Source organism: Leptodactylus fuscus, chromosome 1, assembly GCF_031893055.1.
Source record: "Leptodactylus fuscus isolate aLepFus1 chromosome 1, aLepFus1.hap2, whole genome shotgun sequence".
NCBI classification, from domain to species: domain Eukaryota; kingdom Metazoa; phylum Chordata; class Amphibia; order Anura; family Leptodactylidae; genus Leptodactylus; species Leptodactylus fuscus.
In genome coordinates this window covers 109,181,166-109,409,606 of record NC_134265.1, presented here as the reverse complement: position 1 = coordinate 109,409,606, position 228,441 = coordinate 109,181,166, and the positions used below count along the sequence as shown (strand labels likewise).

Sequence of the window (228,441 nt, the reverse complement as noted above, 5' to 3'; positions counted from 1 at the left end):
TGTATGTCCCTGGACGAGGCCGTCTTGGAGAACACTTGGACGGTTGTCTCCGGTGGTCTGGAGTTGCAGCAGAGGGCAGTGGTTGGTGGTAGACATCTCAACCAGATCCTTCCATATTCTACTTCTAGACTAGTGCAGAGCTGAGGGGGCCTGTGGGGGCCTGTGGGGTGTCCATTGGTGGTAGTCGTGTTCTCCAGGGAACATCTAAATGGTAGTAAGCCTCCCTGAGCCTGACGGTGGTTTGGGTGGCCATGATGGTAAGGAATAAGACTCAGGAGACAGGGTAGCACATAAGATAGCTCACCGTTTTTAGAGCGCTAGCACACAGGGGGGAAGATAATAAACAGGCACCGCAATTCTGATATAATTTGCGCCAAACACTGGTGTGCGTGCCTTACGCCTCATTTTCTATATGTTTTAGTCACTTTCGCATAGTTTGCATTCAGAATGTGGATGGCACTTGTTAAAAAGGGGAATAGCCTAATATTGTAAACTATGAGAAAGAAATTGTGCCAAAATTTCAACCATAGTGCCAAAATTGTGTTGCAAACTAAGCAAATTAGTAAATGGTAGTGATGAGCAAATAGTATTCGATCGAATACCTCGCCGGCATAGGAATGCGTGTAATCGGCCAAACACCAAGGGGTTAAACGCTTCGAATATTCAGTGCGTTTAACCCCTTGGTGTTCGGCCGATTACACGCATTCCTATGCCAGCGAGGTATTCGATCGAATACTACTCACTCATCACTAGTAAATGGTGTAAAGTTCAACTAGACAGTCTAAAAGTATGCCAGATTTTCAAACAGTATTAGATACTTTGGAAAATCTAGTTCACATCTGTGCTGGAGTCTAGACTCTGTCACAGAATCCACCTTTTCTCTCCGTTGCTTTCAGTTTGAAAACATTGGAACCCATTATGGGCAATAGGGTCCACCTGTATCCGTTTGTAATGCAATAGAGCGGTATGGGGCATAGAACTTTGGGACAACAGAGCTGCCCTCAGTGCTTCAGATTCCCCATTTACATATTGTGAAATAAATGAATCTCTGTACTAGAGGCATAACTTTTCATGGCAAAAAATATGTTACATTCTTTTTTTTTTTTTTCTATATTGTGCGCCCCACACAGCTGTGGGCCGGCTTCGACGTGTGTAGGCACGATGTGTTGACGTCACATCGCGCCTACAACTATGTGAATGGAGTGAGAGAGCAGAGAGAGGAGCGGCGGGGGAGCGATGGAAGATGAGTGTAAGTGTTCGTTTGTTTTTTGTGTTAAACATTAAGGTGGAACATAATGAAGGTGGCCCATGAAACTGGGGGGAAAATGAAGGAGAGGGGGAGAACAGCATGACACTGGGGCAATTAAGGGGGGGGACAGCATGACACTGGGGCAGATGAAGGGGGGGAACGGCATGACACTGGGGCAGATGAGGGGGGGAGAATGGCATGACACTGGGGCAGACGAAGGGAGGGGAGAATGGCATGACACTGGGGAAGATGGGGGGGAGAGAACGGCATGACACTGGGGCAGATGAAGGGGGGAAAGGCATGACACTGGGGGAGATGACGGGGGGGAGAATGGCATGACACTGGGGCAGATGGGGGGGGGAGAATGGCATGACACTGGGGCAGATGAGGGGGGAGAACGGCATGACACTGGGGCAGATGAGGGGGGAGAACGGCATGGCACTGGGGCAGATGAAGGGGGTGGGAACGGCATGACACTGGGGCAGAGACAGGGGGACATGAAACTGTGGACAGATGAAGGGCGGAGAATGGCATGAAACTGGGGACAGAGATGGAGTGGGGACATGAAACTGGGGGCAGAGGAAGGGTGTATATGAAAGTGGGGGAGAGATGGAGGGGGGCATATAATTTACGGGTGACTGTAGGAGGATTATACTGTGTGGGAGCACACGAAAAATGAATGAGAATGGGCGGAGTCAACATAAAAGTGGGCAGCGCCGCATATTTTATCCCTCTTTCTACTCTTCAAAAGTTAGGTGGTATGGCGTTGGTGACGCCACTCTCCTGCGTGACGTCACTCACTTCATCTGCGACGTGCAGTGTCCCGACTCCCCCGCCTCCTCCACAAGGGGGCCCACTGAGGCTCTGTCACCCAAAGGCCTATAAAAACCTGGAGCTTTTACTGTTCTAGGTTCTCAGCGGATCACTTCACTGCACGCTGGAGGGGAGACACATCATGACGACTCCCATACTGTCTTCTCTATAGGAGCCCTAGCTGTAGTTACAACCCAGCTTCCCATTTCTGCAGCTGCTTAACACCGCATGGGTATATGGGTATGTCCATGCAGGCTTAGGAGTGTACCACCCAGACATATAAAGCCAATGAGTGGTCTGGAACTGGTTAAGAGACCCCAAAGACTAATAAACTTTTTAGGGCACATTTGATTTACACCAGCTTCATCCAGTCCAAAACTAATTTGCTGTCAATATTAATGTAAGGAAAATGTTTGTTTTTGTACCGTGTTAGCCAGAGGTTATGAAATATAAAAAACAAAAAACTTGCAAGTCTTCAGTAGGTGATACCTTTTTTAGCCATTAAAAAAGGTATCACCTACTGAAGACTTACTGTCCATATTAAGTGACACTTACAAAACAAACACTGCAAGATTTGCTCATCTTTAACTCTGATGCCATGACTGTTTGATGCTGGGAACTACTGTATTTTTCGGACTATAAGACACACCTAGGTTTTAGAGGAAGAAAATAGGGACAAAAATTTAGAAGTAAAAAATGGTAAATTATTTAATAACATAAATAACATATAGTAGTTGTAGTTCTGCAACAGCTGCAAGGCCACATTGAAAGTGGCCCTAGGCGTGGTCTTCATTCCCCAAGCACAGCCACATCACCACTAAATACGCCCATCCAGTATATTTACTCAGCCCCCTGTGCAATGGAAGATCCACATCATCCAGCCTGACGTCAGTAAGCATCAGCTACATCCCACTAAATCCCTTCAGTAGTCCAGGGCGTGTCTGAGTGTCCTGCACATGCACCCCCTGCAAGTTTTGTTCTCACACTGCCTCCCCTTGTTCTCTTCTGGATGTAAGGCGGAACTTTAAGGTAGCACATGTGCAAAACGCACGGACACATCTTGAATCATAATGTGCATGCGCAGGATTTCAGCAGTGCTGACTGACATCCGGCCAGATGCTATGGATTTTTTTTTTTAGTGTGTGGCTGCATGTGTTTACAGCTGCTGAAAACTAAACTGATCTTTCTCTATCCCGTCCTTTTTTCTTCACTTTTTTCTATTACTATAAGGAGTATTAGTATAAGAACTTACCATGGGCTGGAATTTGATGCAGAAACTCTTATAAAGAAATCCTTTTTGAGCCTTTTTGTCTGAAGCATGCCTCCACACAGACAAGGAAGACTGGTTTACACTAAGGAGACACTATTACACCTTAGAAGCATGCTGCAGGACAAGCTGTACAAGCTACAGGACAAGCATGCTCTTACCATCCCCCACGAACTAATAAGGAAACTTAGAAAACGCGGAAAACGAGCCGGCATACTGAGACGCGAAGGAAAAAAAACGCAAAAAGCATGTGATCCCGTCCATCATTATGGGGAATGTGAGATCAATTGTGAATAAGATGGATGAACTGACAGCACTGACCAGACATCAACAGGAGTTTCGTGAGTGCAGTATGATGCTGTTTACAGAGTCTTGGCTTACTGAAATCACTCCGGACATACTTGCCTCCGTGGAGGGCTTCAAACTTCTTCGGGCGGACAGAACACTGGAGAGCGGTAAGCGAATAGGCGGAGGAATTGCAATATTTGTCAATGAAAGATGGTGTAATCCAGGACATATTGTGGTTAAGAAACAATTGTGTGGAAAGGATATTGAACTGCTAGCCGTGGGCATGAGACCTTTTTACCTGCCAAGGGAACTATCACATGTTATCGTACTAGCTGCATATGTCCCCCCCTCTGCTAAAGCTGACGCTGCCTGTGAAGTCCTCCATGCTGTTGTGAGTGAGCTGCAATCATCTCACCCCCATGCCCTGCTCCTAGTGTCTGGAGACTTCAACCATGTCTCAGCATCCACTCTACCAGGCTTCACACAGTATGTAACCTGCCATACAAGAGACAAGACGCTGGACTTGCTCTTTGCCAATGTAAGGGATGCATATAACTCATCTGCCCTACCACCCCTAGGCAGATCAGATCACAACCTGGTACATCTGCGACCCACATACATTCCACTGGTGCGCAGAGAACCGGCGGTTACCCGTACCGTGAAGATTTGGTCAGAGGGAAGTGTCGAGTCTCTAAGGGACTGCTTTGATATAACTTTATGGGAAGTGTTTCAAGACTCATTTCCAGAGGACATTGAGGGACTCACACATTGCATAACGGACTACATTAATTTCTGTGTGGACAGCACGGTACCAACTAGGAAGGTGAGGTGTTTCTCCAATAACAAACCATGGATTAACTCTGAGATTAAAACTCTCCTCAAGCAAAAAAGAGAATTTTTAGGTCTGGGGACAAAGATGGCCTGGGGGCGGTTCAGAAACAGCTAAGACAATTGATCAGAGAAGGGAAAGCCAACTACAGGCGGAAGATGGAGCTACAGATGGGGGAGGGTAGAATCTCTGAGGTGTGGGACAGCCTTAAGGCAATTTCAGGACACAAGGAAAAGACAGGGCACCGAACAGTAGGGGACAGGAAGTGGCTTAACGAGCTTAATCTATTCTTCAATAGATTTGACTCCAAGCAAATGCTCCCTCCACCAGCATGTCAGCCAACCGCCCTCCCCTCACACACCAAGACCCAACTCCCACCGAACTGCGGTCAACTGCAATCTGACTATCTGATCCTGCAGGAGTCTCAGGTGTGTAAGGAAATGAAGAATATTAGAGCGAACAAAGCGGGGGGACTTGATGGTATAAGCGCAAGAGTTCTTAAAATGTGCAGTGACCAGCTGTGTGGTATTATAACGCACATGTACAATATGAGCCTGAAGCTGGGAGTAGTACCTCAACTGTGGAAAACATCTTGCGTGGTACCAGTCCCAAAGAAACCCAACCCGATGGGCTACAATGACTACCGACCTGTAGCACTGACATCACACCTGATGAAGGTCCTAGAGAGACTGGTCCTGACACACCTACGCCCCCTAGTGAGCTCCGCTCTGGACCCCCTCCAGTTTGCCTACCGGCCAGGCATTGGGGTAGATGATGCCATCATCCACCTTCTTCATAGAGCTCTCTCTCACCTGGAGAAACCCGGGAACACTGTGAGAATAATGTTCTTTGATTTCTCCAGTGCGTTCAACACCATTCAGCCAGAGCTACTGAGGGAGAAGCTGGACCTTGGTGGTGTGGACCATCACCTGTCCAACTGGATCCTAGACTACCTGACAAACCGCCCTCAGTATGTGAGAGCCCAGGACTGTGTGTCTGACACTGTGATCTGTAGTACGGGGGCACCACAAGGTACAGTTCTTGCCCCATTCCTCTTCACACTGTACACTGCTGACTTCAGGCACAACTCATCCAGCTGTTACTTACAGAAGTACTCCGATGACTCTGCTATAGGCGGCCTTATCACTGATGGCGACGATAGGGAATACAGAGATTTAAACCGGGATTTTGTTGAATGGTGCCAGCAGAACCAGCTCAGGATTAATGCTGGGAAGACCAAGGAGATGGTGGTGGACTTTAGTAAACGGAGAGGTGCTCCGACCCCGGTGGAGATCCAAGGAACATGTATTGAGATAGTCAGGACCTATAAGTACCTGGGCGTGCTCCTCAATAATAAACTAGACTGGGCTGATCACCTGGAGGCGCTGCACAGAAAGGGCCACAGCAGACTCTACCTGCTCAGGAGGCTGAGGGCCTTTGGAGTCCGGGGGACACTTCTTAGGGCCTTCTTCAACTCTGTGGTTGCCTCAGCCATCTTTTTCGGTGTGGCCTGCTGGGGAAGCAGTATATCAACCAGGGACAGAAATAGACTTGACAGGCTGATCAGGAGGGCCAGCTCTGTCCTGGGGAGCCCCTTGGACCCAGTACAGGTGGTGGGTGACAGAAGGATACTGTCTGTGGTGACCTCCATGCGGGAGAACAAATCCTACCCCATGTATGGGACCCTGATGGGACTTGGCAGCACTGTAAGCGACCGTCTGCTTCACCCCAAGTGTGAGAAGGAGCGCTATTGCAGGTCCTTCCTTCCAACCGCGACCAGGCTGTATAATCTACATCAGACCAAACGAAGAGCTCTCCGCACAGAGAACTAATGATTATGAGGATGACCATGAGGTCTTCCTCTTTCTCTTCTGTTTTTCCTTAGCTGCCATGGACTCCTAGTATATCTTCTCTTCTCAGCTTATCTGTGTCTACGTCTGTAATATATTACTCTGTATTATCCTGTATCTGTATTACTATGCTGCTGTAACATGCTGAAATTTCCCCAATGTGGGACTATTAAAGGATTATCTTATCTTATCTTATTTTCCACTGCTCAGAGGGCCGAACAAGAACACTGGATAGGAGTGTTTAGTGATAACGCAGCTGTGCTCGTGGATTGAAGACAAGCTCTGTGAAATTAATTTACATATTGAATAAAGCTGTTTTTTTACACATATCCCAGGGTCTCATCAACATTTCAAAGATACGGTGGGACTTGTATTTATAATCTATACAGAATTATAGCAATGGTTACCGTGGCTGGGGGAGGTTTACACTTAAAAACGTGTACAACTGGTTTTGAAGTTATCAGTCAGGAAAAGGTTATAAAGCCATTTGATGAAGCTCTTAAAAAAAAAATCATTAAATCCACATAGAGAAGTCTCGGAATAGTAGCAAATTTACCGATGATTGGCCAGCCCTTCAAATTTGTCCCTGGGTTCAGCAATTCCCATTCCAAAAGAACATTCACACAACTGCATGCCCCTTTAGTGCTCATTGTTTATGGCTTTAGAATAGAACTAGGAGTTGTGCACTGTAGCAGAAAATTCTTAAGGAGAATGCCCTTTCATGTATCTGTGAACTAGAGGGCTGTTGGAATGTGCAGAAAAACTGCAATCCGAAATACAAAAGCCTACCTCTGAAGGAGGAGAAACAAAAAGAAATTTAGAATTTATCTATAAAGAGTCCTAATCTAAATCTAAGTGAAATGTCAGAACCTGAAACAGCCACTTCATAAACAAACAACATGTATAGATTAAGGGAGCCTTCACACAGAGTTTATGCTCGCTTATTCTGAACGTAAACTTGCGCGTATCACATTGAAAGCAATAGGTAAAATAAAGCCTCCCATTGATTTCAATGGGTAGCGCGCTTATGCAGGTACCCATTCAAGTCAATGGGATCTGGTTTTTTACACCGCTCACTCTAAACGAGTTTTATGTTCAAAATGAGCGAGCGTAAACTCCGTGTGAGGGCTCCCTAAAGTAGTTATGGAAAATAAAAAGCGGACTACTCAGGAATGTGCATGGCTGGTATAGAATGATTTGGTTGTGTGCCTGCAAATACTGCTGCAGAATCTGGTGTGACCACTTATAAGGCTGTAACACTGAGGGTTTTTTGCAGCTACCAGCTTTCCTTTTCAAGAGAGTCTTGAGTTTTTTCTCTTGCAGATTTTTTTTTTCAGCTAGAGGGAAAAGCGCCATGATCAATCCTCAGGCAGATTCTGTTTTGCCAAGTCCATTGAAGTGAATGGGAGCTGGAAAAAAATTCTCCAAAAAATGCTAACGTTTTCCTGCCTCCCATTCATTTCCAGGAAGAGAGCAGGTGATTTGTATTTTTAATTCTTTTTCTCTCTCTCTCTCTCTCTCTCTCTCTCTCTCTCTCTCTTTATATATATATGTATACAGTATATATACATATTTATATACATTATACTTTATTTATTAGACCCCCAAGGGGTCCTGAACCTTAGGGGGCCTGATCACTAATGAAATGCATTGTAAAATACCGTCATTTGTATGACAGGCTGCATAAAGCAGCTTGTCATACAATTGAATACCAGACCTATTGAACCTGGTTGTCATGGCAATGGAATGCTGGCTCTGGATCTCATATTTAAGTACCCAACATCCACCATTTAAGGGATTAAATTAGATGTGTAACTAGAGGTTTGGCACATTGTAATGCAAGCTGCAGGGGAGGCTTATAAAATAAAAATGCACTGTATCCTCCCCTCTGTTCCTGTGCTGGACCACCTGTCGCTTTCACTGATCTGTATACAGAATGGTTGCAGCAGTGACATCAAGTTAACAGGACCTGCCCAGGACCTGTTTGGCTGCCCATAGTCTTGTCGACATCACTGCTGCAGCTGCTCTATGTACATACAATCGGTCTTCTCGAAGACGCGTAAAGAGGACGTTCCTGAAGAAGACGGAGGTGGCGCTGGAGAGTTCTCTCGCAGCATTGGGGACACCCCTGGTGTTGTTTGAGCGCTGGGGACTGCCCCCAGTGCTGCGAAAGAACTCATTTGCATACCGGCGAAAACTGGGATTTCTACAGAACGGCGGTGCGGAGAAGACATCTAAAGGTAGGAGAAAAAAAGCCTTTCTTAAGGCTATTCCTACATGTCAACCAGAAAAAAAAAGTGTTTTAATGGTAGAATCCATTTAAATTAACCGCGACAGGACTTCTACCTGCAAAGGCAAAACATGCGCTGGACAATGGCAGTAGACACTGGAACGCCAGGGACAGGTATGATTTTAGTTTTTATGATTCACCTTCCTGAGCATCCTCCCTGACTTCTAAAATTCCTAGACAACCCCTTTAAATCAATAATGCTCACCTTAAATTAATATAGCCCAATACCCCATAGATTAATACCCAATGTGAGAAGGTGACAGGCAGAGTGCTGGAGTCCAGATATATCAGCCCCAGGTTTCTGACATATGTGTGGTCCAGGGCGGATCCGAAGTAGGCCTCAGCCCAGGTGTAGATCTTTGGCTCATTATTGGGCCAGAAAAAGCTGCAGAGCCTGCAGTCCATGGCAGTTCCATGAGGTGAAAGGAGGTGTGTGGTTCTGTCTTGTAACCCTGAGTCCGGTGAGATAATATTGCGCCTGTTGTGTTCGTGTGGCTGGAAGTAAGCCACACGTATAGTTAGGTTATCCATTCTGTTTATCTAGTGGCTCAGACGAGTAGGTATTTATTTTGTTTGCCTGAAGTTAAAGGGGTTGTCCCGTCACAAGGATCCTATCTATAATGCTTGTAAATGTGAATGTAAGACTTTTCCTAAATACATTGCTTCAGCAAAACTGCTTTGTTTGGCCACTATCTCACTTTATTCATTTTTTTGTGGCCACAGCCCTGACCTAGCTGCTCCTGAGTCAAGTGATGTGTCTGCCTGCTCTCAGGGGGGAGAGAGGAGGGGCTAAGTACATGGGAGCGAGCCTGGAGGGGGGGGTAGTTTACCCTTTGGGGGACAGGTGAAGCCAGCAACATCGCTATGCTTCTGCCCTGCATGAAGCCAGCAGTGGCAGAAGCGATGCTGCTATTCCGGGGCGGGGGGGCGGAGGAGCGGAATAACAGCATCGCTTCTGCCGCTGCTGGCTTCATGCAGGGCAGGCACATAGCGATGTTGCTGGCTTCACCTGTGCCGGCATCTAACTCCCCAGCATCCGCTGTAATAGGCGGATGCTGGGGACTGTTAGACGCCGGCACAGGCACATCGCTATGCTTCTGCCCTGCATGAAGCCAGCAGCAGCAGAAACGATGCTGCTATTCCGCTCCTTGGTCACATATGCAAAGCCAAGCGGCGAGATGCCGCCGGCCCTGCATGCAAGCTCATACACCAGTCTACCCTTCACAATGCGAATACAGACCCGACACCCTGCGGGTCTGTATTCGCATTGTGAAGGGTAGACTGGTGTATGAGCGCGCACGCAGGGACGGCGGCATCTCGCCGCTTGGCTTTGCATATGTGACCCCGCCCACCAATGACGAGACAAAGCCGGAAGACAGAAGATTTTAGAGGAACGAAGACGGGTAAGTATGCGACGTGGGAGTACCCCTTTAAGGCTGTATTTTGTTTTATTTATTTTTTGTGCCTGAAGTCAAGGTTTATTTATTTTTCTTTTTTTTTTCTAAATAAACCCGTTTGCTGCATTTTGTGTCCCTGTCTTCACTGTTTGGGTCTGCAAAACATCTGCACACTCCATATATAAATGGTACTTTCCTTATAGTAAAAATACCCTCTAATGACCGGTTTGTAATACCACTGCTTGCCCCAATGACCGCTTATATTAAAAATACCGTCTTATATCGTTATTACTCCCTAATATTATGGTATCCCCTTCCCCAACCAAAGAATAAATAAATGAAAAATAATAATAATACAATAATACATTTTATTTTTATAGTGCCAACATATGCTGCAGCACTGTACAATTAGTAGGGTTCAAATACAGACAGAAAGATACATTACAAAGAAAGTCATTTCACACAATGGGACTCAGGGCCCTGCTCGCAAGAGCTTACAATCTATGAGGTAGAGGGGCTGACACAGGAGGTGTCAGGGGCGGCATTGCTTAAACAGCAGTCAGACAATTCTGTAATAGAGGTTACTGCCATTACACAAACATGAAACTTTATGAGCCATCACCAGTCATGACCTTTAACATGTGGATGGTGCTTGGACATATAAAGTTAGCCTGAAATGGCATCATATCATGTGGGGTAATGTAGGAGCTGGAATAGAGGAGGGTTAGATTTTGGGGATTCTAATTACGGCACGGAAGGGTTTACATTAGGAATTGGGATAGGCTTGTCTGAAAAGATGCGTCTTTAGTCTGCGTTTGAAACTGTAGAAATTGGGAGGTAATCTGATTGTCCAGGGTAGAGCATTCCAGAGAAGTGGTGCAGCTCGGGAGAAGTCATGTATACGAGTGTGGGAAGTTCTGATAATAGAGGATGTAAGTGTTAGGTCATTGAGTGAACGGAGAACACGGGTTGGGTGGTAGACAGAGATGAGGAAGGAAATGTAGGTAGGTGTGGCATTATGGAGAGCCTTGTGGATGAGGGTGATAACTTTATATTTTATTCTATAATGGATAGGCAGCCAATGTAGTGACTGGCACAGACCAGAGGCATCGCTGTAGCGTCTAGCCTGATAGATGAGCCTGGCCGCTGCATTCAGAATAGATTGTAGAGGGGAGAGTTTAGTGAGGGGAAGACCGATTAGTAAGGAGTTACAGTAGTCAAGGCGAGAATGAATCAGAGAGACAATGTGTCTTTAGTGTATCTCTAGTAAGGAAAGGGCATATTCTGGAGATGTTTTTGAGGTGGAGGTGACATGAGCGTGCGAGTGATTCAATATGGGGAGTGAAGGAAAGGTCTGAGTCAAACATAACCCCGAGGCTGCGGTCATGCTGCCTATGAGTTATAGTAAGGCCTGAGACTGCAATGGATATATCAGGGACAGATCTATTAGATGGTGAAAACAGTAGTAGTTCAGTCTTCGAGAGATTTAGTTTCAGATAGAGCGAAGACATGATATTTGAGACAGCAGAAAGACAGTCCCTGGTGTTCTGTATTAGTGCAGGGGTGACATCACAGGAAGATGTGTATAATTGGGTGTCATCAGCATAAAAATACTTACACATGTGGACAAAGTTGTTGGTACCCCTCGTTTAATGAAAGAAAAATGCACAATAGTCACAGAAATAATTTGAATCTGACAAAAGTAATAATAAATAAAAATTCTATGAATATTAACAAATGAAAATCAAACATTGCTTTCCAACCAAACAGGCCTGGACAGAAATGATGGTACCCTTAACTTAACATTTTGTTGCACTTGGGTATTTGTTAGCTGTGTGTTTTGGGTCAAATTGCCTGTTGCAAGACTCATGACCTGCGACTGAGACCAAGATGACTCACGCTGGGCAGCATATTTCTCTCTAGAATCCCTTAATAGTCTTGAGATTTCATTGTACCCTGAACAGATTCAAGACATCCTGTGCCAGATGCAGCAAAGCAGCCCCAGAACATAACAGAGCCTCCTCCATGTTTCACAGTAGGGACAATGCCTTTTCAAGATATGCTTCATTTTTCCATCTGTGAACACAGAGCTGATGTGCCTTACCAAAAAAAAGTTTGATTTTTGTCTCATCTGTCCATAGGACAGTCTCTCAGAAACTTTGTGGCATGTCAACATGTAGTTTCTCTCGTGGAGAGCGCCGCACTCATCAAAGTAAGGGAAGCCATCGCCCTGACCTCACCACCTGGATCCCAGATCTTATCTGAGGAAGGTCTAAAATGACCGAAACGTTATGTTCACTACAATGATCTAGTGCTTTCTTTATGCTTTACAAACCAATTCATGGCGTATATGTACCAATAAATTTTTCACTTTTTCACCTTCATACGGTGTGAAGCAGCATTTATCTATACTGTATGTGAGTCGCAGGACTCTTTGTCTGCTAGCACCCATACCTCTTTGTTTTATAGTGTGCGGTTCTATTGCTTTCTATATGGTACTGGGAGGGGAGACATCACGTCTCCCCGCCCTGTACCCGCCCACACTCTCCTAACCTGGCAGGGAGGGGGCAGCGAGACGAAGAAGACTGCAGCTGGAGCGGCAGCGAGGCAAACAGCAGCGGAGCAGCCATCTCTGGAGGTAAGTAGCTACTAGAGATGCTACTTTAGTCTCCCATTAGAATGAATGGAGACAGCCGGCGCGCAGGGGGTTAAGGTTGTGTGGCGGCTGCTTCCATTCATTCCTATGGAACCGCAGCGGAGCCTTCACACTGAGTATACACTATATACTCAGTGTGAAGGCATTGTGGGAAATACTACCGATCTCGATCCCACCTAAAAAGATCGTGTTCGGAATTCCGATCGCGATCGTGAAATTTTCTCGATCGCCGATCGAAATCCGATTTTTCCGAACACGATCGCTCAACCCTAGTCCCCACACAGTACAATCTGCTCCACAGTGGCCACCACACAGTATAATCTGTTCCACAGATGGGTGCCTACAGAGAGGGCTCTGAGTGCCACCTCTAGTACCCGTGCCATAGGTTCGCCATCATGGCCATAGACTATATAGGGGCCCACCGGGTTTCCACCTGAAATGTCATGCTTGCTGGACTGTTCTCTCCGCATTTTTAAAGCAGAATGGAGAACGGAATCTGAGCGCAAATGTGAGCTTAATCTTACTGAGCATGTTACCGCTGCACCCCCCTGCCACCCTGATAGCTACGCCTCCGGGAATGTATCATCAAATAAAAGGACTTTTTTTTTTTTTTTTTTTTTTTTTAATGAATGTGCCTTAATACTCTTTATTCATTTTAGGGTTTTGGAATTTTACAGTTTTTTTCACATTTCAGGAGATATTGAAAAATATAACATTTTTATTATTGCCTAATGTTGACCACTAGAGGTAGCATAGACTGTGTATACTTTGGTCAACTTTGTCAAACATTGCATAGGAGCATAAAGACAAGAGCCGACCATATCACTTATGCTTGAGCATTATACTGTATATCTAGTTGGTAAAAGGGGGAAACAAGGTAGATGTTTTCACACAAGGAGTTCTGTACAGGGAAGAATTTAGATAGGATCTGGCAGCTTCAGAGAAGTCTCTGCTGTTTCTGTATGTGATGTGCAGGTATTTTGCTTATGTGTTTGATGTACATGTGGGTGAGATGTGGGTGATATACCTGTAGTTAGAATGTGTTTGCAGCTCTGATAGGAGCACAAACAATTCAATCTGCTAAACAAGTACTCTGGCACCTCCGTAATCATGATGTCACCAGAGCTGCTCTGCCAGCTAAAAATCATTTGTGCATCATTTCATGCATTCATACAGTACACAGATGATGCTTCCTCTACTGGCCAACAGTGGGAAATATTAAAAGTTATTATATGGTGTATGACCAGCCTTGACAGCTAAGTAGCAAATCTCCCATAGAGTGAAATACAGTTGTATTGCAGACTATGGGAAATCCAATCTAAAGACTGCAGGTTCAAACCCCCTAAGGGGGATAGTAAAATTGTTAATATAAAGTTATTTTTAAAAAATTTAAATTAAAAATCCTCTTTCCTACACGTGAAAAAAGCCTAGCTGATTTTGTCACTGATTTTTCAGCGTTGCTTTTTTTGGACACTGTTTTTTGCATTGGACGCTGTTTTTGACACTTTTTCAGTCACTGTTTTTTTTAAGCTTTTTTTTTTTTGCATTACAAAAAAGTACATGATAAAAAAACCGCTAGCGGTTTCAGTCGCTGTTTTTACCAAAACAGCTGCAAAAATAAGCGACCAAAAACCGTTTTTTTCAGTGCCCCATAGACTCCTATTCATTTTTTCAGGCGTTAAACGCCTGAAGAAAGGTCATGTCGCTTCTTTTTCTGCTAGCAAAAAAAGCTAGCAATAAAAAAAGCTAGCAGAAAAAACAAAGCTAGCAATTCACATAGGGCTACATTTTATGGAGGCTGATTTGGCCGCGAAATCAGCTGTCAAAATCAGCGTCCATGTCCCGTGTGAACTATTTGAAATAAAAATAAATAAACAATAACAAACATAAACAAATTATACATCCCCATGTCCAAAAAAGCCTGGTCTACAAACATATAAAAATATTCCTCTAGCCATGGTACGCTGCTACACATCTGATGAACTGCCCCCGTTTAAATCCTCTCTGGCAAAAAGTCCATAGAGTTGTCCACGCTGTCACTGGAATTGTATGTGGGGATTACCCAGCCTGTCTTCTCCGTAAACTGAGTGGTTTTCTATTGTGGATATCCATTTCCCCTCCATCTATTCCTGACTAGCTTCAAGAAATCCTACACATAAGACGTATGGAGGACCTGGTTGCGGAACCTAATTTAGATGACAGTGCCCACCAAAAGACTTGGCTCCTCTGGGACATTTTCTACTACTCTGCCACCTTCCAGACTTCCATCTACACCCCCCACTCCTGACTCCCTCCACATACCCTACTTACTTGCCTCTTCCCTATTCTACCTTTTCTCTATTTACCTTTTCCTATCTTCCACCTTCATATATACACATTTTGCTGCTTCCCCCTTTGACGCCTTCTTAGATTTCTAAATATCTTGGGAGTCACCCTCCCCCTATTGTTATTTGTTATAGTATATCTTGTTCTGAGTTGCTCTGCCGCATCACAGCCATTTGCCCATACCTTTTTCCTCTTGTTTTTCACCTTACCCCCATGTCATGTGTTCCCGCCTCCCTCTCTCCCCCAGATCCTTCCCCTATCTTTGACAGTTATGGAAATTACTTTCACCTTTTATTCCTTTTTTTCTGTATATTGTATGATAAAATTTCAATTAAAACTTTTAATACTAAAAATATTTTAGCATACAAAGTATAAGTTGTCCTACAAACATTAAGCCCTAATATGGCTGTGTGAATACAGTTATGGGGTTTAGAAGGTGGGGAGTCAAAAACAAAAATCGTGTGGCAGGAAGGGGTTAAAACATGCAACGATCACCTACATCCTTACAAAGCCATCTTTTTTACTCATTTTTTTTTGTCAAACTAGCACCTCATCTCAATACTCCCACTTGCATCAACACTCCTTGAGCAACATGTCTACTTCGAGCTATCCTCTTACCTCTCATCCAACTCTTTTCAGACCCCAGAGTGTAATAATCGGAGACCTGGGGGAATAAAAACATAAAAAACTACTGTTTCTTACCTGTCCCCCGACTCCTACGCTGTTTTCTCCGCTGCCGTCCTTCTTCAATGACATTGGATGTCACATGACCTGGGACGCAGGCCGGGTTCATATGACATCAGAGACGTCAGGAAGGACGTCAGGAAGGAGGCCTGGCAGGATCGTGGAGAGGTAAGTAACAGTTTTTTTTTATGTTTTTTACCTCTCCCGGTCCGCCAATCATTATACTCGGGGGTCCGAAAAGACCCCCGAGTATAATGATAGCAGCGGTAGCGGCTGTCACCGGGCACCTAATGTCCTGGGCCCTGTGGCAGCTGCCTCTGCTGCTATGGCGGTAGTTACGGCACTGGACACACTATATACCTGGAGGCAGTTATAAGGGATGTGACACACTATATACCTGGATGTAGTTATAAGGGATGTGACACACTATATACCTGGAGGTAGTTATAAGGGATGTGACACACTATATACAGTACCTGGAGGTAGTTATAAGGGATGTGACACACTATATACCTGGAGGCAGTTATAAGGGATGTGACACACTATATACCTGGATGTAGTTATAAGGGATGTGACACACTATATACCTGGATGTAGTTATAAGGGATGTGACACACTATATACAGTACCTGGAGGTAGTTATAAGGGATGTGACACACTATATACCTGGAGGCAGTTATAAGGGATGTGACACACTATATACCTGGATGTAGTTATAAGGGATGTGATACACTATATACCTGGATGTAGTTATAAGGGATGTGACACACTATATACCTGGAGGTAGTTATAAGGGATGTGACACACTATATACCTGGAGGTAGTTATAAGGGATGTGGCACACTATATACCTGGAGGTAGTTATAAGGGATGTGACACACTATATACCTGGAGGTAGTTATAAGGGATGTGGCACACTATATACCTGGAGGTAGTTATAAGGGATGTGACACACTATATACCTGGAGGTAGTTATAAGGGATGTGACACACTATATACCTGGATGTAGTTATAAGGGATGTGACACACTATATACCTGGATGTAGTTATAAGGGATGTGACACACTATATACCTGGATGTAGTTATAAGGGATGTGACACATAATATACCTGGAGGCAGTTATAAGGGATGTGACACACTATATACCTGGAGGTAGTTATAAGGGATGTGACACACTATATACCTGGATGTAGTTATAAGGGATGTGACACACTATATACCTGGAGGCAGTTATAAGGGATGTGACACACTATATACCAGGAGGTAGTTATAAGGGATGTGACACACTATATACCTGGAGGTAGTTATAAGGGATGTGACACATAATATACCTGGAGGCAGTTATAAGGGATGTGACACATAATATACCTGGAGGCAGTTATAAGGGATGTGACACACTATATACCTGGAGGTAGTTATAAGGGATGTGACACACTATATACCTGGATGTAGTTATAAGGGATGTGACACACTATATACCTGGAGGTAGTTATAAGGGATGTGACACACTATATACCTGGAGGTAGTTATAAGGGATGTGACACACTATATACCTGGAGGTAGTTATAAGGGATGTGACACACTATATACCTGGATATAGTTATAAGGGGGTGACACACTATATACCTGGATGTAGTTATAAGGGATGTGACACACTATATACCTGGATATAGTTATAAGGGATGTGACACACTATATACCTGGATGTAGTTATAAGGAATGTGACACGCTATATACCTGGAGGTAGTTATAAGGGATGTGACACACTATATACCTGGAGGCAGTTATAAGGGATGTGACACATAATATACCTGGAGGTAGTTATAAGGGATGTGACACACTATATACCTGGAGGCAGTTATAAGGGATGTGACACATAATATACCTGGAGGTAGTTATAATGGATGTGACACACTATATACCTGGATTTAGTTATAAGGGATGTGACACACTATATACCTGGAGGTAGTTATAAGGAATGTGACACACTATATACCTTAATGTAGTTATAATGGATGTGACACACTATATACCTGGAGGCAGTTATAATGGATGTGACACACTATATACCTGGAGGTAGTTATAAGGGATGTGACACACTATATACCTGGAGGTAGTTATAAGGGATATGACACACTATATACCTTCAGGTAGTTATAAGGGATATGACACACTATATACCTATAGGTAGTTATAACTAATGTGATACACTATATACCTTTATGTAGTTATAAGGGATGTGATACACTATATACCTGGATGTAGTTATAAGGGATGTGACACACTATATACCTGGAGGCAGTTATAAGGGATGTGACACACTATATACCTGGAGGTAGTTATAAGGGATGTGATACACTATATACCTGGAGGTAGTAATAAGGGATGTGACACACTATATACCTGGAGGTAGTTATAAGGTATGTGACACACTATATACCTGGAGGTAGTTATAAGGGATGTGACACACTATATACCTGTAGGTAGTTATAAGGGATGTGACACACTATATACCTGGAGGTAGTTATAAGGGATGTGACACACTATATACCTGGAGGTAGTTATAAGGGATGTGATACACTATATACCTGGAGGCAGTTATAAGGGATGTGACACACTATATACCTGGATGTAGTTATAAGGGATGTGACACATAATATACCTGGAGGCAGTTATAAGGGATGTGACACACTATATACCTGGAGGTAGTTATAAGGGATGTGACACACTATAAACCTGGATGTAGTTATAAGGGATGTGACACACTATATACCTGGATGTAGTTATAAGGGATGTGACACACTATATACCTGGATGTAGTTATAAGGGATGTGACACATAATATACCTGGAGGCAGTTATAAGGGATGTGACACACTATATACCTGGAGGTAGTTATAAGGGATGTGACACACTATATACCTGGATGTAGTTATAAGGGATGTGACACACTATATACCTGGAGGCAGTTATAAGGGATGTGACACACTATATACCTGGAGGTAGTTATAAGGGATGTGACACACTATATACCTGGATGTAGTTATAAGGGATGTGACACACTATATACCTAGAGGTAGTTATAAGGGATGTGACACATAATATACCTGGAGGCAGTTATAAGGGATGTGACACACTATATACCTGGATGTAGTTATAAGGAATGTGACACGCTATATACCTGGAGGTAGTTATAAGGGATGTGATACACTATATACCAGGAGGTAGTTATAAGGGATGTGACACACTATATACCTGGAGGTAGTTATAAGGGATGTGACACACTATATACCTGGATGTAGTTATAAGGGATGTGACACACTATATACCTGGAGGTAGTTATAAGAGATGTGACACATAATATACCTGGAGGCAGTTATAAGGGATGTGACACATAATATACCTGGAGGCAGTTATAAGGGATGTGACACACTATATACCTGGAGGTAGTTATAAGGGATGTGACACACTATATACCTGGATGTAGTTATAAGGGATGTGACACACTATATACCTGGAGGTAGTTATAAGGGATGTGACACACTATATACCTGGAGGCAGTTATAAGGGATGTGACACACTATATACCTGGAGGTAGTTATAAGGGATGTGACACACTATATACCTGGATGTAGTTATAAGGGGGTGACACACTATATACCTGGATGTAGTTATAAGGGATGTGACACACTATATACCTGGATGTAGTTATAAGGGATGTGACACACTATATACCTGGATGTAGTTATAAGGGATGTGACACATAATATACCTGGAGGCAGTTATAAGGGATGTGACACACTATATACCTGGAGGTAGTTATAAGGGATGTGACACACTATATACCTGGATGTAGTTATAAGGGATGTGACACACTATATACCTGGAGGCAGTTATAAGGGATGTGACACACTATATACCTGGATGTAGTTATAAGGGATGTGACACACTATATACCTGGATGTAGTTATAAGGGATGTGACACACTATATACAGTACCTGGAGGTAGTTATAAGGGATGTGACACACTATATACCTGGAGGCAGTTATAAGGGATGTGACACACTATATACCTGGATGTAGTTATAAGGGATGTGATACACTATATACCTGGATGTAGTTATAAGGGATGTGACACACTATATACCTGGAGGTAGTTATAAGGGATGTGACACACTATATACCTGGAGGTAGTTATAAGGGATGTGGCACACTATATACCTGGAGGTAGTTATAAGGGATGTGACACACTATATACCTGGAGGTAGTTATAAGGGATGTGACACACTATATACCTGGATGTAGTTATAAGGGATGTGACACACTATATACCTGGATGTAGTTATAAGGGATGTGACACATAATATACCTGGAGGCAGTTATAAGGGATGTGACACACTATATACCTGGAGGTAGTTATAAGGGATGTGACACACTATATACCTGGATGTAGTTATAAGGGATGTGACACACTATATACCTGGATGTAGTTATAAGGGATGTGACACACTATATACCTGGATGTAGTTATAAGGGATGTGACACATAATATACCTGGAGGCAGTTATAAGGGATGTGACACACTATATACCTGGAGGTAGTTATAAGGGATGTGACACACTATATACCTGGATGTAGTTATAAGGGATGTGACACACTATATACCTGGAGGCAGTTATAAGGGATGTGACACACTATATACCTGGAGGTAGTTATAAGGGATGTGACACACTATATACCTGGATGTAGTTATAAGGGATGTGACACACTATATACCTAGAGGTAGTTATAAGGGATGTGACACATAATATACCTGGAGGCAGTTATAAGGGATGTGACACACTATATACCTGGATGTAGTTATAAGGAATGTGACACGCTATATACCTGGAGGTAGTTATAAGGGATGTGATACACTATATACCAGGAGGTAGTTATAAGGGATGTGACACACTATATACCTGGAGGTAGTTATAAGGGATGTGACACACTATATACCTGGATGTAGTTATAAGGGATGTGACACACTATATACCTGGAGGTAGTTATAAGAGATGTGACACATAATATACCTGGAGGCAGTTATAAGGGATGTGACACATAATATACCTGGAGGCAGTTATAAGGGATGTGACACACTATATACCTGGAGGTAGTTATAAGGGATGTGACACACTATATACCTGGATGTAGTTATAAGGGATGTGACACACTATATACCTGGAGGTAGTTATAAGGGATGTGACACACTATATACCTGGAGGCAGTTATAAGGGATGTGACACACTATATACCTGGAGGTAGTTATAAGGGATGTGACACACTATATACCTGGATGTAGTTATAAGTGGGTGACACACTATATACCTGGATGTAGTTATAAGGGATGTGACACACTATATACCTGGATGTAGTTATAAGGGATGTGACACACTATATACCTGGATGTAGTTATAAGGAATGTGACACGCTATATACCTGGAGGTAGTTATAAGGGATGTGACACACTATATACCTGGAGGCAGTTATAAGGGATGTGACACACTATATACCTGGAGGCAGTTATAAGGGATGTGACACATAATATACCTGGAGGTAGTTATAATGGATGTGACACACTATATACCTGGATTTAGTTATAAGGGATGTGACACACTATATACCTGGAGGTAGTTATAAGGAATGTGACACACTATATACCTGGATGTAGTTATAATGGATGTGACACACTATATACCTGGAGGCAGTTATAATGGATGTGACACACTATATACCTGGAGGTAGTTATAAGGGATGTGACACACTATATACCTGGAGGTAGTTATAAGGGATATGACACACTATATACCTGGAGGTAGTTATAAGGGATATGACACACTATATACCTGGAGGTAGTTATAAGGAATGTGATACACTATATACCTGGATGTAGTTATAAGGGATGTGATACACTATATACCTGGATGTAGTTATAAGGGATGTGACACACTATATACCTGGAGGTAGTTATAAGGGATGTGATACACTATATACCTGGAGGTAGTAATAAGGGATGTGACACACTATATACCTGGAGGTAGTTATAAGGTATGTGACACACTATATACCTGGAGGTAGTTATAAGGGATGTGACACACTATATACCTGTAGGTAGTTATAAGGGATGTGACACACTATATACCTGGATGTAGTTATAAGGGATGCGACACACTATATACCTGGATGTAGTTATAAGGGATGTGACACACTATATACCTGGAGGTAGTTATAAGGGATGCGACACACTATATACCTGGAGGTAGTTATAAGAGATGTGACACACTATATACCTGGATGTAGTTATAAGGGATGTGACACACTATATACCTGGATGTAGTTATAAGGGATGTGATACACTATATACAGTACCTGGAGGTAGTTATAAGGGATGTGACACACTATATACCTGGAGGCAGTTATAAGGGATGTGACACACTATATACCTGGATGTAGTTATAAGGGATGTGACACACTATATACCTGGATGTAGTTATAAGGGATGTGACACACTATATACAGTACCTGGAGGTAGTTATAAGGGATGTGACACACTATATACCTGGAGGCAGTTATAAGGGATGTGACACACTATATACCTGGATGTAGTTATAAGGGATGTGATACACTATATACCTGGATGTAGTTATAAGGGATGTGACACACTATATACCTGGAGGTAGTTATAAGGGATGTGACACACTATATACCTGGAGGTAGTTATAAGGGATGTGGCACACTATATACCTGGAGGTAGTTATAAGGGATGTGACACACTATATACCTGGAGGTAGTTATAAGGGATGTGACACACTATATACCTGGATGTAGTTATAAGGGATGTGACACACTATATACCTGGATGTAGTTATAAGGGATGTGACACATAATATACCTGGAGGCAGTTATAAGGGATGTGACACACTATATACCTGGAGGTAGTTATAAGGGATGTGACACACTATATACCTGGATGTAGTTATAAGGGATGTGACACACTATATACCTGGATGTAGTTATAAGGGATGTGACACACTATATACCTGGATGTAGTTATAAGGGATGTGACACATAATATACCTGGAGGCAGTTATAAGGGATGTGACACACTATATACCTGGAGGTAGTTATAAGGGATGTGACACACTATATACCTGGATGTAGTTATAAGGGATGTGACACACTATATACCTGGAGGCAGTTATAAGGGATGTGACACACTATATACCTGGAGGTAGTTATAAGGGATGTGACACACTATATACCTGGATGTAGTTATAAGGGATGTGACACACTATATACCTAGAGGTAGTTATAAGGGATGTGACACATAATATACCTGGAGGCAGTTATAAGGGATGTGACACACTATATACCTGGATGTAGTTATAAGGAATGTGACACGCTATATACCTGGAGGTAGTTATAAGGGATGTGATACACTATATACCAGGAGGTAGTTATAAGGGATGTGACACACTATATACCTGGAGGTAGTTATAAGGGATGTGACACACTATATACCTGGATGTAGTTATAAGGGATGTGACACACTATATACCTGGAGGTAGTTATAAGAGATGTGACACATAATATACCTGGAGGCAGTTATAAGGGATGTGACACACTATATACCTGGAGGTAGTTATAAGGGATGTGACACACTATATACCTGGAGGTAGTTATAAGGGATGTGACACACTATATACCTGTAGGTAGTTATAAGGGATGTGACACACTATATACCTGGAGGTAGTTATAAGGGATGTGACACACTATATACCTGGAGGTAGTTATAAGGGATGTGATACACTATATACCTGGAGGCAGTTATAAGGGATGTGACACACTATATACCTGGATGTAGTTATAAGGGATGTGACACATAATATACCTGGAGGCAGTTATAAGGGATGTGACACACTATATACCTGGAGGTAGTTATAAGGGATGTGACACACTATATACCTGGATGTAGTTATAAGGGATGTGACACACTATATACCTGGATGTAGTTATAAGGGATGTGACACACTATATACAGTACCTGGAGGTAGTTATAAGGGATGTGACACACTATATACCTGGAGGCAGTTATAAGGGATGTGACACACTATATACCTGGATGTAGTTATAAGGGATGTGATACACTATATACCTGGATGTAGTTATAAGGGATGTGACACACTATATACCTGGAGGTAGTTATAAGGGATGTGGCACACTATATACCTGGAGGTAGTTATAAGGGATGTGACACACTATATACCTGGAGGTAGTTATAAGGGATGTGACACACTATATACCTGGATGTAGTTATAAGGGATGTGACACACTATATACCTGGATGTAGTTATAAGGGATGTGACACATAATATACCTGGAGGCAGTTATAAGGGATGTGACACACTATATACCTGGAGGTAGTTATAAGGGATGTGACACACTATATACCTGGATGTAGTTATAAGGGATGTGACACACTATATACCTGGATGTAGTTATAAGGGATGTGACACACTATATACCTGGATGTAGTTATAAGGGATGTGACACACTATATACCTGGAGGTAGTTATAAGGGATGTGACACACTATATACCTGGATGTAGTTATAAGGGATGTGACACACTATATACCTGGATGTAGTTATAAGGGATGTGACACACTATATACCTGGATGTAGTTATAAGGGATGTGACACATAATATACCTGGAGGCAGTTATAAGGGATGTGACACACTATATACCTGGAGGTAGTTATAAGGGATGTGACACACTATATACCTGGATGTAGTTATAAGGGATGTGACACACTATATACCTGGAGGCAGTTATAAGGGATGTGACACACTATATACCTGGAGGTAGTTATAAGGGATGTGACACACTATATACCTGGATGTAGTTATAAGGGATGTGACACACTATATACCTAGAGGTAGTTATAAGGGATGTGACACATAATATACCTGGAGGCAGTTATAAGGGATGTGACACACTATATACCTGGATGTAGTTATAAGGAATGTGACACGCTATATACCTGGAGGTAGTTATAAGGGATGTGATACACTATATACCAGGAGGTAGTTATAAGGGATGTGACACACTATATACCTGGAGGTAGTTATAAGGGATGTGACACACTATATACCTGGATGTAGTTATAAGGGATGTGACACACTATATACCTGGAGGTAGTTATAAGAGATGTGACACATAATATACCTGGAGGCAGTTATAAGGGATGTGACACATAATATACCTGGAGGCAGTTATAAGGGATGTGACACACTATATACCTGGAGGTAGTTATAAGGGATGTGACACACTATATACCTGGATGTAGTTATAAGGGATGTGACACACTATATACCTGGAGGTAGTTATAAGGGATGTGATACACTATATACCAGGAGGTAGTTATAAGGGATGTGACACACTATATACCTGGAGGTAGTTATAAGGGATGTGACACATAATATACCTGGAGGCAGTTATAAGGGATGTGACACATAATATACCTGGAGGCAGTTATAAGGGATGTGACACACTATATACCTGGAGGTAGTTATAAGGGATGTGACACACTATATACCTGGATGTAGTTATAAGGGATGTGACACACTATATACCTGGAGGTAGTTATAAGGGATGTGACACACTATATACCTGGAGGTAGTTATAAGGGATGTGACACACTATATACCTGGAGGTAGTTATAAGGGATGTGACACACTATATACCTGGATATAGTTATAAGGGGGTGACACACTATATACCTGGATGTAGTTATAAGGGATGTGACACACTATATACCTGGATATAGTTATAAGGGATGTGACACACTATATACCTGGATGTAGTTATAAGGAATGTGACACGCTATATACCTGGAGGTAGTTATAAGGGATGTGACACATAATATACCTGGAGGTAGTTATAAGGGATGTGACACACTATATACCTGGAGGCAGTTATAAGGGATGTGACACATAATATACCTGGAGGTAGTTATAATGGATGTGACACACTATATACCTGGATTTAGTTATAAGGGATGTGACACACTATATACCTGGAGGTAGTTATAAGGAATGTGACACACTATATACCTTAATGTAGTTATAATGGATGTGACACACTATATACCTGGAGGCAGTTATAATGGATGTGACACACTATATACCTGGAGGTAGTTATAAGGGATGTGACACACTATATACCTGGAGGTAGTTATAAGGGATATGACACACTATATACCTTCAGGTAGTTATAAGGGATATGACACACTATATACCTATAGGTAGTTATAACTAATGTGATACACTATATACCTTTATGTAGTTATAAGGGATGTGATACACTATATACCTGGATGTAGTTATAAGGGATGTGACACACTATATACTTGGAGGCAGTTATAAGGGATGTGACACACTATATACCTGGATGTAGTTATAAGGAATGTGACACGCTATATACCTGGAGGTAGTTATAAGGGATGTGATACACTATATACCAGGAGGTAGTTATAAGGGATGTGACACACTATATACCTGGAGGTAGTTATAAGGGATGTGACACACTATATACCTGGATGTAGTTATAAGGGATGTGACACACTATATACCTGGAGGTAGTTATAAGAGATGTGACACATAATATACCTGGAGGCAGTTATAAGGGATGTGACACATAATATACCTGGAGGCAGTTATAAGGGATGTGACACACTATATACCTGGAGGTAGTTATAAGGGATGTGACACACTATATACCTGGATGTAGTTATAAGGGATGTGACACACTATATACCTGGAGGTAGTTATAAGGGATGTGACACACTATATACCTGGAGGCAGTTATAAGGGATGTGACACACTATATACCTGGAGGTAGTTATAAGGGATGTGACACACTATATACCTGGATGTAGTTATAAGGGGGTGACACACTATATACCTGGATGTAGTTATAAGGGATGTGACACACTATATACCTGGATGTAGTTATAAGGGATGTGACACACTATATACCTGGATGTAGTTATAAGGGATGTGACACATAATATACCTGGAGGCAGTTATAAGGGATGTGACACACTATATACCTGGAGGTAGTTATAAGGGATGTGACACACTATATACCTGGATGTAGTTATAAGGGATGTGACACACTATATACCTGGAGGCAGTTATAAGGGATGTGACACACTATATACCTGGATGTAGTTATAAGGGATGTGACACACTATATACCTGGATGTAGTTATAAGGGATGTGACACACTATATACAGTACCTGGAGGTAGTTATAAGGGATGTGACACACTATATACCTGGAGGCAGTTATAAGGGATGTGACACACTATATACCTGGATGTAGTTATAAGGGATGTGATACACTATATACCTGGATGTAGTTATAAGGGATGTGACACACTATATACCTGGAGGTAGTTATAAGGGATGTGACACACTATATACCTGGAGGTAGTTATAAGGTATGTGGCACACTATATACCTGGAGGTAGTTATAAGGGATGTGACACACTATATACCTGGAGGTAGTTATAAGGGATGTGACACACTATATACCTGGATGTAGTTATAAGGGATGTGACACACTATATACCTGGATGTAGTTATAAGGGATGTGACACATAATATACCTGGAGGCAGTTATAAGGGATGTGACACACTATATACCTGGAGGTAGTTATAAGGGATGTGACACACTATATACCTGGATGTAGTTATAAGGGATGTGACACACTATATACCTGGATGTAGTTATAAGGGATGTGACACACTATATACCTGGATGTAGTTATAAGGGATGTGACACATAATATACCTGGAGGCAGTTATAAGGGATGTGACACACTATATACCTGGAGGTAGTTATAAGGGATGTGACACACTATATACCTGGATGTAGTTATAAGGGATGTGACACACTATATACCTGGAGGCAGTTATAAGGGATGTGACACACTATATACCTGGAGGTAGTTATAAGGGATGTGACACACTATATACCTGGATGTAGTTATAAGGGATGCGACACACTATATACCTAGAGGTAGTTATAAGGGATGTGACACATAATATACCTGGAGGCAGTTATAAGGGATGTGACACACTATATACCTGGATGTAGTTATAAGGAATGTGACACGCTATATACCTGGAGGTAGTTATAAGGGATGTGATACACTATATACCAGGAGGTAGTTATAAGGGATGTGACACACTATATACCTGGAGGTAGTTATAAGGGATGTGACACACTATATACCTGGATGTAGTTATAAGGGATGTGACACACTATATACCTGGAGGTAGTTATAAGAGATGTGACACATAATATACCTGGAGGCAGTTATAAGGGATGTGACACATAATATACCTGGAGGCAGTTATAAGGGATGTGACACACTATATACCTGGAGGTAGTTATAAGGGATGTGACACACTATATACCTGGATGTAGTTATAAGGGATGTGACACACTATATACCTGGAGGTAGTTATAAGGGATGTGACACACTATATACCTGGAGGCAGTTATAAGGGATGTGACACACTATATACCTGGAGGTAGTTATAAGGGATGTGACACACTATATACCTGGATGTAGTTATAAGGGGGTGACACACTATATACCTGGATGTAGTTATAAGGGATGTGACACACTATATACCTGGATGTAGTTATAAGGGATGTGACACACTATATACCTGGATGTAGTTATAAGGAATGTGACACGCTATATACCTGGAGGTAGTTATAAGGGATGTGACACACTATATACCTGGAGGCAGTTATAAGGGATGTGACACATAATATACCTGGAGGTAGTTATAAGGGATGTGACACACTATATACCTGGAGGCAGTTATAAGGGATGTGACACATAATATACCTGGAGGTAGTTATAATGGATGTGACACACTATATACCTGGATTTAGTTATAAGGGATGTGACACACTATATACCTGGAGGTAGTTATAAGGAATGTGACACACTATATACCTGGATGTAGTTATAATGGATGTGACACACTATATACCTGGAGGCAGTTATAATGGATGTGACACACTATATACCTGGAGGTAGTTATAAGGGATGTGACACACTATATACCTGGAGGTAGTTATAAGGGATATGACACACTATATACCTGGAGGTAGTTATAAGGGATATGACACACTATATACCTGGAGGTAGTTATAAGGAATGTGATACACTATATACCTGGATGTAGTTATAAGGGATGTGATACACTATATACCTGGATGTAGTTATAAGGGATGTGACACACTATATACCTGGAGGTAGTTATAAGGGATGTGATACACTATATACCTGGAGGTAGTAATAAGGGATGTGACACACTATATACCTGGAGGTAGTTATAAGGTATGTGACACACTATATACCTGGAGGTAGTTATAAGGGATGTGACACACTATATACCTGTAGGTAGTTATAAGGGATGTGACACACTATATACCTGGAGGTAGTTATAAGGGATGTGACACACTATATACCTGGAGGTAGTTATAAGGGATGTGATACACTATATACCTGGAGGCAGTTATAAGGGATGTGACACACTATATACCTGGATGTAGTTATAAGGGATGTGACACATAATATACCTGGAGGCAGTTATAAGGGATGTGACACACTATATACCTGGAGGTAGTTATAAGGGATGTGACACACTATATACCTGGATGTAGTTATAAGGGATGTGACACACTATATACCTGGATGTAGTTATAAGGGATGTGACACACTATATACAGTACCTGGAGGTAGTTATAAGGGATGTGACACACTATATACCTGGAGGCAGTTATAAGGGATGTGACACACTATATACCTGGATGTAGTTATAAGGGATGTGATACACTATATACCTGGATGTAGTTATAAGGGATGTGACACACTATATACCTGGAGGTAGTTATAAGGGATGTGACACACTATATACCTGGAGGTAGTTATAAGGGATGTGGCACACTATATACCTGGAGGTAGTTATAAGGGATGTGACACACTATATACCTGGAGGTAGTTATAAGGGATGTGACACACTATATACCTGGATGTAGTTATAAGGGATGTGACACACTATATACCTGGATGTAGTTATAAGGGATGTGACACATAATATACCTGGAGGCAGTTATAAGGGATGTGACACACTATATACCTGGAGGTAGTTATAAGGGATGTGACACACTATATACCTGGATGTAGTTATAAGGGATGTGACACACTATATACCTGGATGTAGTTATAAGGGATGTGACACACTATATACCTGGATGTAGTTATAAGGGATGTGACACATAATATACCTGGAGGCAGTTATAAGGGATGTGACACACTATATACCTGGAGGTAGTTATAAGGGATGTGACACACTATATACCTGGATGTAGTTATAAGGGATGTGACACACTATATACCTGGAGGCAGTTATAAGGGATGTGACACACTATATACCTGGAGGTAGTTATAAGGGATGTGACACACTATATACCTGGATGTAGTTATAAGGGATGTGACACACTATATACCTAGAGGTAGTTATAAGGGATGTGACACATAATATACCTGGAGGCAGTTATAAGGGATGTGACACACTATATACCTGGATGTAGTTATAAGGAATGTGACACGCTATATACCTGGAGGTAGTTATAAGGGATGTGATACACTATATACCAGGAGGTAGTTATAAGGGATGTGACACACTATATACCTGGAGGTAGTTATAAGAGATGTGACACATAATATACCTGGAGGCAGTTATAAGGGATGTGACACATAATATACCTGGAGGCAGTTATAAGGGATGTGACACACTATATACCTGGAGGTAGTTATAAGGGATGTGACACACTATATACCTGGAGGTAGTTATAAGGGATGTGACACACTATATACCTGGATGTAGTTATAAGGGATGTGACACACTATATACCTGGAGGTAGTTATAAGAGATGTGACACATAATATACCTGGAGGCAGTTATAAGGGATGTGACACATAATATACCTGGAGGCAGTTATAAGGGATGTGACACACTATATACCTGGAGGTAGTTATAAGGGATGTGACACACTATATACCTGGAGGTAGTTATAAGGGATGTGACACACTATATACCTGTAGGTAGTTATAAGGGATGTGACACACTATATACCTGGAGGTAGTTATAAGGGATGTGACACACTATATACCTGGAGGTAGTTATAAGGGATGTGATACACTATATACCTGGAGGCAGTTATAAGGGATGTGACACACTATATACCTGGATGTAGTTATAAGGGATGTGACACATAATATACCTGGAGGCAGTTATAAGGGATGTGACACACTATATACCTGGAGGTAGTTATAAGGGATGTGACACACTATATACCTGGATGTAGTTATAAGGGATGTGACACACTATATACCTGGATGTAGTTATAAGGGATGTGACACACTATATACAGTACCTGGAGGTAGTTATAAGGGATGTGACACACTATATACCTGGAGGCAGTTATAAGGGATGTGACACACTATATACCTGGATGTAGTTATAAGGGATGTGATACACTATATACCTAGATGTAGTTATAAGGGATGTGACACACTATATACCTGGAGGTAGTTATAAGGGATGTGACACACTATATACCTGGAGGTAGTTATAAGGGATATGACACACTATATACCTGGAGGTAGTTATAAGGGATATGACACACTATATACCTGGAGGTAGTTATAAGGAATGTGATACACTATATACCTGGATGTAGTTATAAGGGATGTGATACACTATATACCTGGATGTAGTTATAAGGGATGTGACACACTATATACCTGGAGGTAGTTATAAGGGATGTGATACACTATATACCTGGAGGTAGTAATAAGGGATGTGACACACTATATACCTGGAGGTAGTTATAAGGTATGTGACACACTATATACCTGGAGGTAGTTATAAGGGATGTGACACACTATATACCTGTAGGTAGTTATAAGGGATGTGACACACTATATACCTGGAGGTAGTTATAAGGGATGTGACACACTATATACCTGGAGGTAGTTATAAGGGATGTGATACACTATATACCTGGAGGCAGTTATAAGGGATGTGACACACTATATACCTGGATGTAGTTATAAGGGATGTGACACATAATATACCTGGAGGCAGTTATAAGGGATGTGACACACTATATACCTGGAGGTAGTTATAAGGGATGTGACACACTATATACCTGGATGTAGTTATAAGGGATGTGACACACTATATACCTGGATGTAGTTATAAGGGATGTGACACACTATATACAGTACCTGGAGGTAGTTATAAGGGATGTGACACACTATATACCTGGAGGCAGTTATAAGGGATGTGACACACTATATACCTGGATGTAGTTATAAGGGATGTGATACACTATATACCTGGATGTAGTTATAAGGGATGTGACACACTATATACCTGGAGGTAGTTATAAGGGATGTGACACACTATATACCTGGAGGTAGTTATAAGGGATGTGGCACACTATATACCTGGAGGTAGTTATAAGGGATGTGACACACTATATACCTGGAGGTAGTTATAAGGGATGTGACACACTATATACCTGGATGTAGTTATAAGGGATGTGACACACTATATACCTGGATGTAGTTATAAGGGATGTGACACATAATATACCTGGAGGCAGTTATAAGGGATGTGACACACTATATACCTGGAGGTAGTTATAAGGGATGTGACACACTATATACCTGGATGTAGTTATAAGGGATGTGACACACTATATACCTGGATGTAGTTATAAGGGATGTGACACACTATATACCTGGATGTAGTTATAAGGGATGTGACACATAATATACCTGGAGGCAGTTATAAGGGATGTGACACACTATATACCTGGAGGTAGTTATAAGGGATGTGACACACTATATACCTGGATGTAGTTATAAGGGATGTGACACACTATATACCTGGAGGCAGTTATAAGGGATGTGACACACTATATACCTGGAGGTAGTTATAAGGGATGTGACACACTATATACCTGGATGTAGTTATAAGGGATGTGACACACTATATACCTAGAGGTAGTTATAAGGGATGTGACACATAATATACCTGGAGGCAGTTATAAGGGATGTGACACACTATATACCTGGATGTAGTTATAAGGAATGTGACACGCTATATACCTGGAGGTAGTTATAAGGGATGTGATACACTATATACCAGGAGGTAGTTATAAGGGATGTGACACACTATATACCTGGAGGTAGTTATAAGAGATGTGACACATAATATACCTGGAGGCAGTTATAAGGGATGTGACACATAATATACCTGGAGGCAGTTATAAGGGATGTGACACACTATATACCTGGAGGTAGTTATAAGGGATGTGACACACTATATACCTGGAGGTAGTTATAAGGGATGTGACACACTATATACCTGGATGTAGTTATAAGGGATGTGACACACTATATACCTGGAGGTAGTTATAAGAGATGTGACACATAATATACCTGGAGGCAGTTATAAGGGATGTGACACATAATATACCTGGAGGCAGTTATAAGGGATGTGACACACTATATACCTGGAGGTAGTTATAAGGGATGTGACACACTATATACCTGGAGGTAGTTATAAGGGATGTGACACACTATATACCTGTAGGTAGTTATAAGGGATGTGACACACTATATACCTGGAGGTAGTTATAAGGGATGTGACACACTATATACCTGGAGGTAGTTATAAGGGATGTGATACACTATATACCTGGAGGCAGTTATAAGGGATGTGACACACTATATACCTGGATGTAGTTATAAGGGATGTGACACATAATATACCTGGAGGCAGTTATAAGGGATGTGACACACTATATACCTGGAGGTAGTTATAAGGGATGTGACACACTATATACCTGGATGTAGTTATAAGGGATGTGACACACTATATACCTGGATGTAGTTATAAGGGATGTGACACACTATATACAGTACCTGGAGGTAGTTATAAGGGATGTGACACACTATATACCTGGAGGCAGTTATAAGGGATGTGACACACTATATACCTGGATGTAGTTATAAGGGATGTGATACACTATATACCTAGATGTAGTTATAAGGGATGTGACACACTATATACCTGGAGGTAGTTATAAGGGATGTGACACACTATATACCTGGAGGTAGTTATAAGGGATGTGGCACACTATATACCTGGAGGTAGTTATAAGGGATGTGACACACTATATACCTGGAGGTAGTTATAAGGGATGTGACACACTATATACCTGGATGTAGTTATAAGGGATGTGACACACTATATACCTGGATGTAGTTATAAGGGATGTGACACATAATATACCTGGAGGCAGTTATAAGGGATGTGACACACTATATACCTGGAGGTAGTTATAAGGGATGTGACACACTATATACCTGGATGTAGTTATAAGGGATGTGACACACTATATACCTGGATGTAGTTATAAGGGATGTGACACACTATATACCTGGATGTAGTTATAAGGGATGTGACACACTATATACCTGGAGGTAGTTATAAGGGATGTGACACACTATATACCTGGATGTAGTTATAAGGGATGTGACACACTATATACCTGGATGTAGTTATAAGGGATGTGACACACTATATACCTGGATGTAGTTATAAGGGATGTGACACATAATATACCTGGAGGCAGTTATAAGGGATGTGACACACTATATACCTGGAGGTAGTTATAAGGGATGTGACACACTATATACCTGGATGTAGTTATAAGGGATGTGACACACTATATACCTGGAGGCAGTTATAAGGGATGTGACACACTATATACCTGGAGGTAGTTATAAGGGATGTGACACACTATATACCTGGATGTAGTTATAAGGGATGTGACACACTATATACCTAGAGGTAGTTATAAGGGATGTGACACATAATATACCTGGAGGCAGTTATAAGGGATGTGACACACTATATACCTGGATGTAGTTATAAGGAATGTGACACGCTATATACCTGGAGGTAGTTATAAGGGATGTGATACACTATATACCAGGAGGTAGTTATAAGGGATGTGACACACTATATACCTGGAGGTAGTTATAAGGGATGTGACACACTATATACCTGGATGTAGTTATAAGGGATGTGACACACTATATACCTGGAGGTAGTTATAAGAGATGTGACACATAATATACCTGGAGGCAGTTATAAGGGATGTGACACATAATATACCTGGAGGCAGTTATAAGGGATGTGACACACTATATACCTGGAGGTAGTTATAAGGGATGTGACACACTATATACCTGGATGTAGTTATAAGGGATGTGACACACTATATACCTGGAGGTAGTTATAAGGGATGTGACACACTATATACCTGGACGCAGTTATAAGGGATGTGACACACTATATACCTGGAGGTAGTTATAAGGGATGTGACACACTATATACCTGGATGTAGTTATAAGGGGGTGACACACTATATACCTGGATGTAGTTATAAGGGATGTGACACACTATATACCTGGATGTAGTTATAAGGGATGTGACACACTATATACCTGGATGTAGTTATAAGGAATGTGACACGCTATATACCTGGAGGTAGTTATAAGGGATGTGACACACTATATACCTGGAGGCAGTTATAAGGGATGTGACACATAATATACCTGGAGGTAGTTATAAGGGATGTGACACACTATATACCTGGAGGCAGTTATAAGGGATGTGACACATAATATACCTGGAGGTAGTTATAATGGATGTGACACACTATATACCTGGATTTAGTTATAAGGGATGTGACACACTATATACCTGGAGGTAGTTATAAGGAATGTGACACACTATATACCTGGATGTAGTTATAATGGATGTGACACACTATATACCTGGAGGCAGTTATAATGGATGTGACACACTATATACCTGGAGGTAGTTATAAGGGATGTGACACACTATATACCTGGAGGTAGTTATAAGGGATATGACACACTATATACCTGGAGGTAGTTATAAGGGATATGACACACTATATACCTGGAGGTAGTTATAAGGAATGTGATACACTATATACCTGGATGTAGTTATAAGGGATGTGATACACTATATACCTGGATGTAGTTATAAGGGATGTGACACACTATATACCTGGAGGCAGTTATAAGGGATGTGACACACTATATACCTGGAGGTAGTTATAAGGGATGTGATACACTATATACCTGGAGGTAGTAATAAGGGATGTGACACACTATATACCTGGAGATAGTTATAAGGTATGTGACACACTATATACCTGGAGGTAGTTATAAGGGATGTGACACACTATATACCTGTAGGTAGTTATAAGGGATGTGACACACTATATACCTGGAGGTAGTTATAAGGGATGTGACACACTATATACCTGGAGGTAGTTATAAGGGATGTGATACACTATATACCTGGAGGCAGTTATAAGGGATGTGACACACTATATACCTGGATGTAGTTATAAGGGATGTGACACATAATATACCTGGAGGCAGTTATAAGGGATGTGACACACTATATACCTGGAGGTAGTTATAAGGGATGTGACACACTATATACCTGGATGTAGTTATAAGGGATGTGACACACTATATACCTGGATGTAGTTATAAGGGATGTGACACACTATATACCTGGATGTAGTTATAAGGGATGTGACACATAATATACCTGGAGGCAGTTATAAGGGATGTGACACACTATATACCTGGAGGTAGTTATAAGGGATGTGACACACTATATACCTGGATGTAGTTATAAGGGATGTGACACACTATATACCTGGAGGCAGTTATAAGGGATGTGACACACTATATACCTGGAGGTAGTTATAAGGGATGTGACACACTATATACCTGGATGTAGTTATAAGGGATGTGACACACTATATACCTAGAGGTAGTTATAAGGGATGTGACACATAATATACCTGGAGGCAGTTATAAGGGATGTGACACACTATATACCTGGATGTAGTTATAAGGAATGTGACACGCTATATACCTGGAGGTAGTTATAAGGGATGTGATACACTATATACCAGGAGGTAGTTATAAGGGATGTGACACACTATATACCTGGAGGTAGTTATAAGGGATGTGACACACTATATACCTGGATGTAGTTATAAGGGATGTGACACACTATATACCTGGAGGTAGTTATAAGAGATGTGACACATAATATACCTGGAGGCAGTTATAAGGGATGTGACACATAATATACCTGGAGGCAGTTATAAGGGATGTGACACACTATATACCTGGAGGTAGTTATAAGGGATGTGACACACTATATACCTGGATGTAGTTATAAGGGATGTGACACACTATATACCTGGAGGTAGTTATAAGGGATGTGACACACTATATACCTGGAGGCAGTTATAAGGGATGTGACACACTATATACCTGGAGGTAGTTATAAGGGATGTGACACACTATATACCTGGATGTAGTTATAAGGGGGTGACACACTATATACCTGGATGTAGTTATAAGGGATGTGACACACTATATACCTGGATGTAGTTATAAGGGATGTGACACACTATATACCTGGATGTAGTTATAAGGGATGTGACACATAATATACCTGGAGGCAGTTATAAGGGATGTGACACACTATATACCTGGAGGTAGTTATAACGGATGTGACACACTATATACCTGGATGTAGTTATAAGGGATGTGACACACTATATACCTGGATGTAGTTATAAGGGATGTGACACACTATATACCTGGATGTAGTTATAAGGGATGTGACACATAATATACCTGGAGGCAGTTATAAGGGATGTGACACACTATATACCTGGAGGTAGTTATAAGGGATGTGACACACTATATACCTGGATGTAGTTATAAGGGATGTGACACACTATATACCTGGAGGCAGTTATAAGGGATGTGACACACTATATACCTGGAGGTAGTTATAAGGGATGTGACACACTATATACCTGGATGTAGTTATAAGGGATGTGACACACTATATACCTAGAGGTAGTTATAAGGGATGTGACACATAATATACCTGGAGGCAGTTATAAGGGATGTGACACACTATATACCTGGATGTAGTTATAAGGAATGTGACACGCTATATACCTGGAGGTAGTTATAAGGGATGTGATACACTATATACCAGGAGGTAGTTATAAGGGATGTGACACACTATATACCTGGAGGTAGTTATAAGGGATGTGACACACTATATACCTGGATGTAGTTATAAGGGATGTGACACACTATATACCTGGAGGTAGTTATAAGAGATGTGACACATAATATACCTGGAGGCAGTTATAAGGGATGTGACACATAATATACCTGGAGGCAGTTATAAGGGATGTGACACACTATATACCTGGAGGTAGTTATAAGGGATGTGACACACTATATACCTGGATGTAGTTATAAGGGATGTGACACACTATATACCTGGAGGCAGTTATAAGGGATGTGACACACTATATACCTGGAGGTAGTTATAAGGGATGTGACACACTATATACCTGGATGTAGTTATAAGGGGGTGACACACTATATACCTGGATGTAGTTATAAGGGATGTGACACACTATATACCTGGATGTAGTTATAAGGGATGTGACACACTATATACCTGGATGTAGTTATAAGGAATGTGACACGCTATATACCTGGAGGTAGTTATAAGGGATGTGACACACTATATACCTGGAGGCAGTTATAAGGGATGTGACACATAATATACCTGGAGGTAGTTATAAGGGATGTGACACACTATATACCTGGAGGCAGTTATAAGGGATGTGACACATAATATACCTGGAGGTAGTTATAATGGATGTGACACACTATATACCTGGATTTAGTTATAAGGGATGTGACACACTATATACCTGGAGGTAGTTATAAGGAATGTGACACACTATATACCTGGATGTAGTTATAATGGATGTGACACACTATATACCTGGAGGCAGTTATAATGGATGTGACACACTATATACCTGGAGGTAGTTATAAGGGATGTGACACACTATATACCTGGAGGTAGTTATAAGGGATATGACACACTATATACCTGGAGGTAGTTATAAGGGATATGACACACTATATACCTGGAGGTAGTTTTAAGGAATGTGATACACTATATACCTGGATGTAGTTATAAGGGATGTGATACACTATATACCTGGATGTAGTTATAAGGGATGTGACACACTATATACCTGGAGGCAGTTATAAGGGATGTGACACACTATATACCTGGAGGTAGTTATAAGGGATGTGATACACTATATACCTGGAGGTAGTAATAAGGGATGTGACACACTATACACCTGGAGGTAGTTATAAGGTATGTGACACACTATATACCTGGAGGTAGTTATAAGGGATGTGACACACTATATACCTGTAGGTAGTTATAAGGGATGTGACACACTATATACCTGGAGGTAGTTATAAGGGATGTGACACACTATATACCTGGAGGTAGTTATAAGGGATGTGATACACTATATACCTGGAGGCAGTTATAACGGATGTGACACACTATATACCTGGAGGTAGTTATAGGGGATGTGACACACTATATATACCTGGATGTAGTTATAAGGGATGTGACACACTATATACCTGGAGGTAGTTATAAGGGATGTGACACACTATCTACCTGGAGGCAGTTATAAGGGATGTGACACACTATATACCTGGATGTAGTTATAAGGGATGTGACACACTATATACCTGGAGGCATTTATAAGGGATGTGATACACTATATACCTGGAGGTAGTTATAAGGGATGTGACACACTATATACCTGGATGTACTTATAAGGGATGTGACACACTATATACCTGGAGGTAGTTATAAGGGATGTGACACACTATATACCTGGATGTAGTTATAAGGGATGTGACACACTATATACCTGGATTTAGTTATAAGGGATGTGACACACTATATACCTGGAGGTAGTTATAAGGAATGTGAAACACTATATACCTGGAGGTAGTTATAAGGGATGTGACACACTATATACCTGGATGTACTTATAAGAGATGTGACACACTATATACCTGGAGGTAGTTATAAGGGATGTGACACACTATATACCTGGATGTAGTTATAAGGGATGTGACACACTATATACCTGGATGTAGTTATAAGGGATGTGACACACTATATACCTGGAGGTAGTTATAAGGGATGTGACACACTATATACCTGGAGGTAGTTATAAGGAATGTGACACACTATATACCTGGAGGTAGTTATAAGAGATGTGACACACTATATACCTGGAGGTAGTTATAAGAGATGTGACACACTATATACCTGGAGGTAGTTATAAGGGATGTGACACACTATATACCTGGATGTAGTTATAAGGGATGTGACACACTATATACCTAGAGGCAGTTATAAGGGATGTGACACACTATATACCTGGAGGCAGTTATAAGGGATGTGACACACTATATACCTGGAGGTAGTTATAAGGGATGTGACACACTATATACCTGGATGTAGTTATAAGGGATGTGACACACTATATACCTGGATGTAGTTATAAGGGATGTGACACACTATATACCTAGAGGCAGTTATAAGGGATGTGACACACTATATACCTGGAGGCAGTTATAAGGGATGTGACACACTATATACCTGGAGGTAGTTATAAGGGATGTGACACACTATATACCTGGATGTAGTTATAAGGGGGTGACACACTATATACCTGGAGGTAGTTATAAGGGATGTGACACACTATATACCTGGAGATAGTTATAAGGGATGTGACACACTATATACCTGTAGGTAGTTATAAGGGATGTGACACACTATATACCTGGAGGTAGTTATAAGGGATGTGACACACTATATACCTGGAGGTAGTTATAAGGGATGTGACACACTATATACCTGGAGGTAGTTATAAGGGATGTGACACACTATATACCTGGAGGTAGTTATAAGGGATATGACACACTATATACCTGGAGGTAGTTATAAGGAATGTGATACACTATATACCTGGATGTAGTTATAAGGGATGTGATACACTATATACCTGGAGGTAGTTATAAGGGATGTGATACACTATATACCTGGATGTAGTTATAATGGATGTGACACACTATATACCTGGAGGCAGTTATAATGGATGTGACACACTATATACCTGGAGGTAGTTATAAGGGATGTGACACACTATATACCTGGAGGTAGTTATAAGGGATATGACACACTATATACCTGGAGGTAGTTATAAGGAATGTGATACACTATATACCTGGATGTAGTTATAAGGGATGTGATACACTATATACCTGGATGTAGTTATAAGGGATGTGAGACACTATATACCTGGAGGCAGTTATAAGGGATGTGACACACTATTTACCTGGAGGCAGTTATAAGGGATGTGATACACTATATACCTGGATGTAGTTATAAGGGATGTGATACACTATATACCTGGAGGTAGTAATAAGGGATGTGACACACTATATACCTGGAGGTAGTTATAAGGGATGTGACACACTATATACCTGGATGTACTTATAAGGGATGTGACACACTATACCTGGAGGTAGTTATAAGGGATGTGACACACTATATACCTGGAGGTAGTAATAAGGGATGTGACACACTATATACCTGGAGGTAGTTATAAGGGATGTGACACACTATATACCTGGATGTGCTTATAAGGGATGTGACACACTATATACCTGGATGTAGTTATAAGGGATGTGACACACTATATACCTGGAGGCAGTTATAAGGGATGTGACACACTATATACCTGGAGGTAGTTATAAGGGATGTGACACACTATATACCTGGATGTAGTTATAAGGGATGTGACACACTATATACCTGTAGGTAGTTATAAGGGATGTGACACACTATATACCTGGAGGTAGTTATAAGGGATGTGACACACTATATACCTGGAGGTAGTTATAAGGGATGTGATACACTATATACCTGGAGGCAGTTATAAGGGATGTGACACACTATATACCTGGAAGTAGTTATAAGGGATGTGACACACTATATACCTGGAGGTAGTTATAGGGGATGTGACACACTATATATACCTGGATGTAGTTATAAGGGATGTGACACACTATATACCTGGAGGTAGTTATAAGGGATGTGACACACTATATACCTGGATGTAGTTATAAGGGATGTGACACACTATATACCTGGAGGTAGTTATAAGGGATGTGACACACTATATACCTGGAGGTAGTTATAAGGGATGTGACACACTATATACCTGGAGGTAGTTATAAGGGATGTGACACACTATATACCTGGAGGTAGTTATAAGGGATGTGATACACTATATACCTGGAGGCAGTTATCAGGGATGTGACACACTATATACCTGGAGGTAGTTATAAGGGATGTGACACACTATATACCTGGAAGTAGTTATAAGGGATGTGACACACTATATACCTGGAGGTAGTTATAGGGGATGTGACACACTATATATACCTGGATGTAGTTATAAGGGATGTGACACACTATATACCTGTAGGTAGTTATAAGGGATGTGACACACTATATACCTGGAGGCAGTTATAAGGGATGTGACACACTATATACCTGGATGTAGTTATAAGGGATGTGACACACTATATACCTGGATGTAGTTATAAGGGATGTGACACACTATATACCAGCAGGTAGTTATAAGGGATGTGACACACTATATACCAGGAGGTAGTTATAAGGGATGTGACACACTATATACCTGGAGGTAGTTATAAGGGATGTGACACACTATATACCAGGAGGTAGTTATAAGGGATGTGACACACTATATACCTGGATGTAGTTATAAGGGATGTGACACACTATATACCAGGAGGTAGTTATAAGGGATGTGACACACTATATACCTGGAGGTAGTTATAAGGGATGTGACACACTATATACCTGGATGTAGTTATAAGGGATGTGACACACTATATACCTGGAGGTAGTTATAAGGGATGTGACACACTATATACCTGGATGTAGTTATAAGGGATGTGACACACAATATACCTGGAGGCAGTTATAAGGGATGTGACACCCTATATACCTGGAGGTAGTTATAAGGGATGTGACACACTATATACCTGGATGTAGTTATAAGAGATGTGATACACTATATACCTGGAGGTATTTATAAGGGATGTGATACACTATATACCTGGAGGTAGTTATAAGGGATGTGACACACTATATACCTGGATGTAGTTATAAGGGATGTGATACACTATATACCTGGAGGTAGTTATAAGGGATGTGACACACTATATACCTGGATTTAGTTATAAGGGATGTGACACACTATATACCTGGAGGTAGTTATAAGGAATGTGACACACTATATACCTGGAGGTAGTTATAAGGGATGTGATACACTATATACCTGGATGTAGTTATAATGGATGTGACACACTATATACCTGGAGGCAGTTATAATGGATGTGACACACTATATACCTGGAGGTAGTTATAAGGGATGTGACACACTATATACCTGGAGGTAGTTATAAGGGATATGACACACTATATACCTGGAGGTAGTTATAAGGAATGTGATACACTATATACCTGGATGTAGTTATAAGGGATGTGATACACTATATACCTGGATGTAGTTATAAGGGATGTGAGACACTATATACCTGGAGGCAGTTATAAGGGATGTGACACACTATTTACCTGGAGGCAGTTATAAGGGATGTGATACACTATATACCTGGATGTAGTTATAAGGGATGTGATACACTATATACCTGGAGGTAGTAATAAGGGATGTGACACACTATATACCTGGATGTACTTATAAGGGATGTGACACACTATACCTGGAGGTAGTTATAAGGGATGTGACACACTATATACCTGGAGGTAGTAATAAGGGATGTGACACACTATATACCTGGAGGTAGTTATAAGGGATGTGACACACTATATACCTGGATGTAGTTATAAGGGATGTGACACACTATATACCCGGAGGTAGTTATAAGGGATATGACACACTATATACCTGGAGGTAGTTATAAGGGATGTGACACACTATATACCTGGATGTACTTATAAGGGATGTGACACACTATACCTGGAGGTAGTTATAAGGGATGTGACACACTATATAACTGGATGTAGTTATAAGGGATGTGACACACTGTATACCTGGAAGTAGTTATAAGGGATGTGACACACTATATACCTGTAGGTAGTTATAAGGGATGTGACACACTATATACCTGGAGGTAGTTATAAGGGATGTGATACACTATATACCTGGAGGTAGTTATAAGGGATGTGACACACTATATACCTGGATGTAGTTATAAGGGATGTGACACACTATATACCTGGAGGTAGTTATAAGGGATGTGACACACTATATACCTGGAGGTAGTTATAAGAGATGTGACACCCTATATATCTGGATGTAGTTATAAGGGATGTGACACACTATATACCTGGAGGTAGTTATAAGGAATGTGACACACTATATACCTGGATGTAGTTATAATGGATGTGACACACTATATACCTGGAGGCAGTTATAATGGATGTGACACAGTATATACCTGGAGGTAGTTATAAGGGATGTGACACACTATATACCTGGAGGTAGTTATAAGGGATATGACACAATATATACCTGGAGGTAGTTATAAGGGATGTGATACACTATATACCTGGATGTAGTTATAAGGGATGTGATACACTATATACCTGGAGGTAGTTATAAGGGATGTGACACACTATATACCTGGATGTACTTATAAGGGATGTGACACACTATATACCTGGATGTACTTATAAGGGATGTGACACACTATATACCTGGAGGTAGTTATAAGGGATGTGACACACTATATACCTGAAGGTAGTTATAAGGGATGTGACACACTATATACCTGTAGGTAGTTATAAGGGATGTGACACACTATATACCTGGAGGTAGTTATAAGGGATGTGACACACTATATACCTGGAGGTAGTTATAAGGGATGTGACACACTATATACCTGAAGGTAGTTATAAGGGATGTGACACACTATATACCTGTAGGTAGTTATAAGGGATGTGACACACTATATACCTGGAGGTAGTTATAAGGGATGTGACACACTATATACCTGGAGGTAGTTATAAGGGATGTGACACACTATATACCTGGATGTAGTTATAAGGGATGTGACACACTATATACCTGGATGTAGTTATAAGGGATGTGATACACTATATACCTGGAGGCAGTTATAAGGGATGTGACACACTATATACCTGGATGTACTTATAAGGGATGTGACACACTATATACCTGGATGTACTTATAAGGGATGTGACACACTATATACCTGGAGGTAGTTATAAGGGATGTGACACACTATATACCTGAAGGTAGTTATAAGGGATGTGACACACTATATACCTGTAGGTAGTTATAAGGGATGTGACACACTATATACCTGGAGGTAGTTATAAGGGATGTGACACACTATATACCTGGAGGTAGTTATAAGGGATGTGACACACTATATACCTGGATGTAGTTATAAGGGATGTGACACACTATATACCTGGATGTAGTTATAAGGGATGTGACACACTATATACCTGGAGGTAGTTATAAGGGATGTGACACACTATATACCTGGATGTAGTTATAAGGGATGTGACACACTATATACCTGGATGTAGTTATAAGGGATGTGATACACTATATACCTGGATGTAGTTATAAGGGATGTGATACACCAGGCATGTCAAATTCAGGGTGCCCCGAGGGCCACATTAGTAACAAGAGGTTGTTGCGAGGGCCGCACACAGCAGCTAATGTCACGCACGTATTTTAACAGCAGTCATGAAAACAAGATATGAAGTAGTAATATGTAACAGCAACATATATATTTAACAAAAATACAGCAATTAAAAACTAAACATTTATTTGCTATCATTTTTTTCAATCTTTTTTTAGATTATAAGTGATGATCAGTCAGCCTTGTTCTCTGAGAAGATTTTGTTAGTTTCATAAAAGAAAATTATCTATTTACATATACACCCTTCATCTGCCCCCAGATTCATGTCCCCCCATATCTGCCCCCAGATTCATGTCCCCCCATCTCTGCCCCAGATTCATGTCCCCCCATCTCTGCCCCAGATTTACAGTTAGGGCCAGAAATATTTGGACAGTGACACAAGTTTTGTTATTTTAGCTGTTTACTAAAACATGTTCAGAAATACAATTATATATATATATATATATAATATGGGATGAAAGTGCACACTCCCAGCTGCAATATGAGAGTTTCCACATCCAAATCGGAGAAAGGGTTTAGGAATCATAGCTCTGTAATGCATAGCCTCCTCTTTTTCAAGGGACCAAAAGTAATTGGACAATGGACTCTAAGGGCTGCAATTAACTCTGAAGGCGTCTCCCTCGTAAACCTGTAATCAATGAAGTAGTTAAAAGGTCTGGGGTTGATTCCAGGTGTGTGGTTTTGCATTTGGAAGCTGTTGCTGTGACCAGACAATATGCAGTCAAAGGAACTCTCAATTAAGGTGAAGCAGAACATCCTGAGGCTGAAAAAAAAAGAAAAAATCCATCAGAGAGATAGCAGACATGCTTGGAGTAGCAAAATCAACAGTAGGGTACATTCTAAGAAAAAAGGAATTGACTGGTGAGCTTGGGAACTCAAAAAGGCTTGGGCGTCCACGGATGACAACAGTGGTGGATGATCGCCGCATACTTTCTTTGGTCAAGAAGAACCCGTTCACAACATCAACTGAAGTCCAAAACACTCTCAGTGAAGTAGGTGTATCTGTCTCTAAGTCAACAGTAAAGAGAAGACTCCATGAAAGTGAATACAAAGGGTTCACATCTAGACGCAAACCATTCATCAATTCCAAAAATAGACAGGCCAGAGTTAAATTTGCTGAAAAACATCTCAAGAAGCCAGCTCAGTTCTGGAAAAGTATTCTATGGACAGATGAGACAAAGATCAACCTGTACCAGAATGATGGGAAGAAAAAAGTTTGGAGAAGAAAGGGAACGGCACATGATCCAAGGCACACCACATCCTCTGTAAAACATGGTGGAGGCAACATAATGGCATGGGCATGCATGGCTTTCAATGGCACTGGGTCACTTGTGTTTATTGATGACATAACAGCAGACAAGAGTAGCCGGATGAATTCTGAAGTGTACCGGGATATACTTTCAGCCCAGATTCAGCCAAATGCTGCCAAGTTGATCGGACGGTGCTTCATAGTACAGATGGACAATGACCCCAAGCATACAGCCAAAGCTACCCAGAAGTTCATGAGTGCAAAAAAGTGGAACATTCTGCAATGGCCAAGTCAATCACCAGATCTTAACCCAATTGAGCATGCATTTCACTTGCTCAAATCCAGACTTAAGGCGGAAAGACCCACAAACAAGCAAGACCTGAAGGCTGCGGCTGTAAAGGCCTGGCAAAGCATTAAGAAGGAGGAAACCCAGCATGTGGTGATGTCCATGGGTTCCAGACTTAAGGCAGTGATTGCCTCCAAAGGATTCGCAACAAAATATTGAAAATAAAAATATTTTGTTTGGGTTATGTTTATTTGTCCAATTACTTATGAGCTCCTAAAATGTGGAGTGTTTGTAAAGAAATGTGTACAATTCCTACATTTTCTATCAGATATTTTTGTTCAACCCTTCAAATTAAACGTTACAATCTGCACTTGAATTCTGTTGTAGAGGTTTCATTTCAAAACCAATGTGGTGGCATGCAGAGCCCAACTCGCGAAAATTGTGTCACTGTCCAAATATTTCTGGCCCTAACTGTATGTCCTCTCCATCTCTGCCTCCAGATTCATGTCCCCCATCTCTGCCCCAGATTCATGTCCCCTCCATCTCTGCCCCCAGATTCATGTCCCCATCTCTGCCCCCAGATTCATGTCCCCACATCTCTGCCCCCAGATTCATGTCCCCATCTCTTCCCCCAGATTCATGTCTCCACATCTCTGCCCCCAGATTCATGTCTCCACATCTCTGCCCCCAGATTCATGTCCCCACATCTCTGCCCCCAGATTCATGTCCCCATCTCTGCCCCCAGATTCATGTCCCCACATCTCTGCCCCCAGATTCATGTCCCCATCTCTTCCCCCAGATTCATGTCTCCACATCTCTGCCCCCAGATTCATGTCTCCACATCTCTTCCCCCAGATTCATGTCTCCACATCTCTGCCCCCAGATTCATGTCTCCACATCTCTGCCCCCAGATTCATGTCCCCCATCTCTGCCCCCAGATTCATGTCTCCACATCTCTGCCCCAGATTCATGTCCCCCATATCTGCCCCCAGATTCATGTCCCCCCATATCTGCCCCCAGATTCATGTCCCCCATCTCTTCCCCAGATTCATGTCTCACCCATCTCTGCCCCCAGATTCATGTCTCCCCCATCTCTGCCCACAGATTCATGTCCCCCCATATCTGCCCCCAGATTCATGTCCCCCCATCTCTGCCCCAGATTCATGTCCCCCCATCTCTGCCCCAGATTCATGTCCCCCCATCTCTGCCCCAGATTCATGTCCTCTCCATCTCTGCCCCCAGATTCATGTCCCCATCTCTGCCCCAGATTCATGTCCCCCATATCTGCCCCCAGATTCATGTCCCCCCATATCTGCCCCCAGATTCATGTCCCCCATCTCTTCCCCAGATTCATGTCTCCCCCATCTCTGCCCCCAGATTCATGTCTCCCCCATCTCTGCCCACAGATTCATGTCCCCCCATATCTGCCCCCAGATTCATGTCCCCCCATCTCTGCCCCAGATTCATGTCCCCCCATCTCTGCCCCAGATTCATGTCCCCATCTCTGCCCCCAGATTCATGTCCTCTCCATCTCTGCCCCCAGATTCATGTCCTCTCCATCTCTGCCCCCAGATTCATGTCCCCCATCTCTGCCCCCAGTGTCATGTCCCCCATCTCTGTCCCCAGATTCATGTCTCCCATCTCTGCCCCCAGATTCATGTCCCCCATCTCTGTCCCCAGATTCATGCCCCCATCTCTGCCCCCAGATTAATGTCCCCCATCTCTGTCCCCAGATTCATGTCCCCCATCTCTACCCCAGATTCATGTCCCCCCATCTCTGCCCCCACATTCATGTCCCCCCATCTCTGCCCCCAGATTAATGTCCCCCATCTCTGCCCCCAGTGTCATGTCCCCCATCTCTGCCCTCAGATTCATGTCCCCCATCTCTGCCCCCAGTGTCATGTCCCCCATCTTTGTCGCCAGATTCATGTCCCCACATCTCTGCCCCCAGTGTCATGCCGTCCCCTCCTTCATCTGCCCTGTTTCACGTTCCACCTCTATGCATACATACACACATTAAACTTACCTTCTCCGACGACTCCGAGTCCTTGCTCCCCCGCCGCGACCATCGCGGTCGCGGCTTTCCCCTCCGCTGTCGGCTCAAATGAATGAGCCGACATAGGAGGGAGCTGCCGGGGGCGGAAGCCGCGCGGCTCAACCCGCGCGGCTTCCGTCTGAAGATTTAGACGCGATGTGACGTCATCACGTCACATCACGTCTACACAGCAGCGAGTAGCCGCGTGAGTATTGCAGCTCTGCGGCCCGCACAAAAGTCTCAAACTTTGTCTCTTAGAGACAAAGTTTGAGACTTTTGTGCGGGCCGCAAATATGCCTGTAAAGGGCCGCATGTTTGACATGCCTGTGATACACTATATACCTGGAGGCAGTTATAAGGGATGTGACACACTATATACCGGGAGGTAGTTATAGGGGATGTGACACACTATATATACCTGGATGTAGTTATAAGGGATGTGACACACTGTATACCTGGAGGTAGTTATAAGGAATGTGACACACTATATATACCTGGATTTAGTTATAAGGGATGTGACACACTGTATACCTGGAGGTAGTTATAAGGGATGTGACACACTATATACCTGGAGGTAGTTATAAGGGATGTGACACACTATATACCTGGAGGTAGTTATAGGGGATGTGACACACTATATATATCTGGATGTAGTTATAAGGGATGTGACACACTATATACCTGGAGGTAGTTATAAGGGATGTGACACACTATATACCTGGAGGCAGTTATAAGGGATGTGACACACTATATACATGGATGCAGTTATAAGGGATGTGATACACTATATACCTGGAGGTAGTTATAAGGGATGTGACACACTATATACCTGGAGGTAGTTATAAGGGATGTGACACACTATATACCTGGATGCAGTTATAAGGGATGTGATACACTATTTACCTGGAGGTAGTTATAAGGGATGTGACACACTATATACCTGGAGGTAGTTATAAGGGATGTGACACACTATATACCTGGAGGTAGTTATAAGGGATGTGACACACTATATACCTGGATGTAGTTATAAGGGATGTGATACACTATATACCTGGACGCAGTTATAAGGGATGTGATACACTATATACTTGGATGTATTTATAAGGGATGTGACACACTATATACCTGGAGGTAGTTATATGGGATGTGACACACTATATACCTGGATGTAGTTATAAGGGATGTGACACACTATATACCTGGAGGCAGTTATAAGGGATGTGACACACTATATACCTGGAGGTAGTTATAAGGGATGTGACACACTATATACCTGGAGTTAGTTATAAGGGATGTGACACACTATATATATCTGGATGTAGTTATAAGGGATGTGACACACTATATACCTGGAGGTAGTTATAAGGGATGTGACACACTATATACCTGGAGGCAGTTATAAGGGATGTGACACACTATATACATGGATGCAGTTATAAGGGATGTGATACACTATATACCTGGAGGTAGTTATAAGGGATGTGACACACTATATACCTGGAGTTAGTTATAAGGGATGTGATACACTATATACCTGGAGGTAGTTATAAGGGATGTGACACACTATATACCTGGATGTAATTATAAGGAATGTGACACACTATATACCTGGAGGTAGTTATAAGGGATGTGATACACTATATACCTGGAGGTAGTTATAAGGGATGTGACACACTATATACCTGGAGGCAGTTATAAGGGATGTGACACACTATATACCTGGAGGTAGTTATAAGGAATGTGGCACACTATATACCTGGAAGTAGTTATAAGGGATGTGACACACTATATACCTGGAGGTAGTTATAGGGGATGTGACACACTATATATACCTGGATGTAGTTATAAGGGATGTGACACACTATATACCTGGAGGTAGTTATAAGGGATGTGACACGCTATATACCTGGAGGCAGTTCTAAGGGATGTGACACACTATATACATGGATGCAGTTATAAGGGATGTGATACACTATATACCTGGAGGTAGTTATAAGGGATGTGACACACTATATACCGGGAGGCAGTTATAAGGGATGTGACACACTATATACCTGGATGCAGTTATAAGGGATGTGATACACTATATACCTAGAGGTAGTTATAAGGGATGTGACACACTATATACCTGGAGGTAGTTATAAGGGATGTGACACACTATATACCTGGAGGTAGTTATAAGGGATGTGACACACTATATACCTGGAGGTAGTTATAAGGGATGTGACACACTATATACCTGGAGGTAGTTATAAGGGATGTGATACACTATATACCTGGATGTAGTTATAAGAGATGTGATACACTATATACCTGGAGGCAGTTATAAGGGATGTGATACACTATATACCTGGAGGCAGTTATAAGGGATGTGACACACTATATACCTGAATGTAGTTATAAGAGATGTGATACACTATATACCTGGAGGCAGTTATAAGGGATGTGATACACTATATACCTGGAGGTAGTTATAAGGGATGTGACACACTATATACCTGGAGGTAGTTATAAGGGATGTGACACATTATATACCTGGGGGTAGTTATAAGGGATGTGACACACTATATACCTGGAGGTAGTTATAATGGATGTGACACACTATATACCTGGAGGTAGTTATAAGAGATGTGACACACTATATACCTGGATGTAGTTATAAGGGATGTGACACACTATATACCTGGAGGTAGTTATAAGGGATTTGACACACTATATACCTGGAGGTAGTTATAAGGGATGTGACACACTATATACCTGGAGGTAGTTATAAGGGATGTGACACACTGTATACCTGGATGTAGTTATAAGGGATGTGATACACTATATACCTGGATGTAGTTATAAGAGATGTGATACACTATATACCTGGAGGCAGTTATAAGGGATGTGATACACTATATACCTGGAGGTAGTTATAAGGGATGTGACACACTATATACCTGGAGGTAGTTATAAGGGATGTCACACTATATACCTGGAGGTAGTTATAAGGGATGTCACACTATATACCTGGAGGTAGTTATAAGGGATGTGACACACTATATACCTGGAGGTAGTTATAAGGGATGTGACACACTATATACCTGGGGGTAGTTATAAGGGATGAGACACACTATATACCTGGGGGTAGTTATAAGGGATGTGACACACTATATACCTGGATGTAGTTATAAGGGATGTGACACACTATATACCTGGATGTAGTTATAAGGGATGTGACACACTATATACCTGAAGGTAGTTACAGTGGGGCAAAAAAGTATTTAGTCAGTCACCGATAGTGCAAGTTCCACCACTTAAAAAGATGAGAGGCGTCTGTAATTTACATCATAGGTAGACCTCAACTATGAGAGACAAAATGAGAAAACAAATCCAGAAAATCACATTGTCTGATTTTGTAAGAATTTATTTGCAAATTATGGTGGAGAATAAGTATTTGGTCAGTAACAAAATTTCATCTCAATACTTGGTTATATATCTTTTGTTGGCAATGACAGAGGTCAAACGTTTTCTGTAAGTCTTCACAAGGTTGGCACACACTGTTGTTGGTATGTTGGCCCATTCCTCCATGCAGATATCCTCTAGAGCAGTGATGTTTTGGGGCTGTCGCTTGGCAACACAGACTTTCAACTCCCTCCAAAGGTTTTCTATAGGGTTGAGATCTGGAGACTGGCTAGGCCACTCCAGGACCTTGAAATGCTTCTTACAAAGCCACTCCTTCGTTGCCCTGGCGGTGTGCTTTGGATCATTGTCATGTTGAAAGACCCAGCCACGTTTCATCTTCAATGCCCTTGCTGATGGAAGGAGGTTTGCACTCAAAATCTCACGATACATGGCCCCATTCATTCTTTCATGTACCCGGATCAGTCGTCCTGGCCCCTTTGCAGAGAAACAGCCCCAAAGCATGATGTTTCCACCCCCATGCTTTACAGTAGGTATGGTGTTTGATGGATGCAACTCAGTATTCTTTTTCCTCCAAACACGAAAAGTTGTGTTTCTACCAAACAGTTCCAGTTTGGTTTCATCAGACCATAGGAGATTCTCTCAATACTCTTCTGGATCATCCAAATGCTCTGTAGCAAACTTCAGACGGGCCCGGACATGTACTGGCTTAAGCAGTGGGACACGTCTGGCACTGCAGGATCTGAGTCCCTGGCGGCGTAGTGTGTTACTGATGGTAGGCTTTGTAACATTGGTCCCAGCTCTCTGCAGTTCATTCACTAGGTCCCCCCGCATGGTTCTGGGATTTTTGCTCACCGTTCTTGTGATCATTTTGACCCCACGGGGTGAGATTTTGCGTGGAGCCCCAGATCGAGGGAGATTATCAGTGGTCTTGTATGTCTTCCATTTTCTAATTATTGCTCCCACAGTTGATTTCTTCAATCCAAGCTGGTTGCCTATTGCAGATTCAGTCATTCCAGCCTGGTGCAGGGCTACGATTTTGTTTCTGGTGTCCTTTGACAGCTCTTAGTGGAGTATGGAGTCTGACTGTTTGAGGGTGTGCACAGGTGTCTTTTTATACTGATAACAAGTTTAAACAGGTGCCATTACTACAGGTAATGAGTGGAGGAAAGAGGAGACTCTTAAAGAAGAAGTTACAGGTCTGTGAGAGACAGAAATCTTGATTGTTTGTAGGTGACCAAGTACTTATTTTCCACCATAATTTGCAAATAAATTCTTACAAAATCAGACAATGTGATTTTCTGGATTTGTTTTCTCATTTTGTCTCTCATAGTTGGGGTCTACCTATGATGTAAATCACAGACGCCTCTCATCTTTTTAAGTGGTGGAACTTGCACTATTGGTGACTGACTAAATACTTTTTTGCCCCACTTGTATAAGGGATGTGACACACTATACACCTGGAGGTAATTATAAGAGATGTGACACACTATATACCTGGATGTAGTTATAAGGGATGTGACACACTATATACCTGGAGGTATTTGTGTCTGGTCCTGGACCACAAATTGGCCCGGGCCTACAGGACCCCAGATCAGCTCAGTAAGCTGTATATACAGCGTGCAGGAGGCTGTTTCTCCTGCAACTGGGGTTAAATGTAGCAGCCCCAGTTATAGGAGAAATCAGCCTCAAGTACAAAAAAATAAGTGATCAGATGTCCCCAAAGGTCTCTTATCACCTTATGGGGACACAATATGGAAAAAAAATAAAATTAAAATATAATAAAAAAGTTTTTTTAAAAAATGTAAATAAAATAATAATAAAAAATGAATAAATAATATGCTAATAAAACGCCGTTATTAAAGGTTATAGCCCCACCCCCGACAACACCATACAAAATAAATATTACCGTAACGGAGAGGAAAAACTATATTATAAAGTTTTTCAGTGACACTTTGTGTTATTAAATAAAAAAAATAATAATAAATTGAAAATCAGACACAATTTCCCTCCTATTTTGTTTATATTTTCCTGGATATAAAAAAAATTGAAACACATTTGGAAATAAAAATAACATAAAAATAAAGCCGTATGTGTCCCCGAAAAAAGACGCAAAAATTAGTTGACTGAGACAGACGAGAAAATTTTTACAGACCTCAAAACCGCACATACAAAATAAACCTAAAATATGTCTGGTCCTGGACCACAAATTGGCCCGGTACTGAAGTGGTTAAAGAGGACCTTTCATCAGTTGGGGCATATGCAGTTTTATATACCGCTGGAAAGCCGACAGTGTGCTGAATTCAGCGCACTGTCGGATTTCACGATCTGTGCCCCAGGTGAAGAGCTATCAGTACCAGTACTGTATGTGTTCACCGTCAGAAGGGCATTCCTGACAGTCAGTCAGGAACGCCCTTCCTCACAGCAGCGCTTATAGCGCTGTACTTTGAGAGTGGTGAGGAACGCCTCCTCCCTCTCCTGATAGTGCTTGTCCATAGACGAGTACCGGGGAAAGCGATCCTCCCCACATGCACCCCAATTGATGAAAGGGCCTCTTTAAAAGTTAGACCTTATAGATTCATAGATTTAAAACATACACGGCTTGCCCTATAAGAGGGTCCAAGCACCTCCCCCCTGTGTGTTTATACAAAAGTAATCGTAAACATTTCATACATTTATATACATAAGATATGATTCCCAGTGTAATGTCCCGGTACTGCTAGTCTCATTCCCTTTAATAATCCGTGCAGACCGAGATGGTATGGACATTTTCATATAAGGTAAAGCGTTTCCTCCCCCTTCATTCCTTCATTTCTATTTTTCCAGAGCATGCGCCATCTTGTGGATGTTTTTGTGAACTACATCTGCCTATACTTTGCCATTGTAATTTGAGTTGTCAGTGTGAGGGTGTGTCCATTATAATCAGGTGGTAAGAGGGCTGCAGTAGGAGATGTAGCAGTAGTGTGAGCGTAGGGTCCCAACCCAGATCGATCATCAAAAATGGAACGTCACACAGTAGGTTGTGCTTCAAAAAAATTTTCAGTGTTTTATTAAGTGTTTCAAGTAGAGCTTTAAGTGAAACGTTTTTCGGTACATTCAAGAACCTTCATCAGACTCTACATACAGAAAAAAAGAAAATTACATACATGTGAGAAAAGTGCACATAATTTACAACATATACAAGTTATATACATTTCAAGGCCCAGTTGTAAAAAAGGCAGGGAGTACGATGGTAGATTTCCACATATGAATAAAACTGAATCAGATATTCCAAATTTCATATACTGTGACATGAAGGCAAAACTACTAGACTGAGTGACAGGTTTTGAGGTATACATAATGAACCATAATAAACAATAATAAACGTTTTGGAGAACGGTGTTGTAATCTGGTTCTTTTAGTCCTGAATACTGATGTCAGGTTAAGGTAAGACAAAAGAAATGAAGCCTGGAATAAACATACATCTGAACAGACATATAATAAATACCTTAACAGAGGGGTAGAGTAATGTGCACGGTATTGCAACATATAGCCACTGGAGCCACTGGATTCTGTTAACAAACAGGATATCATGTCAGTGATGCATGACCGTTATGAATATAGGTGGCAGAGAGAGTTGTTGGCCATATATATGCAGCTCAGGAAAGGACCAGCTATTCTGACAACACAGTAATTGGCATGATATAGAAGCTCGTTGCCTAGGGGACTTACCTCCGCTCGTTCGCCCGCAGGGTCCGCTGGAGACAATACAATTGGTGGTCAGTAGCAGGGGGTGGATGGACGCGGCACAAAGAAATCAGCTGTAGCGCTGTGGGAAAGGGCGCGTACAGCAAGTGCCGGTCGTCTGGTATAAAATGGCCGAACGGCCAATAGAAGGGGAGCAGCGGCGCACGCTCAGAGTGAGCGAATGACGTGGCCGTGCGATCCCGAGAGCGGAGAAGCGGAGAATCGTATGAAGAGACAGGACGTAACTGTGCTCAAAGGATAAGGAGAGATGAAGTGTAAGAAGCGACCCCTGGTGGTGGGAGGATAAAATAAGGGGCTACAGACCTTACTACTGAACAAATAGGTTGTGAGCCATGTAGGAGAAGGAAAATGTAATTATGTGTCCCTATAAAGGAGAAATAAAAGATGAAGAAAAAGGGAAAGAAAGTAGAGAAAAAATATAAAAGTAAAGTAAAGATAAAAATGAAAACAAAGATAAAAGTAAAAATAAATATAAAAATAAAAAGCCAATAATGAAAAAATGAAAAATGTTTTTCAAAAATCAAATGAAAAAATAAAAAATGGAATAATAAAAAGTAAAAAATGAAAAGTAAAAAAATTGAAAAATAAATTGAAAAATAAATTCTACTGTACCCATAATATGCCAATTAAAATGAAAGGATACTTTTGAGGTTGCGGACCCTGGAGGGTGGATTGCGGCGGGGTGTCAACGAGCCTGTATGAGGAAGACAAGAACAATATGATAAAACAAGTGGAAAATATGCAACGAACGGCTTACAAATTAAAAATCAGATGAAAGCATTGAGGTCATAGTCACGGTTAAGACCCCTGGGTTCCAATGTCTGTAACCTGTGGATCCAGAAGGCTTCCCTTCTTTTGAGGATGGTAATGCGGTTACCGCCCCTTCTAGGGGCTTCAACGTGCTCCAATATTTGAAAGCGCAGTTGCGAGATGCTATGTTTCATGCTCTCAAAATGGGCTGGGATCGGGAGTAGTAAATTTCGGCACTGGATATTGGACTTATGTTGCTTGATGCGGTCTCGCACACGTTTGGTGGTCTCCCCAACGTATGCGAGACTGCATGGACACTTTATTAAGTACACAACAAAATTTGAGTCACAAGTGAAATAATCTTTTACCGGAATACCATTATAATCAGGTGACCCTCAGGACCAATCAAGCTCCCTTGATTTGGCCTGGAGGAGGAGTCGAGTTACAGCCCCCCCTCGAGGGGGGTGGGGGACCTTCTGTTGGCCTTTTGTGTAGAGACGGCTAGCAGACAGAGCACATGGAGCACGGATAATGGCTTCCCACTATCAGGGTACACCAAGCAGAGATGTCTTCTTCTCTGTCCTCAAGGCCCTTCTCAGAGAGTGTTTTCCTCTGAAGCTCCAATCTTACAAGCACTAAGCTTACGGACTTGTTTTAACCGTACATCTGGGACGTCTACACGTATCTCGCTATCCAAGTAAGTCTTTGGGACAAATCTATATTTAAGAAGCCCATAGCTAGTCTAGCAGAAATCGAGAATCTCCTGCTGCTAAGAAAAATTGTATTTGCTATTCTACATACGTGTACCCAGTTGTTGAGGACGAACCCCCTGGATACAGGCCATCTTTACAAATATATACAAGTTTACTACTCAAGCAACTATTAATTAAATTATCCAAAACATTCCTGCTCCATCACCTGCTTAATTGGACACTGCCTACAAAGATTGCTGTATTGTATGTGAAGAATTCCCCCATATGTACATTTGTATTACTTTGTCCTGCTAGTAAAAAGAAAAGCAACGATTACCCACGAAGCCTGGTTGTCTGTTGTCATTGTCAGATATCACGTGGGGGCGGGTAATCGGGGACATCAAAAAGGAGATTTTGTGCACTTTCGGGACCCAGGGACCCCCCTGCAAGCTGGCCACATCGGATATTACCCGTGATACCAGCCCTGGCCCTCCTGAGTGTTGCACCAGGGTGGAAAATCTTGTGCCGCTGTTAGGACTAAGGGAAACAAGATTATCTTCATAATCCCTTGTTCCATGTTCTCTGTACCAGTGGCCCAATGTGGGGAGATAGCAAGTAATCCCCTTCTTCTGGGTGTGATCACTCTACGACAGAACTCAAGACAGTGTGAGCAAAGGCAGTAGAGTCAGCAACCCGGTACCTTAATCGATAATGTAGGATAAAGGTAGACTCGGATGCCCATGAGGCCGCTGCGCAAATCCGGCTCCAGGGAAAAGCGCTCTGCTTTCTGCACATGAAGTGGATACTGCCCAGGTTGAATGAGCCTGAAGAAAGGCTGGTGGAGATAGCCCCTGGGAGGTATAAGCGACCTTAATGGTCTCAGTGACCCACCGGGATATTGTAGCTTTAGAGGCCCTATAGCCGTTGTTTTTCCTCATATAATTAATCAATAGGTTTCAGATTTCCTAAAAGGAAGGGTGCGACGTAGGTAAATTCATAAGCACCGGACCACAACCAGCGTATGGAACCTCTCCTCCTCAGGCGAGGAGGGGGAAGGAAAAAAGGCTGGAAGAGAAATGAGCTGGTTAAGATTTGTTGCAGACGGAACTTTGGGGGAAATCCCGGAAGGAACCAGAGCTGCACGTGGTCAGGGAAAAAGGAGATATACGGCGCCTCTGAGGACAGGGCTTGTAGCTCACTGCCTCTTGGCAGAAGTTAATGCCAGTAACAAGGCCACCTTGCCAGTTAGAAACTTCAGGGAGGCTTCTTCCAGGGGTTCAAATGGATCTTCACATAAAGCGGTAAGGACCGAAGTAAGGTCCCATTGGTGGACAGGGGTGGTCACCACCAGTCTCAGCCGAGTTGCCCCTTTTAATAAAGGTGCCCACTAAGGGGTTCTGAGACAAACGCCTCTCCAGATAGGCGGAGAGGGCGGCTACATGTACCTTCAATGTGGCTGCAGCCAGACCCCTGTCTAGACCGTCTTGAAGAAATTCCAGGAACGCCCCAGTAGGGGGATTGGTGGAGTCCACTTTGTGTTGGAGACACCAGGCATTGAAGATGTTGCTGATTCGACGATAGTTCTTATAAGTCGATTCTGCCCTGGCACTAGAAAGGGTCTTCAAGACGGCTTGCGACAGTCCTTTATTCCTCAATAGGGACTGGTCAACCTCCAGGCTGTCAGGATGAGGCTTCGCAGATTCTGGCATCTCAGCTCTCCTTGGGTTACCAGGTCTGGGAGGGGGGAAAGCCTCCAATATGTGCCCCTACTCATTTGTGTGAGCTGGGCAAACCAAGCCCTTTTTGGCCAGAACAGGATTATGGCTATTCCCAAGGCTTGGTCCTGTCTTATCTTTATCAATACCTTCGGTATGATTGGAAATGAAGGGAATATGTAAAACAGCCTGAACCTCCATGAGATGGACAGGGCATCTGCTGCCAAGGGATTGTCCTCCTGGTACAGAGAGCAGAAGGTCCCTACCTTGGCATTGAGTTGGGTAGCCATAAGATCAACCTTCGGGAGACCCCATCTCTGGACGATCTGTTGAAATACGTCTGGATTGAGAGACCTTTCTCCTGATACGGTAATACCCTGACTCAGCTGGTCCGCTACTATGTTCAGCGAGCCCTGGATGTGAACCGCGGATAGATTTTTTTCTGCCCAGGAGAAGATGAGATTCACCTCTCTGAGTAGAGCTGGAAATCTGGTGCCCCCCTGCGTGTTTATATACACCACTACGGTCATGTTGTCTGACCGGACCTTGACTGTTTTGCCTCTGAGCTCTGGGGCAAAGTGTAGCAGGGCCAAATAGACTGCCCTGAGTTCCTTGAGATTGGACGTCCCCAGCTCCGGCCTTCTCCATCGTCCTTGTACGGTCTTGTTTTCCAGATGGGCTCCCCATCCCAGGTGAGATTCATCCGTTGTCAACAGGGTCCACACTGTCGGGACCGTGGACCTTCCGTCTTTCAGGTGTATCCACCATCTGAGGGAAAGACGGGTAATGGGAGAAAGGCAGATCTTCTTACACAGTCTTACAGCCGAAAGGCAGAGCTGTAAATTGATAGTGCTCCCTGTGGCCGGCCATGCAAATGGCAATTCTGAGATATTTTCTGTGGGGACGGGCACTTGGGACATGGAGATAGGCATCCTTCAGGTCTAGAGTGACCATCACCTCCCCGGGTTGTAGGAAGGAAGTCACAGAGTCCACAGAATCCATACGAAACGACCTTTTGCTGATGAACCGATTGAGATACCTCAGATCTATTATCATTCTCCAGCCTCGGGTAGTCTTGGGGACCAGACAAACTGGGGAATAAACCCCCTGACCGCAGTCTGAAAGAGGCACTCTTTCCAGGGTGCCTTTGCAGACATATTCGGCGATGGAGGCTTCGAAGCTGGACTGTTGGGAAGGAGGAAGAGGTCGAGTGATGATGAGCCGATCGGGAGGTAGGTGGTCGAATTCTATGAAGTAACCTTGGGTGACATATTCAGCACCCACAGGTCTTGAATATGGGTGCTCCATGCCCTTAAAAATAGTGAAAGTCGTCCTCCAACAGGAATGGGGGCCACAGGGAGCTGCCCCATGTCAAAATTCAGGCTTCCTACTTGGGTCCTCCCTGGAAGTGCCTCGCCCAGATCCTCTAGGGAGGTTTCTTGAGCGCCGTTGCTGCGGCTGGAGCCTGTAACTAGAAGAGGAACCTCTGCCTCTAGGTGGAGCTCTTCTTCCCCTTGATGCCTGGGGCAAAGATTTTCCCTTGCCCTCGGACAGGCCCTCCATAAGGACGTCAAGCTCTTGTCCAAACACTCCCGGGTTCAAATGGAGAGGACAGAGGGCAGCTTTAGAGGCGAAATACGCCCGTCAGGGCTTCAATCAAAGAGGCCTTCTAGCTGCCATGGACAGTGCCATTGCCTTGGAGGCGATCTTTAGCTGGTGTCGAGAGGACTCTGACAGATAGTCCACCGCTCTATGGAGGTTGCTCATAGAAGACAAAATGTCGTCCCTATTGACCCCGGAGTTAATGTCGTGCTCTAGCAGGGATATGCAAGTGTGAAGGAAGTCAGCAACTGCGTTGGAGGCTATAGCCACGGAAGCCTGGGCAGAGGTGGTGGAATAGACCTTTCGCAGATTAGAGTCAGCCCTATGATCCAAGAGGTCCTCCAGATTTGATCCATCTTCAAGAGGCACCAGGGTTCTTTGTGACCACTTTGCCACGGCGAGGTCCACCTTCGGGGGAGGCCCCATTGGAAACAGTGTCTTGAAAATCCTGGATAAGGAGTGACCCTTCTCCGGTTGTTTCCTCTGCTGAATCATAAGTTCAGCCACTGTGGCGTCCGCATGGAAGGTGATATGACCCCCAGAGGCAGACATGGAGGCTTCCCCATCAACATCCTGGTCCACTGTAGACTGGATGGACTTCAGCAGCCTGGTAGTTTGTTCATAGTGAAACACAGGTCTGCTGGAAAGAGTTGTCGTCTTCCTGGAGCCTCATAGAGGGGAGCGACAGGGAAAGTCTTCCAGGGCATGGCTTCTTTGCGAGCTGAGACAAGAAAGTACGGATGTCTACTAGAAGTGAGGAAATGTTTTCACTTTTATTCCGGATCCGTACTCACCAAACCACCTCCTTTGAGGAGGGTCTATAATCTGCACCAGCAATATGCTTCTGCTCACGATGCTCCTACAGGTACTCAAGGCAGGTAGCCCTGACTAGGAGGCCAGTAGCCGAGTCAGGCAGATGCTGCAGATGGCCGCCCAAGTAGGCAACAGTGCGATGAGCCAGGTAGTCAAGCCGACACAGTAGGTGTTAATCAGGCAGCCCACAGGCAAATGATGCAGATGGCAGCAGGCAGATCTAGCCTTCGGGTAGAGTATAAACAGTATGGAACTCTAGACCCAGTGCACTCAACATAAAAGTATGTTTCCTTACAGACAGCAACACAAAAAAACTCCCATTTTTTTTATTTTATTTTTAAAAAGGGACTTGTTCACTCACAAAAGTAGTCTTGGTGCACCTTCAGCTTACCTCACCAGAGCTGTGGGAGTTGCTGGAAAACTCACTGTCATCTCACAGGATGCTGTTCACATTAGCTGCGCTTTAGGGCAACGGGTGAAGCCCGGCCAGATAGGTGCGGTCAAGCCATAGCAATCGCACAGGCCATCGCAAAAGACATGCACAAACTATGCACTAAGCATAAAGGGAGCTCAAGCTGCCACACAAAGTATATGCCTGACTGTAACACAGCCAGGCACATACAGGCCATTGCAATAGACATAAGTGCTCAGACTATGCACTAAGCATAAAGGGAAAGCTGAAGCTCCCACAGAGTGCCCATAGCAAAAAGTATCAGTGTTTTTAGTTTGCACTAAACACAGAGGAAAGCTGGAGCTAGGACTCAGCTTAGGGTATGTTCACACATCAGTATGCCATCCGTTTGAATTCAGTTTCACACAGTAAAACAGCCTGATGCACATACTGATTGTATACTGACACCTTTTGATGCTAATAGAAAACGCTATCCGTTTTAAAGTGTGAAACTGAATTCAAACTGACGGATGGCATACTGATGTGTGAACACACCCTTACCTTACTGGGCAGTGAATAAGCTGTGCACAGCTGAACCATCAGAACACCCTGCAGAGCAGGTAAGACAAAACCCAAATCTTTCTCTCAGGAGGAAAGAAAAGGGAAAGAGAAAGAAGGAAAGAAGAAGGGGTTAACAGACACCTTCTTCCAACCCCTACAGGAGGCCACAGGCCTCCTCACCACCTGTCCAGTCACACAGGACAAAAAAAAAACACGCAGGGGGGAGGTGCTTGGACAATGTTATAGGGCAAGCCATGTATTTTTATTGGCTAATTAAATATTCCGCCTGTCCTACCAGCACACAGGGGCAGAAATACCCCACATTGTGCCACTGGTACGGACGATAGGGAACAATAATTTATTGCCCTAGCTTTTATCATGAGGCCCCATAGTCCAACTATCATGAACTATTGTTCCTAGGAATGGTCACTCTCGGGCCAAGGTAAAGGTGCTACAGATCACAACATAAGATGTCACATTGTTGGCAGCACCCTGCCTCATGTGAATCTGACAATAAGCTGCTGACAAAATCAAATTTATTCATCCCTAAATAGCATCAATGATCTGCTATCAACAGTCTATGTATTCTAAACAGGGGATTCTACAGTTTCCAAATATGCTTCTGTTATTCAGTTTTGGAGCCCCATTTGCATGTAAATCAAAGTTTTATACTGGGCTTTAGTCTCAGCTCTAGATTCCAGAGAAAATAATGTTATCCCTCATTTGCATATGAAAATACTGTGATTTATATGAGAATGGGACTCCAAAGCTTTTTCTATAGCCAGGTGGTCTTCTTGTGCTCTTAAAGCTGGCAAATGTAAGTTTCCTGGTTAGCCAACCATACATTTCACAAACAAGTACTTAAAGGGTTTGTCCCATTATGGACTCTTATACCCTATCGACAGGACAGTGGATAACTGTCCAATTGCTGGTGGCCTGATCGTTGGGTCCCCCAGTGATCAGGAGAATTGGGGACCAAAAGTCTCCATAAAGCCTCCTTTTCAATGGAGCGCCAGTGCATTTGTCTGACCAGTGCTCCATTCACTTCTATGGAACTGAGGGCCCTCCTGGAGATTATACTCCTAGCAGCCCCATGGAAGTGAATAGAGTATTGGCCATGCAAGTGCACTGGCTCTTCAGTCACAAGGAGGCCTTAGCGGACCTGGTGTTCAGGTTCCCAGTGATTGACACTTATTCCCTGGTATGCGGATAGAAGTGTCCTTAATGTGACAACGCCTTTAACATCCTATAATAAGCTACAACTCTGTTTTTGCTGTACATTGTCCCCTGCAGTCTAAACTGTATTGTAATATGTAGTCAGCTGTGCAGTGTAACAATTATACATGTTCATTGACCACCACCACTATTCAGAACTAGCCTACAATCATATATTCTTCTATGAATGAAGGGTTAATAACTCTGGATTGCATTCTATAGCTATCTGGTGATGGAAGGAAATGATGGGTGTGGTATGGTTGGAGGCTTCTGGGGTCTACAACTTCCCTTAGTCCTATGCAGTCTGTAAAGGGTTGCTTTTGATTTTAGTGATTCCCCAGTGCATTTAATGGAATGTCTCCAATTTCCTTCCTACACAAGAAGCCTCCAGAGAAGAAACTATGTCTAAGCAGGAACACCAGCAGGACTCAGATTCCTAACAAAAGGAGCCTGTGGTGTTCAGTAACAGCAGATGCTTTCACTTTTAAAGCCCAAACAGCGATTTATTTGTGGATTTATCAATACCCCATGTGTTCAAATGAATATGGAAATCGATATACACTGTATATAATGTGTATATCTACTGTGTAATAATGTTCTATGTCTTTTGCACGATAGATTCCCAGGTGTATTATGGTTGCATTCAGCGATTACTGTATATTCTTAGTTTAAGATTTATTCCTATAAATTCATTAGTAATACATAATATACTATATATTGTAATGTAAAACTGTGGGGTTTGTAGTTATTTGCAGAGCACTACGACAGCATTGTGCGTAATGTAACCTGCATGTATAGCAAACAGTGGTATGCTAATATGTTCAGCAGGAACACGTGACACAGCCTTGTCACAAATACACATATACATGAGTCCCCCTTTGACAACAATAACAAAGGATTATGTCCCGCCCTTCCTATTTCCGGTCGAAGATCTCTTTCCGGTTTTCAGAGTTTGCCATGTCTAGCAGGGGTATAGGCATACTGTTTCATGGTTACGACGAGCCTACTGCAGAACCTCATTTGCTGAATGCTATACAGTATATATATTCATTTGCCGAATGCTATATATATGTATAGCATTCGGCAAATGAACACTGATTCTGCAGCAGGCACGTCCTTGCTACGGGCAGGCAAGAGCTTTTCTCATTGGAATGAATAGTCCGATGTTAGACTCCGCCTCCTCAGACGAGCCTCTGGCAGAACCAGCGTTGATTGGCCAAATCACTGGCTACTGGCCAATCAACGCTGGTCTATTCATTTCAATGAGAAAAAGTCAACTGGTAACAGCATACTTACCTGCTCGTAGCAAGGACGAGCCTGCTACACAATCAGCCTTCATTTGCCGAATGCTATACGCTGTATAGCATTCAGAAAATGAGGTTCTGCAGCAGGCTCGTCGTAACCCGAGGACCATACCCTGAAGTACATACCCAGCCCTGGTTAATTCACTAAGGAACCGGAAGTTTTCTTGCCGTGCTTCCATTGCGCATGCGTCAACCGGAAGTTCGCAGGGGGACTCATGTATACAACTATAGGCATTTCACCATTATGTGTTAGATCTTTTTATCAGTATATAGTTGTCAACTACGCTTATATATAAAGGTGGGGATGTGGAACTGTGTTGTATCCAAGCCAAATATATGCCAAAATAACATATTGGGGAATATATTAAGACTAGTGATTCTTATATCAGTCTTAATTCATTCCCTGACAGGTGCAAGATGGCCAGAATTACAAAAAAAAAGCCATAACCTCTTAGTAATTCTTGCACATGTAGGTCAGAAACTGAGATATATTTTTGGTATAACTCACGCCAGTGTGATTTATAGTAAACCTGGCAGACTGGGTTTCCCCATTCCAGCTCACCTAGATTCCTACACCTTTCCGTTCACTGTCTAAAAAAGTGGTGTGTGGGTCGCAGGAGTGGAGATACACCATTGTGTGCCAAAAATGTGCCAGCCAATCATTATATTCTGTGTTCTGAAAAGACACCAGAGTATAATAATATTTCATGGGTGGTGTACCTCAAAAAATTCAGGATCAACAAACACCATAGGGGCCACAATGGGACATTACTGTGTGCAAGGGCCACTATAGGACATAATACTGTGTAGAAGGGACGCTATATGACAATATACTGTTTGCAGGGGCCGGTATGGAACATTATACTGTGTGAAGGGTCAGCTATGAGACATTAAGCTGTGTGGAGGAGCCGCTATGGGACATTATATTGTCTGGAGGCCACTTTGAGACATTATAGGGTGTGTAAATGGGGCTTTGTAGTGTAAGGGGCCAACAAAGTGGCCTACAAAAGTTTCCTACAGGGGTACTAGTTACAATACTATGTAAGTGGCCATTTTTCTTGTGGCCGCGAGCATGCACAGTCGGCTTTGCCTTAGAAGTTAGAAGCCGCTAACGGAAGAAGACGCGGTGAAGACCTCATTCCAGAAGAAGATGGAGGCGACGCTAGAGAGTTCTCTGGCAGCATTGAGGACGCCCCCAGTGCTACTAAAGAACTCATTTACATACCGAGAAAAAACGGGATTTTCGGTGAATGGCGGCGTGGAGAAGACAACGAAAGGTAGAAGATGAATAGCCTTTCTTAAGGCTATTCCGACGTGTTAGGGAGAAAAAAAAGTGATTGAACGATAGGATCCCTTTAAAGAGCTTATCAGCAGGGTTGCTGGCTATCACATCACCAGTGATTTGAAATTGATGACCTAAGTTCCAGACAACCTCTTCCTTTCCATTTTCAGTTTGATAGGATTAATGTTCTGACACCTCACTGTCTAGAGTTTTTGGGCCCTGGAGGAAGTTGCTCTTTCCTTTAACATATTGGAGTCTGAGTCACCTCGTCTCTTTTATTTGACTAGTCTTCAGACTATCTTCTCGATGTGCACAACCCTGGGATAAAACTGGATTGCTAAATTCCTCAGGAGAGAACGTTTTAAGCTACGATCACATGTAGAACAATGTAGCCAAACAACGCTTCAGAAAAAAAATGCATTTTTTTAATTGAGTTTTTGCAGTGTTTTTCTCAGCTTTTTTTTCCCTTCCCCTATTAAATCTATAGGTAAAGGATTGCAAAGCCACAGCACAAATTAACATAATGCATTTTACAGCTTTTTATCTATGTGAAAAACCAGTGTCAGTAACTGTTATTACTGTAAAACTTTTTTTTGGCTGCGTTTCCACAAAGGGGGGGGGGGGGGGGCTTAGCCTTTGAATGGGGCCTCATACATACTTGCGTATTTGATCGCCATATTGCATCTTTACATTACTGACTACATGAAGTGGATGCTAAGAACAATTAATAAAATAATAAAACTGAATATATGTAATTGGTTTTATTATCTTTTCTGTACATGCATTTTGAATATAATCTTCATTTTGTCTTTAAAAAAAAACAAACAAAAAGAAAACAAAAAATGGATTAACTAAATGTGACCAAGGCCTAAGGCTCTGCTCACATAGGTATACTGTAGCTTTGGGTGAAAGGTGTTTATTCAGAGAGAAGCAAAGAAAAATCTGAGACAATAATCTCAGTCTATGAGAAACAATACAAGAGAAATAAGACAAGACAACATCACAGGTGGTTAGTATTTGTGTATTGCAAAAACTGAATATTCAGAGAGTCCGATCACTGAGACAGAAGTAAATAGTACCCTCTGCCCACTTTGTCATGGCTTCAATGTGTAAAGGAAGGCTGCACATTGCTTGCACTCTTTCTTTTGGCATACTTGTAGTGTGATCTACATGAACTTGCAGCTTCATTTTTTAAAAAAAATAAAACAAACTACATTTGGGGAGACAGCTGGTATAGATGGGTTATTATAGCAACAGGCTGTGCGACTGTCTGCTTCACCTATAGAAGAGGTTGAGACAGGTTCTTCTAGATTACATATGGGTTAAGCCTTTCTGTGACTTAAATAACTAGTTATCACACAAGAGGCCATGTGAATAACAAAAACAAGGCAGTCGTGAAGCATCTGTACTGGAAACATATCCATTTTGTTTTTGATCATGTGGCTCTCTACTCTTTCCAATCAAGAAAAAGATCCACTCACAGAAAAGTAGGACCATGGGGGGATTAACTGCTGAGATGTAGCCCATTATTAAGCATAAAAAAAGAAATATGTGGACACGGGATCGAAGCAATTAAAACTAGATTTAAAGAGACCGTCCAAACAGAAAGTCGCTCTTTATAATGACTCACCATTCTGGTCAGGAGAGGAGGATCCTTAAGACAACTGTGGTCTCTTCATACAGCTGATTAAAAGGGGTACGGAGATTTGGATCCCCACAATCTGATACTAATGACCTATCCTAAGTACAGGTCATGAATATCAAAATTGTCAAAAACCCTTTAACTCTAGTGTTTACAACTCTTGATAATGTCATGTTAATGTAATTTTTCTGTTATGAGAATAGAGGATGTAAAATAGGCGTCACTGGTCGGGACTCATGAGTCCATTTTACTTATCTGTTACCCATAGGTTCCAAGAAAAAAAGTTGTAAATCAATCTATGTGTATCCTATGATTTTGCGATAGTTCATATAATGGCAATCCTACCAAGTTTAGGGAAATTATATTTTTGCAATTGCTTTGTATATATTCTTATTTCTATAAGTGATAAAGATAATGTGAAGAAAAGTACAACATTACATGGAGATGTGTAAAATATTATATGTAAAATATTCACAGTATCATTCTGAGTGCAGAAGACAAACAAAAAAAAAAAAATAAAGGAAGAAAAGGCAATGAAGTGCAAATTACATATCAAGCAGGGAAGGAGCGTTAGAATCTTATAATTTTTTAAAACAACTTAAACTACCAGAAATGTGAATTGAACAACTGGGCCATAAACTGAGTTACTATCTCTGCTCAAGTGCTTGCTATTATTGAAAATCAATTAAAAGGGTTGTATCAAGTTTTGATAGAATAGGAAATAACTTGAAGATTGGGTGGGGGATTTCAACCAGGACCTCGACCATCCCAGAGACTGGAGGTGAGGTTCCCCCTGTCTTGATTGAGACACAGGCTGAACATGTGCTCCGCTGCTTCAGTCATTCTCTATACAAGTGCTGGGGACAGCAGAGTACAGAGCTCAGCTATCACCAATGTTCCCATAGAGAATAAATGAAACAGCAGAATGCAAGCTAAGCCTTCTGCTCTATCAGGATGGCAAACCAAGAACCCACTCCCATCTCAGAGCTGGTGGGGGGTTCCAACAGTTGGACCCCCAACAATCATAATTTACCTCCTATCAATATGGGATAATTTCAAAGCTTGTTACAATTTCTTTAATTGATTTACTTTTAATAACAATACACCTATTTTAAAGTATGTTCACACATGGCAGGTTAGTTGCAGAAATCCTTCCACTTGCTGCAGAAGCAACCTTATTCACATATATGGAATTTTTGTATTCAGTGATAAAAATTACTGCATAAAAGATTACTAGGAGTGAATATATTCACACAAGATGCTTGCATGTTGCAAGCTGAAGAAGTAGCCCCTGCAACAAGGGATTTAAAAATGGAAATTTCATGTCACCTATGGAGAGCTGAAAATGACTCCTGAAAAGGTTCATCATTTGACTTACATATCTGGTTAATGTATACAAAAAGTCGAGTTACATTATGACTACATTGTGTTATTTATCTTGTACTGACCCTGGGTGTATCACATAAGATAAAACTACCCCATAACAGTAGGAGTTCAGCTTACATCTTATAGATATGCTTTATGCTAAACAAGACTATTTCCAACCACCAGCTGTGAATACAACTGAAGGAGAATACAGGTTGTACAGTATTGCTCAGTACAATACAAGAAACACAATGTACTCTAAAAGTTTCTCAATCATTTGTGTAAAACTATTCTAAAAATATAAACTATAAGATCAAAAGTAACTGTAACCTTTACAGCAAATCTCCAATGTATGAAGTCACATATATTACTAAACCTTCCCAATTTCACTCATTATATCCAGATGCAGCAAAGTTTAACTTGAATGTGATAAACAAAAGTAATTGAAATAGTTAGCCTGAGGACACACACCACAGAAATTGTAGAAACTCTACAGCATACTACTCTGAATACTGTGGCAGCAAAACCACCCAGAATCAGGTTGGTTTTTTTGCAGTGGTTTACCTGCAGGACTCCCACACCAATGACTGACACACTTTGGGTTTTAATCATACAAAGTAGGACACTTTGCACTGTGTGCATTAGTCACAGTTTGAGGGGATGAGACTAAAGCAAACACTAGTCTGCAATGTTAACTTGTTACAGCCACCACTGAGTGCACGTTGATCTCCCTGTGTGTCCCCAGCCTTAAAGTTTGCGGCAACTGTTTAAGAGTCAAGCAAGTTAAACTTTGCTGCACATGTAGGGACAATAGAACCTAATTTTGCATGAACTGTATGTAGTATGGGTATGCCTGGAATACAGACTAAAATGAATGGCCAAGAAGAAAATAACGGAGGAGCGTGTGACTGTTAGTTCTGTAAAATGTAGCATGGGTTTAAGATGTTAAAGGACTGATACAAGAAGAAACATAGGATGATTTTCACAGCTCATCCCGGATCCTTTTGTCTGTAGTCTTGATATTTAAGTCCAGTTTATCCACCTTTCCTGTCAAGCGCCCCAGTGTGTCATCTTGTTCTTCAATCTCAGATTGCAATCCAAGTGCTAGATTTTTAAGCCGACCTAAACCTAGAGACATATCATCTGTAAAACAAAGAGGAGGAGTTAATACTGACTGGTTCCAATGCGATGATGAGAATAATATGCCGTTTTCTTATCTATAAGTAGGAATTTTCATGGTGTGAACAGAGCCTTAATAAAGTGAAGTTAAGAACACTATAACATCACCCTCCTCTGTCCCTGCTCCCACATTACCCCACATGATATGATGCCATTTCAGGCTAATTTTATATGTCCAAGCTCCATCCACATGTTAAAGGACACGACTGGTGACGGCTCATAAAGCTTTAAGTTTGTGTAATGACAGTCACCTCTATTACAAAATTGTCTGACCATTGTTTAAGCAATGCCGCCCCTGCTACCTCTTGTGTCACCCCCTCTACCTCATAGATTGTAAGCTCTTGCAAGCAGGGCCCTCAGTCCCAGTGTGTGAAATGACTTTCTTTGTTATGTATCTTTCTGTCTGTATTTGAACCCTACAAATTGTACAGTGCTGCGGAATATGTTGGTGCTATATAAATAAAATTTATTATTATTATTATTATAACATCACAGGTTCTGCATTAATGTTACAAATAAACCAGGGGTACCTCCGGCACTCAAGCTGTTGTAAAACTACAACTCCCAGCATGCATACTTGCTCTGCTGTTGTTGGAGCTCCCATGGAAGTGAATGGAGCATGTTAGAAATTGTAGTTTTACAGAATCTGGAGTGCTGAAGGTTGCCGACCCCTGAGATAAATCTATACTTCACGGAATGTAGCTTTAAATGGGTTTTTCCTTCTGGGTAGCTTATGTCCCATCCAGAGGCTAAGGCATAACATGCACACTGGTGTAGTTTCAACAACTCGTATCACCACCTAATCAATGGTGGTCTGAGTGGTAGGACCCCACCTGTCTGCAAATTATGCCATATCCTGTGTATAACTCGTTCATATTGTGAGAAGGTGACAGGCAGAGTGCTGGAGTCCAGATATATCAGCCCCAGGATTCTGACATATGTGTGGTCCAGGGAGGATCTGGAGTAGGCCTCAGACTAAGTGTAGACCCTTGGCTCATTACTGGGCCAGAAAAAGGCTGCAGCTATTGCTTTGCAGTTCCATGAGGTGGTAGGAGGTGTGTGGTTCTGTCCTGTAACCCTGAGTCCAGTGAGACAATATTGCTACTGTTTTCTTTGTGTGGCTGGAAGTAAGCAACACGTATAGTTAGGTTATCCATTCTGTATTTATTTTGTTTTGCCTGAAGTTAAGGCTGTATTTTGTTTTGCTTATTTTGTGCCTGAAGTCAAGGTTTATTTATTTTCCTGTTTTTCTCTAAATAAACCAGTTTGCTGCACATTTTGTGTCCCTGTCTTGACTGTTTGGGTCCGCATCACTGCTTCTACTGAGCTAACTTCCCCACAATATGGAAAAACTTTTTAAGGCCAAAGCCCCATGTTCAGGGCTACAGTAAAAAAGCACAGCGGAAAAATAGTGGCAATTTCCCACAGTGCTTTTCACAGAAAATTTCTAATGACTTTCTGATTCCATTATACCTACAGGGAAACCACCAGTGTTTCCATAGATATAATTGACATGCTGCAATTTCCTTAACCGCAACGGTTTTGGAAATCGCAGCATCCCCACTGTGCATATTTTTCCGCAATGTATGATGGGTTTCGCTTTCTCCGCAACGTTGCCTCTACATGGGCGCCTGGCAGTTTGTTATCCCTCTTCAAATTCCTCTTTATTCTCAGTTGTGTGAACTGCTCCATATAGTCCAAAGAAGATGGTAAATGCTTCTTTAGTAATATTTTAATAGAATTAGATTTAAATCAGGCCTTGAAAACAAAATGACTTCTTTAGAACATTTACGTTAACTTTTTCTGCAAATTTTAGTGGTTTGTATGTATGTATATATTTATAACTTTAGAAACAAACAAACAGAAGGACAATATTACCTAAATTACTGTCGACTTTCCTGTGGTAGTCTCTCAGAGCTGGGTTCTTATGTTCATACTCCGACTTGGTTGCACCTAAACCTCTGCTGGAGTCTAGAAAAATGGAAAATATAAATGAGTCTAATGTGGAATGAAAATATAATAAAAAGAAATGTATATTACACCACAAGCTAAATAAACTATAAGCTGGTTTGATTTTCACGAACTGTAAGTTCTGTGTTAGCATGCATGTCCTTTAGGCTATGCTCTCCTCTGTGCGAAAGAACTTTTACCTCTGCCGCTTCCGTTTAAAAACGACAGACAGCATAGTCAATGGGTCTAGTAATGGTACCTGCATCTGCTGCTGGAGCTTGTTTTTTTGCACAATTACAGGAAAAAAACAAAACAAAAAACACATGACTGCCATCACTTTTCTCTATGTAAAACCCACCTTGGATGAATTTCCTGCAGCTATAGGGGAGGAGCCTAAGTTGAGACGGGGCTTAATTTATTGGTTTCTGTTCAGACTGTATCAGCCTGACAGGACCTCTGACAGTGACTATGGCTACACTAATAGCAGAAGATGGTAAAGCAGTCGACAAGCAAAGTTGTACTGCTCCTCCTGGTATTACAGTAGCCGCAGTCACTGTCTCAGAAGTCCTGTCAGGCTGACACACAGCCTTAACAGACATACACTGAATGAAGCTCTTTCCGACTCCACCTCTTCACCTAGCACAGCAGAGACCGGTCCAGGACTGGTCTCACACAGAGAATTGCAATGGCGGCCATGGTTTTCCACAAGCCTACCCGTATAAGCAAAACCAGCTTCTGCATGTTGCTGACAGCATGGAGGCAAGTATCACGTAAACCAACATGTTTTTAATCTTTTTCCATATTCCTGGAAAACATCTCTAAAACTGGTATTTTCATATCTCCTGCGCTGGCGGAGAGTGCACACAACTTCTCATGGATTTGTGTCCGCACTAAAATCTATGCCAACTGATATCTGACGTACATTTCAGTCGTCCTTTATGCCAGGAAAGTGGAGAGACAGCATAAAAGAGAAAAAAAAAAAAGTCACATATTTTTGAGCAAAAACCTCTACTTTTTCATTCCTTGCATAGCAGAAAACTGGTGTCCAAGGCGTAAAGAGTACCTTTCACCACCTTCAATAGATACTGCTCCAATGATTCTGGCACAGTTGGAATTTTTTTCTCTAGCCCCCAATGGTGCTATTAGTTTCAGCACAATTAGGCTCTCTACAGTCAGGTGAGAAGTCTCTAATTCTCTGCTCCAACCTATGACCACCTACCTGAGACAGCATAATTGTACTGAAACATAAAAGACTGCCTGGAAATGGGCGGGGCTAGAGAAAATTTACCAACTGCCTAGGAATCAGTAGAGCGGCGCCTCTTGGAGGATACACTGTATATATGAAAAAAAGCTAAAAATGGGCAAATGTATAATCAACCATAAAATATCTGCTCATGCCAGTTGCCTAAATATATGCCAAGACAAAAGTCAGATATAAAAAAATAAAAATATATGGATTTTGAAATCACATTAAAACATGCAATGTAGAATAGTTTTTTTTTTTTTTTTCTTTAAATGAAGATTGTGAGCCCCACATAGAGCTCACAATGTACATTTTTCCCTATCAGTATGTTTTTTTGGAATATGGGATGGAAATCCATGCAAACACGGGGAGAACATACAAACTCCTTGCAGGTGGTTTTTTGCCCTTGGTGGGATTTGAACACCAGGGCCCAGTGCTGCAAGGCTGCAGTGCTAACCACGGAGCCACCGTGTGGCCCCCCAGGTAGAATATTTTGACTTAAGGAATAATTTCAGCATTCTGCCAGATTTTATGATCAGAAAAATAAAGCCATACTACACCTGATGTAAGCAATATGTGCTGCAACAAATAGGTCAGAACTAGAATATACAGACTTCATCACGCGAACTTGATATAGCCTATATACAGAGCATAAGCTGAAATGCAACATTATTTCTAGTGAATGTGCACAACAGAGACAAGGGAAACTGCAACTGCACTGAACAATGAAATCTACACTATTCACCGGTAAAAAAAAATCATTGTTCAGTTTCCCTACCAGACTCCAGAAGTGAAGGCTACTCCTTCTCTCTTAATAGCTATTCATGACTGTTGGCTTGGGTACCAGATAATAACTTCTTGGAGTCCCGGCAGCTAGGCTATGCTGTAATATTATAAACTCCAAATCCTTCCTTACCTACAGTATCTCGCTTTAGTAGGTTTGGATGTGTGGCTTCATACTGGTCTTCTTGTTCTTTGCTTTTTGACATGGCATCCTGTAATCTAAATATATAGCATGACATAAATATAATAGTTTACATTCTTCTACATTACATGTTGTTTAGGAAATCATCATAGCCGAAATATAGAACTGAAGTGAATGGGAGCACCAACTACAACCAGCCCTGCCCTTATTCAGCCTGGCAGTACTCTGGTTCAATGTGGAGCGGGACAAAGGTAATGCAGACCTTACTTCATGAGACAACCCCCTTAATTTACTTGTGTACAGAATATGACATAAAACACATTTATACTATAAATGTATAGAAAACTTTGCTTAAACATGTGCTGAATAGACAGATAGCTATTGAGCTATGAACTTTTGAAAGAAAATCTAAAGACCCTGAGAAAACTTTTCACGTGTATTGCCATAGATAAAAGTATGTACGGTAGACATATTAGCTTACTTGCTGCTGGCTGTGTAGTCATAGGCTCCGTTCTGAGCGGGAGTCTCTGCAGGCTTGGCTCGAAAGTAGTTTGTGAAGCCACTAAAGATACTCTTTATGCTATTGATGTGCCGCTGACTGGTCTTCATTTCTTGTTCCATACTGTCCACCATTTTTTCTGTACGTTTCAAGGCTTCCCCCTGCCGCATTAGTTCCTGTGCAGAATGAAATCAAACATGTTAAATATGATACATTACATCACCTGATCTAGCTTAACCTGGCCACCCATTAGATTTCTGCAAACAGACAATTGGACAAGATCAGTAGCCAGTACACAGACTGACTGCGCCGCTTTCTTTCTTTGCAAACCAATAAACTGCCTCTTGATTGGGCAACTTAGTTATTAAAGGGAATTGGTCAGCAGAACTCAGCCCCACAAAAAGATTGATTCAGGTGACCCTATCCTAACAGTATTTTCCCCTTAAAAAAAAATTGGTACTTCAGTTGCTGAGCTATCACAGTTAGTGCAAACGAACTCTGGAGCAAAGAGGGTATTATCACTGCTCGAAAGAGTTAAGTAGTAATGCCCTCATTGCTCCAAAGAGCTCATTCGCATATTGACAGAATCAGTGATATCTCAGAAATGGAGGCAGCGATTTACAAGATAAAGACACTGTCTGGTTAAAATCACCTTAAATCAATCTGAAAGGCTGAGTTGATATTCTGGGGACAGACTCCCTTTAATGTTGACTGTGAAATCGTTCATACATGAACAATTCCATCATCAATCTGATTGCAGTCCAAAATCTGATCAGCAGCAGTGTATGGCTGACCTAAGAGTAGTCATATTTTTAAGTAGAATTTTAACATTGTAAAGCTGTTATATAGAACAAGATTCAGAAGAAATAGAAGTTATAGACAAAATTAAACTGAAAAGTTTTAGAGCAGTTTTCTTGTAAACATGATACTGAGGACCTTTCTATTGGTACCCTCACCAATCAGCTATATGAAGAGACCTCAACACTTGTCAGCCCAGTGATGTCAGGCCCATTGATTACATGCCCAAGCTGCAGCTCAGCATTATACATATAATTCCTCCAAAAACAAAGAACTGCCTGAGAAACGCCCTCTGGTTCCGTGTCTTCTTCCGGCTTCTTCTCTTCAAATCCTGCGCCTGCGTAGTAGCGCTTCCCTCCGGAGCGCTACTATGCAGGCTCACTCGCGAACTGCCATTAAGTAAAATGGCGAGTGAGCCTGCGCAGTAGTGCTCCGGAGGGAAGCGCTACTACGCAGGCGCGGGGTTTGAAGAGAAGAAGCCAGAAGACACGGAACCAGAGGGCGTCACTACAAGAAGACAGAAGAGGCAGGCGTAGCCGAAGCTGACGTTGCATCGTTTATCCCCGCCCATGGTGCATATGTGGGGCTCTATTAGCATAATTTTGCTGATAGAGCCCCTTTAAGTGACAAGTATACAGGTAAACTTACCAATAAGGAGTACACATGGAAATAGTCTGGCTACATAGACTGCATAGCAATGGTATAAAGAAGATCATGGGTCAAAGGAAAAATATTTATTTCATATGAACTGGATTAATTGAAGTAATCTGAAAACCATATCACAGATGAATCAATGTGAATATAGCTACAATAACAGGATCATACCTGGAAAGAATCTCAAATCCAGATACATATATGAACCAATTCTATATACTATGCAGCCATAGAAATAATAGTACTAAGGCTACAACCAAGATCAATGCAGAGTTGAAACCTGAGTACCTGAAGCCATATTGGTAAGTGGATGGGCCTGGATAGACAAGGAGGACAAGTACATGGACGCACTTCAACGCGTTTCTAAGTCTAAGTGCTACTGCGCACGCTCCGGCGCCATTTTTGTGTAGTTCTCAGGGGATTTTGCTGAAAACCGCCAGAAGAAAGGAAGATGGAGGTGGAAGATCGCAAGGGAAGGAGGACGTCTTACAAAGAAGAATCAAGAGGAGGGCGGCATCAAAGGATGACGTTGAGGGGTGTACGAAACGCCCATTGTGCATGGCAAGTATCATTTACATATAGATTTTTACAATTAAACTTCACAACGGAGTGGTCTTTTAGAAAATGAATAGCGGGGCCTGAATAGCTTTTTTAAGCCTATTCAGCAATATATGTATCTCATTGCTGAAATTAGGTGATAGAGTCCCTTTAAATACATTTCAGTAAACTTGTTCAATACTTTTTCCTTGTGCCATTTCTCATTATTACACATAATTTATGGATATCTACGGTTTGATTTCTTTGCCTGTGTGGATTGGATGGGTTGTTATTGACATTTTGTGAGAATTTCCTGCCAATAGCACCACTACTAGAAGACCAGCTGAAATATTGCATTGGTGTAGTTATATAACCTTTTTCAGCGTGTCAGACCTGTTTTGTTTTTTTTTTTAAACGTACATAAATTTTTTTTTTTTAAAAAGTAAATTGAACAATCGAATATTGATGAAAAATGGACACAGCCATATGAATAGAACTTTACATACTTCCTGAGCATATTAGCTACGTATGGAAATTTTTTTCCCTTTTTACTGTAGAATCTGTAACGTGAAAGTTTGTTTCACAAAAACTGACTACTTTGCAAAAAAAATCTGCTTACCCAACGTACTGCATCACTGAAAGTGTTAGTAACCTTTACAAGGAAGAGATTTAGCTATTTTTTCTTTTCCTGAAAATATGATTTAGTGTAGCCAGCAAAATTATATGAAAACGGGAAAACTTAATTTTAGAAAGTAAATGCAAATACAAAAAATATTTTCCCTTCAAGAAAAAAAATAAATATCAGAAACACTGTTGAATTGTTTTTCACTGTTGTTTTCACTGTTGAATTGTTTTCTTTTGATAAAATCTACTCAGAAAAACACAGCCAAAAACAATTTCTACAAAAAGTGAGCCATTAAAAAGGTATCAACTACTGAAGACTATCAAGTTTTTTTGTTTTTTTATATTACAAAAAGTGAATGAGATTGGATATGGCTACTGTAACTAACCATTGTCATGGGAGTTGCGACACATTCGTCTTGTACGGTAGCATACCATTTTGGCAGATTTAGGACGTGCAGAGGTAGTTGAGGGAGATCCACAGAACAGAAAGCACTCTTACAGATGGAGCCAAAGCAAGCACTGCTATCTTCTCTAGGTAAACGTCCAAAGCTTGGAAAACATGTTTTCATATATCACATGTACAAACTATAGAAGTCACCTTCTAAAACTGGCCATAGAAAAAGTAGTAAGACTTAACTTTTATTTAGTACAGACAAACATTATTAATTTATATATTTCTAACCCCCTAAAAGAGCCTGAAGATATATGGGACAGACCTATTAAGTATTGGTACCGGTAGAAAATATTAACCAGCAAATAGTAAACAGAGCTTTGCTTTACCTCCAAGGAGATGCACTCTAAGGTTAAGTTTACATGGGGTTTTTTGGTCGGGATTTTGAGGCCGTATTCACTTCAAAATCCTGACCAAAAAGACGGCTCTCATTGAAAGCAATGGGAGCCGGTCAGGTGTTTTTTCCAGGAGCCGGCTTATTTCAGCTCCCAGAAAAAAAAGCGAGATGCTCATTCTTCAGGCCGTTTCGCCTTGCGATTCGGCCTGAAGACACTCCTTCCTCCCGAGCGGAGTGCATGACAGGATGCTGATGCAGTGGATCGGCATTCAGCCATGGATACCTGCTTTTTCGACCGGAACCTGAGGCGGCCTTCGCCTTAGGTTCCGGTCCAAAAACCTCCGTGTGAACTTACTGTAAGAGTCTACTCTGTATACTGAGAGTCTTATATTGAAAGTGCTGTTCCAGAATATCAGCTCTTATTAAAAGCTGCTAGCAGTCTAAGAAGAGCTCTCCCTACATGTTTCCCCAGATAACTGTATCATCAGGGTAATAATATAGCTATGGCCAGCCAATGCCGACATCTAGGCTGCACACTATGCAGCTATACTATTCCTCTGTTTGCTTGTTTGTTTTTTAAATACATTTTGGAACCACAGACAGCATTATAAGAGGGAGTCAAATGTTACATCTCATTTCAGTTTAATATGGCTTATAAACACATATGATGTTTTGTTCTATGCATGTATTCAAGAATATACACAGTTATGTTGTGGTCTTATGTGGGTAGGTGATGTACGTGTGTGTGTGTGTATATATATATATATATATATATATATATATATATATATATGACGTGCACACTATCCATGTATCTCTATCATTTTCATCACCGTTAAAATGTCCCTATCTGAACTGTGTGGCTCTTCCTGCCAGGTAGTCAGTGCACCTTTGTTCTGGAGACTCACATGATAATTGCAGGTTTATTGGCCCTGTTACCCATCCCCTGAATGGAGGTGTGATTTCCTAAATGTCCTCTGATGTACATAGCTTTTGTGTAGTAAGAGAGGGCTTGTCTTCAAAGTCTCCCACCAGTATAAGACGGGCTGACATGAAGATGATTTGGAGCCTCAACACTGGAACAGAACTATCCATGCTGTGTTCTCATTGCTGATTCTATATCTGTGTAACAAACATAGTGAAAGGGGCTCCCCAAACTGTGATGTGAACTATTTTCTTCAGCGAAGCTAAGTATAATAAACTTTTACCTATTTTTATCCTTTTAATTGTGTGAGTCTTTCATTATAAAGTGATTCCTTTATTAAAAAATCATATTCATATGTGAATACACTTATTCATATGTGAATACAAGCATTCGGCTGTCTTTGATCACCTCAGTAACTCACTAGAGAGGACTATTCCCATTTTAACCACGGTAAGCAGAGATGAGAATAGCTCTTTATTTTTCAGTACAGAATAAATGTAATTAATTGTAATCTTTAACTTTTTCAAAGATCTTCCTGCAGCTGGTGTTCAGGTCTGATGCACCCTTCACAGTCCAGCAGCTTTGTACCACAAAGAAAAAACTAAAAAAAAAGGAGAAGAGTAGAACGTAGATAGTGCAGGGGGAGTACAATCTAAATGTGCTAGTGCTTGAAACCCCCTAAACTGTGATCTGTGTCAGCAAATTTCAAAAAAATTATTAAAGGTAAAAAAATAAAAATGTGGTTTTGATAAGTCACCTTCTTAAGCAATGTTTTTGTAGAAGGCAAGTGTCCAATCATGTGTCACTGAACAAATACATTCATATAATTGCATGTATAGTCACATTTCACCAGAAACATTAAAAGCAAACGTTCACATTTTCTCCATGCATCAGCTCTTACAATCTGCACCAAGGAAGTGCTGTTATATACCGCTAGAAAGCTGATGGTGTACTGAATTCAAGTCTGTTTTACTAAAATAAATGGAGATGTATGGATATGTGTGACATACATGGTGGCGACACCCACCCAGGCTCTACGTGCCCATAGGTTCTATATCCATGAAGGGCCCACTCACCTGAGCAGTTTCCACCCCTACTTTCTCTGACTCATAGATAAGGGACACAGATCTATTGCTGCTCTCCACTGTGCTCTGTGCCCTCCTCAGAACTTCTTGCTGCAGGGACCTCTGCCTGTCTGCCTCCTCTCGACTTCTCCTGTCAGCTGGGGATTCATAGGGGTCTTCATCATTGTTCCATTTCACAGGCTTGAAATCATCATCTTCATCCTCATCAAAGGGGTTGTAGCTCTTCGACATGATGATGAGTCTGCACTGTGGAGGGAGATACACTCAATCACGTGACATAATAGCCATAAGGATGACCTACAGCAGGCACATATATACATATATGACACTGGGAGTATACAGAACAACCATCTTACCGGTAAACAACCTCGATATGCGAACGTATAGTAGCACCGAGCCCAGCCCCCGCTGCTCACCTGACTCTTTTGGCTCACTTCCGCCCTTCTGCCGACGTCACCGACCTTCCTCTTACCAACTTCCGCCCTAAGTGCTGTACCATAAAGCGAGCTATAAGCCTACGAAAAAGAGAATATGACGAAGCTGACCATTTATGGCGCCACCTTTCGGTTGCTGTTATAAATGATACACATACATGTCGGTGTTAGTGTACGTTTTGTTCCATATATCGAAAGTAGCTTCCTGCTGCCTAAAAAGTGTCATTCTATACTAGTTGCCATAGTAACGAGGGACGGTCGCGCTCTTCTACTTCTTCTTTAATGGTCATGTGATCTGATCAGGTTGGAGGTTGACGTCATCTGACGGCTCCGGGAGGAACATGGCGGCCAAGGGGGACAGCAGTAGCTCCCGGGGGTTTTATTTTAACACTGTGCTGTCCCTTGCCCGCTCCCTGGCAGTGCAGAGACCGGCGGCCTTGGAGAAGGTGAGAAAGGGCTGAGCTCTGGTGAGGTGTTGGCGTACTGCTGAGGGGACACGTAGCTGCAGCGGGAAAGTTACTGAAAGGCATCATCCGGGGTACAGTAGTCCTGGAGATGGGGGCACGCACCTGGCATTGGCATGTGGGGAGGGGCGTTCACCCCCATATGGCGGAGGTGGGCTAAGTGCCTGTCACTGGATGTGGCTACCTGTCACACTGGATGTGGCTACCTGTCACTGGGCGAGTCATCGCTTACACTTGCGTTTATTGAAGGTATCTGTGGCTAGTAAATCCTAGATATGACATCTGGCCGTGATCACATACTAATACACTTGGCTGCAGTTGCTGGGTTTGGTGTATACGGTAGATAATTCCTTAGAATGGAAATCACAGGCACTGAATATTATTGAGCCCGTGATGAATGCTGGGAGATTTCAGCTCTGAAGATTGCAGAATAGTAAATACAGCTCTGGACTTGTGATGAGCAATATAAATGTCTATAGTATGTAAATGATGTAAAATGGTGTTAGTATATCAATGCACGGAAAACAGTATCAAACCTGCAGTGCCCCGTTCATTCTGAGGATCTATGGGATTCCCAGAGGTCTGACCTCTGATGACTTTAAAAGTGGTAGCATATCCTAGTGAGATAGATCAGTGATGATGTGTGTGTGCCATCACTGTACAAGAAGCAAATCGCCCTTTAAAGAGGACCTTTCATCAGATTGGGCACAGGCAGTTCCATATACTGCTGGAAAGCTGATAGTGCACTGAATTCAGCACACTGTCGGCTTTCCAGCAGTATATGGAACTGCCTGTGCCCAATCTGATGAAAGGTCCTCTTTAAGTGCAACCGCTGTAGCCATAAGTAACTAACTTACAAACTAACTTAAACGTAAGGAAACTTTTCCCTGACTATACAGGAGACTGGCTACCAGTCTCCCACCTTGGCAACAACAGGTGGCACAGTACCTGCTTTGGCGGTCCGGTCTGGACAGTTCAACTCTGTCAGTGTGGTGCCACCCTGCTAGTCTTCACACTCAGACTGTTATTAGGGCCTGATTAGTCAGCTGACCTCCCTGGTGTGAATCTTTACCAAACACCCTTTAGGTGCCTGGCTGGAATGTACCTGTCTTCCCAGACCACACCCTTCACTTTTGTAATATATTTGCTCCCGACTTAAAAAACAGCATAAAAAAGTCTGAACATTTCATTTGAAGGGGTTGTCCAGGAATTACAGTTCTGGGCTAGGAGGCTGGGGAAGGTGAAACATAAAAACCCAAAACCTACTCACCTTTTCCCTGCTCTCCGGTGTCTACTGCCACTCTTTTTGGTTTAGCAGTGCCTGGGGTTTTTTTTCCAGAAGAATTCCTTGCTGCATATGACTGCTGAGGTCAATCAGCATGTCACTGACATACGTCACTGGTGATGTCCTGGGTTTTTCCTATGATGGTCATGTGCAGTGAGGACTTCTTCTGGAACAAGCCCCTGGGCTCTGCTGGGCCAATGAAAGGTGAGTATGATAGTTAAAAAAAATAAAATAAATCACTTCACTGTAATTAATAATGTTTTGCTCTCCTCTGTCAAAAGAGAAGAGCAATGGACTTTAACAGACCTGAAATGGCCCTCTCTGTCTGTATTCACTCCAGAGAAAGAGAAAAAAAACAAAAAAACATGACGGAAGCTTTCTTTTCCTTCCTGCACCTTTTCCTTTCTCAAAGAGCAACATACTTTTTTTTATTTTTATGTCCAGTCCTGGGGGACTGTCACTGTTGGTTGTAGCCATGTGTTGTCCAGCACTATACTGATGGTGATTTATCCATATCCTTATTGAATTTTAGGAGTGTACCTTGTTTTTCAGTTTAGAATGTGTTCATTCTGTAAAAAGATTCTTAAAGCAAATGGTATTAATAAACCAAGAAAAACCTTAGTAGTGGAATGTGATTGTGTCTAAGATCATTTTGACAGAAGAATGGTTTTGATGCAGTGTCAATGACAACAACAGAATTTGTTGCCGTTCAGGCTTTTGGAGGAAGTCTTATTCACACGTCAGTGTTTGTAACCCCAGACCTTTTATTTACAAGGTGCTTTATGGCTGAAGTGATCCATTTTCCATTTACTAAAACATAACTTTCTAAATAAAGGTGTATTTATGATTTGAACATCTTAAAATTAATCTATTATAAAAACCTGTTTGCCTATATTCCCCAGTACAATCGCCATGCAGTAAATGGGGATGCTGTGCAGTTCCTATTCCTTGAATAAGAGCGATGTTGCGCGTGCTCGCTGCCCAATGGCATCCTCTGACACTCGGATGCTGCTGCAACAGCTGATATGTGCAGGGTCTGAGTATCGGATTCCCACAAATCACATACTGATAATCTATCTTGTGATGATGGAAAACCTCTATTAAAGGGGTTGTTCAGGAATTTGAAAACTCGCTCAGGAGGCAGTTGAAGGTGAAACATTAGATTAATAATAATAAAAAAAAAAAACATACCTGGTACTCTGGTGTTTGCTACTGCTGTCCATTCTGCTTTGTGCAATGAAACTGGAAGTCTTACTCCACATGTGACTGCTGAGGTCAATCAGTGGCCTCACCAGTTACAGGAAATGAACTATGATGTCACTGGTTCCCTTTCCTGTGGCTACTGAGGTCACTGATTGATCTCAGCAGTGACGTATGGAGCAGGACTTCTGGTGTCAATTTCAAAGAGGAGGTTGACGATTCAAGAATGTAGCTGAAGCTACGTATACGAGTAAATATCCAGATTCTGGGATATCTCTGGAAATAACACAGGTACAACTACAGCCATTAGTGTCATATGAAAGATGAGCATCATTTCATATGATGCCAAATTTCTAGATTTTATAGTGACCCTCCCTTATCATTTTCTTTTACACAAGCCCCTACTCCATATACAGTGAGAAGCAGGAGACAGCTCTTAATATAGAAGCAAGAGAAAGAATAAAGAGATGCAGGATATCACAGAAAGGAACCAGAATATAATAAAATATATTATAAAATTTATTGCTCAAGTACTCCCAGAAACTCAAAAGTTATCTGAAAGTTTAGTTAAACTTTAATGCCTTTGTAGTGTTATCCCATGTTGAATGAATTTGGGCAAGCAAATCGTCAAGATTGGCTGCTGACAGTTCTCTTAGCAATTGTTGACCAATGACATCTCACATATGTTCGATGGGAGACAAGTGTAGAGCTGCTGCAGGTCGTAATAGTATGCTTAAAGAGGATGTTTCATGTCCTCATAGATGTGCGGTATTATATACTTCTAGAGAGCCGATAGTGTGCTGAATTCAGCATACTGTTGGCTTTCTGGCTGTGCGCCCTAGTGCTGGAGATATTGGTGCCGTAATTTCGGCACCAGTATCTCCCCACTGTTAAAGAGGCAGGTCTTACAGCTCAGTGTCATTGCTGGGTTGTGATGAACGCCCCCCTGACAGTATTCTTCCATAACCTTGTACTGTCAGGAAAATGGGTCAGTTCTGCCATAATATATCTTGTAAATAAAAGGACTTTATTCACAAACACTGATGTGTGAATAAGACTATGATAGCCTTTGAGAGCAGAGTAGTGAGGTCACTTGAACTGGACATCTAGCTTGTGGCCCAGTGTCTTTCAAAAGACATGTAATAGTCCACAGTACTGACAACTTGGTGTAGGTGTGCAGTGATTTGGGAGAATGATGGACCGAGGTCTCTCAGTTTAAGGTCCTCCTAGTTTGAGTCAAGTGGCGATAACTGCCATGTCAATGAACAGGAGGCATCACTCCATCAGCTCGCACCACTAGACTTGATTTTTGAGGTTTCATGTGGCTGAAAAAACTTTGCTTTCAGTCTGGATTTTATACCCTCCCACTTGTCACAGACTTGAGCTATGTGTAAAATGTCATTGTTTGCAGATCTTAGCGACACCTCTTTCCACAATCTTCATACCTTATGGCTTGTCCTTATTGGTGTTACAGTCTCAATGTTGAGTTGTGTGTGTACAGATCACAGATTGTAGCAATCTTTGGGTGCACATCTTCCCCAGCGTCATCAGAGAACATAGCACGAGTACTGCTACTATGGAGATGTGCTCTAGGTATAACCCGCTTTATTCCATTTTTCCGTATTATTTTAGGCCCCTGACTGCAGTCGCTTCACCTATTGACTGCCATGGTACAGAGGAGTTGTATGAAGCAATGTGTAGGATGTATACAGCACACACTGCTCAAGTGTATATGAGAGATATGGTCTATACTGGAGACTGTTGCTATATTGTTAGAAGAATTGAACTATTGGATACAGGATTCAAGCAGTTAATCTGCCATTGATGTTATATGAGGTGTTGAATGCATATAGGTGTGCATCGGATTTCCCCATATAAATAATAGTCACGGTTGTCTTGCTGACTTTAGCTTCTTCCTGTTATATAATCCACCTGCTGGCTGCAAAATGTTCACACTCTGGAGCAATTGATGGCTATAAACACCTCCAGGTCTGAGGTGTGATATGCAGTAAGTCTTTGCCCTCATCCGTCTTATTTTATTAGAACTTAATTCAGTCAATGCCTGGATAAAGCAACATTACCTGCTTCAGTGGGGGCAAGTCATGTAAGGCCGGAAATATGATGATACTTCATCATATTTACTACTAGATGTAGGCTATTTTCTTTAAGACAGGGAGGCAGGCATGCCACTAGCAATAGTCAATGGTGCCTACAAATATATACTGGTAGCTTTCTGAATTCTCTGAACCCTTTAGGCCAAGCAGGGTCTCATAATCCTGTTTTGCCCTGTAGATACAAACACTATTCAGTCACTGTCTTTAGTGCAAAATGGACCAATGGTAATAAGCATTTATTCTTCAAAGATTGTATGTACATACTTCATCAGATGTATGCCACTGTATAAGTTCCTACATAAATATCCGAGAAGGGAAAAGTAGGAATGGGGTGCAATATAATATAACTGATATAATATAGTATTAAAAGAACTGTACCACAAATATATCCAATTTAGGCTAGGTTCACACTGGCACTGGGATCTCTGTCATTCAGGTCCACCAGGGGACTTGAATGACTAATAGTCTGTTGGGTTTCTGACGTTTTTATACTAAAACCGGTGGAGAGAAAAGTCTTCTTTGCAGAGATTGTCTTAGTGAGAGAATCACTTAAATGGTGCCTAGTAGAGATGAGCGAACACTGTTCGGATGAGCCGATCCGAACAGCACGCACCCATAGAAATGAATGGAAGCACCTGTGACGCCGGCCACCGGCAAAGTCAGCGTTCCAGGTGCTTCCATTCATTTCTATGGGTGCGTGCTGTTCGGATCGGCTGATCTGAACAGTGTTCGCTCATCTCTAGTGCCTATATCATTGTAAAGCGAGCCGCCATTTCAAATATTATATAGAAAGATTCCAGTCTTCCCTTATTACCAGTAATTATATTCATTGATATAGATATTTTAATTATATTAATAAAAGTTATATATTAATGTGTCCTATATCTACTTTTCCCTTCCATGATATTTATGTAGAAAAAAAAAAATGGATCAACCAAGGTGTGTGTGTTTTAATTTAAAAAGTATGACAATGTCTTGGATCGGCGAAAAACGGAGAGTACATGCATGACATCTCTGTGCTGCCTATGATTTACACCGGCCCACAGGCTTCATTGGGTGTGTTTGGTCCGCACAATGGATTAAAAATATGCATGTCTCGAGTGGACAAAAACAAATGTCTGCATGTGCCCACTGATATTTTCTGAATAAGGCCTAAGGGTAGGTTCACACTACCTCATTCTTTAATGTCTGTTGCTCTCATTGATCACAGGAGAAGAGCAATCGACATTAAGTGAGAGTTGTAGATGGGACCCCCTCTGTCTGGGGTCTGTTTGCATTCATCCCATTGGAAAAAAAACATGACTGAAGCTTTCTTACATCATGTTTTTTACTTTTCTACTGACCGAAAAAAAAGTTCTGCATGCAAGATTTTTTCTTCTGCTACAAAAGTAAATAAACATGAAGAAAGACCGTGCCTGTCATGTTTTTTTACATTATTATCAATGGGTACAGACACAGACTGAGGGGCTCCTTCCATGTCTGTTACTCTGCTACAATTAATGTCCTATGCTAAGCTTATATGTCAAGGATCTGACACCGATCTTCACGCTGAAATCTGCATCAAATCTAAGCTCAGTCTACCTCCTATGCAAATGAATGCTGCTCCCTGCACCCTGTACTTATGCAATGGAAAAATTCTGCATTGGCGAGAGTAATGACAATGTTCATTATTAATGGGTAGCTAAGGACATTTGTGACAATGCTGTGAATTAACCCTCAATATGAGTGATCTTATGGAAAGTTAAGTTCACAGGTTGTGGCTGGTATTTAACTACAGTGAGCCTGAAACCGAGGTGACGCACAGGCAGGTCAGTACGGTTTTCATATTCATGTCATGCAGGTAAAAGTCAACTTTCTGTATGGTCATTAACAATTGCACTTATTTTAGCTTCCATGAATTTGAAAATGGCAGCAACATAAATGAGAGCAGTTTTGTCTGGGCATAACATGAATAGTTTCCATTGTCATCACTTGCTTTTATTAAATGGGTTATGCCATAAAGAATAATTATTCCCTATCCAGATACATCCCGTCCAGCAAAGGGCATGCATCCATTCTGAATTCATAACAGGGGTAAAACCCCCAATAATTCAATGGATAGAGGATAAATATTCTTTGTGACATAATCGCTTTAACTGGGTAGAAACTAGGATTTCCTTCTATGGCTGGGTTTACCCAATACGGTTTTCTGGACGTGGTTCTCTCCCTGTATAATCCATACCTGGCTTCGGCTTTACAAACTGCATTAGAAACTCTGAATGTAGAAATCCAGCTTAAGGCACATGTAATAAAACTTAGAGGAACTACTTCAAGCGGTTGTAATACCAGCAGTATATTATATTGAGAAACATCCTGTAATATGGGAAAGAGGTGGGGGGCTAATAATCGCACCAATTATTCATGCTTTTATTTCTAGTAGGTGCTAAGAGACAGCTATCGCTTTATTTGCCGTCTGGTCCAGGTTGGAAGGGCTTCTGTGTTGTATGTCTAAAATCACCTAATAGAAAATACTACCACTATTATATTCAGTAGAGTAATGCATTTTCACTTTTTTTTTATTTTTTTAACTGTAGTTTTTATTGAAAGGATTTTTATAAAATACAATATAACAAAAGAGTTGAAAACATAAAAAAACAAGAATGTCAAGCAATGCACATACCATCAAGTAGACTGGGAATGTATACACATCACAAAAACCTGAGAGTGGAAATGAGGGGGTGGGGGAGGAAGGGAAAGGGAAGGAGTCAGAGACCATTCAAAATACAGTATGCGTCCCAAGATGACCATATAGCCTGGAACGCCTCAACAGTATGATAAAGTGTGGCCGTCAAGTTCATACTACAGCATTTTCACTCTTTTTGCATACTTATTGGATCCTATTGTCTTAGTGTTTTTCAGCAAACCATACTGTTTTCCGATTGACATAAAGGCCAAAACAAGATATTGTGGTAATATCAAGGAAGAATACACTGGACTTCTAGTAATAGCTATGAATACATAGTAATGTCTCCCCCTGCTCCCCTCTGATGGGCTGCTTTGTATCCTCATACAGTATATATCCGATCATTGTTGATCTGGTAAAGGAGGCCATTTTCCCCTTAGAATCAGATTCCTAGTATGCTATTGTATTGCATTTGCTAAGAAGGTGTTCTGTGTTAAGCGACACAAGGGCTCATATATTAGGCTTGTGCAAGGATCCTCTGCGGTCTACCATTGCTACATACATAACTAATCCTCTGTATTATTTGTGTCAGTCTGATAGATCGACATAAAAATACAATGCAGCATTGTAAACCTCCTAGATTTGGGGGTTTCCGGCATTTTGTATTGATGCCTTATTCTGAGTATTAGACCTCCACCCAACAACTGCTTTGGACTATACAGCGGGAATTCTAAGGATCGGACATCAATATAAAATGTCCGGTAACTGCATTTAATCTCTACATCTTTTTCACTGAAAAAAATCAATATTGGTACAAGACCATAGAATATGATCTTGCATCATATATGTATGACAATGGGGTTGAACATTTTACCTCAGTTACATTTTACGTGTATAGGCCACACCCCCTATTTATAGGACACACCCCCTATTTATAGGACACACCTCATATTTATAGGCCACACTCCCTATTTATAGGCCACACCCCCTATTTATAGGCCACACCTCATATTTATAGGCCACACCCCCTATTTATAAACCATGCCAAACCACTGAATTTTCGTTTTGGTTATTCACATATAACGGCTCGTTCACATCTGCGTCGTCGGTCCTTATTGCAGGTTTCCGTTTCCTGCATAAAACAGATGCAGGAGACGGAAGCCTGCAGGAGACTTTCTCACCCATTCATTTGAATGGGTGAGAAAGCTGTCCGGCCGTGCGCGGCAGTGAGCGTTTTGCGCTCTCCGCCGCGAAACCGGGTTTTATAATCCGGACACAGAGTCGGACATGCACTACTCTGTGTCCGGATAAAAAAATCCGGTTTCGCGGCGGAGAGCCTAAAACGCTCACCGCCGCGCACGGCCGGACCCGATCTATGGTTTCCGTCTTCTGCCATGCAGAAGACGGAAACCATAGTACGGAGACCCAGACGCAGGTGTGAACCCAGCGTTAGTGATAGTGAGTGACATATCCTTTAGCCAATGGCATTATGACACAAGGTGGTAGGGGTGCAAATAGTTGAAATAATTCTTGTGAGCAGGTTCGCATGGACTCATTCAGCTGACTTTTTATTTTGGTTATTTTTCATATAAGCGCCCAGCCCTGCTGAGACATATAGCTTACCTGGATCACACTGTGTCCCTTTCTGATATAGGTTTAGGTTTCTCAGTCTGAGCCTGTGGTGTTGGCTGCCAGGTACATAAGTCATTTTGAGTATATGACACATTTACTTTAGCATTGGAATAGTTAACACCTCTTAAAGCTTTCTAAGTAGATAGATAGCTATAAGTAAAGTAGTGTAAAATGCATATGATCCCCTTCAACCTTCCGCACAAGATTGTAGGATTGTTCTTGAGTAGAAAATTACAGATTTCTATCTCTTAACTAGAAACTGTCACGATCGTTTGGTGCAGAACCTTCTTCACCTACAGACTGATAAGTGGAGGACATTGTCACACAACCTACATGACTTTATTCTATTTAATTTTATATTTTAATCTCTTTCTGCCAGTACCTGAGCTACTCTGAAAATACAATATCTGCTTATTTGGAGCTGGTATTTTAATGATATTGAATGAAGTGTTTTGTAGTATTTCTACACACAATGGGCAGATTTGCTAGTGCTGCCTAATAGTTAGTGTAAAACAGACTAGGCCGCCTAAAACTGTACCAGATTTATAAGTGTCTAATGCTAGGTGATCTGGCATATCTTTAGCCTAACTACACCAACCTTTTGTTGGCTACATTTAACTTGTCAGTAAGTTTTCAGATATCTTAGCCTCATTTAATATTACCAAAATGTAATGCGACTTATTTTAAGATGTTGCTGGGTTGTTGTTTTTTTTTGTTTTTTTTTTCTTCTTAAAAACGCTTTTAATTTTCCGCCACTAGGTGTCTCCCTTCTAGGTGCATAGATATATCAGGGTTTAAGACTGGAGAACAGTGAATGCAGAGGAGAGTGGCTGTTTTTCTCATCACAGCATCTGCAGATGGCTTTCTCCATGCCCAGCAGACACTGAGAGAATTCTACAGTTTTTACAATTGACGCTGGGTTCACACCAGCGTCTGGACTCCGTTATCAGGTTTCCGTCTGACATCATGACGGAAACCTGTCATGCCGAGTCTGGCACTGAGCGTTTTGAGCTCTCCGCGGCGAAACAGTTTTTTTTTTTTTTTTTTTTAAACCGGACACAGAGTACTGCATGTCTGACTCTGTGTCCGGTTTAAAAAAAACTGTTTTGCCACGGAGAGCATAAAACGCTCACAGCCGGACACTTTTCAAACCCATTCAAATGAATGGGTTTGGAAAGATGCCAGCAGGTTTCCGTCTCCTGCCCAGTTCTCCCGGAAACCTGCAGAACGGAGTACGGGCACAGATGTGAACGAGCCTTTAAGGAGAATGAAAAATGATATATGTATTTCTACATACTTGTGACTAGATGTTTTTGTTACTACAGTTTGGATATCAGACGCACACTATGCAGCTTTCTTTTACCGTGTTCTGATTTCTCTTTTTCTGTGTCCAAAATGATTTTTGCTGCGTCATGTCCAGTATGTCAGTATCTCCTATATTTGTTTCTCTTTGGCTTTTCTCAGCTATTTGTTTGACATTTTACATGAGACTTTACAGTAACAACTGGCAGAATTACATGTAAAATCTGTAATTTATAGGGGAGGAGGGACTGCTCCCTATTGTATGCACCCACAGACTTGGGGTATGTTCACACGGCGGTAACCTTTGCCGCCGTGTAAACTCTCCGCGTGGCTAGCCGCGACGGAATGCTGATGCAGGGCCAATTAGGCTCGAATGAATGGGCCTAATCAGGAGTGAGTCTCGAGCCACGGACATCGTGGCTGACTTAGCCGCGGAAAACGTGGAAAGATATGATGTGTTGCTCCCATTGAAGTGACTGGGGGCCTTTTTTGCAGGCAGATTCTGCCTCAAAATCCACCTGCAAAAACACTCCATGTGAACTAGCCCTTAGAATCCGCACAAAACCTGATCGTACACTGTGTATGAAGGCTTATACATTCATGGAACAGACTGCCCAGCAATAGCCAGCGCATATTTCAACTTTTCAGGAAAATCCAGGTACTTTTTAAGGCAAGTAATATGCCATGGTTTTGTTACATTGAGTCACATCTTAAGCCTGCCCATTTTCATGTAAGTCCCACCTACTTTGGCCCAACCCCACCTCTTTGTCAGTCAAGGTACAAAAGTGTGTAAAACAATAAATGTGGAATATTGCATATCTACCATTTTTTGGATGCAATACTAATACTAATGTTCGTATGTTCAGCATTTGTAAGTCTAGCTTTTGGGTCTGAATGAGTAAATAAAGATTGTATTGTTTTCAACAGGTGCAGAAGTTGCTATGTATGTGCCCTGTGGATTTTCATGGAGTGTTTCAGCTGGATGAGAGGCGCAGAGATGCACTTATTGCTTTGGGAATTTTCCTGGTTGAATCAGACCTTCAGGTAATCAGCTAACTACACTTGTTACATTGCTATTTCAATAGCCATTATGTTACTACATCATCCAATTGTTTTAGCGGTAGCTGAGACCAGTTAGGTAATTCATATGAAGCAGTTGTGACATGGTAAATGTATTATCACTATTATCACATGGCAGCCTTTTAATTGAATGTCCATGTAATGCAAAGACTGTTTAAGTCCACCTGAGCTATGTATGCTCTCCCTTCTGGGTCATGGGGGCTCTGTAATATGGCACACAGAAAGATCATTATGATCCTTATAGGTAACAGACTCCATGACAATTATAAGGACTAGTCCTTTCTCAACACAAGCTGCAAAAATGGCAAGCCCTACATATTGTTCAGGGCTAATAGCATATAAATAAAAATCCCACACTCTCATCATGGGGTCCCTTACACTATAGTGCTGCTTATTCCCCATAAATTAGTTCCTCTTACTTAGTAAACCACACTGGGTACTTAATCCTACAAAACTAGAATAATTCCAAGACATATGAGCCATCCATAACAGTGCACAATGAAATGTTTCCAACACAGTACCTATATTATATAGACCATGTATCTCCTCCCATGATTCTGTATTGCTCTCTGCTTAATAAGAGTATATGGCCAAACTATAATATGGATCTGTAGACATGTGGTCTTGTGTGGTGCTTATGTATTCTCTTTCCGGAAGGAATGACTCAAGGTTTAGTTTTTGAAACAATGAAGGAAATCGTATTACAGACGTGGACAATGCATATATAGAAACTTGCTTGTGAGCAGCCATTTGAATAAAAGTGTTATTTATAGCCAGTGTTTGCCGAATTGCCATCAGAGATCACCACTGGTGAAAAAAATTTGGCTAGGAATTCACTTCTACGCATTTAGTAATTTCTGATATTACTTATGATTTTTATATTTTCTTTGTTTTTTTTTAGCACAAAGAAAATATTGTACCTTACCTCCTGAGGCTGCTCAGGGGCCTTCCAAAAGTACTCTGGATAGAGGAGAGCACTTCTCGAAAAAACAAAGGTATGTATAATTTCCTAAAATACCACCTGGTCAGGTGTGTATATTCATCAGCGACTGTTTAAAGTTATGTTCTATAAATTGTACAGTGCTGCGGAATATGTTGGTGCTATATAAATAAATAAATAAATAAAATGTATTATTATTATGTTCTCATGGAAATTGCAGCGGATTTGGGGGTGAATTTCACCCCCAAAGCCGGGGCAGATTCAGCCCGGAATATGCCTCCCATTGTTTTCAATGGAAGGCCGAAATCACACTAAAACATGGAAAAAAAGAAGCGTCCTAAACAAACTTGCGGCTGATCCAGTTGTGGAGACTCACTGCTGATTAGGCCCCTTCATCTGCAGTGGAAAGCCACTGCGGAATTCCTCTTCATTTTCCCTCTATGTGAACATACCCTAATAAATTGTGATAACATCAGGTAAACACAATAATCCATGACGTTTTGTCAAAAAGTTGAGCAAAGTACATATTTAACATATTTAGCCCTATTTGTATGTGAAGAACTTTATATGAGGCACCACTGACTAGTTTATTCATCTGTGAATAAACACTAGATTCCATTTTCTTCCTCATGAATTTCATCTAACTCCTTGCTAATATATTACTGTATATACTTGAGTATAAGCCGAGTTTTTCAGCACAGTTTTTGTGCTGAAAAAGTGCTTCTTGGCTTATACTAGAGTCATTACGGTAATTTTCTGCTAGCAGGCCAGGAACGCAGACCCCGCCACACCCCACCGCTCCATCACATGTCGGGTGACGTGGCCACGTAAGCTCAGGCCCGCACCGTCGTGTGTCTGCTTCCCGGTGTGCTAGCAGAAGTACTTCTGCAGTTTGAAATGTAAAGCATCACCACGCTCCTGACAAGAGTGTGGCGATGCTGTGGGCCCCGGCACCCGCCCCGTTGTCTGGATGCCGGGTCTGTAAGTGTAATGGCGCCGTAGCAACCGGCACCTCTGCAGAGATCTCAGGTACGAGCCACGGCAACTCCGCTGTAAGAGTTAACAGTGGAGATGCCCTGAGGGGATGTCACCCCCCCCCCAAAAAAAAAAAAAAAAAAGTTTAAAGTTAACCCCCAGGCTCCCAGGTCTTTCATCGCTATTTTACTGTTGCGGCTGTTCTATGACCCTCCTCAATAGTAATGTATAGAATCTCCCATAGACGGCAATCAAATGATTGCAGGTTCAAGTCCCCTGGGGGGGGGGGAGGGATAATAAAATGGTGAAAAAAAAAGTTTAAAAAAAAAAAAGGTAATAGAAAATAAAAGTTATAAATCACTCCTTTCCCTAGAATACATATATGGGCGAGTTCACATCAGCAGGAAACGGAAACCTGCATAACAGAGATCGGGCACTGGTGTAAAGCTACCCTCAAAGTAAAAAATTACTGTGAAACACATACACAATAGGTATCCCTGTGTCTGAAAGTGTCCGGTCTACTGAATATAGGCTATCTGCAGTGCTCCTATTCCGTCAGGAAGGGTTTAATAGGAGCACTGCAGATACCCTATATTCAGCCAGGCTGAGTTCCAATTGGTGGTGGGGGGGGGGGGGGGGAACCCAGTCCTCAAGCTCAGGGAAGGGGCAGACAGATAACCAAAACACCCCCTCCCCCTCCCCTTCTCCAGCACCCAGCATCTACTGCACCCAAAAATTCCGGCCATTTTAATTTTTGAAATTTTCCAGTAGCTGCTTCATTCCCCCCCCTCCCCCCCCCCCCCCCCGGCTTATACACGAGTCAATAAGTTTTCCCAGTTTTTTGTGGTAAAATTAGGGCCTCGGCTTATATTTGGATCGGCTTATACTCGAGTATATACAGTATTTGCCCTACAGAGCTGTTATCTGTGCCTTGAATTCCAGTTAGTAGAAAGCAGTTCTACATAAATAAGTTCTTACTTTTTTTTTTTTTTTTTTTTTTTTTTATGGGATAGCTATACTGTATTTACTGTAGTCATTAAAAGCAGAGGTGTGGCAGTGTAGAAACTTAAAGGCTATGAACATCTTTGCACTGATTTTATTCTTGTACTATACTTTTATGTTATTATACTAATAGGTCATTAAAAAATTACAACAATTTTGCTGCTTCACAGTCTTTGTAACTTCTTTTCAAAGCCGATTCAGGTGGAGAGGGAGAGATCACACGCATGCAGCATTCATTTAGGCGGCTCTAAAGTGTCTTTCCACCTCCAGCCTCAGGCCGCATCTTAGGACTTGTTCACACGGGCACAGAGGGGCGGATTATGGCGCGGAATCCACGTCATAATCCACCCCCTCACAATGGTGGTCTATGGATGCCGGTTTCCGTCTTCTGCTGACAGAAAACGGAAACCTGCATAACTGAGATCGGGTGCTGGTGTGAACTTGCACTTATATGTATTCTAGGGAAAGGAGTGATTTACAACTTTTATTTTTTTATTACATTACATTTTTTTTTTTCAACTTTTTTTTCCCACCATTTTATTATCCCCACCCACCCCTAGGGGATTGAACCTGCAATCATTTGATTGCAGGTCGCAGCGCCAAAAGAGTTGCATCAAACACTTAAACATACACAAAGTCATCAATAAAATTTACATTTGATGTTCCTAACCAGTCCATACCTGATCCCTTTTTTTTCTTTTTCTTTTTTTTTTTTTTTTTTAAACTGTAATTTTTAGAAAATTCCCTTAAATATATTATACATACAAACAAAAAGTATAACAAAATAAACAATAATAAAAACCTATACAAGGCTATACAGAGGGGGCGTTCCTCATAGCGATGACGCTAGCCTGTGAGGAACGCCTTTCTGACAGTGGGGTGATATCAGTGCCGACACTAACAGCACCGTTATCTCAACCACCAGGGCACATACTGCAAAAGCACACTTTCAGCTTTCTAACGGTATATAAAATTGCATATTTATGAGAATATGAAAGGTTCTCTTTAATTCAGTTTAGCCAATAACATGTAAAAATATTTTTTGCCATTTGAGATGTATGTAAGTTTTATTGAATGCCAATCGTTCTGGTTTTTTTTTTTTTTGTTTGTTTTTTTTATTGCTTGTAGTTCTCATGGTTCTTTTCTTCTGACAGGCATGCTTCCAGTAGCAGAGACATTCAGCTTCTGCCTTGTTACTTTGCTGTCAGATGTTGCTCACAGAGATGCGACCTTCAGAGGACAGGTAATAGATTTGTTGAAATTTGAGTCCTATAGTTAAACATCTGATTATTTGCGGGGCTATATCCTTCTATCCTTAGGTTTTATTATACATACCTAATTGATGCAAGTGCCAGCTCTGGAACTATTTTCTTATTTAAAAATAGGGCTTTGTCTGTTCCTAAAAGTGGATGGGGAGGGCTTGCACATGTATGCATCTCTCCATTTTCTTGTATGAGAGTTATGGAAATAGCTGATCTACTCAATACAAATCCATTCTCTCCTTATCAGACTATGTTAGACATAAAAAGTCATTAGATTTTCTAAACCTGGATGGAAATTGGAGTGGTTACTAGAGTAGTGCATGCATATCATGATTAGTTAGTGTAGTTAAACTGGAGGAACAACAACTTTGTGTCGCCGCAAAGACCAGTAGACTTTAATGGGCGGACACTTTGCAAACCCATTCAAATGAATGGGTTTTGAAAAGTGACTGCTGGCTTCCGTCTCCTATCTAGTTTCTCAGGTAGAAGAAGGAAACCTTCAAAGAGGAGACTGGGCGCAGGTGTGAACTGCCCTATACAAGTTTATTGATCTCCGGAATAAAACTATGGATACATAAGCATCAACGATAAATAGACTTAAGACATGGGGGACTATGGAAGTCAAGGGTACCAGAAATGCCAAGACTGTGTGTGCAGTAAAGCATGCAAAAATGGGTAGGCTGGTAATAAATAAATACATGATACTAAATCCTCCAGGATTTATGTATGGTAAACATACATAACATCAAGGTAAATAAATATCATACATAATAAAAAAAAGTCCTATGGATTGAAGTAAAAAAGGAATGCAAAGTACTAGCCCACACCACATAATGACCGCAAGAGACAACATACCACGTTGTCAAGAAACGCTTTCAAACATTCCTTTTTTACTTTTATCCATAAGACTTTTTTTATTATGGTTATTATGTATGGTATTTATTTACCTTGCAGAGGTAAACGCAAATCTCATGCCCACTTTGCGTTTAAAACCGCAGTGCAGACACGCTGCGTTTTCCAAAACCACGGTTTTGGAAATCGCAGCATGTCAATTATATCTACGGAAACGCCGGCGGCTTTCCTGTAGATATAATTGTAACAAAGTCCGCGGAGGAAAAATCTGTGAACTTACTGTTTAAAGTGCTTTCCCGCCACGGTTGTTCCCACTACACTTTAGTTCTGCTTATCGTCCCATGGTGCCTTAGCCTTAGGGTTCAAATGGAAATTCCTCTTCACGTTCCGACGCTGGCATTTTTGCACGGGCTAGCATTTTTTCCGCTAGCTAGTGACTCTCATTGAAATGAGTAGGAGTCAGTTTTTGAGACGGATTCCGCGTCAAAATCCGCCTGCAAAATCCTTGGTGTGAAAATACCCTTAAGGTGGAGAGGAAAAAAAAAACCAGATACACAAAAGCAAAAATGGGTTCAGTCTTTAAGGGATTAATATGGTGATGAGAAGTCTTTTATTATGGTTCAATAAGGGTATGTTCACATGGAGGAGAAGGTCGCGGAAACCTTTTCTGCCTTGTGAACGTTCTGCGCCACTTGCTTCGATGGAATGCCGATGCAGCATCGCCATTCTGTCCTGGTATCCTGCTACTATGTAGGCCCGAATGAATGGGCCTACACTGGAGCGTTTCTCGAGCCAAGGCTGATTCATCTGTGGAATCCGCGGCAAGATAGGGCATTTCTACTTAGCTGAAAAAAAAGAAGCGAGCAGCTCCCGTTGAAGTTAATGGGAGACGTTTTTGGTAGCAGAGTTTGAGGCAGATTCCGCGTCAAAATCCATTGCCAAAAAAAATCTGTGTGAACTAGCCCTTAAAGGACACAATTAGTAGATACAGAGATCACAAAACAGTGGGAGTCTGGAATGACCACTGGTGTGAATGAAAGTGCCACAACATTTTCATATACAAACCTCAAACATAAATATTATTATTAATAATTATTGGAAAACATAGCAACAGGATACTTAACAGCATGAAAGCTATAACCAAAACCCGGAGAATGCAGGACGAAATGATGGAACAGAGAAAAAGGAGAGAAAAGTGAATGAATGGAAAGAGAAGAACTATGTGGCCTAGGGTGAGGGGTGGAAAAATGAGGGAGAGTAGAGGTAAAGAAAAATCCTGGCACTGCTTTTTTATGTAAAGGATTGTCACAAACGGGAGAAATTTTATTATTGTTTTTATTTAGACTTGAATTTGTAGTATTTCCAGTGCATTTACATTTATGAAAATAAGTTAGGATTTTGAACTTTGCTTTTTTAATTTTTTATTTTATTTTTTTTGAACACTACTAACAGATACTAAGAGTTTCCTCATTGGCCTCTAGCTGGGTGATGGTGCTAATATTTAGAAAAAAAAAAAAAAAAAGAATAGCCTAGTAAAATACATGTCGCAGACATAGGGTTTACTTCAGTATTTGTTAAATGGAACAGAAATGCCTTGTGAACGGAGCCTAAGCATGGCATAATTTATTTGACTGAAAGTTATTTGCTTGAGTTCTTTTTCGTAATAATTCCTTATCTGGCAGTAGTTTATATAAGCCCTTTGCCATGTGTCCTCAGATATTGGAGACAATCCTAGATGTGATGCAATGTCTACTAGGAATGTGCCAGTCTCCACAGATCCAGGACAAAGGTAAGCTGCTTGTATCAAGAGGCTTTGCTGACACAATGGCCTTCTATGCTTTTCAAGTAACTCTACTTGTGTGTTTCTACAGTTTTTTTTATTTTATATAAATCTATGTAAAATTCATCTTAATAGTTTTTTACTAATGCACCTTCAGTTATATGTATGCAAAAAATAATAAAAAGTCTAACTAGCCAGAAAATACCTGATCCAGTACACTTATCTTTGTGTATGCACCACCAGACCTTTGTAATTCAGGGGGATTCTGGTTATTTAACATTACCCCCAGGATGTAACCATTAAGATTCCCACTGATAACAAGAATGGGTGTCCATTGAAGCTCCAGAATAATCGTGGCTTGTTGTGCCTTCGTGCCTGCCATGTCTAGAAGTCTCATAGAGAACCAGTGGAACAGCAGCATGCATGCTCTACCTGTCAGTCCATGCAGATTGCAAACTGTTCCTTCTGCACCCATGTTCAGAAGGAATCCCGGTAATTCAGTGGTTCTCAACCTTTCTAATGCCGTGACCCCGCAATAAAGTTCCTCATGTTGCGGTGACCCCAAACCAAAAAATAATTTTGGTGGCTACTTCATAACTGTAAGGGCTAGTTCACACAGGGGGCGGTATAGCAGATTTATAGCGGATTTAGGCACTGAGAGTGACGCGGGGAGCCGCGTCACTCTTGGGGAAAGACACGACTGTCGCGGCTTTACCCCCGGAGTCGGCTCAAATTAATGGGCCGACTCCGGAGGTTGCTGCCGCCAGGCGGACGCCACGGCTCACCGAGCCGCGGAATCCGCCTGAAGAAAGGGCAGCCCGCTTCTTTTTTCCGTGAGCGGCAGCATGCCGCTCACTCGAAAAACAAGCCTGGCGGTCTAAATAGACCTCCATTGTGAGGGGGCGGATTATGAAGTGGATTTTGCACCATAATCTGCCCCCTCTGTGCCCGTGTGAATGGCCTTAATTTTGCTACAGTTATGATTCGGAATGTAAATACCTGTTATGCATTATGTATTCTCATTGCTACAAATCAAACATAATTTTTAAACATAGTGATTAATCACAAAAGCTCTCTTCCACAAAATCTGCTGACCCCCCCCTTTGCTCACACAGCCTGAACCCCACCCCCCCATCAGCCTGAAACCCCTTTCCCCTCATCTTGCTCACACACAGCCTGAATCCCCCTATCATGCTGACACACAGCCTGAATCCCCCTATCATGCTGACACATAGCCTGCATCCCACTATCATGCTCAAACACATCCTGAACCCCTATCATGCTGACACACAGCCTGAACTCCCCTATCATGCTGATACACAGCCTGAACCCCCCTATCATGCTGACACACAGCCTGAACCCCCCTATCATGCTGACACACAGCCTGAACCCCCATCAGCCTGAACCCTCCTATCATACTCACACACAGCCTGAACCCCCTTTCCCCCCCTCTTGCTTACACATGCTGTCTCTTCTCTCCATCTTACCTTCCAGCCTCCATTCACTGCAGCCTTCTCTTCCTGTGTAACTCGGCACTGTCCTGAATTGCTCCGCCCACACCAAAGCCTAATCACATGGTCCCAACGTCATCAAAGGTCCTTCAGCCCACTAGGATTTAGCAGCTACCCTGCTGCAAAATGTAGTGCCGCTTCTCAGCGGCTAAAGCCATCGGATATATGTATTTTCCGATGGCTTTGGGCGACCCCTGTGTTTTGGTCGTCCGACCCCCACCGGGGTCGCGACCCATAGGTTGAGAACCGCTGCAGTAATTGAACTCCTCACGAACAGATAGTTCCCCCCCATTCTGTGGATTATAGGGAGTAACTTGAAATTTTTCAAATATCCCTCTAAAGACAAGGTTGATCAGATCATCTATTGTCCACATCTTCTGTTGATAAGCAGTGACCGAAAATATCATTCTGCGAAAGAAAGCATTAGTTTGTTTTACAAAGTACCTTTTTTTTGTGACAGGAACTTCATGATCTTAATGTGAAATTTTGAAAATATTTTTCATAAAGTATTAGGCAGTTTCCAAGATTATTGCATTAAACACCTATGTGATGGAAAGACCACCATTGTATGATCAGCATATGTGAGCCCACCCACCACTTAAACAGAACCCGTGAACCCTCTCTTTTAATTGTATTATAAGCTTACTGTACAGAAAGAACATATAATCACAAACCTCTAATATATTCATTTGTGCTTGAACTCCTTGCAAACAGATCCCAGCAAAGCCTGATCCAGCTGTGGCCTTCTGCCGAACCTTTTCGGTCTATTATGGTGTCAGAGCCTGGGCTCAAAAAGAATACACCGGTGGCCAAAACCTGGCTGCAATACTCATTGAAGTGCTCATAACTGTAGTTACTGAAGCAGCAATACAAAGTGTGACAATGCTTGGTACTGCAGCTCAGCCCATAAAATTGAGCAGAGCTCAGTGTACTTGAACTGCACTACCAGGCACAACCATTCTCAACACTATGTTGGTATTAGTTCCTCTCTCAACCAAAAAGGAAATACTGATGCACTTTTATTAAAACAACATTGGGTTAAATAGTAGCAAAGAAAGGAAGAGAGATGACAACAAAGTTTTCATATTCATTCCTGATTGGTATGGTACATCTCAAACAGAAAAAGTTTAAGCAGTTCCATATATAGCCAGCTACTCCCGGTCCTGTGTGATAACCTTGGGGGAGATGTCTTCTGGCAGCAAGCCAGTCATTTGTTTTTCTTGTACCCATCTTGGATATAGGCGCCATCTTATATAACATTATATCAGTTTCAAGCATAAGCACCTGTATCTAGTGTTCATTTTTTAAGGATAACAATGTTTTTCATACATTACATAATTATAACCTTCACCGTATAGTGTAAATTGTTAAATCTCTCACTTTGCCTTCAGAATACCTGTGCAAGTATGCGGTGCCCTGTTTAATTGGTATATCTCGGGCATTTGGAAGATACAGCAACACTGAAGAGTCTCTTCTGTCCAAGTTATTTCCCAAGATCTCTCCTCAGTCTCTGAAGGCCACAGAAGAACTGGAGGGTATCCGTAGACGCTCCTTCAATGATTTTCGTTCTATACTTCCAAATTCACTCCTTAATGTATGTCAAGGGGACTCATTGAAGAGAAAGACAAGTAGTGTATCCAGCGGTTCACAGGTAAATATACATATATATAATACTATATATGTTTCTTGTCAGAAACTGAAAGGGGTTGACCAGTTTGAGAAAAATATTGACAGACAAATGTTATTTCGTGTATAATGAAAGGTTATGCAATTTTCCAGTATACTTTCAATATACTTTATCAATTGATATAAAAAAAGCTGTCCACATATTTCTCAATAGTGAAATACTTGGTTGGTTCTCAACCTGTGGTACATGTACCCCAAGGGGTACATCAAGCAGTCTCAATGGGTACATTCCACAGCTGAGCAACACTCTCTGGAATGGCAGATTTAGTAAATTCTCAGGTTACATGCTGCTGGGGGGACTAGTGCTGCCCAAATCGCACACCATCTTCAAATCATAAGGCACAGTGGCTGCCAAACAAAGGTAGACATGGGGTCAGGTCTTTTCTACAGCAGCAGGTAGTCTCTGCTGAATAGTCATACAGCTTTTAATTTCTATTGTATAATTCAAGAGAGAAAAGCTGGTCAGAAGCTAAAAGACCCTCCAAACTTTTATTGTATGCCTGCTACAGGTGCCCCCACAAGTAAAAGGATTTGCTTGTCACTATGCAAGTTTTTCTTTCCCACTTGAATTTGGGAGATGATCAGTGTTCATTGGGGTACTGAGTTGGACCTTTTTTCATAAGGGGGTGCTTGAGGTTGAGAGAACTTGATATAGACAGTATATATCATTGTAATGGATATTATAATGGATATATAAGAAAATATCGGCGAAAGCCTACATTGCCTTAGTTCAGTGTGTGCCCAAGGACATGAAAGGTCCTCTTTATATGGATCAGTACATTTAAAAAAAAAAAAAAAAAAAAAAGAGCCAGTAGTGCTACAAACACTGGTGTTGTCTGACATTTGTTTAGGTACCTACACTCACCGGCCACTTTATTAGGTACACCTGTCCAACTGCTCGTTAACACTTAATTTTTAATCAGCCAATCACATGGCGGCAACTCAGTGCATTTAGGCATGTAGACATGGTCAAGACAATCTCCTGCAGTTCAAACCGAGCATCAGTATGGGGAAGAAAGGTGATTTGAGTGCCTTTGAACGTGGCATGGTTGTTGGTGCCACAAGGGCTGGTCTGAGTATTTCAGAAACTGCTGATCTACTGGGATTTTCACGCACAACCATCTCTAGGGTTTACAGAGAATGGTCCGAAAAAGAAAAAAACATCCAGTGAGCGGCAGTTCTGTGGGCGGAAATGCGTTGTTGATGCCAGAGGTCAGAGGAGAATGGCCAGACTGGTTCGAGCTGATAGAAAGGCAACAGTGACTCAAATAGCCACCCGTTACAACCAAGGTAGCCAGAAGAGCATCTCTGAACGCACAGTACGTCGAACTTTGAGGCAGATGGGCTACAGCAGCAGAAGACCACACCGGGTGCCACTCCTTTCAGCTAAGAACAGGAAACTGAGGCTACAATTTGCACAAGCTCATCGAAATTGGACAATTGAAGATTGGAAAAACGTTGCCTGGTCTGATGAGTCTCGATTTCTGCTGCGACATTCGGATGGTAGGGTCAGAATTTGGCGTCAACAACATGAAAGCATGGATCCATCCTGCCTTGTATCAACGGTTCAGGCTGGTGGTGGTGGTGTCATGGTGTGAGGAATATTTTCTTGGCACTCTTTGGGCCCCTTGGTACCAATTGAGCATCGTTGCAACGCCAAAGCCTACCTGAGTATTGTTGCTGACCATGTCCATCCCTTTATGACCACAATGTACCCAACATCTGATGGCTACTTTCAGCAGGATAATGCGCCATGTCTTAAAGCTGGAATCATCTCAGACTGGTTTCTTGAACATGACAATGAGTTCACTGTACTCCAATGGCCTCCACAGTCACCAGATCTCAATCCAATAGAGCATCTTTGGGATGTGGTGGAACGGGAGATTCGCATCATGGATGTGCAGCCGACAAATCTGCGGCAACTGTGTGATGCCATCATGTCAATATGGACCAAAATCTCTGAGGAATGCTTCCAGCACTTTGTTGAATCTATGCCACGAAGAATTGAGGCAGTTCTGAAGACAAAAGGGGGTCCAACCCGTTACTAGCATGGTGTACCTAATAAAGTGGCTGGTGAGTGTATATTGTTATACTTAACATCTAATGTTTGTGGCACAGCTGACACTTATTTCGCATGTACAGGGTTTACCTTTTGGACTTTACCCGGAGATGTGATCAACCTAAGTAATGTCCTATATGTATTTAGGTGTGTATGTATGTAATTCTAATACTAGTGGCACAGTAATTGGACATATCATCGCTTTCCCGTTATGTGCATCAGGGCAAAAAATATTGCTGCAGTTACCGGTATCTCTTCACTGTCAGAAGGGCGTTTCTGACAGTCTAGACGGGCTGTGAGGAACGCCCCTCCTGACAGTACTCGTCCATAGCTCTGTACTGTCGGAGGGGGCGTTCATTACTGTCCAGCCATGATGCTAACCTCTGAGGAATGCATCCCCCCGACTGTACTCCTCCATAGACTTGTACTGGGGGGTTGCGTTCTTCACAGCTTAGCGTCATGGCTGGGCGGTAAGGAACGCCTGACAGTACAGGGCTATGGACTGTACTGTCAGGAGGGGCATTCCTTACAGTCCGGCTAGACTGTCAGAAACGCCATTCAAACAGTGAAGAGATATCGGTAACTACTGGTGATTGTTTGTTTTTTGTTAATAGGATCAAATTTGTAAATTCTATTTTAAGAAGAAATTAGATTTTTGTTACTGTGATTGTGAGAACGGCTAGGTCCTCGGTATGTAAAATCGATTTGAGGTCGGAAAATCCCTTTAACCTCTGAGTGCTATGATCAGAATAAGTTTGTAGCCTTTTAAAAGTAAACAATACATGTTTACGTTCACTTACCGCAAGGAAAGATCTAAAAAAGGATAAAGAATGGACATAGAAAGTATATTAGAATTTTTCAGAGCTTTCCATTTTCTAATTATTAGACTTTTCATTAAAGAGTACTTGAGTTTTCATGAAAAGTTGAAATCTCTGCAGGGATTTTCTGGGAAGTGTTCTATGACTATATAAGCCTTTATATATTATGTCCTTCTGTTTTTCTGCTGCTAATGTCCCAATTTTGACTGATGAACATTCTACATTTTGCTTTGAAGCTTTGGGCGTGTAACCTGTACCTCCTCTATCAATATAACTAGTTTGGTTTGTTTACATGTAATTCTGCCAGGAATAACTGTATGAGAGCAAAAATTCAAAACAAAAGACGATGCTGGTATAAACCAAATGGGTGCCAGTCTTGGGGCTATTTGACACAATATAAAAATAGAAACATCAGGCAGCACTCCCACAATTTTTTCACTTTACTTTGGGATGATTTTGCTAATTTTTGTACAAGATCAAACAAATTGCTAAGAAAAGCCCAAAAGACCATCCAGGAACACTGAACTGCAAATGTATACAGGTTCCCACTCCATTCTAGCATCTACCATGCAGGCAGGACGCAGAAAATGAGCAATCAATGAGCACCGTTAGGAGAGCTGATTGCAGTCTATGAATAAGATACAACACAAGTATCCAGAAGTACAAATAAGGGCTCGTTCACATCTGCGCCCGGTCTCCGTTCTGCAGGTTTCCGTTTCCTGCATAAAACAGAGCAGGAGACGGAAACCTGCAGGAGTCTTTCTCACCCATTCATTTGAATGGGTGAGAAAGCTGTCCGGCCGTGAGCGGCGGTGAGCGTTTTATGCTCTCCGCTGCGAAACCTGGGTTTTTTAATCCGGACACGAAGTCGGACATGCAGTACTCTGTGTCCGGATTTTAAAAAAAACTTTCGCGGCGGAGAAAATAAAACGCTCACCGCCGCTCACGGCTGAACCCGGTCTGTGCTTTCCGTCTTCTTGCATGCAGAAGATGGAAAGCACAGAACGGAGACCAGAACGCAGGTGTGAACCTAGCGTAAGACTTTCTTTCTTGCATTATAAGCTATGCAGAATGTTTAGTCCTTGTAGGTTGCAGACATGTGTAAGGCTGTAAGGAAGATCAGCCTCTATCATCTGCATTCACTGTGTGACAAGAGAAAACCCCTTCGCCTCAATGTCTTGCAGTCTTGTTTCTAGGGAAGTAATACACTTTAAATAGAGATACAGGTATATAAAAATCAGTAATTGGTTGTTAAACAAGAATATTACACCATTGCCTTTGCCTTATAGGTGAGCCCGGATCGAGTTGTTCCCCTGCCTGGTTCTCCTGCAGCATCCTCCATCCAATATTTTGAAGGTAAGCAGAATTGTGTTGATCATGTATTAGAGCTCTGTATTAATAGAGAAATGTTACTTTCCTTGGCTTTGCTTATCCTTATTGTTAATCCCACGATGAAGAAGCGAAGTTCATGATTCTGCTTGTTTCTTGTTATCGGACAATAGTACATTGTATTAAAGCTGAGCTGTTAGGTCACTTGTCTGACAGTGGGGAGAACTGAACTGTTGTCTGCTTCCAAGCTCAACTAGCGGAATATTGGAAGTGGCTATCAAAATAAGTGTAGAAAAAGATTTCTAACTGGATCAGTGGAAAATAAGGCAATGTAGTGCTGTTTTAAATAACAAGATAAAGGTTCTGTGTATGGATTGATCCTGAATGTGATCCTAGAGTGCATTAACCCATTAACTGCCAATTATTATTTTTTTCAATAATATGGGAACTGCACTGTGAAAATGACCTCATGTGCACAAGGCAATGCATGCACGTGATCTGTTTAGGTTTCCTGCTGGAACACGTGAATGTTCTGTTTCTATTCATCAATGACAGATGGCATTCATAGTCGGGTTAAAGTACCCGATCCCCAATTGGGGATCTTAGCAGTTAATGGGTTAAGAATACTCTTGGTGCTGTATTATAAGCTTTTCTTCATGCACTTTAGAGCACACAGTATTATTCCATGCCATTGCACAGTGGGAGTGGCTGTGGCACTTCAGCCACTGTGGTGACTTCTTTAAATGGGTGGTTGGTAGTAGGGCCGGAAGTCTTACCCCACTGATTTTGTTATTTAAAAAAGTAAATAAAATTTAAATTAATCACATAAATTAATTTTTTAAATTACTTTGTTAAATAACAAAAACAAGGATCAATTTCTTTTATTTATTTTTTTATTTTTATTTTTTTTTTTTACATCTGATTAGCAGATCCATTTAACAAAGAATGAAAAGCCATCCATTTACATAGGGATCGATGTTAAATAAATGTAATTAAAATTTAAATTAATTACATAAAAAAATTTTTTATTACATTTATTTAACATCGATCCCTATGTAAATGCATGGCTTTTTGTTCTTTGTGTTTGTTAAATTGATCTGCTAATCAGATGTTAAAAAAAAAACAAAAACAAAACCTGATCGGATTGTAGCCTACATAAATATGAGTTTTTCATTACTGTTTGTCTTCTTCTCTACTCACAGGGTCCTATTTGCCAGATGGGAGTGCGGTAGACCCAGACTATTACCTCACCACCATCAGCTCTAGCTTCTCTGTCTCACCTCTGTTCACTGGAGTCAACAGTAAAGAGTTTGATATCCCCCAGGAAACCCTGCGTCAACTACTGTGCATGGTATAGTGTCATTGTCACTTTGACCTATTCTTATGATGCTATGCCCATAAAATGTTTGGGCTCTTGCATAACTCATTATAGTCAAGTCCTTTTATTTCACAAAATGAATTGAGAACATTTGAGAACATTTGAGGTGGTGCAAGGGCGCTGCCACATTGGGCCCCGCAATATTGATCCCGATCACTGTCGTCTCTCAACAATCAGCTGTTATGACAACCGGGATCTTATTGAAGGCTACCAGGCTACCATACATACATACATACATACATACATACATACATACATACATACATACACACACACAAGGAGGGAATGGGTTATTTGCTGGAGTAGGAGTAAATTAATTCTTTATTGTATAAAGTTATTTCCTCTTTGTGGTTTATATGTTCAGACCTTTCTTCTCCAGACTATTGCTTCTGTATTTTTTGTCTTATAATGCATGTTAGATACCGTATATGAAGTGATATATGTTGCTACAGTCATTTTTAAGTTAGTGTGTTGGAATTTATATTTACTGGATGTGGGATTTCAGAACGGTCTTTACACCATATTTGTTTTACTTTGCAGGTGAAGCAGATTGTTGCAGATCCAGTTTTGAGCTCATTGGATTCTCTCATCACGGAAGTTACTGAGGTAATATTAGTAAGTAAGGTATTGTGCAAATGATCTAGGCATGTGTGAAAGAAATGGTGCAAAGAAAGAAAGCTTCCAAAAATAGATGTGTTAATAGTTTATTTCTGTAACTTACCAAAATGAAGTGAATGAACAAAAAGAGAAATCTAAATCAAACCAATATTTGGTGTGACTACCCTTTGGATGTGGAGTCGTGGATGTGATGATCTGGTCTCCGCTGAGCTCTGATCGCAACATAGTCTAGTATGGCTAGGATTACATGAAGAGTCAGAAGTATTTGAGCAATCCTACATCCACAGAAGATACTTTACGCTAATATTTGGAAAAACTTCCTTGCCGAATTCCTTCAAAAACTGATGTTCGAGTGTACCTAGAAGAATTGGTGCAGTTGTGAAAGCAAAGCGCAGTCACATCAAATATTTGAGTTTGTTTTGAAGGAACTATCCATTTGGAAGGGCCTTCTTACATTAGGAATCTTATATTTGAGAGCATTGTGGTCCTTGCTTTATGTATGTACAAATATTTTTGTTTTTAAACGGTAAACACCCAAACATGTTTAAGTGGCATTTAGTATCAAAATCAATTAGATTGATAAACGCACAGAAACATGCAGATATGTTTATCCTCATATCAGTACATGTGAAATTCTCAGACACACAGGCCAGAGAAGAGAAGAGAAAAGTAAGAAGTAAAAAAAAAAGGAGGCACAGGGGAGAATTTCATGTGATCCTCACTTAATGAAGCTTTTATTGTGGTAACATTGTACAAGTTTGGAAAGCTAGTGTTTGGTTCCTATAACTATTTACAGATCTTAAATCCATTTTCATTTACTTTTATTGCTCTTTTGCGTAATGTAAACTTGTGTTTATTTACTGATTTTAGGCCAATCCCAGCGCTGATCTTTTTTATAAAACCTTCAGCGATCCTCTCTACGTAGCAATGTTTAAGATGCTCAGAGATACACTGTATCATATGAAAGGTACGTGGCAGCATTTGTGGAAAATACCCTACTGTAGTACAATTCTTTGTTAAAATGATGTAAACTCTTGGGCACCCTCAAGATCACTTTGGGTTTTACAATGTTGACAACCCACATTGTCCATGTTCTGCCCCACTTCCTTTGCTGCCTCCCTCCCCTGCTGCTCTTGTTTATACTTGAGGTACTCTGGTCTATCTGGCATTGCAAACAGATCTGCTTTACCTACTTTATTTTGAGCAATGGGCGGGATTGCTAGTTAGTGAAGGTGGGAGGGACTAGGCTTAGCAAGACAGAGGGTTTTGTAATGGAGTGAGGGGGGGGGGGCTAGGTAAGAGAGAGCTTCCTGCTGTGCAGCTTCCTGTAGCTACTATATTAAAAGCATGTAAACAAACAGAGGATGAAGCAGCAACCAGAGACACCCAGAAATCACCCCAATAACTGCTAAAGGTATATGGGTTATTAACTCATCACTAGCACTAATAGATCTTTATTAAGAAAAAAAAAAATTCTGCCTGGGGAAACCCCTTTAATTCAATTTTAGCTGTAGCCCAATGGCATGACTGTTGAATGTCCATTGGCGAGGGCAGTTCACAGGTCACTTTTATTGAACCTTTTCTGAAAATCCTTCATACAACCTATTTGGTCCCCCATCAACTGTACAGCTTCTACACTACGCACTCACCTCTCTCTTTTTTTAGAGGCACTACCCTCCTTGTCTGGTGGTCCTGCCCGCTTGCCTGTCTCTTTTGGTTAGATGTTCACAGGTTGATGCAACGGATCCTTAGCCAAGTATTCCCATTGTCTGCTGTTATTCTCCTCCTAAGCCTCAAGCCAGCCAGCCTTAAAAGTGCCCAGTATAAACTACTCCACTATATTTTGATGGCTGCATTTATTTATCCATATTGCCTTTAATTTGAAGAGGCCCTTCCTCTCCCCACCCTATCTAGTGCAATGAGTTGATTCCATAATGCTTCATGAGAAAATATTACACATCCATCTCCAATACTCATCCACTTTTTCAAAGAATCTGGGCACTATGAATTAACCCCTTCCCGCCGATGGCACTTTTTGACTTCCTGACCAAGCTCGATTTTTCAAAACTGACATATGTCACTTTATGTGGCAATAACTTTGGAACGCTTTAACTTACCAAAGTGATTTTAAGATTGTTTTTTCGTAACACATTGTACTTCATGTTAGTGGTAAATTTTGGTTGATATGTTTTGTGTTTAATTATAAAAAAAATTGGAAATTTGGTGGAAATTTTGAAAAATATGCATTTTATAAAGTTTGAAATGATGTACATTACATACAGATAGTCAGACCGCCAACATTATATCATAAATCTCATGTCCCAGATCTCTGCTTTATGTTGGCATCAAACTTTAGTCACCCTTTTAATTTTTACGGACATTATAAGATTTACAAGTGAAACAACAATATTCAAAATTTTCAAGAAATTTCCAAAGCCCATTTTTTAAAGGGCCTAATCCAGTTATGAAGGGGTTTTGAAAGACCCTTGTATTAAAGCCCCCCATAAATCACCCCATTTTCAAAACTGCACCCCTTAAATAAGCCAAAACAACATATACCTAGTAATTTAACCCTATAAGTGCTTAACAGGAATTAATACAAAATGGAGGTGAAATTTTCAAATTTGAATTTATTTTACTAATATTTTCATTTAGCCCTAGAATTTGCACATTCACAAGGGGTTAAAGGAGAAAACGCATCCCACAATTTGTTAGGCAAGTTCTCCCGACTACCATAGTACCCCACTTGTGGGTGTAAACTAATATATGGACGCACAGCAAGCCGCAGGAGGGAAGGCGCGCCAAAGAGCTTTTAGAGGGCAGATCTGGCTGTGATCAGTTTCAGGAACCATGTCGCATTTACAAAGCCCTTGAGGAGTCAAAACAGTGGAAACCTCTAGAAAGTGACCCCATTTTGAAAACCGCACCCCTCAAAGTATTTATCAAGTGATGTAGTGAGCATTAGTAACCCCGAAGTGAATGTGTAAGCTGTGCGGAGTAAATTGGGTACACCAAATCCCATTCTATTTTCCCACCAGCTCCTATGACGCGGACGGGGAAGAGGGGCATTCTGGGGGGTCAGCGCTGGTGTATGCTCTCTCATAAGCTCTAAATATGGGGTGTCCCCTGAAAACGCTCGCACCGCTTACACATTTCCTTCTAGTCGCAGCCACTTATGTCCTAATGATTTGGCGACTTTTGGGGTTTTTGTCTTCACATTGTACAAGGTAGATTTTTATTTTTATTTTCTGGCAATGTGGGCATATGAGGGCTTGGTGTTTGCGGTATTAGATGTACTTTTCAATGCCACCATTTTGGGGCGTGTAACTTATTGACTACATTTTATTAACTCTTTCTGGGTGGGATGTAAAAGGAAACATCAATTCTGGCATTGCTTTTTAGCATTTTTTTTTTTTCCCGTGCAGCGTACAGCATAAGTAACGTGTTACCTTTATTCTGCGGGTCGGTACGGTTATGGCGATACCTCATTTATATGATTTTTTAATGCGTTGCTATTTGTGCAGAATAGAATTCAATTCAGGGAAAAAAATCTATTGTTTTTGCATCGCCATCTTCTGAAAGGCATAACGTTTTTATTTTTCGCTAGACAGAGCTGGTTGAGGGCTCATTTTTTGCGGGAAGACCTCTTCTTTTTATTGGTACCATTTTGGTTTTCATCTGACCATTTGATTACTTTTTATTGAACATTTTGTAAGGGAAAGGTGGTGAATAATCATTATTTTGTGCGGTTTTCTACGTTTGTTTTTTATGACATTCGCCGTTCGGGTTAAATAATGTTTTAATTTTATTCATCTTATTACGGACGCGGCGATACCAAATATGTAATGTTTTTTTCTATTTTTCTTTATTTTACATAATAAAACATTTTATATGGGGAAAAAGGGATTTTTGGGGCTTTATTTATTTATAATTTATTTTAAACTTATTTAAACTTTTTTATTTTGACTTTTTTTTCACTTTTTTTTTCTGTCCCCATGGGGGATGGAAGCAGTGATCGGCTGATCACTGCTTCAATAGAGATACGCTGCAATACACGTGTTACACGTGTATTGCAGTGTATAGGAAGCTGTCAGCCTGTGTAGACGCACAGGCTGACAGCTTAATTTACGGCAGGATCTGCCAGGAGCGAGGACGGGGTAAGTGATGGGGCAGACCCGGGGTCACTGATCAGACCCCGGGCTGCCCCCTACGAACACCGGCACCCCCCGAAACCGGCGCGGGGGGTGCCGATCGGCACCATATGACGTTGTAACCCCAGAGGTGCCGGTGGTCATGTTGATCACCGGCATCTCAGGGGTTAACACCCGCGATCGGACCCGGTTCCGACCGCGGGTGTTACGGGGCATTGTCAGCCGTGTATTACGGCTGTCACCTGCTGTGCATGGTGCGCACACAGTTTCTGTGTGCGCACCATGCATCCGCAGTAATAGTACGGCGGTTTGCGGGAAGCCCTTCCCTGCAGCGCCGTACTATTACGGCGAATGTCGGGAAGGGGTTAATAGGCCTGCCATTTGGTTTTCAACTGTAATCTGCTTATATGTGATCAAGTGGGGCATCCCTTTCACTTCCTTTGGGCAGGGTGCTCCCCTCATTTTGCTCTTGATTCTGTGTATGTTAGTACTATTTACCCCCCTCCCCTCACCCTTGTGTTGGTTGTTGTTTATAGGCATATCTTGCGTTCAGACTTGTCAGTTCTTGCATTATTATTGCCTGACGCTAGGTTCACACTAGCGTTCAGCTCTCCGTTCTGTGGTTTCCGTCTTCTGCATGCAAGAAGACGGAAACCACAGATCGGGTCCGGCTGTGAGTGGTGGTGAGCGTTTTATGCTCTCCGCTGCGAAACCGTTTGTTTTTGTTTTTGTTTTTTTTTTTTTTTTTTTTTTTTTAAATTGGACACCGAGTACTGCATGTCCAACTCTGTGTCCGATTTAAAAAAAAACAAAAACGGTTTCGCAGCGGAGAGCATAAAATGCTCACCGGCGCACACGGCCGGACATCTTTGAAACCCATTCAAATGAATGGGTATGAAAGAGTCTTGCAGGTTTCCGTCTCCTGCCTCTGTTTTTTTGCAGGAAATGGAAACCTGCAGAACGGAGACCGGGCACAGATGTGAACGAGCCCTAACACTAGTTTGAACCTAGCGTTACTCTGTAATCTTGAGTTGATTCTAGGACTGTTTTCCTTGTTTGGTGCATGTTCTGTATTTCTGCCATTTTTCAATAAATAACTGAAACTAGAGTCTTCATGAAAAGTTGATCTATGTGTTGTCTTGCTGGTCCATCTTTTGTATGTCTGTATAAGCCTTCATACATGATGTACTATCAGTTTTTCTGTTGCTATTAATCATATTATGTATAAAATTATTGCATCTTAGACTGTGGGCTTGAACAATAAACAGCAGTCTGCCCCCATCCATTGCGGATCATATTTTGCTAGTAGTAACTATACAATTGCAAACAAATACCTGACAGAAGCCCAAGTGATCACAATATAGGAAATCCAGGACCACAGGACTGCAAGCATCGGGCAAATAATACAACCAAGCAGATAAAACACAAGAGAGTAAACAAATCTATGAGCAGTCCGCAAAATTTGCTTGCTTGTTTATTAATAATATAACATCTGCAACCACATGAGGGGCCAGAAGTATATACAAGTACAGTTTTCTTACACTGTAAGTTTTGCAGAATCCTTTTGAATTTAAACCATTTAAATAAGGTTCTGGCTGTCTGAAGTCTCCATAATACTGCATACAGGTTTTTTGCAGATTCCTTCGATAAACTTTTACTTATTTGTGTCCTGAAGATTAACTGTTCATAATTTTATTCTTTAGATCTCCAGACCTCCTTCGTAAAGGAGATCCATGACTTTGTACTTGAACAGTTTAACAGCAGCCAGTCTGAACTGCAGAAGATCTTACACGATGTGGAAAGACTACACAATGAACTTAGCCCATTGAAGTTGAGATGTCAGGCCAATGCAGCTTGTGTGGACCTGATGGTTTGGGCTGTAAAGGATGAGCAAGGTATGAGACATATTGGACTATAAGACGCACCTAGGTTTTAGAGGAGGAAAATAGGGGAAAAAAAATTTGAAGCAAAAAATGGTAAAATATTTAATATATGGGAGTTGTAGTTTTGCAACAGCTGCAAGGCCACATTGACAGGTGACCCTGCAGCTGTACGGGGATGCATAGAGTGGGTTTTTTTGCGGGGCCAGAAGTACTTTTTAGTTATACCATTTTGGGGAATATCTATTGCTTAGATCACCTTGTATTGAAAAAAAAAACCAGTGGTTTATGACATATGATTTTCTACTTTTATATATATATTCTAGGGACAGGAGGTGATTTAGAACTTTTATTTTTCATATTTTTATTATATATTTTTAAAGGTGTTTTTTTTTTTTTTTTTTTTTTTTTTTTTTTTTTTTTTTTTTACCATTTTATTCCCCCCCGGGGGCTTGAACCTGCGGTCACTTGATCGCAAGTCCCATAGACGGCAATACAAGTGTATTGCCGTCTATGGGACATTCTGTCTATTAGTATTACGGCTGGTCATAGAGACCAGCCGCAATACTAATATAGCCGTGACAGGCCGGGGAGCCTCATTAGGCTCCCGGCTGTCACCTGAACAGGTCGGCTCCTGCGATATCGCCGCGCAGGAGCCGGCCTGCAACTCTACAGGTACGGGGCCGGTGGGGACCGGCCCCGGGGGAGAAGAGGCCGCTGACAGACTGCAGACCCGGCATCCGCTGTACTAGAGAGGCGGATGCCGGGGAGGGATAGACGCCGGGGCCTGAGACATCGCTCCTCTGCCCTGCATGAAGCCAGCGGCGGGGGGACGGAGGAGCGGAATAGCATCACTCCTCCCGCTGCTGGCTTCATTCAGGGCAGAGGATCGCAGCGATGTCTCAGGCCCCGGCGTCTATCACTTGCCGGCATTCGCCTCTCTATTATGGCGGGTGCCAGGCCAGGCACATTCAGACTATAAGACGCACCCTTCTTTTCCCCCAAAATTTTGGGGAAAAAAAGTGCGTCTTATAGTCCGAAAAATACGGTATTTCCAGATGTAACAAAAGTGAAGCAAGGAATTAAAAAGGCTTTCTCGAAATTGGCCAAAAAATAGTAAATAATATAAAATAACCTCGAACATATTGGGGTCTTTATTCTCACACATGTCTAAATACCCTTAATAAAATGCAGGAGATCTTTTTTTCCTTTATGGGTATGATTATAGTAATAAAAATTGTGGTCACCTGTGTCCTCTGTGTTAAACCTGTCCTCAAATGTAAACAGGATGGGTACACTGAATCTGGAAACCTGCACAAAGTGGGGTTGTGGGGTTGAATTGGGGGGTGGAGTTTAGGATTGTTTAGATCTATTTTGTGCTTCTGAATCACTGGCCCTGGTTGGAGTGTCAATAGATGATGTATAGTTGCACACATCTACTAATCTACTGATACTACAGCCACCATCAGTGCTCCAGAAATCCTGTCTTGCTGCTACACAGTCTGAACAGAAATTAACAATATTAAAGGGGTTTTCCATGCCACACTAAGTGTCTGTACCGAAAAGCTGATATCAGTAGCTGCTGTGCTGTGAAAGGATACCTTAGGGTTTTTTGTTTTTGTTAAACATATAAACCATTCAGTATGCTCCTATGGATATTGCTGTGTTGATGTTTTACCCTTCAAAAGTGTAGTTTTCCTCTTTCTTGGGGGAGGAGGGTTGTTAATCTCCCTAGTTTGCTGGCACATTGATGTACAGTTTATTATTTATTTATTATGCTTACTTATATAGCGCCATCATCTTCCGCAGCGCTTTACAGATATTGTCAGTCACTGTCCCATATAGGGCTCACATTCTGCATTCCCTATCAGTATGTCTTTGGTGTGTGGGAGGAAACACTGAGTACATGGAGGAAACCCACGCAAACACGGAGAGAACATACAAACTCCTTGCAGATGTTGCCCTTAGCAGGATTTGAACCTAGGACTCCAGTGCTACAAGGCTGCAGTGCTAACTACTGAGCCACCAGTTTATACAAAGGGGATGGGGACACAATGTAGAATCCTGTCAGTAGCTTACTTGGCAACACTTATCGTTCAGAAGTTCCTGTAAGATTTTGTAGCTCACCAAGAAGTGTTTTACAAACCTCATCCAATTGCCTACAATCATTCCTCTATAGGATCCAAAGAGCTCCTATATCTTACTGTGGGTTTCAATGTGATAAATCACCGGACATGTTTGATTGAGAAATGTTCAGCTTGAGAGCTCTGAAAATAATAAGGAGCAGATTCAGCTCACTTCATGCTCATTTGTTCTCATTCTGCATAAATTTGTTCATTTTCTTTACACTATAGGTGCAGAGAATCTGTGCATTAAATTGTCTGAAAAACTGCAGTCAAAGACTTCTAGCAAAGTTATCATAGCCCACATGCCTCTCCTGATCTGCTGCTTACAGGTAAGCCTCTTCTAGATACTTGTATTTGCCAGTGGTTCCACTTGCAATGGAGAAGACTTACATATTATGCATTTCCTTAGTACTGTTCTTTATGTTTACTCCTACAAGGGGCTGGGGCGTCTGTGTGAGCGCTTTCCTGTGGTAGTTCACTCTGTAACTCCATCTCTTCGAGATTTCCTGGTCATACCTTCTCCAGTGCTGGTGAAGCTCTATAAGTATCACAGCCAAAATCAGTCAGGTAGGATTGGGTAATATTCAATTTTGGGAACACAGCTTCAGTATAACAAAATTTATATCCTTCTTGGTTTTTATCTTGACCTTTTCACCATTTTATCTTTGCTTCCTCTGTCTAATGGAATGCTAGGAATATTTCCCATTGAAAAAGTTTACTTTGCAATTTTTCAAGCAATGTAGAAGGACTTCTAACACTATATATGCATTTTGCACCTTTAAAAAAGGAATAAAAATTCTGAGTGACCCACATTTTTTTTTTTTTTTATTCTATGTAAGGAATGTATGGGAAACATTTTTCCATTATACTTTATTAACTAATTTTGATTACTCTTACTAAAAACACTAGCTCTAAAGTCTGTCCTAAGTCTTTCCTGAGTGCTGCTATGGGTGGTCTCTTCCAATCCCAGTGGAGCTGATTTATTATGCCGTGAGCAGTTTTCTAGTTTGCAAGGCATGAAAATTTGCAATTTTTTGGTTGAACGTACATGTGTTTTTGCAACCAAAATAGCAGGATTTTAGGTGGCCCCTCAGATTTAGTATCTCTCTAAAGAAAACTTGTGTGAGTTACAGTAGAAATCTACACTAGTTCTTGACTGCCATAGGTTTCATTTCTGGCACACTGGCACACCTCCACTTGGTGCATTAAAATGATTAAAAGGCTGATGCTTTTTAATTCTGGCGCATGTTACGACAATTCACAAGTGGATTAACTAAATTAGCCCCAGTGTGTATAGTGTGAACAATACTCATGGCCTATGGCTAGTATTATTTGCTGAGGCAGCCTACTTAATTCTTCTGCTGCCACTATCCTCTTTATTTCTGACTAGCCTCTGCCTGCGACTTTGCGTGTTGTTGGCGTTGATAATCTGCCTATATTCAGCAAGTTACTGCCGTTGATGGTTTGCCTGCTCTTGCGTTTCGGCAGCACTTAAGCTGTCCTACTGCTGAACTTGTTCCTCACACCATTCCTGTCATTGTTCCGACATCTTTGCAGCTCGCTGGGAAGCCATATAATGAGAGTGTTGTTGGCGTTGATGATCCGCATGCTTCAGCATTTTGGCAGCTCTCAAGTTGGCCTGCTGCTGAGCTTGTTCCTCGAACCATGCCTGTGATTGTTCCGGAATCACAGAGGCTCACTGGGACGCCATTTAATGAGTGTGGTGTTGGCGTCGATGATCCCCCTCAGCTCCCCTTGAGGAGAACTCAGTTGACTTCTGGCTACCTTAAGGGCTAGTTCACACGTGGGCAAAGGGGAGGTTTTTGACAGCGGAATTCGCTTCAAAAACCTCTCCTTTAACATGGTGGTCTATGTAGACCACTAGCTTTTTTTTTCCTCCTAGCGTTTTCCGCCTGAAGAAGCGACATGACCTTTCTTCAGGCGGAAAACGCCTGAAGAATTGCATAGAAGTGAATGGGAGGCGAAAACCGCGCGGTAAAAAACCGCGCGTTTTTTTGCACACAAAACCGCGCGGTTTTTTGCAAAAAAACGCGCGGTTTTCGCCTGCAGTTTCTATTGCACATATAGGAAAAAAAAACCCTAGCGAAAACCGCTAGCGAAAACCGCGTCAAAAACCTCGTCAAAAACCGCGTGGAATGCAAAAAACAGCGTCAAAAAAACTCCTCGAGGTTTTTTACCTCGCACAAATAAGCTAGGCGGTTTTCACGTGTGAACTGACCCTTATAGCTCTAGTTGTTTTAGATTTTTGCTACAAATTAGATTTTCTTTTTCCAGACATGTTTAAAAGTAGCAAACTGCCAATTTGGATTAAAGGTGTTTTCCCATCCAGTGTGTCAGCACTGCCTGAAGCATATCAGATAATATGCAAATGTGTCTACACAATGGACTGAGGGTTATGTGTGTGGTTACACAGAGAGATAACAGACCTGGCTTTATCAGAACCTGAGATAAGCTGCTGCAAGAGCAGTTTAACATAATATGTGAACATAAATTCATAACAGCCGTGAAGCCATGTCATTTACCAGGATAAAAAGTAGCCTATGTGTTAATCAAGGTTACAAACTATCTACAGTATGAGCCAAATTTCATTCAAATCAGTTTGGTTGTTTTTGCGTGATTGACTAACAAACATCCAAACTTTCACATTTATAATGTTAGTAGGATATCTAGATGGGGCTTTGTTCCCTATGCTTGATATTCTTGTCCCTGTATCTGTTCCTGCTACACACCTTTTTCAACTGTTATTCACAGGAGCTAATGACATTAAGATCAGCATCACAAATGAGCACTCTGAATCAACAATGAATGTTATACATGGTAAGAAGAGCCAGCCCTCCATGTATGAACAGCTGCGAGACATTGCCATTGAAAACATCTGCAGGTATCCTTTTGAGTCACTGTATTTAGTAATCTTTTTTTCATTTCTGCATAGGTGTATGATTGTGAAAAAAAATGACACAATTGCAGTGCATTGACCTGGGTATCAAAGGGGCAACTTTGGAACAATAAAACAATAATGATAAAAATCTATTTAAAATAAATAATAAAAAAATTAAAGTTTAAAAACACTTTAGTATTTAACCCCTTAGCGACCTTTGACGCACTATTACGTCATGGACGCGAGGTACTTCGCGCACCATGAAGTAATATTACGTCATGGTGATTCCGCCCGCTCACTAGCTGAGCGGGCGGAATCGGAACTGAGTGATAGCTGTTACTGACAGCTATCACCCTTTTCCATAACCTCCGGTCGGTACTTTTACCGATCGGAGGTTTTAACCCTTTGATTGCGATGGTCAAACATGACCACCGCAAACAAAGGGTGCCGCGATCTCTCTCCCCCCCCCCCCCCCCCGCCGGCACCCCCCGGACCGAGATCGGGGGGGTGCCGGTATCTGTAGTACGTAGTCTGGGGTCTGGTTAGTGACCCCAGACAGCCCTGAGCACTCACTTACTTACCTGGTGCTCCCGGCGTCTTCTGGAAGTGAGCTGTCCCGTCCGCACAGCTCACTTCCTGTGTCTAGAGTGAGACACGTGCAGGCTGTCACTGCAGCCTGTGTCTCAGTCTAGAGTAGAGAATCAGTGATGCAATCTTCACTGATCCATGTGTCCCATAGACACAAGAACAAGTAAAAAAAAAAAGTGTAAAAAAAAAAAAAAAAAGTATTTGAAAACAATTAATAAAGTTATAAAGTCCCAAAAATCCCTTTTTTCTATAAAAAATGAATTATGTAAAAAAAACACAAAAAATTAATAAAAACAATACATATTTGGTATTGTCGCGTCCGTAACAACCTGTACAACAAAACTGAAACAATATTTAATGTACACAGTGAACGGCGGTAAAAAATAACGGAAAAAACCCGCCGGAAGTAGTGATTTTTCGCCATCTCACCTTACAAAATGTGCTATAAAAAGTGATCAAAAAGTCATATGCACCCCAAAATAGTACCAATAAAATGCACAGGTTGTCCCGCAAAAAATAAGCCCTCAACCAACACTGTCAAGCGAAAAATAAAAATGTTACGCCTCTCAGAAGATGGCGATGCAAAAATCACTGATTTATGTCCCCAAATGTGTTTTTGTTCTGCAGACTTAGTATCGCATAAAAAATTAACATAAATGAGGTATCGCCGTAACCGTACCAACCCGCAGAATAAAGGTCACATGTTACTTATACTGTACGCTGCATGGCGAAAAATGTAAAAGGTAAAACTCAATACCAGAATTGATTTTTTCTCTTTTAAATCCAGCAAAAAAAAGAGTTAATAAAATGTAATCAGTAAGTTTTAGGCACCCCAAGATGGTGTCATTACAAAATACATCGTATCCCGCAAACAACAAGCCCTTATATGGCCACGTCAGCAGAAAAATAAAGAAAATATAGCATCTACCAATGTGAAGACAAAATCACGCAAAATCGCCAAATCATTAGAACACAACTGGGTGCGGCAGGCAGGGAATGTATAAGCTGTGCAAGCGAATATCAGGGGACACCCTATATTTACAGCTTATGAGGGAAAATATACCAGAAGTGACCCCCAAAGTGACCCCAGTGTGACTCCCCCAATCATAGGAGCTACTGGGGGTACAGTAGGGAATTTAGTGTCTGCAATGTCCTCCGCACCGCTTATATATTCCCTCTTTGCCATCCGCTGTGCAGTCACGTCCGGGATACTAATACTACACTACACCCCCTGATAAATTCTTTGAGGGGTGCAGTTTTCAAACTGGGGTCACTCCTTTGGGGAATCCACTTTTCTGGTACCTTACAGGCTCTACAAACATGACATGGCGTCTAGATACCAAACATCTGAATCTATACTCCAAAAGCCGCATCGCGCTCCTTCCCTTCTGCCCCCTGCTGTGCGCCCAAACTGCAGTTTATGCCACATGTATGACACTGGTGTAACCGGGATAATGTCATATGTGAGTATAAACTGATATTAGGGCACATGTATGACACTGGTGTACCCCGGATAACGTACGTAATGTCATATGTGGGTATAAACTGATATTAGGGCCCAGCCAGACACAGAAGGGAAGAAGGTTATTTGGTTTTTGGAGCACAGACTTAGACGGTTTGGTTTTTGGATGCCATGGCACTTTTGCAGAGACTCTAAAATTTCCCCTACAAAATGGGGTCACTTCTTGGGGAATTCCAGTTTACTGGCACCTCCAGGGCTCTGCAAAAACAACATGGCACCCAGAAAGTCCCTCTAAATCTGTACCCCAAAAGCTATAAAGCGCAGTGCTCCTTCCCTTCTGAGCCCTGCTGTGTGCCCAAGCAGCAGTTTATACCCACATATATAATTTTTTTGCCACTCGGGATCGCCCACTTAATAGTTTTAGGAGTGCAGGTCTCTGACAATACAAAGTGGGTGCAATGCATTGGATACCAAAATGGCATATTTCTTTAAAAATTTCAAATTTTGGGAAGCATTTTTAGTCTCAAAATCATAATACCACTTGATACATTCCTTGATGGGTGTAGTTTCTAAAATGGGGTCACTTTTGAGGGGTTTCTATTGTATTGATACTTTAGGGGCTCAGCAAATCCGACATGGCACCTCAAAACTATTCCAGCAATATATGCCCTCCAAAATCCAAATAGCGCTCTTTCCATTCTGAGCCCCAACATGTACCCATACAGCAGATTATGATCCCATATGGGGTATTGCCGTGTTCAGGGGAAATTGTGTAACAAACTGTGGGGGGCTCTTAATTCTCTAAGTACTTGCAAAAATTAAAAATATGGCGCTAAATGGACGATTTATTGGAAAAAAAGTAATTTTTCATTTTCACATCTCAATGGTAAAAAAATCTGTGAAACACCTGTAGGGTCCAAGTGCTCACTAAACCCCTTGATAAATTCCTTGAGGGGTCTAGTTTTCAAAATGGGGGGGGGGGGGGTTTCCACTGTTCTAGCACTTCAGGGGCTCTCCAAATGCAACATGGTGCCTGAAACAGATTTCAGCTAAATTTGCCCTCCAAAATCCCAATAGCGATCCTTCAGCTCTGGACTTTACAGTGTGCCCATACATCACTTTACATCCACATGTGGGGCATTTCTGTAGTTGGGGCAAAGTGCTTGACAATTTGTGGGGTGCATTTTCTTTTTTAACCCGTTGTGGAAATGCATAATTTGGGGTTAAAGCTACATTTTATAGCAAAAAATGTCACTTTTCCTTTTGTTGGGCCAATTCTGTTACACTCCTGTAGGGTCAAAGGGCTCACTAAACCCCTTGGTAAATTCCTTGAGGGGTATAGTTTCCAAAATGGGGTGACATTTTGGGGGTTTCCACTGTTTTGACACATTGGGGGCTCTGCAAAAGGGACATGGTGCCTGAAAAGTATTCTAGTAAAATCTGGCCTACAAAATCCAATTAGCGCTCTATCCGTTCTGAGAGCGACCGTGTGCCCGTACATTAGGGTACCAGCACATATGGGGTATTGTCGTGTTCGGGAGAAATTGTGTAACAAAATGTGGGGTGCAGTTTCTCCTTTAACCCTTTGTGAAGATGAAAAATTTGGGGCTACAGTGACATTTTATTATAAAAAAAGTAATTTTTCATTTTCACATCTCAATGGTAAAAAAATTTGTGAAACACCTGTAGGGTCCAAGTGCTCACTATACCCCTTGATAAATTCCTTGAGGGGTCTAGTTTCCAAAATGGGGTGACATTTTGGGGTTTTCCACTGTTTTGGCACCTTGGGGGCTTTGCAATCGGGGCATGGCGCCTGAAAAATATTCTAGCAAAATCTGGCCTACAAAATCCAATTAGTGCTCCATCTGTTCTGAGAGCGACCGTGTGCCCGTACATTAGGGTACCAGCACATATGGGGTATTGTCGTGTTCGGGAGAAATTGTGTAACAAAATGTGGGGTGCAGTTTCTCCTTTAAACCTTAGTAAATGTGTAAATTCTAGGGCTAAATGAATATATTAGTGACAGAAATTGAAAAATGTAAATTTGACCTCCATTTTGTTTTAATTGTTGTGAAATGCTGAAAGGGTTAAGAAACTTTCTAACTGCTGTTTTAGATTCTTTCAGGAGTGCAGTTTTTAGAATGGGGTGACTTTTGGGGGGTTTTATTAGAGAGGCCTTTCAAGTTCCCTTCAGAACTGAACTGGTCCCTTGAAAAATGTGTTTTGGAAATTTTCTTGAAAATTTGGAAAATTACTGCTTGACTTGTAAGCCTTATAATATCTGAAAAAAATGAAAGGGTGCTTAAAATTTGATTGCTACATAAATCAGAGACATGGTTAATTATATTTATGAAAAAATTCGGGTAGTATGACTTTCTATTTCAAAGGCTTGCAATTTCAAAGTTTGAAAACTGCATTTTTTTCAAAATTTTCACCAAATTTCCTATTTTTTCATAATTAAAGACAAAACATATCAACGAAAATTTACTACTGACATGAAGTACAATGTGTTACGAAAAAACAATCTCAGAATCACTTGTGTAAGTTAAAGCGTCTCAAAGTTATCGCCATTTAAAGTGACACATGTCAGATTTGAAAAAAGAGGCCTGGTCCTTAAGTCACTTTTGGGCTGTGTCTCTAAGGGGTTAAAGAATAAATAATGTAAACAATTAAAATATGTGAAAATTATCCATTGTTTATCCCGTATGTTGAACGTTTTAAGAAAAAAAAAAAATACCACAATGAACAAATCGGTTGGTTTTGGTCACCTCATTTCACCCAAAAATATCAATTAAAAAATTATCAAAAATCTGTACATACCGGAAAATAGTACCAAACAAAACTACAATTTTGTCCTGAAATAAAACAGCCCTCACATCAGCAAAAAAAGAACTCCATCAGCAACACAGCAAAAAAATGGTAAAGCTATCAGAACATAGGGACTCCGTGCAAATATATATATGTGTATATATATATTTGGCATAAAACCAATTTAAAATTTTATATATATTTAAATATGGTATCGCTGTAATCGTAGTGATCTTCCAGACAAAGTTGACTGTTTGTTTCCCCATATATGTTAATAAAAACATCATTAGCAACCCAAAATAGTGCTAACTGAAAGCGCAACTCTTCATAATAAGAGTAAGCCCTCATGTGGCTATTTCGAAAGAAAATTTAAGTGGTTATGAATTTTGAAAAATGTAGATGGGAAACATGGGGAAAAAAAGTCACTAAGCATTAATGCCCAAATTACCCTACCCTACATCCATAAGGGGTTAAGCAATCTCTTCAGCTTTCCTCATGTGTGCTGCATACAATAGAAATGCTAACAGACTACAATGAATTGCAGTTGTATCTGTGACAGAAATATGTAATTTTTGTTTCTTCATTACAGGTGTCTAAAGGCAGGATTAACTATTGATCCAGTTATTGTAGAAGCCTTCCTCGCCAGTTTATCCAATCGTCTTTATATATCACAGGAGAATGAAAAGTATGTTTTGCTGTTTATAAATGAAAACCTATTATCAAGGAATATTATTACCAAAGTGGATATTTTTAAAGATTAAAAAAAAATCTAGAAGACAGACACAAGCTTATGCTCAGTGGAATGTTGCTACTTAAAGTTTTATGTAGATTTTTCATGTGATTCAGTCACACAAAATATTACACCATTGTATCCTTCTGTTTCAGGGATGCACATTTGATTCCGGATCACACAATCCGTGCTTTGGGTCACATTGCTGTTGCTCTGAGGGACACACCTAAGGTGATGGAGCCAATTCTTCAGATCCTTCAACAGAAGTTTTGTCAACCACCGTCACAGCTAGATGTGCTGATCATTGACCAGCTGGGGTGCATGGTGATAACCGGCAATGTAAGTAAATGGCTAGTGCGCTCTAAACTAACCCTTGGTTTTTGATCAGTTGTAAAGAATCTTCTCACACTAGTCTAAAGCAAGACTTCCTTGATGTAGCACACAGGTTAAATGAGGGGAACGGTCACCTGGGCTGTGAGCCTGGAGGATGATATACATCAGCTCATATCTAGTGTACATTTCTCACGGAATTTATGCCAGATTTCTGATGAAAATGATAATAAACCTGGTGGGGCCGATGGCCCTGCACGCCCATGCCATTCCCTCGCCATGTCTGCTTTTCTGGAAATGAAAAAGCTTCTAGTTCTTGCACAAATAGAATACTGGCGTTCAAGGCTTGATTAATCTGGGCCAATATTTATAGTGATCCCCAAATGACCTAAGTAAAAGTGGCACAATTCCCATTTGAATTGCAAAGTTATAACAAAGTATAATTTTGATATTGAGTATTACAATAATGCACTTGGTATCACGTGTGGAAGACTAAATTCTGGTATTGTAACAACTCTAGTTTTCTCCTCTGTTGTCGTCTTAACCCCTTGTTCACATTTACGTTTGGTAATCCGTTCGGGGAGTCCGCATGGGGACCTCCCTGAATGGAATACCAAACGCATTGCCAAGCGGTGTGCAGTGAAAGTACACGGACCCCATAGACTATAATGGGGTCTGTGTGCTCTCCGCACGGTATCCACATGGAACATGCGGACAGAAAAGTATTTTGTGATCTACTTTCATGTCCGCATTATTCATGTGGACTACCCAAATGGATTACCAAATGCAGATGTGAACGATGGGTAAGCAGAGTACCTCCCTACGGATAAAATCTGAAGCCTATATTAAGCATATATTATATATATATATATATATATATATATATATATATATATATATATATATATATATAAATAATTTTTTTATTTTTTTATTTTTTGCATCCCTGATAGGATCCCAAACCCAATCACTTTGTTATGTTTCTTCTACCAGAGATGTTAAATGTACAAGAAACGTTTTCCCTGTGCCATTGTTACTGTACAAATACTAGCGCAACAGGACAGGTTAGCAAACAACATTAATGTTGTAATCACATGATGTAATATGTTAGTAAGGACATTCTGCAGGTTCAACAAATCCTTTACCCGGAATCTTTGTTCAGTAAGTAATACATCTTGCCCATCGACAACCACGGTGTACAGTATGTAAAATACCCCCGATGTAAAGAAAGAAATTAGAGAACTTGCACCTCTGGATCATTATCCGGTAATTGATAACACCTAGTATTCTAATAATTCTTAGCAATATGATTTGAGAAGACTTTGTATGTATTACTAAAATGTTTGTGGCTAATGTAAATGGATAAGATTTTAGGGATTACAAAGGACATAGATGTACGGTAGGTCATATGCTCATTACATACAATCAGGAACTATCTGAACCCAATAGGACAAACGTTCTTTTTATATTCAAAAATCTAGGAAAATTGTTAAGAGTGAGAAGAGATTGTCAATCCTATAGGAAGTTTAACATAAATGTGTTCATAATTGGGCCCCACAATCCTTGTTCCCACCAACTAGCTTGTTGTGAGTCGACTTCTCATGCGATGTTGATAAAACCTAATGCTTTTGACTACTTGGGAGTAAATAGGGTAATTTCATAACCTAAAAGTCTACAGATACAGAGCAACAAACATGCAAAGACTTTCATTTAACCACATGAGGACCGCCGTACGTAAATTTACGGCCTCATGTGCTGGTACCTAAAGACCGGACTATTGCCGAAATACGTCCGGCCTTTAGGTACCTTTCTGGCGGGGGGAGGGGTGCGGGGGGGACAGGGGTTAGGTGTTACTAACACCTAACCCCTTCCTCCATAACGTCCAGTCGTAACTGAGTCCGACTGGACGTGTTAACCCTTTCGATCGCGCCGTCAAACATCACGGCGCGATCGAAAGGGATCCGCCGACAGGTTAACCCGATCGGCACCCCCCGCGGCGAGATCGGGGGGTGCCGATGTCAGTACAAGGTAGTCTGGGGTCTGGCCAGTGACCCCAGACTACCAGAGCCCCCACATACCTGGTGATCCTGCCAGGCGGTGGAGGAAGTGAGCGATGTGTCTCACTTCCTCTGCAGCTTACAGGACACGAGCAGGCTCATGTCCTGCTCGTGTCCTGTCTGCTACTGTGCTGAATCAGCTGATGCTTTCATCAAAGCATCAACTGATTCAAGTGTCCTAAAGGGACACATGAAAAAGTAAAAAAAAAGTTAAAAAAAAAAAATAAAGTGTATGAAAAAAGTAATAAAGTTCTAAAGTCCAAAAATCCCTTTTTTCTATACAAAATGAATTATATAAAAAAAAGCACTAAAAATTAAAAAAAGCAATGCATATTTGGTACCGCCGCGTCCGGAACAACCTGTACAATAAAACTGAAATAATATTTAATGTACACGGTGAACGTCGGAAAAAAAACCCGGAAAAAACGCGCCGGAAATAATGATTTTTTGCCATCTCATCCTACAAAATATGCTATAAAAAGTGATCAAAAAGTCATATTCACCCCACAACAGTGCCAATAAAAAGCGCACATTTTCCCGCAAAAAATAAGCCCTCAACCAACACTGTCAACCGAAAAATAAAAATGTTACGCCTCTCAGAAGATGGCGATGCAAAAATCACTGATTTATGTCCCCAAATGTGTTTTTGTTCTGCAGACTTAGTATCGCATAAAAAAATAACATAAATGAGGTATCGCCGTAACCGTACCGACCCGCAGAATAAAGGACACATGTTACTTATACTGTACGCTGCATGGCGAAAAATTTAAAATGTAAAACTCTATGCAGGATTGATTTTTTTTTTTTTTTTTTTTTTTTTAATCCAGCAAGAAAGAGTTAATAAAATGTAATCAGTAGGTTGTAGGCACCCAAAAATGGTGTCATTACAAAATGCATCTCATCCTGCAAACAACAAGCCCTTATATGGCCGCGTCACCAGAAGAATAAAGAAAATACAGCATCTAGCAATGTCAAGGCAAACCCCCCCAAAAATCGCCAAATTATTAGAACACAACTGGCTGCGGCAGGTAGGGAATATATAAGCTGTGCGAGCGAATATCAGGGGACACCCCAGATTTACAGCTTATGAGGGAAAAAACACCAGAAGTGACCCCCAATGTGACCCCCAGAGTGACTCCCCCAATCATAGGAGCTACTGGGACATAGTAGGGAATTTGGTGTCTGCAATGTCCTCCGCACAGCTTATATATTCCCTCTTCGCCATCCGCTGTGCAGTCACGTCTGGGATACTAATACTCACTACACCCCCTGATAAATTCTTTGAGGGGTGCAGTTTTCAAAATGGGGTCACTCCTTTGGGGAATCCACTTTTCTGGTACCTTACAGGCTCTACAAACATGACATGGCGTCCAGATACCAAACATCTGAATCTGTACTCCAAAAGCCGCATAGCACTCCGTTCCTTCTGCGCCCTGCTGTGCGCCCAAACTGCAGTTTATGACACATGTATGACACTGGTGTACCCGTTATATCGGACGTAATGTCATATGTGAGTATAAACTGATATTAGGGCACAGCTGGACGCAAAAGGGAAGAAGGGTTATTGGGTTTTTGGATGCCACAGACGGTTTGGTTTTTGGATGCCATGACACTTTTGTAGATCTGAAACGCCAGTAAAGTGGAATCCCCTGATATGTGACCTTATTTTGGAAACTACACCCCTGAAGGATTTCTCCAGGGGTACAGAGAGCATTTTTAACCCCCAAGTGTTGCTATAACTTATTATCCATAAATGAATACGAAGCTGATTGTGAGAGGTGAAAATGACAATTTTTCCAGGAATCCGTCATTTCAGTGCGTAATATGTTGTGCCCGGCTTGTATCAGAGATGAACGCTCTAAAAGCTGTTGTGCCCGGGATACCCGCTTACCAGTTTTTGGAGTGTCTCTGCTGACATAAGTTGGGCACAACATATCGGGCACTAAAATGGCGAATCTCTGGAAATTTTTCATTTTTAACTTCTCATTATCAGCTGTGATTTCATTTCTGGAAACTAAATAAATGCAACACTCAGGGGTTAAAAATGCTCGCTACTCCACTTGATAAATCCCATGAGTGGGGTAGTGTCCAAAAGGGGGTGACATGTCTGCGGATTCCACTTTATTGGCAATTCAGGGGCTTTCCAAAAGTGGCATGGTGTCCTAAAACCAAACTGTGCTCCAAAAACCAAAATAGCGCTCCTTCCCTTCTGTGTCCGGCTGTGCCCAAACAGCCATTTATACCCACATATGGCATTAAGTCCGTTATCCGGGGTACACCAGTGTCATACATGTGGGCATACACCGCTATTTGGGTACCCAGCAGGGCGCAGATGTGAAGGAGCGATATGTGCTTTTGGAGTGCAGATTTATATTCTTTGTTTTTGGACACCACGTCACATTTGCAGAGGCCCTAAAATTGTCCCTACAAAATGGGGTCACTTCTTGGTGAATTCCAGTTTACTGTCACCTGTGTAGTTTCTAAAATGGGGTCACAATGGGGGGTTTCCATTGTATTGATACTTTAGGGGCTCAGCTAATGCGACATGGCACCTGAGAACTATTCCAGTCACATCTGCTTTCTAAAAGCCAAATAGCGCTCTTTCCATTCTGAGCCCCAGCATGTACCCATACAGCAGATTTTGGCCACATATGGGGTATTGCCGTGTTAAGAAGAAATTGTGTAACAAACTCTGGGGGGCTTTTAATTCTTCAGCTACTTGCAAAATTAAAAATATGGCGCTAAATGGACGATTAATTGGAAAAAAAAGTAATTTTTCATTTTTACGTCCCATTGTTAATAAAATCTGTGAATCAGCTGTGAGGCCAAAATGCTCACCAAACCCCTAGATAAATTCTATGAGGGGTGTAGTTTCCAAAATGGGGTCACTTTTAGGGGGTTTCCACTTTATTGGTACACTAGGGGCTCTGCAAATGCGACATGGCACCTGAAAAATATTCCAGCAAAATCTGCCCTTCAAAAGCCAAATAGCGCTCTTTCCATTCTGAGCCCCGCCATGTTCCCATACAGTAGATTATGACCACATATGGGGCATTTCTGTGTTCAGGAGAAATTGTGTAACGAACTTTAGGGAGCTTTTTTTCCTTTATCCTCTTGTGAAAATGAAAAATTTGGGGCTAAATTGACAGTTTGTTGGAAAAAAAAGTAAATTTTCATTTTCATGTCCCAATGTTAATAAAATCTGTGAAACAGCTGTAGGGTCAAAATGCTCACTCTACCCTTTGATATGTTCTGTGGGGGGTGTAGTTTCCAAAATGGGGTCACTTTTAGGGGGTTTCCACTGTATTGGTTCTCTAGGGGCTCTGCAAATGCGACATGGCACCTAAAAATTATTCCAGCAAAATCTGCCATCCAAAAGCAAAATAGCGCTCCTTCCATTCTGAGCCCCGCCATGTTCCCATACAGCAGAATATGGCCACATATGGGGTATTGCCGTGTTCAGGATAAATTGTTTAACAAACTTTGGGGGGCTTTTACTCCTTTAACCCCTTGTGAAAATGAAAACTTTGGGGATAAAGTGACATTTTAGTAATTTTTCTTTTACACATTCCAATGTTAGTAAAATCTGTGAAACAACTGTACGGTCTAAATGCTCACTATACCCCTTGATGAATTCCGTGAGGGGTGTAGATTCTAAAATGGGGTCACTTTTGGGGGGTTTCCATTGTTTTGGTACGCTAAGGGCTCTGCAAATGTGACATGGTGCCTGAAAATTATTCCAGCAAAATATGCTGTTCAAACACCCAGTGTCACTCCTTCCCTTTCGTGCACTGCCGTGTGCCCAAAAATCAGTTTACATCCACATGTGGGGTATTTCTGTGCACGGGAGAAATTGCATAACAAAATGTGAGATGCATTTTCTCCTTTAACCCTTTGTGAATGTGTTAATTTTAGGTCTAAATGAATGTATTAGTGAAAAAAAATGAAATGTCTAAATTTGACCTCCATATTATTTTTATTCTTATGAAATGCTTAAAGGGTTAACAAACATCCCAAATGCTGTTTTGAATAATTTGAGGGGTGTAGTTTTGAAAATGGGGTGATTTATGGGGGTTTCTATTATATAGGCCTTTATAATTCCTTTCAGAACTGAAGTGTTCCCTAAAAAATTAGTTTGAGGAATTTTCTTGTAAATCTGGAAAATTGCTGTTACACTTGTAAGCCTTGTAACATCCAAAATGAATTAAAAGACGATCAAAAGATGATGCCGATATAAAGCAGAGATATGGGAGATAATATTTATTCATGTATTTGGATGGTATGACTATCTGCCTGAAAAGCAGAGAATTTCACATTTTGAAAATTGCAATTTTTTCCAAATTTCCATCAAATTTGCAATTTTTTTTATAAATAAATACAAAAATATTGATTAGTGTTTACCACTAACATGAAGTACAATGTGTTACGAAAAAACAATTTCAAAATCACTTGTGTAAGTTAAAGCGTCTCAAAGTTATTGCCATTTAAAGTGACACATGTCAGTTTTGAAAAAAGAGGCCCAGTCCTTAATGTACTTCTGGGCCTGGTCCTTAACCGGTTAAAACAACATGCAGGCACCACTGTAGAGAACATGCTGCACATTGTTATGCACTGAATTCAGTAGTAACACTGTATGCGCTAAGCTCCCTCTGTTGGAAGGTGCAGTCAATCGGCATTTGGAGCTTTGTATAAAAAAAATAAAAAAGTTTTGAATACTATAAAAATATTTTAAGAAATTGATGCAGCACTTCACAATTTTTTATTTTTTCTATCGGTTAGAACTAGACAACTTGGAAACTGAATTATGGTTAGTCTGGTGCTTTTTCTTTGTAATACAGCCTGTGTTTGTGTCCTCCCTGTGTCGCATAAATAGGTTGATTTGCAGGTTCACACAGAAAGTCCAGAAGTCATTTTCTCATTGTGAGTCTCAAAGAAATTTCTGACACTTGGTCACTGTGTGAATCGGCAAGTCAGTCTGATAATCTTATGACACAACCTGTATTACAAAGAATAAGCAGAGGTTGACCCAGCATACCATAGTGCAGTTTCTAAGATGCCCAGTACTAATAGACAAAACAAAACAAAAAAAATCTTCAAAAAATGTTTTGTTCTAAATTGACAAAATGAGAAAAGAATTGTCCAGGATTAGAAAAAAAATACTCCTTTCTTTTAGAAACCTTTCTATATTTGTGCATGGGCTGTATCTGGTGTTCCCTCATCCCCTGCAGTACCACGCACGTTCTGTGTACAGATGAGGCACTGTTTTTCTAATCCTGGACAACATCCCTTTACTTAGGTAGAAGAGCACAGCCGGGAACATAGTACACATGAAACTGTTGTGGGGATATGTTTAACATGTTCTGATCTGTTTTTGGGATGTCATACGTAGTATTTTTTTAACATTTTGTCTTATTCCCTAGTTAGATTTGCAAAGCCTCTCTTTGTTAAAATAAACATTGAGCGCTATTACATTGGTCTGAAGTTTTCAGTGACTATTAGGTCACTTTCCATAACTTTTTATATTGTTTTGTTAATGTTTGCTGCTTGTTTGACCCTGAGACCCCTGCATTCAATGAAGGAAAAGTGTTGCAGTATGGCCCGAAATCAAAAGTGTTTGCATAGATTTGTTTGTGTAACTGGATTGTGTTCATGTAACTAAAAAGCTTTTAAGATGTTTGATCCTTTCTCCACAGCAATATATTTACCAGGAGGTGTGGAACCTGTTCCAGCAGATAAGTGTGAAGGCCAGTTCAGTTGTGTACTCTGCCACCAAGGATTACAAAGATCATGGCTATAGGTATGTTGTGGTTATACTTCAGCCTAAATAAAGATATTAGATGACATTTCTTCAATTACAAAGTTGCTCTTTCACCTTTTTCTTTTACTTCTTTCATTAGACATTGCTCATTGGCGGTCATTAATGCGTTGGCGAACATTGCTGCCAACATCCAAGGAGAACAGCTGGTAGATGAGCTGCTGATGAACCTACTCGAGTTATTTGTGCAACTGGGGCTGGAAGGCAAAAGGGCCAGTGAGAGAGCCAGTGAAAAGGGTCCAGCACTCAAGGTGGGACATTGGGTTACTGCAGATGCGCACCATCAGGATATGCATTGGGTTACTGCAGATGCACACCATCAGGATATGCATTGGGTTACTGCAGATGCGCACCATCAGGATATGCATTGGGTTACTGCAGATGCACACCATCAGGATAAGCATTGGGTTACTGCAGATGCACACCATCAGGATATGCATTGGGTTACTGCAGATGCACACCATCAGGATAAGCATTGGGTTACTGCAGATGCACACCATCAGGATATGCATTGGGTTACTGCAGATGCACACCATCAGGATAAGCATTGGGTTACTGCAGATGCACACCATCAGGATAAGCATTGGGTTACTGCAGATGCGCACCATCAGGATAAGATATGGTTGACAGCATTCAAGTGCCCTCAACTGTCTATGCAGATAGGTGTTTTGCTACTCATTCTAACCCTATACGTGTTAAATTGTATATACATAATAATACGATTGCGTTCTCAAAATGTAGGAACATTTTTTATAGGTTATAATGTTTGGAATTCTGTTCTAATGCATAGAAGAAGCTGAGAAATTCAAAGTGTAAAAAGTCAGGCTACGACTAAGGAAGCTTCTTTCCGAAACGCGTAAGTTAGTCAGTCACTTATGTGGCTCACTGCATAATTCCATCTATGCATAATGCTTGCTGAAGAATTTTTGTGAATTTTAATCGTATCTTCATTAAAAGTTAAATTTTATGGAAGAAGTTTTTGCTGGACTTTTTACACTTTGAATTTCTTGGACGCATGTCTTCGGGCCGTGAAGATTTTCCATGCATTGGCTGTCTTCAGGAACGTGAGTTGGAAACCTCTTTTGTTAATATCTGCAAGTTGAACCTGAACTTGCCCTCCCCCCATCCCTCCTATACAGACATAGAAGAAGCTGACCTGGTTGGTTGGCAATCTTTTGTACAAGTCCACTGCTTAACACTAGCATCTATTAGCTGTTATACTCATCAGGGCTTTGTAATATTGTGTTTAATCCAAGTGTCTTGAACTAAGGTTTAGTTGCAATCAGAATAGTAAATCAGACCCACTGTGGGTGTTGCATTTTAGTTAACGAAAGGTACGAATGGGGGTGGGAAAGGAAAAGTCTGGTTGACACTATTGTCAGATCATCACAGCAGATGGGGTGCTAGTCATATACCTCTAATTCTATTTATGGGTGTTTACCAAAAGTATATAGAAATCGATCCACCCACCCCAAATTGTAGGTAAGAACCCTTTTTTTGTATTCCAGAGCTGTATTGACAGGTGCCTGTATAGCATGTAGCTATACTACACTAGGTACTGTAGCATATACAGCTGGGTGATACACCTTCCATAATTTTGCTATGGCCAACATCTGTCTGACTTAACACATATGTCTTTGTGGGTGTTAAGTCCTTGCTTAGATATGGAATATTCAGAAAGAAACGGCCTTGTTAAGTTGAGTCTGGAAAGCATATCTGAAAACATGTACTCTTTAAAAGGAATTCAGGGTAGCAATCCTTACCACCCAATGATCAGATCTTCTCACCCAGAGAAGCCAAGATGATTCTCTGCTATGGAAATGTAACACAAAGTGGTGGCCATTCAAATAAATGACTGTCCATGTAATTCATATTCCTGTTCAAATTGGTGGATCCTGTTTGTGGGTGCTCCCTATGACACCCATATATACCCTAGCAAGGCACATGTCAAGAATTGTCTTCATAAGACAACCCCTTTGTTTGTACTACTGGTCATAAATATAAATGTTCCACTGGTTATTTTCTTTACTCGTCTAAAAAGATCTTACCATGCTAAACTTTGTCCTCAGTATAAAACTTAGTGTGAAAGCCAGCTACATATTACACTTAAAGGGTTATTCCCATAACCCTTGTTCACCAACCTGCAGGCTGTGTGTTCTCTTCACTTCCTGGTTTTCTTGGCACATTAGTGGGCGGGGTTTCACTTGCTCTGCTATCTGCCATCTTTGCAGTGAGTAATGAGGGATTGGTTGTAAATGCATTACCACAGTATGAAGCTGATTTAGAAGCTGATGTAGCAGAGCTGGATTTGAGTCAGCTTGTAATACATACAGAGGTACTGGACTGCTTATCTCAGCCCTTATCAGCCAAATTCAATTAAACCGGCTGATAAGTGGAAGAGCAGAAGATAGAGTTCAAAAATCTCAGAGCTCTCACGTCCCCCCCTCCCCTATCTGAGGAGCTCCGTTACTTGTCAGACATACACAGCTCAGAGCTGCTTCCAGCACTCAGCCACTCTCTCCCCCCTTGAGAGCAGGAAGCTACATCACTGAGGGACTGAGCAGATAAGCCCGTGGTCCGGGGCCATGGTCATACAAACACATGTAAACAATGAAGTGAATAAGTTAAGATACCGGCCAAACAAAGCAGTTTTGATAAAGCAATGTATTTAGAAAAAGTCTTAAATCCACATAAACTAGCATTATAGATAGGATCCTTGCTATGGGACAACCCCTTTAATTGATAAAAAAAAATCTATGCAACTTGGTAACAGCTTTAATGTGAAAGTAGTGGACTGTGCAGTGGTTATTTATCTATCTATCTGACAGCAAGTCTGGATTTGAAGAGGTCAGCGTCTCTTGTGGCCAATATGTCAAGGTCTACACCCACACTAGAATTGGGTCAAAGTCCCATAACAGAACTATTAAGGTCTGCATGCAGGTTCAGAATGAACATTGCTTAACGTTGTTTGTCTTTGTGTTTTGTATGAGAAAGTTCTTTCACTCATTGATCTACGATTCCATATATAAGCATGCTTATTGAAAGCCAGTTCTGGAAACAGGTCAAACTTACAGTAAACTCTAAAGTATTGCAGGTTTTTATATTTACGAGATATTGTATCAAAGTCAACAGTAATAAATGTGCAATGGTAGAGTATATGTTTAGCACAGACTGTGCTCGGAAAATGTCTGCCATTTCTGTTTCCTTGGGTTAAGTATTACTCAAGAAGACCTCTCATTGTAGAAGTCATTGACAATCTGTAGGTGGTTACAAAAGAATCAGTGGCTAATGTGAAGAAACCTCTTTCCTACTGCTGGTTCGCCCACTGCTATGGCCTCACACAATCGTATTTGAGCCACTTGAGTATTGCTTCTAGGGATAAAGGCCTACCATTCCTCACAGCTCACTGTCACGGCTGGGTGGTAAGGAACGTCCCCTTTGACAATACAGGGCTATGGACAGTACAGTCGGGGGGGACGGGGGAGAGTTCCTCACAGCCGGGCTAGACTGTCAGAAACGTCCTTCTGACAGTAAAGAGGTATCGGTAAATGCATCGATATCTCTTGCCTCGGGGCACATAACAGGAAAGCCGATGGTGTGCTGAATTCAGTGCACTGTCGGCTTTCTAGCGATATATAAAACTGCATGCGCCAGAGGACATGAAAAGTCCTCTTTTAATATTATTCGGTTGCAAAGTTTATTGTCACGTTTCCTTGTTCCAGCTGCCGTCCTGGTAAAGGTCTTTAGTAATTCGAGGATATATTCATAGAAATGTTATAAATGAAAAGCTGTAGAAATTTTGGCAAATGCACCTCCCTGAGATGTTTTCAAAATTTGTTTAAAAACAAAACTCAGACTTGTTGCACGCGTTATTATATCATTGAACTATGTTACTGTTTTATCATGCAAGGAATGGCTCTTCTACTTCCGCTTGACTTTTCCATATGTTCTTTCCTAGGCTTCTAGCAGTGCAGGGAACCTGGGAGTCCTGATACCTGTGATCGCTGTGGTGGGTATTTCATCTTTGTAATAATCTTTATGTCATGGGCCTAGTGCTTGTCATTTTATTACACTGCATACAGCAAAGAGTATATCATGTTTATAGCTGACAAGTGAGAAGATCACATTGGTAAAGAATTTAACCTTAACCTGTGATTTCCAAAGAGAAATCATAGTACAGAACAGTCAAATCCTATTGTTGTTGCTCATAGACTTCTATTACTGGACATATGACACAACAGCCCAATAGAATAAGGGTTTGTAAAATATCGTTAGGATGTCCAAACCTCTCTGACTGGTACACTATATGTACAAATTCTTAAATGATCAATGTCCGCCAGATCCTCTCACATGTCTATGGACTATCATTTTGATTTTAATTTTTCATTTAAGGATCTATAAGTCCTAACACTTTATCATGTATTGGTACTAGGTAGCATTACACAGGCACATCCAGCTTACAACACAGCTCATACATCACATAAACCATTACTGGCTGAGACTGTTTCTTTTCTCCCTTTATATATCCAGATTCATTTTTTGAGGGTAAATAACGGAATATAGGAGCATGGGTCAGAAATATGGGCATGCAAATAAGTTTATAGCCTTTTTTAATTTGGAACTTTAACCACTTCCGGACCGCCCATAGAGTATATACGTCCAGGAAGTGGTTGCCTTGTTCTGACAGGACGTACTGGTACATCCAGTCAGAACACAGCAGCTGCACAAGATCGTGCAGCTGCTTTCAGTGGAGCCGGCTGTAACTTCAGACGGAGCTCCCAGGGAGAAGACGGGGAAAGTTTATTCCCTTCCCTGCCTTCTGACCTGCTGACCCGGCGGTCATGTGATCCTCTGGGAGCAGCGTCTTGCAGGAGCTGCTGGGTCCTACAGGACCCAGATCAGCTCTATAAGGTGTGTATACAGCATGCCAGAGGTTGTGTTCCTCCTGCAACTGGTGCTAAATGTACCAGCCCCAGTTATAGGAGAAATCAGCCTCCAGTACAAAAAAAAAGTGATCAGATGTCCCCAAAGGTCTCTTATGACCTTATAGGGACACCATCTGAAATAAAATATTAAAAAATTAATTAAAAAGTTTTAAAAAAATGAAATAAAGTAATAAGTAAAATAATACGCCAATAAAATGACGTTATTAAAAGTTATAGCCCCACACCCAGCGACACCATATAAAATAAATTACCATAATGGAGAGGAAAAACTATTTTATAAAAGTTTTTCAGTTGCACTTTGTGTTATTAGATTAAAAAAAAAAAAAAATTAAAACCAGACACAATTTCCCTCCTATTATGTTTATATTTTCCCAGATATAAAAAAAAATTAAAACACATGAGAAAATAAAAACAACATAAAAATAAAGCCCTATGTGTCCCCGAAAAAAGATGCAAAAATTGAATGAGACGTATGAGAAAAATGTTACAGCCCTCTAAACTGCACATACAAAATAAACCTAAAATGTGTCTGGTCCTGGACCACAAAATGGCCCGGTACTGAAGTGGTTAAGATTTTAGAAGTTGATAGTGCTGCCATGAAAAGTAAACTTGGATACCTAATAGTTTTCTAAACTCTGGCTCAAGGAACTTCAAATGAAGCTTTTACACATGTAGAACATTAAGAATACTTCTATTAATGTAAGATTTGTTATATGGTACAACAAATATCAGTTTTGTATGCTGTTAACATGAACTCAACTCTTGGGTAACTTTTCCAGTTAACTGCTCAGAGGACATCATACATGAGGTTAAGGGTTACATTGCGAGCAAAAAACAAATATTTAGTAAGCTTACACAAAGCTTGAGTAATAACGCTGCCAGACCAAGCTTCATCAAAACTCACTTTTAGACATTTTAAGAAATGATAGTACAATCTATATTGGTTGATAGCTTTTATTTATAGATTACATAGATAGATAGACAAAAGAGTCAAGGACTTTTTAATGAAGACTTCTACTATAGTATAGAAATGTTTTTCGGATAGGTATTATAGTGCATAGTCTAGGCTATTTGCCGCTCTCTCATTGCATTACATTAAAAGAATACTGTATAACTGGGGAGAGCCTTAGTCATAGATCAGTCCATCTTGTTCTGCACATATAAGGATAAATTATAGTATGGATATAACAATGATATGGTAGGATCCTGCTTTTGTACTGCTGAGCCACATACACTGATTTCTGTACAACTTTTTGGGGATTTAACAATGTTGCATAGACTTCTGTTATATAATAAAGTTTAATAACCTCATCTAAATATAAAGCATAAGTTTAGTTATCGGGCTGTCTCATGATATGCTAGGATTGGCAACTTTTCCAAAAAAGATGAGGCACCCTGTGCGATACTCGTATATGAGAAACAGGAAGGGGCGGTCCGCAATAAAGCGAGTCTGGATGGATAGCGGAGTAAATCCCACCACGGTAACAGCTGCTGCTACTGTGCCTTCTTCATTCACCGTGATGCTTCCTTGTTGCTGAAACTGCAGAATATTAGGTTAGCAGAAGTTCACTGAGAAAATATAGCTGACTTGAGCGCATGCTAGAGAATAGGGAGAATGTCTACCGAACCTTTCCCGTTTTAGTGAATTTAAAATGGTAGCGCCCTTTGCATGCTTATGATGAATACCTAAATACCACCGTGGATATTATTCCAGCAGAACATAAAATATTAATATTCATCCAATGTTAGTAAGATGTTCCTTTTTATCTACGCTTTTTTAATGTCAAGGCAGGTCATTCCAACTTTCACATAAAGCCATTCCCCTTTGATCCTTGTGCCATAAAATGTGCTTCCAGTAGTTAGAAAGTGAATGGTGAATTATGAGCTTTTTATTAACAAAGTAGCTCAGCATTAAAAAAAAACATTGAAAATTAATTTTTGGTTTAACCATTTAGATTCTAGCTAGGGGGCTATATACCTATTATGGTATAGTAAGATGTTTCTTAGATATATGCTTCTATACTCACCAGGCCAATGCTGATGTCTTCATCTGTAATGCCTGAAAAATCTGCTCTGCTTGTGAACAGGTCTTTCACTCCCATGCTGCTGAGTGCATCCTTCAAGTTGTAGGTCTTTTCCAGCTTGAATCGTGGTAGATGAACTTCTCTTGTCCTAAGAACAAGGGATATAGTGGATTTTTTTTTTTGGCATCTGATAAACCATTTTAACATGTAGTTGTCTATAGTAATGTACATGTTACAAATGAGTCTTATGTTTCATATCTAATACATTCAGCTTTTATACAAAGACTGCTGAGTACCATTGCTCCTCTGCACTACTAATGCAGGTTAGTAGGTTCCCGCGTGACTTACACCTTTGAATTTCTCAGTATGGAGAGTGTTAATATATATATTATAAATATATTATGCCCTCGTGTTTCTTGTAGGTTTCACTTAGGTTAACACCAAGAACTGCACAGTGGCTATTTTATGAGCAAACTGTTTAACCCTGAAGACATTTTGATCACTGTTTCTATTAACTAGATCCTCTCTTTATTTTCTTGATAGCTACAATAGTAGAAAGTCTGGCTGCTGCTCAGAAACTGACTACATTATAGAATACCTCTTAATGGCAATGAAAAAATGCAAACAATGACTGTCGTTCTGAGCACTCCTATGTGACATTTTGCATGTCACTGGGCCTAATACTTTTTCTGCAACCAGCTTGTTCCATTACAGCAGGCCAAAACCCAATGATCTGTTCACAGTTAGGGCTGTTGTCTAAAAACATGAGTTTGTACTGGACATCCCCTTTAAGCAGCTACTCTACTGCTTTCCTATCACAGAAAATAAGCAGCTGCTTCCTGTGAATGCCACTAGAGCTGCCTGAAATGTGGTGGTATTGCAGTGGCATTCAGTCTGGGATCGGAGCTGGTATCTCACATCTCTCAAACCGTGCAATTTAAAGCAGGTGAATTTCAGTTGTGGGTTTATAGCACTACACTACACAGTGCTATCTCTATAACTATTGTCGTACATTGCAATGGATTAGCCACCAGTGAGGCATTGACAGCTAACCTGCTGCGACTATGTCCCATGTGGACTCATCCTAATTGTATGTTCTTTTGAAGAACTGAAGTTTAAAGCATTGGTTGGAGATATTAGAGCTTGGTAATGACCCCTAAACTTACAGGAGAGGGGGAGTCCTGTGTTGTTTGCAGTCGCACATTCCTTTAACTGATTGGTTGAGAGAGATCACATGCCTCTATAACATGCACCTTCATATAAGTAGTCACCAAACTTGTCATATCACCCTTAACGAATTGAAGTTACATGTTTTTCCTAGGGCCCACACTTCTGCTTGCTCACCTGATAAGTTAGAAGCCATATTCACTAGCATAGAGTATTTTATATATGTTGCTGCCAACATGATGCTCTTGTATGTTGGTGCCATATTTGCTAATAACAAAGGGTCTAGAAGTAAAATGGGCTCTATTTATGTTGACTAGGTTTACTTGGCTTGCATATCAGGTATCTACATCAGTGGATTCCTATTTTTGCAATAATATTTGTCAAGACGCTTTCTTAACATTTAGGTATCCTACCTGTTAGTCATGCTCTTTTGCCATCGCTCTATCAAATGTGGGCTGAGCTGCTTCTCAAGGAGCTTCATTCCTGATAGTTTGTGCGGCAATACTATCAGCATGCTGACATTACCAACATAGGGCAACTGCAGAACTTCACAATCCAATTCCGAATCCATAGCAAACAAAAAACTTCCTTTGAGCTTCATCATGGGGACTTTTACCACCTCTTTTTCACTCACACGGAAATTTGCATTGTAGGTATGCTCAAGTGGAAACTTATTCTCCCATGTTCCTGTGTGGATAAGGAAAATATTAATGCACTATAGTCAGATGTACAGCTAAGAGGACCTGGGGAGATTTACTCATACTAATGCACAAGAAAAGTGGAGGACTTGTATAAGGCAACCAGTCAGATTCCAGCTCTCATACGTCAGAGGCTGTTTGGAAAATAGAAGATGCATCCTGATTGGTTGATGTGGACTACTCTGCTTTTCTTTTGCACTTGACTCTTTATATGCATAATCTAGGAAGTCATTACTTACCTTTGAAATAGATGCTGTTAATAAGTAGCATTAGAATATTTGGGTTCAAGTTGGCAAGTGCCTCCTTTATCAGTCCTTTAGTCAACTTCTGAATCCGTTGGTTAACCTTCTGGAGAAAAGCCTTGTCTTCAAAATCTCCAACTTGAGCCTCCGTATAGTAGAAGTTTTTCAGGTTATCCTGGAAATCTTTATTAATGGGGAAATCTTTCCGTATGTAAATGTCATTAACTGATCTTAAGGTGTAGCCAAAGTTTCTCCGAAACAGCCTGTGAGTTAATTTCCGGAAGACCGAGTGAAGAGTGTTTTGCTCATACTTGGTACTGGCGTTGATAAATTCTTTAAAGCCTAATGCGGACAAAATTTCATTCTGAGTATCTCCTTTCGTTCCCATTGATATTGTAGCCATTGCAGTGGAGATCCCAACTGGTGCCAGCAAGATGTTATCTGTTGCATTTATGTTCTCTCTAATGGCACGGTACAGGCCAAAGCCAAATTTTGCATTTATAAAGTTTAGTCTCTGAATCCTAGTTTTTCCAGGAAAGAGTTCGTATATGTTTCCTTGGGTCTTATCATCACCTTTGATTTCTGGAAGAGCATCAATGATTTCTGAGTAGTCGTCCTCTTCACCAAATATTTTATCAAAATCTAGGTAGTCCTCATCATCATCTCCTTCAGGTATTAGGTCATTGGTCACTGTGTCATCTTGTAGGCTTAATTCACTTTGTGGAGGAAGACCCCGTGCTCCCAAAGAACTTACCCCATCACTTCTCTCAAAATGCTCGTTTAGGTCTTTAACACCACACAATGCTGAAGAAATAAGGAGTAAGCTCGTGGCAAGATGTAGGAGACACATCTTCGGAGCAGTGGTTCTAGAAAAGCAAAAGAAGATTTTAAATACAAGTTTGGGGATTTTTATTTAGATTTTTGAAGAAACTGAATGTGAAGTGTCCTTACCTAGAGGCTCCTGGCCGCAACTGCCAGAGGGAGAATATGAAGCTGTGGCTCAGATGAGCTAAAACATAACCTTTGCCACTTTCCAGAGTAAACAGTCCAAAACATCAAACATACAGAGAAATGCCTGGTCAGCTAAAGTCCTCTCCTTCTCGGGCCCCTGCTCCCTCCCTGCCATCACTCCCCTTTATTTCCTGTATTTCATTGTTCCATTTACAATAACAAACTGCATGGGAGTTTAGCAGTTTTAGTGGAGAGTTTTGTGTTCGTTCTTCTAAAGTCATTTATGTCTCAAACAGAAATACTGTATATATGAAAACTGGAAATTGGCAACCACACCATTTTAATTTTATATTGTTGTATATTTTGGGCTCTGTTCTCGCTGGCATTTTTGCTGTTCCCTCTGGTATTTTTGATAGAAAAAAATAGAACAGCTTGCGTTTCTGCAGGATTAAAAATGGATCCAGCATAGATGTCAAGGCTCTAATAGAAGTCTTTCCCACCTAAAACTGAAACTTTAGTAATTGGGAAAGTTTTTGGCAAATATTTGCCTTGACAACAGTAAGGCCTTGTGGGTTAAAACACAGAACCGGTACAGATCGTTCCATTATAGTTTATCTTGGTGTACTCTCCGCTTCTGCTTTTTGGCTTACAGGTCTAAGAGGGTGGCAAACGTCCATAATACCTATACGTTGTACTCTTGTTCAACCACAGCAGCAGAGAGATAAAATGAATCTTTACATGTGATGATTGTTTTAATATTACGGTGACACTGACATTGTAGTCACGTGGTAAAGGGGCCCACAGAAAGGCCAGAATGATGTATGTTATTAGTGTGCAGCGCCCTTTTTAGTTGGAAGACCGAGGCATAATCTACATATGTCATGTTGATCAAGAGTTTCAGCACTCCTGAAGGGCTGCAATGGCAGTTTCGGTTCTATAAGGGTAAGTTCACACAGGGTTTTTTAGTCTGGAACTTGAAGCGGAGGCCGCCTCAAGTTCCGGGCCAAAATTTGGGTAGCTGCGACTGGATGCCGGTACAGTGCATTGGCATCCAGACGCGCACTCCGCTCTAGATTAGGCCCAAATGAATGGACCTAGTCAGGTGGAAGTGTCTTTAGGTGGATGTCTCAAGGTGAATCCGCCTGAAAGAATGAGCATGTCGCTTCTTTTTCTGGGAGCCGGAACAAATGGCTCCCAGAAAAAAGAACTACCGTATTTTTCGGACTATAAGACGCACCTAGGTTTTAGAGGAGGAAAATAGGGAAAAAAAAATTTGAAGCAAAAACTGGTAAAATATTTAATATATGGGAGTTGTAGTTTTGCAACAGCTGCAAGGCCACATTGACAGGTGACCCTGCAGCTGTACGGGGATGCATAGAGCGTTTTTTTTGCGGGGCCAGCTGTACTTTTTAGTTATACCATTTTGGGGGATATCTATTGCTTAGATCACCTTGTATTGAAAAAAAAAGAGGAGGTGATTTAGAACTTTTATTTATTTATTTTATTTATTTTTTTTACTTTTTTTAAAATTTTGGGGGAAAAAAGTGCGTCTTATAGTCCGAAAAATACGGTAATCGGCTCCCATTGATTTTAGTGGGAGCCGCATTTTGGTCAAAATTTTGAGGTGGATACGGCCTCAAAATCCTGACCGAAAAACCTGTGTGAACTTACCCTGAAGTAGCAGCAGCACAGCTGCCTCAAAGCATTGGATTTTGGTTTGTTCCTAATGCATCATTCCATGTTTCAGATCATTGTTGTATATGGGCCTGAACTGTTCTTCTCTGTACCTACAATTTTATATGGAGGCTGTTTTTTGTTTTTTTTCCCCCACCAGTATTGTATTGGTTTCATACTGAACCTCTAGGGGGAAAAAAACATTCCAATTATGCAGATTTTATTCAGGGAGTTTGAGTTGGAGCCATGGAGTTAGAGTCTGGGCCAATTCTGGTGCAGGGGGGCCAGAAAAAAGTTACTGATACCAGATTCAAAATAAAATGATTCGACTATTTTTAATACTTAATAAATAATTAAATGCATGGGTTGTTGTATAATTACTTCCATAATAATTCAGTCACTAAAAAGGTCTTTACTGTTTTTGACTGACAATGGCTGTCAGCTATTTATGAAGGGGTCTTTGTTGGGTCATTAAAAGAAAGTCTGTGTCGGTGATTTGGCCTACCAACTCCATAGTCCTCATTTTATCCTTTAGATGTTCTTTGTGCTGTCACAGGCGAGTTTAATACTTTTCAGGGTAAAAGGATCACGTGTCCCAAGATGATTGATGTCATGATGGGAGTTAGCTGCAATAACACCATATACACACACGTCAAAACCTAACTCTGCCTGTGGAGTAACACGGTGGCTCAGTGGTTAGCTCTGCAGCCTTGCAGTGCTGGAGTCCTGAGTTTGAATCCCGTCAGGAACAACATCTGCAAGGAGTTTGTATGTTCGCCTCGTGTTAGTGTGGATTTCCTCCCATTCTACAAAGACATACTGATAGGAAAAAAAAAAAAGTACATTGTGATCCCTATATGTGGCTCATGATCTACATTAAAAAAAGAAAAAAACACTCTGCCTGATGGTGCCTATTTAAGCAAAATCTTTACACACTGAACAAGGCATAGAAACGTAATATATGTCCAAATGGCGTCCACTTTATCTCTCTTTGTGGTCAGCCACTCCCTAGGGTTAGAAGGGCGTCTTCATGAAGGCTCCCTTCTTGGACATGCCCCACAATTTCATGAGTCAAGATGATTCATGACTCAGGGCCATCTTATGGTATATAGAAATTAAATAGTTCCTACCTTGGCAAAAAGACCTCTAAACTATTCTTATATCTTTGCACTGCTGCCAAAACGCTTGTGACTCTCCATTAGAAAATAGAGCACCCTCCTACTGGTCCTGCCCTTGTGGCCCATGTCCAAGACGTGCGCAGCCTGGAGTCCATGATGAGGCCCTTAGTCCATGATGAACTTGTGAGAAACTGGCACCCAAATCTTGCTGGTACATACTAAATGTTTAGGCTCTCTTGTATGTATTTAGCAGATTCTGAGACATTCCAGATACATAGGATCCCCTCTATAAAAGATGTTTAACGATTTTTCTGTTTCCTGAAAATTCACAGTTTGTGATTGATTTACAGCTGACAAGACGCTTACCACCCATTAAGGAGGCCAAGCCAAGACTTCAGAAGCTCTTCAGAGACTTTTGGCTGTACTCTGTTTTGATGGGCTTTGCAGTAGAAGGTTCAGGTAAATTCATAGTTAGTATACAGTAGAATGTGATGGAAAAAGTATCATTACAAAAATCACTTTTACATATGCATTAAAAATAATCTGCTTGACATAGCATCTTTCTATATATATATATATATATATATATATATATATATATATATATATATATATATATATGGGAATTTGTAATGAAGGGAATTTTAAAGTGAATCTTCCACCTTCCCCTAGCATATTCATTTCCTTACAGAGCGAATGATTATAGATCAAGTCCTGTCTGGCTCTGTGTCATTGGAACAGAGTGAATCAGAAGCCCCCATAGATGTGAATGCATAACAGAATGCATTCGGATGTCAATTCAAGCATCTTCAGAGTGCATTTTACTGCAAACTCGGCTCCACGTCGGAAGCGCACTCTATTGTGTGAACTCTGTGTGCCTAAATGCAGAATTCTTGATCACAGGACTTGCTAAATTTCCTACATTGTCTTGTTTTGCATAAGATATTATCTGCATTGTTTACAAAATATGTCTGTTCCGTTATAATGTTGCCAACAATAATGAAATCACACAACTGTACACAGAGTGGACTAAAGGATCTAACCTATAATGCAGTCAATGCTCTGCCATATGGCTCTGTGTGCATAATTCCTTGTGAACTTTTCGCCCGCCATATTTGACACCTTTGAGTATCATAACAACTCTGTAGATTTGGAATGCCTTTTATTTTTTTAGTTGTGGCATCTTTATCCATTTATCTTTATTTTGTAAGTGTGCACATATATAGTATTACATCACTTTCTGCAGTTTTCATCTCTGAATCGCGAATTTATAACTTACCACTACACACAGTTTTTATTTTTATAAGTTTTCATGTTTTATATTTTGGTGTATTCATGCACAGATGCCAATATCTTAAATCTTTTCCAGGTCTGTGGCCTGAAGAGTGGTATGAGGGAGTTTGCGAAATAGCTACTAAGTCACCTTTGCTAACGTTTCCTAGCAAGGAGCCTTTGCGTTCTGTCCTGCAGTACAACTCTGCTATGAAGAATGACACTGTGACACCTGTAAGAGCCTCTAAAGATGGGACCTATTTTATGGTAGAATTCTATTTTGTGAATAATATTGTTTTTGCCTTACTTTGGATTATAGGCAGAACTTAATGAGCTAAGGAGCACAATAATAAATCTGCTGGATCCTGCTCCTGAGGTATCTGCACTCATCAACAAACTAGACTTTGCCATGTCCACTTACCTGCTCTCTGTCTATCGCCTGGAACAAATGAGGTGGGCATAGCTTCAGAACTATAGGCCGGTCGTGCACTAACTAACATGCTTAATTGCTATGTGCCTTTTGTCTTTATTTTGTACACGTTTTTTTTTTCATTAGAGTCTTGCACTCAACTGATAAGGATCGCTTCCAAGTGATGTTCTTTTACTTTGAAGACAAAGCTATACAGAAAGATAAGTCAGGTATATGCATGTTTTTGGTTTTTTTAAAAAAAAATAAATAAAATTACAAGGTTTATTCTTTTTGTAATGCTGTTTGCTGGTTTCATTCTCCTCTACAATCATCGTTATAGATGGTGGTTAGATAGCTCTTGTCACATAGTTATAATGAAGGTGATGACTGTATAGTCTCGCTGACTGTATAGTCTCGCTGACTGTATAGAGATAAGGATAGCAATATTGTCTTCCCAGCAGGCAGAGGTGGTACTGACTGTAGCTACAAGACGTTGTTCAGGAAGTTTAGAGAAACTGACTCTTGATGATGACGAGCCACAGATCACGTAATCTGAACCAGTATATGCCTCCTCTCCTTATGCTGTCTGAGCAGAAGTAGGCAGAAGGCTGAACTGCAGTGAGGAAGTGAGTTGGGAGTGTAGTTGGGTGAGCAGTGCAGGGGTTTCCCTGGGGATCGTCTTTAAAACTTGCAGTTTAATGCGTTGCATTGTTAAGTATAAAGAAGCCAATGGTAATCATGCCCTATAGATAAATGTGCAGTGTGTGCATCACCAAATGATCTATGCACCCAATAAGATCAAGCTCACAACAATATATGCTTTTTATATAGTTTAGACAAAGTATTGTAATACATTCTTGTTCTTTTCAGGGATGATGCAGTGTGTTATTGCTGTAGCTGATAAAGTATTTGATGCTTTCTTAGCTGTAATGGCTGATAAGGTAAGAGATTATTGACCTCCAGAGTATATGGTCTGTATTTAATGACTTAATATAAATTTATTTGTGGCGTTATACATTTTACTTACATTGAATTGCTTCATATAGTGTATACTGCCTAAAGATGATCTATTTACTTCAGTTTGTTGCTTATAAACTCATTGCAAAGCAATATAAGACACCTAGAAATGCTGAATTGCTGCAGAACTCGGCATGCAGTTCTGTCTCGGGTGTGGTCACATTTGGTTTTATGAAAGAGAAACCTGTAGTGTTACAGACTGGAACCAGATCATCGTTTTCGACGATTCCAGGTTCTCTTTGGGATCTGGTTAAAGTCTCATTTGAGTATGGATGCCTTGTGATGAGCACTTCAATCCTGCTTTCGTGTGGCGTGACACTCTGCCCCAATGCTGGTATGAGGAATTTAGCTGCCATTGCATTGCCTGTCATAGCAGGTCTTCTGGCTGCCATTTTTCAGCAGGTTAATGCTTAAGTACTGCTATGTGTACACGGCAGTGTTTCCACTACTTCAGTACCATTCTACATTAGTTTCTGCCAGTCTTGGGGTATGTACCTTTCTATTAAACGGATAGCAATGACAGTATCTGAATGTGGCATAATAATACAAACTATCCAAGGATATGTCCAGTGCCAGTTGAAGGTGTGTATCTTAATACTTGTACAGAAATTTACTGTCATTGGGTCAGTATGCAATTTGTTATATTTTCTTTGCTGTTATAGCCTAAGACAAAGGAAAATGAGGAAGAGTTGGAGCGCCATGCTCAGTTCCTACTGGTGAACTTCAATCATATTCATAAGCGCATCAGGCGCGTTGCAGACAAATACTTATCGGGACTGGTAGACAAGTAAGTATTAAAGAGTAACTGTGGTTTCTTCTTTTTTTTTGTAATTGAATCATTCAGGTGAATATAAGGAATTATGTAATAAATCTTATCACAGGACAGTGTTTCGTTCTTCTTTTATCATCTGCTCGCCTGCCTGCTAAACTGCTCAGTTCACTGACATCTGTATTTAGTGGGAAGATGGTTAGCGTTCACAGACAGATCAGGTTACACAGAAATACATCGAAAGGAGCGTGGAGGGACCCAGCAAGTGAGAAACAAGAAAGGACACATACTACTACAGGAAATTAAATTTCTAGCGCTTCATAGTACTATTATAGCATGTATTAGCTGGATTCAGGAGTATATTTTGAATAAAGCCATGGTGAGATAGATCTCCTAGGCTACATGCACATGAACTGGTGCATTATCGGATTTGTGGGAAATTTACACAGACTGCACATGGATGATATCCGTTTGCTATCGGTTCCCCTTTATAGATCCATTCATTTCCTGCAGTGAGCCCAGGGCATACAACTGACATAAACAGAACCTGTCACTGAACAGTGAATTGAGCAGTCAGCAGTGGGGCTGGTAACAGGAGATAGATGCACTTTCCTCTTGATATGATATATTACAGAAGTTCTTACATAATAACAATCTATATGTATCAATTAAGCTACAAACAAATATATAAGGTGTTAACATGAAGAATTATATTTTCGTAAACCTGACCCATTTTTGTACTGTTTACCATCTTTAGTGTTTCTGTTAAGTCTTCACTTTGTAGTCTTAACAGCAGTTTGCTTGGATTTTAGGTTTCCGCATTTACTGTGGAGTGGTACAGTCTTGAAGACCATGCTTGATATCTTGCAGACTTTGTCTCTGTCACTTAGTGCGGTATGTATCTGGTCTTTGAAAAATGCATTCATAGTATTTCCAACTGAATACCCACAATAGACATTGTTATTAAATTTTATTGTTAGAAGTAAAATTCTGAACCCACATATGAAAAAACAACAACACACTCTTACACACACACACAAAAAAAGTCATTAGCCACATCCTTAAACTCTGTACTAGGCATAACCGAGTGGAAGAGGTTTATAGGATTCTGTAAAAAAGGAAAAAAAAATGTGGCGCAGCAGCCTTGTCCACTTTATCTTTGAATAGAAGTGTTGCTGCACTCCCTGCCCATCCACTAGCTTCCAGAACCCAGAGCATGCTGCAACATCTGATCTATTTGTATTCTGGGTGTCGAACCCCCATATCACTTACTGATGATGACTTATCCTGTGAATAGGTCATCAATATAAAAATCCATTTGGGGGCTGGAACTTTCAGACAACTTTTGATTTTCTGGCTGTATTTCTGTTATAAATTAATTTTGTAATATACTTTATTAACAAATTTTGGCTCCTTTCTATGAAATCCTGAGCTGCTTCTATATTTTATAATGTCCTAGATATAACTGTTTGAAGTGACCCTCCCCCACCCTTATTTTCTCTTCATTACATACACAGCCTGTACACCATACTCTGTGAGAAGCAGGAAATGGCTCTCAATAGAGAAGCAAAGGAAAGCGTAAAAAAAAAAAAAAAGTTCAGGATTTAACAGAGAGATACCAAAATTTAATCAAATATATTAAAGGGGTATTCCCACCTCACATACTCATCAGTCTTTACTGCTGTAAAATCTTCTTTCTTCCTGGTTTCTGGCATCATTTGGTGGGCGGGGTTTCACATGCAACCTGTCGTTTAGCTCCGCCTCCAAATTAATGTATAGCTCCGCCCACTCATATTGGACTATGAAGCACAGGCAGCAGCAACTCCATTCTGTGTTACATACAGAGACTGCCTGTCTCTGCCATAATGAACACAATTGAATTAGCTAGCCTGGTAACTGGGAGAACAGAAGAAATGAAAGCAGCTCCTCTCCCCTATCTGATAGCAGGAAGCTAGGTCACATGTGGTGTAGACACAGGAATAGCTAGATACACAGGCTCGCTCCCTGCACTTAGCCCCTCCTCCCTCCCCCCTGAGAGCAGCAGATACATCACTTGACTCATGAGCAGCTAAGTCAGGGCTGTGGCCACAAAGAATTGAATAAAGTAAGATAGTGGACAAACAAAGCAGTTGTACTGAAGCAGTGTATTTAGAAAAAGTCTTACATCCACATTAACAAGCAGTATAGTTAGGATCCTTGTGATGGGACAACCCCTTTAAAGTTTAAAGTTGTCTAGAAATGTATTTGCTCTAACAGTCCTGCTTCTCCATTTTATTCTCTACTCCCCCTACTGGAGAAACCATGCAACAGATTAAGACTTAAAAAGTCTGATTTTATAAATCTAGTGTACATCATCTTAACAGGTTAACTACGTCCACTTCCCACCCACTTTTCAGATGTCCAATGAACAGCATAAAAATGCCAAGAGTCCTAAAGTGTTTATGTAAATAAGCTCTATAGGTCCCAAATTCCTACTTTGCAACTTTCTGATGCCAGAATTTGGACAGGGCTTGATAAATTATCCCCACCATGTGCCCTTGACATTGATTTGGCCTCAGCTATTTAATGTAATATAGATGTTAGGTTACTACAATTGCAATGGTTAGCAATTACTCTGCTTATTATTTATGTATTTATACTGATCAGGATAAATGTTTGCTGTTTTTCAGGACATTCACAAGGACCAACCATATTATGACATTCCAGATGCTCCATACAGAATCACTGTGCCTGATACTTACGAGGCCAGAGAGGTAAATTCATTCTCTTTCTCAACATAGTGAACGTGATACTTTATCTTCACTGAATAGAGAGGTTTGCATTTTTCTATTTGTAGACAGTTTTCAGCTGATGTTTATGAATTCAGTATGTTTTTCCTTTGAACTAATCTTAAACGTTATTAACTTTCTTTATTGCAGAGTATTGTAAAGGACTTTGCTGCTCGATGTGGGATGATCCTGCAGGAAGCAATGAAATGGGCACCATCTGTGACTAAATCCCACTTGCAGGTAATAACTAGGATCTTGAGTTATGACTTACAAGTGCATATTTCATATAATATCATCAAAAGTTTAGTTTTTGTTTTTTTTTTTAGCAATTCAGTTGAAAAAGTGAAGCACATATATTATATTGAGTCATTACAAACAGAGTGAACTTTTTCAAGTGTTTCTTTCTCTTAATGTTGATGATTATGGCTTACAGTCAAGGAAAACACAAAAGTCGTCATCTCAGAAAATTAGAATAATTAACCCAAAACAACTGCAAATTCTTCCTAAGTGTTTTTTTTAAAAAAAGGTCCTTTGCCCTTCATTCACATCTGTCTTCGGTATTCTGTTCAGGGAGTCTGCATGGGGACCCCCCCGAACGGAATCCCGAACGCAACTGCAAGCGGTGTGCAGTGAAAGCACACAGACCCCATAGACTATAATGGTGTCCGCGTGCTGTCCGCATGAATCATGCAGACAGGAAAGTAGATTGTAAAGTTCTTTCCTTTCCGCATGATCCCTGTGGAGATCTGGCGGCAAGCACACGGACCCCATTATAGTCTATGGGGTCCATGTGCTTTTACTTGCATACCGCTTGCAGTTACATTCGGTATTCCATTCGGGACGGGGGGGGGGGGGGTCCTCATGCAGACCCCCCCCCCCATCAAAATAATCATGGGGAAGACTGCTGACTTGACAGATGTCAAGAAGGCAGTCAATGAAACACTCCACAAGGAGGGTAAGCCACAAAAGTTCATTGCTTAAAGAAGTTGGCTGTTCAAAGAGTGCTGTACCAAGGCATATTAATGGAGAGTGGAGTGGAAGGAAAAAGTGTGGTAGAAAAAGGTGCACAAGCAACTGGGATAACCACAGCCTTGATAGAATTGTTAAGAAAAGGCCATTCAGTAATTTGGGGGAGATCCACAAGGAGTGGACGGCTGCGGGAGTCAGTGCTTCAAGAACCACCACACACAGACGTATCCAGGACATGGGCTTACAAGTGTCACATTCCATGAGTCAAGCCACTCATGACCAATAGACAACACCAGAAGCGTCTTACCTGGGCCAAGAAGAGAAAGGTCTAGACTGTTGCTCAGAGGTCAAAGGTGTTTTCAGATGAAAGTAAATTTTGCATTTCATTTGGAAATCGCGGTCCCAGAGTCTGGAGGAAGAGTGGAGAGATTGCACACAATCCAAACTGCTTGAGGTCTAGTGTGAAGTTTACACATTGAGTGATGGTTTGGGGAGCCATGTCATCTGCTAGTGTAGGTCCACTGTGTTGTATCATGACCAAAGTTAGCACAGACGTCTACCAGGAAATTTTAGAGCACTTCATGCTTCCCTCTGCCCACAAGCTTTTTGGAGACGGAATTTTCATTTTCCAAACAGGACTTGGCACCTGTCCACACTGCCAAAAGTACCAAGACCTGGAAACCACAGTATCACTGAGCTTGATTGGCCAGCAAACTCACCTAACCTTAACACCATAAAGAATCTATGGGGTATTGTCAAGAGAAAGATGAAAGACACGAAACCTAACAATGCAGACGAGCTGAAGGCTGCTATCATACAACCTGGGCTTCCATAACACCTCTGCAGTTCCACAGTCTGATCCCCTCCATGCCACATTGCTGCATTGATGTAATCCTTTATGCAAAAGGAGTCCCCACCAAGTATTGAGGGCATTTACTGGACAGACTTTTCATTTGGTCAACATTTCTGTGTTAAATAATTTTTTTTATACTTGGTCTTATATACTGTATATACTCGAGTATAAGCCAACCCGAATATAAGCCGAGGCCCCTAATTTTACCACAAAAAACTGGGAAAACTTATTGACTCGAGTATAAGCCGAGGGGGGAAATGCAGTAGCTACTGGAAAATTTCAAAAATTAAAATGGTCGGCGTTTTTGGGTGCAGTAGATGCTGGGAAAGGGGAGGGAGTGTTTTGGTTGTCTGTCTGCCCCTTCCCTGAGCTTGAGGAATTTTTTTTCCCCCACTTGGAATTCAGTCTGGCTGAATATAGGGTATCTGCAGTGCTCCTATTAACCCCTTCCCGACATAACAGGAGCACTGCAGATACCCTATATTCAGTAGACCGGGCACTTCTATTGCGGCTGGACATAGACACCCCCCCCCACCCACCCCCCAAAAAAAAATAATAATAATAATAATAATCATATATTTTTTATTTTTTTTTTTGCTTTTTTTTTTTTTGCTTTACTCGAGTATAAGCCGAGGGGGGCTTTTTCAGCACAAAAACTGTGCTGAAAAATTCGGCTTATACTCGAGTATATACGGTAATCATTACATTTTCTGATTTAATGGTTTTTGGGTTTTCCTTGGCTGTAGGCCACAATCTTCAACATTAACAGAAATAAGCACTTGAAAAAGTTCGCTCTGCTTGTAATGACTCGATATAATATATGGGTTTCACTTTTTCAATTGAATTACTAAACAAAAGAAATAACTTTTTGATAATAGTCTAATTTATTAAGATGCACTTGTATGAAAAAAAAATCTTCTGACTTGCATCTGCAACAAGTGGACGATTTTTCATCCAAATGGTATGTTCGAAGGTTAACAGAGGAGACTGACTTGTAGACCTTAGAAACAATGGTCTCCAAGTATATAATAGTGAAATACTGTAACTGTGTGACTTGCGGATATGCTTTACTATGGATAAGTGTGCTAGCAGTCTGTTGTCCACAGAGACAGCAAATACATATGTTTATGAAGCCCTAGGATAAACCAGAAATGTGTGATCTGTGGAAGGATGGTGGGTAGACCCTTTGGTCAACACACAAAAGGGATTCCAGTGCTTGTTGGAGCGCCACATCCTATACGATACTGTAACTGATAGCACCATGCATGTCTCTGCAGGTGTTTGGTACTGCAGATTCCTCATTCCTCTTCCAAGCTAGTTGCCGTGAAGAACTCACTTCTGACCCCAGTTACCCTTTTTTAAGACAAAAAAAAAAAAAAAAAAGGCCAGCACTGCCAAACAATGTGAACAAGAAATGCAGGTACACATGTGCAAGTACACTACATATGCAAGTACACGAGGTTGGCTTGGCCTGCCATGAATGATAGGCATGGGAGGGTGAAGACTAAAAAACACTTGCCCTTAATTCAAGGGAGGCCAAGGCCCTAGGAGAGGTGAGTTATTTAGTGTAGGGACCCATCTAAAAGAGGGTGCTGTGTTGGCAGTTGGGCTTAAATACGACTCTTGGTGTAACCCTTTTAGAGGGCTTGTTTACTTTTTAATGTCTCTTATTTTAAAATGCTTTAACCTCTATGATTATTGTTAGTTATTTGTGTCCTTTTTATATTCATGTTTTCAATAGGAATACCTGAACAAGCACCAGAACTGGGTATCTGGCCTCTCTCAGCATACTGGCCTTGCCATGGCTACTGAAAGCATATTACATTTTGCAGGCTACAACAGGCAGAACACAACTTTAGGGGTGAGTAACTACTTAGTTCATTTCTCATTGCTGAATTTAATTTTAATAAAGACATTTCATGTGTCCTACTGGCTATGCTACATTAATTATGTATGTTTCACAAAGTGATGTTTAACACAACCCTGTGCTATTACTTACTGCTATTTGTATATAAATATACCAGTGGATGCTGTATGGAGCTGAAAATAATGTCATGTGCCAGATGGTCTGAGCCAAGAGCTTATGGCACCTTGTCTCTGTATTAGGCCTCATGTATTACAACAGTGGAACCAATAGAATTGCATGGGGGACCCTTACAATACATGCGCATGTCTCTCATACAATAGATCTTTGTGTTGGTGAAATGCATTGGATGCTGTATGGTGCTTTTCTTCACTAAAAGCAATGCATTCATCTGCTGGCAAAGTATTGTACAGTATGTTCTGCAAAGAGTCCATGCGGCCTTATGTGTGTGAATTACTTGAGTGTTTTTGTGTCTGGTTATTTCATATTTACTTTTGTTGTAATATGTGCAACCACCATACAGTATAACATTTTGTGGCCCCTTTTCTGTATAAATAACATTACATTTTTGTAATTCCTCTTGTCTTGAAGATCTTTTTCCCTCTATGTAAATTTCTGGCCAACTATTTGTAAATGATAGTCCTGTCTACTGTTACTTTGAGCCTGGGAAATCCTGCTATGCACTATGTTCCAGGAACTCGGCAAGGAACTACCTGCATCGGGACATGTGGGATTTCCCAGTGCAGCATGGAGGAGCTGCCTTGTGTATATACTCTCCTGAAGCTCAAATCTGCATGCCATAATAAGTCACGTACTCCATTCACTGTTTTCACTGCTTGACGTTCTACAATTTCTACTTTACTATGTGTTGTGTCATGTTAACACTAGAAGTCCCAGAGAGGGGTCATTTGACATTTCTACCTTTGGAACCCAGAGAAGGGTTGAATGACCTGAAGGATTTAAGCAAACACCTATAATCACAGTCTATTGTTCTGTAATTAAGGCCATTACTGTCACACCACAGGAGGTTGTTTTCCATTGAGTTTAGCCATTTAGTTTCTAGTTGGTTCAATTCAATTCAATTCAAACAAGCTTTATTGGCACGTCTGAATAGACATTTGGCATTGCCAAAGCTAGTAAAGTGTGTAGCTAGTAAAGTAGTTAGTTCTATTCAGTTTATTGTATTTGATAATATAAAGACTATACATATTGTATAGTTTAGTTTTATTTGAGCAAAAAAGCACTGAAACAATGAATCATTTTTTAGATATTTTAAATAGAATCAGAAATTTTAGAGCAAGGTACAGCTGTGAGTAATGACCAAAAACATTTGTCTAAGGCAGGGGTAGGGAACCTTTGGCTCTCCAGCTGCTGTGAAACTACAACTCCCTGGGAGTTGTAGTTTTGCAACAGCTGGAGAGCCGTACGTTTCCTACCCCTGGTGTAAGGCCTCAAGCACACTAGCAATTTTCCAGCGTTTTTTTTTTTTTTTGTGCAAATTTTTTAGTGCGAAAAAATCCCATAGGAGTGAGCTAAATGACCAATGGGACTGATCGCAAGTAGCTGCGATTTTTTTTTTTTTTTCTGCACCCATTGTCTCAAATCTAAATATACAAAAATGTAAATATACAAAAGAACTGTTATTTATATGTGATGGATTTACACTATTCAGCGCAAATGAGAATGTAGCCTTATAGCAAAAAAAGAAACAAAACATTGTATCCATTGGCTCTTCTTTCCATGAACAAAAGAATCAGTCAGTTGAAATCCGACTGTCTGATCCTTATCTCCTCTGTTATCACATCTTTGTCTGGGGGGAGGCAGGAGGACCACATAAACCTTAGATCAGAGCTAGAGAACCTTTGGCTCTCCAGCTGCTGTGAAACTACAACTCCCATCATGCTCCATTCACTTCCATGGGAGTTCCCAGAACAGCAGAGCCAGTATGCATGCTGGGAGTTGTAGTTTTGCAACAGCTGGAGAGCCATACGTTCCCTACCCCTGGTGTAAGGCCTCAAGCACACTAGCGATTTTCCAGCGTTTTTTTTTTTTTGTGCAAATTTTTTCGTGCGAAAAAATCCCATAGGAGTGAGCTAAATGACCAATGGGACTGATCGCAAAAGTAGCGCAAGTAGCTGCGATTTTTTATTTTTTTTGCACCCATTGTCTCAAATCTAAATATACAAAAATGTAAATATACAAAAGAACAACTGTTATTTGTTTCCATGCTTTTATTTTTGCTATGAAAATAATTTTAAAAAAATACAAGGAATAAAACAATTCCACACATATTCACAATAGGCTGCTGTGGGGGGCTGTGTGTGTGTGTGTGTGTGAGTGGCATGTCCTTCTTGTGTGACTAGCATTTCAGCACTCACTCAGCAGTCTGTCTGCACTGTCGGAACATACCTGGCACTGCCTGGGTATGTCCCTGGTACATTTGCCACATGTGTATTTGTAGCAGTCAACACATCTCTCAGTTGCACAATTGTTCGTGCATCGATGGTTGACCTGACACTTCGCCCTTTTGCCATGGCTGGGTGTGGAAGGTTGTTGCCGAAGGAGTTTCTCCTTGCGTGCCTTCTTTTCAGTCACATGAAAGCCATCTAACTCTTTTGCAAGCTCAACCAGGAAGTCCACCCGTCTCTCCTGCACCCCAGTGCATGCCTGATAAAGAACATAAGCATTCAGTGCTGCCATGTCAATCATGTTGTAGAACACGGCGACTGGCCATCTCCGTGTTCCTGCACGCACGCTGTACTCCCGCACCATTTGGTCCATTACATCCACACCGCACTTTGTGTGGTTGTATTGTGTGACCGTGTTTGGCTTCCTTTTGCTGGTATCCTCAGTCTCATCCACGCTGTGCATGCTGCTGAGAATGTAGACGGCCTTATTTCGTTTGGGTGCATATACTGTCAGTGTGGCACCAGTGGTTGAAAACACCTGAGTGGTGAATTCAGTGCTGTCCATCTGTCTAGCAGATTGAGGAATTTCCCGGCGACTCTTGTTGACTGTGCCGTGGATAGTGGTTTTCCGGCTAAGCAGTCGTCGTGCAAGTGACAATGATGTAAAGAAATTGTCCGTGGTTACAGTTCTGCCCTTGTCCATGAATGGTTCCATCAGCCTCATCACTACAGTTTCGGAAAGTCTCTCCCCGCTGGGACGACTGGGGTCCTTGCCAAGATATGGGAGGACATTACAGATGTACTTTGATTTCAAGTCGCAAGCCACCCAAAACTTGATGCCAAACTTGTCTGGTTTTGTTGCAATGTATTGCAGAAAACAGCAGTGAGTCTTTGACGGGAAAAGCTGTTCATCAATAGTGATGTGTCGACCAGGGTTGTAGGATGCGATGCAGTTGGTGACAAACGATTTCCACACATCGGAGATTGCAGCAAACTTATCGGTCTCCACTCGCTCACTGCGTGTGAACATGTCATCAAAGCGTAGGTGTTGCATGATGTCTTGGAAGTGGTTTCGGGTCATAGTTGCAATGATCCTTGGGTTTCCCAGGTTTTCTGACCAGCTGTCACGTAGTGATGGAACCTTGGTCACCCCCGCAAGATAATGACTGAAATAAATGCCATTAGTTCCGGGAGACCCATGAACCAATCCACCTGCTCCGTGTGACGTGCATGTTGCGTAGTCCATTCTTGAATGCTATGAAGCATGTCAAGAGTGATAAAACAGAGGAAGCTCTGAAGGCGACTCCAGACACTTCGTCTGGCCTTAGCACTTGGCTCTCCATCTGTAGGGTACGGTTCTATTGAGGTGAAATGGAGACGTTTCCCCACTTCTACTTCATGCCACACTGTGCCATCTTTTGCAGTCTCTGTCGGCTCATTCGCCAACCGAGCTCTCTTTTTTGGTAGAGGAGGAGTCTCCTCATCTGCAAGATAAATAATTTCAAATTAACCTTTTTGTTTTGGTTCTAAATAAAAAAGATAGTCAGGAAATAGAAATCAGTAATTTGAAAAATCTAACCTGAAGACAGCTCAGAGTCCGAATCCAGTTGAAGGACTATGTCTTCTCCATCTGAGTCAGAAGGGTTGGTGTTGCTCAGGATCAGTTCCAATGCTTGTTGAACTGTGTGCCTTCTCTGCATTTTGTTTATTGATCCCCCACAGCACAAAAGGCTGCATGCAAATTTGCTAAGGTGTTGGGGGGTGGGCAGACACACTCAGGAGCAGCTTACATTCGTTTGTTTACACTCTCTTACAAGACCTGAGGTGGATCAACACCATTGTCCCCTGCAGATTCCTCAGACAATGGCCACATTTGCAAAAGATAGGAAGCTAATTGGAGCCATCAGAGTTGCCTGTTTGAGATTAAGGGTCATTTGACCCTCTTTCAGGACTTCAAGGGGGAGCTCGAAATTTCTGGGACTTCTAGTGTTAATACACATTTATTTACTGACCCTTGTATCTTTTATTTTGTTTCATATATCATTTGTGAATGAAGTATTTAACTCCACACATACATACCTACCTACATACATACATACAAGTGTGTATATATATATATATATATATATATATATATATATAACATTTTGTTTTTGTTTTGTTTTTTTACACACACACACACACACCACCTTTACTTACTTAATACGAAATTGGACACCACTTATTGCCTGTCGCTTTTCTAGGGCATATTCAGTTGTGCTAAAAAGTTTATATACTGTGCTTTTATGCACACAGGTCACAGGTGAGGATGGTACCTTTAGTAGCCGTTGAAACCCCTTTGTGTCAACCTCTGGTCATGTTATCAGTCCAAAAGCATCAGGGTCTGAACTTTTGAACAGGGTCAGTTTGATGTTTTTGGTTGTCATTATGATTTAAAAAGAAAAAACACAGAAGTTTGATAATAAATGTACAGAAGTTTGACAATAAATGGCTTCAGCCAACCACTAACCATGAGTGGAGAAAAAGTTTTTGTGTTATCATTTATATTCTCTGGAAAAAAAAAGGCCAAACCCCCCAAAAAAATCTGCCGGGTATGTAAACTTTTTAGCACAACTGTACTGTACCTTATGCTTTGGAATAGAATATATTTAGTGTTTCTCCAGCCACTGGATTCTGTACACACACATTATTTTACAAAATATTTCACCGTAACCCAGCATGTCAACCAAACGTCAACCAAACATAGATGGGTTTGAGTTACTGGAATGAAACTGTGTTTTTCCATTGTGAATCTTGAAATTTTTGTCAATATATAAATGAGTTATTTGGAGCCATGAAGACATGGTAACCTCTTTGTTCCAAAAGAGCTCATAATAACAAAAACACCTGATATCTCAGAAACAGAAGCCCTGATTCACAATGGGAAAACACTGATTCAAGTGGGCTGGGTTGTTAAATGCAAAGCATCATCCCATCATAGGTCCCTAAAAGTAGCAGTACACTGTGATGTTTAAAGTAGAGCACCATCCCATCATAGACCCAAGTAATAGCTGTCCGCTGTGTTGTGTAATGCATATCTTCATCCCAACATGGGTGCTTTAGTATTATCTGTTCATTGTGATGTTTGTGTATTGTGTAGTGCTTCCTTATGTGTTAGCATGGCTATTTATTTTTGTATGTGTTTTTTATTTTATTTCACCAATGTGTCACTTCACAATGTAACACCATTACCTTTTCTCCCACTTCTGCACTGATGATGTGATCTCATTATCCATGTGTTCCTGTTGCCCCTGCCATGCATTGTCTGTTGTTGCCCTCCCCTCCAGTCTCCAGCTTCTTATCTCCAGGTTTGTTCTAACACTCACCATTTGCCACAAGTCTGTGCTTGTTTCTTCAGCCAAGGCCACTCTTTTCTTGACATTTCTTCCAATTTTCCTTTGGTGGAATTAATTTGCTGTTTTTTGAATGAATGGTGAACAACAATAATACTTTTCCTGTGGTGTGGTGTGGACTGACTGGTGCATGGTGACGCTTTCTACGGGAGCTCTGCGGGTGTTCTTCTGTTTAACATTGCTGTCTTCTTACAGGGAGAGACTCAGAGCAGAGTGTCTGGGGCTACAGCTATGTGTGTTATAAAATTGATCTTATCTACACAATTATTGCACAGAAATCTTATAGGAACACAAAAGCTTGAGCAGCCAATTGGTTGTCCACTCTGGCTGGAAATATCCTTCATGAACTATAGTCTTTTGTCTTAAGAACAAAAGATCTCTTGTGTGACTTTCAGACAAAACAGATCAACAAGGCAGTCTGCTTTCCAGATGTGTCAATTATCAAATAAAATGCCATCATTTTTTACATTTAAATGTCTGAAAATCTCCATTTTCAGCAATTTAAGACTAAGGTGTATGGGGTATGTATATGGTGTATAGAGCTATTCCTACCTTCTCATTATGTCAATTAGAAGCGTGCCCTAAAGTAAGAATGAACGTGCAGAGGTTAGGAGATGATGGCTCTGGAGCCGTGTAGAATTATGAACGCAGCTCTGGATTGCGGTGCAACATATGATATGTTGCAGTATTTCCAGCATTGCTCAACTCTTGTCTAGGTGTTATGCATATCTAAATAGGAGTTTGGTTTTCAGAAGTAAAAGTGAACACACCAACCTGTTATTAAAAACAGATATACAGAGCAGCTCCAGAAAAAGACCTGACCCGGTCAGTGGGTGCAAGTTCCAAATGATCAGGCATATGATCGCATGTAGATAATGCAACAAATGAACAGCACTCAATAATAAATTTTTAAAAAAAAGGTGAGGATTCATTCCATAGTAACGTTTTGGTCCCAGAAATGCCTGTTATTAGTAATTGAGGCCACAGCACAGTGATTCCGGTGCCATATATTATAGTTTATTGGACCTTACACTTTATGTAAGGGTGTGAATTTGTTTCCGGATCAATTGCACCCAGTACTTATCTTATAGAATGATGTTAATCCCTCCTAATATTCCCTATATAGCAGGTATGTCATGTAGTAGTTGATATTTTATTTATGCATTTTAAAGATGGAATAGCTGCCTCCGACATTTCTCTCTTTTACTCACTTTCACTGTCTGCATCTCTGTATTTGTTATAAACTGGTGTCCTGCAGAGCGGAGTACCATCATTCTAGTATTACTAGTAAATATGTCACTGCATTTCCAACAGCCAACCCAACTAACCGAACGCCCAGCCTGTGTCAAGAAGGATTATTCCAATTTTATGGCATCGCTGAACCTGCGTAATCGATATGCTGGAGAGGTAAGTAGTTTGTGTGGTAGTGAGGAGTAAACCCGTATAAGTTGTGTTTAGCAGCACGAATGCACATTATTCAAGTGTTTCCGGTCATTGAATGAGTTTACAAAATCCATCCAATTGCATGGAGTTTGGCTCCCTCTAGACATTGTTATTGTGCCTAAGGTAAATTCAGTACTGATCGTGCCACAATCTGTAGGTTCTGATTTTTATGAAATTGGTGACCAATAGTTATGAAACCCCAAGAAATCTCAGTCTGGACTCTTCATACAGGTTGCCGGCATGATCGAGTTCTCCCGAGCCACTGGTCGGACTTCTGATTTAAACAAGTTAATGCTGAAACATTTGACTGATGCGTTGGACTCAGGTCAGCCAGAGGCGTACACCCAAGTCATGTTCAAGCTCACAGCCATGCTTATCAGTAGCAAAGGTGAGAATTCTACATTTAATCTAAAAAGAGCAAAATGTGAGATGTGCTCAACCAAAGTAAAAATATATATCTGTGTTTATAGAATGTGATCCTCAACTTCTGCACCACTTATGTTGGGCCCCTCTACGTATGTTTACGGACCATGGCATGGAGACGGCCATTGCTTGCTGGGAATGGCTTTTGGCAGCTAAGAATGGGATTGAAGTGCCGGTAAGGACTAGATTGACATCAACAAATGTTTTTGTGTTTGTTGGATAAGCCCTTTATGCGTTCTGTACAATGCTATTTACTTCCCTCATTGCTAGACAGCTCATGATGGGAGCTTTACTTACGGTATTTATTGTGCCTCTGTATCTGGCAATGTGCTGTCCCTTAATTCATCCTGTATTTTCCTAGTTCATGCGAGAGATGGCTGGCGCTTGGCAAATGACAGTAGAGCAGAAGCTTGGACTCTTTTCACCTGAACAGAAGGAAGCCGACCCCTTGGCTGCTTCCGAGCAAAGCCAGCCTCATCCATGTCCTCCAGAAGTGAATCCCCATTACATATGGATTGATGTGAGTTGCAACTTTGTCACCTATGGAGAATTTTCAACGTAGAGTAGAAAACCTAAACTACTTGCATCAACCAGCCATTAGATTTACAGTGTGCATTTGACATGGAAGCATGAAAGCCATTTTCTTTTCTGTTTTAAAACAGTGGCATATATGAGCGACGTCCAATGGGGGAATACTTTGGGAACAGCCTCAAATGACCAACTTGTCCTTTTTTTTATTTATCTTAAATGTTCTTTCTTACTAAAATCAGAAATCGCCACAGAATAGGTAAAAAAAAAAAAAAAAAAAAGTATAATCTCCTAGACTCCATGGTGAGAGCTTTGAACAGCGCTGTAAGTTAATATTTTACTGTATATAGTTTATAGAGACAAGAGGTCATAACACCTATAAAATGGTAGGTTGTGGGGCTGGGCAATTATGACCTAAATTAAAATCACGATTAATTGAACATTTTTCCTTGATGCCTTGATTACGATTAATGAGAGATTATTTTAGGACACACCCCTTTTTTGTATATAACGCCCCCTATTTATATTCCACGAAGTGCCTCTAAGTTTTAGTCTCTGTTACTTGTATATCTGCAGTCCTGTTTGGGTGGCGTATAGTGAGTGATATATACTTAAGCCAATGGACGTGTGAGACCGCATGGATGGAAAGTAATTAAAATAATTGATGTGAGCAAGTTCACGACAAATAACTGAGCCAACTTTCGACTATGATATTATTCAATTAATTGCCAATCCTAGTAGGTTGGTTAAAACTCAATAGAATTACAGTTTTTATATATGATTTTTTTTCCACCTCCTCCTTTCTAGTTTCTGATGCAGAGGTTTGAAATTGCCAAGTATTGCAGCTCTGATCAAGTGGAGATTTTCTCCAGTCTCCTGCAGCGATCCCTTTCCCTGAATATTGGAGGTGCAAAAGGAAATTTAAATAGACATGTGGCAGCTATTGGACCACGTTTTAAGTGAGTGTCTCACGCTTTTTTTCCCCCACCAATGCAAATAAATGCTGATTCTTGTTGTTTTTATGTAAACATCGAGTAACTTATTGTTGCCTTGTTTTACACGCCATAGCAGAAACAGGAGAAATAACAATCCTCTTTCTGCTATAATGCTGTTGTCAGAAACTCTTTATTTGGCGAGCTTTATTGTTTCTCCAAAAGCATTGTTACACCAATAAGTACTATAAAAAACAATGCACCTACACTTTTAAACTAGTTCTAGATTTATGTGAAGTGAATCTTTGGTTTAGCTTTGTTGGATTTGTTCATGTCCAAAGTAATATGTTCATTATAAAGAAATAATGATCAGAAGTCGGTAGAGCTGCCAGATTGGCATGTGGCACTATTTCTGCAAACAGCAGAGTAGAAGCCCGTGCATGGATAGTTATTACAGCTCTGTACACATAGTTATGTATTCTGCTGATGGGGTCTTATAAGCTGCATCAATCAATTCTATTTATAAAAGGGAGATGCCATTATGTTGTGGAATTGTCATTATACAGTTTCTTATTATAGTTAAAGGGGTTTCCAGGTAAATTTAAATTGCTGAGCTATAGTAACTCAACATGGCTGCTAAATAGAGAACACAGCTCTCCGCTTCCAAATCTGCTCTCAGTATAGCTGCTGGTGAGAACAGCTCGTTGGTTGGGGTCTTACTATAGGTGTCAGGCCCCTCCCGATCTGGTATTGACAGCCTATCAAGAGGACAAGTTATCGATATTGTTTGCTTGGAAAACCCTACAGACGACACGCACATGACCGATGTCATCCGTGTGCTAACCATGGCTCCGCAAAACAGACAGGAAATAGGACTTGTCCTGAGTGTTGCTCATGGCCCTGTACAGCGGGCTCTGAAAATACACGGTCATGTGCATGAGGCCACACTTTGTAGAAAAGTTGCGTTTTTCTTGCAACCTTTGCTCTGAAATCTGCAATGTGTGGCCTCCGCCTTAAAAGGGATTCGATGCTTCACTTCAAACACCATTTTTGTTTCTTCACGAAGTCTGCTTACTGGGAGATTTTTACAAAGAATGAATTGCCAGCTCCACATTTCCATTTTGATAGCACTCAAAAGGAAACGTTAATGGCTATCATCTAAGAGAACTGTATAAAAGTCCTTTCATCGAATACATCAGAAGAAGACAAAAGTAGGCCGAGTATGAGAGATTGTATAAATGATTTGTGTTTTCTGCAGGCTGCTGATTTTGGGCTTGTCCCTATTACATGCAGATGTGGTTCCTAATGCCACAATCCGTAATGTTCTTAGAGAAAAAATCTACTCAACAGCATTTGATTACTTCAGGTATGATATTGAATGCTTGAATATTTTCTATATTTTTGTGGATGCAGATATTATTTGGTGAAATATTTGTTGCAATTAAGATAACCAGGGGCTGATTATAATAAGGGTGAAATGTGTCTGGGGTCTGAGGCTGCAAGTTGGCCCAGTGACGGGTAACTGCATTACCCCTGATTATAATCCAAACTCATAATCAAATGTATCAGCATATAGTGATACAGTTGGTTACTGTGGTGGGGCGGGGGAATCTACTGGACATGAGTATATGTTGAGCAAACCTTGTGAGATTTCCCCAGCAGTTTCACCCAGACCAAACTCTTCTGAACCAGAACTGCCATGATTAACACTTTGCGATTCTTCAAATCCCAGAGTAAAATAAGTGGAGGCTCAGGGGAGGTGAGTTAATATAACAAACATTGCCACCCATCTCCGAAGAGACCCCAGAGTATAATAGTAGTTCTTGGGTGGCAACCCCCAGAGATTTCACATTTGACCACACCCCAACTTTTGGGGAAAATTCATAACAGAAATCCGCTCAATCCTATGCATGTACCATTATACTGCAGTATACTGTGTAGAGCATACATTGTGGGGCATTATACTGTATAGGGGCCACTGTGGGTCATTATACTGCATGAAGGGCCACTATGGGACATTTTTGAACAGATTAGGGCTCATGGTACCCGTAATCTGCTCCTGAGGATGATCATTATTGTTACATTATTATTTTATAAACCATATTGTATAGGATTTGTATTCATGCTTGTTAAAATGTCTTGTGTTCTTTGTCTTTGTATAGTTCTCCCCCTAAATTCCCAACACAATCAGAGAAACAGCTTCGGGAGGATATAACCATTCTGATTAAGTTTTGGACAGCTATGTTCTCAGACAAGAAGTACCTTACAGCCAATCAGCTGGTTCCCCCAGGTTAGATTTTCTGAGATTCCTGTGGCCGCCTCAGTTACAGTAGAAAAGTGCAAGTAAAAGAATTAAAGGAATTTTTGGGACTTATTAAATGAAATAGAAGAATTCACAAACCATTGCCATTACCAATTTGTAATGACCAAAACATGGCAACCCCTTCTAGCACTTTATTTTAGTGCTAGGACACTTAAATGACCAGAAAGACACTTTTTACAAATTTTAAGCGTATGTTGGTCTAAGACCTAAACACTCTGGTCAGAAAAGGGGGTTCTGCTCTGAACCACCGATCCACATTGTCATGAAGACACCGAGCACTGAACGCTGATTACTTTCTGTTGTTATGTATCCTCTATAGAGTTTATTCATATTCCATGTTATGGACCCCACTTTTACTCTTCTAGATAATCAGGATCCCTCAGTAAACAGCCTGTCTGTAATGGTGGACGTTACACGCAGCAATTTGGATGTAACAGTAGGCTCTCGGCAACAGACAAATCAGGGCTGGATAAATACATACCCCCTATCCAGTGGCATGTCGACAATCTCTAAAAAATCAGGTATCATATATTTGTTTATTTTCATTGATCTCTTGTTTTTATTATAGTTTTATAGATGGTCTTTCTCATTATAAATTATTCATTCTTAATGTTGACCATTTATAGTGGTGTGTGTTTGTTTTTTGTTTTTTTAAATACATATATTTTGTTCTCAGGATTAGCAAAGAAAACAAATCGTGGGACCCAGTTGCATAAATACTACATGAAAAGGAGGACTCTGCTTCTATCGCTCTTGGTATGCATATCTTTATAATGTAGCTATGGAGACAATCTAATAATATAACCAATGTACCTTACCAATGTCCATTATTATGAGTGGAAGTGCAGATTTCTGCTTCTTCAGTTGATGTTATTAACTAAGCCATTTTTAGTGTTCATGAGAGACTCTTGGGACAGATCAATACATAGCCCCAACTATTCTGTCATTGTGTCTGAAATGAATAACCCTCGATGTTACTTTCCAGACCAAACTCTTTCTTCCCTTCCTTTTTCTAGGCCACCGAGATTGACCGCTTGACTACATGGTATAACCCTCTGTCTGCTCCTGAGCTGGAGCTGGATCAGACAGGAGAGAACAGTGTCGCCAACTGGAGATCGAAGTACATCAGTCTTAGTGAAAAGCAATGGAAGGATAATGTAAACCTGGCTTGGAGTATTTCCCCACATCTAGCAGTGCAGTTACCTACAAGGTGAGAAGAAGTTGTCATTGAAGTTTTCTGTTGTGTATCAGTGGATTCCTCCGGCTCTGGATCACCACTCTAAGGCTTATTACTCTTACAACAATATGAAGTAAACGGCACAGTTAAGCATGCTTGGATAGGGAGACTATGCGGGTTGTCCCATCATTAGTGTGACAGGATCCAGAGAAGACCATTTGCTGATCATGTATGATAACCATATATAGTGTCACGCAAGGAGATATTATATAAAAACAGGAGGTTTTATTTTGTTTTTAAAGTTTCTTTCTTGGAAGTAGTTCAACGGAATAACCTTTCATTTGTAGATTTAAAAACACTGAAGCTATTGCTGGAGAAGTGACCCGTCTGGTGAGACTGGACCCCGGTGCTGTCAGTGACATTCCAGAGGCAATCAAAGTGAGTGGGGGGTGGAAAGGGCAGACATGCTCCAAGTCCTGACTATTTTCTTTTGGTCAATGAAAAATGATATTTTCCTTACAGTATCTGGTAACATGGCACACCATAGATGCAGATGCTCCTGAGCTTAGCCATATTCTATGTTGGGCACCGACTGACCCACCTACTGGACTATCTTATTTCTCCAGCATGTACCCTCCACATCCATTAACGGCCCAGTATGGGGTCAAAGTACTGCGATCATTCCCTCCGGTAATGAATCGACCACCCTGTGGTGTTTTAATGTTTTTTTTCATTTGGCTTTTCTCTTCATAGCTGATTCTTACTCTTTCATTTTTGTCTCCTTGCTATCTTCTTCTTTTTCTTTTTCTTTTTTTTTTTTCATACTCTGTGTTCTGCTTATTTCTCTTTAGCCTTTGACCTCCTAATTTGCTCTTTTGTGTGTTTTTCTTTTTTATTTCTCTTTTCATTTGCAGGATGCTATACTTTTTTACATTCCACAAATCGTCCAAGCTCTGAGATATGACAAGGTGAGATTTCCCTACTGATTCTTTCCATTATTTTTCAGAAATGTTGTGAAATGATCGAAAGCCAAATTAAAGAATGTTCTGTAAATTTTACGAATATATACAATTTTCATTGGAGAAACATATGTAACACAATCTGTCTGCTACAGCTGTGCATGCATATTTATTACTTGTGTTAGTATGCTCCACATAAGCACAGTTGGCTATCACTAATGTTCATTTCCTTCAGTACACCTCTATACTGATGGGTTATACGTTGCTTTCATTGCCATTTAGTTGATCCATAGCACAGGTTGTTTGTGAATTTGGTGTCTCTTGTGCATTCAGATGGGATATGTCCGTGAATACATTCTGTGGGCTGCTGCCAAGTCTCAGCTTTTGGCTCACCAGTTTATCTGGAACATGAAGACAAACATTTATTTAGATGAAGAAGGACATCAGAAGGACCGTGAGTAATGCTGATCTTGAGGGATTTCCTTAAAGTTTACCAAACACTTTAATCAAACTTGATACAAGTTTTCGATAAATTAATACTAAATTGCAAATAACGGTATTTCTGGCCTATATATTTCTTATTTTTGCAGTTTTCCTCTACACAGGGCTCCATCTGAGCTAAAGGGTACAATACACTGCAATACAATACATAATACGAACCAGATAATCTACTTAACTGTCTCTCTCTGACGCTAGGTTCACACTAGCATTCACCTGTCCGTTCTGAGCTTTCCGTCTTCTGCATGCCAGAAGTCGGAAAGCTCAGACTGGGTCCGGCCGTGAGCGGCGGTGAGTGTTTTATGCTCTCCACCGCGAAACCGGATTTTTTTATCCGGACACAGAGTACTGCATGTCCGTCTCTGTGTCCGGATTATAAAACCCGGTTTCACGGCGGAGAGCCTAAAACGCTCACCGCCGCTCACGGCCGGACATCTCTCTCACCCATTCAAATGAATGGGTGAGAGAGACTCCTGCAGGTTTCCGTCTCCTGCCTCTGTTTTAGGCAGGAAATGGAAACCTGAACTACGGAGTTCACAACGCAGATGTGAACGAGCCCTGACTTGGAAAGAAGCTCCTTGAGCATGCGCAGGCAGGGCTGTGAAGTCTGTAGGCCAAACTATCATTTCCAACTCCCAATTTTCCGCATTCTAACTCCCGACTCCTGCTCTGACTCAGACTCCTTCATAAATGGCTGACAGCCCTTGTCAGACAAAAGCATGGAATTTTTTCTAATTCACAAAAAATCTAGTGTATGATATGTTTTCAGTAATTGCATAATATAATTAATCATTTAATTTTCTAGCTGGGGTCTGTAACTTTTTCCTGACTCAGACTACCCAAAATTGTCGCTGATTCCAACTCCGTAGTCCTGTATTGAGAAGTATTGCGCTGTGCTGTGCTGATGACCTTTGGTTGTCATAGAAAGCGACTGTTTAGCTCCAGCATCACACTAAACCTGTACTTCTATTGCTTTCTCTTTCTGCTTACTCCTCATACCTCCTCCCTCTGTAGGTTTATATAGAGATTAGTAATCTAATTCAAGTGACTTGTAGTCTCTCATTTATCGGCAGTCATAGGAGCAGGGAAGCAGTCTGATAAGAGGGGAAAAAAGTATTTTACCCCTGATAAGACATATTATATAGTGTCTTATAATCGCCTCTACTATTGATTTATGCAAAGAGTGCTGAAATATTAGAAAACTGATAAGGCTAGGCTCATGTAATTCTGGCTGGAGTCTTTCAGTGAAATATCTTTTCAATCTGCAGTTCAAGGAGAACTACTAGTCTTGCTGTTTTTTTTAAATAAAACCTGGTGCTGCTCTTTGCCGCATAACTATTCACAAATAACCAAAAAAATACTTCATTGAAGTGACTTATCTGAATACAAAAATGAACCTTAACTATCCATTGTCAACTTTTATTCTACATTTAGAGTATAGTTTTTATGAAAATGATTGCTTCTTCTGCAATTCTTACATCTTGTCATGTTCACCTACAGCTGACATTGGCGATCTGCTGGAGCAGCTCATGGAGGAAATCACAGGATCCTTGTCAGGGCCTGCCAAAGACTTCTACCAGCGGGAGTTTGACTTTTTCAATAAAATAACCAATGTATCTGCTATTATTAAGTAAGTCTGTGGTATCTTATCCATTGTTATAACTTTTAAAGAAGGACTCCTTCCTTCTTTCCTTTCCCTTCCTTATTTCTCCAATAAAGATATATACCTGACATTCCCCATTAGTCTATTGGCTCTGCTGATGTTATCTGTCACTGCTGTTATTGCATTTATTCAGTTCCTTTAGCAGAACATGCAATCTTTATAATGGCACAGATGTTAAAGGGAACTTGTTAGCAGGTTTTGGGAAACTAAAACTCCGGCATGACCTTATGCTCTTGTCATGTAGTATCCTGCCTGTAGCATATCTGTCTAAGGCTGGTCTTACACGACCGTATTGAATGTACGGTCCACTAGTTGCTGATCGGCAACATAGACTCCGCAGATGTCCGTGTCCTGCCGCACTCGCCCATAGAGTTCTATGGGCTCTATGGGCAAGTCCGTGCAGTGCCGCAATTCACGGCCATTACAGACATGTCCTATAAATTGCGGGCCTTGGTTCCGGCCTGGCCACACCACGGATAAAATATCCAGTGGTGTAAGAGGCCACATCAAATATAATGTGTCCGCAATTGAAAGCACTCAATTGCGGACCATTTGCGGACTTACATTACGGCCGTGTAAGACTTGCCTAACTTGGAGGTTTTAGATAAACCATTAATACTTACCAAGATGGTGCTCCAGAGGCATAACCGCAATGAAGATATTAGGTATTAGGAAGATATTAGGCATAACCACGCAATGAAGCTGAAGTTAGTACATATTATGGGCACCAGAGAGAAGTCTGATGGGAGGCACCTACACGCCTCTCCATAAGTATTAAAGTTTTAAATGGAACAAACCCCTGGCAGAAAACTGACTTGGCATAGGCAGGATTGGGACATTAAATCATTAGTGCACAAGTCCATGCATGGTGGCTTATTATCTGCAAACCTGTTGACAGGTTTGTTTATCATTATACTTTATTAAAGAGGACCTTTCACCATATCTGGGCACAGGCAGTGTTATATACTGCCAGAAAGCTGACAGTGCGCTGAATTCAGCGCACTGTCGGCTTTCCCGATCCATGCCCGGTGTAAAGCGCTATCGGTCCCGGTACCGTAGCGCTTTACAGTCAGAAGGGCGTTTCTGACCATTAGCCAGAGACATCCTTCTGCCTCGCGGCGCCAATCACGCTGTGCTGTGGAGCCGGGAGGAACGCCCCCTCCCTCCCTGATAATGCTCGTCTACGGACAAGCTGTGTGAGCAGAGGGAGGGGGCGTTCCTCCCCGCTCCACAGCACAGCGCGATTGGCGCCGCGAGGCAGAAGGACGTCTCTGGCTAATGGTCAGAAACGCCCTTCTGACCATAGAAGAGCTACGGTACCGGGCCGTAAGCTCTGTACACCGGGCACAGATCGGGAAAGCCGACAGTGCGCTGAATTCAGCGCACTGTCAGCTTTCTGGCAGTATATAGAACTGCCTGTGCCCGGATATGGTGAAAGGTCCTCTTTAAGGATTGCAGCCCCCATCAGCCTGAGATTGACATTTTTCGGTCCTATCTGAACACGATACATGTCAAGTGGTTTAATGTTAAGTGGAAACTTGTGGAAAACCATCTGGAGCTGACGTGTTGTGTGCATTAGTGATCCCACCACACCTTTTCCCTTATGTCATAGAAACATGGCATTGATGTGTAATTATTGTCATTGCTTACTCAGTAGTGCTCAGGGAAATGTGACAAGGCGGCAATGCTAACTTTTCCCATCAGACTCATTAGTCAAATGAAGTGACTCCAAGCACAAAACTGTTTGGGGAAAGGTAAATGGCAATTATTCCTACAATTATACACTCTAAGGAGTAAGCATTGACATTTTTCAGTCAGTTCTTTGAATTCAGAAACTAGAAATCTATGGTTCTTTCCCAATGCATGCTGGAATTAGCAACAAGTCTTTCACATGGCATGGTCTCCAAAGTGGTTGCAAAATATATTGGTAGATATCTTTTATCTTAATCCATTTGTTATGCTTTTATGTAGTCCTCTTCTCTTTTTTTTTTTTTTTTTTTTTTTTTTATATTATTGATATTTTTTTGGGTTGTAAACTAAAATAAACCAAAAATCCGCACCGTCTTGTTTTTGTCTCTCTTTTAAATGTCAACTTCCTTCTCTTGGCAGACCATACCCTAAAGGAGAGGAACGTAAAAAAGCTTGTCTTAATGCCCTGTCTGAAGTAAAGGTGCAGCCGGGTAAGACCTCTGGCTTATTACTTGATATTCAAAATATACAAAAGGATGGAATGGTAAAATATGGGTGGGTGTTCAAGACATGCACGTTTTCTTATAGTCTAGTAAGTGATGTTCTGGGCAACAGTAAATTGAAAATATTGATAAATTGTGGAGTGGGTTCAATTTCAGTGTAAGCATTAACTGACTCTATATCAGGAGTACATTACTGTGATGTTATCTGAAGTATATTTCATTGTATGACATGTATTCTGTGTCACATTTTCAGGTTGTTACTTACCCAGTAACCCAGAAGCTATAGTTTTAGATATTGACTACAAATCTGGAACACCTATGCAAAGGTAATTTTATTTTTCTTTCTTATAAATTATCTATCTATCTATCTATCTATCTATCTATCTATCTATCTATCTATCTATCTATCTATCTATCTATCTATCTATCTATCTATATACACATGTATGTTCTCCCACATTTTACATATACAGATGACAAAAAATAATATCCACCCCATCAATTACCATAAAATTGCGGAGTAAGTTGTACAATGGTGGGGTTCCAAGTGCTGTTAGTCCCACTGGTCACAAGCCTCATTTTGCATAATCATACTTACCATTATTACGTTGAGGTAGTTTGTGCTCTGAGCCTCTTAGGATCATGTTTAGGTAGCTTGCTTTCCAAGCCTCATTTTGAGTAACTTACTTACCTTTATATTTACTGATTATTATGTGGATGGAGCCTGAGGTTAAAGCCTCACTCTGAGGAATATTATTGAATGCATCATGGTGGAGGAGTGACAATTTGCCGTGAGGTGATTGGCTGTTATGGATGGAGGCGGGAGGACTCTTTCTTATTTAAGCGGCATTATCTTGCAGGCGTGTTCTCCACCGGTGTCAGTGCGGTCGCTCTGCTTCTTCACGCTACATTTTTTTTGTGGACTGTTTTATGCAGTTGTGGTTAAACCAATATCGACCCCCGATGATTCTTTCGCTGAAGAAACACGTAGGTTCTGTATTTAGCTATATGCTCTGCATCTAGTCCTTTGGAGTGGTTTAATCCAGCCTTGTGGGTTCACACTGAATCCAATCCCTGTTGGTGTGGCGTTAGGCCAGTAGCCTCAGGGGTAGGGCTTGGTGTGAGCTCCTTTAGTTATTATAAGGCATTGGATATGGTTATTGGTTCCACTCTATTGGATTTAGAGGCATGCATTTGTTTTGAGGGAGTTGAGGGTATTAGTTGTGATAAGAGACAGTTATCATTAAAAATCCCTTTTACATCCCTATTTTGTATAATTTGGGTCTTAGGACACATAGTAGTAAGTGCATGTGCCTCTAGTAGGTTATTGTCACACTGCTACCAGCACATTATGGTGTGATTTTTAGGTTTTCTAGCTCTTGTGTTAGAAGAAAAGAGGTTTTGAAGCACCATTTTTATCCAAATATAATTAAAAATAAAGTTTTATTATTTTTGATAATTTCAATATTTAGTTTCTGAAAATTTTGTAAGAGAAATTATGTGGGCATCGTTCTACAGTGATTTCCATTGAGTTTTATGGGACTTTCAGAGAGAGCTCATCGGTGTATTCAACTTAGTTTCTGAAGTCCCATAGATACCATCATGTTTCTTCAAGAATCATCCACTTTTGGTTGGTTGACTGTAACGGCAGTAGAATAGCTATTCCTAGTGAAATAGTTCATATAAGGTGTGACATTTATTTCATTCAATGTTTGTTTGCATGTTGATGGTTTTGATTAGAGGCGATGCCCTAAAGGCACCATTCTTATTGAAAGAAATGTGTAAGAGCAAGTCCCAGAGCTGTTACTGTAAAGTAAACTGATTGCGTGGAGGTCATTTAGAAGACTTTATACTTGCAACAGAGTTTTGGGTTCATTGTCTTCCTACACATAATTTCCCCCCTTTCTTTCCTCCAAAAATGTGTTTAAAGGGATTCTATCATTTTGAAACCCTTTTTACAATAAATACAGGTAGGAATAGCCTTAAGAAAGGCTATTCTTCTCTTACCTTTATTATTCTGATCCGAGTAGCCATTCCTGAGGAATTTCTTCTTTCTTCCTTATGCAAATGAGTTTTCTCGCAGTACTGGGGGTGTTCCCAGCTCTCAAACGGCACTGGGGGGCGTCCCCAGTGCTGCTTAAAAACTCTCCAGCGATGGCCTCTGTCTTCACCATCTCCGCCGCCTTCTCTCGTGCTTCTTCTTCTCTGGGTCCAAAAGCGCTGACTGCGCATGTCCTTCAGCCATTTTCCTGTGGTCTGAACGGGAGAGGCCACCGGGAAATGGCTGATGCACATGCGCAGTCGGCGCTTTTGGACCCAGAGAAGAAGGTGTGGAAATAGTACAGTGTTCTTGGGAATCTCCTCTTTTACTACGAATAGTACAGATCAGTCTGCATTAATAACCTATTGATATTGTGTATATATCATTCATAAATGTTTGTTTGTACTTGTAGTGCAGCAAAAGCACCATATCTTGCCAAATTCAAGGTCAAGAGATGTGGAGTCAGTGAGCTGGAAAAGGAAGGTAAATTTAAACTGTTGCCGTGGAAGGGAATAGTATTGTATTGGCTTTGCAAAAACAGTCGATTTTTCTAACTTTGTCCCTCATTTAGGCCTCCGCTGCCGCTCAGACTCTATTGATGAAAGTGAAGAGGAAGATGGGGATAAAAAAATATGCTGGCAAGCCGCCATCTTTAAAGTGGGAGATGACTGTAGACAAGTGAGTAAATGAGGATGTCAGAAAAGTGCAAATTTTCTACATTATTAAAGGGGTATTCCCAACACCAGGATCAAATTGAAACTTGTAGCAAAAGCTAAATGAAGTTTCCAATACATTACCCAATACATTGGTTTAGCTATCTTGCTCAATTTCTCAGAAACAGCTGAATATGTGTCCTCGGTGTTCACGGCTCATTGCCTGCATTACAGACCACCTTTCTTTATTAGCTGCGTTTGTCGGGCTGATGACTCGGAACTGCTTCACAGTCGCCTCTATTCTCTTCTCTTTTTTTCTATTTCTGATTAGTCCTCTAAACCAGTGGTTCTTAAGGTGCCATACGCGTACCCTTGGGGGTACTTGCCAACTGTCCACAGGGGTACGTGCCGTGGTGAGAGTCCAACCCCCCCAAATGGTAGCTCATGGAATTCATCACCCACAAATTACAATTACACTCGGAGGGTCTCTTCAGAGTATAATTAGCGGAGGCCATGATGAAGTAATCAGACTTAAAAACAGTGTTCTTTACCTGTCCTGGGCTCCAGCTCTGCTCTCTGTGCTCCTTTGACTACATGGATGACGTCAGTTGGTCACATGGATCACATAGCATAATGACATCAACTCTGGCTCAACCCCAGTAAAATGTGGATTTGTCCAAACCCAATATTGTAAGAAAATCCCTGTGTATGTGGAATTTAATTAATGTAGTGGCCACTCAGGGACATTTTCCCAAATGGAGGGACCACTCAGGAACATTATACTGCATGGAGGGACCACTCAGGAACATTATACTGCATGGAGGGACCACTCAGGAACATTATACTGTATGGAGGGACCACTCAGGAACATTATACTGTATGGAGGGACCACTCAGGAACATTATACTGCATGGAGGGACCACTCAGGAACATTATACTGCATGGAGGGACCACTCAGGAACATTATACTGTATGGAGGGACCACTCAGGAACATTATACTGTATGGAGGGACCACTCAGGAACATTATACTGCATGGAGGGACCACTCAGGGACATTATACTGTATGGAAGGGCTGCTGTGGGGCATTATACTGTATGGAGGGGCCAATATGGGACATTATATTATTTTGGGGCTGTGTTTGCACTGTGGGGGGCTGTTGTTTTACATGTGGAGGCCATTATATTACATGTGGGGGGCACTGGTAGTGCCATTATACTGATTGTAGGGGCACTAGGGGGGCCTTTATATAATTGTTAATAAGACCTCCAAAAAAGAAAAAAAAACACCATAATTTTATTAACATTTATAAGTGATTGCTAATTTGGGGTTACTCTATTGGGACATTTTCTCACCAGGGGGTATTTTGCTTGAACAGGTTGAGAAACACTGCTCTAAACTGTTAAGCCCTGACAGGCTGCAAAAGTGCCTTCATCAGTGCCCCTATGTATAAATCCAGAGATAACTGTGCAGTTAACAAAGGACACTGTTCATCTCTGAGCTCACTGCTAGCATAAGCCGAAAGCCAGGAAGCGGAGGAGTGTTGGGGAACCCTTAATGGGAAATCCCCTTTAAACGTTAAAGGGTTTGCCTGAGAGTAAATCTGGGGAAAGAACAATATATGTTAACGGGTAGAGATGAGCGAACACTAAAATGTTCGAGGTTCGAAATTCGATTCAAACAGCCGCTCACTGTTTGTGTGTTCGAACGGGTTTCGAACCCCATTATAGTCTATGGGGAACATATACTCGTTAAGGGGGAAACCCAAATCCGTGTCTGGAGGGTCACCAAGTCCACTATCACACCACAGAAAATGATACCAACACCTCTGGAATGACACTGGGACAGCAGGGGAAGCATGTCTGGGGGCATCTAACACACCAAAGACCCTCTATTACCCCAACATCACAGCCTAACAACTACACACTTTACACACTCAATACCACCTCTCAGACAGTAGGAAAACACCTTGAAACATGTGTATTTGGCACTTGGAGTGAGGAGAGCTTGTCACCAGCAGTGAATTTGGCCCTTGTAGTAAGTTGAGGTTGGCACCAACATTTGTTTTGAAAATCAGGGTGGATTGAGCCTCTAACCAGCAGAGTTTGGCCCAATTCATGGTGGAGGGAGCCTCTAAACAGCCAAGTTTTGGGAAATTCATGGTGGAGGGAGCCTCTAAACAGCCAAGTTTTGGGAAATTCATGGTGGAGGGAGCCTCTAAAAACCCCAGTTTGGACCAATTCATGGTGGAGGGAGCCTCTAAACAGCCAAGTTTTGGGAAATTCATGGTGGAGGGAGCCTCTAAAAACCCCAGTTTGGACCAATTCATGGTGGAGGGAGCCTCTAAACAGCCAAGTTTTGGGAAATTCATGGTGGAGGGAGCCTCTAAAAACCCCAGTTTGGACCAATTCATGGTGGAGGGAGCCTCTAACCAGCCCAGTTTGGACCAATTCATGGTGGAGGGAGCCTCTAAACAGCCAAGTTTTGGGAAATTCATGGTGGAGGGAGCCTCTAAAAACCCCAGTTTGGACCAATTCATGGTGGAGGGAGCCTCTAAAAACCCCAGTTTGGCCAAATTCATGGTGGAGGGAGCCTCTAACCAGCCCAGTTTGGACCAATTCATGGTGGAGGGAGCCTCTAAACAGCCAAGTTTGGCCCAATTCATGGTGGAGGGAGCCTCTAAACAGCCAAGTTTTGGGAAATTCATGGTGGAGGGAGCCTCTAAAAACCCCAGTTTGGACCAATTCATGGTGGAGGGAGCCTCTAAAAACCCCAGTTTGGACCAATTCATGGTGGAGGGAGCCTCTAAACAGCCAAGTTTTGGGAAATTCATGGTGGAGGGAGCCTCTAAAAACCCCAGTTTGGACCAATTCATGGTGGAGGGAGCCTCTAAACAGCCAAGTTTTGGGAAATTCATGGTGGAGGGAGCCTCTAAAAACCCCAGTTTGGACCAATTCATGGTGGAGGGAGCCTCTAAACAGCCAAGTTTTGGGAAATTCATGGTGGAGGGAGCCTCTAAAAACCCCAGTTTGGACCAATTCATGGTGGAGGGAGCCTCTAACCAGCCCAGTTTGGACCAATTCATGGTGGAGGGAGCCTCTAAACAGCCAAGTTTTGGGAAATTCATGGTGGAGGGAGCCTCTAAAAACCCCAGTTTGGACCAATTCATGGTGGAGGGAGCCTCTAAACAGCCAAGCTATGGGAAGTTCATGGTGGAGGGGGCCTCTAAAAACCCCAGTTTGGACCAATTCATGGTGGAGGGAGCCTCTAACCAGCCCAGTTTGGACCAATTCATGGTGGAGGGAGCCTCTAAACAGCCAAGTTTTGGGAAATTCATGGTGGAGGGAGCCTCTAAAAACCCCAGTTTGGGCAAATTCATGGTGGAGGGAGCCTCTAACCAGCAGAGTTGTGGGAAATCAGGGTGGAGGGAGCCTCTAACCAGCAGAGTTGGGGGAAATCAGGGTGGAGGGAGCCTCTAACCAGCAGAGTTGGGGGAAATCAGGGTGGAGGGAGCCTCTAACCAGCAGAGTTGGGGAAAATCAGGGTGGAGGGAGCCTCTAACCAGCAGAGTTGTGGGAAATCAGGGTGGAGGGAGCCTCTAACCAGCAGAGTTGGGGGAAATCAGGGTGGAGGGAGCCTCTAACCAGCAGAGTTGGGGGAAATCAGGGTGGAGGGAGCCTCTAACCAGCAGAGTTGTGGGAAATCAGGGTGGAGGGAGCCTCTAACCAGCAGAGTTGGGGGAAATCAGGGTGGAGGGAGCCTCTAACCAGCAGAGTTGGGGGAAATCAGAGTGGAGGGAGCCTCTAACCAGCAGAGTTGGGGGAAATCAGGGTGGAGGGAGCCTCTAACCAGCAGAGTTGGGGGAAATCAGGGTGGAGGGAGCCTAGTATTAGCAGAATTGTGCAACGCTTATGGTGGATGAGTATGAGGATGCGGAGGAATTGGAGAGGTTGAGCACAGACATGGAGTTTCATGTTGGGGTGCTTTACACAGGTGGGCACGAAAATGAAGGCTCTATCCAGTGGTGGTTCATTTTTATCAAAGTGAGCCGGTCGGCACTCTCAGCTGACAGACGGGTGCGCTTGTCAGTGATGATGCCACCGGCTGCACTGAACACCCTCTCAGATAGGACGCTGGCGGCAGGACAGGACAGCACCTCCAAGGCATGTAGGGCAAGTTCAAGCCACAGGTCCAACTTCGACACCCAATACATGTAGGGCGCAGAGGGATCGGAGAGGACAGGGCTGTGGTCGGAAAGGTATTCCCGCAACATGCGCCTATACTTCTCACGCCTGGTGACACTAGGACCCTCCGTGGTGGCACTTTGGCAAGGGGGTGCCATCAAGGTGTCCCAGACCTTAAACAGTGTGCCCCTCGTTTGTGTGGACCGGTGAGAACTTGGTCGCCTACTGGAAGAACTGCCCTCCCTGCCGCCAACGTCACATGCTGGAAACATCTCCATCATATTCTGCACCAATTGCTTGTGGCAAGCATTGATGCGATTGGCCCTCCCCTCTACCGGAATAAAAGAGGAGATGTTGTTTTTATACCGGGGGTAAAGGATAGCAAAGATCCAGTACTGGTTGTCCTCCATGATTTTGACAATACGCTTGTCGGTTGTAAAGCACCCCAACATGAACTCAGCCATGTCTGCCACAGTGTTAGTTGGCATGACTCCTCTGGCCCCACCGGAAAGTTCAATCTCCATTTCCTCCTCATCCTCCATGTCTACCCATCCGCGCTGCAACAATGGGACGATTCGAAGTTACCCGGAAGCCTCCTGTATCACCATCACATCATCGGACAACTCTTCTTCCTCCTCCTCCTCCTCCATTAAACGCGATGAAGCGGACAGATGTGTGGACCTACTCTCCAGCTGTGACGGATCGGATGCTATCCCTGACTCCTCTGTGTGATCTGAGTTATCCCTGATGTCAATCAGGGATTCTCTCAGAACACACAAGAGCGGGATTGTAAGGCTCACCATCGCATCCTCAGAGCTCACCCTCCTTGTGGACTCCTCAAACACCCGTAGGATGTCACAAAGGTCTCTCATCCATGGCCACTCATGGATGAGAAACTGAGGCAGCTGACTTTGTGGCACCCTAGGGTTTTGTAGCTGGTATTCCATCAAAGGTCTCTGCTGCTCAACCACTCTATTCAACATCTGAAACGTTGAGTTCCAGCGTGTGGGGACGTCGCACAAAAGCCGGTGTTGTGGCACATGCAGGCGTTGCTGGAGAGATTTTAAGCTAGCAGCGGCTACTGTCGACTTGCGAAAGTGGGCGCACATGCGCCGCACTTTCACCAGTAGCTCTGGAACATTGGGGTAGCTCTTTAGGAAACGTTGCACCACTAGGTTGAAGACGTGGGCCAGGCATGGAACATGTTGGAGTCCGGCAAGCTCCAGAGCTACTACCAGGTTCCGGCCGTTATCACAAACGACCATGCCTGGGCCCAGGTGCAGCGGCTGAAACCATATTGCCGTCTTATCGAGGAGGGCATCCCTCACCTCGGAGGCAGTGTGCTGTCTGTCCCCCAAGCTGATCAGCTTCAGCACGGTCTGCTGACGTCTACCAACGCCAGTGCTGCAACGTTTCCAACTCGTAGCTGGGGTCAATCTAACAGCGGAGGAGGAGGCGGTGGAGGAGGAGGGGGGTGTTCTTCTCGTGTCCCTGCCAGGAATGTTAGGCGGGGAGACGAGGTACACCGGGCCAGTTTGGGAAGCAGTCCCAGCCTCAACTACATTCACCCAGTGTGCCGTCAGTGAAATGTAGCGTCCCTGTCCGCATGCACTTGTCCACGCGTCGGTGGTCAAGTGGACCTTTGTGCAAAGCGCGGAACTAAGGTCCCGCCTGATGTTGAGTGACACGTGCTGGTGCAAGGCGGGGACGGCACACCGGGAGAAGTAGTGACGGCTAGGGACGGCATAGCGAGGTGCTGCAGTTGCCATCAGGTCCAGGAAGGCGGGAGTTTCAACAAGCCGGAACGCCAACATCTCCTGGGCCAGCAGTTTAGCGATGTTGGCGTTCAAGGCTTGCGTGTGTGGGTGGTTAGCGGTGTATTTCTGCCGCCGCTCCAATGTCTGAGAGATGGTGGGTTGTTGTAAAGAAGCGCTTGATGATGCCTTTGATGGTGCAGGAGAAGGAGATAAGACAGGAACAGGGGAGGATGAGGAAGAAGTCAACAAACTGGCGGAGGCAGATGAAGTGGTGTCCTGGCTCGTCCTCTGGAGTGCATCGCCAGCACAGTGAGCAGAGGCAGTGGCGTGAACGGCAGGCGGCCTTTGTCCTGCCGTTGCTGCCTGCCACTGATTCCAGTGCTTGGATTCCAAATGACGGCGCATTGAAGTGGTGGACAGGTTGCTCTTCTCAGAGCCCCTAATCAATTTCGAGAGGCAAATTGTGCAGACAACACTATATCTGTCCTCAGCGCATTCCTTGAAAAAACTCCACACCTTCGAGAAACATGCCCTCGAGGTGGGAGTTTTTCGGGGCTGGGTACGAACTGGAACATCTTGGGAGATTCCGGGTGTGGCCTGGTTTCGCCTAAGCTGCTGACCTCTGCCTCTAGCTACCCTTTTTGGTGCTGCACCTGCCTCAACATCCACACTACTTTCCCCGCTTGTCATCCCCCCTGTCCAGGTCGGGTCAGTGTCTTCATCATCCACCACTTCCTCTTCCAACTCCTGTCTCATCTCCTCCTCCCACACAATGCGCATGTCAACTGGATGCCCTGACGGCAACTGCGTCACATCATCGTCGATGAGGGTGGGTTGCTGGTCATCCACCACCAAATCGAACGGAGATGGAGGAGACTCTAGTGTTTGAGCATCTGGACACAGATGCTCCTCTGTTAGGTCCGTGGAATCGCGAAATGGAGGGGCAGGTTGAGGGACAATGAAAGGAGCGGAGAACAGCTCTGGGGAGCAGGGACAGTTGGGGTTATTGTTCTGTGAAGCTTGGGAATTTTGGGAGGAAGGAGGACAAGACTGTTGGGTAATAGGAGGAGAGGAGGCAGAGCCTGACTGGCTGCTGGACAATGTGCTGTAAGTGTTATCCGACAGCCATTGCAAGACCTGTTCCTGGTTCTCGGGCCTACTAAGGTTTGTACCCTGCAGTTTAGTTAATGTGGCAAGCAACCCTGGCACTGTGGAGTGGCGCAATGCTTGCTGCCCCACAGGAGTAGGCACGGGACGCCCTGTGGCTTCACTGCTACCTTGCTCCCCAGAACCATTCCCCCGACCTCGCCCACGGCCTCGTCCATGTCCCTTTCCGGGAGCCTTGCGCATTTTGAATTCCCAGTCAGAAACTGGCACTATATGGCAGTAGCAAGAAATGAGGGTATTTGTAACCCCTATATATTCTTTGAATTCCCAGTCAGAAACTGGCACTATATGGCAGTAGCAAGAAATGAGGGTATTTGTAACCCCAATATATTCTTTGAATTCCCAGTCAGAAACTGGCACTATATGGCAGTAGCAAGAAATGAGGGTATTTGTAACCCCAATATATTCTTGGAATTCCCAGTCAGAAACTGGCACTATATGGCAGTAGCAAGAAATGAGGGTATTTGTAACCCCTATATATTCTTTGAATTCCCAGTCAGACAATGGCACTATATGGCAGTAGCAAGAAATGAGGGTATTTGTAACCCCAATATATTCTTTGAATTCCCAGTCAGAAACTGGCACTATATGTCAGTGGCAGGACTTGAAGGTATTTGTAACCCCAATATATTCTTGGAATTCCCAGTCAGAAACTGGCACTATATGGCAGTAGCAAGAAATGAGGGTATTTGTAACCCCTATATATTCTTTGAATTCCCAGTCAGACAATGGCACTATATGGCAGTAGCAAGAAATGAGGGTATTTGTAACCCCAATATATTCTTTGAATTCCCAGTCAGAAACTGGCACTATATGTCAGTGGCAGGACTTGAAGGTATTTGTAACCCCAATATATTCTTGGAATTCCCAGTCAGAAACTGGCACTATATGGCAGTAGCAAGAAATGAGGGTATTTGTAACCCCAATATATTCTTGGAATTCCCAGTCAGACAATGGCACTATATGGCAGTAGCAAGAAATGAGGGTATTTGTAACCCCAATATATTCTTTGAATTCCCAGTCAGAAACTGGCACTATATGGCAGTAGCAAGAAATGAGGGTATTTGTAACCCCTATATATTCTTTGAATTCCCAGTCAGACAATGGCACTATATGGCAGTAGCAAGAAATGAGGGTATTTGTAACCCCTATATATTCTTTGAATTCCCAGTCAGACAATGACACTATATGGCAGTAGCAAGAAATGAGGGTATTTGTAACCCCAATATATTCTTGGAATTCCCAGTCAGACAATGGCACTATATGGCAGTAGCAAGAAATGAGGGTATTTGTAACCCCAATATATTCTTGGAATTCCCAGTCAGACAATGGCACTATATGGCAGTAGCAAGAAATGAGGGTATTTGTAACCCCTATATATTCTTTGAATTCCCAGTCAGACAATGGCACTATATGGCAGTAGCAAGAAATGAGGGTATTTGTAACCCCAATATATTCTTTGAATTCCCAGTCAGAAACTGGCACTATATGTCAGTGGCAGGACTTGAAGGTATTTGTAACCCCAATATATTCTTTGAATTCCCAGTCAGAAACTCGCACTATATGGCAGTAGCAAGAAATGAGGGTATTTGTAACCCCTATATATATTTTGAATTCCCAGTCAGACAATGGCACTATATGGCAGTAGCAAGAAATGAGGGTATTTGTAACCCCAATATATTCTTGCAATTCCCAGTCAGACAATGGCACTATATGGCAGTAGCAAGAAATGAGGGTATTTGTAACCCCAATATATTCTTTGAATTCCCAGTCAGAAACTGGCACTATATGTCAGTGGCAGGACTTGAAGGTATTTGTAACCCCAATATATTCTTGGAATTCCCAGTCAGAAACTGGCACTATATGGCAGTAGCAAGAAATGAGGGTATTTGTAACCCCTATATATTCTTTGAATTCCCAGTCAGACAATGGCACTATATGGCAGTAGCAAGAAATGAGGGTATTTGTAACCCCTATATATTCTTTGAATTCCCAGTCAGACAATGACACTATATGGCAGTAGCAAGAAATGAGGGTATTTGTAACCCCAATATATTCTTGGAATTCCCAGTCAGACAATGGCACTATATGGCAGTAGCAAGAAATGAGGGTATTTGTAACCCCAATATATTCTTGGAATTCCCAGTCAGACAATGGCACTATATGGCAGTAGCAAGAAATGAGGGTATTTGTAACCCCTATATATTCTTTGAATTCCCAGTCAGACAATGGCACTATATGGCAGTAGCAAGAAATGAGGGTATTTGTAACCCCAATATATTCTTTGAATTCCCAGTCAGAAACTGGCACTATATGTCAGTGGCAGGACTTGAAGGTATTTGTAACCCCAATATATTCTTTGAATTCCCAGTCAGAAACTCGCACTATATGGCAGTAGCAAGAAATGAGGGTATTTGTAACCCCTATATATATTTTGAATTCCCAGTCAGACAATGGCACTATATGGCAGTAGCAAGAAATGAGGGTATTTGTAACCCCTATATATTCTTTGAATTCCCAGTCAGAAACTCGCACTATATGGCAGTAGCAAGAAATGAGGGTATTTGTAACCCCAATATATTCTTTGAATTCCCAGTCAGACAATGGCACTATATGACAGTAGCAAGAAATGAGGGTATTTGTAACCCCTATATATTCTTGGAATTCCCAGTCAGACAATGGCACTATATGGCAGTAGCAAGAAATGAGGGTATTTGTAACCCCTATATATTCTTTGAATTCCCAGTCAGACAATGGCACTATATGGCAGTAGCAAGAAATGAGGGTATTTGTAACCCCAATATATTCTTTGAATTCCCAGTCAGAAACTGGCACTATATGGCAGTAGCAAGAAATGAGGGTATTTGTAACCCCTATATATTCTTTGAATTCCCAGTCAGACAATGGCACTATATGGCAGTAGCAAGAAATGAGGGTATTTGTAACCCCTATATATTCTTTGAATTCCCAGTCAGAAACTGGCACTATATGGCAGTAGCAAGAAATGAGGGTATTTGTAACCCCAATATATTCTTGGAATTCCCAGTCAGACAATGGCACTATATGTCAGTGGCAGGACTTGAAGGTATTTGTAACCCCAATATATTCTTTGAATTCCCAGTCAGAAACTGGCACTATATGGCAGTAGCAAGAAATGAGGGTATTTGTAACCCCAATATATTCTTTGAATTCCCAGTCAGACAATGGCACTATATGGTAGTAGCAAAAATAGTGGGTGTATATAGCCCCAATTCTATTGCTAGGGGACTTGCAGGGTATTTCTGGGGTGAAGGTGGGGGGGGCACACCGTTGGAACGGGGATTTGGGGTGTATATATAGGGTATACGGGAATACACTGTCAGTGTATTCCATTCAGGATCCTGGGAAAGCTGGGTTGCGGCGATTGAGCCCGTCAGTGCCACGTTACACTGACAAGCTTCTCCCTGGAATTTAGCTCTTACAAGAGCTGTTGGTTGTCTTCTCCTTCCTATCCTAGCCTGTCCCTGCCTACCCAGAATCTAAGCCCTAGCTAACTGGACGGAAACCTCTGTCCCTGGTGAATTGCAAGCTCAGAATGACGCGAACCTGGGCGGCGCTGTTCTTTTAAATTAGAGGTCACATGTTTTCGGCAGCCAATGGGTTTTTCCTACTTTTTTCAACGTCACCGGTGTCGTAGTTCCTGTCCCACCTACCCTGCGCTGTTATTGGAGCAAAAAAGGCGCCAGGGAAGGTGGGAGGGGAATCGAGTAATGTCGCACTTTACCACGCGGTGTTCGATTCGATTCGAACATGCCGAACAGCCTAATATCCGATCGAACATGAGTTCGATAGAACACTGTTCGCTCATCTCTATTAACGGGAGATAATTTTGCCTCCAATCTTAGTCTGTATGTTCTTGAAACAACAGTCTTGAGAAATCCATACAGAGAATAAATAAGTTAGTCTCCTTCTGATCTGCTCCATCTTCCATTGATGACTGACTAAGTGCTAGTTCACACGTAGTTAGGTGTCGAGGAATTTGGCCAGGAAAAAAATCTGCTTCAGGAATTAGGAAATGGTTTTTTGACATGAGGCATTTTTTGGAGTGTTTTTTTAGGTGTTTTGTTTTGTTTTTTCCCCCAGCACAGTGTATGGACCTTGAAAAAACCGCTTGCGGTCTTTGAAGTGGGTTTTTTTGCCAAAAGACGCGTCAAAAAACACTTGCGGTTTTTCCGAGTCCCATTGACTCCCGTTGGTTTTTGCAGGTGGAATCCGCCTGAAGAAAGGTCATATCGCTTCTTTTTTCCACAAGCATAAAAAAAACCCCGTTTCCTCGGCTGAGAAGACCGTATCTGGTATAATCCCAACATCATTGCAAACAAAGGCCTCTTAGAAGGTCGGCATGATGTTAAAGGGAGCGCCCTCTATAGGTGTGTTTGCCTGAGACTCTGTCTTCTTAATTACACCATGGAAGTTAGACTTGCACATTCTCAGTCAGCGCCCTCTATTGGTGTGCACACTTGAGGCACTGGCTTCCTAATTACATCAAGGAAGTCAGATTTGCATATTCTTCCCATGTTCCTTTGCAAAATATAATAAAGTAATTGATGAAGCAGCGTCCAGCAAAATGTGTGTTGGAGTTAGTTCATTGATCTATACATGTTATTTTCCATGTTAGGTTTACATTACTTGCCGAATGTTAATATGCTATATATGTATGGTTTGTGAGATATCCTCTTGCCTGAACCCAGTGGGTACATACAGTACATTATTTTATTGTGTTTTACTATATTGAGATTACTGGCAATTTCTGGCCCATTGTAGCACTTTCTTATTTTTGTGAACCCCTCACTCAGTCATATGTTTTTAGCTTATTGGAGAGGGTTGGGGGAGAGTTAGTGAGGGAACCCTAACACTGCTGTGTTTCAAGATAAGACTTTCCCACTGTATGCGGCAGTGAATCAGTTTACAGCCTCCTCTTCTCCTCTCAATAGAGTTGTGTGTGAGCTGTATACTGACTGTATATAAACAAACAGACTCCAAAACAAATTTCTTAAAGTGGTCATATTACACAGTTTCTTTATTCACCTGTACTGTTCATTTATAAAAACTGGTTTTGTAATTGGAGGTATGCTTCAAGAAATTTGAACGAATAGCCATAGGATGAACAGTCTTTATTTCACCATAATCCTATGTGCAGGTATGAAATTTTATCAATAACTTTAAACCTGTTTCCTCCTGAACAGGATATGCTGGCGCTCCAGATAATTGATTTATTCAAGAACATTTTCCAACTGGTTGGACTTGACCTTTTTGTCTTTCCATACAGAGTGGTGGCAACAGCTCCTGGGGTGAGTAGAAATTAAGAGGAGGGCTTTTTTTAAAGTAAATTTCAATGTTAATATGTTTTGTTAATTGACTATTAAAAGATTTTTCTATATTTACACTATAGATGGGCTGTCCTTGGGCTAGACCATCAATATCCGATGTCCTGTTACTTTACCATGACTGGTAAACATTTCTTGTTTTACAGTGTGGAGTTATTGAGTGTATTCCAAACTGCACCTCGAGAGATCAGCTAGGCCGACAAACAGACTTTGGCATGTATGACTACTTTACTAGGCAATATGGAGATGAGTCTACACTGGCATTTCAAAAGGTACAACATTTCTTCACCAGATTCTTTCAGATTCTTCCTTCTTGCAATGTAATAAAACATGGCTGAACCAAACTTTTACCCTGACAAATAATCCCAGTAATTGTCTGAAAGCCACTGGCAATCTGGTAAATGACTGGCTCACTGTGTTCATGGATCAAGCAGCAGAGCTAGAGACAATAAACTTCCTTGCTTTGCTGATACGAAAATGCTTGTTTATGAGATTTGTGGTGGACTAACCAAACTAGTGTATGACTGGCTTCTGTATATGGACTAACCAAAATAATGTGTGACTGGCTTCATTATTTTGATCACTATAGATTGCCTTGTATTTGTGAAGTGTTCTTTAATTTTTTTTCATATTCTTTTTCTTCTGTCTTCATAGGCTCGTTATAATTTTATCCGGAGTATGGCAGCCTATAGCCTCTTGCTGTTTTTGCTGCAGATTAAAGACCGACACAATGGCAACATCATGTTGGATAAGGAGGGGCACATCATCCACATTGGTTAGTTCAACCAGTACCCACTTCTTTGTTCTTTCTCTTCTTTCTTTAAAATGGCAATCTGATAAGAAAAGTTTCCAGCACATTCAGGTCTGTTCTATGCTGAATAGGGTACAGTATTTTAGTATTTAGACCAGCGGTTCTCAACCTGTGGGTCGCGACCTCGGCGGGGATCGAACGACCAAAACACAGGGGTCGCCTGAAGCATACCTCCCAATCGTCCCAGTCGGCGGGAGGTATGTCCCGGTTTCAACTGATTGGCGCCCGGAGGACGCCGATGAGTTGAATACACAAGCAATTAAAGCAGGAGCTGTCACAGCCAGCTCCTGCTTTAACGCTGTGCTGCAGCTTCTGCATGTGTAGCCGCGATGTGATGACGTCACATCATGCCTACAACTATATGAGTGAGCGAGACTGCGGAGAGAACGGCGGGGGAGTGTTGGAAGGTGAGTATAAGTTGTTTTGGGTTTGTTTTTTGTTTTTTTTTTTGGGGGGGGGCATCACACTGGGCAGATGAAGGGATTGGAACAGCATGACACTGGGGACAGAGATGGAGGGACAAGAAACTGTGGGCAGATGAGGAGGGGGGACGGCATGACACTGGGGACAGAGATGGAGGGACAAAAAACTGTGGGCAGATGAAGGGGGGGACGGCATGACACTGGGGGCAGAGATGGAGGGACATAACATGACACTGGGGGCAGAGATGGAGGGACATGAAACTCTGGGAACAGATGGGCGAACATGAAACTGTGGGCAGATGAAGGGGGTACGGCATGACACTGGGGGCAGAGATGGGGGGACAGGAAACTGGGGAAGAGACGGGGCCTGTGAAACTGGGGATGAGATGGGGGACATGAAACTGGGGAAGAGATGGGGGACATGAAACTGGGGGCAGAGATGGAGGGGGGGGACATAAAACTGTGGGCAGATGAAGGGGGGGGGACGGCATGACACTGGGGGCAGAGATGGAGGGACATAACATGACACTGGGGGCAGAGATGGAGGGACATGAAACTCTGGGAACAGATGGGCGAACATGAAACTGTGGGCAGATGAAGGGGGTACGGCATGACACTGGGGGCAGAGATGGGGGGACAGGAAACTGGGGAAGAGACGGGGCCTGTGAAACTGGGGATGAGATGGGGGACATGAAACTGGGGAAGAGATGGGGGACATGAAACTGGGGGCAGAGATGGAGGGGGGGGGACATGAAACTGGGGGCAGATGAAGGGGTTATATGAAACTGGGGGAGAGATGGCGGGGGGACATATAATGTATGGGTGACTGTAGGAGGATTATACTGTTTGGGAGCATATGAAAAATGAATGTGCCATGAGTCATTGAGCAAAATTTTGTCTATAGTTTGCACTGGTAGTTATGATAGAATTTGGGACTACAGCACTAAGAATTTAGTTTGTTCTTTACCCAGATGTCCTTTCTTCTTGCTAGTCCATTTGCTTCCTAGCATACTGACTGGATCGTGCTCTATATCTGCACATCTCATCTACAAGGCTGTACATTTTTATTTCCAGATTTTGGATTTATGTTTGAGAGCTCCCCTGGAGGCAACCTAGGCTGGGAACCTGATATAAAGTTAACGGATGAGATGGTGATGATCATGGGGCGTAAAATGGAAGCTACACCTTTTAAGTGGTTCATGGAGATGTGTGTACGTGGCTACCTGGCTGTCAGGTAAGACATATGGTAAACGACAATATTCCTTTTCCCCACTTTGCGTAAGATCCTCTCTTCAAATTTGATGCCATTCAGGACCTCAGAGTCACTGCTCAAATTTGTCTTCAGCAGCCAACTAAGGATCAGCTTGCAACTTGAGCCCTTAGAAGTCTATGGAGAGTGGAAGTGAGCTAGAGAGAAACAGGGGGAGCAGGATCTCTACTGTGTTCTCTCTGTAGGCGTGCTGAGTTCTAAGATTTTATGAATTGTTGGATACCAAATTAAAGAAGTTTTAATATAGTTATTATATAATGTACACTTAGTCTAATAAAAAATTAAATCTCAAGTGATAGTGACCCTTTACAAACCAGCATCTATAAAATACCTAGGGGTAGTTAGAATAGCGGGTTTTGTTCGGCAGGTGGCACTGTTCAAACCACTTGGCACTTCTGGCTAACAAGGCTTTCAAGCCAAAGAGACACTCGTATATCATTCTTCAAGGACTGAAGAAAGCGGCTTAGAGCACGTGTGACTCCAGCTGGGCATGAGCAGCAGATGCTTTAAGTTTATTAATCTAACTACCTGCAGGGTTCTTATGGCTGCCAGTGTCTAAAGGGCCACGATACTTTAAAGGGCGTCTGTCACCAGAACCCAACATATCAACCCAGCCCTGCAGATAGTTGTTTTATTTGTCAGTGTGCAGATGAGCTCTTTGCAGCAATGGCAACATTACCTCTTTGGAGCAATAACGTCACCCTCATTGCTCCAAACAGCTAATTTGCATATTGACAAAAATGGTGATATTCGATTCAGGTGACCCTGCCCTAGCTATCTGCAGGGATGATATGTTTGGTACTAGTGACAGACTTTCTCTAAGCATTTAAGGCAGTAATATGCTGCTCCTTTATAATCTAACACAGTTAAGGGTAATGAACCACTTTCTACGTCCTAATTTCACTATTGATCCAGTAGACTCCCCTTCTTTTGTTGTATAACAGGCCTTACATGGATGCTGTAGTATCTCTGGTCACCCTTATGTTGGACACAGGACTTCCTTGCTTCCGTGGACAGACCATAAAATTGCTGAAGTAAGTTACTAGTACATATTAATTCTAGAAAAGCAGCGAGTCCTTCTTGTTTCTCATCTGGTCACTAACCCTCTCCCCATGTATTTTAATACACAGGCACAGGTTTAGTCCCAATATGACGGAGAAAGAAGCAGCAAATTTTATCCTGAAGATAATTCAGAACTGCTTCCTCAGCAACAGGTTGGATATATTTCTTTTCTGGAATATTTAACCTTGTTAGGCCATTTGATATGTGTAGGTTGTTGAATGGGACATCTGTAAACCCCTTATGCAGTGTGCTCCCTCTAGTGGACAGCTATGGGAATTCTTATGTCACCAATGAGAGGGAGCAGTGGATTCAGAGCTCCATGAGGAAAATGTGAAGCTGACCCATATAAAAAAAAAAAAAAAATGTTTAGAATAGTTATTTTAAAAAAAATTAGGAAAAACAAAATAGTCATCAAAATCAGGCAAAGTTTTGGGTTTGTTTTTTTTGCCCTTCAATGACTTCTGAAGTCTTTTTGTACATTTAAATTTTTTATACCATTCGAGTCAAACATTTTTTCCATTGGCATCTCATTTTCATAAAGATTTGGGATTCTTGTAAGACTCTTATTAAATATGTATGATTTTATTTAATAACGTTCTTCCATCTATGCATTAGTCTGTAAATACACAGGCTGTTGGGGCAGGACAGACAGTAATAGGGACGTAATCCCACATCTTGTATGAATAGAAACTATACTGAGGGACCTCAGTGTAAAACCAAAATTTTCTTATTTGTCCATAACAACCAATCACAGCGCAGCTTTCATTTTGTATTATGCGTCTGAAAAATGAAAGCTGCACTGAAATTGGTCATTGTGTGCAAAAGACAGAATTGCTCTTGTACTATTTTAATAAATCTGTCCTATAGATTGCTTCAGTGGACCCATGGGTTGTCTGTCCCTGTAGATCACATGAAGTGGGGGCAACAATTGACCCTATTTTTGCTTTTGCCTTGTATTCTGAAATCCGCTTATAACTCGCATCAGAGCATCTCAAAAGAAAGTGCAGGACTTGCCAACTTCTCGCACCAGTTTATTTTTCAGATTCAAAAGTCCTTTCTTATAATCTTCATAAAATATATTTATATCTGTAGTTTGGTTTAAAAAAAGAAGTTGAGCTACTTTCCTTGTACAGATATAAGTCTAAGACTTTAGAGATGTTTTCCAGAATCATAATATTGAAGGCCTATTGTTGGGCAAGGCCATCAATGTCAGATCAGTGGTGGTCCGACTGAATTTGGGTCTCCACTGAACTGATATTGATGACTGATCTTAACATTAGTGCAACAGCATATTGATGGCCTAATATCTCTTTAATGTGGTAGTTACTTGGAGCCGCCACTAGAGGGAGCTTGGGAGCTTATTGCATATGTATTATTGAATTGAATGTATAACATGATCCAGTAAACTTCTGTACTGGGAGTTTTTACATAGAGTTTTAGGAATATTCATTTTAAGATTTAAAAATTCCAGCTTCAGTATGGAAATACTATAGAGAAGACACTGATGAGGAAAAAATGTAAAGCGGTAGCCCAATAGAACCAGAGTCTAGCTCTCATTTTCTCTACTTTATTGAACTTTTAAAATAGTTCTGCAATACGTTGTTCTGTTTTTTAACAATATATTATGAGAAAATTCTTAAGAATATTTGAGTTTTATTTCACCTTGGGTTATTACGTATTCTCTTTCTATCTCACAGGAGTAGAACCTATGACATGATCCAGTACTATCAGAATGACATCCCCTACTGAGCACCTGCTGATCAGTGCGTCCTTCCTGTGTTTGTAGTGAACTATAGTCTTGTGTCTCTGCACACTGCGTAAATCCACAGTTTAGAGGTAATTTTATTGACTGTGAAGTGTGGAGATTGGGAGACTTGGGAGGTGACAGAGTCAATCGGATTACCTTGTGGCGACAATTTAGCCAATTCTTGCACTGGCTGGGTGAATTTTTTCTGTCCAAAGTACATTTGTAGCTGAATCATGATACGGTTCTGTTTTTGAGACTAGGTGCAATATGTTTTAGTGCTGAGTTCTTGGAACTGAGCATGAGGTTTTACTGAAGAGACCCTGTGGGAAGGGGTATAAAATATTTATATTTATTACCTGAAATGCTATTATTTTACTATCAAAAAAAAAAAAACCCCGCATTGCCAGCTTACCTGCACTTTGACAATTCACACTCAGTAATCCAGTATGTATACTGTGCTTCTGTTGGCCATTAATAGCCAGAATTAAAGTTAGCCAGTGGCTTCTCCTGGACTGTACAATGCACTGCACCTCCAAATATGAGGAACCCACTTCATGCAGGAAAAATGAAGAAAGATAATTTCCTTTTGTGTGTGTAAAAACGTTATGGAAATGTATTTAATCTGTAAAATGTAATTAAATAAACTACAAAAATACTAAGTATCTGTGCTTATGTTTACATATACAATACTAAACCAAATAAAAGGGGCACAATAACCCAAAACATGTAGAGCAATAAATGCAAGCAGGATACTAGAAGGAGTGCACATCCAATAGCTATAAAAATAAATCTGTATTACAAAATCATGATGCAAGACAGGACAAAAAGTTAAATCTCAGGGGGCATCAACTGTGATATAAACAACCACTTCTATTGTAACCCCAAGTAGAGGTAAAAGATAATTATATAATAAAGAAAAATATATATAATATATATATCTACACTCACCGGCCACTTTATTAGGTACACCTGTCCAACTGCTCATTAACACTTAATTTCTAATCAGCCAATCACATGGCGGCAACTCAGTGCATTTAGGCATGTAGACATGGTCAAGACAATCTCCTGCAGTTCAAACCGAGCATCAGTATGGGGAAGAAAGGTGATTTGAGTGCCTTTGAACGTGGCATGGTTGTTGGTGCCAGAAGGGCTGGTCTGAGTATTTCAGAAACTGCTGATCTACTGGGATTTTCACGCACAACCATCTCTAGGGTTTACAGAGAATGGTCCGAAAAAGAAAAAACATCCAGTGAGCGGCAGTTCTGTGGGCGGAAATGCGTTGTTGATGCCAGAGGTCAGAGGAGAATGGCCAGACTGGTTCGAGCTGATAGTAAGGCAACAGTGACTCAAATAGCCACCCGTTACAACCAAGGTAGCCAGAAGAGCATCTCTGAACGCACAGTACGTCGAACTTTGAGGCAGATGGGCTACAGCAGCAGAAGACCACACCGGGTGCCACTCCTTTCAGCTAAGAACAGGAAACTGAGGCTACAATTTGCACAAGCTCATCGAAATTGGACAATTGAAGATTGGAAAAACGTTGCCTGGTCTGATGAGTCTCGATTTCTGCTGCGACATTCGGATGGTAGGGTCAGAATTTGGCGTCAACAACATGAAAGCATGGATCCATCCTGCCTTGTATCAACGGTTCAGGCTGGTGGTGGTGGTGTCATGGTGTGGGGAATATTTTCTTGGCACTCTTTGGGCCCCTTGGTACCAATTGAGCATCGTTGCAACGCCAAAGCCTACCTGAGTATTGTTGCTGACCATGTCCATCCCTTTATGACCACAATGTACCCAACATCTGATGGCTACTTTCAGCAGGATAATGCGCCATGTCATAAAGCTGGAATCATCTCAGACTGGTTTCTTGAACATGACAATGAGTTCACTGTACTCCAATGGCCTCCACAGTCACCAGATCTCAATCCAATAGAGCATCTTTGGGATGTGGTGGAACGGGAGATTCGCATCATGGATGTGCAGCCGACAAATCTGCGGCAACTGTGTGATGCCATCATGTCAATATGGACCAAAATCTCTGAGGAATGCTTCCAGCACCTTGTTGAATATATGCCACGAAGAATTGAGGCAGTTCTGAAGGCAAAAGGGGGTCCAACCCGTTACTAGCATGGTGTACCTAATAAAGTGGCCGGTGAGTGTATATTTCTGCAGTTTGGTTAAACTTGTGCTGCTGATATCTCTGAAAAATGTGAGTCTTTGAAAAATTAATGTAACTTTCAGAATTTCTTAGTGTCAGCGACAGTGACTTACTTTAGTGACGGCATGCATTCGATGTGGCATAGTCTGTAACAGACATGCACTATATGGATAAATAACATCCCTTTCTATGGTATTACTATGACATTGGTCCTAGCCCCATTTGCTAGTAAAATGAAAGCTCAGGGACATTCAAGTTCCTCCACCCCAACTCATAAACTTACCCACCCATACATTTATGGGTTTTGCTTAGTAGAGAAGCATACTGAGACAAAAAGTCGCCCATACTAACATTGTCCCTACAAGGTTGGAAGCATAGAGTCATCCAAATTGTCTTTGTTCCAGTGAAAGATAATGTTAAAGGCGCTCTATCATTGGGAAAAGTCATTTTTAACTAATCACATCCTTGCATAGCCTTTAGAAAGGCTATTCCACACCTATCTTTTGTATGTAAATCGACTCAGTAGTGTTTGAATAAGTCCGTTTTTATCCTTATGCTAATTAGGCTCCAGCGTGCACAGGAAGTTGTCATCCAGCTCTCCTCTCTATGCTGTGTGCTATGTATGAGATCAGGCAGGAGGAGTCAGCAGCAGCCTGAGCTGTATATACAGAAGACAGTGCAGGAAGAGACTTCCTGAGTGCACGGAGCAGGCTCATTAGCATATGAATAAAAACGGACTTATTCAAAATCTACTGAGGCAATTTACATACAAAAGGTAGGTTTTGAATAGGGATGTGATTAGTTAAAAATGACTTTTTCCAATGATACAGCCCCTTTAAAGCTTTAGCATACAAAGGGGTGTAGTCCAACCCCATAGCATTAGCCCTGCTATAACAAACGTTACAGTTGGCAGAATGCAGCCAGACAGATAACGTTTTCCTGACATTCCCCTAACCCAGAATCGCCCGTCAGACTGGTAGAGATATCTGCACAGAATGTTTTCACTCCTCTGGAGGGGGTAAAGCATTACTGAATTTTATTCACTATGGACATTTGGCGACTCTGCTCAGGAACTTTACCTGGTCGGCCACCGTGAGTTGCGTATGGTTACCAAATGCTTCAACTTTTCAGTAATACCATTGACAGTTCATTGTGGAATATCTAGGATTGAAGAAACTTGACAAACAGACTTGTTGCAGTAGTGATATCATATTACTGTACTGTACTGCACTGGAATTCAGTGAGCTCTATAGAATGAGCTATTATTTTGCAAACATTCTATGGGTGTTGATACATGGGGATACCTGGAGAAGGCTATAGCTACATCCAATCCCCGGCCGTCGGTACTTTCAATTCTCTGTAAGTGAAAGGAAAAACCATGTTTTTGTCCTTGTTCATCAAATGTTATTTCCTAACAGTGCATAGGTTGGCATTACAGAAAATATTTTATTATTATTATTATTATTAATAATAATTATTAACTTTTTGCTTTTATGACAAGGACCTAGAAAACAATAAAAATGTCAGATATTAGTAAAAATATCATATTATTTTTTCATATACAATAACAAAATGTTATAGAAAAATAATGTCATTATACAGGACTGTAAGAGTCGAGATATTAAACTTAAAAGTGTGTTTGCTTTCAAGATTTCCGATTATACTGTAAAGCCCTGTTCACACAGGGGACGGAAGGGCGGATTTTGGCACCAAGAGTGACTCGGGGAGCTGCGTCACACTTGGGCCAAAATCGACCTGCCACGACTGTCGCGGCTTCCGACAGTCACAGCTTCTCCCTCCAGAGCAGGTTCAAATGAATGGACTGACTCCGGAGGTTGCTGCCACGAGGAATCCGCCTGAGGAAAGGGCAGCTCTTTTTTTTCTCCATAGACCACTATTGTGAGGGGGCGGATTATGATGTGAATTCCGTGCCATAATCCGCCCCCTCTGTGCCCGTGTGAACGGGCCCTAAGTCACTTTCTTGAACAAGTCCCCAAATGTAATCTCCCATCATGTTTTCGTTGTACTGTCCTTGGTAGCGATGTTCAAAATCCAGTATATCTTGGTGAAATCGTTCTCCTTGCTCCTCAGAGAATGCCCCCATATTCTCCTTAAATTTGTTGAGGTAGGCATCAAGAATATGAGCTTTAAGAGACATCCTGAAGCCCATTTTGTGGTACTTGCGCACAATCTGATGTGCCTCTTTCTTCTGATGATGGCTGATTTCTTTCAGGAGGTGCAGGTATGGGGAGCTCAGTACCGTGTGGTACTGGAGCAATTGATGATGGGATATCAGGATACACCACTGGAGGAGCATTCTTGCCACTTCGACGTTTGGAAGGCTCGACCATGCAAAAGTAGCAGTTGGTTGAGTGGTCGGTAGGCTCTCACCAAATTCTTTGAATAGCAAACTTCATGGCTCTTCTTTCCCCTTGGAACCATCCCTCAAGTGTTCTTTTGCAGTTTTTACAACTGAAGTGAGGTGCCCAGGGTTTGCCCTGATCCCCAACCTGTACTCCTGAAGTATACCTTATAGGTTTCACACATCCTGACCGATGTTGTCATGAAATATTTCTTGGCTCACATCTTGATGAATTCGCAACATATGTAGCAAAACAAATCAGCAGAATGCTTCCAGCCTCTTGATGCCATCTCTGCCTCTAACTACATACTATATTTCTCAGTCCTATTCATATCATAGTCCTATATCGCTATACACTATCACACTATAACTGCAATTACAATAAGTACTACTGTTCAGCAGACGTGCTCATATAGTAAACAGGCAAACGTCTAGAATATTCTACCGACATCTAGACATGGCTAGAATGATGTAGACATTAGAAGTTTTCAGAACAGTCTAGAATATTTCACCAACATCTAGACATATGATATGCCTGTTAATTAAATTATATGATTTTATGATTTTTATCACAGAGGCTGATGATGGATGATTCTGGCATTGTTTTTTATACTGTCTATTCTATGTTTATACCACCTTTTAGCTAGGGCAGATTTATGAATCATATGACAAACTGGTGCAGGGAATATGTTACCGCCGTGTGAACTTACCCTAAAAGAACCCACTTGCTAATGTGGACTATAAAGGTTGTTACATAGATACATTTTTCTGTTTGAGTCCAGTGTTCTCTTGAGGTTCTGAGACTGGAGGCCTATATCACCTAGCAATTTGTAGAGAAACCGATGTGAGAAATCTTATCACAGCAGTTTGCATTCCTGTATCATAGAACATTAGATCACTGTATGGCTTTTCTAAAGAAACTCTTAGGGAAGTTGAGACATGTTAATTTCTAGTAAATCGCATTTTGTAAACCACAAAAATATTTCACATCTCATGTGATTATGACATGTATGCCTTATATTAATAAGAACCATGTTTCCTGAATAAGGATTATCCATGCTGGACTTTTTAAATGTGTAATATTCCTGCATCCAGTTCTTGGAGTTTGCAGAACAAAGTCGGGCCCGGGTGCCTATTGTGGGTTCTATTCAAATTTCAACCGCCTGCAGCCTCTGACATAAAATCAGTAATATGCAAGCTGGTGGCACTGTTGACCACTGCAAGCTCAGACTGCCTTTAGGGGGCTCTATCCGACCCCCACTTTTTTTTTTTTTTTTTATTAGTCAGTGGAGCTCCAGTAATGGCCCCTATTAACCTGCCTATTCCTCCTGTTCGCGGCCGCCTCTTTCCTTTTCAGCCTCTAGGGGGGCCCTTATGTGCCACCAATACATCATCATGACCTAATGTTCAGCACACATGGCCCATTGAAAGCTGAAGAAGGAAGAGGAGGCTGTGAGTGGTAAGTGAATGCAGCCAGATTCTCAGCAGTTCTGTTGATGGAGAATGGTTAAAAAAAATCCCTGACCTATACTGTAGATATGTCAGCAGTATGAAATATGTTGGAAAACCCCTGTAAGGCTAAGGCCCCACATTGCTAATTGGCCACTTTCAGACCAAGAAAACTGAGGAATTGATACAGAAAGTATATTAGAAAATTGTATATTTTTATTATACAAACAATCACATTTGCCTCTAAATATTGGTCTGAAATTGGCCAGCCTCTTTAAAGGGGATGTCCCATTCAAGGATCCTATCTATACGGCTATTTTATGTGCATATAAGACTTCTCCTAAATACATTGCTTCAGCAAAACTGCTTTGTTTGGCCGCTATCTGAAATTATTCACTTCATTGTTTACACTATGTTTCCATAACTACAGACCTGGGGATGGTCTTATCTCTCCGCCCAGGGACAAGTGATGTAGCTCACTGCTTTCTGGAGGGAGGGGGAGCTGAGTGCTCGGAGCAGCTTGTATTTCTAAGCTGTTTTATCTCCTGCTCTTCCAATTATCATGTCTGCTAATTTAATTGTTCTGATAAGGGCTGAGACAGGGAGTCTGTTACCTCTGTAACACAGACCTAAAATTCAGTTTATTGCAAGCTGACTCTTGGTCCTGTAGCATGTAAGTTTGGGATTCTCATCACCTATCAAATCCAGCTCTGCTACATCAGCTTCATATTGTGCATCTTCCAGTGATACTGTGCTAATATATGTACAACCATCCCTCATTACTGACTGCAAACATGTACTGCTATGAAGAGAGCTAGCAGAGCAAGTGAAACCCAGCACACCAATTTACTGAGAAAACCAGGAAGTGAACAGAGCATACAGCCTGCAAGTTGGTGAGTAGGCGAGCTGGGAAAACCCCTTTAAGGCCGGGGCCCCGCAGGCTGGAAATGCTGCAGGAAAAATCGCAGCGTCTTACAGTACTTGCAAAGTGGATGGGATTCATGCAAGTCCCATGCCCACTTTGCGGGAAAAAGTCACAGCGCGGACATGCTGCGATTTCCAAAACCGTCACAGTTTTGAAAATTGCAGCATATCAATTATATCTACGGAAACGCCGGCAACTTTCCCATAGATACAGTCCTATGAAAAAGTTTGGGCACCCCTATTAATCTTAATCATTTTTAGTTCTAAATATTTTGGTGTTTGCAGCAGCCATTTCAGTTTGATCTATCTAATAACTGATGGACACAGTAATAGTTCAGGATTGAAATGAGGTTTATTGTACTAACAGAAAATGTGCAATATGCATTAAACCAAAATTTGACCGCTGCAAAAATTTTGGTACCCTTATCATTTTATTGATTTGAATACTCCTAACTACTTTTTACTGACTTACTGAAGCACAAAATTGTTTTTGTAACCTCAGCGAGCTTTGAACTTCATAGCCAGGTGTATCCAATCATGAGAAAAAGTGGCCAATTGCAAGTTGTTCTCCTATTTGAATCTCCTCTGAAGAGTGACATCATGGGCTACTCAAAACCAACTCTCAAATGATCTGAAAACAAAGATTGTTCAAAATAGTTGTTCAGGGGAAGGATACAAAAAGTTGTCTCAGAGATTTAACCTGTCAGTTTCCACTGTGAGGAACATAGTAAGGAAATGGAAGACCACAGGGACAGTTCTTGTTAAGCCCAGAAGTGGCAGGCCAAGAAAAATATCAGAAAGGTAGAGAAGAAGAATGGTGAGAATAGTCCAGGACAATCCACAGACCACCTCCAAAGAGCTGCAGCATCACCTTGCTGCAGGTGGTGTCACTGTGCATCGTTCAACAATACAGTGCACTTTGCACAAGGAGAAGCTGTATGGGAGAGTGAAGAGAAAGAAGCCGTTTCTGCAAGCACGCCACAGAGTCGTCTGAGGTATGCAAAAGCACATTTGGACAAGCCAGCTTCATTTTGGAAGAAGGTCCTGTGGACTGCTGAAACAAAGATTGAGTTGTTTGGTCATACGAAAAGGCGTTATGCATGGCGTTAAAAAAATAAATAAATAAATACAGCATTCCAAGAAAAACACTTGCTACCCACTGTAAAATTTGGTGGAAGATCCATCATGCTTTGGGGCTGTGTGGCCAATGCCGGCACCGGGAATCTTGTTAAAGTTGGGGGTCGCATGGATTCCACCCAGTATCAGCAGATTCTTGAGAATAATGTTCAAGAATCAGTGACGAAATTGTAGTTACGCCGGGGATGGATATTTCAGCAAGACAATGATCCAAAACACCGCTCCAAAGCGACTCAGGCATTCATGCAGAGGAACAATTACAATGTTCTGGAATGGCCATCCCAGTCCCAGAGCTGAATATCATTGAACATCTGTGGGATGATTTGAAGCAGGCTGTCCATGCTCGGTGACCATCAAACTTAAAGGGGTTGGCCACTTTCAGACCAATATTGACAACCAAATGTACAATAAAAAGATAGACAATTTTCCAATATACTTTCTGTATCAATTCCTCACAGTTTTCTAGATCTCTGCTTGCTGTCCTTCATTCTGTTACTTCTAGTGGATAAACCTCTGACCATGGTCATGTGATTTACAGGCCATGGTCATGTGATGAGCACACGGGTGCCGCTTGTTACAGTCAGAGCACAATAATCAGACATCTGCCTGGTAATCAGCTGTGCACCTGTGTGCTCATCACATGACCATGGACCGTAAATCACATGACCATGGTCAGTTTTATCCTCTAGAAGTAACAGAATGAATGACAGCAAGCATGGGTCCCCACATAATATAAACGCTGCAACATACAGCCAAGGCAACAAAGGAGTGGTTGAAAAAAGAAGCACATTAAGGTCATGGAGTGGCCTAGCCAGTCTCCAGACCTTAATCCCTTAGGAAACTTATGGAGAGAGCTGAAGCTCCGAGATGCCAAGTGACAGCCTCAAAATCATAATGATTTAGAGATGATCTGCAAAGAGGAATGGACCAGAATTCCTCCTCACGTGCGCAAAAATCATCAACTACAAAAAAAAAGTCTGACTGCTATGCATGCCAAAAAGGGGTTTGCACCAAGTATTAAGTCTTGTTTGCCAGAAGAACCAAATACTTACAGTTGTGCTCAAAAGTTTACACTTTTATTTGGGTTTTTTTTTTTGGCCTTTTTTCAGAGAATATGAATGATAACACACAAACTTTTTCTCCACTCATGGTTAGTGGTTGGGTAAAGCCATTTACTGTCAAACTTCTGTGTTTTCTCTTTTTAAATCATAATGACAACCAAAAACATTAAAAAAAATAAAAAAAAATCTGCTGGGGTATGTAAACTTTTGAGCACAACTGTATTTCTCTATGCAAAATGCAAATAAATTTATACAATGGGATTTTTCTGGATTTTCTTTTTGATAGTCTATCTCTCAATGTTAAAATTAACCTACCCTTACAATTATAGACTGTTCATGTCTTTGTCAGAGGGCAAACTTACAAAATCAGCGCGGGATCAAATACTTATTTCCTTCACTGTATGTGAATGGCCACAGACAAATGATGAAAAAGTTCCAAAGTGAAATCCAGCAGGCTGCAGCTTCTTTAAAATCCACAAAATTTATTTGAAAATTTCCATTAAAAATACACAATGAAATTCGTGTGGCACATACTCCTAGGTACAGAGGAAGTATAGCTGACGCGTTTCGGATATTTAATCCTTATTCGTAGCTGTGTACCCTACTACATTCAAGGTGCTTTAAAACCAACCTCTGATAACAAATCAAAAAAACCTGTTGTAAAGGTTAACTCCTAAAGGGTAAAAACCCAGGGAGAACTCAATAAGACTTGTTCATACCATTTACACATGAAAATCCAAACAACAATTATATCATAGAAAAGTAAGAGAAAAATATATATTGTTGAGAACGTACAAATGTCATATATACAAAAAAACATATAAACCAAAGAGACCTAAGTGAAAAAACACCAACAGAAAATGCAAAAACCATATAACTGAAAAATAATAATGAAAAGAAATAAAAATATATAAAAAAAATACCACAAATCAAAAAAACATCAAAAACGCCACAAAACCGCTACAAAATATGTTTAAACAAAGAAGCAAGAAAAATATATAATTGAATGCTTGACCAAGATGATGCTACCCCTATAATGAAGTAACAAAACAAAACACATATACAGACCTTGCCTTATGATGATGGTGGAAAGATGGAAGAAATACCGTAGAGTATAAGCGTTATCCGGATGTAGCTACAATCACGGAAATGTCCGTCTCCATGGAGTCTACAAAAACAACATGTGATATACGGCGCATGCGCCACACTAAGGGCAAAAGAGTCCCTAGTTAAAGATGGCAAATATAGATCCCAATCAAATAATGCGCATGCGCTGCCCTTACACAAGAAGGACAACCCCTCGAGGACAAGCTTAGCAAAGGCAAGTTCCACATAATAGTAATATGGTTCTCGCCACTTGGAGACACATCCTACTCAAGGAAATAGATGTTGGTAATGTACTAATTATACCAAAACCTTTTAAGGGAAAATAACCCCAGGGTAAACATAGAGCAAAGACCCTTAAGGAATACATATATCTAAAAAATAAATAAAAATGTTAATAAGGGACTTTCTTTCAATAAATGAATGAGAGATCATGTTTTTTATTTAGACCCTTAGGGAATCTAGTGTCAAGCTTTAATATCCATTCAGCCTCTTTGATACGAAGCATCCTCTCTCGATCCCCTCCTCTGATTGACTTAGGGACAAAATGTATGGCTTTAAAGGTGAACCCTGATGTATCACCATCATGGACATGTACAAAATGTTGTGATGCTCCAGTTGATTTGAGCGAGTTTCTATTATTAATACTAGAAAGGTGTTCCGCAATTCGCACTTTGAGCGGTCTGATGGTACAGCCTATGTAATGTTTGTTACACAGTCGACATGTAATCATATAGATAACGTAACTTGAAGAACAATTCAAAAAATCTTTTATATGATAGGACTGTGATCCACTTGAGTTGGAAAAAGAAGTTGTTTTATGTACAAATTTGCAAACATTACAACGTGGCTGTCCACATTTGAAAAAACCTTTGAGAGACAGCCACGTTTGAGAGGTGTGGAGAGTAGAAGTGCCGTCAACAAACAAACTGGGTGACAGATAATTCCCTAAGGTCACCCCATGTTTGGCCACAAAATTACATCCCTCGGAGAGAATGGAACCAAGGGTGGGGTCCTGATTAAGTATAGGCAAGTTTTGTTTAATAATCCCTATTACCTGACGATAATGATTGCTAAATTTAGTTGAAAAATATAATTTTGACCCCTCACCACTTCTGGATCTACTCTTTTCCCCCTTATTTCTATTTGACTGTAAAAGGGAACTCCTAGTCTTATTTGCCACGATGTTTGATGCCCTATCAAGTGTCCATTGGGGATAACCCCTCGCCTTAAATCTCACTTTAGTATCAATGATATTGTTACGATAAGAAATTTCGTCCGAGCAAGCTCTCTTCACCCGAATAAACTCCCCTATAGGAAGGGAATTGATGGTATGTTTCGGGTGAAGAGAGCCGGCATGTAATAAGGAGTTTCCTGCTTGAGGTTTACGATAAATGTTGGTGACAACAGTTCCAGTGACCACATCACCCATCAAGGTTACATCCAAAAAATTGATTTTGGACTCCTCAATCTGGTGAGTAAATTTCAAATTAAACTGGTTTGAGTTGATATGTTCGACGAAATTAACAATGCTCTCAGATGGTCCACACCACACCAATAATAAATCATCGATATATCTACCGTACCAGATAATCGACTCCTTAAATGGGTTGTCATGAAAAACGTACTGCTCTTCCCAGTACGCCATTACCAGGTTGGCGATAGAGGGGGAAAATTCCGCCCCCATGGGCGCCCCTAAGATTTGAAGAAAAAACTCACCATTAAAATAAAAGAAATTGTGACCCAATAAGTATTCCACTACCAATAACAAAAACTCACGAAATGTATTGGAAAAATCTGTATATTTATCAAGATGGTAAGCTAATGCCCGCAGCGCTACATCATGCGGGATAGAGGAATACAACGAGATGACGTCGCAGGACACCCATCTGTAGTCCCCCCTCCACTGAGACCCACCAAGGGCACTTAGTAACCCTTTAGTATCTTTAATAAATCCAGGCATTCTATTGACCAAGGGCTGGAGGATCTTATCCACCCATTGGCACAATTTCTCGTTTAATGAGCCAATGCCTGAGATGATGGGTCTCAGTGGAGGGGGAACCAGATTTTTGTGGACTTTTGGAAGTCCGTGAAAGATGGGGACTATAGGGTCATCAGGTTTCAAAAATCTCACGTCCTTATCCGAAAAAATGCCCAACTCTTTGCCATCCAATAATAATTTATCCAAACTTTTGGAAAAAATAGATGTAGGATTAGAAGGTAACCATCTATATGTCTTTACATCATTGAGAATGTCATATACTGATTTAAGATAATCACTAGTATCTAATAGAACGACTTTTCCCCCTTTATCCGCCAACCTAATAATCACTGAAGAATTATTTCGAAGTTTTTGAAGACTAACTCTCTCCCCTGGTTTGAGGTTATCCGAACGTAAGGTAGAAGTTGCAACATCATACAACTTTCGCAAATCCTTCTCTACCGCTCCTTGAAATTGATCAAGTGCAGAATGACGTGAATTTAAAGGATAAAAGAACGGATTTTTGGTATTCACAGAGCTATCTATATTTAACAGGAGAGGGGTATCTGTCATATTTTGCAGATCTAATAGACAACATTGTTCCTGAAAAGAAAGCATTGTGAATTCATTGCTTACATCCTGACAAAACCTATCATCAATGCTAGTCTCGTTGTTATGAAAATGTCTCTTTATCGTGAGATTTCTTACAAATCGATTTACATCTAGGAGGGTTTCAAACAGATTAAAGTCAGTCGAGGGCACAAAACCCAATCCCTTATCAAGTAATGAAATATCATCCTTAGTCAGCTGTAACGAGGATAGGTTCAAAACAGACCCAAAGTCCTGAATTCTTGGACCCCGACTTAATTCAGGGACTTCAGCAGTTGTATTATCAGGACACATAGAATAAGCAGATGAGCCTTCCTCATGTATAAGTGCAAGGGATGCATCTATACAGCTGGATTTTTGCGGGTTTGGTATCCGTGGCTTTTTCTTATGTTTGACGCCTCCCCTATGCTTCCTGGTTCGTCGTCTTTGCGTAACCGTTTTTGTCTCCCTCTCCCCTCTAAAAAAGTTGAAGAGGAGGAATTTTCATTGGTGTTGCGGCTGGTTTCTAAATCGGAAAGATCTGTATCAACTTCTGAAGAACTAAAGGAGACTGATCTATCCGTGTAGGATCGTTTGCGGAAACCTCCGTTTCTCCGTTTTTTTAAGGATGGATTTAGGTGTAGAAAAAGAGGAGGATCTAGAGCGACCTACACCCGGCCATCTATATATTTCCCCCTTCTCATAATCCTCCTTATCTCTTTTTAATTTAGATGTTTTGGTATTGATAATTGTTTCCTCCATAGTCTTGACCCGTTCTTGAACCTTCTGAAAGTCAACAATATAACTTTGTGAAGATTGAAATTTAGATAAATCTTCTTTAGTTTTGGAGATTTGAGCGTTTAAATCCGCAAGTTTCACCTCTTCATAGCGGACAATGAGGTTGATTAATTTTAAGGAACAATCTGTTAAGATATCCTCCCATTCCTTTTTGAACACATCATTAAAGATAAAAGTCGGAAATTTGTTCAGTCTCAAGCCGCGTGGTATCATTGCCTTTTCACCATACGTTTTCAATGTTTTAAAATCCCACCACGTCCGCAACTCTTGTGAGAGCAATTTAGACAGATTACTTAGAAGATTCTTGTAGGACAGGTCTTCAGTATCAGAAGTGTGATCTTCAAACATGTTGCGCAATCTCCTGTTTCTGATGTCCTCCACATTAGTTTTAGTTTGATCTGCACCATTCTCCATATTTGGATTTTACTCTTGCTAATTGCTTGACAAATTGTAAATACCAAGAATGTCACAAAGTAAATACATATAAATATAAATATAAAATATAAAACCTAGGAGTATTCGTACACACGAATTTCATTGTGTATTTTTAATGGAAATTTTCAAATAAATTTTGTGGATTTTAAAGAAGCTGCAGCCTGCTGGATTTCACTTTGGAACTAATTCATGCTTGGAGCGCCCGAGACCGAGGGGCTATATCCGTGCAACATTGCAGCTTCTACTAGGAATGTGAGTGTATTCCGGTTTATACAACTGAACATATGTCTTTTATATATTTGACCTGGACTATGGGCTGTATTTTTTCCCTTTTCCCTCTCCCCTCTTGAATATTGGTCGTGAAATGATGAAAAAGCAGAGAAAACATTTTCATTATGTTAATTTGCCTAAGTCCACTTTGCATTTTTCTGCCCTGGGACTTGTAGTACCTCACCCTTGTTATATAGCTATCTAACGTTGGCGAGTAAGTATATCTGTAGTTGGAAGAATCATTACAGTAAGTGTCTGGTGTGAAAACATGAAGTGATAAAAATTCAACAGACTGCTTTGTAAATCAATAGGATCTGTTGGGTAAAGGTGAGGTCTGCCATGAGACAAAGCCTGGCACAATGCATTTGCCAACTGAGCTTAAAATTGTATGGTTTTTTGTTGTTGTTTTTCTTTGCATTAAAGGTTTGATAAGTGTATTAAGACTAACATTTTGTACATATGGTAATTGTATAATTGTATTGATGTATACATCCACCCAATGCTTACAATACTGTATGAGGAAGGCTGGTTCACACTTTTCAGTTTGTTGTTGTGACATGCAGAGAGTGCACACTTTGTCTACATCCACCAACATTCAATACACTGCAATGTTAAATACAAGATGGAAAATTTCTTCTCTTATTGTTTTAAATGGAGAATAACATTGATTCAGACAGCACATACATGATGGTCTTTATGAATCCCAGCACTCTCTGGATTTAATTGTGCCTCTTACCATGACTGAGAAGAGGCCCACTGAGACTTTCACCCAAGGGCCCGCCAATACCGTTCCTGTCAACTCTCTTTCCATTTAAATCCCTACTTACTACAACCATACACTGAGTAGGAATGGAGGGAATGGGTTCCCCATTGTAGGAGTCATTGGAGTCCTATCAATCAGAACTGTATCAATTATTTGTCAATTGGTAAATCCCCATAAATCCACAGTATGTCCTATCTGTCACAGATTTATTTCCCCATTTTTTGTGAATTCCACCCATACATATACATAAATCACTGAATAAGACCATACTTGAAGCTGACGAAGCACATTACTTAGATCACTGTCAGATGGACAAGCCAATAACTGTCCCTGACAGACATCTCTACCATCATCTTACCATGGATAGGGCATGTTGAAGTCCAACAGCGTGATGTTTATCTCCTCTGACATCTGCAATCAAGGGAGGGTTGGGAGGCCCCCATATTGGTGGCCACCTGGTCCTGCCTCAACTAACAAGTCCAGACATTAAACTAATGTTTATGGCCAGCTTTACTGACACAAGGCTGCAGGCAATCCATGCAATTTTATATGAGGGAATTCACTCAAAATGCCAATGAACATTCACTCACATGCCAAGTATCCATGAGTATACTGCAATACTAACAGCACACAGATAACTCTATGCACTTCCTATCAGTTTGGGTTTACGCCTGCAGCAGCGACTCTCTGGCTAGGGTTCCGAGTCCCGTCAGCACCCTCTTCTGGAACCCTATGTTCCCACCAGACGTATTGGCTGGTCGGTTTCTCTGTTGGTCAGCTGGTGATGACGTTCATCTTGGGTAAACTCACCGAGTCGTCGGCACTCCCTCCCCTCAGTCAATTACAGGCGTCCTCCCCTGAAACCCCTCTCTCCTGGCTGGAATACAACCAGCTTACTGCCTTTCTCTGTAAATTTTCCCTGTTGCCATTGCTCGCCTCTACTCCTTTGGCCTTGGAGATTATCTTCCTCCAAGACGACCCTCTGCATTCCCTTTCTCTCCTTTATGGCATCTTAGTGTTCAATGTCACCCCGGGTCTCCCCTCCTACACAGACTCTTGGGAAAGGGACCTTGACTTGCGCCTCTCTCCTGCTGATTGGGTTCGTTCTTTCCTGTTCATGCATAAACTGCCACTGCCTTGTAGCGAACAGGAGAAAAATTTTAAGATTTTGACTCGCTGGTAGCGATGCCCAGACCTCCTTCACAGGCTCTTCCCCTCGGTGCCTGACACCTGCTGGCGCTGTGGTTCCGCTGTGGACTCTCTCTTCCACATTTGGTGGGAGTGTAGGGCAATCCAGGCCTTTTGGTCTTCCATGTTCTCTCTTTACACTATAGTCAGCAGACAGGACATGATCCCTTCTTCTCAGCTGGCTCTCCTCTCTCTCATTCCGGATCAGATATCTCAAAGAGTTTCTCCTCATTAGAAGGATGGAGGCTCTGGTTGCGGAAGAGTCCCTTACCTCCTCCAAGTTTGAGACCCTGCAGCGGCCGTGGGTGGTGTTTAGGGAGTGATCAGAATTCTCTAATTTATTTTCATGACTCTCCCTGTTCTCCCCCCCCCTCCCCCTCCTGTTTTTTCTTGATTCCCCCTCTGGTGTGTGTGTGCTCATTGGTGCCCTTTTGTCTTCCCCTCCCCTCTTTTTCTTTTGCCTCTGTTCTATTCTTCTTTTACCTGTTATGGACTTATGTGTCCATTTGCACAACTGTTACTCCCATGTTATTACCACCATTGTTTGCATTCTGTTTCGTGCCTTTATTCTGTTCTCTTATGAAAACTCAATCAAATTGATTTACACCTAATAGCACACAGACAAGGCTTCTACAAGGTGTGAGTAGTAGCTCGCTGCAATTTGCACAGACGGTGTACCCACTTTCATAAGGAGGATGTATGCCATAACTTCTGAAACAGAAGCAGTCATTATTAATGAAAACTGATACATCAGGGCTCATTTGGAAACTGTGCGGATATCCATATCAGCATAGTTTTCAGTCACACCCTGGCTGCACTTTGGTCACTATACAAAGAACCAGTGACAGTACAGCCTGCAATAGCAGTCACGCAGTTACATGCAGAGCACCACCATCATGGATAGATAAGCATTAGAAACTTAGCCTAATACTTCTAAGATATAAGTAATCATTTTATTAGAGTATACTAACAAATACACAAACCTAATTCTACAATAGTGGCATACCTCCAAACTTTTGAAGAACCGAAAGAGGGACAAAATGTGCGGCTACGCGCGCCGTGGCAAATTCAGCCCCGCCCACTTTTGTGTTGACTCTGCCCATTCTCATTAATTTTTCATGTGCCCGCACACAGTATAATCCTCCTACAGTCACCCGTAAATTATATGTTCCCCCTCTATCTCTCCCCCAGTTTCATATACACCCTTCATCTCTGCCCCCAGATTCATGTCTCCACATCTCTGCCCCCAGATTCATGTCCCCCCTCCATCTCTGCCCCCAGATTCATGTCCCCACATCTCTGCCCCCAGATTCATGTCCTCTCCATCTCTGCCCCCAGATTCATGTCCCCACATCTCTGCCCCCAGTGTCATGCCGTCCTCTCCTTCATCTGCCCCCAGTTTCACGTTCCACATTAAACTTACCTTCTCCTCGTTCCCCCGCTGCACTCTGAGCGCCTCTCTCTCTCTCACTGGCGCACAGTTGTAGATACGATGTGACATCATCACATCGCGTCTACAAGCCAGTAGCCGGCGGCAGCGGCAAAGCGAGGAGCTGACCTGTGTCAGCTCCTCGCTTCAGCCGCGTATGTGTTCAACTCAGATCTGTGTCCTCTGGACGCAGATCTGAGTTGAAATCGGGACATACCTCCCTCCAACCGGGACCGCAGGACATGTCACCGGAATCGTGAATGTCCCACGGAAATCGGGACGGTTGGGAGGTATGATAGTGGTTAATACCCTATAGCAGCATTAGCAGCCTACGCTCTCCAAATGCTATCTGTGATCCAGTTTCCATGACTTCAACCTACATAAATGTAACTTTTCAGAACTCTGGGAATACAGACCAAACAATGTTCTGCTAACTGGTATTACTTTTCTTGATCTGTTATACAGTATTCATGAATAATTTGATCATTTTTGCATTAACACTTTGTACACTAGATGGCGCTGTAGATTTAAAGGAAATCTTATAACAAGCATTTCATTTAGTTATAGCTGAAGTCAATGTACTCACAGTTTTTCAGTAGTATTTTTCAAGCAATGGAGAACCAATCATCATTGTTGGACTGGGGTGCCTAGGGCCACTAGTAAAAATTTATTTTGGTTGTCCCCTGTACTGTATAAATATATTTCCCCAATTTTTAAATTCCTAAGATTGCACCACAAGTATATATTTTTTTTTTTTCGGTAGTAACTTGCTACCTAGTCCGTTGCCTAACACTACATTAACACCTGTGTTGGGGTTTCCTTTCTTTGAGTCTGTTTAGGGACCCAAATAACAAAAACCCATTCCAATTAAAAAGCAGTTACCCGCAGATTTACGTGGACCCCATAGACTATAATGAGGTCCACAAGGATTCTGCTCAAAAAATACGGAGAGAAAAGTCCAGCTTGCAGATGTACGTCTAGCTTTAGACTGACTTGTGGACTCTGTCAGTAGTCTGCTGACTAGTTCTTACCATAGACTAGGGACCCTATAGCTCTGTGAACCATGGGTAATGCTTACATCAGAGTAGACCTCAGGCAGCAGCAAGGTAATTTAATGGGGCCCCCACAACAAGAAAGAAGTTTATTATGTGGTTGCATAAAGTTGGTTATGCTTTCTCTCTGTATATAGAACAGTGAGCCCCCCCCCTTCACCTGTACACCTGTGGGCCACTCTCAGCTTACCAGTCATTACAATGCTCTGAATCCTAATATCTGTGGAAGCTGTCTTGATATTGATATGATATATTTTCAAGTAATATACACTATGTGATCAAAAGTATCCGGACACCTGGCTGAAAATGACTTACAAGTTCGTGACGCCCTCCATTGGTAATGCTGGAATTCAATATGGTGTTGGCCCACCCTTAGCCTTGATGACAGCTTCCACTCTGGCAGGCATACGTTCAATCAGGTGCTGGAAGGTTTCTTGGGGAATGGCAGCCCATTCTTCACGGAGTGCTGCACTGAGGAGAGGTATCGATGTAGGTCGGTGAGGCCTGGCACGAAGTCGGCGTTCCAAAACATCCCAAAGGTGTTCTATAGTATTCAAGTCAGGACTCTGTGCAGGCCAGTCCATTACAGAGATGTTACTGTCGTGTAACCACTCTGCCACAGGCTGTGCAGTATGAACAGGTGCTCGATCTTGTTGAAAGATGCAATCGCCATCTCCGAATTGCTCTTCAACAGTGGGAAGCAAGAAGGTGTTTAAAACATCAATGTAGGACTGTGCTGTAATAGTGCCACGCAAAACAACAAGGGGTGCAAGGCCCCTCCATGAAAAAACACGACCACACCATAACACCACCGCCTCCGAATTTTACTGTTGGCACTACACATGCTGGCAGATGACAGTCACCAGGCATTCGACATACCCACACCCTGCCATCGGATCGCCACATTGTGTACAGTGATTCGTCACTCCACACAACGTTTTTCCACTGTTCAATCATCCAATGTTTACGCTCCTTACACCAAGCGAGGCGGCGTTTGGCATTGACCTGCGTGATGTGTGGCACCCAATCACCTGACCACGTTCGAAGTCCGTGAGTTCCGTGGAGCGCCCCATTCTGCTCTCTCATGATGTCTAATGTCTACTGAGGTCGCTGATATGGAGTAGGTGGCAGCACAATGCACCTAATATGAAAGATGTATGTTTTTGGGGGTGTCTGGATACTTTTGATCACACAATGTATTTTCAAGAAATATAGTTATATTTTTGAGAATAAGGAATGCTTTGATTTCCTCTAAGTCTATAGAAATTAGTAAATTTGCACCCTAAAATGTCTATAACTTGTGCACTTGACTTGCGTAAATAATTTTTCATTAGAAAAAATGGAACTTTACAGTCTTCTCAAAAGAAAGAAGCCATGCCAAGTTGTAAATCCCAACAACGTTGGCTCAACATGTTAAACATACAAGTTATCTAAGGGTCTGTTCACACAGATGAAAGTGGCGCTGATTCTGGCACGATAACTTGTGTAAGAATCAGCGCTGAAAAAAAGACTCCCATTGACTTCAATGGGTTCCGTTTTCCACACAGAACCCATTGAAATCAATGGGAGGCTTTTTTTTTCCAAGGGATTTCAATGGGTTCCGCACGGAAAACGGAACCCATTGAAATCAATGGGAGTTGGTTTTTTTCAAGCGCTGATCCTTACGTGAGTTATTGTGCCAGAATCAGCGCCACTTTCATCCGTGTGAACGGACCTTAAAGGCTAAGGCTCTGAAAACAGGTGGTTTTTCCACAGCTACAGTTGTGATTTCTGGCAGGCTATCCCCACTTTCAACCTGTGCATTGCAATAGCAAATTGTTTTATTTGCAACAAATTCATCAAATTTTCACATTCCATCTTAATAAATAGATACAAAATGCTGTACAACAAACCAAGGCAAACAAATAACTTTACAAAAAGTTTGAATCCCTTTGAAGGAAATATAAAAAAATAAAAATAAAAAAAAGCACAAAAAACCAAACAAATATTGAAGAGACGCATTGTAAACGCTGCTGCATGTACACAGGGACATTTGATGCAATGTTATCTTGTATTGTTATTCAGAATTTCTTCAGCAGTTATTTTAAAGTTTGTTTTCTGCAGTGTTTTAATCTTGTGTGTCCTTACCCTTAAAATGAATTATTGCGCAAATTGTTGCTATGTGATCAGGATTACTTTCAGGCTTACTAGCCTCCCTATGACTCAACTGGTATGTTTTTCAGTATAAGGTTAAGGCCCCACCTAGTGGGCAACAGTGAAAAAGTGTTGCGGGAAAAGCCGTGGCGTAAAGTTTGTAAAAAAAATAAATAAGAAGAAAAAATTAAAATTATAATGCAGTAAATTTTCAGCTATGATTAGAGTTGCAGGATGGACTTTGACTATATACCTCATCTCAGGATTGGAGTACATTTGTGACAAATATAAGTCACAGCCTATAATTTAGATTAAAAAAAAAAAAAAAAAAAAAAAAGTAGTGCAAATCTATCATAAATGCTACAAGACAAACAAAAGACAAAATAATGTGAAGAATAGACCAGAAATTAGGCTGGGTTCACACTACCGCCTCTGTCTGCCCCAGGGTTTGCGTCGTAAACTCCAGAGAAACTGGACAGGAGAGAGCCTGCCACCGGTCAGCTTTACAACTTATTCATTTGAATGGGGTTTTTAAAGGTGACCGCTGGTGTCCGTATGCGGCCTCTCCGCCTGGAAACCATTTTTTTTTTTTTTTTTCACGGACACAAAGTTGTATATGCAGGACTTTGTGTCTGTGCAAAAAAACGGTTTCCAGGTGGAGAAGCTGCATAAGGACACCAGCGGTAACCTTTAAAAACCCATTCAAATGAATGGGTTTTAAAGCTGACTGCTGGCAATCCGTTCCCTGTCCAGTTTCCCCGGGGTTTAGGACAGAAACTCCGGGACTGACAGCGCCAGTAGTGTGAACGCCCCCTTAGATATGACGCAGTAATGAATGTGTCCCATTTAAACCTAAACCTCACATAGCTTCCCATTAATCCCAGCCCCCTTGTCAGGCAAGTTAAAAAAAAAAAAATGTCAAAGGCTGGAGGCACAAGGAGTGGAAATGCAGTATTTTTAACACCGTGAAAAAAAATACAGAAACAATGCAGCATTTTTACAATCCTTACAAAGTAGATGAAATTTTTCTAAGTCTCAACCACAGTTTTCTGAATTAAAATCTTCAGTTTGTAATTTATGATGCAGAATTTCATTGCAGATTATACCTTGTAGAAAATCTGTATATCGTCTGTAACATTTCCTGAATAAAATTTGCAGAACCCCCACCACCACCACCAATCTGCAGCGTTTCATTCCTGTGTCTTTACCGTAAAACAAGTCATTGATGTGGTGCACAGCACATAGGCCACTTTCTAGCTAGGTTAGGAGAATTCTGACACATTACCTTAGTGCATCTGCCCCAAGGTTTATAATGCTAACTACTGTATATCCCCAGCTCTCTTAAGACTTTGGTGATTACACCTCATATAAAACCAACAAAAACACACATATAACGCTAACTACCTTTTTATGAGATTGTATATTATGTTGTAGCTATCCCTTACTACCTTGGGTCTGCCCTGTGCTAGTCATACATATACTTTTATACACTGCTGCAGAGTAAAGTACAGGGATTTGCCTGTGTGACGTGGAGTGACTGCTTTTGCTGCGAGTTTTGTTTACTTAGTCCCGGTGTTCTCTTTTTGTGTTTTTCAAGCCATTTTTAGCTTTGTAGGTAACAGACAGGATGACTTTCATCTGCTCTTTTCATTAGATCAGGTAAACAGAAAAGTAGTGAGAAAAAGGGGGCTAGCTCAGAAAGAGGAAGGGCAAGTCTTGGCCTGTGGGATGAGACCCCCCCAATGCCCTGCAGGAATTAGAGATAGAATACATGCTCACTGGAGCACGCCGTATGATAGATTAAAAAGGACGCTAAGACAGCTAATGGCAGACAGCAGGATAATTAGCCCCATATCCTTTGGCAACAATGTTACCAGGCAAGTTGGCATCCCCTAGGCTGTACAGGGAGTGTCTCCACAAATACCAGCTTTCTGAATGCCCATTCCCCAGGGTGCAAGTGCAGAGCAAAGAAAGCTGACTGAAAGTGCAACTTGGAGTTGGAAAAAAAAAAAAAACATGACTAGAGTTTGCCCGATAGCCACCTACAATACAGATGTGGCAGTATAGTCTGTGGCCCTCTATCCCACTGTGCCAGTAGGTCACTTAGTATAATATTTGTTTTGTATATTTTCTGTACTGTATGTAAACCCTCAAATGTACAGCAACATGGAATTAATGGTGCTATATAGACAAGAATAATAAATTATAGTACTACGCTCCGGAGATCTGATCTCCTGTTACCAAAAGTGGTATCTACGCACACAAAAAACACAAAAAACAAACAAACCAACCAGGAGACGAGATCTCCAGAATGTAGCATGATAGCTGCCTATGCTATGGGTTTATGCATACATGCAGGTAGACTTACTAGAACTAAAGAGTTAAATGACAACTTCAGCTCTGCAACTTCTACCAGTCAGCTTAATGTTAGAAGCATGAACTGTGGAAATGTGAGAGGAACAGCTAGATATGAATAGCCTCTTCTGTGACTTTGGTCTTTGCTATGGTGACACACATCAATGCCCTTCCTTTAGTATCTATGTATTTTCTAGGGTGTTAACCCGCAGAGAGATTTGGCAACACCACATTAACATCTGCTGATCAGAGATGCACAGCAAGCGCCACGCGCAGCCTGACACCTCTCTCCCCCTGCTCATGTCAGCGTAGAGCCAGGCTCCCTGCCAGGGAAAGCTTTATCTAGGGCCTCCCTGGCTGGCAGGGTGCCCATGCTCTTACATACACGTGTGATCGTAAACTCTAGGGCAGACAAGTGGCAGCTGCAGCACTGCAGGGAAGTGTGCCACCATCCCTGCTAACACTGGCACAGCACGCCAACCCCTTGTATCCTCCACCCTATAAAGACTACCCCCACTCTTTTCATGACAGCAGACGTTAACATGATGCAATACGCTTCCTTTTTGCTTTGCAGATATTTGTGTAATGGGTTTGCATGAGCAAATATTACAGCACAATGGCCAAAAATCAGTGTGCAAATAGAGAGCTTACTTTACCTTATGTAAGAATTCTGCATTGACTATGGGCTTTGTGTTTTCTGCCAGCAAATTAAAATAGGCAGGGAGGGGTTATTTGTGTTTTCTTTAGGTTTTCGGCTTTAACTCTTTCACGTACATGGGTAAAATCCCATTTAATATTGTTGAAGGATAGGAAGGGTAATATAACCTAGCAGCTGTATGAGGGCAGGGGTTGTAGTTACAAGCAGGCCCTGGTGTTTGAGTGGAGACCTCTATCACATGATAAGCCAGTGGTACTGTAATTGGTATTTGAGCACTTGCACATAGTCACTGAGGCTCTGCATTTTCTACAAAAGTACTTGTCACTGACATAAGATGCTGCTCTGCTGACTCTGCTCCGCTGTACTGCTCAGGAGCCAGAGGTGCAATCTAGTGACGTCACCTACATTGTACCTGTTGCTCCCTATAGATGGCGGAACAGAAGAGAGCAGGGGCACAGGGAAATATGAGTATTAACTGTTTTTGTGAGTATGGGGCTGGGGCAACTTGGAAAGGGGACATTATATTGTGGGGGCAAAATGAAAAAGGGACATTATACTGTGGGGGCAAAGTAAAGAGGGATATTATAATATAATGTCTGAGGGGCCACCAGGGAGGACAGGTTAATACATGAGGGGCCACTGTGGGTCCTGTTAATGTCTGATGCGTCTACAGGTGCATTTGATAGTGTGATGGACCACTGAGGAGAATTATACTGTATGGGACACTGACAGAATATTATAATTGGGGGCCCATTTATGAAACCTTGGCACTGGGCTCACCGATGTGTTAAAGTGACCCTGAATCTGAATCAATTTAATGATTCTGTTCAAAAACGGAATTGTGAGATACCCAAATGGCAGAGTAATCAGATTAATGTGAATGGTCTGTCTTTAGAGACGTAACTTGAGTGGGTACTCAGGAGCCTTGAAGGTCCGTAAGGGTTCTCTACCCAGTATGAGGTCAGTACTATAGATTATAGTTGTAGGGTCTGATTTTGCTCTGGGGCTCAGAAACTTCATATTACACCTCTGCTCTCTTTGCTGAGTTTTTCCTGACTTTTTCTTATTTTAAACATTGTAGTTAGATGCTGGATGTATGGCAATAGTGAAATAATTGCAAATGTGCATTTTTGTTTTTTTCTCACTTTGCAATTTTTGGGGTCCATGGCATGTCTTATCTGTGGGGAAAAAAAAAAAGGTTTATGGGTGAGCTGTACTACCTGGACTCAACTCAGCCATGTGCAAAGAAGTCACTGCATCATAGTCCGTTATGATGCAGAGAGCTCCTGGTCACTACAGTAATGAACTGACATAAAGCTAGCAATTCATTGGGTTAGCCGCCGGCAAATATTAATATAAAGTCCCAGTGCAGTGGATGGGATTTAAGCAAATCATAGCCAAACATCACTGAAAAGATATATCAGTTTTCAATTCAGCAGATCAATTCCTTGCTGCCGTTCAGTGTGATTATTAACCTTTGCATTGTCAGACACCGCTTTTCACAGAAAGTCCGCAGAGGTTACTGCCGGTGTTTTCATAGTTATAATTGACATGCTGAGATTTCTAAAACTGCAACAGTTTTGGATATTGCAGCACATCCACTGCTCATATTTTCCTGAAAAGTGGAATCACTAGAATCCTATCCACTTTGCTGTGACTGTAACACAGGTTGGTTTTTTTTTCTGAAGAAACCATCCCAGTCCCAAGGTTAAAATCTCCACCAAAAAAACCTGATTATTTTAGCTGCTTTTTGCTGGGACTGGGTTTATTGCATGATGATATCCATGGAGAACCCACTACGTCTAGCCTTAGCATTAAAGCAGGTCTGTCATTTTGACTTTTTAAACAAATTTGTTTTGCATATGGATGTTACAGAGGAGTAACACAACAGCCTAAAACTTTTGCACAGTACTGTAAAGTAAAAATGCTTTCATAAATAGAAATGCTAATATTTTATTTTTGGCAATTAACAAAATGAGTTGAATGAACAAAAGAGAAATCTAAACCATATCAACATTTGGTGTGACCATCCGTTGTCTTCAACGTAGCATCAATTCTTCTGGATACACTAATACACAATTTTGAAAGAACTCAGCAAGGAGGTTGTTCCAGAAATCTTAGAGAACGAACCACAGATCTTATGTGGGTGTAGGATTTCTCAAATCCTTCAGTTTCTTCAAGTAAAGCTGCAAATCTGTCTCCCAAGATTTAAATAGGGAGACAGTGCCTCTGTTATGCTGCCCTCCATAGGAAGCACCCTGAAGCACCCTACCAAGTCAGCTCTCTCTGTGCTGCGCTGACAAGGTCCAACCAGACCAAAATGGCCATCCGTAGCTGAGAAATTGACTTGGTAAAAATCCTACATTATGCGATAAAGCCATGGTTCCACGATCCATTTCAGTCAACGAATAGGAGTCACAGAGCAGGGCCGCAAAAATCGGACAGAAATAGGACCTGTTTGATATTTTGCGGGCCAGACTGTCAGCCGGACTGTAATTCACAGTCATGTGTACGGACCCATAGAAATGAATGGGTCAATGTGCTATCCAGGAAAAACCCGGATAGTTCACTGACCAGACATACAGTCGTGTGCAAGAGGGCTGAGGAATACTAGCCAACTCTCCCAACGTCTGGTGGGCTTTCACAAAATGAGGCGAACTTCTGGAGTCCTGGAAGAGTGAACAAATTTCCAGGGCCCAGTCCTGTTATATATAACTTTTTGTGCCAGTCACGTCATGAAAAAGGGGTGTGACAGCACACATCGGGTTCACGTTTTTGTTTTTTTTGTTTTTTAAGTGGGTATATTGAGATAGGGCTTTTTCTAAAAAGATTGTGACAGAATGTACTAGGGCTCCTGGACCTGAATATGAAAAAAAAAGTTGTGAAGGCCACAGAGGCTTCTTCAGGTGCTTTCATGTTCACAGATATTCTTCCCTACAAGTCATACTGACACTCTGTGGGGGTCGCATAGAAACTTTGTATGGTACACTTGTATTGGTGCTGTTTGTATGAAGACACAACATGGCTGTGTGCCTGAGACCATCATTGATGAAAAATACATGGGAACACTGTATAAGTCTCTGAGGTAAAAGTGCTACACCGCCATAGAGGTGATACAGTATACAAGTCGTCCCCTCTGACCTCACCATACAGAAAACCCCGGCATTAAATGGCTTAATATTAATATTGGCTTAATCGCCAAGCTAATGTCATGACACAAAGCCAGCTCTCCTCAGGCTAGGTGTGTGGAGACCGACCGACAGCCACCTCACATCTGCGCCATTTACTCCCCCTGCAGAAGATGGCAGCACCTGAAGACATTAACAGCAGAGCCACTTCTTGGGAGCTCCAAATGATATGTCAGATGAACGCCATGGCCCCCTCCCCCATTTCCTCTTCCAGTGGTTCCCTCATCCTCTTCCAGATGCCAGTGCTGGCTGCAGGGTCCTCTCGTGTTATGGAGGAGGCGGGGGGCTGTAGTATATTTTGTTATTCATGCTTATACCTCTCTCATCTCGCATTCTGCACCCGCCTGAACATGAAGCTGTGTAACCACAGCAACGAGGCAGCTGGGACCGGGAGACGGGGGATAGCAGAGGGGGTGGAAGAAAGATGGCATTCACCCCTTCACTGCCAACAAGCAAGGGGAAGGCTTCAGCCCCTGGGCAAGGAGGGGTTAACACAGAGCCAGCATTATAAGCCAGGCTCCCAGGAATGTGCCATACATCTGGAGAGGAAGTGGTTAACAAGGCGTGACGTCAGAGCAGTAGACTATTATATAGAGTGAGGGGCTACAGAAGGAAGCTGAGGTATTTCTGCTAAGCAGCCAACCATGTGTGTATCATGTGTCATCATCAATAAAGGTCACTTATGGATAATAAAATACATGTGTGTCATTATTTCAGCTAACAACACATAGTCATCCAGAGTAATGGCTGCGCCACACCTGGATTACAGGATTTAGTCCCACTCCCACAAGGTGCCCACAGCTTGTAAAGAGGTGTGACCTGGACAGGCGGGAGATTAAGGCTGGAGGGGATCACATGAGATCACTCCGCTGAGTTCTAATATCCTTGTTGTTAAACTGACAGAACACGGATACAGACCCCATTGTACACCAATAAGGCCTGGCAACCGGCAAAATGTTCTGGACAGACTTGTATAAGCGGACAGCTTCTGAAAGGAATCCCAGCTGTGATGCTGGGGCACCAGGAGCAATTTATGACCACTTCGGCCGGGGGTCACAAACTTAGAATACTAGTTGTTTTTTTTTAATTTGCTGCTGCTGAATGTGCAACATGTTTCTGGACATGGAGTCGGATAACATCCAGATTTGTGTACACTTGAAATATAGGTATGCTTCTATAGGTCTTTCACAAACCTGTTGTAACAACAGGAAAACAGGAGGTCACGTGTATGTGAATATATAGAGATTACTTGGTGGATGGCAATCAGGGCCAAACCCCCCCAAATCTTCTAAATTCTGCCTACGATCTATTATGGCACAAGAATCGGCTCTCTCTCCTAGTCAAGTTGTCCTGGCTATGTATATTATACTACATGAAATGTATAACTAGTCACCAGTTTATCTGGCTGCAATCTCAAAAAAGCTGGTCTTAGTGAAGTAACCACCTTACGGTAGGTTCACACCTGTGCCTGGGTTTCTGTTCCCAAGTGGACCCGAAGAACGGAAACCTAACCCACTTAAATGCGATTACCTGTGGACCCCATAGACTATAAAGGGGTCTACCAGGTTTCCACCCGAAAAATGCATTTTTTAAGTGGGTTTGGGGATGGAAACCCCGAACAAAGGGTAGGCACAGGTTTGAACATAGCCTTAAGGGTAGATTGCCCCACTACAGCTTTCTTACATCAACACGAAGTAGTAGAGGACTCAGTTTTGTTTCATAAGATGGATATTTATGACTGTCGTACATAATGTGAATGGTTTTGTTCATTCAATTGTACCAGCAATAAATATATTGCTGCCATGGGGTCCGGATGACGAGGGATCCTCTGTTCTGATGCAAGTCTGTGATGATTGTGCAGCAGTCTGAGGAGTGCCATAGCTGAATCGCAGGTCTGCCAGTCTATCTACCCAGCCCTGGCCTGGTTGACCTATGCTAAAGATATGAGCTCTTAAAGCTGCTTATTTTTTGGTACATCTGAGAATATGTGAGTAATATGTAATGAAAAGTAGCTGTAATGCTGTTGTGTGTCATAAACAATATCATTATAAGAATTGACTTATTAGGCCAGGGCCACAGAGACGAACACATAGAATTTCCTGCAGGAAATTATGCAATGTGATTCTCTGTAAGTTGCTGCAAGATAAAAATATTCAACATCAGGTACTGTTCCCTGCAGTCCACCAGCAGCTTTCTATGGCTTTCAGTCTTGGCATTGCAAAAGTTCAAAGACATAAGTTAAACCTGCAGCAATAATTGACATGCTGGGGTGTAAACAGCACAGCGCGAGACACTTTATGTTACAGGTCTTATTCGTAAAATTTGCTTAAGTCTCATTCACAGTAGAAATTTTGCTGCGGTTAACTAGCTGAGATCCTGCCAAGTGTGGCGCTGGCCTTAGGCTAACTTTATCAGTAGTGTTATAGGAGAGACATATTTACAGAACATCAAAGTCACAAGGAGCCTATCATAGCCATTCTAAACCACTTATATAGTGGCTAGAGGTAATATGGTGAACATACTTTTTTTGTGTCAAACTAGAAGCTTGATACCTAGAAAATCCACTTTTAATTTGTATTCAAATGAGCTGTTTGGTACAAATGGAAAATGACCATACCTGCCTATGAGAAGAATATGCAAATATGTTTCCCAAGATGTAAATAGGGAAACACTGCCTCTGTATGCTGCCCTCTATGGGAAGCTCCCTTGAACATCATGCCCGACTTTCCAACAAGCCTTTATTGCAATGATTCAGGATTTTGCCAAGTTATTATCACCCCAGCTGTGGATGATACTGACTTGGCAAAATCCCACATCATTGCAATAAAGGCTTGTTGGAAAGTCGGGCATGATGTTCAAGGGAGCTTCCCATAGAGGGCAGCATACAGAGGCAGTGTTTCCCTATTTACATCTTGGGAAACATATTTGTATATTCTTCCCATAATCCCCCACAAGGTGGTCTCTCCCTAAGGAGTGAAAATATCCCCATACCTGCCTAAGCATCTATTTTCACCTGTAGTCACCACCCCTTAAAATAAAGATTGACAGTAGAGGCAATCTCAAGCAAAAATGGGAGTCCTGGAAGGAACAAGCATACCCTAGATCAGTACCCACCTGTTTCATATGCACACTCACCGAACCCTTCTTTAGTGATAAATCAAATATGATTTTATTCCAAATTCAAGACATAGGTATATGTTTTTTTACTGGTACACAAAATGAACCGTGCATATGGCCTAGGGTTCGATTGAACCCTGGTTAAAAACCACTGCCCTAGATGCACCAAATGACTCATTTGCATACAGATTAAAAGTTGATTTCCGCAACAGCAAGATTGTACTTTAATATAAAAAAAAAGATCTGTTCACTATGTCACTAACACCGCTACAATGGCATATAAATGGTTTAGAAGAGATTTTTGGGGCAATTGTACCTGTATGAAGAGCAATATTTTCAGTGGGCAGCCTGCCATCACAACAGCAGAAAATAAACTGATGACTTGCAGTATCTGTGGAGACCTGCACCCATTGAGTTGTTCAGAGGGGGTCTGGAAATGACACATAATTTTCAGAGGAGGTAGAAGAAGAGGCTGGAGAGCTCCCACTGGCTCCCTTCCTACAACATCACCTGTGCACATGGAAAATGAGTTGCTGCCAATGGAAAAGGATGATTTAGGGGAAATGCCAGTGGTGAGGGGGTGGGGAAAAAAAGCAATACTGCTGCTACAGGGGAAGTGATGGGTAGAATACTGATGCTATTGCCAATGGAGGAGAGATGGTAAAGGAGAGAATTCACAATCATTAGTGAAAGGGGTAGTTGGGGGTTAATACTGGTACCAATGGGGCAGGTCTGAGAAGGCAAAGAATGCTTCTACCAATAGGAAAAGGGTGGGAGATGAAAACTCCATAAGTTTCCATAGAGGGTTGTGGTGGAAAAAGATCAATGCCACTGCTCGTAGAGCTGCATTGTAGTATTTTGTGATTGATATGATTTTTTTTGTACTGCATTGTGTTAGGTGCTATTGGAGAGCTATCTTTTTTGCTGTATTGTTTGTCTGTTTGGCCTTGCTAGGAAGGTACACTATATGGACGGAAATATTGGAATACAGCTCAGCTCATTCAACTGCTGCTACTGCATTACAAAGCTAAACATCATATCTTTGTTATGTTTGTTACGCTTGTAGATTGGCAGGAAAATCTACTAGGGGCAGGCATTCAGCTTTCTGAAGCACTGATCTTAAGCCAGGCTATGAATGAACTGCACAGCCATCGCACGGGAAAAACCCGGATAGCACACTGACCTTTCACATGGTCATCTGTAAGGAGCTTAACTCTCAGATTCCTACCATCTTCTGCCTGCATCGCCCCATGGAATACGAGTTGATCCTCCCACTGCTATGACATCACCCCTCCTATTTGAGCAGCTGGAGCTAAAGGCTCACCCTCAGTGCACCAACTGCGTCAACTGCATAAAATGTCAATGCTTTTTTGTTTCAGTCAACAAAAGTTAAATAATATACCTTTGTTATGTTTATACTACTGTAATTCACTCTCAGGCCTGGTTCACATCTGCGTTCGGTATTCCATTCGGGGAGTCCGCATGGGGACCCCCCCCCCCCAAATGGAATACCGAACACATTGACAAGCAGTGAGCTTATGAAAGTACACGGAACCCCTAGACTATAATGGGGTTCATGTGTTTTCTGCACGGTGTCTGCACGGAACATGCGGATAGAAAAGTACTTCATGAACTACTTTCCTCTCCGCATGACTTGTATGGACACCACACGGAAAACATACCGACCTCATTATAGTCTATGGGGCCTGTGTGCTTTCATAAACTTACCGCTTGTCAATGAGTTCGGTATTCCATTCGGGGGTCCCCAAGCAGACTCCCAAAACGGAATACCGAATGCAGAAGTGAACCAGGCCTAACATGGTGGCGGCACTAGAATATGCTTGGGGTAGATGGTAGATTCTCTTTAATCAATTAAATCAGGTGTTTCATTCAGTCCCATTGCCACAGGTGCACAAAATCCAGCACCTAGCCGTGCACTCGCCTTTAGGCTGTGGCCCCACAGGCCGGAACCACCGCGCTAAAGCACTGCAGGAACAACCGCGGTGTGAACGCATTGCAGTTCTTCACAAAAAGTTTGCGGAGTTTTCCTCTGCGGACTTTCTGTTACAATTATATCTATGGGGAAGCCGCCGGCGTTTCCGTAGATATAATTGACATGCTGCGATTTTCAAAATCACAACGGTTTTAGAAATCGCAGTGTGTTCGCATTGCGATTTTTCTCTGCAAAGTGGGCATGGGATTTGCATGAATCCCATGCACTTTGCAAGTGCTTTGCGATTTTTCCAGCGGCTTTTCCGCCACGGCCAAATCGCTGTGTTTCCGGCCCGTGGGGTCCTGGCCTTAGGCAAAGGGTTGGTTCATATCTGCTATAATGGAGTCCGTGTGCTTGCCGCGCACAAATCATTCGTGCGAGCAGTGCGCGGCAAGTACATTGACCCCATTATAGTCTATGGGGTCCGTGTGCTTTTACTGCACAGCGCTTGCAATTGCGTTTGTATTCTGTTCGGGGGGGTCTCCATGTGGACTTTTCCCGGATGGAATACAAAATCAGATGTGAACAGGGCATAAGGTCTCACATTCTGGAAACACAGCATAAAAAAAATACAATATTTTACAGAACCAACAAAGTATTTTCGATTTTGGTTAATCTCATCCATGCATTACAGAATAAAACCGCTGCAGAAAAGTTGCATTTTTAAAAAAAAATGCAGCATGTCAATTTGAGTTGCAGAAAAGCAAGTGTTTTTCTTATAGATTTAATAAGGGAACAAAATGCAGAGAAAAACCACTGAAAAAATGCAACGAAATACACTGCAGAAGAAAAAGCCCAACTAAGACTGGGACCCCACATAGTGTATACGGCACAATTTTGCAGTGGTGGAAACTGGGCGAGAAAAAGCCTAGTGTTTTATAGTATCTGCAAAGTGGATGGAATACTGACTACTCCCATCCACGCATTGCAAAAAAAATA

General features: G+C 41.5%; 3 protein-coding genes across 5 annotated transcripts; 1 reads left to right on the top strand and 2 right to left on the bottom strand.

Annotated features, from left to right (window-relative positions):
- Positions 1-67,501: 67,501 nt before the first annotated feature.
- Positions 67,502-81,406, bottom strand: SNAP29 (synaptosome associated protein 29). 3 transcript variants are annotated; one of them, XM_075275393.1, is made up of 6 exons: positions 81,326-81,406; positions 80,961-81,210; positions 75,541-75,734; positions 75,051-75,136; positions 72,820-72,912; positions 67,502-70,905 (listed from the first exon to the last, which is right to left on the bottom strand). In XM_075275393.1, the coding sequence occupies exons 2-6, from the start codon at positions 81,198-81,200 to the stop codon at positions 70,745-70,747; spliced, it is 774 nt and encodes a 257-aa protein (XP_075131494.1). In that variant the 5' UTR covers positions 81,201-81,210; positions 81,326-81,406; the 3' UTR covers positions 67,502-70,744. The 3 variants fall into 3 exon arrangements, with proteins under 3 accessions (XP_075131494.1, XP_075131502.1, XP_075131487.1); XM_075275401.1 differs by having other exon boundaries at positions 81,386-81,406; XM_075275386.1 differs by having other exon boundaries at positions 80,961-81,215; positions 81,326-81,405.
- A 182-nt stretch (positions 81,407-81,588) lies between these two features.
- On the top strand, positions 81,589-196,015 carry PI4KA (phosphatidylinositol 4-kinase alpha). Its single transcript, XM_075275525.1, has 55 exons — positions 81,589-81,849; positions 92,990-93,106; positions 94,044-94,137; positions 97,214-97,302; positions 99,890-99,962; positions 102,856-103,115; positions 107,317-107,383; positions 108,559-108,707; positions 109,275-109,340; positions 110,223-110,319; positions 115,207-115,398; positions 117,738-117,838; positions 117,947-118,076; positions 120,282-120,411; positions 125,856-125,951; positions 126,152-126,335; positions 134,077-134,180; positions 134,281-134,449; positions 138,157-138,207; positions 147,369-147,477; positions 148,388-148,524; positions 148,610-148,743; positions 148,847-148,929; positions 149,570-149,640; positions 150,379-150,503; positions 151,298-151,379; positions 153,155-153,238; positions 153,404-153,493; positions 156,817-156,936; positions 164,054-164,146; positions 164,414-164,570; positions 164,653-164,780; positions 164,967-165,125; positions 165,941-166,092; positions 167,324-167,431; positions 168,228-168,355; positions 168,754-168,909; positions 169,065-169,144; positions 169,405-169,598; positions 169,913-170,003; positions 170,088-170,255; positions 170,480-170,533; positions 170,858-170,978; positions 172,523-172,652; positions 174,795-174,865; positions 175,131-175,203; positions 177,331-177,401; positions 177,490-177,596; positions 189,904-190,008; positions 190,191-190,316; positions 190,699-190,819; positions 192,352-192,511; positions 193,492-193,581; positions 193,678-193,761; positions 195,307-196,015. The coding sequence occupies exons 1-55, from the start codon at positions 81,745-81,747 to the stop codon at positions 195,356-195,358; spliced, it is 6,288 nt and encodes a 2,095-aa protein (XP_075131626.1). The 5' UTR covers positions 81,589-81,744; the 3' UTR covers positions 195,359-196,015.
- On the bottom strand, positions 140,134-144,378 carry SERPIND1 (serpin family D member 1). Its single transcript, XM_075275374.1, has 5 exons — positions 144,227-144,378; positions 143,273-144,141; positions 142,749-143,022; positions 141,172-141,316; positions 140,134-140,684 (listed from the first exon to the last, which is right to left on the bottom strand). The coding sequence occupies exons 2-5, from the start codon at positions 144,123-144,125 to the stop codon at positions 140,493-140,495; spliced, it is 1,464 nt and encodes a 487-aa protein (XP_075131475.1). The 5' UTR covers positions 144,126-144,141; positions 144,227-144,378; the 3' UTR covers positions 140,134-140,492.
- Positions 196,016-228,441: the final 32,426 nt, after the last annotated feature.

Coding starts and splice junctions, on each gene's coding strand:
- SNAP29 (XM_075275393.1), bottom strand. CDS start 81,200: ATGTCGAAGAGCTACAACCCCTTTGATGAGGATGAAGATGATGATTTC. Junction 75,735..80,960: donor TAGGGGTGGAAACTGCTCAG/GTGAGTGGGCCC, acceptor CATTCTGCACAG/GAACTAATGCGGCAGGGGGA. Junction 75,137..75,540: donor GACTACACAGCCAGCAGCAA/GTAAGCTAATAT, acceptor CTATATATTTAG/ATTACAGGATGCCATGTCAA.
- PI4KA (XM_075275525.1), top strand. CDS start 81,745: ATGGCGGCCAAGGGGGACAGCAGTAGCTCCCGGGGGTTTTATTTTAAC. Junction 148,744..148,846: donor TATCGCCTGGAACAAATGAG/GTGGGCATAGCT, acceptor TTTTTTCATTAG/AGTCTTGCACTCAACTGATA. Junction 168,910..169,064: donor GACAATCTCTAAAAAATCAG/GTATCATATATT, acceptor TTTTGTTCTCAG/GATTAGCAAAGAAAACAAAT.
- SERPIND1 (XM_075275374.1), bottom strand. CDS start 144,125: ATGTGTCTCCTACATCTTGCCACGAGCTTACTCCTTATTTCTTCAGCA. Junction 143,023..143,272: donor TAACAGCATCTATTTCAAAG/GTAAGTAATGAC, acceptor TTATCCACACAG/GAACATGGGAGAATAAGTTT. Junction 140,685..141,171: donor AAGACATCAGCATTGGCCTG/GTGAGTATAGAA, acceptor AATATTCTGCAG/TTTCAGCAACAAGGAAGCAT.